This window comes from Heloderma suspectum, chromosome 1 (genome assembly GCF_057233095.1).
Source record: "Heloderma suspectum isolate Gila_16-S chromosome 1, 16-S_ref, whole genome shotgun sequence".
Lineage (NCBI taxonomy): Eukaryota > Metazoa > Chordata > Lepidosauria > Squamata > Helodermatidae > Heloderma > Heloderma suspectum.
In genome coordinates this window covers 37,614,438-37,886,344 of record NC_139458.1, presented here as the reverse complement: position 1 = coordinate 37,886,344, position 271,907 = coordinate 37,614,438, and the positions used below count along the sequence as shown (strand labels likewise).

General features: G+C 44.3%; 1 protein-coding gene across 1 annotated transcript; it reads right to left on the bottom strand.

The window, feature by feature from the left end:
* Window positions 1-141,493: 141,493 nt before the first annotated feature.
* Window positions 141,494-271,609, bottom strand: KCNK10 (potassium two pore domain channel subfamily K member 10). The gene is made up of 10 exons (XM_084826936.1): window positions 271,554-271,609; window positions 263,647-263,669; window positions 254,148-254,174; window positions 226,117-226,140; window positions 223,129-223,397; window positions 197,023-197,140; window positions 184,343-184,503; window positions 160,661-160,847; window positions 145,499-145,641; window positions 141,494-142,114 (listed from the first exon to the last, which is right to left on the bottom strand). The coding sequence occupies exons 1-10, from the start codon at window positions 271,607-271,609 to the stop codon at window positions 141,494-141,496; spliced, it is 1,629 nt and encodes a 542-aa protein (XP_084683062.1).
* Window positions 271,610-271,907: the final 298 nt, after the last annotated feature.

The following is a 271,907-nucleotide window of genomic DNA, read 5'->3' as shown; positions in this document are numbered from 1 at the left end:
TAAAAATGAATGGATTAGCACATGCAAATCTGATGCAAATCAGTGCCCTCTTTTCTCACTTTTTGGTGATGAATTTCCTCTTTTGCTAATAATGCATGCTGGACCACCCTCCTCCTTAACCATGAAAATATGAGGAGTGTGGAGTTGTCAACTTTTGATTTAAAAAATGATGTCCCCTTGATGGGGCCAGGGGCTTAAGTCAGGGCAGGCAAAACCAGAGCAGAATATGATGGGTTCTGGGTGGAGTTCATTAGAATCTGAGAATGCATATAGACTGAGCCTGGAAGAAGCTTGGCTTTTCAGAGTCCAGTGATGGTTACTTGCAGGCCTGGAATCTGCAAACAGCATCCACAGGCAGCCACGCAAAGGGCCAAAGTAGACATGATGCTAAAAGCATCACTGGCAATCACATCTCTGTTTGTTTTTAAAATCCATTGTAGGAGCAGGAGGGATATTTGTCAGGGCTGCAGAATGTGAGGAAGGAAAGTTTCACTCTTTCTTCTCCTGCCAAGGTCCCACTGAAAATACTCGCCACGCACACACATACACACACTTGCTATTAGCTCCAGAAGGAAGCTCCCATTTCAGATCCCACAAAAGCAAGGTTGGTGCCAAGGGTAGGCATGGTTAGGCAGCTGCTGAGAGCCCACACCCAACCCAGGGCACCTTGACAAGAGCCCTTGGACTTGCTTCTCCTTTTCCCCATTGCAACCTGCTTGCACCCCTGCCTATCACTCCGGCCCAGACCATGGTGGTGGTGAGAAGGGGGAGCAACAGATGCCTCTGCCTCATTGCTCACTGGCTCTCTGCTTGTCAAGCAAGCAAGGGATAGCAGTGATGAGAAAGAGGATGCAGAGCAATAGCAGCTGGTGGCAATGGCAGTGAGAAGGGCCCACTGAGGGTGTCTTCCCAAGGGCCCTCAAAAACCTGGAGCCAGCATTGGCAAGAAGCCATTGGATCTAATCAAAAATTCACAGCCCAACATCTTTGTTGGTACCAGAGGACTGGGGTTTTGTGTGCAGTAACATGTCAGCTTCTCAACTTGGGAACAGAATCAGCACAACAGTTACATTAAATGTGCAAGGGCATGTGATCCTGATTAGGGTTGCAAACTGAACAGAGGGGTGGAGCGTGGCGAGACAGAAATGCCCAGCTAGCCTATCCTTCTGCCTTCCCCAACATGATGAGCAAAAATTGTAAACGAAGCTTTTCGTGGTATGGAGATGAACATGATCACATGATAATGTCTGTAGACTGAGCTGCTATTGCAGCCACAGAAGCAGGGTCTGGTCTGATGCTGACAGCCTTAGGGCACAATCCTATGCCTGTTTAGACAGAAAAAAGCCCTGCAACAGCATTCCCCAGCTAGCCATGGTAGCTGGGGAATCCTGGGAGTTGTAGGGCTTTTTACTGTCTAAACAGGCATTGGATTGCACCCTTAGTCTCAGTTGGGGCCTCTGCACCCCAGTGATTTTTATCTGCTGGTACATTGCTACTTTTGTGCACTTTGCTACCATAAACTGGCTCTTCCTTTTTGTCTCCAAAAATAATTGCTTTCTCTTATTGCAGAAATAGCATCAGGGATCGCAAATAGACAGCACATAATTTCCTTTGAATTTGTTTTATCTAGATGTGTCCGGGTGTTATTTCCTCTCACCAACTGCATTCACTTTCCAGTCAGGGCTATCTTGTCTAAACTTAGCCCATATGTTGCCCTAGAAACACACAGCACAGGAAATGGAAAAACAGTCACCTGATAGTTGAGGATGTGGCAACCTATTTTAGTGCAGCCCTAAACAACTATACAGGAAATGCATGAGGCACCCTATTCTTTGCTCCATATACAAGTTGTCATAATTAAATCTGCAGCAGCAACCAGCTCTGATAATAATTTTTTAATTAATTTTTTATTTTATTTTAGGGCACCTTTAAGGGAAGAACCTCTTTAAGAGGTTCAAGTTGTCCTGGCCAGGCTGCTCACTTGAGAATTGGTGTGACAGAGTTGCTAAGAATGACAGCTAGGAGTCAAGAGGTCCCTCATACAAATGACGGATCAACGGATATCCCATGTCCCAGTTCTGCAAACTTCCACCATTTTTCAGTGCCAAATCCATTCCAGGCCAGGTTTGCTACAAAAATTTTTTTTAGGACATATATGGATGTTTTGCATACTTTTTAAAAAGTGCCTGTTTTTGTGCGCGTTTTTCAAATTCTATACATTTTTGTATACAGCCACCCATTGACTAAATCATGTTTATGTACACTTTTAAATGTACGCATTCTTTGAACACTTTTAAAAATTATGCATTTCATCAGCCATGTTCTTTTTGGTCCACGGAATGCATCACAACTTCTCAAATGTAAGGATTTTCACACACAAAGGACATGTAGTCCATGTCGGTTTGCAGGGGCCGTGGACTGAAGAAATCTGTTTGAAAACCTGATCAGAGTGGATTGCTTATCCCTAGTACGAATTTTACCATAGCCATGAACACTGCTATTCACTTATTGTGGGGACAATTGTAATTGTTTACATAAACTGTTGCATGGATTACTGGAATAAGGTATATAAGTCATTTTGAATAATCTTAAGGCTGTACCATTTACATGGGAATAAGCCCCACTGAACTCAGTGGTTACTTTACAGTAGACATGTACAGGATTCCATTGTAAATGTGCTATATAAATGCTAAGTATTATTTCCTATCCCCTTCATGGATCACTGCCTTGTTGTGGCAAAGGGGCTTGCGTAACTCAGTGAAGCCATAAGCTATGCCATGCAGGGCCACCCAAGATGGACAGGTCATGGCAGAGAGTTCTGACAAAATGTGGTCCACTGGAGAAGGAAATGGCAACCCACTCCAGTATTCTTGCCAAGAAAACCCCATGGAACGTATCACAAGGCTAAAAGATATGACGCCGGAAGATGAGCCCCTCAGGTCGGAAGGTGTCCAATATGCTACTGGGGAAGAGCAGAGGGTATTTCCAAGTAGCGCCAGAAAGAGTGAAGCGGCTGGGCCAAACCCGAAAGGACACTCAGCTGTGGATGTGTCTGGTGGTGAAAAGAAAATCCGATGCTGTAAAGAACAATATTGTTTAGGAACCTGGAATGTCAGATCAATGAATCAAGGTAAGCTGGAGGTGGTCAAACATGAGATGGCAAGATTGAACATCGACATCTTGGGAATCAGCGAACTAAAATGGACAGGCATGGGCAAATTTAATTCAGGTGACCATCATATCTACTACTGTGGGCAAGAATCCCTGAGAAGAAATGGAGTAGCACTCATAGTCAACAAAAGGGTGGGAAAAGCAGTACTGGGGTACAATCTCAAAAATGATAGAATGATCTCAGTACGAATCCAAGGCAAACCATTCAACATCACAGTAATTCAAGTCTATGCCCCAACCACTGAGGCCGAAGAAGCTGAGGTTGATCGGTTCTATGAAGACCTACAACACCTTCTAGAACTAACACCAAAAAAAGATGTCCTCTTCATCATAGGGGATTGGAATGCTAAAGCAGGAAGTCAAGAAATCACCGGGATAACAGGCAAGCATGGCCTTGCTGTACAAAATGAAGCAGGACAAAGGCTAATAGAGTTTTGCCAAGAGAACACGCTGATCATAGCAAACACGCTTTTCCAACAACACAAGAGACGATTCTACACATGGACGTCACCAGATGGTCAATATCAAAATCAGATTGATTATGTCCTTCGCAGCCAAAGATGGAGAAGCTCTATACAGTCAGTAAAAGCAAGACCTGGAGCTGACTGTGGCTCAGATCATGAGCTGCTTCTTGCAAAATTTCGGCTGAAATTGAACAACGTAGGGAAAACCACTAAACCATTCAGGTATGACCTAAATCATATCCCTTATGAATATACAGTGGAGGTGAGGAATAGATTTCAGGGATTAGACCTGATAGACAGAGTGCCTGAGGAACTATGGACGGAGGTCCGTAACATTGTTCAGGAGGCAGCAACTCAATCCATCCCGAAGAAAAAGAAATGCAAGAAAGCCAAGTGGCTGTCTGATGAGGCTTTACAAGTAGCTGAGGAAAGAAGGGAAGCGACAAGCAAGGGAGAAAGGGGAAGATATATCCAACTGAATGCAGAGTTCCAGAACTAACACCAAAAAAAGTTCCAGAGTTCCAGAGAATAGCAAGGAGAGGCAAGAAGGCCTTCTTAAATGAACAGTGCAAAGAAATCGAGGAAAACAATAGAATGGGAAAGACTAGAGATATCTTCAAGAAAATTGGAGATCTCAAGGGATCGTTTTGTGCAAAGACGGGCATGATAAAGGACAAAGAAGGCAGGGACCTAACAGAAGCAGATGAGATTAAGAAGAGGTGGCAAGAATACACAGAAGAACTATACAGGAAAGATCTGAATGTCCCTGATAGCCATGATAGTGCGGTCACTGAACTTGAGCCGGACATCCTCAAGAGTGAAGTCAAGTGGGCCTTAGGAAGCATTAGTAATAACAAAGCTAGTGGAGATGACAGTATTCCAGCTGAGCTATTTAAAATCCTAAAAGATGATGCTGTTAAAGTGCTGCATTCAATATGCCAACAAATTTGGAACACTCAGCAATGGCCACAAGACTGGAAAACGTCAGTTTACCTTTTCCAAAGAAGGGCAACGCCAAAGAGTGTTCAAACTACCGCACAATTGCGCTCATTTCACATGGCAGCAAGGTGATGCTCAAAATCCTACAAGCTAGGCTTCAGCAGTATGCGAACCGAGAACTACCGGAAGTACAAGCTGGGTTTCGAAGAGGGAGAGGAACGAGAGATCAAATCGCCAACATTCGCTGGATCATGGAGAAAGCAAGAGAATTCCAGAAAAACGTCTATTTCTGCTTCATTGACTACGCTAAAGCCTTTGATTGTGTGGATCACAACAAACTCTGGCAAATTCTGAAAGAGATGGGAGTACCAGCCCACCTTACTTGTCTCCTGAGAAACCTGTACGAGGGTCAAGAAGCAACAGCAAGAACCAGACATGGAACAACCGAGTGGTTCAAAATTGGGAAAGGAGTACGACAAGGCTGCATATTGTCACCCTGCTTATTTAACTTATATGCAGAGTACATCATGAGAAACGCCAGGTTGGATGAATCACAGGTTGGAATTAAGATTGCTGGGAGAATTATCAACAGCCTCCGATATGCAGACGATACCACCCTAATGGCAGAAAGCGAAGAGGATCTAAAGAGCCTCTTGTTGAGGGTGAAAGAGGAGAGTGCAAAAGCTAGTTTGAAACTCAACATTAAAAAAACTAAGATCATGGCATCCGGCCCCATCACTTCCTGGCATATAGAAGGGGAAGAAATGGAAGCAGTGACAGATTTTACTTTCTTGGGCTCCAAGATCACCGCAGATGGTGACTGTAGCCATGAAATTAAAAGACGCTTGCTCCTTGGGAGGAAAGCTATGGCCAACCTAGACAGCATAGTAAGAAGCAGAGACATCACCTTGCCGACAAAGGTCCGTCTAACCAAAGCTATGGTTTTCCCAGTAGTAATGTATGGCTGTGAGAGCTGGAATATAAGGAAGGCTGAGCGCCGAAGAACTGATGCTTTCGAACTGTGGTGCTGGAGAAGACTCTTACGAGTCCCCTGGACTGCAAGGAGGTCATATCAGTCCATCCTAAAGGAAATCAACCCTGAGTGCTCATTGGAAGGACAGATACTGAAGCTGAAGCTCAAATATTTTGGCCACCTAATGCGAAGAGAAAACTCTCTGGAAAAGACCGTGATGCTGGGAAAGACTGAAGGCAAAAGGAGAAGGGGCCGGCAGAGGATGAGATGGCTAGATAGCATCACCGATGCAATGACTATGAACTTGAGCACACTCCGGGAGAGAGCGCAGGACAGGAAGGCCTGGCGTGCTATGGTCCATGGGGTCACGAAGAGTCGGACACGACTGAACAACAACAACAAAATTATTTCCTATGGCCATGTTAGCACTAATTTGTTTCAGATGCATAAAGTAAGTATCAGAGTCTATTTTTCATTAAGCAGTTTTATAGGCTGTTGGGAAAATGCTGAATATTTATTTATTTATTAATAATAATACTTATATACTACTTAATAATAAAAAATCAAGCAGTTCACATACAAATATAAAAATCACATTTAAATGCAATATTAAAACACTGTTAAGGACAATTTCAACTACAACAAAACAAATACATTTAAATACACTATTAAAAACAATTTTAAAACTACAATAACAATACAAATATGGACAAATATGGAATACGGACAAACTCATACCCTTTAAACTGGCTGGAAGCTACAATCTGTAGAGTGCTGGTCACCGTTTCATCAAAACTGGGAACACAGGCAGTCAGAGCAAGCTGTTCTCAGGGGAAAAGTTTGACAGGCCCCTCGTTCCGTGGCTTGTTGACAGTGATTTCAGCAAACAGAGCAAGAGTCAACAAATCTGACCAGGAACACAGAGCTTGCCAGGTACCAGGACCTTGGGGGAAACCAGAAACATGTGATTCCCAGATGGTTAGGGAGGCCAGGAACAACAGGGATTTGAGCCCTGGGTTTTTATAGTGTTTAGACAAAAGGAAACATGTCCCTGGGTGGAATGAATCTTGAAGGAGTACTACTTTTGACACATCAGAGGTCTTTTTTCCAAATCTAATCAGGCTGGGACTCCTCCTCTATTGCTGTAAAGAGTGGAGATCTCAACAACACCTTGGGGGTACGTGACTCTTTGCCTGGGGTGTATTCACACCTAATTCCTGATCCCTGTTCCCTCATCTAATGATCATAAGGCACTCAGTTTTAGTGTCACGAATCAGGTCATATTCCTAGATCGTACTCTGGGTATTTGACCAGAAATCCATGACCTCATGACACGATTGCTTGCTTGGACCTTTTCACCCATTCCAGCTGGAGATGCATGCCCTCCGGATTTTTCTCTGCACTGGATGCCAGGCTTCATTCCAAAATACTGGGGTGAAGGGTCTCCCACACTCCTATCTGTAAGCCACTCTGGGATCCTTTTTGGCTTAAGAGTGAGGTATACATGAAAGAAGAAGCTGTCCTCACCCCAAGCTGTGGGTAGTAGCAACTTCAGGGGTGATCAGTGGTAGAGCACATGCTTTGCATGGAGAAGGTTCAGTCCATTGTATCTCCAAGGCTGGGGAAAGACTCCTGACAGAAACTGTGGAGAACAGCTGCCAAATAATGTACAATAGATAAAGACCCATGGTTTGACTCAGTATAAGGCAGCTTCCTGTGGACAAGGAAGGAAAGTGTTAAATAATGCATTTCCCCCAGTGCCACAACCCTGATCCAAATTGGCTTCCCTGCCCCCTGGCTGCTTTTAACAAAAGAAAAACACATTGGGAGACTCAGTCACGCATCTGCCATGTCGCATCTTGCTTCATCCTAAGAAAAACCTACATTCAGCATTGTTCTGAATACATCTCTCTTTTCCCCAAACACTGAAATCTATTTTGGATGTGTCCAGCTCAAAGGCTTTGCTCACTTCTGTACGTATTGCGGAAGTAGTTCTTCACACACCCCATAGTTAGACTACAGAATTTATTGTCACAAGGTTTGGTGATGGCCACCAAATTAGGTGTCTTTAAAAGATGGTTAGACAAGTTAATGAAGGATAAGACAGCCAGTGACTGCTAGCTATGATGGCTATATGCTACTTCCAGGATCAAAGGCAGGCTGCCTCTAAGTTAGTAGCTTTGGGAAGGGCTTTAGCTCCATGGAAGAGCTCATGCTTTGCATGCAGAAGCTGTCAGGAGCACCTTGGCGGCCTCTCTCAGTAGAGATTCCAATAGCCAACTCAAGACACAGATGAAAGGATTTCTTTTCAAAGCTTTAATCCTTTTACAACTTAATGACTCTTTCAGATGCTAATCACCAGCAACTAAAGCAAGGCCTAAGCTTCAAGTAGGCAGTTGATCCCCGTTTGAAAGAGAGTCACTTGAAGACCCAGAACTTATGGGCTAGGGAGAGATCCTCCCTCTTTCCCTTGGGTCCATGGGAGGCGGCCGTTGCTTGCATGCCAAACGGGCGCTATGCCTCCTTTCCGCATCCTCCATTGCTCGTTGCTCCCTGCGTCTGCGTCGAGCGTCTAAGAAGCCCCCCTCCCGCACTCCCTCACTGCCAGGGTCACTATCTATCTTAGGAATGCTGGCAGGAGGAATCTTTGCCAGGTGCTGAGCTTGTGAGGGATGAGCTGGCCCCTCTCCCACGGATTGCTGTTCCTCCTCAGAATCCGAACTGCTCCGAGGCTCTCTGGGCTCAGTTTCCACCCTGACAGAAGGTCCCAGGTTCTATCCCTGGCAACTGCAGGCAGGTCTGGGAAAGACTCCTGTCTGAAACTCCATAGAGAGCTGCTCCCAGTCTGTGTTGACAATACCAAGCTATATGGACCACTGGTCTAACTTTTTTCATTTATACACCACTGTTCAGCCAAAATGGCTCCCAGAGTGGCTTACAGACCAATAAAAACAAGACACTCTGCCCTCAGGTTTACCAGCTAAAAAGACATGACACAAAAGGAAAAAGGGATGAGGAGGGACAAAGAAAACAAGAAAAGCAGCTTCCTATCTACTAGTTACTGAGGAGCAAAGGCAGAGGGCTATTTCCTGTTTGTAGGTTTCCCAAAGGCATCTGGTTAGCCAGTATGGGAGGCAGGATGCAAGATTAGATAAGGCTGATCAAGTAGCGTTCTTCTTATGTTCTCATCACATCTCTGCAATAACTGAGTTGGCATTATGTTTCCCTGCATTACTTTTTCATAGACTCATTACCTAACATATTGTTGAATGTTTGGGGTGCTGGATGTCCTTTGAGGGATTCCTTCCAACTCTCAACTGTCATTCTTGACTCTTAAGATTTCTGAGAATAGAGATATTAGGCCTGACAATGGACTGTTGATAGACACACAACATGACAACCCACATTCATGGTAAAGTATGGGTTGAGTGTGAATTGCTGTTGAAGCATGGGTTGTTGTGTTCTATGAACCCAGCCATGCTAACAAACCATGGTTTGTTAACCACAAACATCCCCCAGTTCACAACCCAACAACAAAGCATCAGTTCTCTTCGTGGTTTGTTTGTGATTAACAAACCATGGGTTGTTAGTGTGGCTGGGTTCACACAACACAACAACCCACACTCAGCCCATACTCAACCTGGAGTGTGGGTTGTCATGTTGTGTGAACCCAGCATGCAACATTCAGGTGTTGGTCTGAGTGGGAGCAAAGATGGTCCATGAAGGCATAAGTGATGGGCAGAGATGACTCATCCTTATTCCCCACACACGCTAGACAGGGGGAGGGGTGAGTCAGGTCTGTGTGTAAGCACAAGACAAAGGAGAAACCTGCAGCTTTTGGAGTGAGTCAGAAAGAGACACACAGAGAGGCTGAGTTTTAGACTCTGGAAGCTACTAGTATTTGGGACATCCATTGGAAATCTGTTGTATGGGAAGCAGTGAACTTTGGGACATCCATTGGAATAAATGCTGTGAGCCCTGCCCCCTTTATGCTTAACTTGTATATTTGTAAATAAATGCAAATATTACAGAATCAAAGTCAGACAAAACTGGAAAATATCCAAAACCACACACTGAAAAGGTGAGACAAGTCCCAGGATGTAAAAAATAAAGTTGTATTCCTCAGAGTAGCCCAGCGCATCTTGGCCCGGTACCATATATTTCTGGGCCTTCTTCAGGGGCTGTATAAAAGTGGACAATAAAACACATTGGTTTACATTTATAAACAAAACATTTTTAAATATCTTATTAAACTTCATATACATGTTGCAACTGTGTCTATGAGCTGAGATGAGTTAAGAGAATGTATATAAATTGCTGTTTGCTAATCATGCCAGGATTTAACCTTGGAGACATAAATTTTTCAGAGATCTCTGCAGGCAACATTTTAAAAATTCAGTAAGTATACACAGGCACAGTTGCAATATGTATATGGAGTTTAATAAGATGTTTTAAAATATATGGTATAGGGCCGAAATGCATTGAGATACTCCAAGGTATAAAACTTTATTTTTTACATCCTGGGACTTTGTCTCTCCTTTTCACCATGAAATATTACAGAATGCCATAATCCTCCTGTGACATCTTCCAAAGAAAACTGAGCCCTGTAGGATCACCATACCCCTTAAACGCCTTGCTTTTCAGAGGTGGGGCACACGCACGTAACAATACTGTGTCCAGCATGCCAGGTAAAAATTCTACTGACCACATACTAAGGAGCTACTTCAGACACAGCCTACACAGTGAACTTGAACTCCAAAATTCCACAACATTTCAAAAATATACTCTGATGCTATGTTGGGTGGGAGTGGACAGTGGGAGGGTGGAAAGCAGTTCAAGAAAACATATGTTTCCTGGGCGTTCTAATTTGTGACCTTTTAATGGCCAGGTTCACATAATCAGTGGGGGCCCGGCCACATGCATGCTGCTTGTGTGCCCACCATTTCATAGAATCATAGAAGCATAGAATAGTAGGGCTGGAAGGGGCCCACAAGGCCATCGAGTCCAACCCCCTGCTCAATGCAGGAATCCAAGTCAGAGCATCCCTGACAAATGGCTGTCCAGCCTCGTCTTAAAGGCCTCCAGTGTGGGAGAGCCTAATTTGTCTAATTACCTACAACATGGCGCAGGTTATTGTGTCATCTGAACCCAGCGAGGTGCGTGACAGAGGTGTCTTCTAAACCACCAGATTGTAGGATGGTTTAGAGGCCAGCCCCACCGCATACTTCACCAGGTTCGGACAACACGATAACCTGCGCCACATTGCGGGAAATTAGGTAAATGGTGGGCATGCAAGCAGCATGCATGGAGGTGGTGGAAGAAGCCACAGTGGCTTCTTTTCCCCTGCTGATCATGCGGACCTGGCCATTGTGTGGCTGAAGAATTGTTAAAGTTTTCATCTGCTGCTATTATCTTATGTTTTGTATTGCTGCTGCTTTTGTATTGGTTTTTTAAAATTATTTTATTGTTAATATGTATTGTATCTTTGACAACTGCCTTGGAAGAAACAATACTGAAGATGGCCTAATTTTTAAAAAGTCAATACATACATGTATAAAGTCACTAGCCACCCAAACTGGCCATAGTAGTTGGAGACTTCCCTGGATTGTGTGACCTTTATGTGCAAAGCCCTGGCCTGCGTTTGTTCATAGAATCATGGAATAGTAGGTTTGGAAGGGGCCTATAAGACCATTGAGTCCAACCCCCCTGCTCAATGCAGGAATCTAAGTCAAAGCATCCCTGACAGATGGCTGTCCAGCTTCATCTTGAATGCCTCCAGCGTGGGAGAGCCCACTACCCCCCTAGGTCATTGGTTCCATTGTCGTATTGCGACAATAGTCGCAATTATAGTCAGGAAATTTTTCCTGATGTTCAGCCGGAATCTGGCTTCCTGTAACTTGAGCCCGATATTCTGTGCCCTGCCCTCTGGGATGATCGAGAAGAGATCCTGGCCTTCCTCTCTGTGGCAACCTTTCAAGTACTTGAAGAGTGCTATCATATCTCCCCTCGGTCTTCTGTTCTCAAGGCTAAGCATGCCCAGTTCTTTCAGTCTCTCCTCATAGGGCTTTGTTTCCAGTCCCCTGATCATCTTCGTTGCCCTCCTCTGAACCCTTTACAGTTTGTCTGCATCCTTCTTAAAGTGTGGTGCCCAGAACTGGACACAGTACTCAAGATGAAGCCTATCCTGCGCTGAGTAGAGGGGAACTAGTACTTGTTTTGTACAATATAGCTTATTGGAGTTAAACAGTGGTTTGAGCTACTCTTTTTCACTAGAGGGCAGCTTAGCTCCATGTAGTAAAGTGATGTACTGAAAATATTATTTAGGGAAGGGTGGGGGAGAGAATCTCTTCATTACCAGTTGAGAAGCAATTCCTGCTTAAAAGTATCCTTCGTTCAGGGAATGACTTGCAAACATATTGCTTCACCTGAAATGTACACAAGCAATCATCTGTGCACAAAGTCATGACATCGTGCAAGATCTCCACTTCTCTTTAGACCACTTCAGCTGTTCTAAAACTGTATAGGGTCTACACATAAGGAGTGGGAGTTCTAAACTGTGTGGAGAGCCTCCACGGATTGAGGAGACTCCCCACTGCAGACAGTCACTCTCCACACATAGAGGGCAACGGGAAAAGCAATGGAGTGGGGAAGAACTAATACATTTGTCCCCACTCCCACTCCTAGGGCCGATCTACATTGCGCCTGCCATCGCAATGAATTCGGTGTCCCATCAGGTTAAACGCTCTCGCACTAAAACGTGATTATTCACACTCACCCATTTTCCCCGTTGCAGTGCTTCATCGAATGCGCAAGCTCGGTTCACACTTGAGCGCTGTGGTGTTTTCCTGCTGTTTTCCTGTGCACGCTTGTCTGATCTCAGATGCTAAGCAGGGTCAGCCCCAGTCAGTAGTTGGATGGGCGACCGTCTGGGAATCAGGCTTCCTGCATTGAGCAGGGGGATGTTCTATCCCCTGAAAGGAGACTAAGTTTTACCCCCTCCTATCCCCCGCTCCAGCTGGTTTTTTTTTAAATTAAGACGTTATCCTCACAGAATTGGGGCTTCTCCGCAACGTTTTTTTTTCTAAGTGAAACAGTTACAAAGCATGGAATGATGGTGAGTGGCAGGGGAGAAGTGGAGAGAAATTAAATGTTAGTTGTAGACATAGCTGTCTACAACGGAAGTAGTTGACATAGCTGTCTAAATCCACCCCCACCGTACCCCATACTATTAAGTCCAAGTTCCAAAATTACCTAGCTGCACCACAATACATGTTTGTTTATAGAATCATAGAATAGTAGGGTTGGAAGGGGCCTACAAGGCCATCGAGTCCAACCCCCTGCTCAATGCTTGAAGAGCGCTATCTATCATATCTCCCCTCGGTCTTCTCTTCTCAAGGCTAAACATGCCCAGTTCTTTCAGTCTCTCTTCATAGGGCTTTGCTTCCAGTCCCCTGATCATCTTTGTTGCCCTCCTCTGGACCCTCTCCAGTTTGTCTGCATCCTTCTTAAAATGTTATTTTAAAAATTATTGTTATTTATTATTCACATTTATGTACCACCTTATTTGCTTAAAAAAAAAATCAGTGTAGACCAATCAATAGAGCTTTCTTTTCCTCTCCGCTCACGTTGCTAAATGCCAACTGCAAAACCAACAAGGGGTATCTTATGAAACCACTACACAGAGCCAACTCTGCCATTAAACAGAGTGAAGCAGTTGCCTCAGGCAGCAGATTCTGGGAGGTGGTAGCAAGGTGTTGGAGAAAAGAACTGTGGGCCTGCTCTTCACCCCCTAGGTTAGCCTGCTGCCTTCAGGTGTGGTGGAAGACGCTGTCCCATCATCAATGTTGAAGATGGATTCATCTGCCAGTCCAGTTGATTTGGGGCATGGAACGGAAGGGAGTGCCATCTTGTTTTCTGCCTCAGGCAGCTAAATGTCTTGGGCCATTTAGTGTCTTGCCACTAAGCCAGGCTTTCCCAAATTGGTACCCTCCAGATGTTTTGGACTAGAATTCCTATCAGCCCCAGCCAGCATGGCCAGTGGTCAGGGATGATGGGAGTTTTAGTCTAAGGGCCAATCTACACTTAATTTTTTTTTTCATTTCCACTAAGGTTTCACCACTCTTCTTTCATACTACTCAGGACCCGCCTCAAATGGGGACCGGAATTTCCCACTTCCGTTCTCCCGCTTTCAATACCCTGATATCCCAGTATTTCCCATTCATGTGCATGTTCCATGTTCATTACCTTATAAGGTCATAGTCCCCTCCCATGCCTGTCCATATACGGCAGTGTTTGTATTTCCCTCCTGTCCAATCACAGCTCTAGATGCCCCCATCTGGTCTTCCTGCTACTGATAAGCATAGCTTCCTTAGCACTGGAAGTTTTATCACTCACCAGCAGAGGGCTGAAGGTGCTGGCTCTTGTCTGATCTGGGAAGCTCAGCTGCGTCAGCCTTGGTCCTCCTTCTATCCCCTGCTTTGGCTTTTAAAAAAAAATTAAGGATCACAACTGAGTGCCTTTACACACACTGCCTTCCCCCACCCTTCCTCCACCCTTCCCCCCCCCCCATTCTCCTGGTAGCTTAACTGGAGCTGTAATGTTTTCTCAAGGCCCCAATCCTGGGCACTCACTTACTTGGGAGTAAGCCACATTGAACTCAATGGAACTTACTACTGAGTAAGACCTATACACACTTACCTGGAAGAAAGTCTCATAGAAAGTCATCAGAGCTTAGTTTTGAGTAGACATGTATAGGACTGCAAGAGCTAGAGAATATAAACACATACGATCTATACAGCCTCACCATCTCCTTAACTATGAAATGCAAGCTCATATTAAGGGGAACATTGCATATTTAGAATTGTCTCCCTCCATATAAGCCTCCCTCCAAACTTCATTCCACTTCTGATGCCCTTCTTTGGGATCCTTCACTGTCAGATGTATGGCAAGTGGATACTTGGATGGCAGTCACAGCAAAATCCAGCCCTCTTTGGGCTTGCCGGATTCCCCTAGAGCCCCTGGCTTGGCTTACACTTGCGAGCAGAACAGCAAGCTGTTTTCTGAAATCAGAGAACCCTGCCGGTCATTATGTGCAAGTGTCTCCTTCTCCCTGACGGGAGCCCATCGCTTTTTCTTTGTGAGTGAGCACTCATACGGCAACAATAGGGTAGTCATCTGATGGTCACATCCCCTCAATCACATGTTCTCCACAAAATCCTGTGTTGCATCACCATTTATTTATTTTTACATGTGCAAATTAGTACTGTGGATAGGTGTGTGCGCTTCTGCGCAACTACGATGCTGCGCAGGTAAAAGCCTACTTAAAAAAAAAAAAGCAGCTAGGAAAGGACTTCTGAACACTGTGTGAAGAGGTGGAGACCACACGGAGAACCACCCTAACAAGTAAAGGTGAACCTGCTGAAAACTACAACACATGCCCACTTCGCAGCAATCGGCTATCAGAAATACACTGAATGTTAGAACACACCCAAGACAGACACTGAGAGCATGCAGCTAGGACACACAACTGCACGTACTGTGCAACTGAAGCGATAAAAAGGCTATATTCATTGCAAATTAGGTTTGGGATAATATGGAATAAAAAGCAGGAAATGCCAATAGAAAAGCAATATATGGACAGTGTCATATGCCCCAACAGTTAGCACTGCACTGCAATAATGATAAAAAGCATGAGTGTATATCTGACCCTGGTCACTCTTCCCCACTATGGTGAGATGTGTTGCATTTCTATTTAAATTATAGAAATTATGTCTAAATGTGTATCTTTACGTATCAATTGGCATATGCAAATTTTATGCAAAAGTGCGCTCTCTTTTGTCTGCCTTTTTAGTAATGCGTTTCCTCTTGTTTGGCATGCAAGTGGCCACCCTACCAAAATCTGGACTAGTTTTCAAGAGAAGTATGCCCAGTCCCACGACTGCTCCCTTTTAGATAAGCAATAAAGAATCCTATTCCTTCAGAGCTTATAATAAAAGGCTTTTCCTTTATTGCAAATCATTTTGTGTGGCTTTAAAGCTTTCATGTTCCCTTATTTGATCTTCCTGCGTTTATAGTGGGCCAGAACCATCTTAATATACCCATTCATTTAAAAGGCCTTTCAGGGTGTGATTCCTCAAATGATAGTGTGATTATGAGGCTTGACAAGGAAGAAAATATTCACCACCAGCAAGCCAAAGAGCTGGCATAGGTACCTGCTTAACATTCACTGCCATGCTCCTAGGAAGAAACTATAACCCTGCGACCACTCAGCTTAGCAATGCAAGTCCAATTAATGTTGGACTGAATAAATTAAAGCATCGTTTTGTTTACTACGAGATGGCTGGCATAGTGTTGCAAAAGATACTAATTTTGTGTATTGAGCCTGATTAGGACCCATGCTTCTCACAGGCATGAGATCCATGAATGTCGGACCTTCAAAGAATAACTTTGATCTGAGCTTTAGAGAAGACTAATTTAAAGATTAAATTCAAATATATAATTATCAGTTCAAATGGTGCAGCTTTTCTCAGCATGGTAATGTAATAATATCAAAGCTATGGTTTTCCCAGTAGTAATGTATGGCTGTGAGAGCTGGACTATAAGGAAGGCTGAGCGCCGAAGAATTGATGCTTTCGAACTGTGGTGCTGGAGAAGACTCTTACGAGTCCCCTGGACTGCAAGGAGGTCAAATCAGTCCATCCTAAAGGAAATCAACCCTGAGTGCTCATTGGAAGGACAGATAATGAAGCTGAAGCTCCAATATTTTGGCCACCTAATGCGAAGAGAAAACTCCCTGGAAAAGACCCTGATGCTGGGAAAGACTGAAGGCAAAAGGAGAAGGGGCCGGCAGAGGATGAGATGGCTAGATAGCATCATGGATGCAATGAATATGAACTTGAGCACGCTCCGGGAGAGAGCGCAGGACAGGAAGGCCTGGCGTGCTATGGTCCATGGGGTCACGAAGAGTCGGACACGACTGAACGACTGAACAACAACAACAATGTAATAATGCGGGCGGGCAGGCGGGGGGGGGGGCATGGAGTTTGCAATCCTAGACATTGAAGATACAGATTTCAAAAGCTGTATCAAGAAGCCACTAGCCCACTACACACAGAATCAATTAAGTCCAGTGCCACCTACTGACTAAACAATGTAATGACATAGTACCTTTAAATGCCCCTTGATATCCCATAGCAGCACGTGGTGTAACATTGTAACTGAGGCTACAGTCCTATGCCCACTTACCTGAACTCAGTGGGACATCCTTACAAGGAAACATGCATTGAGTGGAGTTGTGAAGTCTACATTCAAATATCAACTCAGCCGCAATCTGCCTAGATGGTTTTCAGCAAGCAACTATTCTTAGTCTAAGCCTCAGATCTTTAATATGGATAGAGCACCTGCTTTGCATGCAGGAAATCCCTGGTTCAATCCCTGGCATCTCCAGGTAGGGCTGGAAAAACTCCTGCCTGAAACCCTGGAGAACCACTGCCAGTCAGTGTCAACACTACTGGGCTAGATGGACCAATGGTCTGAGTCAGTAGAAGGCAGCTTCCTATGTACCTTACAGGACAGTTGTAAATATTCCTGCATTGATGTTTGTGAATATTTTAAATATATATTTTACACAAATACCAAATTGTTCTTTTTTTTAAGCTTTTTATTGGTAGTAGTTGTTTTTATGATCAGGATTTGCCCCTGCATCCGTTTTGTTCTTTGTATGTTATTGATGTTTACCTTATATTTCACATTTACATTTTGTTCCCTCTCTTTGAAAATATCATAATTTTTCTAAACAAATAAAATCTGCAATCCTGTGCACATTTACTTAAGACTAAATCCCACTGAATTCAGTGGAACCTATTTTCCAGTAGATGTGTGTAGGATCAGGCTGCGGTACACGCACATTTACTGTGGTTTTATACTCATCTTTTTCCTGGAGAATGTACATCTTAATATACCTATGTTAACAGCTGGGGGGAGGGGGTTGTCTTCATTCATTTTACTTCATGCTCAGAAATGGTTTCCTTTTTTCTTCCCACGCAAAGTTACAAGAGAACAGGAGATGCTTCATTTGACCAGGACCGCCCTGCAGCGTCAATCTAAGCAGATTTGCTTGGAAATGGGTTCCACTGAGTTTGATGGTACTTACTCCCAAAGAAATGTGAAGCCCTAGCCAATTATCTCCATGTGGGAGACCAGGATCAGTTGCTTGGAAACATCTGCATCTTCCCCTTCACTGCTTATTTCTGTGGAATGCCTGGAATGTCAGCTTTATTTTCCAGTAAGAACTGTTTCTGTTAACACCGAACTATCTCTCGGGGAGTATAACTCCCTACTGTGGTAGCTGTAACATGAAATTGGAAGAAAAGTGCTAGTACCCACACCCTTTAATAGACAGGAATAAATCTTCAATAGCATCGCTAATCCACACTGGATTAAGGGTGCCAATTCACCAGAAAAACAAAGTAAATTTGGCCTGTTCCTATGTTTTAAAAAACGACTTGATCTGGAGAAACAGTCAGGGTGAACACGTTCTATGTGAATAGGCTCTTGTGTGGCATTGGGCCGCTTTCCATGCTAGCGAAATGCAAAGCAGCAGTAGGGCGTGGCTCCCTGATGCAACCCTGCTTCCCTGTCAAGTCAGCAGAGCTTACAGAACCTATGGAACTCCACTGACCTGTCCTGTTCTGGACACATTACTTTTGGCTAGATTCTTGGGTTGCCCTAGGAAACACTAGCTTCCCGTTACTCTAGTGGTCAGTCCTGCTAGCACAATTTAATGAACACTGCAGTATGCCTATGTACACCAGTTGCTGGGGAACATGGCCAGGAATGTGCTGTTACACTCATGTCCTGCTTGTGGGTTTCCCATGGGCAGCTGGTTGGCCACTGTGTGTACAACTGAAATGATCAAGGGGCTGGAGCAACTCCCCTATGAGGAAAGGTTACAATAGCTAGGATTGTTTAGCTTAGAAAAAAGGCAAGTAAGGGGAGACACCCCTTCATGGATCACTGCCTTGTTGTGGCGAAGGGGCTTGCGTAACTCAGTGAAGCCATAAGCTATGCCATGCAGGGCCACCCAAGACGGACAGGTCATGGCAGAGAGTTCTGACAAAATGTGGTCCACTGGAGAAGGAAATGGCAACCCACTCCAGTATTCTTGCCAAGAAAACCCCATGGAACGTATCACAAGGCTAAAAGATATGACGCCGGAAGATGAGCCCCTCAGGTCGGAAGGTGTCCAATATGCTACTGGGGAAGAGCAGAGGGTATTTCCAAGTAGCGCCAGAAAGAGTGAAGCGGCTGGGCCAAACCCGAAAGGACACTCAGCTGTGGATGTGTCTGGTGGTGAAAAGAAAATCCGATGCTGTAAAGAACAATATTGTTTAGGAACCTGGAATGTCAGATCAATGAATCAAGGTAAGCTGGAGGTGGTCAAACATGAGATGGCAAGATTGAACATCGACATCTTGGGAATCAGCGAACTAAAATGGACAGGCATGGGCAAATTTAATTCAGGTGACCATCATATCTACTACTGTGGGCAAGAATCCCTGAGAAGAAATGGAGTAGCACTCATAGTCAACAAAAGGGTGGGAAAAGCAGTCCTGGGGTACATTCTTACAAACGATAGAATGATCTCAGTACGAATCCAAGGCAAACCATTCAACATCACAGTAATTCAAGTCTATGCCCCAACCACTGAGGCCAAAGAAGCTGAGGTTGATCGGTTCTATGAAGACCTACAACACCTTCTAGAACTAACACCAAAAAAAGATGTCCTCTTCATCATAGGGGATTGGAATGCTAAAGTAGGAAGTCAAGAAATCACCAGGATAACAGGCAGGCATGGCCTTGGTGTACAAAATGAAGCAGGACAAAAGCTAATAGAGTTTTGCCAAGAGAACATGCTGATAATAGCAAACACTCTTTTCCAACAGCACAAGAGGCGACTCTACACATGGACGTCACCAGATGGTCAATATCGAAATCAGATTGATTATGTCCTTTGCAGCCAAAGATGGAGAAGCTCCATACAGTCAGTAAAAACAAGACCTGGAGCTGACTGTGGCTCAGATCATGAGCTGCTTCTTGCAAAATTTCGGCTTAAATTGAAGAACGTCGGGAAAACCACTAAACCATTCAGGTATGACCTAAATCATATCCCTGATGAATATACAGTGGAGGTGAGGAATAGATTTCAGGGATTAGACCTGATAGACAGAGTGCCTGAGGAACTATGGACGGAGGTCCGTAACATTGTTCAGGAGGCAGCAACTCAATCCATCCCAAAGAAAAAGAAATGCAAGAAAGCCAAGTGGCTGTCTGATGAGGCTTTACAAGTAGCTCACGAAAGAAGGGAAGCGAAAAGCAAGGGAGAAAGGGGAAGATATACCCAACTGAATGCAGAGTTCCAGAGAATAGCAAGGAGAGACAAGAAGGCCTTCTTAAATGAACAATGCAAAGAAATCGAGGAAAACAACAGAATGGGAAAGACTAGAGATCTCTTCAAGAAAATTGGAGATCTCAAGGGAACGTTTTGTGCAAAGACGGGCATGATAAAGGACAAGGAAGGCAGGGACCTAACAGAAGCAGATGAGATTAAGAAGAGGTGGCAAGAATACACAGAAGAACTATACAGGAAAGATCTGAATGTCCCTGATAGCCATGATAGTGCGGTCACTGAACTTGAGCCGGACATCCTCGAGAGTGAAGTCAAGTGGGCCTTAGGAAGCATTAGTAACAACAAAGCTAGCGGAGATGACAGTATTCCAGCCGAGCTATTTAAAATCCTAAAAGATGATGCTGTTAAAGTGCTGCATTCAATATGCCAACAAATCTGGAACACTCAACAATGGCCACAAGACTGGAAAAGGTCAGTTTACATTCCAATTCCAAAGAAGGGCAACGCCAAAGAGTGTTCAAACTACCGCACAATTGCCCTCATTTCACATGCCAGCAAGGTGATGCTCAAAATCCTACAAGCTAGGCTTCAGCAGTATGCGAACTGAGAACTACAGGAAGTACAAGCTGGGTTTAGAAGAGGCAGAGGAACTAGAGATCAAATCGCCAACATTCGCTGGATCATGGAGAAAGCAAGAGAATTCCAGAAAAACGTCTATTTCTGCTTCATTGACTACGCTAAAGCCTTTGATTGTGTGGATCACAACAAACTATGGCAAATTCTTAAAGTGATGGGAGTACCAGCCCACCTTACTTGTCTCCTGAGAAACCTGTACGAGGGTCAAGAAGCAACAGTAAGAACCAGACATGGAACAACCGATTGGTTCAAAATTGGGAAAGGAGTACGACAAGGCTGCATATTGTCACCCTGCTTATTTAACTTATATGCAGAGTACATCATGAGAAATGCCGGGTTGGATGAATCAGAGGTCGGAATTAAGATTGCTGGGAGAATTATCAATAACCTCCGATATGCAGACGATACCACCCTAATGGCAGAAAACGAAGAGGATCTCAAGAGCCTCTTGTTGAGGGTGAAAGAGGAGAGTGCAAAAGCTGGTTTGAAACTCAACATTAAAAAAACGAAGATCATGGCATCTGGCCCCATCACTTCCTGGCATATAGAAGGGGAAGAAATGGAAGCAGTGACAGATTTTACTTTCTTGGGCTCCAAGATCACCGCAGACGGTGACTGTAGCCATGAAATTAAAAGACGCTTGCTCCTTGGGAGGAAAGCTATGGCCAACCTAGACAGCATAGTAAGAAGCAGAGACATCACCTTGCCGACAAAGGTCCGTCTAATCAAAGCTATGGTTTTCCCAGTAGTAATGTATGGCTGTGAGAGCTGGACTATAAGGAAGGCTGAGCGCCGAAGAATTGATGCTTTCGAACTGTGGTGCTGGAGAAGACTCTTACGAGTCCCCTGGACTGCAAGGAGGTCAAATCAGTCCATCCTAAAGGAAATCAACCCTGAGTGCTCATTGGAAGGACAGATAATGAAGCTGAAGCTCCAATATTTTGGCCACCTAATGCGAAGAGAAAACTCCCTGGAAAAGACCCTGATGCTGGGAAAGACTGAAGGCAAAAGGAGAAGGGGCCGGCAGAGGATGAGATGGCTAGATAGCATCACGGATGCAATGAATATGAACTTGAGCACACTCCGGGAGAGAGTGCAGGACAGGAAGGCCTGGCGTGCTATGGTCCATGGGGTCACGAAGAGTCGGACACGACTGAACGACTGAACAACAACAACAACAACAACAACAAGGGGAGACATGATAGAGGTGTACAAAATTATGCATGGTAGGAAGAAAGTGGATACGGAGACATTTTTCTCCCTGTTTCATAATACTAAGACTCAGGGTCATCCCATGAAGCTGATTGGTGGGGGATTCAGGACAGATAAAGGGAAGGACTTCTTCACACAGTGCATAGTCAAACTATGGAATTTGCTACCACAAGATGTAGTGATGGCCACTAATTTGGATGGATTTAAAAGGGGGTTAGACAAATTCCTTCAGGAGAAGGCTATCAATGGCTACTAGTCCTGATCCCCTTATGCTACCTCCAGTATCAGAGGCAGTAAGCCTACATACACCAGTTGATGGGGAACATGGGCAGGAGGGTGCTGTTGCACTCATGTCCAGATGGTTGGCCACTGTGTGAACAGAATGCTGGACTAGATGGACCCTTGGTCTGATCCAGCATGGCTCTCCTTAAGTTAACAGAAAGCTGGACTAGATGGACCCTTGGTCTGATCCAGCATGGCTCTCCTTAAGTTAACAGAAAGCTGGACTAGATGGACCCTTGGTCTGATCCAGCATGGCTCTCCTTAAGTTAACAGAAAGCTGGACTAGATGGACCCTTGGTCTGATCCAGCATGGCTCTCCTTAAGTTAACAGAAAGCTGGACTAGATGGACCCTTGGTCTGATCCAGCAGGGCTCTTCTTATGTTAAGAGAATGCTGGACTAGATGGACCCTTGGTCTGATCCAGCAGGGCTCTCTCTGAACAATTTTAGCTTTTCTTCGGAGAAGATAATGAACCAGAATCCAGCTAAGTTATTACACCTTGTTAGCAAGTATAATAGCGATGGGTGCAGTATGTCTAACTACAGGTATTGCAGGCCATTTAAAGTGATATATTTTCACCTTTGTATAAATACTTCCATGGAGAAATGAGAAAACACCTGCAACTGGGGTTGCCACAGTTTTTCTGGAAGGTCCCCGGTGAAATAGCACCTCCCAGCAAAGCTGCTCTTTGCCTTCACAAGTTAAAACCAGTGGCGTAGCAAAGCAGAGCCAGGGCTTGCAGGGATGCGGCACTTTTGGATTAGCAGGGATGCGGACGTCCTCTCCCACCCCCTCAGAATTCCTTGTTCCATCTGAGCTTAGTTGCAACTCTCACAGTAGCTGGGGGGGGGGGGATGCATTTTCCCAGCAACAATATATTGTTCCTTAATTTTATTTATTTATTTATTATTATTATTAAATGTATTAATCACCCATCTGGCTGGTCACCCAGCCACTCTGGGCGATGTACAACATACAATAAAACAGTTTAAAACAATAAAATTCTACAATAAAAACATTTCCTAAAATACCCTAACCCACCCCAAATGCCTGCCTGAACAACCACGTTTTTAATGCACGACGGAAGCTCATTAAAGAGGGGGCATGACGGAGTTCCCTAGGGAGGGAGTTCCATAGAGTGGGGGCCACCACAGAAAAGGCCCTTTCCCTCGTCCCCACCAGTCTAGCTGTCCTGGCTGATGGGACAGAGAGAAGGCCATCCGAGGCTGATCTTGTTAAGCGGCCTGTCTGGTGTTGCTGGAGGCGCTCCTTAAGATAGGCTGGGCCGGAACCATATAGGGTTTTAAAGGTCAAAACCAACACCTTGAATTTGGCCCGGAAAACAACTGGTAACTGTTTAATGCAAAGTCTTTGTGGTGGGTGGGGGTGGCTTGGTCTTAAATGATCAGGTAATACACATTAACTTTACAAAAAGATCTGCTCCTGGTGGAGATGAGAACTGCTAGAACAGGTCTGTTGATATGGATCAACACAGCTACCTGCATTTGGGGTCTCTCTTTGGGGGCGTGCCTATGGGGACTGCCATGCTGAACACCAGGATTTCAAAATGTAACACTACACCACTGATATCCATATGGTATTTGTATATTTTTTCCCCGCACCAGCTTTGGAGAGGCGGGGTTTTAATCATGTTTTGGGAGAAAGGGTCAGCTCCCCTCTTCCAGTGGCATGGTCCAGATACAAACTTGGGAGAAGGGGCAAATGGCGTCTACATTTAAAAAAAAAAAATAACAGTGGGAGACCCTTTTCACAGATCTCCAGCATCATCTTCAATTTGATTTCAAAGTTGTATTCATGCAGGGCTAATATACCGTTATGCAGGTGACCCCACTTCTGAGCAGTAGATGTTTTAGGGGTTCCAGCACTTACCCAGGGTTCAGTTTCCTTAGAAGGCAGACACTGGAGATGTATGGCAGTTTTGTGATACATGGTTTATATACGTATATATACAGGCTAAGCCTGTATAAGATGACGGTTCAGAGGATTAACACCCAAACAGCTGAATGGTTGAAAGCGAGGAGGAGTTGAGGAACCTCATGACTAAGGTGAAAGAAGAAAGTGCAAAAGCTGGGTTGCAGTTAAACCTCCTTATGTTAGGAAAAAACCAAGATTATGGTAACCAGCTTGATTGAACTGGCAAATAGAGGGAGAAAATGTGGAGGCAGTGACAGACTTTGTCTTTCTAGGTGCAAAGATTACTGCAGACGCTGAGTGCAGCCAGGAAATCAGAAGATGTTTATTTCTTGGGAGGAGAGCAATGACAAATCTTGATAAAATAGTGAAGAGCAGAGACATCACACTGACAACAAAGGTCCGCATAGTTCAAGCAATGGTATTCCCCGTAGTAACCTATGGCTGCGAGAGCTGAACCATAAGGAAGGCTGAGCGAAGGAAGATAGATGCTTTTGAACTGTGGTGCTGGAGGAAAATTCTGAGAGTGCCTTGGACTGCAAGAAGATCAAACCAGTCCATACTTCAGGAAATGACTGCTCACTTGAGGGGACAATATTAAAGGCAAAACGAAGTACTTTGGCCACATAATGAGAAGACAGGATGGAGAAGATGCTGATGCTAGGGAAAGTGGAAGACAAAAGGAAGAGGGGCCGACCAAGGGCAAGATGGATGGATGATATTCTGGAGGTGACGGACTCGACCTTGGGGAAGCTGGGGGTGGCGACGGCCGACAGGAAGCTCTGGCGTGGGCTGGTCCATGAAGTCATGGAGAGTCGGAAGCGACTGACCGAATAAACAACAAAAACAGGCTAAGCCTGTATAAGATGACGGTTCAGAGGATTAACACCCAAACAGATTCCTGATCCCCATTAGATGTTTAGGGGATCCCAGTGTGCCATAGGTTTTCCCGCAGTCAGAAATATGCCTCGTTCTCAGACCCAGTTTCAGCACGGACTAACTTCTTGATACACATAGAGATCTCACTCAATCCCTCCCCTTGTCTAGCGGAGGGAAGAAAGAGGAGTCATCTCCGCCCATCACCTCTTCCTTTCCCGCTAGTCTGGCTCCCATTGAAACACATCACCGGAGTGTTACTAGCCATCAACTCTCCTTTGTCAGATCCTAATAGCTATAGCCTTAAGACACCCACACTGATAGCTCTACCTACAGAAATCTGAGAGCAGAGCCAACACATCACACTTATTGCATAGCATGTAGCTGAGCTTGTCATTTTTCTTACTCTAGTGTAAGTGCATGTGGCCCTGATTTGAATCAGGACCACCAGGCACTGGGAGGACAGGGTCAAACCTTCCTCCCAACATTTTTTCAGTGAAATCCCCTCCCATCCCCCCCCCAAGGGAATTTTTTTAAAAGAACAAACAGCTCCTTGATGCCAGTGGAGATTTCCCCTCTTCTTTTTTTTAACCCACCCCCTGCGAATGTGGGATCTTAGGATAGGGGGAAAAAAATAGTGGCAGAAGTTTTAACTGTCCCCTCCTGGAGCATGGTGGTCCTGATCCAAATTGGGGCCATGCACACATACACTAGAATAAGAAAAAAAGACAAGCCTCACCTATCCACTATGTTCCCATAATGTGTAGTTTGGCTTTTAGAGTCAAGAGTTACAGAGTTGGAAGTGTTCCTGAATCTCTTTGCAGTCAGATGCGCTGGGCCGTAATGGATCCTGAAAGGTCATTTAGACTAACCCCAAACCCATCACAATATAAATAAGGGCTGCACAGCTGGCCCTGCCCCACAAATCACATGTGCCCACTTTGCTCTGCCCATGACTGCCATCCCTTGGCCAAAGATCCGAAGTGGAGGCAGATGTATGAGTGCAGTTTCCTCCATTCATTTGGAAGTCCTAATCATAGAGGGCTCCCAAGTGCATGGAGGAGTAGAGCCAGGTCCCTCTTCAGACCTTCCACTTTTTAGTATCAGCAGCTATCAAGAACTTTGCTGCTGATACTAAATGAAACATTGACCCAGTTCAGGGTGGTTAATAAGACTTGTTAACCAACCTGTGCATGCAGGTAATTATGCTAATCCTGGCAGGATTAGCATAATTACCCTCAGCAGTGTAGCTCGTCATGTGGTGTGCATATGGCCAGGGTGGCTTGTTGCCCTAGGTAACAAGCCACCCAGAACCATACAACAGCCCATGGGTTCTGGGTGGCTTGTTTTGCACAGCAACAAGCCACCCATAGCCAGGTTCACATGCCCCCACAACCCACATTGCTGAGGGAAATTATGCCAATCCTCCCCAACACACAACCAGCAACACACAACAATTTGCTTTTGTTTTTTCAGTGTTTAATATGACTTCATAGAATGTCAAGGGGCTGCAAAATGTAAAGAAACTGAAAAGAGTTCTTACCAAGTTGACATGGCCTTCTTACAAGAAACTCATCTGATGGCTGCAGATCGGCAGATGTTGCAAAAGGATTGGGTTGGGGAGGTCTATGTCACAGACACTTCAACACGGTATAGAGGGGTTGCGATTTTAATTCATAAGCGACTTTCCATCTCAGTTCAACAGGTGATTTTTGATAATGAGGGTGATTTTTTGATCTTGGTAGGAAGGTATATGGACAAATTAATTATTATGATCACTGTATATGGGCCAAATATTGATTCTCCGGCTATGTTGCATGATTGTTTTGCTAAACTGGTTGATATTACCTATGATTACCTGATTGTGGGTGGGGACTTTAACGAGGTCTTAGATCCTTTGTTAGATAGAAGTACACCTTCTCCCAAGACTCAGTCTGCGTGGCACTTCAGGCTTATATGATGGAATATGGTCTGTTTGTTTGTTTGTTTGTTTGTTTATTTATTTATTGCATTTATACCCCGCCTTTTTTCCTCTTGCAGGGAACCCAAGGCGGCTTACATGATCCTCCTCCTCTCCATTTTATCCTCACAACAACAACCCTGTGAGGTGGGTTGGGCTGAGAGTCTGTGACTGGCCCAAAGTCACCCAGTGAGTTTCCATGGCCGAGTGGGGACTAGAACCCGGATCTCCCAGCTCCTAGTCCAACACTCTCGCCACTACACCATTTAATTGATGCTTGGATAATTTTACATCCTGCTGACAGAGAGTATACTTTTATTTCACCAGTTCACCATATTAGCTTTAGATTGGACTATTTTTTGATTTCTACAACTTTAGCATGTCAAATCAAAGACTGCAAGTTTGATACATTGGTAGCATCAGATCATACCCCAGTTTGTTTGGAACTGCAATTTTCTGATACTCCTAGGTCCTCCGGTCTTTGGCGTTTTAATGTTTCACTTCTTAATGATGAGAAGTTTAAAACCCAGATGTTAGCTGAACTAACAGAGTATTTCAGTACTAACGAGGGCACAGCAGGTTCATGTGCAATGAGGCTAGTAAAGCTTTTATAAGGGGCCGAATTATCTCTTATGCTTCCTATCAAAAAAAGTTTTAAAAAACTCAACAGACGCATTTAAATAAGAAGCTGAAATTTCTCATAACTCAGTTTGCCACTTCCCCTACAGCCCAACTTTATCAAGAGCTACAGAATACTAAATGTGAGTTGAATAATATCCTTTCACAACAGGCAGAGTTTGCTCTGACATGTCTACGACATAAATATTGGGAAAATGGTGAACATCCTAGTAAGATCCTTGCACATCATCTTAAACAGCACCAACATCAAAATGTTATTTCAGCTATTAAAGATGAGAGTGGTAAAGTATATACAGTAGTTCTCCTACAGACATAAACTCACAATTTTTAAAGTTTTATGTTTATCTGTATAGTACCAGTAATAAGATACCAGTGCAAGATATGGACGCTTTTTTTTCTCAGATTCATCTTCCATGTTTAGATTCTTCACAACAACAGCTCCTTTTAGCTCCTCTGTGTTTAGAGGAAATCATGAATGCAATAATGAAAATGAATACTGGGATATCACCTGGACCAGATGGATTCCCAATTGAATGGTTTAAAACATATCTTAGCTTTTTAGCCCCAAAGTTGTATCACCGCTATAACCATATTTCTGAAGTAGGCTCCCTTTCTTCATCATTAAATAATGCTTATATTACTGTGATTCCTAAGACAGGCAAAGACCATACATATTGCGCAAACTATCGACCTATATCATTAATTAATGTAGATATCAAAATATTAACAGCAATCTTGGCTGATAGATTACAACAGGTCATGGCTGTATTGGTTAGACCAGACCAGGTGGGATTTATTAAAAATAGACAAGGAGCTGATAATCTTAGATTAGTTGTTGATCTGGTTGCCTTAAACTCTGAAAGAACTTATCAGGTGGCCATCATTTCCTTGGATGCAGAAAAGGCCGACAAAATTTATTGGAAATTTATTTTTACTACATTGACTAATTTTGGTTTTCTTATAGAATTTCTGAATTGGGTTAAAATTTTGTACTCAGCTCCTAGAGCGAGAGTATTGACTAATGGTTTATTTTCAGCTTTTTTTCTACTAGGGCGGGGCACTAGACAAGGTTGCCCACTTTCCCCACTGATATTTAATTTATGTTTGGAACCCCGGGCATGTGCTATTAGACAAAATAATAGTATTCATGGATTCATCCATTTTGGATTAGAATTTAAAATTAGTCTTTATGCTGATGAACTTTTGTTGTTTATCTCAAGACTCCAGTCATCGGTTCCAGCTTTGATGAAATTGATTAATACCTTTGGTGAATTGTCCGGCTATTCAATTAATTGGTCAAAGCAGAAATAATGCCTATTGGACATACGATATACTCTAGTGTATTAGCCAACTGGCAATTTCGATGGTGCCCAGAGTTTATTACTTATTTGGGAATAATTATTCCTAGAGATATATCTTAAATGATTAGTTTAAATTTAAACAAGTTGATTAATGGTGCTTCACGAGATATAGATAGATGAGTTCATGGGGTGAACTTAATGAATACCATACCTCGAATTATTTATGTTATACGAGGGATCCCTATACTTATACCTGGCAAATATTTCCCAAAACTCAATGCTTTGTTTCATAAATTCTTTTGGGAATTCTCTCCACCAAGAATATCTTTAAAAAGAATTCAACCTCCAATTAACGAAGGTGGGTTTGGTTTTCCGGATCTAGCTATGTACCATCAGGCCTATTTGCTGGCCTCTACTAAATTTTGGTCTTTCCCACTCAGATTAGATTTTCCTCCGTGGTCAGTATTGGAATCTTCTTGTCTGGAGCCTCTCTTTAAATGCATGGCATTAGGTTCTCAGCATATTAAGGTAAACAGAGCTCCTCCCACAATTTTGGCAGTTAGGGAAGTCTGGTGTATAATGTCATGTCAATTACAGTTTGATCCATTCTCCTTTTTTTAAATCTATTTTTATTTTTATTTTATTTTTATAAATGAAATAAACGATACCAACAACATAATCAGAATCAGTTTCCAACATTACAGTATTCTGAGTGGGGAAAAGGGGAGGATAGCAAAAGAAGGGGGGAAGGATTATATTAAACTTCAATAAGAACAAACCAAATATCCAAATATAAATCCAATTGCAAATTATACTATACAGAACTCTTCCAAACATTGCAGGTATTATTAAATCTTCAGTCCGCTGCACCACAAATCATGAACCTTATCTTTCAGTGTCATAACCTCAGTCTTATAGCAAAGGAATGGGAGCAAACAATCCATTTCCATTGGCCATATATTACCATTCAATTAACACGTATTAATAAATATTAAAGGTTTAGCCAGCAAGGAATAGTAATAATCATAATCCCATAATAATAATAAGAAGAAGAAGAAGAAGAAGAAATTTAAGAAAAAGATAAAAAACAAAAAACAAAAGCAAACCATTTGTATATTTTAAGTAATATCATATCTAAAAATATATTTATATGTGTACACACACATACACACAAAGAGGCATTTTCTTACAATATAACATAAAAAGGAGAAAGAAAACAGAAATATGCAAACATTTACTCTGGCATACTGCCTAAACATCTTATCAGCTATACCCCAAGCAGCACTTCAAAAGAACAATAAAGATGGCTAAATTCCAACTCTGGAGGCTGAGAGAGTTGGTTTCCTTGTTTCAGTTTTAATACCAGTGAGTAATGACTCTGCAACATCAGAATTTAAATACCTTTTCATCTGGTCTTCAAAAAGAATGCAAAATGTAGCTGAATATTTAATATGATATTGCAGGCTAATTGCTTTGCCAAACTTCTCGCCTTGGTGAATTGCCTTCTTCTGTCAGCAATTCCTTAGTATAATCAGGAAAGAGCATAATCTTGTGATTTGCTGGTCCCCACCGAAGCTCACCTCGTTCTCTTGCCAGACACATAAGATAATTTTTTGTAGGGACTCGTGAAAATTGAACAATAACAGTCCCAAAAGTCCCTTTGGTTCCATGTATTGAACCAGGAACATGGTATACATGCTCAATATCAAGTAGAAAATCAGATGGTAAAGCCAATAGCTCATGCAAAAGTTTATCCACAAATTCAGCCAAACCTATATCAGTAGCCACGTCTTTAATACCAAAGATACTTAAATTCGCTCTACGTGTGAAGGCCTCCAGTTGAGAAATTCGAGCAGACAAAATATTATGAGAAGCTTCCATGGCGGTTTCATGAGCAGTAACCCGATCTTCCGTTTTGATCCATTTTCCCATGCCAGACTGACTTTATGGGGAAATCCAGATTTAAGAAATGGCAAGAAAATGTTTTTATGGTGGACCTGGACAGATGAGATGATCTTTACTTTAGATCAATTAGTGGGGGTTGATGATGAGTTTTTGGTATTCTCAATTTTGCGAGACCAGTTTGATCTGCCAGCTTCAGCAGAATGGCAATATTTGCAATTGAAACATTTGTTGGTATCTAGATTTGGTCCTGCTGCTTTGACTGCCTCGGAGTCTCCTTTGCTATTGGAAATGCTTATTGAAGCTGATCAGATGTATCAACCTATAATTCATGTTTATAAACATTTATTATCAATGAATAAATATGACACAAGTGGTTTACAGCAGGAATGGAACAGGGAGTTGGAACATTCTATTTTGCTTAATAAATGGACTGCTGTTTGGGGGTCTGTGTCGGACATTTCAATGGATCTTCGGTTATGCCTTATTCAGCAAAAGCTTTTGTTTCATGTCTATTGGATGCCACAACATCTTTTTAGTAAAGGCTTGTCAAATTCAGCTAATTGTTGGAGGTGTAATGCAGCCAATGCTTCTTTTATTCATATGTTTTGGAAATGCCCAATGACTGCCTCCTTTTGGGAGGAAGTCATTGTATGGATAAATTTTGTATTGGAAAGCTCTTTAATATTTACTGATGTAAATGTTCTCTTAAATTACTTACCTGCTTCTTGGAACGTAACACATGGTCAACTTAAATGGATTTTTCATGCCCTTTTGGTTGCTAAAAGACTGATATTATGATATTGGAAAGATAAACGCTCACTGCCTATAACTCATGGACTGAAGAAGATTTAACAACACTAGCAACATTTGAAAGAGTGGTAGATAGGTGTAACTGGCAAATGGACTTATATGCAGATATTTGGTCTGCTTATACTGAAGTTTATGTGTAACCTTTTTTTTTTTCCTTCCCTTTTTCCCCCTGAATATTGTAATGTTAGAAACTGAGGACTTTGAATATGTTGTTGGTATTTTTTCTTTCACTTTTTTTTTTCTTTTTAGGTTGAGTAATGTTTTCAGTTTGTTTTGTTTTGTAAAAAATTCACAATAAAACTTATCAAAAACAACAACTGGCTCCAAGGTCAGTTCCTGGAAATGAGCATATCCTATGGCCCTCTAGACAGTGTCTAGTGGGCCATAGGTTTGCTCCTTTAATTACCTTTTCCCAAAACTATTGGGATTCGGGGACCCTGTACTTTTAACAACTACATGATGCAGGCATTTCAATGGTGCTTTTGTAAGAGAACTCTCCTGGGAGATTCTGTACTGAATGAACAACAATGAAGAGTGGATGCCACTAGCAAAACAACCGCTGCAACCAAAGGAAAGAAGAAATGGACAGTATTTAATGTCTCCAATAGCAACACATGCGGTGTTAGGTGGTAACCCACTACACTGGAGATCATTAGAAAAAATACCACTGTTCTTTCAGTCATAATTTTAAAAAAGGTACCATGATAGCAATATAATGGCATCTTGTAATGGCTGACAAATTAAGCCTCTCAGTAGTCTTTTGCATTAAATATCAGTATCTGTTTCCCTATATTTGTTGTTTAAACTTCTGTATAAATGAATTAATAGCATCAGTTAATAGATATGTTAATTTACTGGAATCAGATCAAAGTTCTGATTTTTCAGTTATGTTTCAAAAGTACTGCTGAAGATGAGAAAAAAACAGAGGTGGGGGGAAGTGGGGTTGTTTTGACAGGCCACAGAGTTGCAGCTTGTGGCTTCTCTGGTGTCACTGTGCCCCTTTTTAGAACCTTCTATCTCCTATGTCAGAGTCAATCAAGACCTGTTTGTCTTCTCAAAGAGAAAATATTGGCATGAAAAGCACTGATGCAAAAGTCAAAGATGACATGTGCAAGGAGAAAGACTGCAGTTGTTTTTGCATTAGTTAGAGGTAACCAAGGAAACTCCAAACATGTATTGTTGTTGAGTGGAGCTATTTCAACAGAAATGGAAGAGGGCAGAGGTGAGGGCCTCTTCCAAGGTTTAGGTTTTAGCTGGCCTACCTCTTGCTCCCCCTGCTGGTGATGCAAACTATCATACCCTGTGAGGGACAAAAAATGTGCTGTTGACCATCAAAGGGCTGATCTACATTGCACCTGCCATCGCAATGAATTCGGTGTCCCATCGGGTTAAACGCTCTCACATTAAAATGTGATTATTCACACTCACCCATTTTCCCCATTGCAGTGCTTCATCGAATGCGCGACCTCAGTTCACACTCGAGCGCTGTGCTGTTTTCCTGCTGTTTTCCTGTGCACGCTTGTCTGATCTCAGATGCTAAGCGGGGTCAGCCCCAGTCACTAGTTGGATGGGTGACTGCCTGGGAATCAGGCTTCCTGCACTGAGCAGGGGTTTGTTCTATTCCTTCAAAGGAGACTAAGTGTTACCCCCCCCCCCATCCTCCACTCAGGATGTGTGTGTTTTTTAAATTAAGGTGTGATCCTCGCAGAATCGGGGCATCTCTGCGATGTTTTTTTTTCTAATTCAGGCATGATCTTCAAAGATTTGAAGTTGTGAAGCTTCACAACCTCGAATCTTCAAAGATCATGCCTGAATTAGAAAAAAAAACATCACAGAGATGCCCCGATTCTGCGAGGATAATGCATTAATTTTTTAAAAACCATCCTGAGCAGGGCATAGGAGGGGGTAAAACTTACTCTCAGTTGAAGGGATAGACTAACCCCCTGCTCAGTGCAGGAAGCCTGATTCCCAGGCAGTTGCCCATCCAACTACTGACCGGGGCCGACCCCGCTTAGCTTCCGAGATCAGACAAGTGCGCACACATCCAGCCCTTTGCTTGTTGCTGAGGAAATGGGGGCTGCTGAGGAAGCTACGCGATCAGTAGCCAGAAGAAGACAGGGGCCTTCGACAGCTGTGATTGGACAGGAGGGAAATACAAACACTGCCATATATGGACAGGTGGGGGAGGGGACTATGACCAGATACGGTAGCGAAGGTGGAAAATCAGAGCACATTAAGGGGAAATACCGGGATATTAGGATATTGAAAGCGGGAGCACGGAAGTGGGAAATTCCAGTTCCAATTCGAGGTGGGTATGGCATAGTGTGAAAGGCGGGTGGTGAAACCTCATTGGAAGCGAAAAAAGGTAGTAAGTGTAGATCCAGCCAAAGACTTTGCATGAGGGCTGCCTTAGGGTTTCACTGGTTGCACTGCTGCAAAGCATTTAAGGGTTCAGTCCTATGCATGTTTAGACAGAAAAAAGTGCTACAACTCCTAGCATTCCCCAGACAGCATGGTTGGCTGGGGAATATTGGGAAACATGCATAGGATTGTGCCCTAAATCAGGGCCCAAGCTTAGAGTGTGTGTGTGTGTGGGGGTACACTCTACCAGGGTCCAGAGACCCAGTGGTGGTGCATCCCATGACCTTGAGGGGGGTGGGGGGAATTGAGGCTAAATTGTAGATCATGCTTTACCATATTTATGGAAACTTAGTTCCCTGTACTTACATACCTATATTGTCCAATTCTTGTGAGATTTGTTGGAGCTAATCAGAAACAATGTTGAGTGAAGAAAGCAACATTTCCTCTAAACAGTGAGTTGTGAGCCCAGGCCTGCCTTTCTACAATTTTAGAAATGTAGAAAATATAATTTCAAAATAAAATAAAATATTTCTTTCATAACGCATTGTTATTTTTTTTAATTTCATTTCATTTCTATACTGCCCAATAGGCAAACCTCTCTGGGTGGGTCACAAAAATTAAAACCAAAGAGCACACAATAAAACAATATAAATATATAAAACATTAAAACCACAGTATAACAATACAACCAGAATAAAACCAGAATAAATCCTAGCAGCAATGCAGAGATTTAAAATACAGATTTAAAACAGCAAAGCTAAAAGACTATAAAGCTAAAATTCTAAAATACCTAGGAAAATAAAAGGTCTTCACCTGGCGCCAGAAAGAATACAATGTAGGTGCCAGGCGAACCTCACTAGGGAGCTCATTCCACAGCCAGGGTGCCACAGCAGAAAAGGCCCTCCTCCTAGTAGCCACCTGCCTCACTTCCTTTGGCAGGGGCTCACAGAGAAGGGCTGCTGAGGATGATCTTTGAATGTTAATACCAGCACTTTGAATCGGGCCTGGAAATGGACAGGCAGCCAGTGCAGCTGGAAAAGTACTGGCATAACACATGAGACAGTGAATATGGGATCATGCTATGTGTGTGGGAAGGGGACCCTGTTACAAGTTTGTGTTGTGTTACAACACAAAACTGTTGTGTTGGCCCTGGTGCTAGTATGCTGGCTGGTGGGCATGTTTCTGTACTGGAAATACAGAAGACCATTGTCATTTCAAGGCGTTAGTGGTGAACGACAGTTGCTCCTTTCTGTGCCTAGACTTCCGGTTGAGCCTGTTGCTTTAAGTAGCTAGCAATGCTTGTTTTTTTCTAATTATTTCTTAGAGTCAGCTATCTGTCTGAGATAGTATGACTGGAGAGGCTATTATTTACCCTTAGATATTCCTTGGCGAGATCTCAAGGTCTAGTACAGGTGGGAATGTCTAGGATGATAATATAGTTATCTGTACTGGCTGCTTGCCACTTGCTAGGGCTAATCCCTTCACTTTGGGAGAATGCATAACCATTCTTGAGGTTATTGGAGAGTGGCCAGAATATAGGTGGGATTAATGTGAGCATAGTAAAATATATGTGTCCTTGGGACCCTCCCAATTCAGAACCTCGACGCAGGCTGAGATCCAGAAGGTGCTGCATACCAGGTCATTTGGGGGGTCCGTCTGTTGCTGATTCTAAGGGGGTCCCAGTGGCTGTAGGGACATAAGCATTATGATCTTGCTTTATAGTTCCTTGCTGCAATTATTGCCTTATAGTGTTTTCTGCTTTCTTATTTTGTCAGCTTGTTCTTGCCTAATAAAATCTTTCCTTCATCATTAGAGTGTTCATTATTTCTGAATCCTAAAAAGAACCATTGCCTCTTGGCAACACAACTTCCTATGTGTATGGCTACTAAGGAGAGGGCCTATTTAGTTGTGGATTGCCTTCCCTAGAGAAGCTCACCTGGCACCTACATTGTGGTCTTTTCTAAAAAGGGTTTCCCCTATGGGGAAGGGCTGTAGCTCAGTGGTACAGCACATGCTTTGTATGCAGAAAGTTTCATGTTTGATCCCCCGTGTCTCCAGGTAGGGCTGGGGGGGGGGGAAACCTGCCTGAAACCCTGGAATGCTGCTGCTGTTCTGTGTTGACAATACTGGAGTTAGAAGGATCAGTATTGACACAAATGGGAGCTTCCTATGTGCCTTCAAAATGCCTCTTGAATTTGCTGCCCCACTGGTGTTGAATTTGCCTATGGGGAAGGGCCATAGCTCAGTGGTAGAGCACATGTTTTGCATGGACCACCCCAACTGCTCTTTTCCTTTAAAACAAGGTGCCAGCTCCTCACATGCCCTGTTTTAAAGGAAAGTCACAGCATTTTTGCTGCTGCTACACCGCTGAATTTCAGCAGCCAAATTGGCAGTGTGGTGGTAGCAGCAATTTTGGTGATGTCAGGGTGGGGTTTGGCTTCCGGTGAATTCTGTGGTGGTGGGAATCATCCCTCAAACCCACTGAAGCGGTCCACTCTTGCTCTAAACAGAAGGGAGCTTATGCACAGTAACATCTGTCCAGCAAATTCCGCTATGGTACTGTAAGAAGAGCCATACCTGGTAGAATTCTACTTCCTGTGCAACCTTTAAAGACAAAGCAATCCACTCTGGGTCTGGACCTGGTAACCTTACCTAAAATTAACTGACTAAAGTTTGGCTGGCTGAAGTCTTGGAACCACTTCTGACCAAGCCTCTATCCTAAATATACACAGGTCAATGTGAAGCCATTCACGTGATTTTCGGACTGGGGCCTACACAAGTAGAATGGCATTTCAAATTCTGAAGTGTTGTCTTCCAAGAAACTCTGAACCTTACTGTTTTTTATCCTTAGGTCAGCAAAATAGCACATCTGTACTGGAAAAGCCAGGTGTCACACAAATGTGCACATTCAAGAGCTGAACGGCTTGTTACAAAAGCATTTATCATCGATCCTTCTTAATGGTAGTGAAAAAATGAGGCATTTAAAACACGTATGATTTAGCCTCTGGTGTCTCATGATTATTTTGTGAATGGATCCATCACTGTGAAAGTGCTGTCTCCAGGGAAATGTTCAAAAGCAATGGTAATACCCTGAAAATGAATGAAGATCAATTACCTTCCACTACTTGCACATATGCAGCACATGTAAATAAGGGCAATTGGGCCTAATGGAAATGTAGCAAGGGAGAGATTTTTCTGCCTAAGCACATCTGTCATACTAATGGATACATTTCTGCCATGCTCAGTAGGATTAACTCAAAGGAGAAAATTGTCAGAAGATGGAGATCAGCTCTTGCTTTGATCTATAGCACATCCTAGACAATACTTCCCTCTCACAGGACTTGGGTGGCAGGCTTGTCCTGGCTTACAGTTACAGGCAGCCCCCTAAACTGGAACAGTTGCTGACCAGAAACAACAGGCCATATGGCAAAGACACAAACAGGGACCAGACCTGGCAACAAATCCCAGATGACAACTCTCCCCCTGTATCTACTTGGCCAATACAGCATCTAATACTGTCAGCTACAGTATCAAAGGTTCATTCACCCATTCATCTTCCAAAGTGATTTATGCTATCATCTGCCAGCCATGCCCTTCTACACAGGACAAATGCAAAAGAATCAATGGAAACAAATCTGACTACAGAATGGGCAGTGTTCAGAAGCAGATAGGAGAACATTCCAATCTCCCAAGACACTCTGTTGCTAACCTTAAGGTCGCTAGTCATGAACAAAGACTTCAAAGGGAGAAACCAGCATGAAGCTGCTGACTTTACACTTAGCAAGAAATTCTATTTTGGCAACAGTAGCTTGAATTGAGATAACAGGTTTTTATCATACCACAGGCTTTAATTAACTAAATGCCGGGATGTTTATCAACACTACATCATAAATGGTCACTGCAACTATTTACATACATCTAAGCTTTAACATAATTATCACTGTCTGTATTTCTTGCATTTCATTACCCTTTGAGCTCACTGCTAACATTTTTTCTTCTTCCTATACTCATAGCCCTATTCAATCACTCTGTAAATGTGTTCAAGGAACACCTGGGGGGAGAGTGAAGATGAGCATGCTAGTTCCACCCCCTTTTGCTGTTCTTGTCATCTTCTACATGTTGAAGGCAAACCTCTGCAGCTAGCAGCCTTTTGTATCCATGTAGGCTCCCTGTGTGATGTAGAATTCTAGAAAATCAAAGTTCTATATCAAATGGGAGCCTACACAGCAGTCAGTCTGTGAGCATTTCAAAAGAACAAGTCATGCCAGAATAATCTTACCTCTTTTTAAGAGAGAGTTACTAGCTTGGTCAATCAGGGGAATGCTGTGGATGTAGTATATCTTGATTTCAGCAAGGTCTTCAAAAAGGTCCCCCACACTATTCTTCTTGACAAGCTGGTAAAATGTGAACTATATGATAGTACTGTTAGGTGAATTTGTAGTTGGATGATGGATCTACCCAAGGAATGCTCATCAATCGCTCCTCATCAACCTAGACAGAACTGACAAGTGTAGTGCTGCAGGATTCTGTCCTGGACTCATTGTTCTTCACCATCATTATTATTGACATGGACAAAGGAGTAGAGGGGATGTGTAGCAAATTTTCAGACGACACCAAACTGGGAAAGGTAGCTAATATCTTAGAAGGCAGAAACAGGATTCAGTATGATCTCAACAGGCTGGAGGACTGAGCCAAAATGAACATACTGAATTTCAACAGAGATAAATGTAAAGTTCTGCATTTAGGTAGGAAAAATCAGATGCACAAATCAAGGATGGGTGATACCTGGCTTGACAGCAGCAAATGTGAAAAGGATCTAATGATTTTAGTAGGCCACAGGTTAAATACGAGTCTATGTGCTACCTCCAGTACCAGAGGCAGTGAACCTATTTACACCAGTTGCTGGGGAACATGGGCAGGAGGGTGCTGTTGCACTCATGTCCTACTTGTGGATTCCTGGTCGACAGCTGGTTGGCCACTGTGTGAATAGAATTCTGGACTAGATGGACCTTTGGTCTGATCCAGCATGGCTCTTCTTATGTTCCTATGTGTCACCAGTATGATTCAGTGGCTAAAAGGGATAATGAAAAGCTAGGATGCGTCAACAGAAGTATGTTGACCATATCATGAAACATAATGGTACCACACTATTTTGCTTTGGTCAGACCTCACCTTGAGCACTATGTCCAGTTCTGGACACCACAATTTAAGAAATACAGTACGTGCTCTTTCCTTGAGAAACTAGATCTGACAATCTCCAGGTTGGATTAATGTAATGCAGCGGTATTGACACTTTTTCCACCCAAGAGCTGGATTTCATTTGAAAGAAGGTGTCGGGGGCCACATTTCAGTGGTGAGTGGAGCTGGAGGCAAAATGGGTGAAGCTAAAGGCAAAATAGGTTAGACCAAAACTACCAGCATATTTTAGCTTAAAGCGCTTACTGCCAGTAACTCAGCCTTAGGAGAGTGGGGAAAGGGGGAGGGCCATCCAGAGAGCCCTGGAGGGCCAGATTGGAACCCCAGGTGGGCCAGGTTGGGACCTGAGGTTCTACATCTCTGCTGTAATGCTTGCCACATGGGCCTGCCCTTGAAGAGAGTCTGGAAAGATCAGTCGGTCCAGAATGCATCTGCCACTGATTAATCAACTGAACTTTGCAGCCCTAATTTCAAGATCAAAACATTTGGTGCACTGTAGCCTGTGTTTTATTCCTCTTAATCGCAGACACTTTGTGGTTGTGCTGAGGTTTCCTGTAGCAATGGGTTTGTAAATGGTACATTATGGGTTGGTAGAGTTGCCGTCTTTTTTTCTTTTCTTTTCTTTTTACTGTTCCTGTGCCTTTAACAATTTTGCAAGGGATGTATTTTTTGGTTTGATGATTTAGTGATGGGGAAAGCCTCACCTCAATTTCTCTGAATCAGGCACAGTAAGACAAAATAGTTTTTTGTTTTTTTTAAAGGATAACAGACTTAAATAGTAGCTATGAAACTAGCTCGATCAAAACATTGATACCATCTGCAAGAATGTGTTCTGTTCCTACATTTATGGTTCAGTAGACAACTCACTTGAACTACAGATAATTCTTTACACTAAAATCAGTCAAAATATTTTGTTGCTGGTGTTGTAAAACAGAAAGCATAAGACTTGGCTTTATGGGTTGGACCAAGATCTGTCTAGTCTAGCATTCTGTTTCCAGTGGTAGCCAGATGCAGGGCAGGAAAATAATGTTCACCCCTAATTCCTCATGCCCAGCATCTGGTATTCAGGGCCTGTAAACATGCAGGTTCCATTTAATAATCATACATAATAGCCACTGAAAAGAACTGATGGGACCCATATATAAATATGTCACACCTTACTTAACCCTCCTTTTCTCCTTGTTATGACTTTGCTACACCCTTGCCTCATTCATGAATGGGGCCTTCTTGATCCCAATGGCCCTTTTCAGTATCAGAGGATGGTAGGGTGGCCATGTATCCTACTTTACAGAGGACAGTCCTCTATTTGAAGGGCTGTCAGGGGACAGTATTCTCTTTGAAGGCATCCTGTGTTTGATCCAGTCGAAGTCTGCTTTAAAGATAAGGAACCATACGAAGGGAAAGCAGAATCACTGAAGTTGCCTATCAATAGTCAGCACTGAGACAGCAGACTGAGCAGTCAGCTGGTCGCAGTCTCCCCAACTATGGTGAGTTGCAGTGTATTTCTATTTAAATTATAGTAATTATTTCTAAGCAAGTATATGTGTGTGTGTGCTAGCACATGTAAATCTGTGCATAATCTCTTGTTGTTTTTGGTGCTGCATTCTCAAGAACACTGGGAATATAAAATCCAACACATTCATTTTCCACCAGAGAAACAGCTGTATCCCGTCACTGTGACTTAGCTGCGACTCTCTCTCCCTCCCTCTCTCTCTCTCTCTCTCAAAATTAAACTTTAGATAAAATGACTGAATCCCTGTTTCTTCAACAGCCCCATCTGTGCTTCAGATTGATTTCCAGTCGTATCGGGCAGAAATTCAATTGTTCCCTTGTAATCCCATTTTCCCCCTTATTCCAGCAAAGCTTAGCCTTTCAGGCTATCCATTTTGCCTGAAAGGTCAATAACGTGCTCTATAGAAGGTGTGAAGTAGTAGTATAGTTCCTTGCAGTGCTCTTATTGCAGAATAAATGGCTTCTGGTATCTGTGATTAGTTCCACTGTCTATATCTTACAATCAGAAGGATACAGCCTTGCTGAGAATGATTCATAAATCTGATTTAGTGCCCCCTTGGACAAAGGGGTAGGAAAAAGAATAGTACTTCAATATGTGACCAAGTGCCCTGAGTAGAGGCACAGTTGAGACACATGGATGTGTTCATATATCTAATATATATACCAGAGGAAAACACTGGGGTTTATTTTTGTTTTTTCTCTCCAGAAACAACAGCATGTGGGGGCCAAATTAAACATTCTCCTAATCACGCATAGGGTAGCTATGTACAATAGTTTTATCTGCTCCTGCGTAAGTGCACACAGTCCCAGTTAAGACTGGGACCATGGCACTCTGGGAGAGGGGAGTTGAAAACTTCTCCCCACCCATTCCCTCTCCCCCCTGAAATTCCATACACCCCTGTAGGGAGGTTAAAAGGGGGGGGGGAGTCTCCATTGGAGGCAATGGAGGCTTTTTTCCTCTCTTTTTTAATACTGCCCCACCTGACATTTTGGGGGAAAAGGAGGGTATTAAATAAAAATAAATTAAATAAAAATTTAACACCCCTCATGGAGCGCTCTGGTCCCAGTCCAAATCAGTGCCCTGCATGCTTATGCAGGAGTAAGTAAACTATCATGCATAACTACCCCATGCATGATTAGGAAAACATTTAGCTTGGCCCTATTTCAATCAAGGAAAAGCTCAATTTAAAATTACACCTTAATGCTCCTTAAGGCTGCATCTAGCAATACATCTTGTAACTGGATCCTTACATAAAGAATGTATCCATATATAATTGGCAGTTTTCCCCTTCAAAGGGAATCCTTGAAAATCAAGTAGAGGCAGAGCCTTTCCATGAGTAGAGTCTTTCCATCAACAGAGGACAGATCCTGGAACCAATCTACTATACTTTGAGACATGGGTGGGCATAACATAGATCTCCAGATGTTTTGGACTTCAACTCCCAAAAGCCCCTGCCAGCATGGCCAATGGTCAGGAATGCTGGAAGTTGACATCCAAAACATCTGGGGATGGAGTTTCTGCCCACCTCTGCTTTAGCAAACACACTGCTTATAAAACAACCTCCTAATCCCTGTTCACATGTTACGATGCCGCTCTATACACACAGCACTTCCATGAAGGCTTCCCTACTGTGTCCCTATTGGCTGCCCTTTGAAACACATGTGTGCAACATGCATCTGCATGTTCAAACTTATATGGATGTCAAGGCTCCATGCAATCAGGAACCCTGAATGAGTAGACTTCCCAATCATGTGTAGCCCTGCCATTTCATATATAAGGTCAGGGCCAGAAATACTGGAACAAGGATAACTTGTTAAAATATTTTGGCAGTTGGCCTCTGTACACCACCACATTGAAGTTGAAAGGAAACACACTCAGATGGGAGAGAAGTCAGGAGGGGGTGTGACAAAAGTGGAGCACTAACCATTCAGGAGGTACAGCCAGTGGCATGCACACACACCCATCGTTGGTGGTTCATAAGTAATGGAACAAACCAACATCATTTCAAACTTAAGGATCACCTTTAATACCTGGATGAAAGTCCTTTGCAATCAATGACTGCCTGAAGTCTGGAACCCATGGACATGACCAAATGCTGAGTTTCCTCCCTCGACATGCTTTGCCAGGCCTTTACTGCAGCTGCCTTCAGCTGCTGCTTGTTTGTGGGTCTTTCTGCCTTCAGTCTTGTCTTCAGTCAGTGAAAAGCACGCTCTATTGGGTTGAGATCAGGTGACTTGGCCATTGAACAACATCCCACTTCTTTGCCTGGAGAAACTCTTGGGTAGCTTTTGCTGTATGTTTTGGGTCATTATCCATCTGCAATATGAAGCAGCATCCGATCAGTCTGGCAGCATTCGGCTGAATCTGAGCAGAAAGTATAGCCCTATACACTTCAGAATTCATCCTGCTGCTTTTATCAGCAGTCAGGTCATCAATAAACAACAGTGACCCGGTTCCATTGGCAGCCATACATGCCCATGCCATAACACTGCCTCCACCATCTTTGTCAGATGATGTGGTATGCTTTGGATCATGAGCTGTTCCTTTCCTTCTCCACACTTTTCTCTTCCCATCATTCTGGTACAAGTTAATCTTGGTCTCATCAGTCCAAAGAATCTTATTCCAGAACTGGGCAGGCTTTTTTAGGTGTTTGCTGGCAAAGGCTAATCTGGCCTGTCTGTTCTTGAGCGTTACCAGTGGTTTGCACCTTGTTGTGAAGCCTCTGTATTTACATTCATAAAGCCGTCTCTTGACTGTAGATGTTGACAATGACATGCCTATCTCCTCAACAGCGTTCTTGACCTGGCTAGATGTTGTGAAAGGGTTCCTCTTCACCATGAGCAGCATTCTGTGGTCATCCACTTTAGTTGTCTTCCGTGGTCTTCCAGGCCTTTTGCTGTTGCTGAGCTTGCCAGTTAATTCCTTCTTTTTCAGGATGTTCCAAACTGTTGTGTTGGCCACTTCCACTGTTTTTGCTGTCTCTCTGATGGGTCTATGTTGTTTCCTCAGCCTAATGATGGCCTCCTTGACTCGCATGGACACCTCTTTGGACCTTGTGTTGGGAGTTCCAGTGAACAGCTACCAAATGCAAACGTAACACTCAGAACCACCTCCAGGCCTTTTATCTGCTTGATTGGTTATGGGGTACCCAGGAAACAGGCCACACCTGGCCATGCAGCTGCTTGTCAGCCATTCGTTCCATTACTTATGAGCCATCAACCATGGGGGGGGGGGGATGCCACTGGCTGTACTTCCTGAATGGTTAGTGTCCCACTTTTGTCAAACCCCTTGAACTACAGCTGACTTCACTCCCATCTGGGTGTGTTTCCTTTCAACTTCAATGTGGTGGTGTACAGAGGCCAACTGCCAAAACAGTTATCCTTGTTCCAATATTTCTGGCCCTGACTGTACCTTATGTGCAGACTACTTCAATGCACAGGCAGCAGGAAGTGGAGCCTGCCACCATGCACTGTCCACGTGTTCATTTTATACATAGAGACAGGGGTGGCATCAAAGGTAGGCATGGTCGGGCACCTGCCCACATCCCAGGCAGGGCCTATTGGGATTTTCATTGTTTCAACCTGCTGCTTGTTCACCTTCCTCTCATTCTGGCCCAGACAGTGATGGTGGTGAAAGGAGGAGCAGTAGATTGCTCACTGACTGTCTATCAAGCAAGTAATTAGTAGCAATGATGAGAAAGAGGATGAGGAGTAATAGCAATTGGTGACAATGGTGGTGAGATGGTAGACTCACTGAGGAAGGGGCCCAGTGAGGGTGTCTTGCCCTCAAACCTGGGTCTAGCAACACACAGGGAAGACCTCTATCATGTGAAAGAGGCTCAAGGTCCTGCTCACAAAGGTAATTTGAGCAAACTCCTGTGCTACGGCTAAATATAGGTCTCCAGTTCAATTCAAACTATAGATCTTTCACCCAATAGATGATGTCTTCAGTCCATTTGATTGTATTCTCTCACGTTGTTCATGAGGTTTATTGATCACTAGGGAAATTAGGAGTTTATCTGAATGAAAATAAGGCTACTTTTTCTTTTTCATGACAACATGTCCATGAATAGTGCTAAGGGATGCTAGGTATTGTTGAAAACAGAGTAATGAGATTGCATTTCTGAGATTGTATTTCTGTTATGCAGTGAGTGAGAAGTGGGACTAAGAATTCCATTTTTAAAAACATAAAAACTTAAAGATGTATTGTAATGTCAGCATGCTATATATTTAATGGTTTCTATATATGCATCACTAGAGCATTGACAGATTTTCATGTTGAATCTTAAGTGGCCATCAGCTAAAGAACGAAAAGGAGGAAATCATTTTTATCCTTCCATTGCAGACTCAGATAATAATGTCATGCAGCTAAAAGAAAAACTGCAATGTATTTTTAAGCCAGCACTAATTGTTATTTATTTCAAGCCATTTCCCAGAGCAAAGAGAAAACACAACAGAGTACGTGCTAGATAGGATGATTGTGCTCCCATATGCATGGTGGGAAGCAAGAGCTTGCTTTAGAATCATAGAGTTGGAAGGGTTCATTTAGGCCATCACGTCCAACCCCCTGGTCAGTGCAGGAATCCGGTTTAAAGCATCCCTGACAGATGGCTGTCCAGTCTTTGCTTGAATACCTCCAGCAACTGAGAGCTCACCACCCACTTGGCACACCTAGCTAGCCCTACCTCCAACTCAACCTGGGACTGTAATGTTCCAGTGGTGCCTTCACATTTACAATTCAGTGCATATAAGCTCAGACAGTGCTGCTGATTCCTAGATTTTACCTGGGAAGCCAACCGTGTGAACTGGGCCCACATGCATTGGACTATATGTGTAGGCCCCATTTGAACAGTCCTCTATTTATTTCTTTACTTAATTTTTATTACTAAATGTGTATGGCTCCCTGGGCAGCTTACAGAGCATGGGAATGGATAGGACAGTAAGGCATACTCACTCTACTTCAACAGTAGGAGAGAGACAGGACAAATTACCATCCAATCCAGCCCTATGAAAATTATCATCCAACTGAAAATCTCCCAAGACATTTTGGAGGCCGAGGCAAAGGACAAGATGCCCCCCACATTCCTCATACAGACATCGACATACCGACAGTTGATCTTACGTCAACATTGGCAATGGGACAACACACCTAAAGGCGGCAGGCTAGGTTGGTTCCATGGGACAAGTTGCTCTGCTCTGTCCTCCAACACCTTGTTGCTGCTCCCCAGCCCACAGCTTCTGCTGCCTGAGGCAGCTGCCTCACTCTGCCTAATGATAGGGCAGGCCAAACTGGATGCTGATGTTTTATCCTCTCACTCATATTGCTGCTTGCATGTTCAGAGAGGGCAGATAAATAGCAACTGCTGCAAGGAAGGATAGCATAGTCAATAGAATCCAGGGGACAGCAGTAGTGGACCTCAGTGGAGCCAAGCAATGCTGGGCCTGGAGATATGAATCTATTGATTGATTTAATTTATTTTATTTTATTTATTAAATTTCTTAATCACCCATCTGGCCGGTCACCCGGCCACTCTGGGCAATGTACAGCAATACAACAGTTTTGAAACAATAAAATTCTACATTAAAACATCATATTTCTAAAAATACCCTAGTTGTTGTTGTTGTTCAGTCGTTAAGTCGTGTCTGACGCTTCGTAACCCCATGGGCCATAGCACGCCAGGCCTTCCTGTCCTCCGCTCTTTCCTGGAGTGTGCTCAAATTCATATTCATTGCATCGGTGATGCTATGTAGCCATCTCATCCTCTGTCGTCCCCTTCTCCTTTTGCCTTCAGTCTTTCCCAGCATCAGGGTCTTTTCCAGGGAGTTTTCTCTTCACATTAGGTGGCCAAAATATTTGAGCTTCAGCTTCAGTATCTGTCCTTCCAATGAGCACTCAGGGTTGATTTCCTTTAGGATGGACTGATTTGACCTCCTTGCAGTCCAGGGGACTCGTAAGAGTCTTCTCCAGCACCACAGTCCGAAGGCATCAATTCTTCGGCGTTCAGCCTTCCTTATAGTCCAACTCTCACAGCCATATGTTGCTACTGGGAAAACCATAGCTTTGATTATATGAATGTTTGTTGGCAAGGCTAAAAATACCCTAACCCTCCCCAAACGCCTGCCTGAACAACCATGTTTTTAATGCATGGCGGAAGCTCATTAAAGATGGGGCATGGTGGAATTCCCTAGGGAGGGAGTTCCACAGAGTGGAGGCCACCACTGAGAAGGCTCTCTCCCTTGTCCTCACCAGCCTAGCTGTCCTGGCTGATGGGACAGAGAGAAGGCCATCCAAGGCTGATCTTCTTGAGCGGCCTGTCTGGTGTTGCTGGAGGTGCTCCTTAAGATAGAATCATAGAATCATAGAATAGTAGAGATGGAAGGGGCCTAAAAGGCCGAGTCCAACCCCCTGCTCAATGCAGGAATCCAAGTCAGAGCATCCCTGACAGATGGCTGTCCAGCCTCGTCTTGAATGCCTCCAGTGTGGGAGAGCCCACCACCTCCCAAGGCAAGTGGTTCCATTGTCGTATTACTCTAACAGTCAGGAAGTTTTTCCTGATGTTCAGCTGGAATCTGGCTTCCTGTAACTTGAGCCCATTATTCTCTGTTCTGCATTCTGGGATGATCAAGAAGAGATCCTGGCCTTCTTCTCTGTGACAACCTTTCAAGTACTTGAAGACTGCTATCATATATCCCCTCAGTATTCTCTTCTCAAGGCTAATCATGCCCAGTTCTTTCAGTCCCTCTTCATAGGGCTTTGTTTCCAGTCCCCTGGTCATCTTTGTTGCCCTCCTCTGAACCCTCTCCAGTTTGTCTGCATCCTTCATAAAGTGTGGTGCCCAGAACTGGACACAGTACTCCAGATGAGGCCTAACCAGTGCTGAGTAGAGGGGAACTAGTACTTCCCGGGATTTGGAAGCTATGCTTCTATTAATGCACCCCAAAATAGCATTTGCCTTTTTTGCAGCCACATCACATTGTTGGCTCATATTCAGCTTGTGATCGACAACAATTCCAAGAACTTTCTCACTTGTAGTGTTGTTGAGCCATGTATCCCCCATCTTGTAAATGTGCATTTGGTTTCTTTTTCCTAGGTGCAGAACTTGGCATTTATCCCTGTTCAATGTCATTCTGTTGTTTTCTGCCCAGCGCTCCAGTCTATCCAGATCCCTTTGAATTTTGTTTCTGTCTTCCAAGGTATCCCGCCCAATTTGGTGTCATTTGCAAATTTGATCAGCATTCCCTGCACCTCCTCCTCCAAGTCATTCATAAAAATGTTGAAGAGCACTGGGCCCAGGACTGAGCCCTGCGGTACCCCACTCGTTACCTCTCCCCAGTTTGAGAAGGTCCCATTGATAAGCACTCTTTGAGTCCGATTCTGTAGCCAACTGTGGATCCACCGGATCGTTGTTTCATCTAGCCCACTTTGAGCTAGTTTGCTCATCAGGATATCATGGGGCACTTTGTCGAAAGCTTTGCTGAAGTCGAGGTATATGATGTCTACCGCATTCCCACAGTCTACAAGGGAGGTTACTTGATCAAAAAATGAGATCAGATTTGTCTGGCAGGACTTGTTTTTGACAAATCCATGTTGGTTTCGAGTAATCATGGCATTGTTTTCAAGGTGCTTCCAGATGGATTGCTTTATGATATGCTCCAGAATTTTCCTTGGGATTGACGTCAGACTGACTGGTCTGTAGTTCCCAGGTTCCTCCTTCTTACCCTTTGTGAAGATAGGGACAACATTAGCTCTCCTCCAGTCGTCTGGCACTTCCCCCGTCCTCCATGATTTCTCAAAGAGAATAGACAGCGTTTCTGAGAGTTCTTCTGCCAGTTCCTTTATGACTCTAGGATGCAGTTCATCTGGCCCTGGAGATTTGAACTCATTCCAAGTAATTAGGTGTTCCTTGACCATATGCCTATCGATCTCCAGCTGCAATCCTGCCCCTTCAGCCTGTACTTTGCCTTTGCCAGGGGGTCATAGACCCTCTTTCGGGAGAAGACTGAGCCAAAGTAGGAATTGAGCACCTCTGCCTTTTCTTTGTCATCTGTTATCATTTTGCCATCCTTATTTAATAGCTGAACAACCATTTCTTTCCTCTGCCTTTTACTATGCACGTAGTTGAAGAAAGCCTTTTTCTTGTTTTTAGCATCCCTCGCTAACCTCAGCTCGTTCTCAGCTTTAGCCTTCCTGATATCATCCCTGCAATTGTGCTACCTGCCTGTACTCTTCCTTTGTTACTTGGCCTTCTTTCCACTTCCTATATGTGTCCTTTTTTGTTTTCAGGTCATCCCTAAGCTTTTTGTGAAGCCACATTGGCTTCTTCTGTTGTCTTCCACCTTTTCTTCTTGTTGGAATGGTTTGTGACTGTGCCTTGAGAATTTCCTTTTTTAAAAGCTCCCACCCGTCTTGGACTCCTTTTCTCGTTAACGTCGCTTGCCATGGGACCTTACTGATCATTGTTCTGAGTTTATGAAAATCAGCTTTCCTAAAATCCAGGGTACGCGTTTGACTACCCTCGGCTTTTGCTTCACTTAGAACCAAGAACTCAAGTGCAACATGGTCGCTTTCCCCCAGAGTTCCTGTAACTGCTACTTTATCCACTAAGTCATCTCTGTTGGTTAGGATCAAGTCAAGGATAGCCGATCCTCTAGTTCCTTCCTCTACTTTCTGTACGAGGAAGTTATCCACCACACAAGTCTGGAATTTCCTGGAGGGGCCATGTTTTGCAGAATTTGTCTCCCAACAAATATCGGGGAAATTGAAGTCCCCCATTACTACTACATTATGCTTCCTTAAAACATTGGCTACTTGCTTTTCAAAAGTTGCATCCTCGTCTTCTCCTTGGTTGGGTGGCCGGTAGTAGACTCCAACCACCAGGTTCCTTTTATTCTTTGCTCCATTTATTTTGATCCAGATGCTCTCGATGGGGCTACCAAGCTCCTCTTCCTGTATTTCTGTGCAGAGATACGTATTTTTCACATACAGTGCAACCCCACCTCCCTTTCTGTTCCTCCTGTTCTTTTTGAACAAGTTATATCCTTCTATTGCTGTATTCCAGTCATGAGAGTCATCCCACCAAGTCTCAGTTATACCTATCAGGTCATAATTTCCCTCCTGTATTAAGAGTTCAAGTTCGTTCTGTTTGTTTCCCATACTCTGGGCCGGAACCATATAAGGTTTTAAAGGTCAAAGCCAACACCTTGAATTTGGCCTGGAAAACAACTGATAACCAGTGCAACTCCTTCAGCACCAGAGTGATGTGATCTCGCCGGCAGCTGCCTTTAATCAGGCGAGCCACTGCATTCTATACCAGCTGCAGCTTCCAAACCGCCTTCAAGGGTAACCCCACATAGAGCGCATTACAGTAGTCTAAACGAGAGGAGACCAGGGCATGTACTACCGATGGGAGCAGATGGTTGGGAAGGTAGGGGCGTAGCTGCTGTATCAGATGGAGTTGGTACAGTGCTGTCTGGCTCACAGCTGACACCTGAGCCTCCATGGACAGCTAGGAGTCTAAAATGACTCCCAGGCTGTGGACCTGGTCTTTCAAGTGTTTGATTTCTACCCTGCTTTTTTACCAAGACGAATGTCACTCAAGGTGGCTCACAATCATAAATAAAACTTGATTAAAACAATAATAAAACAAATCCATTAAAACAATTAAAAACATAACAATAAGGGAATGAAAACAGCATCCAACCCAAGAGACTCACTTACACACCAAAGGCCTGTTTGAATACAATGGTCTTTGCCTGCTGGTGGAAGGGCAGCTGAGAGGGAGCAAACCTAGCCTCTCTCAGCAAGGAGTTCCAAAGCATGGGAATGGCCACCAAGAAAGACTATATGCCTTTCATGTCACCACCAAATGCACCTCTGAAGGCCGTGCTTTCAAAAGAAGAGCCAAAGAACTTAAGATCTTGATTGGTTAATGGGAACAAATGATATTAGGACAAAATTTACCAAGTGCTGCTAGAAGTCCAAGAGTCAATTTTGGGGAAATAATCAAGTCTGTTTCCCGCCTCCCAGCTGAGCAGAGCAGAACAGAGGAAGCTGCTCCAGCTGGTCTAGGGACTACAGAAGCAAGTAAGCTCCCAGAGAGCGAGCGATCAGGGAGAGTGAACAGAGGGAACAAACAGGAATTGGCCAGGGGAGTTCAGCAGGGGGGGTCAAGGGGAAGGCCCCTAAACATTTTTTTTAATTTATTTGTCTTGTTACACACACTTCCATACCAGTGGGATTCTGTTTTTAACCTGCAGTGAGTAGAGGACCAGGCACAGGCTACTTTAGAACAACCAGGGAACTAGACATAAAAAGGGAAAAGAGACTATGGAAGGACAAGACTCTTCAGTGGTGGTGACCAGCAAGGTGTGCGCAATGTTTGTTTTCTTGCCTGAGAACAACATGGCCTACATGTGCAACAAATGCAAGTTGATCACACTGCTGGAAGAAAAAGTAAGAGGACTGGATCGGCGAGTGTTGACCCTCCAGGGAATAAGAGAACACAAAGAGTTCTTGGACAGAACGGTAGAACTACAGCAGCAAAGCGAAGAACAGAAGCTAGAAGAGCAACAGCAAGCTGAGGCAGAAGCAGAAACTGCTGAGGTGAGGAAAAATGCAGTAGAGGATACTCCTTGGAAAAGGGTGACAGTTAGGAACAGAAGAACTAGAAGATACTCAGCACCAGTGGAGGCAGTGGAACTAAGGAACCATTTCCAGGTGCTTGAGGATGAGAATGGAGGACAGCCTGCACAGGAAGATATACAGGGGAACCTGCATGACAGTGAGCAAGAAGCTGAAGGTCAGCCAAGCAGAGGTGATGAAACCAAGGCCTATAGCTACAAGAAGAGAAGAGTAGTAGTAGTGGGAGACTCCTTGCTGCGTGGGATCAAAACCCAAGTATGTTGCAAAGACCCGTGGACTCACCAGGTATGCTGTCTCCCGGGAGGATGGATTAAAGAAAAGGCAGAAGTGCTCAATTCCTACTTTGGCTCAGTCTTTGGCTCAGACCCAAAAGAGGGTCTATGACCCCCCTGGCAAAGGTGAAGTATAGGCTGAAGGGGCAGGATTGCAGCTTGAGATCGATAGGCATATGGTCAGGGAACACCTAATTACTTGGAATGAGTTCAAATCTCCAGGGCCAGATGAACTGCACCCTAGGCCTAGAGTAATAAAGGAACTGGCAGAAGAACTCTCAGAACCACTGTCGATTCTCTTTGAGAAATCATGGAGGATGGGTGAAGTGCCAGATGACTGGAGGAGGCTAATGTTGTTCCTGTCTTCAAAAAGGGTAAAAAGGAGGAACCTGGGAACTACAGACCAGTCAGTCTGACATTAATCCCTGGGAAAATTCTGGAGCAGATGATAAAGCAATCCATCTGGAAGCACCTTGAAAACAATGCAGTGATTATTTGAAGCCAACATGGATTTGTCAAGAACAAATCCTGCCAGACTAAAATGATCTTATATTTTGATCAGGTAACCTCCCTTGTGGACTGTGGGAGTGCTGTGGACGTCATATACCTCGACTTCAGCAAAGTTTTCGACAAAGTGCCCCATGATATCCTGATGAGCAAACTAGCTAAATGTGGACTAGATGAAACAACGATCCGGTGGATCCACAGTTGGCTACAGAATCAGACTCAAGGAGTGCTTATCAATGGGATCTTCTCAAACTGGGGAGAGCAGGGTACCACAGGGCTCAGTCCTGGGCCCAGTGCTCTTCAATGTTTTTATGAATGACTTGGAGGAGGAGGTGCAGGGAATGCTGATCAAATTTGCAGATGACACCAAATTGGGTGGGATAGCTAATACCTTGGAAGACAGAAACAAAATTCAAAGGGATCTTGATAGGCTGGAGCGCTGGGCAGAAAACAACAGAATGACATTGAACAGGGATAAATGCCAAGTTCTGCACCTAGGAAAAAGAAACCAAATGCACAGTTACAAGATGGGGGATACATGGCTCAACAACACGACAAGCGAGAAGGAACTTGGAATTGTTGTCGATCACAAGCTGAATATGAGCCAACAATGTGATGTGGCTGCAAAAAAGGCAAATGCTATTTGGGGCTGCATTAACAGAAGCATAGCTTCCAAATCTTGGGAAGTACTAGTTCCCCTCTACTCAGCACTGGTTAGGCCTCATCTGGAGTACTGTGGCCAGTTCTGGGCACTGCACTTTAAGAACGATGCAGACAAGCTGGAGAGGGTTCAGAGGAGGGCAACAAAGATGACCAGGGGACTGGAAACAAAGCCCTAAGAAGAGCGACTGAAAGAACTGGGCATGTTTAGCCTTGAGGAGAGAAGACTGAGGGGAGATAGGATAGCACTCTTCAAGTACTTGAAAGGTTGTCACAGAAAGGAAGGCCAGGATCTCTTATCGATCATCCCAGAATGCAGGACACGGAATAATGGGCTCAAGTTACAAGAAGCCAGATTCCGGCTGAACATCAGGAAAAGCTTCCTGACTGTTAGAGCAATATGACAATGGAACCAATTACCTAGGGAAGCGGTGGGCTCTCCCACACTGGAGGCATTCAAGAAGAGGCTGGACAGCCATCTGTCAGGGATGCTCTGACTTGGATTCCTGCACTGAGCAGGGGGTTGGACTCGATGGTCTTGTAGGCCCCTTCCAACCCTACTATTCTATGATTCTATGATTCTAAGTGCTTTGTCTAAGTAGCTTTCCAAAACATAATTTATTTGGTTGGTTGGTTGGTTGGTTGGTTGGTTATTTATTTATTTATTTATTTAAAATGTACATCCTGGTTTTCAGTATTTCTACACCCAGGGCAGCTCACAAACATGTAAAGCCAATAAACTGATGTATTATGGAAGGGTATTGCTCAAATGCACACAGAGACACGTATATATCTGAGAATAAATAATGGTGACACTTGCTTTGGGATGTTAGTTAGGACCTTGAAGCCTCAAAGTCTGAAGCCAAGCTTTTTCATTTACATTGAAAAGATTTGTGATTCTGCAAAGTATTGGCAAAACAAGTTGATAACCCTGGTGACCTCCTATTGACAAATTCTATTTTTGTCCCTGAGAAGTATTTCAGTAGTGTATACAACTGCAGACCAATGAGGAGGAGTCAATACTAATTGATTAAGGAGACTATATGTCCTTCTCAGATTCACCCTCTGTATAAATTGCTGATTTATGTATGGAAGATAGGGAGAGGAAAGGCATGTCTCAAGGCTTTCTGCTGGGATATAATTTGCAAGGGCATTCAAAACATCATGGTCTTAAATTTCCTCTATTAGAAGGGCGGCTGATTACTAATAGGAACAGTACATACAGCAATGATTTAACTGGGTTTCCAGTGGGCGGATGCACCAGACACCCAAATGACAGAAGGGAGATGGGTAAAGTGAGCCCCTCCCAGAGGGCAGGGATGATAGTGGTTGGAGAATGCAGCATAACTGGGGGCACCTGCCCCCACACTCACAAAACGAGCTCTGCCAAGGAGTAGCATATGCACACTGCACTGCCTTTGCAACTGGGGCATATCCCATCAGAAGAAGGCAAGGGCAGGTACTAGTCAGGGGAGGCTGGTTGCTCCGATTTCAGTGGGGCTGTGAATCCATTCTGGGTTTTAGTCAGAACCAGCCAGAACTCTTAAAGGAGCTATCCAAGGTGCTGATCCCTACCCCCAAACTAGGGTCAGCACCTTGGATAGCTCCTTTAGTGTTCTGGCTGGTTTTGACTAAAACCCATAATGGATTTCCAGCCCCACCGAAATTGGAGCAACCAGCCACCACTGGCACTAGGTCTGGCAGGGATAGAGAAGTTATTTGTGTTGGTGGAGGGAAGCAAGCTGTACTCACTTCCCTCAGCCAAGGGGTTTGTGATGGGCTGCTCCTTTTGTTAGCTTGATTGGGTTCCTTGATGGAAAGACAAACATAAATGTATTAAATAAATAAAAATACCTATTCTGGCATTGCTTGACCAGTAGAAAGGTTCCCTGCTCAAAGCCATCATGTATGCATATTAGAATACCTAATGCAGGCAACCATTTTCCTTTAACGTGCAATGAGTTTTGCAGTCACATAACGCTCGGAATCCAGGGAACCAGACTGAAGTTGTTCAACCAGCATTAGAGCCCATCTTCACCACCAAGGTTGTTTCAGGAAATTTGCATCTTGAACAAACGTCCCCAGACAAAGCAGGTGTACATAAACAAATGGGGGGTAAACATTAAAAAAAAGAGAGAGAACGGCTTCAGAAGAAATCATTTTCAGTTCTTGGCTATTAAATACGACAGGTAAGACAGGTTCTCTGTCTAAAGATGATTACCTTGTAAACATAACATATGAGATTAAATATAAAAGAGATCTATTAAATATAGAAGAGATCTATGATGACAAATTTACTAATATATTCTCAAGACACTATAGAAATAATCTATTAAGATCCTATTTTCACTAACATCCTGTGATGGCACAGGCTGTAACTTGCAATGTAAAAGGGAGAGGAGTCAAGCAAACCAGCTAACTCCACCCTGCCTTCTTGATGTTCACCACTGTCACCAAGTGGATATCTTTGTTCCTGGGCTACCTCCTCTAAACTGCTCTTTAACTCTGGAGTTAACTGTTGACTAAGTATGGGTGAGATTTTCGTTACAGTTTGATTTTGATATGAATTTAGCAAAATTTGCAGTTCTCCATATTGGGACAAAATAAACTTGAGATTTTAAAAAATTGAATGCGAGAGAAAATGAAACTGACAGATTTATCCACCCAGGCCCTGGGATTTGAGTACTTAGTTCTTCAAAGTCTGGGTTTGAGCCCCTGTGTATTCAACCATGTTAGTGCTGAATTAGGGTAAAATGCTGCACCGGGCCTTCTGCTTCCAGATTCTTCAAAGCAGAAGAAACATCTGGAGAAACTCTCATGGGTGGGGTTCAGAATTATTTTGCTTTCCTTAGTTATGAGGTGATCAGGGTGCATGTGAGTGTCCTGACTTTCATTGTACATCATCTCCAGCAGGTGGGAGCCTCCCTTACTTTCACCACTTCAGTTAAAGCATATGAGAAGACATCATGGGGTAACTCCTCCACCACGGTGCTTTTTCAGATCAGAAAGTGTGGGCAGCCACCAGCCAGGGAGGCTGCAGAGTGATGGAGAGATGTGTAATAGAAATACACCACCCTCGGCCATCTTGCAATGATAAGATAAGCTCAAAAACACTATAATTAACAGTATATAATTCCTTCTCATGATTTGTATACACGGATTGTGCTGTGCATCTGTTGTTTGTTTTTTGTTGTTTGCTGTTGTTGAAATCAGTAACAGAGGAATGAAAAATACAGTATTATAAAAGATGTAAATATTGTCTGTACATTTAAATAAATCATAATAATGTGTGTGTTTTTAATTCTAAAGAAATTCTAAAGCACCCTGAGAATGAGGCAGAAAAATGGAAGCCTCTTTCATGGAGGAAGAAAACTTTCAGAAAACTGGAGGACAGATTCTGGCACAGCACTAACTCCACCTCTTCTCTGGAGCTACATGCAACACTGCCCCCATCACATCCACTTCAGGGCTTGCTGGGAAGGAGCAGTACTATAAGCATCTTCATAAGAGACAAGATATATCCACAGTCACCCCTCAGAAATATAACACTTGGGTGACCCTGTGGAAGGTGCTGAACTCTGAAGAATGACAAATAGAGTTGGACCAAAAACTTTCAGAAGACATTCTTTTGAGAAACATTCTGAGATTTATCTTGTTCGTATCCAACTAGAACTAGAAGAACATTTTCTCCAAATTTTGTCTACCTTTTTTTTGTGGCAGCTGCCACACCTTCTCCCCTGCCCAATCCCTGGCCTGGAGTAACACTAGTGAGTTAGGATAGGTTAAATTGATAGTAACTAGCCCATGGTTACACCATGGTTTTCACAGCCAAGTATGGAACTGAACCAAGAACTCTTAGGTTATACTCCCACACATTATCCACTACACCACAGCGGCTCTCAAATGACACCACCTATTCTCCTTTGCTGCCACTTGTTTGTTTGTTTGTTTAAAAATCTTGGTAACCTTTCAGGGCAGAAGCCCTCCCAAGGCGGCTCAGTTATGCTTTTGACTCCCTCTCAGAATTTGTACATGATACCACCTCCATACTTCTTCACACAGTGCATAGTTAACTATGGAATTCACAACCATGAGATGTAGTGATGGCTACCAACCTGGATGGCTTTAAAAGGAGAGTAGACAAATAAATGGAGAGTAATGGTATCAGTTGCTACTAGTCATGATGGCTATATCTTACCTCCAGTCTAAGAAGCAGTATGCTTCTCAATATCAGTTGCTGAGGAACACAAGTGGGAGGGTGCTATTGCTCTTATGTCCTACTTATGGGCTTCCCAAGGGCATCTTTTTGGCCACTGTGGAACAGAATGCTGGACTAGATAGACCTTTGCTCTGATCCAGCAGGGCTCTTCTTGTGTTCTTATATTCTTACCCTCCAGCATTTCGCTTCAACATTTCAACACTCCAGTCATTCACTACTTGACCATAAACATCCCTTTATCATGCATTGTTGAAGGCTCTGCTGGCTGTAAATTGCATTCATTTACTCTACAACAGTTTGCCTTGTGGTGGGTTCTGAAGCAGGCATGTGAGGTAAACTGACTATAACAGAATACCTTGTAAGAACATAAGAAGAGCCATGTTGGATCGGACTAAGGGTCCATCTAGTCCAGCATTCTGTTCACACAGTGGCCAACCAGCTGTCGACAGGAGACCCACAACCAAGACATGAATGCAACAGCACCCTCCAGCCCATGTTCCCCAGAAATTGGTGTACATAAGCCTACTGCCTCTGATAGTGGAGGTAGCAAAGAGCTATCAGGATTTCAGGACTAGTAGCCCTTGAAAGCCTTCCCCTCCAGGAATTTGTTTAATCCCCTTTTAAAGCCATCCAACTTCATGGCCATCACCACATCTTGGGGGAGTGAATTCCATATTTTTAACTATGTGCTGTGTAAAGAAGTACTTCCTTTTTCTGCCCTGAATATCCCACCAATCAGCGTCATGGGATCACTCCAGGTTCTGGTATTAAATGTCAGAATATTTAACAGAACGTTTAGCTTCACAATGGATTTGGTTGTTCTTGTAACAGAATACTTGCAACTCCAACATTTTGTTGTAAGCTTGGGATGGTTGGTCTGGATGGTCCCTTCCAATCCATCCCAACTCTGTGATTCCTGGCTCTACGATTTCTCTGAATAGAGCTATCAAGGTGGGATACCCCGAGGCAACACCTCTTAAGCTCTGACAAAGGACTGTTGGTGGCCTGTAACATTTAGGTGATATGTCACAGTGGGAGCAAAGAAGGCATAGATAATAGGCAGAGATTACTCATCATTACCCCCACCCCTGCCCCCCTAGACCACTAGACAGGGTAAGTCAGGTGTATGTGCAAATAGGAAAATAAAGGACAAGTCTGCAGTTTTTGCAGTAGAAACAAAAAAGACACACAGAGAACTGAGTTGCTCTCTGAAAAACTCCTATGGTGGTGCTGGGGTGTTAATGCTGTGAATCCCCACTTATGCTTAACAAGGATATTTGTAAATAAGCCAGATATTACAAACACCAATAGGTCTCCAGTTACCTCATTCAAAGGAAACCAAACTCTTGTGTGAGTTTGGTTTCTCAGCCATGTTGGCTGGTTGAAATTAAGCTCAGCTGGATTAGATAAGGTTAGGGTTGGGAAGGGACTGCGGTGGCTTAGTGGTTAAGATGCTGAACTGCAGACCGGAAGGTCGGCAGGACAGCAGTTCGAGACCCAAGTGCCACGTGACAGAGTGAGCTCCCGTCCTCAGTCCCAGCTCTTGCCAACCTAGCAGTTCGAAAGCAAGAAATTGCAAGTAGATAAATGGGTACCGCCTCAGCGGGAAAGGTAACAGCGTTCCGTGCACCTCGGTGTTCAGTCATGCCAGCCACATGACCACAGAAGCGTCTTCGGGCAGTGCTGACTCTCTGGCTTAGAAATGGAGATGAGCACCACCCCCTAGAGTCGGACACGACTGGCTGGGGACACTTCTACCTTTACCTTTAGGGTTGGGAAAGAGGAGGTGTGTGTTGAACAAAAAAGGGCAGCTTTGGATTGATAACCAGCAGAGAACATGTAAGAAAGGAGCGAGAATGAAGAGGACTGACAAGACAGAGAAAGACTGTGACTAGCAGTACTGATAGTCACAGAGAAGGAGAAAGACTCTGGCAAAGTTTGTAGGAAGGAGGGAGGGATAGTCCTCAATCTTCCCTTATGATAACCTGGGGCTCTTTGGCCCCAGAACAGAGTCCTGTTGTGGTTCTAAGCTCTGTCCTCTGACGTAAGAGGGGACTGAGTACACGGTAGGGCCTAATACACACAGAGATGCATGGGATGGGGCCAGTATGTGTGGCCCTGCCACCTTACACTCTTTGAGCCCTTACATCAGGGATGGACAACATGCATCCTGTGGGTTACATATGTTGCCCTAGTAAGGCCCCCGCTGCCCCCTGCAATTAAAAACAATTTAAAAATATTTGGCACTCCATAGCTGCTACCAAGTGCCAAAAGGGTTAAATTTAGTTTTGAAACCTTTGTAGCACTCTGTAGCACTACAAAGCAGTTTGCTGCCGAATTTAGGCAACAAACCAGAAATGCCTTTGCTTTTGTGAGGGCTGCCCTGTGGACAGTGCAGCACCCCATGGAGTATAGCCTGTGAAGGATGTGGGGCAAAAATGGCCCCCAGACCATCCAAAAGTTGCCCACTTGTGCTTTTCATGTTCCAGAAAATGCTTGTATAGGGCTGTTGAATAAGGACATACATTGTCTTTGTCATTCCAAAAAGCGACAAAAATCAGACTTCTTAATTTTATGATTATATGCCTGGGACTCTCACGCAAATCAACTTTGTGATGCCAATAGCCCCTTTTCCTGAAATCTCTCCTCAGAACTCACCTTTTCCATGACGTCTTTGTCACAAATCATTCATTTCTTCTATTGAAACTGAAACTATGAGCCTAACTGAATCCTACTCTTCTGCTAACCCTCACCCAGGGCCAACCCAAGTCATTTTGTTGCCTGAGGTAGGGCAGCAAAATGCCACATGCACACTGCAAGTTGAGTAGTAGTACCCAAGGCCAGCCATGTTATTTTGGCATGGCAGAAAATCCCACAAGCTCCTCTCCCCCCTCCCAGGAAGTAAAAGTACAATAATAATATGAATAATATTCTAAATAACTAACAATTTTCTGCCCTTTCATGACAACAAAATCAGCTTCCTGAGGTAGCTGTTTCACTCTGCCTAATGGTAAGGCCGGCCCAAGCCTTGCCTTCCATCTTCCTCCCATCCCTCTTTTACATTAAATTTTAGATTACAAGCTCCTCAAAGCAGGGGCCTGTCTGTTGTTGCTGCTGTGAATGTATTATTGACTGTCATTAGTTATGATCACTGGAATTGCTTTGATCCATAATTATTATTCTGCTGTAACAGATGGGCCTGGAACTGGGAAGAGAATTCTATATTTCCCAAGTGTCCAGCCTTAGCATTGCCGAGGGATTAATTGGAACCACATAGTAGTTCACTGCAGCATAAAACAAGCTCACTCAGGGATCATATCTGCCAAATGATTGATTTTTAAAGGAGGAATCTAACTCCTTGAAATGATTTCTCAGATTATGGTTATTGTAAACAAGGGGTGAAGGTGAAGACTGGCTCTGAAGACAGTTCAGAACCTTCAACTTATGTAGAATGTAGCCGTCTGGATGCTGATGAGGGCAAGGCGGTCTCACGAGCATGCAACATCAATATTGTACCCATTACACTGGTTGCCAGAGTGTTTTTAGGCCCTGTTCAAAGTGCTGGTTTTGACCTTTAAAGCCATAAAAAGTTTGGGACCAGGTTACTTGAGAGACTTCCTATCAACCTGCCTGTGCTGTAAGACCACTGCCTCTTACATCATACTTTTGATGGTTTATGGTAATTTTTGTTTTATAAAATACTGTGATTTTATATTGTATGATGGAAGCCACCTTGTGGGGGCATGGCCCTAAAAGGCAGCTTATAAATAATACAAATAAATAAATTGACTGTCACCACAAGGTGGCATTTTCCTGTCATTCTTCCATATATCCTGAAAATGACTGAAAACCAATATTTTTGTTGATGCAGCTAAATATCAGCCTCACGGGTACATAATCATAACTATGGCAGCATAATGGGGTAATATGAGTTCATGGTGATTGTCATGGACTGGCAACACCCTGTTCCGTGAGTGGAAGAGAAAACATGTAAAATAGTGTGCCCACACTCCTTTTTTGGCTTTCTCTTCCTGTGGCTTTTTCCACTGCCACCAGGTGAGAATATTTTTCTCTGTCTGCCACCACCAAACCAACCTTAAAACTCTCTATAAATCTCAGGTAAGTAGCATGGGGGTTGGCTATTAGACATGGGGTAGGTAATGCCCGCCCCCCATAGAGACCACAAAGTTTCAAATAAGTTTAAATCTTACTGAAGAAAAATGTCAATGTCTTTTTTTTTTCCCTAGGAGTCTGGGCTTCCTTCCTTCTTTCTTTATTTCTCTCTCTTCTTCTCCCTGCTTCTCTGCTCCTCTGCCTTTCTGCCTAGGCTTTAATCTTAAAAAAAAAAAAATCCTCTCCAGTTCCAACTAATTAGGAGGTAGTTTCTTGTTCATTTCTGCAAATTAAGGGTGCAATCCTGTGGCTGCTAGTCAGTAGCTAGATGGCCATAGGATAGGTCAGTTCCTGGGAGCTGACCTCCGAGCCCATGCTCCGAGGTCGGTTCCCTGAGAACCGACCTTCACCCCCTCCCACACTGCCTCGTAGGCAGCGGAGAATGACCCCACACTCCGTGCTCGGAAGAATAGCACAGAGTGGCAAAAATGGGGCATTCCTGGGGGCGTGCTGGGGCAGGGAAGTCAGAAATCCGGTACGACACATCCAACATGTCGTCCAGCCGCCACTTCTCCTGCTCCAACTTCCTGCAGCTAGATAGGTGAAATCGGCAGTCTAGCCGCAAATGCAGGGCGGTCCCCTCCGTGCTTCTCCTGCCCTGCATTGGATAGGTGGTCACCTCCGAGTTCGGAGGTAGATGCCTATCCTGGTAGGATTGCTCACGCCATTTCTGTTTCCTGCATTTAAAACTTTACTCTCTTCCTCTGATCTTCTGTTGAACCTCATCATCTCCTGGCTTCCTGAGGAAAATGTCCTGAGGTATACATTGCAACTTAACTGTTGACCTCTTTACACTTTTAACCTTAGACTGAAACTGATTAACACAACACACACACACACACACACAGATTTAACCCCACAAAATCCGAAAACCAACTAAATACAAAAACAGAGGACAGCTCTGTTCCTTCACAATGATGTTTCTGTATTTCATGTATTCACATACATTTACATGGGTGTGATTGTAGCTCACTGGTAAAAGACATGCCTTGCATGCAGAAAGTCCCAGGTTCAGGGCAGAGAATGACAAGAATTCATCATCAGCACCCACCAGCTGTTCCAAAGTAAAAATTGCCTTATCTGTCTATGTCTACTACAAAAAAAATTCTTGCCAGTTTTTAGATCTGGATTGCCCCATAAAGTCAATTTAGCAGGAGAAAATGGATCAAAGTGTAACTGACATGACATTATACATCACACATCTCTAACGATAGAAACACCTCTGGTGTCTCCAGATAAAACGGACCAGGTAGCAGGCGATGGGAAAGACATTTGCCTGAAACCCAAAGCACATGTTAAAGATGTTGCTAACAACTACATCTTTTTATTTTTACTCTAGAGTTAGTGCAAGGGCCCTGATCTGGATCAAGACCCTATTTTGAGGAGGTAAGGGGGCTTTGCTTTAGTAGATTGCTATTTTGCAATATAAATTGTAGGTGTAAGGGCCCCGATCTAGATCTGGACCACAGCAGGAGGAAGGGTTAACCCCCCCACCCACCCCACCCAACCTGACCACTAGCATCCAAATCAAGATTTGGGCCTCTGCATTTACTCTAGAGTAAAAAGATTTTTTAAAAAAATTATGTAGCTGCTACAGTACAATACAAAGTACAATAATGTGTACTTTGATCCTGAGAGAGATAGACTAGATAGACTAATAACCTGACCTCATATAAAGCAGCTTCTTGTGCTCCACAGTTACAGTACATCTTACATTCTCTCTCTCTCTCTCTCTCCCTCCCTCCCTCTTTCCCTCTCCCTCTTTCCCTCTCCCTCTCCCTCGCTCTTTCTCACACACAAATACAACCATTTTATGAGGTATAGTATGTATGAGGTAAAAAAAAAAAATCAGTGAACTTGATTCCAACAGCAGAAACTAAACAAAATGATTTGCCTCTAGCAGACAGTCGCGTTAGACCCATAAAAATGATGTGTAGGTAGATAAGCACAATCCAATAATGGGAACCATTCTAAAAACCAAACAAGGAAAGCTCTATTGCTGCTCTGATGCCTGAGGCAATCGCCACAGATAATTTACAGCCATGCTTTTCTATTTGGAATTTGAATACTTTATGCAGCACCATTAAAAAAAGAGATGTATGTTAGCTAGATTACTTTTCCCTAGGCTATAAAAATATTTATTCCTTATTCAGGTGATTACCCCTCCTTTCACTCATTCGAATATTGCCTGAAAGCTTTCCATGACATCTAGAAAGCCTTTGACTGGAAGCCTGCCACTGAAGAACAATGATGGGTTTCTCCTCTCTGTCTTCTTGGGCTTGTAAATAGGGGGTAGTTTTGGAGACTAGACAAATGATTCAGGAGAAATGAAGTAAACAATCCTTCCTTGCTTTGCTTTTCTTCAGATGCTGCAGTAGGTTATTTTGCATGCTGCAGATTCATTCCTTTCGCCACCACTGTACTGCAAGCCATTGTGGTGTAGTGGTTAGCATGTCAGGCTACGAATGAGGAGAGCCAGTGTTCAAATCCCCTCCTCCAATGGGTGACCTTGGGCCAAACACTATCCCTCAGCCCAACCTACCTCACAGGATTGTTGTGAGGATAAAATGGAGGGAGAACTATGCATGCCATCTTGAGCTCCATAGAGAAAAGACAGGATATAAATGTAACAAAACAAATACTGGGGGTTTTGCTGTGCATCCTATATAATTTTTAGGTTCCCAAATATACTGAATTGTTGATAATTATAAATAAGGGGCTGAGAAGTCTGCAGGGCACTGATAAAATGAAGGGGCTTATGTAGCTTCAGAAACTCATAACAACACTACATAGAATCATAGGGTTGGAAGGGGCCTACAAGGGTCCAACCCCCTGCTCAATGCAAGAAGCCTGACTTCCAGGCAGTCTCCCATCCAAGTACTAACCAGGGCTGACCCTGCTTAGCTTATGAGATCAGGTGCATTCAGCCCTTTGTGTGAGACAGGACATATATATACCAGCTGAAAATCAAATGCTGGTAATAGGGTGTATGGGATCTGAGAAATTTGGGATCTGAGAAATTTGGCTTTTGTTTTCTTTATTAAAAAACATAGCAAGCTTCTGGTTCTCATGGAAGCTATGCAAATTGTGAAGTCATACAGCAGTCCTTTCAGTGGGGGGTCTGAAGACAAAGCTGTTCAGGTAGAGGTAATTGTCTAGGATGCAACTCTCAGGAAAACACAGTGCAAAATGAGAAAGGTGGAAGCATGCGTCAAACAGAGCATCGTCCAGGACTGGCTTTCTTGAATTTCAATTGGTGAAACTTTCAGGGAGTGAGAAGCACCATGGAACCAGAATGCTCCTTTCTTTACCCAGAACTTTCAGCCTCCATATACTGTTGTGTTATCTACAATTGAACTGGAGCTAGGAGGCAATACTGCTTGCCTGTTGCAGTCACTTTGGTTCTGCCATGAACTCAGAGGGGTAACAGAAGAAGATTGAAGTACACAAAAGACAGGATTATAGATAATGAGCTATGGTGGAAGCATCAGCAGCCTCAGATACTGTGCATGGGAAGGGTTTCGGTAGCAGAGGAGTTAAAAAATCTGACACACCTAGGGTGCAGAATTTTATAAACCTCTCAGGGTTAAGGTAGGGATGCTGGAGAAATTTGAGACGGACTAAAATGAGCTCGGATTTCTAAGACTCCAACCTGCAGAATCCCCTGCAGAGCAACTCCCTTGGGCCATGCGGAGTCTGTGGACTTGAGTTTTTATTTTTACTTTCCCGAAATTTACACATATTTATTCATAGGAAAATATGCACGTTTCTGCTGAGGAAAAGTTGAATGGAATGGGGGACACACTAAATGTTACATACTAAGGTCAATTATGTAAATTGTTACAAAACCTCTTAAATAATTATTAGCATATTTTTCTGCATGACGAAAAATTGTTCACACCCATCTGTAGCGGATGATGGAACAAAAGGCGCCTGACAGACTGTGAAACACAGATGGAGCAGATTTTACACAGTTCGTACATCCCTAGGTCAAGGGGACTTGAAGTGGGACTTCAAAGGGGTTAGGGAAGGAATGCAGAACCTCAGGCCTGAGGGCCAACTCTGGCCTTCCTGAGGTCCCCAGAGATCAATGCCCTTTCCCTTGGCCCCACCTTTTCCCCCCAACTACCAATCATTTGGTGGTTTCCTGGCTTTTGTGCAGTTTTTTCTCCATTCCAAAAGGTTGCAGTGCCTCTCCTAAGGCTTTGTTACTGGCAGTAAGTGCTTTAAGCTACAATACACTGGTATTTTGGGAAATTTTATTCCTGCCCCTTTTGCCTTTAGTTCTGCCTACCACTGGAATGCGGCCCCTGGAAGCTTCTCTGGAATGGAATTTGGCCCTTGAGTGAAAGAGGTTCTGCACCCCTGAGTTAGGGGCTGGTGTGGCCAAGAGAGATAGGAAAGACAGAATTAAAGGGAATGGAGATGTCAACAAATTTCAGAGCAGGTACAGGTGGGATATTTCTGAAAAGTAGCCAGCCAAGGCACGAAGATGGGAACTATTCTCTGAGAAGCATTGTATTTCAAACTTCACTAGAAACATCATATTACAAATGTCATTCAGACCTGACATGCTCCACTATATAAACCTGACCAGGTCCTTTGCCACATGACTCTCCTTAGGGGAATCTTCCAGAGACTTGGGAATTAAATATGTTCAGAATGAACCCAAGATGTACTTAGTAAGTCACGTGCGTGCTTTAAAAGGTATCACCTTGTTTTAAAACATATCACATTCTCTTCACCTCCTGCTGTCTTTACTTTTCTAGACCACACTGTCTTCAAGGTTAGAACATGATCTTTCTGAGCACATACGTAACATTCTGCCTATTATTGTGCACTTTGCCCACTCATCAATTGGTTTTTGTAACAATGATAGGCTGGCCTTGAGATTTTGAGAAAACTGTAGGCTTTAGCTGCTTTTTTGTACATGGAAGTTTATTTTGAAAGAAAGTTCAAACAAAGGAACAGGCAACAAAAAGGAAGAACATCACATAACAATACAACAAGTTTTTAAGGCACAATCATAGGCATGTTTATACAGAAAAAAGGCCCTCAACTCCAGGCACAGCTGTCTGGGGCATACTGGGAGTTGTAGGACATTTTTCTGCCTAAACATGCATAGGATTGTGCCCTTAGCTTCTTTTTTCCCACATTTCTTCCAATCTGTTGTTCTGGCTGGTATGTTATATAGGAAAATCAGGTTCAGTTTTTTCTCTTGGCAGGCTTAGATATAGTTACTATTTTTTAGTGTAACCCACCTCACAGGAGAAAGTGAGATTTAAAATATATTGGAACTTGCAGTGACATCTGTGGGACTTTTCAATGTCCAGGGACAAGATGGGAAAGAAAGCTAGATGAATATTGGTTTTCCAATTGGTTCATACAGCATTCCTGGCAGGGACCCCTAGCCACTGGGACTTTCCATGGGAGAGCTGTAACTTATCTCCAGCACAACTCTGCCTGTGATGTTCACTTCTCCAGCCCATAAGAATATAAGAACATAAGAGCCATGCTGGATCAGACCAAAGGCCTATCTAATCCAGCATTCTGCTCACATGGTGGCCAACCAGCTGCCCATTGGAAGCCCACAAGCAGGACACGACTGCAGTAGCACCCATCGACTCATGTTCCCCAGCAACTGGTATTAAGAGGCATACTGCCTCTGATACTGGAAGAAATATATAGCCATCATGATTAGTAGCCACTGATAGCCTTATCTTCCATAAATTTGTCTAATTCTCTATTAAAGCCCTCCAATTTGGTGGTCATCACTGCATCTTGAGGTTTTTACCTGTAAATGTATCCTAAGTATAATTTTGAATAAATAAACAAAATATTAATTTTTGTGGGATCGAATTCCATAGTTAACACCATTTCAGTCTCCAGTGAGCTCTCAGTGAAAGGAAACTGATCCTTTTATCACAACTTCCAGACCAATATTGAAATCTACCTTGAGCAGGCAGTAGCGAAACTGAAGTATCTAGAAGGCACTTTGGCACTGTTACATTGAACATTATGGCTTTAAAAAAAATGAATTTAACAATTAGTGAAATGGAAATTTAGCTTTAAAAGCTCAAGTGTTTAATCAGGTTATGACTTCATTGTTTCCATTTTAATATTCAGCTAGAAAGAGTGGCTGCATCGCCAGAGTGATAGTTATTTAAGTACTGAAAAATCAAAATTAGATGATTAAACATATTATGCAAGGTCACTGCTTTTGTTGAGGCTCCCGAAGGATGCAAAGTTAAATTTGGGTCCCCTGCCCCTTTGCAAAAAAATGGGCCAATATTAATGATGTGTTTGAATAGTTCACTTCATTTCACCACTCGTATTCTTGAAAGGTATACTACATTACTACTTTTTTTTTTAAGGCAATTGCTTGAAATATTTCTTTATTAGCTTAGCAAAGAACATATCAACGAAAGCAAATACGCTTTTATTAGCCACAGTCTATCTGCCACATTAGCTTGCACTCTGCATTATTTTTTTGCAGAAGGTTTCATTTCATCTCATTCAAATATTTACAAAGTGCCATCCATTTCTCAGCAGAACTCATCTTACCTGTGAGCACCATGAACAAAGAGCTAAAGAGGGAAATCAGGAAAGCATAGACATTTTAATAAAAAATTAAATGATTAAAAAAAAAACCCTATTGGTTTAAGAACAGAGTTAAGCATATCTCATGTTGGGTCCACAACACCACAAAGCCAGGAATTGGGGAGTTTAGGCTGATGCCTTAACGGATGTGTCCCATGATCAGTAATGATGTTGTACAATGTCACAAATTGTGCGTGCTTACAACTTAGGAGCTTTTATCCTGCAATTCAGATTGCTCACTCACGGAAGTTTGCAGGCCCTGTAGATGACGTCATGAACCCCCAAGGCATCTCCTGCACTAAATGACCCTTATTCCATTGTTTAAAAGATCGGAGATAATGAGCTATTAAATTACCTCGCTTGTGTTCCGCTTGAGTTCCCTCAGTGAAAAAGGAAAAGCTGCAAGAAGAGGAGCGAGATCAATGACATAAGAACATAAGGAGAGCCATGCTGGATCAGACCAAGGGTCCATCTAGTCCAGCATTCTGTTCACACAGTGGGGAACCAGCTGTTGACAGGGAACGCACAAGCAGGGCATGAGTGCAACAGCACCATCCCACCCATGTTCCCCAGCAATTGGTGTACATAGGCTTACTGCCTCTGGTACTGGAGGTAGCACATAACCACCAAGACTAGTAGCCATTGATAGCCTTCTCCTCCATGAATTTGTCCACCCCCCTTTTAAAGCCATCCGAATTGGCGGCCGTCACTACATCCTGTGGTAGCGAATTCCATAGTTGATGCGCTGTGTGAAGAAGTACTTCCTTTTATCTGTCCTGACCCATATGGAAGACTCAGATAAGGGGGGAAAGGAGGAGGGAAGGGTGGGGAGGAAGCCTGTAAAGGGAGTCTGTTGTGGTCCTGCATTTAAAATGGAAGCAGAAAGCCCCATTTTAAATGCGGGATTTTAGGGTGGTGTAGAGATGCTCTAGCTCATTTTCTGCAATCTATTTAACAATGGAATAAAGGTCATTTAGTGCAGGAGAGGCCCTGGAGGTTAAAGGCGCCATCTAAAGGGCCTGCAAACTTCCCTGAGTGAGCAATCTCAGTAGCAGGATAAAAGCTCCATGTGAAGAAACCCTTACCCTCCATGCACCCACACTGTTCCTTCATCTTTCAGGCCCAAATCCAGATGGGGAGGATGGAGTGCCTGGGACCAACAAAGGTGCCCCATGTCGTCCTGGTCCTGTATTGCTTTATGAAGCATCTGAACTTTACTATATTGCTAGAGGAATCCTCCCATGAATTGACCCATGTCTGCTTGTTGCTTGCAAGCAAGCACAGTTTTTGACATTGAACAACAGCATTACTGATTGCAGGGCAGGTCTGTTAAAGCATCAGCCTGAGCTTCCAGTTTCCTGGCTTTGTGGACTTTGAGCCAATATGAGATAGTCTTAACTCTGTTCTTAAACTGACAGGTTTTTTGATCATTGAATTTCCCTAGTTTTTAAAAAGGTAATGTATTATTACTGTACTTTGAAGGGGGGAAAAAACACAAGCTAAAAAACATAACACACACAAGTGAGTTAAAAGAACATAACACATACAACTAAGTAGAGGTGTGCAAATGAATAGATATGTCCCTATATGGTTCCAGCCAAGGATGTCAAAGAAATCTGCCACGGATTCAAATGAGCAGCAGAACGGCTGCATATAGACTTATACGCAAAATAGAGCCGTGAAACTTACGTATAAGTCTATGGGCACATCCTGCCGATCGCCATTTTTTTAAAGACTTATACGCAAGATTCACGGCTCTATTTTGCATATATGTCTATGGGCACATCCTGCCGATCCCCATTTTTTTAAGCAACATGGAGATCGGCGCAGAGGAGAATGGGTTCAGGTAAGCAGCCCTCAAGCCGGGCAGCTCCACAGAATCCTCGTGGAGCAGAGCTGCTCTGGAGGATTCTGGGGGGGGGGGAGGAACAGGTTGCCTCCCCCCCCCAGGTGGATCCCCCACCAGAACAGATGGTGGAGAATCCATACATCCCTAGTTCCAGCCCAGCCTATCTCAAGGAGTGCCTCCAGCAGCACCAGACAGGCCACTTAACAAGAGCAGCCTTGGATGGCCTTCTCTCTGTCCCATCAGCCAAGACAGCTAGGCTGGTGAAGACAAGGGAGAGGGCCTTCTCTGTGGTGGCCCCCACTCTGTGGAACTCCCTCCCTAGGGAACTCCGCTATGCCCCCTCTTTAATGAGCTTCTGCCACACATTAAAAACATGGTTGTTCAGACAGGCTTTTGATGTGGGTTAGGGTATTTTTAGAAATATGATGTTTTAAGATAAAAGTTTATTGTTTTAAAACTGTTTGTATTGATGTACTTTGCCCAGAGTGGCCGGGTGGCCAGCCAGATGGGCAATTAAGAAAATAAATAAATAAATAAATAAATAACAAGTTTTGCAATGCCCCTGTCCCAAAGCATGTAAAACAAAAATAAACAGGTTTAAATATATCTAAAATATTATCACTGACTCCATTAGTAAAATAGCTCAAAATAATAAAGGGTATATTTACCTACAATTTTAAAACAAGTAGGATTGTTGGCTTCTCACCAAGCGGTATGTACGTATGTCTGCTGAATAGGGAAGCATAAACATTTCCTCCCATAGCTAAAACATAAGGCGAAACGCGAACGCCTAATAAAAATTCCCAGGTTATCACACCACAATAAAAATTCCCTTACAACAAAAGGAGCAACCCACTAGCTAATATTGCCATATTTGTAATTTCCTTAAAACTTGAGGACTTATAGATCATTTTAACTTTGTTTGTAGTATTTTATTAAAACCTTGTTTTTAATCTTATATTAGAATTGTTATAATATGTAACACACCTGTATAGTTTCCCATAACCTATACTGTTTGGTGGCTTTTTTGTGTGGTTTAGGATATTACCTTTTTCATAGCTTTAACCCTCCAACAGACACTGCTTCGCCATTATAACCATTTCTAGAGGGTAGCCATGTTCGTCTGTTGTAGCAAAAAGAACAGAGAGTCTTGCAGCACCTTAAAGACTTACACAGTTACTCTGGCATAAGCTTTCATGCACGATAGCCCACTTCATCGGGTGCATCTAATAAAGTGGGCTGTAGTTGACAAAAGCTTATGCCACAATAAAATGCGTTTGTCTTTAAGGTGCCACAAGACTCTTGGTTGTTTTTGCTTCCGCATTAGGTTTCTAGGTGTCCCTGGCACCCTAATGGCTCCAGGGCTCCAACCACTGACAGACCTCAAACTCTTGTTTGAGTTTCTCTCAGAACTGCAACTCCCCAAAACTGCTTATATCTGTGTAGACACTCACTTAGTTCAGGGGAGTGGAGAGAAGGTTGATACTCAACTTCTGTGCCTCTTGAGTGTTGAGAAAAAATAATCTTCAGGGGTCGAGCTGAAGTTGCTCTTAGTGACTGATAGGGGGATTTCTAACTTATCCCCCCCCCCCCCGCCACCATCCAGAGGAGCAGATATTGAGATCACCTTCAATCTTAATTTTTGTGAACCGCCCAGAGAGCTTCAGTTATGGGGTGGTATAGAAATATAAGAAGGAAATGGCAACCCACTCCAGTATTCTTGCCAAGAAAACCCCATGGAATGTATCACAAGGCTAAACGAGATGACGCCGGAAGATGAGCCCCTCAGGTCGGAAGGTGTCCAATATGCTACTGGGGAAGAGCAGAGGGTATTTCCAAGTAGCGCCAGAAAGAGTGAAGCGGCTGGGCCAAAGCCGAAAGGACACTCAGCTGTGGATGTGTCTGGTGGTGAAAAGAAAATCCGATGCTGTAAAGAACAATATTGTTTAGGAACCTGGAATGTCAGATCAATGAATCAAGGTAAGCTGGAGGTGGTTAAACATGAGATGGCAAGATTGAACATCGACATCTTGGGAATCAGCGAACTAAAATGGACAGGCATGGGCGAATTTAATTCAGGTGACTATCATATCTACTATTGTGGGCAAGAATCCCTTAGAAGAAATGGAGTAGCACTCATAGTCAACAAAAGGGTGGGAAAAGCAGTACTGGGGTACAATCTTAAAAATGATAGAATGATCTCAGTACGAATCCAAGGCAAACCATTCAACATCACAGTAATTCAAGTCTATGCCCCAACCACTGAGGCCGAAGAAGCTGAGGTTGATCGGTTCTATGAAGACCTACAACACCTTCTAGAACTAACACCAAAAAAAGATGTCCTCTTCATCATAGGGGATTGGAATGCTAAAGTAGGAAGTCAAGAAATCACCGGGATAACAGGCAGGCATGGCCTTGGTGTACAAAATGAAGCAGGACAAAAGCTAATAGAGTTTTGCCAAGAGAACATGCTGATCATAGCAAACACTCTTTTCCAACAGCACAAGAGGCGACTCTACACATGGACATCACCAGATGGTCAATATCGAAATCAGATTGATTATGTCCTTTGCAGCCAAAGATGGAGAAGCTCCATACAGTCAGTAAAAACAAGACCTGGAGCTGACTGTGGCTCAGATCATGAGCTGCTTCTTGCAAAATTTCGGCTTAAATTGAAGAACGTCGGGAAAACCACTAAACCGTTCAGGTATGACCTCAATCATATCCCTGATGAATATACAGTGGAGGTGAGGAATAGATTTAAGGGATTAGACCTGATAGACAGAATGCCTGAGGAACTATGGACGGAGGTCCGTAACATTGTTCAGGAGGCAGCAACGAAATCCATCCCAAAGAAAAAGAAATGCAAGAAAGCAAAGTGGCTGTCTGATGAGGCTTTACAAGTAGCTCACGAAAGAAGGGAAGCGAAAAGCAAGGGAGAAAGGGGAAGATATACCCAACTGAATGCAGAGTTCCAGAGAATAGCAAGGAGAGACAAGAAGGCCTTCTTAAATGAACAATGCAAAGAAATCGAGGAAAACAACAGAATGGGAAAGACTAGAGATCTCTTCAAGAAAATTGGAGATCTCAAGGGAATGTTTTGTGCAAAGACGGGCATGATAAAGGACAAAGAAGGCAGGGACCTAACAGAAGCAGATGAGATTAAGAAGAGGTGGCAAGAATACACAGAAGAACTATACAGGAAAGATCTGAATGTCCCTGATAGCCATGATAGTGCGGTCACTGAACTTGAGCCGGACATCCTAGAGAGTGAAGTCAAGTGGGCCTTAGGAAGCATTAGTAACAACAAAGCTAGCGGAGATGACAGTATTCCAGCCGAGCTATTTAAAATCCTAAAAGATGATGCTGTTAAAGTGCTGCATTCAATATGCCAACAAATCTGGAACACTCAGCAGTGGCCACAAGACTGGAAAAGGTCAGTTTACATTCCAATTCCAAAGAAGGGCAACGCCAAAGAGTGTTCAAACTACCGCACAATTGCGCTCATTTCACATGCCAGCAAGGTGATGCTCAAAATCCTACAAGCTAGGCTTCAGCAGTATGCGAACCGAGAACTACCGGAAGTACAAGCTGGGTTTAGAAGAGGCAGAGGAACTAGAGATCAAATCGCCAACATTCGCTGCATCATGGAGAAAGCAAGAGAATTCCAGAAAAACGTCTATTTCTGCTTCATTGACTACGCTAAAGCCTTTGATTGTGTGGATCACAACAAACTGTGGCAAATTCTGAAAGTGATGGGAGTACCAGACCACCTTACCTGTCTCCTGAGAAACCTGTACAAGGGTCAAGAAGCAACAGTAAGAACCAGACATGGAACAACCGATTGGTTCAAAATTGGGAAAGGAGTACGACAAGGCTGCATATTGTCACCCTGCTTATTTAACTTATATGCAGAGTACATCATGAGAAATGCCGGGTTGGATGAATCAGAGGTCGGAATTAAGATTGCTGGGAGAATTATCAACAACCTCCGATATGCAGACGATACCACCCTAATGGCAGAAAGCGAAGAGGATCTAAAGAGCCTCTTGTTGAGGGTGAAAGAGGAGAGTGCAAAAGCTGGTTTGAAACTCAACATTAAAAAAACTAAGATCATGGCATCTGGCCCCATCACTTCCTGGCATATAGAAGGGGAAGAAATGGAAGCAGTGACAGATTTTACTTTCTTGGGTTCCAAGATCACCGCAGACGGTGACTGTAGCCATGAAATTAAAAGACGCTTGCTCCTTGGGAGGAAAGCTATGGCCAACCTAGACAGCATAGTCAGAAGCAGAGACATCACCTTGCCGACAAAGGTCCGTCTAATCAAAGCTATGGTTTTCCCAGTAGTAATGTATGGCTGTGAGAGGTGGACTATAAGGAAGGCTGAGCGCCGAAGAATTGATGCTTTCGAACTGTGGTGCTGGAGAAGACTCTTACGAGTGCCCTGGACTGCAAGGAGGTCAAATCAGTCCATCCTAAAGGAAATCAACCCTGAGTGCTCATTGGAAGGACAGATAATGAAGCTGAAGCTCCAATATTTTGGCCACCTAATGCGAAGAGAAAAGTCCCTGGAAAAGACCCTGATGCTGGGAAAGACTGAAGGCAAAAGGAGAAGGGGACGGCAGAGGATGAGATGGCTAGATAGCATCACGGATGCAATGAATATGAACTTGAGCACGCTCCGGGAGAGAGCGCAGGACAGGAAGGCCTGGCGTGCTATGGTCCATGGGGTCACGAAGAGTCGGACACGACTGAACGACTGAACAACAACAACAACAACAACATAGAAATATAATAAATGAAGATAAATGAAGGTGAAGAAAGATGTGTCCTGCAGGTATTTATTTGCTGGTCATTAAGGGTGCAATCTCAGTAGCTCTTAGGGTGCAATCACTCTCCAGCATGGCTGGCTGGGGCATGCTGGGAGTTGTAGGACTTTTTTCTGTCTAAACATGCATATTGTCCCCTAAGAGCCATTGGCCTAATGCATTGGGGATCCACCAGGCTAAACTTGTTCAACCAGTTTTGACCTCCCACTGATCCTGAATCATTTTACCATTTGGCCCAGTTCACATGTAACAAGAAGTCACCATGGGTGAATTTCCCTGTGGGGCTTTGTGCTGCAGCACCTCCCTCTATTTAGACTATTTGGGCATGTGGTGGGGGCACACTGTAGCTTCTCGTTACATATGAACCCAAGGAGGGTGGGTTGTTGGTCTGGTTGACAAGCCACCTACAACCATAAAGCAGCCCATGGGTTGCCCATGGCATGTCAACCACCCCAACAACCCACCCTCACTGGGTTCACACATAATGAGAAGCCACCATGGCAGGTGCTTGGATTGGCAACCTGCCACCTATGCTCACCACAACCCACCATAGGAATGAAGCCACAGTCGACTGCATTGATAGCGTGAACCAAGTCTTAAAGTCACTAGGCTGAAAGGGATCCCTGAAAGGGCATTTAGACCAACAATAGCTATTAAGGATACATGGTTGTGTGTACAGCCGTCTCTCCTGATCTCTGACAGTTGATGGAATAGTCCACTTTCCAAGGTCTTCCCTCCAGAGGAAGCAGGCAGAAGGAGTTGTATGTATGTTCATACACATGTAGCTATGTACCCAAAAGTATCAGGAGGAAGAGACAGCAGAGGTCAGGAAAGAATTAACTGTTGTTCTCCATATAGCATGACAGATTCTGTGTTTTCATGCAGAACTTAGTATCTTCTGTTTCCATTACCATTTTATTATCCATATGCAAATACCTCAAGGGACGGGAAGGTCCCCTGACAGAGTCTCAGCTCTCTTACCAAGAACTGAATAAAATTCTCACACATCCCCATTACACAACTTCCTGATTTCAATCTCCCTGCAAAAATCTCTGAAGAAAGATGTCCAAATGGAAGCAGTTTGCTTAACCAATGAGAATTTTGTGGCCTAATGGGAACCTTCGTGGTGTTGTCCAGGCTTCCCCAACCTCGCTCCCTCCAGACATTTTAGCCCAAAAATTCCCATCAGCCCTCACCACTGGCCATGATGGTTGAGGGTTATGGAAGTTGTAGGACAAAACACCTGGAGGGACAAACATTCGAAAAGGCTAGTCTAGTTACTAGAGCTGTTTAATGTTCTCCATCTTCATCAGACTTTTGTTTCCAATCAAGGTGAGGGGGGAATTTCTGAGGGGAGTAGAAAGTAATTTGACTTTCAGGTGTGTGGAGTAGTAGATAATTTAAAGTAATGCTATGTGCTCCAAGGCCTTTTCTCCATTTTTTTTCTTCTGTGTGTGTGTTTTTTTTAACCTTCTTTAAAGGTAAAAGCTGTAGCAGCCATATCGGGGGTCAGACTAAGTAGCCTCATGCAGTCTCATGCTTCATGATCTTGCTGAGCTCTTTCTCCCTTGAATATATTGTTGTAAGCTGACGAGACACAGGAATTCCTTATCTTGTCAAAGGTCATACAATTGTATATCTTGTTCTCTGCTGTTCTCTTCTGTTCTCTCCTTATCATAGCTACCCTATAACCCAGTTCTTGTATTATAAACAATGGTGCTAGGAGAAGAAATGTTGAGGACTGCAACCCCACATGGGAGGGAGAGGAGGAGCCATTTCCTATGTGTCACAATATCTATAAAAATAATGTGCTAATGTAAATCGGGGCTTCTGGCTCTTTGGAAATGATTCCAGCCTTAAGCCCGCGCGTTAAATAAAGAATCTCTTTTTCCTTCACTCCGTGGTCTCTCTGACTCTGGGTTCTGCAACATAAATGGTGCCGTGACTCGGATGTGGCAGGCTCTGAGCCAGACAGGTGGCATTTGCCTGCTCTTGATCGCCGCACCGGGAAGACGAGCTCAGCGCATGCCTCCCTTTCTTGACGCCACCAACCTTTTTGTCGAGTGAATGGGAGAAAGCCTGACCGGGATCGCCCAAACGGCAGCGAGCAGCAAGAGAACCTTGGGAAGCGGAGGAAGGAACTTGAGCCCTGCCTATATCGCAGCTGCAATTGAGTTGAAACCCACATTGGAAGCCTTCAGGAGAAAGGCAAGTATATGGGAAAAAGAGGGCCCCGCCTTTAGGGAGAAAGGCCACTGGGCAGAAAAAAAGAGGGCCCCGCCTTATGAAGAAGGTCAGTGTTAGTATACGTATACGAAAAGAACCTACTCCTTGCGGGTAGAAGGGGGGCCTGATCACACCCCCGAGCAGGCGCCAGTACCCAGCACGCCAGTACTCAGTAGGAAGCTGAGGAAGCTGGGGAAGCCGCTTTCCGCTCTGGTGAAAAGTGGGAAAAGTGGGTGGCAGGGACATATGGATGCAGTGGAGAGAATGATTGTGTGAGTGGCTACTGCGGTTTCTGAAGCATACCATTGACCGTCCGGGTGCCCAGGCCAGTAGCAAAGTGCGTGGTGAGTAAAATCCTCTTTTGTCGGCCAGTGAGACCCCTTACTCACTGACCAATTCCCATTCCCTAATTGTGTCTGTCTTCAATTCAGGAGGGAGGCTATGGGTGGTGGGGGAAGCAAACCTTGCACCCCCTTGGGCTGTATGTTAGCTAATTTTAAGAAAGGTTTTAGTAGAGATTATGGGGACCCCCCCCCCATGAATCCTCAACAGTTGCAGACTTTGCATGAAATAGAGTGGCCGTCTTTTGGTGTAGGATGGCCTACTAAAGGCTCTTTAGAGCCCAGCAAAATCAGCCGTGTATATGCCATTGTGGTTGGGAGACCTGGCACCCCGACCAATTTCCCTACATAAACTCGTGGGATTCCATAGTCCGCGCTTCTCCTCCATGGCTAAAGAAATGCCTAGAATCTCAGGCAAAAGTTTTGGTGCTCAGAAAAGAAAAATTGGCCAAGAAATTAGAACCAGTGTTAGAAGCCCCATGTGAAGATCTGGCAGAGCTAACGGTGTTTCCACCTGCTTATGCCCCGCTTCCACCACGGGCCCATGTTACTGTAAGACCGCCCCGTCGAGATCCAGATCCGGTGGCTCCTGAGCCCCTGCCATCCCCCCTGCAGAGGCATTGCCCCTCGCTTTGACTTAGAACTGTCGCCATCAGTTTCAAGCCCCACCGGCAGTAATTCGCCGATTTCAGCTACGGTCCTCAACTCCCAGATATTGTCTGCTGAGACTTTCATCTCTACGGGATCGGGAGGTTCCCCTCTTACACCTCAATCAGCATTAATAAAAGAAACTGAAGAATTGAAGTGTGGGGCAGAAGATTTAATAAAATCGGCGGTGACCCTTAAAAAGATGTATTCTCACACACACACAAAAAAGGAGGCGAGCTCGTCTACTGCTCATCAGTCATCGTCTACTGCTCAAGATTTGCACCCCCTTAAGATGTACGTCCAAAAAAAGGAAAAAGGTTTTTTTAAAAAAAGATTCAGAATAGAGAGAGAAAACAGCAAAAAGCTCAAGGTCGAGCTGAGAGGAAAAAAAAGAACAAGATCTGAGGCTGTTAATTAAAGAAATGTTGCAGGACAGCCTGGCTTTTAACAAAGCGTGGGAGTGTGAGAGCGTAAGGCCGAAGAAGTAGCTGTTAGCCTAGCGCGCCAAGAGGGGGGGCAGGAAAATTGCCCACAACGTTCTGAGTTGTGCAACATCATCACCTCGCCTAATTGAGATGAAATCCCTAAGAAATAGAAACTGAAAATGAAGTCCCAGAAGATGAAGGCGCAAAATGGAGAATAAAGGTGAAGAATCAGCCCCCAGGGCACAGGCTAGACCCCTCTTCGAGTGAAAAGTGTGCCGTAAGACTGTCCCAAGGCAGAATAAAGCAGAAAGACCACGTTGAAGATCTCTGTCAAGGTAACCGTGTTTAGCTTTGAACTGTGTTAGAATTGCATAGAGCCTGTAGCTACTGACCATCAGCTATATGATTTCTGAAGAGCGTAACCATTAAGCTTTTGCCGTGGGATTCCCTGCAATGAAGAAATCTCACTGATTTAAGTGTTCAGTGTTACACTGCCTGAGTGTGTGTGCTGAAGAGACCGAGAAACCAGACAGCATGTTCCTGGCCAAGCCAAAATCACGCTACTACCATGCTCCTGGAAGCTGCAATAAACTGTGTAAGCTGGAAGACCCAACCTGATTGAGAAAAAAAGAAGATATTAGAGTAACTGTCTTAAAAAAACAGTGAGATCTGTGTAGCTGGCTGGCTGACGCTGTCAGTGATGTTACAACTTTAAATTAAGACTGTTTTCCTGTTTGAGACCCCAGCAAAGAAAGCTGACCTGAGTTATTTGTTGCCCATGCCAAAGCAAAGATTTAGCTGCCCTGCACCTCCTCGTGTCCTGTTTTAAGCTTGAGATTTACAAATACAAACAAACTGAGAAGCTTGCCTTTGAAATTCTGCAAATCACCCCACCGCCTCCCCGAAGAAGATTAATGGCTGCCTGAAAAAAATGCAGGTATAAAGCGATGCCCATCACCCCCCAGCTTCCTGAGTTTCAACACTTTGCTTTCATGTACCAGGTTAAAAGGAAAAAAAGAGTAAGTTTTTAAAATGTCTGTGAGAACCTGACAGAAGTAGAATAAAATTTACAGAGGAGTTGCCCAGGTTAAAGTGTCACGGCTAGAGAGCTGAGCTGTGCCGCTCTGTTTAGACAGAGGCCTTGCTAGAAAGTTAAAGGCCCTTGTCTGTCAGAAGGGGTGTAGGGCCACACTTCCCCTTTTTAAACTGATGCAAAAGTGGGGAGCCTTTGCTGGAAACATCTCATCTTCATTGCCCAGCGCCTTCTCTGTTTGCCTCCATCATTGTCTGGGCTTTTTAGAGACACTCTGCACATGGACTAAAATTTTAAATTGTCAAAGACTTGCCATGGACAGTGCTGTGAAGCTTTTGATAAACTTGAACTCTCATCGCTGTAGACCGTGTGTCTGTGTTTGTAGTCAGCTCAGTGTACAGCAGGCTGAGTTTGATCTATGACTTTTAGATTTCCTTCTGCCAGAACTCATGCAGCATAGAGTTGCCGATGCAAAAATGGTGACCTATAACTCTTTGCGTGTGTGGGTATGTCCGTCCCTTGATTTTGATGAGCCCTGAGAGCTTTCCCCCCTAATTGCTGGATCTGCTCCATCATGCCTTACCATGCAAAAAGTGTTTTCCATTCATTGTGTTAAATTGCTGAAAAAGTTTGTTGTGTATATTTTATGATTTCTTAAATATCATAAAATATATGTGATATTTGCAGATTAGTGTTAGTTGCAACTCCAAATAATACTAAGTGTGGTTCCCAATGGATGACAAGGAGAAAAGACAAAGGCAAGTAGAAAAGAGGGAATAGAGAAAGTAGCAGACAGATAGAGAAGGGAAAAAAAGAAGAAAGAAAAGGCAAGAGGCAAAGAAAAAAAACATTTGCAGAGAAGAAGCGTGGCCATAGTTGCCCCCAGGGTGAATTAAAAGCAGCTGATTGTGCCTGGAGCTTATTACCTGGGGTAAAGTAGCCACAATAATGTAATAGTTCTTTAAGATGGAGAAAATTATAACCAGAAAGAGAAGAAGAGCCTATCCCAAATGTGTGTCATTGGGACTAGTGTAAGGCAGAAAGGTTTAAGTGAGTTTAACTTAAAAAAAAAAGAGAGAGAGACAAGGCTGGTGCATGGAGCAGAAAGTTTTATGTAAAAAGTTTGAAACATGATCTGCAATACAGGCAGATCAGCAAAAAAAAGAAAGTAAAAGAGAGAAAAATTTATCTTCCCATACTAATAAATAAAAGTGTTATCAAGCACTTTGCTGGGAAGCGAAGTTGTTTACAGAAAGCTGTGCCTGAGAACCAAACACTTCTAGCCTATGCTGAAAATGCTTGCTAGTGTTGTGTTGCCTCATGGGTAACATGTATGGTATAAAACCCATTTAGCCCAATAGCTCGTGGTTCAGAGAAGCTGTCTGATCCAACCATTTGGTACGCCTGTGTGCTGTAAGTTACCCAATAAAGTCTCCTTGTAAGTAAACCCCCCTGCTGGAATCCCAAAACACAAGCGGGGCTAGAGCACCTCACCCAGTATTAAACCCTGCTGTTAAAAGCCGTAAAGGCAGGTATGAAGAAGTCAGTTAATATGACTAAAGTGTCTGAACTGCTGCAAGGTGCCACCAAGGCCCCAGAGCGTACTTGGAGCGTCTTTTAGATGCCTATCGCCAATATACCCCCCTCGACCCAGAGGCCCAAGACGACGTGGGCGAGGAAAAGAAGACCCAGCAGAGGCACAGTGTGCCCAGTGTAGACAAGATCGACATTGGTGGCATGAATGCCCAAATAAAATAAATCAAATACACAAAGGAGAAAACCAAAAAAAGCCAGAACGGGCGAAAGAGAAGACAGCTTAAGAGGGGCCGTGACATTGACTGTGAGGAGCCGTGACATTGACTTCATGATTGACACCGGAGTGGCATCAAGAGCAAGCAAACGTTAGCCTTAAACAAGAAGTCCAAACACTGGGTAAAGTTCTTCAAGCCCAGCGTCGCTTTGTCTTAGAAAATAAGCCCCAATTCCCATCACAGAAGTTTATCCTTTCTAACCAAGAGTTAAAGTATGAGTTAAAGAGGGAAAAATAACCCTTTGACTCCCAGATAGAGAGGATTGAAAACTGTCATACTTTCCACCCCCACAGCTATGAAAGTAGCTGGAGTTAAACCCTGAATACATTAGACACGAGTCAAGAAAGCGAGAGAGGGGAAGTAGACTGTAAACAGAAATCCTGAAAATCCTCTAAAAAGTATTCTGAAAAAGCAGTAAGAAGACTCAGGCTAGACCTTACTGTGGACACACCGGGAAACTGTCCTCCCTGCGTATGGTCAGACCTGCAGCTGGAGAATTGAAGAGAGGGACTAGACCCTACTGCAGCTTGCCAGGTGAATAGCTGCCCCGCGTACGGTCAGATCCCAAAGAAGATCAAACATGCGTGTTGTAGTGTTAGTAGTAGTGCATTGTGTTTCCTTAATAAGGTGTGAAAAAGGGGGGCCAGCCCCTGAAAGGGGAAGTTTGTCCCAGCAATTCACTGATAATTACTGGCTTCACCTGGCTAACATCACTAAAGTAAAGCATTTTTGTTTGCCAAGAGATATACCTGCAAACAGGTTTTTTATCTTTTTCTCCTCCATCATTTAATTTGACTAATAATAGTAATGCTGTAGATGTTCAAATCAATAATCTGCATGCATAATATAGTGGCTGACATAACAATGGGACAAAACAATTAGCTAAATTAGTTAACCCCTTAGCTTCCAGATTTTAGCTAGCTTAAAAGCACTGTTCATCCTAATTCTACCAGTGTTGTTCATAGAGATACTGTTATGCCTTTGCATTCCTTGTCTTATGCGCTGTTTAACCAATCTGTTTTATGTCTCGGCTAGTAAAACTGCCGCCCTCTACGCTCTAATAGTTCAACAAGATATTAAGTAAGAGGGTTGCTATAAGAGTCCTGTGTTATGCTTCGCAAACCAGAATGTCTATTTGTGTAATGAAATGCTATAATTGTAATGAAATTATGCATTTAAGGGGGGAATGTAGCAGCCATATCGGGGGTCAGACTAAGTAGCCTCATGCAGTCTCATGCTTCATGATCTTGCTGAGCTCTTTCTCCCTTGAATATATTGTTGTAAGCTGATGAGACACAGGAATTCCTTATCTTGTCAAAGGTCATACAATTGTATATCTTGTTCTCTGCTGTTCTCTTCTGTTCTCTCCTTATCATAGCTACCCTATAACCCAGTTCTTGTATTATAAACAATGGTGCTAGAAGAAGAAATGTTGAGGACTGCAACCCCACATGGGAGGGGGAGGAGGAGCCGTTTCATATGTGTCACAATATCTATAAAAACAATGTGCTAATATAAATCGGGGCTTCTGGCTCTTTGGAAATTATTCCAGCCTTAAGCCCACACGTTAAATAAAGAATCTCTTTTTCCTTCACTCCGTGGTCTCTCACTCTGGGTTCTGCAACAAAGCCACAATGAGTAAATAGGAAGCATGGCTCCCACCACCTACTTTCAAAATTGGGCCAGAATGTCCCTGGAAATGATGCAACATTTGCACATAATGTTGTTTCTAGAAAACAAGATGGCTCCCCTATGGGGCCATGTTGGAGGACAGAGTTGACATGCCGGAGGGAACCATGTGGGGAGTGAAGTCCACTGAACTTTCAGCAGCTTCCCCCTCCACCGCCAGAGTCCAACTCATTTACCCAAGAGCTGGCCTGACTCAATGGGTATCAAGTCGAGCCAGCTTGCAAATTTTTGGTTACTGATTTTCTTAAATCACCATTTACGTAAACTGCATCCACAATTTGTGTAATTTACGCAAAGTGTGGCTATAATTTGTGCAAATTGCAGCTGAAATATGGTGAATTTGTGCAAACTACAGGTGCAATTTGTGCAAAATTAAGTATATTAAAGTTGGATATATTGCATAAATGGCCATTTAAGGGGGAAGGACGATAAAGTTCCCAGTTCTCAGAAAAAAGCCCGCCACTTGGCTTGCAAATGCAAGCTGAGCTGGGGGCTCTGGGAAAATCCAGCGAGCCCCCAAAGGGCCAGATTTTCCCACAGCAGCCCTCTTAGGACAGAGTGGTGTGTATCACATAGCTTGCCCTGGGCCCCCTATGCTAGTCTGCTGGCCTTAGGTTAGTGGAGGATGCTGTCCTGTTACCAATGCTGAAGGAGGATTCAACTGCTGGTCCAGCTGGTTTTTGTATATGGAATGGGGAAGGTGTCTTCTTGGCCTTGGCCTCAGGCAGCAAAATGTCTTCTGCTGGACTTGCTTCTCAGGGTTGTTGGAGAGACATAATTTGGGCAGGGGAGACCACTGCTAAGCTCCTTTGAGGAAGGATGAGATAAATATTGATGTAATAATTTACTTATTTCATTGTGCACTTAGGGCATCTTAGGTGTGCACTTAAAAAAAAAAAGAACGTGTGAATTGTAAGGCTGTGCTTCTGAGGTGGCTTCTGAGGTGGGCCCGATTCGGATCAGGGAGATTGGGGGGGGGGCCAACCCAACTTGGCCCCGAACCCAGGATTCGAATGTCGAACCCCGCTTGAGGTCCCCCTCTGACACCCCCGCGCAAACCACTTTACCTTGTTGCCACAGCTGCCATTCTCGCCACCATCATCACTGCCACTGCTGTCCTCACCGCTGCCATCCTCGCCACCGCCACCGTCCTCTCCACCGTCTCTGCCACCGTCCTCGCCGCCACCAACTCCTGAGGCCTGAACGCGCGTGCGACTCTTACTCTAGGGAGTCGCCATTTTTAAAATTTCCTGGAAGTTGCCATTTTAAAAATGGCGACTCCCTGCAATAAGAGTCGGCACACGCGTCCTGGCCTCAGGAGTTGACGGTGGCAGAGAAGGCGGCGAGGGCAGCGGCGGCAGCGAGGACAGCGATGGCAGCAGCAGTGGCAACGGAGAGGGTGGTGATGGCTCAGGTAAGGACCTGGCACAGCTGGGCCAGGGGTGCCGAAGCTCTGAAGCACACGAAGTGCTTCGGGAAGCTCCCGACCCACTCTAGGTCTCTTCACTTCAGAAGGGGCTCAAAGTGACCCAAAGCAGCCCACCTTGACTTGGGGTTCGGGCCTCAGGCCAAAGCGGTGCACAGCCCTAGTGAATTAGTATTTCTTCCACCTTTCATTTTAAGAGTTAAGAGGTTACCCCCCTCCAAAAATATCTAATCTAGTTTGTTTGTTTGTTTTGAATATATTTTATTATTTTATCTTTATAAACACTACCAAAATTACCAATAACCTACTCAGTACTTCAGTTCTCATCCATACAATATTTTAGTTAGGACAACATAATAACAAAAAGAGAAGAAAAATACATAATCTAGTTTTAAAGAAAACTTGTGAAAAGAAGTGGGTGAAGGCAGTGACGCATATGTTAGGGAGAATTTGTGAAAAATAGTACTTCTGAAAATATCGGTCTGTCCCCACTTGCTTTGATACAAACCCATTTTCTCATTTTAGAGACTTTTTATAAAATTCAGCTTTACCAAATGTAGTTTCAAATTAAGACAGTTGCCATGGTAACTACATTTACTGCTTTTAATTTTTAGCAGTGGACAAAGAAAGCTCATCTTTCCTTTCAGGAAGTAATTTGATCCTGAGTATTGTAGCTATAGCATCAGATTCTTTGACTTAGATGTACTTCTGGGATGATGTGAGTCTATCACATTAAGCCAGGAATACAGTTAACCATTTGCTTTCTTCCTATTATGAGCACATGTAAAACCAAGTCTCGGACCTGGGTGATGAGCATTTGAATTCTTGCTCAGTTATGAGTTGACTGATGACTTTGTGTTGACTGATGACTTTCAGCAATTACTTCATGATCTTAAGCATATTTATTCAGAAGTACATTCGCAGAGTACAGTGGATCTCAGGGCACAATCCTATGCATGTTTAGTCCTATAACTCCCAGCATTCCCCAGCCAGCATGTAGGGAACTCTAAGACTTTTTTCTTTCTAAAACTATTTACTTTACAAGGTTCAGGTGAGAACCTGAAGCAAGATAAATTATGTAAAGCAGTATTAACATCAAGTTTTTGTTGTTGTTTTTAAAAGATAACACTGCTTCCCAATGCCAACTTTGCCTACAACTGATTTAGCATCACTGCATTAAACTGGAAGTTGAAAAGAAAGTTCATCAAGGAAGAGGTAAGAAAGTTCATCAAGGAAGAGGTAGCAATGAGCATGTGGGTTTTGCACCACAGACCCTGTTTGGCTGTGCTGACATTCCTTTATGTTGGATTTGATGGCTAAAAACACAAGAAGAGCCCAGCTAGAAAGACCTACCTAGTATAACATCCTGTTTACAAATTGGCCAAACAGATGTCACTTGGGAATCCCACAAGCTGGACATGAAGACAAAAGCTGTCTCCCACAGTTGCTCCCCAGCAACAACAGTGCCCTGGTATTCAGAGACATAGTGTCTCTGAATCTGGAGGTCGTTTATAGCCTTCAAGACTAGTAGCCATTGATAACATTATTTATAATACCACGGCGAGAGGTCACGTTTCCATGACAGAGCACATATCTTGTATGCAGAAGGTCGGTGCCTGGCATGTCCAGATAAAAGGTAAGGTAGCAGGTGTTGCTAAAGGCCTCTGCCTGATGTTGTTGCTAAAGGTGTTGCTAAAGGCCTGAGAATTTGCAGAACCACTGCTAATAGGACTAGGCCATATTGTCCTAGATGGGCCAATCGTGTGACTCAGTCAGTATAAGATGGCTTGACGTAGTCTGAAGAGAAGCTGGTAGACCACATGTATTGCATGCAGAAGGTCATTGGTGATTCATTACTCCAACTTAAAAATAGCATGTGTTAGGCGGGTTGGAATAAAGTCTATGGCTGAGAGCCACCATCAACTGGAGTAAACTGTAATAGGCTACATGGACCAGTGAGCTGGTTTTGTGTAACACAGTTTCATATTATTAATCATTTCCATGCTGCCATCAGTTGTACTTCTTTTTTACAGCATTGGTGGAGAACCTGGACCTCCAGATGTTCTTGAATTACAACTCCAATAATCCCTGACCATTGGCCATGCTGGTGGGAGCTGATGGGAGTTGGTGTGGAACAACATCTAGAGGGCCTTGCAAGGTTCCCCACTCCTGTTTTACAGCATACACAAAAGTTAGCACAGAGAAAGTACAGTCAAGAGCTGAAAGAAATCCTTCGCCATCTGTTCTGTAAGAAGTGAATGAACCAGGAGGTGGGGGAAATCTGAAAATGTACAAATCTAAAAGGAAAAAGTGTGTTTATACCTCATGTCCAAATCTTTCAGAATTGGAACGTTGTTGTGAATGTTTGTGTGTGGAAGGCGGCTGAGGAAACAAGCCAACAAGCTGTGTTCCAGCAGCAACTTTTAAATTGTACTCTCCATTGGAAAGTTTGTGATTTGTTTGCTGAGAGCGTGTTACAAGCTATGCCAATAAACAATGCATTGAAACAAATTAGCTGCAAATCACAGAGGGCTGGTTTATTACATACTGCAGCCAAGCCGATCCAAAAACTAGGTTTCATGTGAGGAAACTGACAGAGCAGGAATTGCATATTTACTCTAATCTTCATAATTAGATTGATCTGAAGATAAAAAATTATTCCCCCAAGAAAGTCAAACAGCCTAATTAAATTAAGAATATTGCAGTCTGTTCCAAGCAGTTCATAAAGAGTAAAAGGTAAAATTCGCCAAGCAACCTGTTCATTGACACTTGGGGGCGGCGGCTATATTTGTAACACCAGAGACACTTAATATTTACTTTCATGTTCAGTTATACTACCCAAAGGTGCTATTATGCTGGGAAAGGGTCCTTGCAAAGTATCCATGGCTGTTGTGATGCTCAGAACAATTGCCGCTTGATCTTCAGTTGGACAAGATTGATTTTTATGACCAGTGGAGGCTGGTTGCTCCAGTGTCAGTGGGTGTCAGGGTGGAAACTGAGCCGATAGAAGTATAGAACCCCAGAGCAGTTCTGATTCTGAGGAGGATCAGCAATCCGTGGTAGAGGAGCCAGCTCCTCCCTCACAGGCACAGCAGCTGGCAGAGATTCCTCCTGCCAGCATTCCTGAGATAGATAGTGATCCTAGCAGTGAGAAAGTGCGGGAGGGGGGCTTGCTAGATGTTCGACGCAGACGCAGGGAGCAACGAGCGATGGAGGGCGCGGAAAGGAGGCATAGTGCCCGTTTGGTGTGCAAGCAACGGCTGCCTCCTGTGGACCCAAGGGAAAGAGGGGGGATCTCTCCCTAGCCCATAAGTTCAGGGTCTTCAAGTGACTCTCCTTCAAATGGGGATCAACTGCCTACTCGGAGCATAGGCTACTCTGCTGTTCCTTGCTTAGTCGCTGGTGATTAGCATCTGAAAGGGTCATTAAGTTGTAAAAGGATTAAAGCCTTGAAAAGAATCCTTTCATCTGTGTCTTGAGTTGGCTATTGGAGTCTACTGAAAGAGGCCGCTAGGGCGCTCCTGACAGTGGGTGGTGAATCCGCTCAGTCAGAGCAGAGAGCTCCTTTAGAGTTCTGACTGGTTCTGACTAAAACCCAGAGTGAATTCACCAGCCCACTGTCATCAGAACCACCAGCCTCCACTGCTTGACATTCTACTTTCAAAGCCTTCCATGATCTTCACACACACCTCATTTCTGTCTGCCCTTATAGCCCAATAAATCCATGCTCGTGATCTTCACTCCTCCCACTCCATTACCCTCCATCATCTGAAGGAACTGTGATATTCAAATAAACTGACTAGGACTAGGCATTTTACAGCTGATAGAGTATTCTAGAGTTTCATGACATTCTTGGTCATGAAAAGCAAGGGCTCAGGGAGATTAGTGAGCACTATGGGTATGGGTGAGATGGGAAGGGCTCCTGCTCCCTCAAAAACTCTCTCCCGTGCTGCCTCATATGCTTGGCCCTGCCTCCTAGAACACCTCAATGACACCACCTCTCTTACTACCTTCCAAACTCATTTTTTCTGTGAAGCCCAGCCCTGAGTTCCCACACCATTCTGTAGGTAAGCCTATAATTCAGCATCACCCCATGTAATTGAATCAATCACATATTCCTTCCCTGTTTAACCTTGCCTCTTCTACCTTCCACTCTCTCAGTTCTTTTCCTCATGTTGAATTTTAGACCGTAAGCCCCTTGGGCAGGGACCCATCCTGTTGTATGTTGTAAAGTACCATGTACACTCATCATGGTGTCATGTCCAGACCAAACTCCGCTCCACCAAAATGTAGCCACTGCCACAACGCCGAGCTGCGGTTCCATCAGGTGGTAGAAGGATTAGCCGGCACAATGCACCGTTACCAGGGTACGCTCGATTGTACAACGATCTTCGAGGAGACTCTTTCTGTGACCATGTACACTGATAGTACCACATTCATTCATATATACATACATAAGACAGGATGAACTATACCATGATGGTAGACCATGGGCTTTGCATGCAGAAAATCCCAGTTTAAATCTCCAGTTGAAAGGATCTTGTGAAGATCCTTGCCTGAGCCATTGGTGAGCTTCTGCTAGTCTTGAGTAGAAAATACTGGGCTAGATTGACCAATGGTCTGAATACAAGGCACGTTCTGCTGTGAGAAAAATAACTAATACTAATCTGACATACATACATACTTAAGAAGACAGGCAAGCATTTATGACAATAAAACACTTCTTGCAAAGAAATAGTCCATACTGCTCACCATGAAAAAAAAGTTTAAGCTGGTGATTTTAAAAAGTGAAGGCATCCTTTGCATGCAGATTTCAGCTACAATACAAACAGATGGGGGTGTCAGTCATGGAGAAATATTAGAATCAAACAGCGGCCAGCAGATGATCTTACAAAATAAAGTCAGTCCAGTAAAACACACATACACACACACCACAAATATAGCTCAAGAAACAATGGAGGCATTCCAATACAGAAAACCAAACATGCCACCTATGTCTGGGTGGCCATAAACAATTTTTATTACAAATTTATTTATTATTTATTTGTTGTTCAGTCGTTAAGTCGTGTCTGACTCTTCGTGACCCCATGGACCATAGCACACCAGGCCTTCCTGTCTTTCGCTCTCTCCCGGAGTGTGCTCAAGTTCATATTCATTGCATCAGTGATGCTATCTAACCATCTCATCCTCTGCCGTCCCCTTCTCCTTTGGCCTTCAATCTTTCCCAGCATCAGGGTCTTTTCCAGGGAGTTTTCTTTTCACATTTGGTGGCCAAAATATTTGAGCTTCAGCTTCAGGATCTGTCCTTCCAATGAGCACTCAGGGTTGATTTCCTTTAGGATGGACTGATTTGACCTCCTTGCAGTCCAGGGGACTCGTAAGAGTCTTCTCCAGCACCACAGTTCAAAAGCATCAGTTCTTCGGCACTCAGCCTTCCTTATAGTCCAGCTCTCACAGCCATACATTACTACTGGGAAAACCATAGCTTTGATTATGCTGACCTTTGCCGGCAAGGTGATGTCTCTGCTTCTTACTATGCTGTCTAGGTTTGCCATAGTTTTCCTCCCAAGGAGCAAGCGTCTTTTAATTTCATGGCTACAGTCACCGTCTGCAGTGATCTTGTAGCCCAAGAAAATAAAATCTGTCACTCTCCACTTTCACCCTCAACAAGAGGCTCTTTAGATCCTCTTTGCTTTTTGCCATTAGGGTGGTATCGTCTGCGTATCTGAGGTTGTTGATAATTCTCCCGGCAATCTTAATTCTGACCTGTGATTCATCCAACCCGGCATTTCTCATGATGTACTCTGCATATAAGTTAACCAAGCAGGGCGACAATATGCAGCCTTGTCATTGTTGTTGTTGTTCAGTCGTTCAGTCGTGTCCGACTCTTCGTGACCCCATGGACCATAGCATGCCAGGCCTTCCTGTCCTGCGCTCTCTCCCGGAGTGTGCTCAAGTTCATATTCATTGCATCGGTGATGCTATCTAGCCATCTCATCCTCTGTCGTCCCCTTCTCCTTTTGCCTTCAGTCTTTCCCAGCATCAGGGTCTTTTCCAGAGAGTTTTCTCTTCGCATTAGGTGGCCAAAATATTTGAGCTTCAGCTTCAGGATCTGTCCTTCCAATGAGCACTCAGGGTTGATTTTCTTTAGGATGGACTGATAGGACCTCCTTGCAGTCCAGGGGACTCGTAAGAGTCTTCTCCAGCACCACAGTTCGAAAGCATCAATTCTTCGGCGCTCAGCCTTCCTTATAGTCCAGCTCTCACAGCCATACATTACTACTGGGAAAACCATAGCTTTGATTAGACGGACCTTTGTCGGCAAGGTGATGTCTCTGCTTCTTACTATGCTGTCTAGGTTTGCCATAGCTTTCCTCCCAAGGAGCAAGTGTCTTTTAATTTCATGGCTACAGTCACCGTCTGCAGTGATCTTGGAGCCCAAGAAAGTAAAATCTGTCACTGCTTCCATTTCTTCCCCTTTTATATGCCAGGAAGTGATGGGGCCAGATGCCATGATCTTCGTTTTGTTAATGTTGAGTTTCAAACCAGCTTTTGCACTCTCGTCTTTCACCCTCAACAAGAGGCTCTTTAGATCCTCTTCGCTTTCTGCCATTAGGGTGGTATCGTCTGCATATCGGAGGTTGTTGATAATTCTCCCAGCAATCTTAATTCCGACCTGTGATTCATCCAACCCGGCATTTCTCATGATGTACTCTGCATATAAGTTAAATAAGCAGGGTGACAATATGCAGCCTTGTCGTACTCCTTTCCCAATTTTGAACCAATCGGTTGTTCCATGTCTGGTTCTGACTGTTGCTTCTTGACCCTCGTACAGGTTTCTCAGGAGACAGGTAAGGTGGTCTGGTACTCCCATCACTTTAAGAATTTGCCACAGTTTGTTGTGATCCACACAATCAAAGGCTTTAGCATAGTCAATGAAGCAGAAATAGACGTTTTTCTAGAATTCTCTTGCTTTCTCCATGATGCAGCGAATGTTGGCGATTTGATCTCTAGTTCCTCTGCCTCTTTGAAACCCAGCTTGTACTTCCGGTAGTTCTCAGTTCGCATACTGCTGAAGCCTAGCTTGTAGGATTTTGAGCATCACCTTGCTGGCATGTGAAATGAGCGCAATTGTGCGGTAGTTTGAACACTCTTTGGCGTTGCCCTTCTTTGGAATTGGAATGTAAACTGACCTTTTCCAGTCTTGTGGCCACTGTTGCGTGTTCCAGATTTGTTGGCATATTGAGTGCAGCACTTTAACAGCATCATCTTTTAGGATCTTAAATAGCTCAGCTGGAATGCTGTCATCTCCACTAGCTTTGTTGTTACTAATGCTTCCTAAGGCCCACTTGACTTGAAGAGGCAGAGGAACTAGAGATCCAATCGCCAACATTCGCTGGATCATGGAGAAAGCAAGAGAATTCCAGAAAAATGTCTATTTCTGCTTCATTGACTACACTAAAGCCTTTGATTGTGTGGATCACAACAAACTGGCAAATTCTTAAAGAGATGGGAGTACCAGATCACCTTACCTGTCTCCTGAGAAACCTGTAAGAGGGTCATAGAATCATAGAATAGTAGGGTTGGAAGGGGCCTACAAGGCCATCGAGTCCAACCCCCTGCTCAATACAGGAATCCAAGTCAGAGCATCCCTGACAGATGGCTTTCCAGCCTCGTCTTGAACGCCTCCAGTGTGGGAGAGCCCACCACCTCCCTAGGGAATTGGTTCCATTGTCGTATTGCTCTAACAGTCAGGAAGTTTTTCCTGATATTCAGCCGGAATCTGGCTTCCTGTAACTTGAGCCCATTATTCTGTGTCCTGCACTCTGGGATGATCAAGAAGAGATCCCGGCCTTCTTCTCTGTGACAACCTTTCAAGTACTTGAAGAGTGCTATCATATCTCCCCTCAGTCTTCTCTTCTCAAGGCTAAACATGGCCACTTCTTTCAGTCTCTCTTCACAGGGCTTTGTTTCCAGTCCTCTGATCATTTTTGTTGCCCTCCTCTGAACCCTCTCCAGTTTGTCTGCATCCTTCTTAAAGTGTGGTGCCCAGAACTGGACACAGTACTCCAGATGAGGCCTAACCAGTGCAGAGTAGAGGGGAACTAGTACTTCCTGGGATTTGGAAGCTATGCTTCTATTAATGCAGCCCCAAATAGCATTTGCCTTTTTTGCAGCCACATCACATTGTTGGCACATATTCATCTTGTGATCGACAACAATTCCAAGATCCTTCTCACTTGTAGTGTTGTTGAGCCAAGTATCCCCCATCTTCTAACTGTGTATTTGGTTTCTTTTTCCTAGGTGCAGAACCTGGCATTTCTCCCTATTAAATGTCATTCTGTTATTTTCTGCCCAGTGCTCCAGCCTATCAAGATCACTTTGAATTTTGTTTCTGTCTTCCAAGGTATTAGCTATCCCGCCCAATTTTGTGTCATCTGCAAATTTGATCAGCATTCCCTGCACCTCCTCCAAGTCATTAATAAAAATGTTGAAGAGCACTGGGCCCAGGACTGAGCCCTGCGGTACCCCACTCGTTACCTCTCCCCAGTTGGAGAAGGTCCCATTGATAAGCACTCTTTGAGTCCGATTCTGTAGCCAACTGTGGATCCACCGGATCATTGTTTCATCTAGCCCACTTTGACCTGGTTTGCTCATCAGGATATCATGGGGCACTTTGTCGAAAGCTTTGCTGAAGTCGAGGTATATGATGTCTACAGCATTCCCACGGTCTACAAGGGAGGTGACTTGATCAAAACATGAGATCAGATTTGTCTGGCAAAATTTGTTTTTGACAAATCCATGTTGGCTTCGAGTCATCACGGCATTGTTTTCAAGGTGCTTCCAGATGGATTGCTTTATCATCTGCTCCAGAATTTTCCCTGGGATTGATGTCAGGCTGACTGGTCTGTAGTTCCCAGGTTCCTCCTTTTTACCCTTTTTGGACAACATTAGCCCTCCTCCAGCCATCTGGCACTTCACCCGTCCTCCATGATTTCTCAAAGAGAATAGACAGCGGTTCTGAGAGTTCTTCTGCCAGTTCCTTTATGACTCTAGGATGCAGTTCATCTGGCCCTGGAGATTTGAACTCATTCCAAGTAATTAGGTGTTCCTTGACCATATGCCTACTGATCTCAAGCTGCAATCCTGCCCCTTTAGCCTGCACTTCGCCTTTGCCAGGGGGTCATAGACCCTCTTTTGGGAGAAGACTGAGCCAAAGTAGGAATTGAGCACCTCTGCCTTTTCTTTGTCATCTGTTATCGTTTTGCCATCCTTATTTAATAGCTGAACCACTATTTCTTTCCTCTGCCTTTTACTATGCACATAGCTGAAGAAAGCCTTTTTCTTGTTTTTAGCATTCCTCGCTAACCTCAGCTTATTCTCAGCTTTAGCCTTCCTGACACCATCCCTGCAATTCTGTGCTACCTGCCTGTACTCTTTCTTTGTTACTTGGCCTCCTTTCCACTTCCTATATGTGTCCTTTTTTTGTTTTCAGGTCACCCCTAGCTTTTTGTGAAGCCACATTGGCTTCTTCTGTTGTCTTCCACCTTTCCTTCTTGTTGGAATTGTTTGTGATTGTGCCTTGAGAATTTCCTTTTTTAAAAGCTCCCACCCATCTTGGACTCCTTTTCTCGTTAGCATCGCTTGCCATGGGACCTTACTGATCATTGTTCTGAGTTTATTAAAATCAGCTTTCCTAAAATCCAGGGTACGCATTTGACTACCCTCGGCTTTTGCTTCCCTTAGAACCAAGAACTCAAGTGCAACATGGTCGCTTTCCCCCAGAGTTCCTGGAACTGCTACTTTACAAGAAGCAACAGTAAGAACTGGACATGGAACAACCGATTGGTTCAAAATTGGGAAAGGAGTACGACAAGGTTGCATATTGTCGCCCTGCTTATTTAACTTATATGCAGAGTACATCATGAGAAACGCGGGGTTGGATGAATCACAGGTCAGAATTAAGATTGCCGGGAGAATTATCAACAACCTCAGATACGCAGACGATACCACCCTAATGGCAAAAAGATTCTTACGAGTCCCCTGGACTGCAAGGAGGTCAAATCAGTCCATCCTAATGGAAATCAACCCTGAGTGTTCATTGGAAGGACAGATACTGAAGCTGAAGCTCAAATATTTTGGCCACCAAATGTGAAAAGAAAACTCACTGGAAAAGACCCTGATGGCTGCTGGGAAAGATTGAAGGCAAAAGGAGAAGGGGACGGCAGAGGATGAGATGGCTAGATAGCATCACTGATGCAATGAATATGAACTTGAGCACACTCAAGAGCGGAGGAGAAAAGAGCGAGGAGGACAGGAAAGAGCGGAGGACAGGAAGGCCTGGCGTGCTGTAGTCCATGGGGTCACGAAGAGTCGGACAAGACTTAACGACTGAACAACAAAGTCAGAGTGCCACAATGGAAAAGTCTCTGTCTTCTGACAGCACTTGGAGTAGGACCTCTGCAGATGGGCTTAATATATGGGCATCTTCATACAGGTAATGCACTACAAAGATGTTGAATAAAATATAACCTCTACCTCTGCAACATTTCCAGTTCAGTCTGTATAGTCAGGGCATGGAATTTTCAGAACTCAACACAGCTGCTCACTCTAACCTCACATACAACAGTGGCTACTGCTACTGAATAATAATTTGTAGATCTTGAGGCAACAGACTGCAAAGACTCAGCTTCTGCTTAGCTTCAGGCAGTTCAACTCCCCATTGTTGTGGCTTGAACCTCTGTCAAAATAACAGGAAGATACAAGAGCAGATTAATGTGCTTGTTACTGAACTTATGTGTTTAATGTGTATTAGATGATGTGCTGTAGGATTAATTCATGAAAATCAATACATTCTCATTGTTTTTACTGGGGGTGCTTCGTTGCCCAGCTCCAGGTATATTGTGTTTAAATACACATGTTCTGCTAAGCTTTTAGAAGTGCTACTCATGGATTCTTCATTTGCCATTCATTACTAGAATCTTTATTCCTTGTAAAGGGAACTCTGCTTCACAGAATCGTAAAGGACAAGACATTTCCTCTTATTTGTAACTTTTGAAAAATGGTATTAAACATTTGTCTTCAGATTCTCAAGCGGTCTTCCCTGGATTATTATTGTGTTCTTTGTGTAGAGCTGTCATTACAGAGAGAGAGAGAGAAAAGATCTTTCTAAGACAAACGAACCCACAATTAATGTGCTTCTTTTCAATCGGATCTCATTATGTTGCTTAAATCTAGTATGGTGGAGGTACCATGGACAGTTCCAAGCTTTCAAACTTTCAGTAGCAAAAACCATTTCCAAAAATCTAAAGCCAGACACCTTGTTCTCACATAACAACAGTGCAATTTATCTATCATGAAATGTTAACCATGTAATTAGCTTTCATTTCAAATTAATCACCCACTTTTAGTAGTGTATTTTGTTCATGTGGCTACTTCAAAAATGTTTCCTGCATAATATGAAATGTCTCCTAACAGTTTTAATAGATGCATCAGTCCTGTGACACCCATTAACATTTTCAGTGGCAAAAGATGTCACATTTGATAACAAGTGAAGAATATTTAATTTAACAGCTGGATAGAGAGCCTCAGTGAAGCACTAGACATGACATATTCAAAGCCAGGAGTTACAAACACATCTGCATCTACATAGCAGCAGCATAGCTCAGGAGTGTGGTCCATATGGAATTGTGGTTTACCTCAGCTAGACAACTGCTTTGGGTTTTGAGTGTGGCTGATACAGCAATTTAATAATTCTTGACAAATAAAAAAAAGTCAAAATATAATATTTTTTCCAAGACAGTCTACATAATCTTTAGCTATAAGTTTGATTATGGCTATTTCCAGTAAACCATGCAGTGCTCCTTTGATGTAAGGTGCTAAAATAATTGTGTGGTCTTTAAATCAGGGATGCAGAAATCCCAGCCTGTGGGTCCAATCCAGCCCACTGGCCTCCCCAGTCCAGCTTCCTGGGGTTCTTGGGAACATTGAGCACTGCATGAAGCTAGGGACTTGGCCAGCTTTAGTTGATGGATCCAATGAGTGAAGTCAAATTGTAATCAGTGGGACAGTGGCTTGGACCCATACTATGTTAGTAATGCTTCAGTCCAATGGAAATCAATGGGACAAGTTAGTAAGGACTAACTGAAATCCCACTGATTTCAATGGGACTAAATCATGACTAACTTTGCATGGATCCAAGCTTGTGTGTACAAGGAACACATTTATTTTTGGAAGCTACTTTGGTTCTGTTGCATGACTCTAAAACAAAATGGGAAAAATATTAATCATAGTTTTGCTGTCAAATATGGAATGGTGGCTGTTATTTATTAAATTATAAGTTATCTCACACTTCTTTTAATATCTCAAAAAGGATCAGATATTGAAATGTTGATGACAGGCAAATTTATTTATATTTAATGAGCCATTTGTTTGGTTAAATGTATTAGCACAACCAATTATTAAAAAAACACACATTATTTGACGGCCTCAGTGGAAACAAATGCCATCAAGTAGGTTTTTTAATGAAACCCACTGTTTCTAGATTATATCAGAGAAGTTGCACAGTATTCTCTCTGCTTTCACTTTTAAAAATATATCATCTATTGATTATATATGTGAGCCTTTCAACTCAAAAATGAAATCCGAAAAGATCCAAGTTTTACTGTGTGCCTGTTCTCCCATTAGGCTATTCATTATCAGATAGCCTGTCTATACCAGCATGACACTCCATTAAAGCACTGCAGAGAAACGACATCATTATTGAAGGAATAATAGTGCCAGAAGAATAGCAGAAATTTAGGACAGGCATTGAAACTGAGAAACTACAGGACCACCAACTATCAATCATAGACAATTCATTGCTGTATTGAGTGGCCTTTAGAATTATTCTACTAGGAAGCAGGGGAGGAAGGGTAGATGCCTGCGCAGAAAGGTCCTTTAAAAATCAGCCATACACACAGCCATACACAATTAGAGTATTCTCTTTTTCTGGTTTAGAAATACCCTAGGAAACATATCACGGCAGCACCCAAAGATCAATAGCACCAATGGCTCAAGCATTGCATCTTTCTTCCTGCTCATGATGGAAAACCAGACTGGAGGCATCGTAGCATCATGGCCATTCAGAAGTCACGGGCTGGGTACTGGAAGATTTTTTAAAATATCTTCTAAGGCTTATGCTTGCAGAATTGGTAACCTTTCTGGATCTCTTTCTCACTGCCAGTGAGTAGTGATGGATGGATGAATATTTCACTTTCTGTAATGTTTGCATTTTTTCAAGGGCAGGTTTGTTCCATCCTGTTTCTGCATCAGCTTGCAAATGTTTTTGTTAAATCCACCTGAAAATTCATACACATTTTTGTACAGCAGGTTTCTCTAATATATGCCTTTTCGTATCCTATTTTCCCTACTGCAGGGGTGTTGCTGGTGATGCGGTCAAGTCGTTTCTGCTTTTCCCACTGCTGCTGATGCTTTGGTGGATTCTCAGCTTTTCTGCAGTCAGAGCTTTAAGCTACAGGATGCTGGTATTTTGGGTACTTTCCTTGCCTTCAGCCCCACCCACCACTGGAATGTGGCCTCTGAGAGCTTCTCTTCCATTGAATTAGGCCATCTGGCTGAAAGGCATCCTACACCCATGCAGGCAGTTTCCCCTGCTGTACACATTCTTATATGCAGTTTTTGATTGGATAATTGCATTGCACAATTCGGAGAAGTGCAATAACCGAAGGACAATTGCATTCATGTTTGCTTGTTAGTTCCTTTGGTTTTACAGTGTTCCTTTGATGTAAGCTGCTAAAATAAATGTGTGGACTTTAGATCAGGGATGCAGAAATCCCAACCTGTGGGTCCAATCCTGCCCTATAGGCTCCCCAATCCAGCCTCCTGGGGTTCTTGGGGACACTGGGCACTGCATGATGCCAGGAACTTGGCCAGCTTTAGTTGATTAATCACTGGGGGACAATCAGTGAAGTTGTAATCAGTGGGACAGTGGCTTGGACCCATAGTCATGCTCCAGTCTGATTGAAATCAATGGGACAAGTTGGTCAGGACTAACTTAAATCCCACTGATTTCAGTGGGACTAAATCGAGACTAACTTTGCATAGATCCAACCTTGTGAGTTCAAGGAACACATTTATTTTTGGAGGCTACTTTCATTCTGTTGCATGACTGTAATACAGAATTGGAAGTGCAAACTAGAACAGTCCATATTAAACTGTGAACCAAGTTTAATATGGTTCTCTTCCATCCCTAGCAGTGAGACGATTCTTCTCTACTGTGCTGAAAGGCAGTTATTTCCATATTTCTTATTCTAACTGAAAAGCTTCCTACATATAATATGAAAGAAATTGAGCAAGGACAAACATTTAAATACCTGGGAAGCAAATAGCCAGAAGGTGGACAACAGATCCAACACAGAAATTAGAAGCAGGATCAGCATAGCAAAACAGATACTTTATGAGATGAAATCCCTGCAGGCAGGAGAAATAAGTTTACTACTGAAAAAGAAATTTGTAAAACCAGTGATGCTGAGTAAACCTCTGTAGAAATGCAAGGCATGACTGACAGGGGAGAAAATGAAAGGAAGGAAAGTTTTGATGTTGAAGGATAATGTGTAAAGTGACCTGGGTGGAAAATGCTAGACAGGATTGGAAAAGGATAAGGACTGCTGCAAAGAGTGAAGGAGAGATCATACCATTTGTTAAAGCACAACCTAAGAGAGAGTGTGCATTCAGTGTAGGATTCAAGGGAAATTTGAAAGGAGAGAAGCAGGAGAAAGTTCTAGGTACATCTACATAATGCAAATTAAAGAGGAAGAAATATCTAGAGCCACATAGTGGCCTAAAGAGGCTTGAACAAGTCAGAAAATGGTAGAATATTATTAGAGACATGAAGCTGACATTGAATTTATCTGTCACATATAACTATTATTATTATCATCATCATCTAGTAGAGGGGAGAGCAACATGCCCCCCCATTGTGTCCTCCACCATCCCCAAAATTCAGGGGACCCCCCAGTGTCAAAAAATTGCAATCAAAATGGTGTCTGGACTGGAGCTGCTATGGATCACTGAAAGGGTCAAAATTAGCTTGTTTGCAAGCTAATTTTGACCATTTGGGTGCTCCATAGCTGCTCCAGATTCCATTTTGTTTTTAATTTCAATTTCCCCTATGTTTTTGGCATCTGTGTGCGTGGGGGGGGGGGAGTGCAGTCCATGGAGGGCTCCAGGGGGAAGGTGTAAAAATGACCCTCATATATCCCAAAGTTTCCCATGCCTAAACTAGCAAAAGCTACCAAGCCGTGTCTTCTGTTCACAGGGTATTCCAGATTCTAGCACTTACATGTAGTGTGTCCTTTACAGTGCAATCCCATATATGTCTATTCAGAAGCAAGCTCCCATCGAGTTTAATGGACCATAGGGGAAATAATTTGGTTCAAAACTCCATTTGAGCTTTTTAAACTTAAATAACAGTGTCCCCATTAGATCAGATCCCTACAGCCCTGCCTAGTACAGGAGAATAAGATTCATAGCTTGTGATTCACCCTTGGACTCGAATAGCTCAGTTACTGCAAATAAATGGATGTACTTATACTTAGGTTGCATTCTAACACATTTATTAACAGAAAGCAAATATATTTAAGGCAATTGTAGAAAGAAGGCAGTACCATGGTAATAGGTAACAAAGGGCAGCATCCAAGGCTGTTACTCTGCTTATGCTCTTGATGCAGCACTAGCATAAGCAACCCCTAGTACAGCATCCACAGGGTATGCCGGCATGACAGGTTTTCTGGGGAAACCTATTGCACCAGCATATGCTACTGGCATTGTGCTAGAGGTTGCTAATGCTAGCGTTACGTCAGTGGCATAAGCAGAGTGGAAGCACTGGATCCGTCCCGAAGGTTAGAACAGGAAGATGACGACACAACTTCCAAGCTTAAAAAAGCATACTTTGTTTGTTTGTTTAATCTCTTACATTGCCAGGTAGGGTTGGGGAAAACTCACAGTCTAAAAAGACATGAGACACAAAGGAAGGAATTGGGAGGGAGGATGGGGGAAATCATGATGTTGATGCTTCATGGATAGGAATATATCAGTTGAACTCAGATTTTCTCTGAATCTATTGTCTATCTGGGCTGGCCTGTTCTTTGCTGGGCTGTTCTTCTACTTCTTTTCTTCTGCCGTTTCTCTTCTTTTGAGTTCAAGCCTGATCTGTTTCTCCTCCCCATCCACTCAGACTGAGATGTTTCCTCAGACCCCCTTCTGGTGGCAGTTAGGGGAGGCAGTGGCTCGGGATGTTCAAGAATCTTATTTGTGCTCATAAAACAGTCAAACAAGCCCCATCCGCAACCCCAGATGAGAACAGGAGAACATGTTCCAACATGTTCAGAAATTGTTGAGCTCGTCGTTTTGTTTGAAAAATGCACACATTTTTATCGAACAAGCAGTTCACAATTGCACAATTTTAAAACTGCACAATTTCAGGCCTTAGTCTATGGGGGAAGTTGCACAACTTTAGAAAATATGCAAATTTTTTGGACCATTTCCCATTCAATTGCATTCGATTTGCGCAATTCTCCCATTCATGCAAATTGAACAAAGATTGCAAATGCCTGTGGTAAACAAGATGAGAAAAACATCACACTGATGTTCAGAGAATCTGGGTGAACATGAACATCACTTCTTCACCCACCCCTAGCAGAGGCCACCACTGGGAGCTAGATGGTGGCAGCTCCACCAAGTTGTGTCAGCTTTTTCTCCCATTCCCTCAGGGCAAGATTTTCCTCAGTGGCCCTTCTGGTGGCAGTTGGGAGAAGGAGGGGCCATTGCTGAGAGCTAGATAGTGGCAGGTCACCAAGATGTTCCTCAGAAGCTGTTCTGGTGGCAGTTGGGGGACCACATTAACAATTGCTATGGCTTTCTACTAGTAGATGTGACTCCCTGCTCGGAGTGACCCCAGCCTGGCGCCAACATTGTTAACTTTTCAGTGCCAGATTAAGACCTTTCTCTTCTCCCAGGCATGCAACAGTATATGATAAGTGTTTAATTGATCCTGGAATGTCTTATGGCTATGGTTGTTTGTTTTTGAGATTCTTTGTTTGAAGCTGTTTTAGATATATGTTTCTTTTGTATATATTGTCTGTGCATGTGTTTTTTATGTAAATGGTTTTTAATCTCTGTATATTGTATTTTTAATGTTTTTAATATTTGTAAACCACCCAGAGATCTCCGGCTATTGGGCGGTATAGAAAGGTAATAAATAAAAATAATAACAACCAGTATCTTCTTTTTACTGTTTTACTTTTTTACTCAAGTTCTGAACAACTTTCGCCCAGTCTCAAATCTGCCATTTTGGGGCAAGGTGATTGAGCGGGTGGTGGCGGTGTAGTTGAAGGCACACTTGGAAGAAACTGATTATCTAGACCCATTTCAGTCGGGCTTCAGGCATGGGACAGAAACGGCCTTGGTCGCCTTGGTAGATGATATGAGGAGGGCTCTGGATAGGGATGAATGCTCCTTCCTTGTTCTCCTCGACCTCTCAGCGGCTTTTGATACCATTGACCACGGTATCCTCCTGGACCACCTGGAGGGGTTGGGCATTGGAGACACCGTATTGCAGTGGTTCCGGTCCTTCCTCTCTGGCAGGTATCAGAGGGTAGCACTAGGAGAGGAGGTTTCGGACCCTTGGCCACTTACTTGTGGGGTGCCACAGGGTTCCATCCTCTCCCCGATGCTATTTAACATCTATGTGAAGCCACTGGGGGCTATCATCAGGAGGTTTGGGGTGCGGTGTCATCAATATGCGGATGACACGCAGCTCTACCTCTCATTCAAATCTTCACCAAGGTTGGCCGTAGAATCCCTGTCCAAATGTCTGGAGACAGTGAGTGGCTGGATGGGGAGGAATAAGCTGAAGCTGAACCCTGACAAGACTGAGGTACTTTTGGTGGGAGACAAGAGGAGGCTAGGGGATGTTGACCTGGTGTTGAATGGGGTACGGCTACCCTTGAAAGACCAGGTCCGCAGCCTGGGGGTCATTTTGGACTCACAGCTGTCCATGGAGGCACAGGTGTCAGCTGTGAGCTGGACAGCGCTGTATCAACTCCATCTGATACAGCGGCTGCGCCCCTTCCTTCCCGACCATCTGCTCCCATCGGTAGTACATGCCCTGGTCTCCTCTTGTTTAGACTACTGTAATGCGCTCTATGTGGGGTTACCCCTGAAGACGGTTCGGAAGCTGCAGCTGGTACAGAACGCGGCGGCTCGCCTGATTAAAGGCAGCTGCCGGCGAGATCACATCACTCCAGTGCTGAAGGAGTTGCACTGGTTACCAGTTGTTTTCCTGGCCAAATTCAAGGTGTTGGTTTTGACCTTTAAAACCCTATATGGTTCCGGCCCAGCCTATCTTAAGGAGCGCCTCCAGCAGCACCAGACAGGCCGCTTAACAAGATCAGCCTCGGATGGCCTTCTCTCTGTCCCATCAGCCAGGACAGCTAGACTGGTGGGGACGAGGGAGAGGGCCCTGTGGTGGCCCCCACTCTGTGGAACTCCCTCCCTAGGGAACTCCATCATGCCCCCTCTTTAATGAGCTTCCATCGTGCATTAAAAACATGGTTGTTCAGGCAGGCATTTGGGGTGGGTTAGGGTATTTTAGAAAATGTTTTTATTGTAGAATTTTATTGTTTTAAACTGTTTTATTGTATGTTGTACATCGCCCAGAGTGGCTGGGTGACCAGCCAGATGGGTGATTAATAAATTTAATAATAAATAAATAAATAAATTACTGTTATAGTTTTACATTTAAACATGTTATGTAATGTGACTGGCTATTGTACTCTTTTACTCCCATCTCTTTACATCTATCCATACCTCCTCTTTACATCAATTGTTACCCCTTTTTCCTGGTGACCTATGCCCTCACCAAAAGAATTGCATTCCAGCTATGTTCGTGTATCCTAGTTGTAGCCACGAGACATGTTTGTACTGTTTGGCATAGCCTGCTTACAAACCACAATATTTCCTGATTTCCTGACTTCATGTACCTTCATGTTAGTTGCTAGTTTCCTTTTTCTGTCTCTTTTCTCCTTGGAGTCACTATTTCCTCTTTTTCAGCAATCTGCTTTTACTTAAGGCTTGAAGCTTTTCATTTATAAAGGCCCCTAACTTAGGTAAAGCTAAATGTATATATATTTACATATATACGCCAGTATACCCTTAGCTATTGCTACCACAAAATGTCTGGTACAATGGGTGTTGTTATGGCCTATGGATAGGTCAATAATAAATTGCTACTTGCTAATGTACACGTAATAGTTTTAAAGGAAAACATTTTTAATGGCTCCTATCATAAATAAATTGTTAAATGTGACCATCTGGGAATTCTAATACTTGGACTAGTTTGACAATTCCTGAAATTCCCTTTCTTAGAAAATTGCCACCTAGCCACCAACATTTAGGAAACAAGGATTTCTGGGACATCTTCTAACCCCAGCTCTCTGCTAGAAAAGAAATTATTTTCCCCAAAAAGTCAGTCTAACTCCACAGAAAACAGTGAATTGTATCCCAGATCATATACACACACAAGTCAGTGATGGAATCCAAGGGCAGTGAGCTCAAACACTCCAGATATCTCTTTTATATCTGTCCTGTTAGTTCTTATGCTTGGTGCTCTCCAGGTCAAATTCAAAAGTGATGTGCTAAAAAGGAAAGGTCAATCTGCTCTGTCTTCATGCTACATACAGCCTGTTACTGATCTCTCAGTCAAAGTTAAGGAAATCTCAACAGGATAGACTTGTTTAAGGATGGATTTAAAAAAAAAATCAAAATCAAATGTAACCTAGAAAAATATTGCCCTTTTCACATTCTCCTTCAAGAGACATGGGGTTGGATCCAGACTTGGTCACACTCAGAGTAGACCCATTGAGATCAATGGGGCATAGATTAGTCTGGTAGGTTTTAATCTGGGTGTACTGTTATATTGTGGTTTTAAGCTTTTATATTTTATATTGTTTTATGCTGCGCTTTGTGGTTTTAATTTGTGGGAGCCACCCAGAGAGCTTTGGCTATTGGGTGGTATGGAAATGAAATAAATAAATAAATAAATAAATAGTCATGATCCAACTCTGTCTGGATCGAACCATGGTAACATCAAAAATAAGTCCATGAAGGAATGCCTCCAGCTTTGCTGCCCAGGGACACGACTGCTATGGAACTTTGTTCCTAGGTAGGATATTTTCATTTGGAGCATTTGGTCACTGCAACCCAATGCATAGATTTCACAGAATTTAGTCCAGGCTGGTTCCTCGGTTGGCTGCATGGCACATGGGGGCAATACTGGAAACAGCAGATACTATGGGCAGCATAGTAAAAACCTCATCTCAGTTCTAAAGTCTAAGCTGAAGGTCCCAGATTCAATCCTTGGCATCTTCAGTTAAAAAGGATTAAGTACCATAAGGGTGGGGAACCTCAGGCCCAGGGGGGCCAAATCCAGCCCTCTGAGGTTGCCCAGATGGCCCCACTCCCTTCTCCTGTCCCCTTCCCCTTCCCCTGACCACCAATGGTTTGGTGGTTTCCCGTCTTTTGTAGTTTTCCCCCTCAACTTTCTAAAAAATTGAATTGTCTCTCCTAAGGCATAATGACTGCCAGCAAGAGCTTTAAGCTACAATATGCTGGTGGTTGGCCCCACCCCTTTTGACTTTGGCCCTGCCCTGTTCGCCTTCTGTCCTGCCCACCACTGGGATGCGACCCCCAAGAGCTTCACTGAAATTGGATTTGGCCTTCAGGCTGAAAGACTTCTCCGACCCTGAAGTAGTGGGTGATGTGAAAGACTTCTCCCTGAGACCTGGGAAAGATGCTGCCCATCAGAGTAGGCAATACTGGGTTTGGCAGTCAAGTAGTCTGACATGATATAAGCATGGGCTGCTGGTGGCTCCGATGTCAGTGGGGCGGTGAATCCATTCCAGGTTTCTGTGAGAATCAGTCAGAACTCTAAAGGAGCTATCCAAGGTGCGAAGCCCAGGTGCGAAGCCCAAGGCATGAAGCACCTTGGATAGCACCTTTAAAGTTCTGACTGGTTCTGGCTGGAACCCGGAGTGGAGACACTGCCCCAGTGACATCAGAGCCATCAGCCTCCACTGGGTATAAGGCAGCTTCCTCCTATGACTTTTAATTTGAAAGCAAAGGCAACCATCTGCTATTTTAACAAGGGCCATTTCAGGGGGGAACCAAATCCAATTTAGAGATTCCATACAGTTTGTTTTTTTAAGTAATGATCCAGTCACAGGGCATTTCCTGGGGATTAATGATCAATTCAGATGCCTTGGTGGCTCAAAGGAACATTAATCCATAGGAAATATCCTGCTCCTTGGTCATGAAAAACTAACTAACTACTAAATGGAGATAAGTATAGAAGCCAATCATCCTAATGACATGCCTTAATCTCTTGGAAAGATTTATCCCCATGAAGCCGGGTATATGGTTGATTTAACAGCATCTGGCCAAGGCTAAGATTTCCTTGATGATGACTCACAAAATGATGTATGTGAGTGTTACAGAACCAGCACAGCTGGCAGACAGTGGGACTCTTAATCTCAGAGTCAGGATTTGACCCAGCAGTAGCTGACTATACCATACTGTCTGGGAGCATGGTTGGTTGCCCATGTTGCTTGCCGAGACAGCCAGAATTTCTTTCTCTGTTGTGGGAACAAGGCGGGAACAGGCTGTATAACAGAGGTGGGGGCCACATGCAGCCCAAGGACTGAATTTAATTTTAGAGGAGCTCTTGGGGCTGCATTCCAGTAGTGCATAGTGCCAAAGGCAAAGGGTGTGTGGCCAAAATACAAAAAATACCAGCATGTTTTCATTACTGCCAGTGGCGTTCCTGCCTATTTGCCTGTGTGAATATTGTTTTTATAAGGCCTTTCCCAGCACAGGCAACACTTTCCACCACACCCACAATAATGCTGCCACCACGACCTTTACCTCAGGCCCAGCACCTTGACTTCTCAAGATGTGAGGGCACACTGGCTTTTTATTCTGACACATCATATTCTCTTTATCACTTTTACCCTCTTATAGAGCATAGTTAAACTATGGAATTCGCTACCACAGGAAGTAGTGATGGCCACCAGTTTGGATGGCTTTAAAAGGGGGTTAGACAAATTCCTGGAGGAGAAGGCTATCAGTGGCTACTAGTCTTGATGGCCATGTGCTACCTCCAGTACCAGAGGCTGTGAGCCTATGTACACCAATTGCTGGGGAACATGGGTGGGAGGGTGCTGTTGCGCTCATGCCCTGCTTGTGGGTCCTTGGTCAACAGGTGGTTGTCCACTGTGTGAACAGAATGCTGGACTAGATAGACCCTTGGCCTGATCCAGCATGTCTCTTCTTATGTTTTTAGCCATGAGCTGTAGGCGTGGGGGTTTGAAAAGTAAAGATTTACTATTTACAGAAATTAAGGTGTTAAACAGTAACCACTTTACTCTCCTCCTGCACATAAATAATTGAATTATAGTAATGTCACTTTAAAACCTTCACACACATGCTCAATCAGCATTCTAATCCTATAAACACAGACCGAAGGCACTATCTCCTCACAAGCCCTTTCTATCCCTTCTCTATTTCAGCCTTAACAATCCATGGTTGGATAAAAGGGGGCTGGGGGAAGGGACTCCAGGTCGGCCAGCTTTAGTCCCTGGGCCGGAGGTTCCCCACCCCTGCTGTATGGGGAGGGCTGTATGTGATCTCAAGGTAGAACTGGTAATGGCCCTTGTCTGGAAATGCTCCTACCACTCACTGTAGACAATACTGAGCTAGATGGGCCAATAGTCTGACTCGGTAGAAGGCAGCTTCCTACCTTCCTCACAGAAACCGGGCTGTCAAATATTTGTGAGAATTGCAAGGGAAATATCGCTGTCTGCGTTTGAGAAACATGTGGTAAAACAGAAGAGGGCAGCTGTAGTGGAAGCCTTTGGGGAAAGCCATATACAAGCCATGTAATAGCTAAGTAATTAATTAATTGGTTGGCCTGATTCATTAAGTAATTAATTAACTGAAGCCCAGAGCTGTAAAACAGGTAGTGACAATTTACAGAGAGCTGGATTTCCTAATCTCGATGCATATCTGAAACATGTATCTGAGGATTTCCTCCTTTAACAACTTCTGAGAAAGGGCCCAGTTCCTACACACACACACACACACACACACACACACGTCCCTTTCCAGATTCACAAGGAAGGTTCATTGGCAGTTCATTGTCATGACCAACAGATTCCTTACAGATCGAGAGAATCCCACTGTGCACATAGAACTGCCTAGGCTGCAAGGACTTCCCTCCCCATTGACGTCAGTAGAGTGCGCAGCTCTGATTCCTATCCATGCAGGAGTTCCATGTTCACAGTAAAGAGCATATGAAGCTCTGACCAGAGGTGCCTCCATCCACTGGATTATATCTGAGCAAGCCCATTTATTCCATCCTTTCTGGAATCACTATAGACTTTATTTTCCAGAATGAATCCACGACCCTATATTTTTCTTTTTCAAAAGGTTAGCGCCTAGTGCAGCCTTCCCCAACATGGTGCCCTCCAAATGTGTAGGACTACAACTCATCTGACCAGATTATGGGATCAGGGATTATGCTTGGACTTGTAGTCCAACACATCTGGAGGGCACCAGGTTGGGGAAGGCTGATCTCATGTGTGCTATGCAGATGTTACAAGGAGAAGAAAAATGGAGGACAGCACAGAATTCAGAAAAGAAACTAAGAACAAAGAATATAGGAAGCTGCCAGGCTAAACCATTGGTCCATCTATATCAGGGCAGCCCATTGGTCCATCTAGCCTAAATTGCCTACTCTGACTGGTAGGAACCTTCCCCAATGCTACTTGGAGATATCAGAGATTCAACCTGAGACCTTTCACATGCAAAGTATGTGTCAGGAGCACCCTGGCGGCCTCTTTCAGTCTACTCCAATAGCTAACTCAAGACACAGACAAAAGGATTCTTTTCAAGGCTTTAATCCTTTTACAACTTAATGACTCTTTCAGATGCTAATCACCAGCGACTAAGCAAGGAACAGCAAAGTAGCCTATGCTCTGGGTTAGGCAGTTGGTCCCTGTTTGAAGGAGAATTACGGGAAGACCCTAAACTTATGGGCTAGGGAGAGTTCCTCCCTCTTTCCCTTGGGTCCTTGGGACGCGACCGTTGCTTGCGCACCAAACGAGTGCTACACCTCCTTTCCGTGCCCTCCAGCTGTTGTCGCTCCAGGCGTTGGTGTGGAGCATCCAGCAAGCCGCCCTCCAGCACTCTCTCACTGCCAGGGTCACTATCTATCTCAGGAATGCTGGCAGGAGGAATCTCTGCCAGCTGCTGTGCCTGTGAGAGATGAGTGCACTCCTCTCCCATGGATTGCTGTTCCTCCTCAGAATCAGAACTGCTCTGGGGTTGTATCAGCTCAGTTTCCACCCTGACAGTATGTGCCCTACCACTGAGCTACAGCCCTCCTCCAGGAAGGCGCTGATCTTAGTGGGTGCTGTCAGGAATGAACCTGAGCATGTGGAGCTCAGATTCAGAATGGGAACAGCCAGAACAGGGGGAGGCTTCCTCCCTAGGGAGCTCAGATATGGCAAGGCCTTCTTCCCAAGACCTTGGCACACAGATAGCTCAGCCTGAAGTGCCCCCCTTTCCTCCTCCATGAGAACCCAAATTTTTGGGGGGAGGAGAGTGAGGGGTGTGACTTGAGTGATGCTAGGGCCAGTTGCAGAGTGAAGCGGGAAAACGTAGAAGTAGGGCTCAGACACTTCACCAGGTTGGCTATGTGTGAAAGTCTACGTGGGAGGGAGCCACTGTAAGGGAGGGGCATCCCTCCTAAGCTACTCTGGTGGAGAAGTTCTTGTTCAAACTGCTGGCAACTTCTCTAACTTCTACATTGGCTCCTCTACTGATATTCGTAATTGTGTGGAGTAGCTGTTTCCATTGTAGTATGAGAGTTTCCTAGAATTTGCATTTGTAAGGAAGCTGGTTGTTAACTAATAAAGTAGTGAGCCTGAAGCCTGGTATCCTGCAGTGTGTTGATTGCAAAGAGGTAGGACGAAGGAACATTATTTATTTTATTTATTTATTTCACTTCTATACTGCCCAATAGGCAAAGCTCTCTGGGCGGTACACAAACATTAAAAACAAAATTAAAAACATTAAGCACAATAAAACAATACAAAATATATAAAACATTAAAACCACAGTAAACAATACAACCAGAATAAAACCTAGCAGCAGGGCAGGGATTTAAAATACAGATTTAAAACAGCAAAGCTAAAAGTCTAAAGAGCTAAAATGCTGAAATGCCTGGGAAAATAAAAAGGTCTTCACCTGGCGCCAGAAAGAATACAGTGTAGGTGCCAGGCGAACCTCACTAGGGAGCTCATTCCAGGGCCGGGGTGCCATAGCAGAAAAAGCCCTCCTCCTAGTAGCCACCCGCCTCACTTCCTTTGGCTGGGGCTCATGGAGAAGGGCCTCTGATGATGATCTTAAGGTCTGGGCAGGCACATAGGGGAGGAGGCGATCCTTCAGATAACCTGGCCCCAAGCCATTAAGGGCTTTGAATGTTAACACCAGCACTTTGAATCGGGCCCAGAAATGGACTGCAGCTGGAAAAGTACTGGCGTAATAAGAGCTCGCAGGCCAGTCCCTGTTGACAATCTTGCTGCCCTATTTTGGACCAGCTGAAGTTTCCAGACCGTTTTCAAAGGCAGCCCCATGTATAACGCATTGCAGTAATCCAGAGGAGAAGTTACCAGAGCATGGATAACTGTAGCTAGGCTATCTCTGTCCAGATAAGGGCGTCGTTGGTATACCAGCCTAAGCTCATAAAAAGTGCTCCATGCCACTGAGTTCACCTGTGCCTCAAGTGGATCCAAGTTCTGGATCCAAGAGCACCCCAAACTCTGAACATGATCCTTTAGGGGGACTGCAACCCCCTCCAGAACAGGTTGAATATCACCTAGCCGGGCAGACGAACCACCCACTAACAGTACCTTTGTCTTGTCTGGATTGAGTTTCAGTTTATTGGCCCTCATCCAGTCCATTACCATGCCCAGGCACTGATTCAGAACAGCCACTGCCTCACCTGGGTTTGATAAGAAAGGGAGGTAGAGCTGGGTGTCATCCGCATATTGATGGCACCTCAGCCCACACCTCCAGATAACCTCCCGCAGTGGTTTCATGTAGATGTTAAACATAATGGGGGATAAAATAGAACCCTGTGGAACCCCATGGCATAATTGCCATGGCACAGAGCAATAATCCCCCAGCACCACCTTCTGGAATCAGCCATCCAAGTAGGAGCAGAACCACTGCAGTGCACTGCCTCCAACTCCCAACCCAGACAACCTATCCAGAAGGATACCATGGTCGATGGTATCGAAAGCCGCTGAGAGGTCCAGGAGAATCAACAGGGTCATACTCCCCATGTCCCTCTCCCAGCAGACATCATCCCACAGGGCAACCAAGGCAGTTTCTGTTCCAAAACCAGGCCTGAAGCCCAATTAAAATGGATCTAGATAATCAATTTCATTCAGCAGTGTCTGGAGCTGTCCTGCAACCACCTGTTCAAGCACCTTGCCCAAGAAGGGGATGTTGGCCACTGGCCTTTAATTGTTAGCATCCTCTGGGTCCAGGTTAGGCTTTTTCAGGAGTGGTCTGATTACTGCCTCCTTTAAAGAGGCCAGCACCACTGCCTCTCTCAAGGAGGAATTTACAACCTCTTGGACCCAGCTGAACATCCCCTCCTTATTTGATTTAATAAGCCATGAAGGGCAAGGGTCAAGCACACAAGTGGTTGATTGGACTTGGCCAGGCACTTTGTCCACATCCTCAGGCCTCAATAACTGAAACTCATCCAATAGAACTGGACCAGATGGTGCTCTGAACGCCTCTACCAATGGAACTGCATTAATTGTGGTGTCCAATTCATGGCGAATCTGAGCGACTTTATCTTCAAAGTTCCGTGCAAACTTGTCACAGCGTGCAGCCGAGGGTTCCACAGTCTCTCTCCCTGGCCCAGAATGTAACAAGCAATGAACCACTCAGAAAAGCTCTGCTGGACGACACTGAGAAGATGCAATGCTGGTGGAAAAGAACTGTCTCTTTGCCACCCTCACCACCACAGAGTAGGCTCGATAGTGACCTCTTACCTGTGTTTGGTCAGACTCAGCACAAGTTTTCCTCCACCTGCATTCTAGCCATCTCCCCTCTTGCTCCATTGCCCTCAGCTCAGGTGTATACCAAAGCTCTGCTCAGAGGGAGAGGGCGCTTGGGCACGATCGTGTCAACCGCCTGAGTCATCTCTGCATTCCACAGAGCGACCTGGGCTTCGACAGGAGCACCAGCCATACCAGCAGGAAAATCCCCCAGAGCCCTCTGGAATCCATCGGAATCCATTAGCCTCCAGGGGCAGACCATTTTAATAGGTCCCCCACCTTTGCAGAGGGGGAAGGCTGCCAAGGGTCTAAACCTCAACAGGAAGTGATCTGACCATGACAAAGGGACAGATGTTAATTCCTCCACTTTCAGATCACCATCCTTCTGCCCACTCAAGAAAACCAGAACAAGCATGTGTCCTTTTACATGCATTGGGAAGATGACATGTTGGGACAGCCCCATGGTTGTCATGGCAGCCATGAAGTCCTGAGCTGCCCCGGATACAGCGGCCTCAGCATGGAAGTTGAGATCCCCCAGGACCATCATCCTACGGGTTGTCAACACCAACCCCGAGGCCACCTCCATCAGCTCAGGCAGGGATTCTGATGGGCAGAGGGATGGGCGGTACACCAACAGAATCCCTAATCTGTCCCGGGTACCCAACACAAGGTACAAGCACTCAAGATCTGCACTCAAATAAGCAGGAAGCCTGGAGAGAGGGATTGAATTCCTATAGACCATGGCAACCCCCCTCCCCAACCCTTGAGTCGGTGTTGGTGCTGCACTGAGTACCCAGGAGGGCACAGCTGGGAGAGAGTAACCCCTCCCAGTTCCCTCACCATAACATGACGACAGGTGCCAAAAAACTCAGTGTGCAATCCTATGCATAATCCATGGCTAGCTGGGGAATGCTGGGAGTTCTAGGACTTTTTTCTATCTAAAAATGCATAGGATTGCACACTGAGTTGCTGAAGCCAAGATCATTTCAAATGCAAAATCCATCTTTGGGGCTGATTCTCCTTATTCGCTCTTTTTCAGAGTGGTTGATAATTAATATTATCACAAGTAATATATATCTGGACTTGGCAGTGTACTCCTTTTCTATATGCAAATTGTGTCTTGTGCCTGCATCTGTTCCATCCAGAGAATATCATTTTATTTTATTTTTCACATTTTTTCTGGAAACTTAAGATAAGTCTTTGTAATTTTGTTTTAATAGTTCTTCAGGCAAACAAACGACAAAAAGCAACCTTATCCAAACTCTAAGTATCCCCAGACACATTGCATTGATGGATATGTTTGTGGTCTCAGAATTATGGCCGCAATCCAATACTATGCTCCTTCAGTGCCTGAGGTAATTGCCATGTATAGCAAACAGCAGGCCCTTGCTGTTTTCAATTTGTATATGCCATGAATGTAGCACTGGGAAGATATATGAAGCTTGGGTTGTTTGCCTCAGGGAGCATGATGATTATAATATGCATATTATTGTCCAGGCAGCTTCCCTCTCTTTAATTATGCCAAGACCCAGTATGCTAAAGGGCTAGGTCTTAGACTTGGTCTTAGACTTGGGTTCAAATCTTTCCTCATTAAGGAACACAAGTGGGGCCTGGCCTGCAACAAAATGTTACAGCATAGAGCCCTGCTGTTCGCAATTCCAACCACTCCATTCCATCTCCACTCCCCAGGTTTTCTCCCCCACCACCAACAGTCAGTCAGTGTTTGATAGTCACTGAGCATGCTTTAGGCACTTTAGGCTGTTTGGAGTCTCCCCCCAACCTTTCACTTTTACTTTTATTTGTACTTCTGCAAACCTTGGAGCTCCCCCAAGACTGCTGAGATTTATTATTACATTTATATCCCACCTTTTTTTCCCCTTGCAAGGAACCCAAAGTGGCTTACATAGTCCCCCTCCTCTCCATTTTATCCTCACAACAACCCTGTGAGGTAGGTTTGGCTGAGAATCAGTGACTGGCCCAAAGGCACCCAGTGAGCTTCATGACTGAATGGGGGCTAGAACTAGGATCTCTCAAGTCCCAGTCCAACACTCTAACCACTATACCACACTGGCTCTCAATACCCATCCACAAGAGATTTCCCCTCTTGTGCATGGATAGTGCCATTTTGGTTATATAAGAAGCAACACTCACAGCCTGAACATCAAACATTGAGAGAATGATGTGCTAATTTTGTTGTTCCTGCTCAGGAAAATGTGTGCGTCCGAAAGGGTCACCGGCTCCAATCTCACCTCAACCATACATTCACCAGGAGCTTACAGGCCATTATGTGTTAGCCTCCACTCCCAGTGTTTGAATTATTGGGGTGGGGGAGATCGAAGGCACTATATTCTAGAGGACCATCAAACTGAGCCCTTATATTCTCCCCTGGGCCTGACCGCTCTCAAGAGCCACCCGTTATTATCATCCTTTAAAGGAACAGCCCTTTAAAGGATGAAATGCAGGATAGAAAGGAGTGGCTGAAATGCCTGAGTGGCTTGAACTCAGATGCTTTCAGTTAAGCCTAACTGGGTTTGTTGTCATTTTTGCCAGGTGGCAGGGCCAGTCCTACTGTTAGGCAGAGTGAAGCAATTGCCTCAGGTGGCAGATGATGGTTTCTGAGGAGAAGGCAGAAGTGGCAGCCTCCTCACCATTCCCCTTGGTTGGAGGGCAGAGTTGTGTGTTCCGCACGGCCTACCCTGTATCTCTTAAGTTCGTGTGCTGTCCCTCAGGTGAGGTGGAGGATGCTGCCCTATCACCAGGGTAAGATTCAACTGCCAGTCTGGTCAGCTTCTGAAGACAGAAGTGGGGTAGGGCGGGGAGATCTTTTCTTTCAACTCAGGCAGCAAAGTATCTTGGACCAGCCCTGCAGGATGGAGAAAGAGAGGTCCTTGGGACTCAGGGTAGTGGCTCATGATTGCCGCTGTGTGATTGCCTCCTCAAGCCTCTCTGGTTCAGGGGGCGCTAGGTGACTACGTCCCGGAATGGTGTCAGAATGTGTGCCTGCCTGGTTCCTCTACAGCACATGCCAGTGCCACTAGACCAGTGCCCTGGTCAATGCCCTGATAAGGTTTTCAATTGAGTCGTGGAATTTCATATTGTTGATTATTGTAAGTGTGTGTGGGGGTCCATTTATATGTTTGCATGTCAGTGGTTTTTATATTATGTCCAATATTGCATGTTTAAGGTTTTACGCTTTGCAAACTGCCCAGAGAGCCTTGGCTATTGGGCAGTATAGATACGTATTAAATGAAATTAAATGAAAATGCTCAAAGCCAGGGCTCTGCAGCTGATTGAGATGGGACTTGCTTGGCAGGTTGCTGGTATGCTTGTTGCCACAAGGGCACTGCTCACAGGGAATGGGATGCTTGGAAATGGCTTGGCTGAAATACATGCTGCAGCCTTCCCCAGCCCTCCAGATGTGCTGGACTACAATTAGGATGGGAGTTGTGCCCCAACACATGTGGATAGTGCCAAGCTGGGGAAGGCCTGCATACAATATCCACATCCCAAAGCTGGGGATTTCCACTGGGCCCTTGCCTGGTGTATAAACATAGCACACACTCAGGCCTCAGCACAGCTTAAGGAGATTTTAATGTTGCCATTTTAAGCTTTCATATTTTATATCATTTTATGCTGCACTGTGTTTTTAATTTTTGTGAACCGCCCAGAGAGCTCCCCACATACGGCACCATGAAGGAGAAGAGCTTTTTAGTGTCCAATCCATAAGATAAGCATGGTTTAAATCAGGGGTGGAGAACCTCAGGCCTGGCCTGGGAGTCAAATCCAGTCTGCCTGGGGTTCCAGTCCAGCCCTCTGGTGTTCCCCAGATGGCCATACCTCCTTCCCCCCAACTACTCATCATTTCATGTTTTCCCGGCTTTTGTGCAGTTTTTTCTCCATTCTAAAAAAGTTGCCGTGCCTCTCTCAAGGCTTAGTTGCAGGCAGTAAGGGCTTGAAGCCAAAATATGCTGGTATTGTTGATATTTTTAGCCCTACCCCTTTTGCCTGTGGCCACACCCACTACTCGAATGTGGTCTTGGAGCGCTTCTCTGAAATAGAATTCAGCCCTGGGGCTGAAAGACGTTCAAAACTCCTGTTTCAATCACAGTCTGTTAACTCACCCTTTGAAGTGGCTTATACAGTTCTAATCCCCCACCCCCAACCCGAAAGTTTTAGGATGCTGTGGCTGAAACTGTTATTGCCACACAAGAAGCCAATTTACACCATTTCCTGCACTGAATGGCACCCACACAATTACATTTTAGGCGGCTTCCACACCGCCATAGTAACATAAGAATTGGGTTTATGAGTGCTATAGAAATGATCATTAAAATGCACCATTGCAGTTCATGAATGGCTCCCTGTTCAGAAGATTTAAAAAGAAAGAAAGCAGGGGGAAGATGGATTCTGCCCTTCTTTCCTAGGGAGGTCTTTAGTTAAGAGTGTTTCCTCATCAGAAGATCTCATGCATTACAAACATTATTGTAGTGAGCCTCCTTTTCAGTTCAGAAAAAAAAAAATTAAGATTTCCCTGATGTAGTTAATTCTGGTTTCTGCTGTTAGGCATTTCCACCTAGCAGTCAAAGACAATCCTCAGCCAAGAGCAGGAAGCCATCTGTGCTTGCCTGGCAGACAGGAAAGCCTCTGCTGTGTTGCATCTCCTTTCCCTAAGGAAGCTTTCCTTTTCACCAGGAGCAGCAGGCCTGTCCCTACATATTCTAAATGGCTGGAAGGAGGATAGAGGAGAGCATATGTAACTTGAAGGGAACACTGAGTTTTTGTTAGGACATTTAGGGTGCAATCTTATGGGGATAGGCGACTGCCTATCCAATGCAGGGCAGGAGGAGCACAGAGGCAATCATTTCCTCCGTGCTTCTCCTGCCCTGCATTTGCAGCTAGACAGCCGATTTCGGCTGTCTTGCCACAGGAAGGCGGAGCGGGGGAGGAGGCTGCTGGACGACATGTAGGATGTGTCATACTGGCATTTCTTCCTTCCCCGCCCCAGAACACCTTGATTTTGCCACTCCTTGCTCCTCTTCGGTGAAGGAGGGGGAAAGGTTGGTTCTCTGGGAACTGACCTTGGAGCGCAGCGTCTGAGGTTGGTTCCCAGAAAACCAGATATCCTATGGCCGTCTAGCCACTGACTAGTCGCCATAGGATTGCTCCTATGTGTGTTTAGATGAGCGGGGAGTCCTACAGCTCCCAGCATTTCCAGTGAGCCACGCTGGCTGGGGAATGCTCGGAGTTGTAGGACTTTTCTCCATCTAAACACACATAGGATCACACGCTTACTTCTTTTAGAAAGCAATGAAGGAAACTGAAAGCGAAGAAGGAAAGCTTCTTGTGCTTACCTTGATGATTCTTGTATCAAGTGGTTAATTTCTTTCCAGCTGGCTCTTGTGCTTTAAAGCAGGAATAGGTAACCTTCTTTTCTGTCCCTCATGAGATTATTCATTCCCTCATGAGGAATCTGCTCGGGCTGCATGGTGGCAGTGAGCAGTGGTAAGCAGGGCCCTTTCCTCTTTCTGCCACACTTTGCTCCCTCTTTCCACCACCTCCTTTTCTCTCTCTCTCCTACTTCCTTCCCACACAGCAGGCTGCCAGGGAAGGGACAGATCACTCTTGCCAGAGCTGTGAACAGATAGCACACAGAGGGCTTTTGAAATTAGGCCGAGGGCCGCATCACGTTAAGCTGAGGGCCACAGGTTGCCCACCTCTGGTTTAAAGGACAAGCAGTTTGTTCTTATTATGATTTCCCCACCACAGCCATTTTGAAGCAGAGACATGGCTCAGTAGAAGAACACATGCATTGTTCAGTTACTCAGTCAGGCTCCACATAGATGACAATTATGTAACAGGGTCCCATATACCTCTCTGTAGGGATGTACAGACTGTGTAAAATCCGCTCCATCTGTGTTAAGCGGATTGTCAGGCGCCTTTTATACTGTTGTCCACCCACAGACGGATGTGATTTTTTTTTGTCATGCAGAAAAATATGCAATAATTATGTAAATATTTACATATTTACATAATTTACTTCAGTATTTAACATTTACGGTATTGTTCCCCATTCCGTTCAGCATTTCCTCAGCAGAAATGTACATATTTTTCTACAGATTTGTATGTATAAATTTCAGGAAAGTAAAAAAATCATCTGAAAGTCCACGGATTCTGCACAGCCTGAGGGGGGCACTCCGCAGCAGTTTCCGCAGGTCAGGTTCTTAGAAATCCGAGCTCATTTTAATCCGTCTCGAATTTCTCCAGCATCCCTACCGCCCTGGCAGAGTTCTTGTTACAGGCTTCCAGCAGCGTTTCTGCTGTTCCAAGGGAAGAGGAACGTAAGGACTGTACACAAGAGAGCCAGTGTGGTGTAGTGGCAAGAGTGCTGGACTAGGAACTGGGAGATCTGGGTTCTAGTCCCCACTCGGCCATGGAAGCTCACTGGGTGACTTTGGGCCAGTCACAGACGCTCAGCCCAACCCATCTCACAGGGTTGTTGTTTTGAGGATAAAATGAAGAGGATAATGTAAGCCGCCTTGAGTTCCTTGCAAGAGGAAAAAAGGTGGGGTATAAATGCAATAAATAAATAAATAAAATAATAAGGAGACAGTGCAGAATTAATGCACTGTGCCTAACTACAACACACTCCCAGTTTCCTTTGTTATGACAAGTTAACATAGCCTTCCCTAACCTGAAGCCTGCCAGGTGTGTTGGACACAACTCACAACTCCCAACTCCCCAGCTAGCCATGTTAGTCTAACATATCTGGAGGGCATCTCATTGGGAAAAGATGAGTGAAATGACAATCAAAGCAACACTCTGGAGAAGTTGGGTTAGAGGAAAAAATGGCCTCAGGGCCAGCCCTACCATTAGGCAGACTGAGGCAGCCACCTCAGGAGGAAGATGCTGGGGGCTGGGGAGTGTTGGAAGACAGAACTGTGTGTGCCATAGAGCCTGCGCTGTGCTCCCTAAGCTAGATTAGCTCAGTGTGGTGGACGATGCTGTCACATCGCCAGTCTTGAAATAAGATTCAGTCACCAGTCTGGATCACTTCAGTAAATGGAGTGGGGGGTTGCCAATTGCCAACTTGTCATTCGCCTCAGACAGCAAAATGTCTTGAGCCATCCCTGATTGGCCTGAGTCAGTATGGATTGAATCCAGACTTTGTCATAGAGTAGATCCATTAAAATCAAGGGGACATTAATTAGTCATGACTAACTTATGTCCCATTAATTTCAATGGGTCTACTGTAAGTATGACTAAATCTGGATCCAGTCCCCAACTTATGATTTTATGTTTCACATGACCCATCTGTTTTTGAAAGGCAAATATGTGGTGTTTCAGTTCTGCAAATATGTCTCCCATATACTCATAACCACATGGCGGGGAGGGAGAAGCAATATTTCCATGAAATAATATGGAAATATTTGAACTGTGGCTTGATGGCAAAGTTAATTATTATGAGTTTTAATCTACAATAAAGTTAGAAGGTAATTTAGTTTCTTTGGTTTTGCATTTTTATCCCACCCTTTGGATGTGATTGGGGTCCTGAGGCAGCTAACAACATAAGAAATATTAAAATATATGAACTGTTTAATCCTGTTCATATTTTCCTTCATTATACATTAATTGTAGTTAAGTGTTATGTCCTAACCTGGGCAAACTGCTGTTACACTTAACTGTGGTTAGTTGAAGCAAGCCAACTTCAAATCATGGGTTATGAGGTTGCCTTATGTCAACTGACCATAAGTAAGACTGACAACAGTTTAGGGTTCAGCTGTAATGCTAAACTGTGGTTAATTGAAATAAGAAGTGAAAGCTTCTGATCTTCTTTTCAGGAGGGCAGAGTGCGAGCACAGAATCCCAAGGTTCAGGCATTTATATATGCATATATTTTGTACCCCACCTTTCTGCCAAAAAAATAGAACTCAAGGTGGCTTGTTTAGCATTACAACAATGAGCCAACAATGTGATGTGGCTGCAAAAAAGGCAAATGCTATTGGGGCTGCATTAATAGAAGTATAGATTCCAATTCACGTGAAGTACTAGTTCCCCTCTACTCAGCACTGGTTAGGCCTCATCTGGAGTACTGTGTCCAGTTCTGGGAGCCACACTTTAAGAAGGATGCAGACAAACTGGAGAGGGTTCAGAGGAGGGCAACGAAGAAGATCAGGGGACTGGAAACAAAGCCCTATGAGGAGAGACTGAAAGAACTGGGCATGTTTAGCCTTGAGAAGAGAAGACTGAGGGGAGATATGATAGCACTGTTCAAGTACTTGAAAGGTTATCAGAGAGAGAAAGGCCAGGATTTCGTCTCGATCATCCCAGAGTGCAGGACACGGAATAATGGGCTCAAGTTACGGGAAGCCAGATTCCGGAACAGCAGGAAAAACTTCCTAACTGTTAGAGCAGTATGACAATGGAACCAATTACCTGCGGATGGAGTGGGCTCTGCCACACTGGAGGCATTCAAGATGAGGATGGACAGCCATCTGTCAGGGATGCTTTGACTGAAATTCCTGCATTGAGCAGGGGGTTGGACTCAGTGGTCTTACAGGCCCCTTCCAACCCTACTATTCTATGATTCTACATCCAAACTAGGCCAAAGTATAGTTGACATAGCAAAAGAATCTAATCCAAAGTTACTATTTGTAGAAGAAGTGGCAGAGTCAATTCCTTCAATGGTAGAGACTTCTAATGAAGGAAGGAAGGAAGGAAGGAAGGAAGGAAGGAAGGGGGAGAGAGAGAGAGAGATTTCTGTCTCATCCTCTGTTTTCCTTGCTTAAGGCACAATCCTATGCATGTTCAGACAGAAAAAAGTCCTACAACTCCCAGCATTCCCCAGCCAGCAATGCATAGGATTGCACATTACTATTTTAGTTCATTAAGCTCTTTGGGAGCCTGGAGCTGTCTATGTTGCCTACTTAACTCTAGCTCTATTTGAGTGTCCAACACTTGACATGATTACAATCACATAACAGGGAGTGGGACTGTGCTCACTGTCTCTGCCACCACATCCTTGGTTTCCCTCCTTTCACATGTTGGGGGCAAAGATCTGAAGTGGAGAGCCTGCTGTATATGTGTAGGTTCCCCTCTGTGAGTTAGAACCCTGACCCAGGTCCAAGTGATCGATCGCATGTACCATAACACCTGAAGAGGGCTTCTGTAAAGCTCCATATACTCTAGTTTCATTGAATGACTCAATGAATGGATAAATGAATGAATCTATGGCCAGTCCTGTTTCAGGCAGCCAAGGATGTGTTCTCTTAGATTCTTTCAACAATTGATGTAAGCAATTAAGTCAGTCCTTCCCATGGATGCAAACAAATTTCCTTTATGGCTGGTGGAATCATACTGTTTTTGCACCAAAAGTGATGCTTTGAAGATCACATTTCATCATTTTCAAATGGATTTCTCCTGCCTCCCCCATCATTTTCAAATGGATTTCTCCTGCCTCCCCCACCCCATCGCCGCTGCTGCCGCTCCAATCAGTAGTGGCAAGCATTGTTTAATTGTTTTAAATGGGAAGAGCAATGTTAAGTAGCTCGAAAGAGTGGACTGTCTCTTGGAGACTTTTGCTCCTGCATCTGGGAAGTGATTAATCATCATACAGAAGGACCAGCTGGAAGTGTCTGATTTATGGCCCTGCTATACAGTTCTACATAGTCAGTGTTAGGCTCAATTTCAAACCCAGGAAATAACATCAGCATAATATAATCTGAGGGCAAGCAATTATATTAAAGGAAAACTAAGGGTGGGGGAAATATGATGGTACAAATCCCATGGATTGTGCTTGCTTTTTTTTTTTTTTGCTGCATCTGGGCGATGTGAGGGCGATGTGAAGCATTCCCTCCTTCAGTTATAGCAAGAGAGCTATTGATTTAGCGCAGCTATAAATTTTGAAGGAGTAGAAGGTGCCTGCTTTGAAAGTCCCCTTTTATTTGCTGTTTCATTGAGGCTAATAATGGAAGATGCTGGGGTTTGGGAACATTCATCAAAGGGACTATCAACCTGTCATGGAAATTGCACCAGTCTCTTGTGTGGCTGCACCAAGGCTTTAGAAGGATGGACATCTCTCAACCCTAATTCCACTGTGAACCACCACAAACATTGAAAGTGAGGTTGTTGAACCTCTTTCAGCCCGTGAGCCAAATTCCATTTGGGAGATGTCCTCAGGCCCTCATTCCAGCAGTGAGCCGGGCTAAAGGGGAAAGGGGAGGACCAAAAATACCAGTTACTGCCAAGAGAGACATTTCAACTGGCGCTGTGCCGAAAATTTCTCCCACTTTTTTTCAACCACTCTCATTCAGTTTGATAGAAGAAACATTGTTTTTGAAAAGAAATTCAAAGGAGGAGAAATTTCTGAGGAATTCTCGTGGGCTGAGTTTGTCGTTTCTTGTGCTTACCTTACTTAGCAGGTGCCTGTGGAGTGTGTGTGAGTGTCCTGTCTTTCATTGTACAATCAAATCTCTATAAGGAAGGCTGAGCGCCGAAGAATTGATGCTTTCGAACTGTGAAGGTCAAAGGAGAAGGGGACGGCAGAGGATGAGATGGCTAGATAGCATCACGGATGCAATGAATATGAACTTGAGCACACTCTGGGAGAGAGCGCAGGACAGGAAGGCCTGGCGTGCTATGGTCCATGGGGTCACGAAGAGTCGGACACGACTGAATGACTGAACAACAACAACCCTCCTCAGCTTCCCACACTTCAGCGAAAGCCCAGTGGAAGGCATTGTGAGGTAATTCCTCCAACAAGGGCCTTTTCAGATTAGGAGGTGCAGGCAGCCTGGGAGAGTAGCAGTGATTCGGTAAGCTCAAAAACACCGCATACAAAAAAGAATTATAAAACACCCTGAGAATGAGGCAGAACAATGAAAGCCTCTTTCATGGTGGAACAAAACTTTCAGGAAACTGGAGGACTGATTTTGGCTCAGCACTAACTCTACCTCTTCAGTTAGGTACAACATCCCCCCCCCCGACACACACACACACACACACACACACTTACATTGTGGTGAATGCAAAATGTGGGCCAGTATGCCAACACAGTTGATGCTGTTGCAGTGCGAAAAACCCAACCCCCTTATGAAAAATTAAAGAATCTGTGCTACAAGCCCTGCCAATGGGGAGCCCTGCCTGTGTTAAACTGTTGAGAATTTCTCCTCCCCCTGGAGAAATTCAGTGAAATTGTCTCCCAAATTTCTCTGCCCATAAATAAGGTGGAGAATTTTGTGAGTCCATTTGTGCACAGCTTTAATTTCAACCTTAACAGTTGATGGTTGGGGCCGGGACTCCAAAAGGGTTGGATGTGGTCCCTGGTTTAGACCCCGGACTTGGTCCCCTTCACAGGCTGGATAATTCAGGGGTGCAGAACTTCTTTCAGCTCGAGGGCCAAATTCTTTCAGAGAAGCTCACGGGGACCACATTCTATTGGTGGGTGGAGCTGAAGGCAAGAGGAGGGGCCAAACACAAAAGGCGTGGACCCAAAATACAACAAAACCACACCACAGCATATTTTAGCTTAAAGCTCTTACTGCCAGTAAATAAGCCTTAGGAGAGGCATTTCAACGGGGGCGGGGGGGCATGCAAAAACCAGAACACCAAACCATCTGCAGTCAGGGGAGAGGTGGTAGGGACAGGTGAAGGGGGCATAGCCACCTGTGGAACCCCAGAAGACCAGGTTGGAACCCCAGAGGGAACCCTCTGTCCCCAGAGAGACAGATTTGCATGAGGCTGAAGTTCAACACCCCCGTTTAAAGAAAAGAGAACTCTGTGATGGCTAAAACATAATAGGAAAAGTCTTGAAATTGCTTCAGAAAAGGCCTGAGTTTGAGCAGAAGCGTGTGGGGAGAATGAAAACAATGCTTGGCATTTGAATGATTGGTAATGAGTACGGGGGGGGGGGTGTCTCCACGAGTGATTTACTGCAAGTTGGCTGTGTTTGGAGATCATTCAGGGCAGAGAACATCATGGCCATCCCACAGCCATCCCGGAGTTTTTTGTGGAAAAAACGTTTTTTCTGAGACTACTTTTAGTCCGATTCTTTTCCTTAATTCGGCTTGTCTGTGCTTCTGTTGCAGTGTGTACCAACCCTCCGCATTTACTTTGGCATGATAGCCCTGCACAGGGGTGTGTCTTTCACCTGGCCATGACCTCAGTGACCCCAGTCATGGGGTGTTCCCCCAGTATTTCCCCTCCCTGTGTTTCCCCAATGTTTCCACCATTTTGCAGCTGGCCATTCAGGAGTTCTGAGATACCTCATGGTATTTACTTCACCTTGCCTACCACTAACCTCTGGTGGCCATCCCCCCAAAAGTATAGGTGTGCTCTGCTCGACAGCCTCTACCTTTAAAAAAAAACTCTTAAATCAATACTGCATAAAAGTGCAATGCTGAAATAGTACATTGCCACTTAGGGGTGTATGGATCCCCCACCGTCTGTTTCGGTGGGGAATCCATGGGGGAGGAGGCGATCCGTTCCTCCTCCCGGAATCCTCCGGAGCGGTTCCGCTCCGCTCAGATTCCAGGGGAGGGGGAAACTGGCTTGGGGGTGCTTACCTTCCCTCCTGCCAGCCAGAGCCATTCGCCTCCTCCCTGTCCCTGCCGATTGCCATGTCATTAAAAAATTTTTTTAAAAAAAATGGCGATTGGGAGGATGTGCCCATAGACTTATATGCAAATAGAGTCATGAATCTTGCATATAAATCTATGTGTCCATAGGCTTATACGCAAGATTCACTGCTCTATTTTGCGTATAAGTCTATGGGCACATCCTCCCGATCACTTTTTCTTTCTTTTTTTAAGACATGGCAATCGGCAGGGACAGGGAGGAGGCAAACGGCTCTGAGTGCCATTCCACTTCCAGTCCTCCTGGAACGGAGGTAAGTGGTCCCGATCCGCTGCAGATTCCTGAACCTCATTTGAATCCACAGCGGATTTCTCTGACATCCCTCTTGCCACTACATCATGAACCCCAAGTAAACAGTCCAGTTTCACCAACCACAGCCACCTGAGGAGGGAGTGGAGTTATTTACAAGTGTGGTATGGGGTGGGTGGACATAGAGTAAAAAAAGGTGAGGATACCAATGAGTTTCCCACCCCATTTTTGTTTCCCACCCCATTTTTCCCCATGACTGCACTTTTGCCTATTGCTTCCAAACCCCCACCCCTTCTCCCTTTGCCTTCCCCTGCTCGCAATGAGAAGTTATTGCAATAAAGTGATAAAGTAGAGAAGGGATTTTACATAACAAAAACTATAGAACGTCAAAGAAGCACAACATCACAATAACGTTTTAAGAGAGCAACAGAGAAGCGAAAAAGCACTTAGGGAGAGTTACTAAAATTAGCCTTTAACCCTTTCACTGCAGGGGAGTGAGATTTATTGCTTACTTCTTTATAAACATGCACAGAAAGGGGATATGTTAAAGACTGAAAGCAGGCTACCTAAAGTCAGTGAGTGTCCCCACTACTGCAGTAATGTGAGGGGTCACTGCGGCGCTACCAGGGATTTTCTCAGTGGGAATGGGAAAAACTACTTCCATTGGGGAAACAAGAGGGAATGGGCAAAGTACCCCAGGAAAGAACTACTCCACCTGATGGTTCCAGCACCCCAAGTAAAATGAAATCAGTGGGTCTGCGCATTTAGTCCTGTCGCTATTGCACTATTGTGGGTTTAAAGGGAAAATAATGTGTTTTTTTAATTGGGTGTGGGGGGTCAGACATAGGATGGGGAGGGTGGGGGGGCTAACACACACACTGGTCAGAGAAAGCAGAAGTGGCGGGAAAAGGTGAGAGTGGGAGGGAGGAAACGGGCTCTCTAAATTAATGACATGGACGAGACTCCACCCAAATAATTTGCAGTAAACTGCCATGTGACCTGCCAAGAGCCCCAGGCTAAGCTTTGGGATAATCTGGGTTTCAAGCCCCGTGTGTCCCCAGACGGAGCAGATCCGGTAAAAAGTGCAGTGAAGTGGAGAGTGAACTAAACCTGTCACCGTGGAGATCCCCCCCCCCCTGCCCAGGTCTTGGTTTGTTTACTTGCTTGTTTGCTTAAATTATTTCTAAACCAAAAATATTTAAAGCGGCGTACACAAAGCAGGAAAGCAAGGATAAAACAAACAGAACAACAAAACAGTAATGAATGAAGATTGACAAGAAAAGGCATAAGGGCTGAAGCAGAGGATCATGGGAAGATCAGTCTGTCCAAGCAGGAACAGCGGCGAAGCTTTCCACCACTGTTCACCCCCTGTGAACTTAGAACTGCTCCCTTAAACCATAGTCTTACTATTTAAAATAAAGAACAACAGCAGTAAAATGACATAAAGTTGCAGTTAGTGAACAAATTGGGGGGAGTTACTTAGGGGGGGAGCATGGTCATGACCCCTATACCATTGGTCCCAGAGACTTGGCTTCACTGAGCATGAGCTTTCCTTGCACAGATCCGGAGATAACACTGAGGATTCCTCTCCCTGCCTCCCGCCAAGCCCCACCCCCTGAAGGCTACCAGGAGGTAGTAGGGGGGACCGGGGGAGGGGAGGGGGAGGGCCCACAGAATCTGACCTTTGGGGCCAGGTTAGGCCCACGAGCTAGAGGTTCCCCTTTCTTGCCTTAATCTAAAGCAGCTATCCCCAGCCTGGTGCCACCAGATACACTGAACTCCCAGGATTCCTGTCCATTGGCCATGCTGGCTGAGGCTGATGGGAACTGAAGTCCACAATATCTGGAGGACACAAGCATCTTACAGGGGCCTCCCTCCCAGCACTCTCTTATCACAGCACTGATCAGATCTACGGTCTCCTACAGTTAATAATGCTATAGCAGATACCACAAGGCACAATTACAGTTGTGAACACAGCATAAGTTTAGAACGGCCCAGGAGGAGAAAACTGTGGAAAGGATTTATTTTGTGGTATGAGATTTTAAATTAAAAGATAATTGGGGAAACCACAATATTTTTTCTATTTCCAATATCCTCTTAATTGAGATTTTTCAAAGATAGATTCTCTCTGTGTGAATTGTTGTTGTTTAAATCAAATCAGGGGTAGATTTAAAATGGCACCACACTGATAAGTATACAAATATTTCCAAGTTAGACACTAGATATGAAGTTTTAATCAACCTACAAAAATTTTCCCTGCAGGCTCTTTACCAAGCAGCAGAGGGCCAATAAGCAAAATTGGCACTTTCTGTTATTTTCAGACCAAATTTCCACTTGATGCATGGTTGCTTAAGCTGCTGGAACCAGAAATGCGGATTGCTGCTTAAAATATTCAGAGGCCAAATTTCATCCATTAATATGGGTGCTGCTCAATTCATATATTTTATTCAATACATGATGAAAAATACCCATTGTGCGTTATTACTATGATCCAGTTAGTTAAACTATACCAGCATGGGCCCCTGATCTGGATCAGGACCAGCATGCATGGATAGGGGGGTCAAACCTTCTGTCCAAGTCCCTTTCCCCTCCTAAATTCCTCTCCACCACACACACGGATAGGGGGGTTAAACCTCCACCGCCCCCAAGCCCCTTTCCCCTCCTAAATTCCTCTCCACCACACACACGGATAGGGGGTTAAACCTCCCCCGCCCCCGAGCCCCTTTCCCCTCCTATATTCCTCTCTGCCACACACACAGATAGGGAGGTTAAACCACCACACACACACACACACACACACACACACACACACAGAGGCTAAAGGGGGGGGAACCTCCGTTGCTGCCAAGGGAGGGGGGCAATTTTAGGGGAGGAAAGCAGCTGGGTGGGAAGGTTTAACACACAACCCCTGTGCAGTGGACCCAATTCAAATTGGGGGCCATGCCCTTACACTCAAGTAAATTAAGCTAGGGTCAGCTACTCACTACATATTGTAGTGAGTAGCTACATAACATAGCTTGTAGTTTAGTCCTAAATTAGTGGTCGTATGCGCATAGATGCAGGCATGTTCGAATATCTTGTGCTCGATGGGGAATTTGGGCTGTGGGCTTTTCTACATAAGGCTTTTAACCTGTGCCTTTACTAAGGCTTCTACTTCTGGATTTGTTGCAGGCTTAAGTTCGGCTCCTTGACATGTGTTTTTTTCCAGGGTTTTTCTTTCTCTCCCTTTCTATATGATTTTACTTACACAAGCACTAGATGGCACTGTTGTATAGCGGAATTGCGCAATCACAGGTGAGTCTCATTCTGCCATTTCTAAATAATACCACAGTTTCCTTGATCTAAAAAAAGCTGGGGAAATAGTTGCAAAGAGTGGGAGAGGCTCTGGAGGATGGCAGCATCGTGTAAAGGACCCACAAACTACCGTGAGTGAGCAATCACAAGTGCACAATAAAAGCCTTGTGTAGAAAGTCTCTATATAAAAAGCTGAACAAGGAGGGAATGGAGGGATCTATGACTGAAGTGGTGGAGTGGATGGCAAACCCAGATGGGTTCAGCACTTTCAGAACCTTACTTCACCAGTAGCAATGGGACAGCATCTTCCATTGCACTTGAGGGTGGCAAGGCAGCTTCAGGAGTGAATGGTAGGCTGTGTGTGGCTAGGCCCAGCCCAAGTTATATTTTTGCCGTTCCTCCCCCGTTGCAGCCACCACTGCCCCCAAGGCTCCTTTAGCCCTGCCCGGCCCACACGCCCCTGCCATGGTAGTCGGCGCAGGAAGCACCAGCAAGCCACTCTCTCCTCTCGCGTACTGGATGGGAGCAGGGCTGGCCTGGAGCTGTGGCTGCCCTTTCGTGGAACTTCTGCAGCTCCTCCATTTCGGGGGGGCAGGGGTGGAATGACTTCTCGCAGAAGTGCTGTGCTGGGCCACAATGCAAGAGCAGCCAGGCAGGCAGGAGCAAGTGCAAAGTGAAGGAGGCTGAGCGAGTGAGTGGGTGGGCAGGCGGCAGCAGCCGAGGTGGCAGGGAGGCAGTTCCGGTCCCGGACCCTCCTGACAAGGGGAGTGAGGGCGGGGGGAAGAGCGGTGCATGACCCCGCATAATGGTAGGGCCGTCCCTGTGTGCGGGGCGCACACAACTCTGTCCTCCTGCACCTGCTGCTCATTCTCCACTCGGCCTGGTTCCTGCTCGCTCCTGGCTCAAGCGAAGACTGCAGTGCAGCACCAGAGGAGCTGAGCTGTACATGAACATGCATGATGCCTGCTGGAAGGTATGTGGGCAGACCAGGTTGGCTGCTTCTCAGCTTATTCACTCCATCACTGGCCTTTCCCAACAGCACCGACTCTTTCCACCACCACCACCACCTCCCTCAGTCTCCTCTCCCAGATCCAGGTTTTAATTACTTTGTATTCAAAAAGTTCAGGCTCAAGGGAACTTAAGAAGGCATTGTCACCTCTGGCCACCCATCAGTAACTCTCTGTGCCCTTAACAGAGGGCATTTGGCGGGCTAAATATTCGAAGGATGCTTAGGGCACAATCCTATGCATGTTTAGACAGACAGGAGTCCTACAACTCCCAGCATTCCCCAGCCAGCCAGCCATGCCCCTTTAGAAATCCACAATTTGAGCATCTCAGATAGAAACTCCATGAAAGACCTCTGCTTGAGATCCAAAAGAGCTCCTGTACTGAGCTACATAAACCATTTGAGCAGACTCACCCTAGGAATCTGATATATTTTCAGACAGAAACAGTTAAAATACGCTGAATGGATTGGACATCACCAATAAGGTATTATTCATGTATTCTGGCACAATGAGGTCATCTAATTAAAGTAGTTAAATAAGCAGCAAGGAAGGGGTGGTGGTGGTGGAGGGGATGGTGATAAATGATTTTCTGGAATCCACTTCCTTCAGCAGCCTCAGCTAAAGAGAAGAATGTGGATGAGTGCTTAGAGTAGCAAATCAGGTTGTGTTAAAATCCATGCATGAAATCTATTGCATTATTGATGGCTGCTTCTTCCTCTTTGTCTCTCCTTGAGGTGATGGATTGTGTCAATCAAAGCCTTATGGGTGCAATAGGAAATTGTGGTGAAGCACTGTTTAACCAGTATCAGTCTCCGACATGCAATGGGCAAGAGAGGATGGATTTGCCTGTTTTCTTCTACCATCAGATGGCCTTTTGAAGATACTTCTTCAAACGATGATCCATAGGCGATACAGTGTTGTCTTGTCAATGAATTCAACACGCATTGTGCTGAGTTCAGAATGTACCCAGTAAGCCCTTTTTAAGAAAAGCACCTTTTCTTGGTATTTTGCACTGGAACTTTGCTCTGCCAAGGGAGGCTGGGTTGGCCACCTGCCTGTTGTCCTTCCATCAGCCGGCAAAGTTATTTTTATTCAGGCAGCCTTTGGCATATAAATTGGTCTGTTGCTGAAGGGATTTTTAATTAGTTGTGTGTTGTTTATTTCTTGCATTGTTGTGATATTTGCTTTTATATTGGGTAAAATCCAACGTAAGTAGGACTTGCATTGAATTTTACCCATTATGTTTTATTTAGGATTTACTTTTTAATCCATATGTTATTGTTAGCCACTTTGAGCAGCATTTTTGGGTGGAAAGGCGGGTTATAGATTAATTAAATAATCAACAAATACTTAATAGCATGGGAGATGAGTGCACACTGAATCCATACATGAGAATGAGCTACATGTGGACCTCTAGTATAACCACCCCACGGAAAAAAAATAACTTCTTTTGGAAGGAGGAAGTGGGAGAACCAAGCCACAAACCAGCCATCTATCCTGCCCCCTACACATCATTCTCCTAAGCTAAAAAGCCTCAGATGTTTGTAACCTTTCCTCATATAGGAGATGTTCCAATCTCTTGGTCATTTCCTGTTCATTGAGCAACAATGATGTCAATGGCACACTGATATTCACATGCAAAAGGCAAACAGAAGACCCATCTGCAAAAAGGTTCGAAAGAAGACAAACGACAACAACAGGAAAAATGGTTGCAATCCCCCAGAAGGTCTTTGTTGCAGTTTTACCCATCTTTGAAAAACATTACATTATTTTTTTAAAAAAAAACTGTAGCAGCATCACGTATTGAGATGGTAACAAGTATATTTGGCTTGGTAACCAGCTAATGATATTTATTGGAGAATCTTTGTGTTCTAACAATGCCTTTCTAAAGCACTGTAAAATCATACAGAAACATAATGGTGGAGGGGGTGGTGGGGAATATAAAGCTTTTCTAAAAGAGGACCAAGTTATTAGTAATGGTTCAGAGAAGATCTAAACTGGTCATTTGCCCCACACATGTGCACTACTGTGCTTTGAGGAATCCTCACCCAACCCCAGTCTCAATCCCAGATCTTCATCTTCATTCCGCGAAAACCGACTTCTGACTTTCAAGTCACACCCTTTTGAGTTTTGAGAAATTCCAGCAGTCATACAAGTCATAAACATCAAAATAACGACAAGCTCAGTTGCCTTCAAATCAATCCAAACCAGGTCTCAGAAAGTTTCAGTCCTAAAGCAGACCCTGTCCATCCTTAAAGTTAAAATTGGTGGCCCTGATCCAACTGTAATCATGGCCTCAAATGTGGAAGCACATTCCCATTTGCATCAAAAGACTTCTGTAGCCAGATCAGTAGGGTCTGGATGGGCATGTACTTGGAGATAAACATCTGCATTGGGTTATACTTCCAATTGGCTGCACATCAAGATGCATTTCTGCATTTGCATTAAGATGCACATCCAATTAAGTCTGCACATCAAGATGCACATCTGTATTTGCATTGGCTATACATGCAGAGGGCCACTTCCATGCCCAGGTCTCCCTTGCTTGAGTGTGACAGGTAGATTTCCTGCATGACCTTGGAAGTTGTTAAGGGAGATGCTGAAGGCTAGTATGTATGAATTGCATATCTTGTTAGGCACCATTCACTTTCTCTTAAGGACACAGAAAGACACACAAATAGAGACTTGGGAGTGGCAGGGTGGTGTTTTGGATGCAAACATGGTCTCCTGTGCATACAAGGAAGGATATAAAGACCTGTCTGTGCTTTACCCTTAGGGAGTGCATTGCCCAAATGATATCCATTTTTTTTCTGAAATGTAGGCAACATCAATATTTTGGGCTGAGAACACAAGGTGGAGAATAATTTGCAAACCAACATGTGGCAGCACAAAGATTTAAGCAATACAGGTTAAGGGCACAATTCTATGCATGTTTAGATGAATAAAGTCCTACAACTCCCAGCATTCCCCCACCAGCATGTAGAAAAACGACCTACAACTCCCAGCATTCCCCCACGAGCATGTAGAAAAAAGTCCTACAACTCCCAGCATTCCCCCACCAGCTTACTGGTGGGGGAATGCTGAGAGTTGTAGGACTTTTTTTCTGTCTAAACATGCATAGGATTGTGCCCAAATAAGTTGAAGGGTGGAAGGGTGAGTGGGTGTTGGAGATGAAAGAGAGACTTCTGCCATATAAAAAATACAAATGCATGCAGTTTTCAAGGCCCCACAAGTCCTGTTCTTCATGATAACATCTGATTAATGTGACCTATAATCATGCTGAAGTGCAATCTCTCTCTGATGCATTGATGATCAAACAATTGTTCGTGGTCTCACCTGCATAAAAATAATATTCACTCATATGTTGTATCGTCTACTCACATTAGCAGCACACTGTATCTGACAGAGCAAAAAAGGAGAAATCACTTTGAAATAAACTGAAGAGAAAGACATGACATTCCTGAATCTAACCATGTTCATTCAAAAGCAATTCCCATTAATTCAATGGGAATGACTTCCAAGAAAATATTGCAGTCTAACAGCCCAGTCCTCTGTATGTCTACTCAGATGTCCTACTGTGTTCAGTGGAACTTACTCCCAGGATAGCACCCTTAGATGGCAATCCTAAACACATTTACTAAGAAACCACACTGAATACAAGGAGACTATGTATGTAAACATGCAAAGGATTCTGCTGTTAGGTTATTTTACTCTTGATTTCTTTAGTGGCTTTTACTTAAGTAAATGTGTCCACCTTGATTTACATTTGTGATCATTTTATTCCCATCTAATGAGAATAGCTTGTGTCTCAGAATCCATCTAAGAGACTGCAATTATTTTTGTCCTTTATACAGTGGCTTATCTGCAAATATCAATAACAATTTAGTCCAAAATCCACAGAGAAGAAACCAGATCTTATTTGTACTGGAGAAAAGGAAATAGTAATACCTTTTCAACCACTGACAATAAATAAGGGGAGAGGAACAGATAAATGAACAGGAAATAACTAGGGAAAGAGAAACAGTGAGAAAACATTAAAAAATGTGTAATTCTATTAATTTAAAACATTCATTTCTTCCAAACCTAAACACACATCGCTTTTTATTAAAAAAAAAAAATAAAAAAAAACATCCTCCAGAGATATTTCTTCAGAATAAACCTCCATCATCTGTCCTCTGAAGGATTCTGACCCTTAAAGGCAACCTTAGCTTCCCACAGCTTGGGTGAGAATGATACCAATGCATTTTGTATTGCTATAGATCATAAATGACCTATGGTACAAAGGATGCCTATGAACTAAACATACTATTACATAAAACTGTCACTTATAGAATCTTGTCCCAGCCCTATATTTGACCATCATGCCTTTAGTTTCTGGGCATAATTTTTTGAAATATGGTAAGCGGTATATATATCTATTAAATAATTTATTATTGTTGTTATTAATTTTTGTGATCATGAAATTTCCAAATTCATCTTGCCAGTTTTGAGACATAATGTGTGTGCATGAAGGGGAATATTAGACATGGCTATAAAGACATGATAGCTACATGCCTCCAAAAATGGGAACCATGTATACAGGTCCTTCTCCATAATGTCTAGTAGAACTTAACTGTGTGATATGATGTCACAACATTCTCCATTTCCCTGCCTTCCTCCCATCAACAGCCAATCAGCCTTCCCCAACCTGGTGCCCTGCAGATGTTTTGAGCTATAATAACTCCCAGCATTCCTGAATTAATGACCATTGTTGTTGTTGTTGTTCAGTCGTTCAGTCGTGTCCGACTCTTCGTGACCCCATGGACCATAGCACGCCAGGCCTTACACCCTGCGCTCTCTCCCGGAGCGTGCTCAAGTTCATATTCATTGCATCCGTGATGCTATCTAGCCATCTCATCCTCTGCCGTCCCCTTCTCCTTTTGCCTTCAGTCTTTCCCAGCATCAGGGTCTTTTCCAGGGAGTTTTCTCTTCGCATTAGGTGGCCAAAATATTGGAGCTTCACCTTCAGTATCTGTCCTTCCAATGAGCAGTCAGGGTTGATTTCCTTTAGGATGGACTGATTTGACCTCCTTGCAGTCCAGACCATTGGCCATGCCCAAAACATCTAGAGGGCACCAGGTTGGGAAGGCTGATGTAGAGTGAGAGAGGAAAAATACAGAACATTGTGACATTATAACATTAGATAAGTTCTATTTGACACTATGGCAGGGTCAGGAAACTATGTATGTAGCTGCTGTTTTCTGCAGCAGCTGTGTCTCGTTTCTAGTCTGGCCCCAAGTTGACAGATGTGAAGCATTTTGACAATTGGAAATGTGTTCTATAAAACAGGCTAAGTATTTAAATACTCAAGTTAAGTATGGAAGAATAAAACACAGTTTCTTCAACTAAAGGCTAATTTACACAGGTGTGTGGGGAAATTTTAAACTGCCTCCATTGAAATGCAGGTGGTCCTTTTAGCTAACTGATACCTTCACCCACTTCCTTCATTCACCTGAGACATTCAAACTGCATGAGCAGTGAAATGCATGGGTGTGGAGTTTACGGATCCCATTTGTAGCAACTCACACATCTGGCTATGTTCCAAGATGCACCTTCCAGATTCTCAAGTGGGTTCCTCCCATTAGTGAAGAAAGGGGCCATGGGTAACTTTCAGACTGTCAAGAAGAAAAGCCAGCATGCTAGCCTGCATTAAGAAATGCTGTCTTTGCCGCAGTTTCACCTAAGCAGACCTTGCTCTTATGCATTTGAAGTGAGAAAGCCAGGAGTTTCTTCTGACTAAACATGTAGAATCAGACTTTATGACAGCAGTAATAAGCTCAACCATTGTTTGCATCTCTGGCAGCATTGGGAGATTTAAAACCTCAGCCCTGGACCAGGAGTAGGGTCTGCAGATGCAAGATGCATCCACCCTGCTGAAACTAAGCAGGTTTGAGCCTGGTCAGCACCTAAATGTAGCGGAGGCTGGTAGCTCCAATGTCAGTGGGGTGGAGTATCACTCCAGGTTTCAGTGAGAACCAGCCAGAACTCTAAAGAAGCTATCCAAAGTGCTTCACACCTGGTTCTGACTGAAATCCAGAGTGGATTCATCCCCCTACTGACGTTGGGGCCACCAGCCTCCACTGTCTAAATGGGAGAACCTCATCCACACTGCCTGAGTTCCATCACAGAAAAAGGGTGCTGAGCCGAAAAGCCCCCTATTTGCGGGTTGTGAAATTGAGAGGGCCTTCTGAGTGGTTTTTATGAGGCCTGAAATTCAAGGTGGGTGGAAACTCACTGCTTGCCTCTGCAATTTCTTTGGAGCTGCCATCTTTTCCTCCATGAAGCCCCCAAGAGCAATGGTATGATTTCATGGAGTGTCACTCCCGGGGGCTTTGGGGACAAAAAGATAGCAGCTACCAACCAGCAGTCATACACACACCCCTCCAATGTTGTCTCCTCTGCACCTGAAATTTGCAGGAGCGTCTTGTCACCCTTTCCCTCCCACCTCTTATGATTGATTGATTGATTGCATTTATACCCCGCCTTTTTTCCTCTTAAAATTTGAGCCCACACTTTTCATATGTGGTGGCCCCCACTCTGTGGAACTCCCTCCATAGGGAACTCCGCCATGCCCCCTCTTTAATGAGCTTCCGTCGTGCATTAAAAACGTGGTTGTTCAGGCAGGCATTTGGGGTGGGTTAGGGTATTTTAGAAAATGTTTTTATGGTAGAATTTTATTGTTTTAAACTGTTTTATTGTATGTTGTACATCGCCTAGAGTGGCTGGGTGACCAGCCAGATGGGCGATTAATAAATTTAATAATAAATAAATAAATAAATAAATAAATATGGGAACTGTCAGCTCAGCACTAATATCAATATAATCGATAAATATATTTAGGCAGTGGGCAATTTCAACAGGTGTTCTTCTCCATGAACTAACCCATGCAAATGGGAAATGGCTATTCATTTTCTCCCCCTATCCCCAGCTCTGGATGAAGTAGCAGCTTCCTCTGGAACCAGGTAACGTTGCTGCCCTTGTGCCTCTGGAGTGATTGAATAATCCAATGACACCCAATCCAGAGAAGAAGCAAAACTCCACCCCTATCAGAGACTGATTGAAAGGTAGACAAGGCTCGAGCAGTGATGCAGAGAGACACAGAAGGCATCATCAGAGATGGGTACTTTGGGCTCGCCAAAGCCTCTGTGTGTGCGCGCGCGCATGTGCGTGCACTTTACAAACCACCCAGAGAGCTTTGGCTATTGGGTGGTGCAGAAATCTAGTGAATTAATGAACTTCCAGCAGCATGCTAGCAACCCTCTTCTAGCATGCCCTAGTACATACTTTGGGAATTACCACCATAATGAAAAGGCTGGGTGGCCAAATAACATACAGCAGCTGGCATTTAGAAGTAGGATTTTCCCAACAGCAGTTCATATCTGATGTTCAAAGAATGAAAGTTTGACGGAACAGGCCTCTGGAACATCAGATGCACGTGATTAGAACACTCAGCCTAGCCACGGTTAACACTCTCAAGGTTAACACACAAACAGCGCATGTTAAGAGAATTAATTCACAGTATCTGATCATGCAGGGAAGGGCAACTGACTGTGCAAGCATTAGCAGCTGTCTTGGTTCAACGAATCTATAGATTCCAAGGGTGGTAGAGGAGGGTTAGTTGTTTTTCTAGCCTATTTCTTTTTTTAAAGTCTTTGAAGTAGCACCTTTCATTTTAAAGGTCACTCAAAGCTTTTAATCTATTAATTAACCCAGTGTTGCTCCTTGGCCCTGCATCAATCACATTCTAGATATGCTGATTCCAGGGTGTTCTTTGAGAAAACGTGAACCCAGGACTCCGGGAAGTAGCTAGTAGCCTAGCCTCTCCCTCCAGCCCTCAGAGGTTTTGCGTCTGCCTCCACCACCACCACCCCCATCCCAAACACAGATGCATGGAGTATTTCGAGAGTTCCAGGTTTTTATATGGTGAGTGTGTGTGAAGAAGGGTAAGCTGTGAGGTCAGAAGGAAATTAAATGCAGAAAGTGACAATCCCATTATTAACAGTGGCCATTTATTGTTGGCAACACGAACACCTTGGCACCAGGTAAGCCAGTTAACACACGTAGTACGATTTTTTAAAAAAAAAATCATTTATCCCAATTCAACCCTCTGGCAATAGAATTAAACCTGTTGATGAATTCTAAAACCTGAAACGCTCCATAATACTCCATGCAGCTGATGAACTGGCCCGTAGTCCACAAAAGTTTGTGCCAGAATAGATGTGTTAGTCTATAAAAGCAGGCATGGGAGTGGGTGGGAGAATCAGGATTAGGACTGTGGTGTGCAGGAGGGAGATCTGTTTGTTTCACTACATCATGATCTTGACCATGGCATGATAAATATGACTGTGCATTTAACATGGCTTTGTAAATAAGATCACAGAAGTTACTAGCTTGTGTGTGCGCACACATAAGCACACACTATCCTGCTGGGGCTAATTGAGGAGGGACACAGAGATCTCTCCCTCCTGCAGAGGTCTACTGTATTTCTATGCTGGGCATGGAGGAGAGGATTTCCCTCCTCTGGCAGTCCACTTGGTTTCTTCTACGCTGGGTGTACAGAAGGAATAGAGTGCTCTGTCCCTGTTCCACCAATCCACTCACTCGCCCACATGGAATTCCTATGGGGACCAGGCTAATGCTTAAATACAAGAGCCTCTGATCTATCTATTACACCATTGCTCTGAGGACATCAGGATAGCACACATGTGGGTATCTCATGTTATTTTCACAAAGGCCTTGCAATTCTGGAAACTGAAGGAGAATAACATTCCCGAGCCCAGTGAAGGGTCAACAGATATTACTTTAAATTTGTATCTAGCAGCAATGGTTTTGTTTTTTCATTTTTACTTTAGAATACATGCAGGGGTCCCGATCCAGATTGGGACACTAGTGTGGGCAGTATGTGGGCTTTAAAAATCTCAGTTAAGTCCCCTGCAACTACGTTACAGTAAAAAAAAAATAATAATAAATGTGGTGAGATAGCTGCTAGAAACGGATTTAAAATAATGAGTGTTTTGTGGCTTTCTGGTTGAAGAGGGATTTAAACCCAGGCCTCCACCACATATTGGCTCTGTGGTTCAGATTGGTGTGGAAGAAGAAAGGAAGGGTTGAAAACGTCTCTTCCATTATCCTGGAGTGAACAGCTGAGGTGTGTGAGAGAGGGCAGCACTGCCAACAAATTTGCTGCTGTTCACAATGGAGGAGGGAGTTAAAGGGCCTCCCGCTGCACCTCATCTTGAGCGGAAAGACATCAGTGAAGACAGCCAATGTTGCTGGCTCTTAAAAATAACCTGCTGACGACAGACATGAAGGAACATATATCTAACTTGATTGAGTAACATATATTTGACGGAAATGGGACCCCTTTGCTTTTCCCTCTTTAAGGGGAAGGGCCATAGCTGACTGGTAGAGCACCTGCTTTGCAAGCAGAAGATCCCAGGTTCGATCCCCAGCATCCTCAGGTAGGTTTGGGAAACACTCTTGCCTGAAATCCTGGACAGCCACTGCCAGTCAGTGTGGGAAATACTGGGCTTGGTGGACCAAGAGTCTGACTCAGTAAAAGGCAGCTTCCTAGGCTTGATTTTGAAGCAGCAGGTTGCCAAAGTGAAGAGAAACATCAGCTAAATACAACAAAGAGTCTTGTGGCACCTTAAAGACTAACAGATTAAGGGCGCAAGCAGGCTGGGAGTTGAAGGACTTTTTTCCTGTCTAAACCTGCATAGGATTGCACCTTTAATCCGTTAGTCTTTAAGGTGCCACAAGACTCTTTATTTTTGCTGCAAGAGATTTCACATGGCTGCCCCCCTGGAAATGAAGAACGAAATGGCATCAATTTATTCCAGTTACACTTCCACCATCCAAGTCTGAAGATAGCAAACATGGCCACTGTTAAATTCACTGTTTTCCAATCTATTTCCCCATAAAAAACAGGTGCCCAACATGTTTTGACTCCAGAATCGCATCTGTGATACATAGTCCTGCAAAGCGTGTGGCTGGATGCTGTTTCCAACGTAGTGGTAGATGTTATGGAAGGCCACGCTTCACCACCACCACCACCACCACCACGCACACACAGAGCTCATAGAGATAAAAAACAGGTGCCCAACATGTTTTGACTCCAGAATCGCATCTGTGATACATAGTCCTGCAAAGCGTGTGGCTGGATGCTGTTTCCAACGTAGTGGTAGATGTTATGGAAGGCCACGCTTCACCACCACCACGCACACACAGAGCTCATAGAGATAAGCCTTTTACTACACTGTCTATCACACATTTTACTACACATCCATTCCTAATATGTGGCAAAAGTCTACTCACCACTGGCCAGAATGATGCAAACAATCAAGCTACCCTGGAGTAAAAGAGTTCGACCTAGGGCAGTTTGATAATCTGTATGGGTTCAGTATTTACAGCTAATTTTCTGAGACGCACAGCTTACTGCCAAACATATTTTTTATAACCAACAGGAAGTGGCAGCACTGACTCATGTCGCTGCACAGAGCCAAACAGCAAAGCTGATACTTTCATTGGCCTAAAACCAGAGTGGCAAGCTGATAAAATGGGCCCCGATTTCTAAAAGTGATCCCTGCATTGTTATGGTGATAACCTATATCATAAGCAAGCCTTATATTTGCCTCTCTCTCTCCCCCCCCCCTCCCCAATTCTCAACATTCCATCTAGTGTGCCCAACAAACAAGGCAAACTGATGCAGATTAATGGGTGGGGTTATTCAGATAGGGGCAAAGATGGTTCTCAAAGGCTACTACTGAGTTCTATGGAACAAAGTAAACAAATTGCAAGCATACGATACAATTGAAAGGAGGCAAAACCAGCTTCCCACTACACACATGGAAATCACCAGGAGGGCAAGGTGGGGGCGGGGGGAGGAGAGAAAGACAACAGGAATCCCTGCAATACAGAAGCCCTTACTCCAGACATACCTCACATATTTCCCTAGTATAATACAGAATCCAGTTTTCCTCATTCTGAGCATTTTGGTGAGGGAAGGAGAAAGGGAAAGATAAAATAACTATGTGGTTCAACAGTGAATGCTAGCAAGGTCCCTGGCCACCAAAAAACATCCACTCTAACCCTCTTCCCAAGCTCCTGTGCCCGAGCTGAGTGGAGGTGTCCAAAAGCCCAAAATCAATCATGATTCAAGCCTGGAGCAACTAACTGCCTTCACCAGGATCTCAAGATGTGATTATAGAAACTATTCCTGGTTTTATTATCTCCATAAATTATATTTGGCTGATAATATGGTTGTAGGTCTAGGTGGAGCCCCAGTGGGTTTCGGGGGTCAGAAACTGGTGCCCAGCCCCTCTGAAGTTGCCCACTCCGGATGTAAATGTATAGTGTTGTAATATGCTTGGTGGGTTTGAAAAAAAAACATTGACAAATGGGATACAGCATTTAGGGATGGTCTCTGAATAATATCTGAAGGACTCCTAGAAAATAGGCGAGCTTACACATGAATTCCAAGCAAACCTCCCTTTCAAATGACCAGCAATGTCTCCCTCCCTCCCTCACACACACACACACACACTCCAAGCATATGTATTTCCCATTAATTATTTTTTCCCCATCCTTCTCATTTGACATTCATTTCGAAGTCTGAAGCTACTTGTGCTTTCCATATACGCTCATCAAGGATATGATAACGAATATAAAACTAATATAAAAAATTGTCTTGTTTGTTTTTTGCCTTGAAATGAAAAGATATTTTGCTTAGCTTCTGTGGAAGGAAGGAAGGAAGGAAGGAAGGAAGGAAGGAAGGAAGGAAGGAAGGAAAACTAATGTGAATGGGAAAGAGAAGTTAAACTAAACAGAAAATATTCAGCGACCTATGTGATTGAACAGTTGCACAATATGATGTTATTAATGGCACTTAAAGCTATCAGCACTTAAAATATTCGATCACGTTTTATCACCCTTCTGGGGAGTTGCTTGTCTCTTTTACCTTAACCCTAACCACCAATAGGGGCACAGAGCCCTGAGATTTGAAAGTTGCCCTGCCCCTTGACTTTACATTGTATATGCACTTATGTCTACTTCTTTAAAAAAAATTCAAAGTCTGCTACAGAGAATAGCAAACGGCTGACATCATGCAAAGGGTTTGCTTTCTGTCTTCAAAGTATTACAGCATTAAAACTGAAGTTCCTTCAGTGATACAAAGTGTGGACGCAAACATTTTAAAAACTAAGTGGCTCATTGCTTATTGAACCAAGCACAAGGTTATGATATCTTTTCCTCCCTTAAACAATGCAGCTCTTGAAGTTTTGAAGTCCCCCCCCCCATGTATTATCAGTTTTATACTATGAATTTCTTCCAAGGGTGTGGATTTTCCCCGCCTCATTTTTCCCACTTTTAAATTTTTCATTTGTTGTGAGAAATATTCACAAATGTGTTGTTTTCTTGCATTTTCTTTTCTTTTTCCTGGAAAAAAAAGCATCCTGCTCTGTCTTCACTGGTGTTTCAGAGGCATCTAGGCAGCTTCCTTGTGCATGGACATTTTAATTTCGGGGGATTGTTAAAAGCTAATTTATCTATTTGTTTCTTTTAATACAAAATGGGAGAACAATCATATTTGGATCCCATGCCAAACACTGCCTTATTTTAAAGTTGACAATTCACCCCTTTTTTCGCCTTTTTATAAAAAGAATTCAGCAGTGAGAGGAGCTTGCGATCCACCGAAAAGTCACACAGAGGCCTTCTTCCCTCACTTCCCCCAAATGCTCTTCTAAGATGTCTGTCCCTGCTCTCACACATTCCTGCCATGCTGTTCACCTTCACAGCTGTATTACCATGGCACCTTTTGAGTTTTCCCACAATAACCATATATAGGTTGGTGCTGTCAATATTCCACTTCAGATGTCATTACTCCAGCGCTTTCTTTGTAATTTCTTTTGGCAGAGCAAGCTTCGGTCATTATGGCACAGTGAAATATTCTAGGATGCTATGTAATTCAGACTGAATCAGGAGTCTCTATAAGGCACGTGTCTTGTGATACATCTGTCTGTCTGTCTGTCTGTCTGTCTGTCTATATCTATATATATATATCTCCTGTACATATATAAAAGACTAACATTGGTTCATTAGAGTCAATGAGTGGTTGGGTTGTGTGTGTGTGTGTGTGTGTGTGTGTTTTACATTTAATTCCTGTCTTCAAGTAATGATTTGTTTTCATGTTCCCTTTCTTTGGTTTCAGTTGGGATCATGCCATTCTCCAAGCTCATGTGCTGCTCAATACAGTCGGTGAGAACGGCAGTACTCGAATGCTCTGAGTGACACACTTTCTCAGAATCCTCCTCCTTCTTCTCTTCGTCCAAGGAGTAGTTCCGGAAGGTCTCATAGATTTTCCGCACATCTTCTGGGATGCTCTTTTTCAGGTCTTTGTTTTTCCTCTTGGTCAACTTGGACGAAGAGCCAAACTTGTTGATGATGTTGTCCTCGGACGCCCCCTGCCCATGCTTGCTCAGCTGCTCGGTCCCTTTAAGGCGCAGGTTGTTAGGCTTGTTGTTGATGCTTTCCTGAGATGAAGCCTTGAAGCGGCCGCTGTCCAAGGCAGCGAAGACGCAGCGTTTCTCTGGAGAGAGCATATCCAGCGAGTGGGCTCTCTGGTCCAGCCCTAGGCGCCGGCGCTCCATGCTCCGGATGGTGGCCGCCCGCTGGAGCTTGTCATGGATCTCCACGCTCAGCCGCCGCCGCGTTTCCCTAAACTCTGCAGTCACATTGGCTTTCCATTCGGCTGCGTGGGCTTTGATTTCACCAACCTGTTGGGGACGGGGGCATTAAGAAAGTTAAGAAAAAGAGCTGAGGAAATCTCAGGATAATTATTTTAAATGAATAAAACAATCACGTTTTTCTTAAATGTAAGAAACCTCCTCAGTTGTAGATCAGCTACACTGAATAGTTTATTCACCTAATTTCCAAATGACTCTTGTCCTACTCCTATATTGCATTAATCCCATTTAAAGGAATGCATTCAGAGCCAAATGGAAACAGTATTGGCCTTTAACATGCAAGCTGTTAAAGGCACAGGAGCCTCCTTGGAGACCAGTTGGCGCAAAGCTATGGCATCTCATTACAGCTGAATCCTAAACATGCTGACTATTGTTGTGCACAGTGCCAAGCTTAACTAATAATGGGAAGAATAAGATAAAGAGGAGGAAGAAAGATGCTTAGGATTGCAGCGAGGGGCCGTGGCTCAGTGGTAGAGCACTCACTTTGCATGCAGAAGGTCCCAGGTTCGATCGCTGCCATCCCCAGGTAGGGCTGGAAAAATTCCTGCCTGAAACCCTGGAGAGCCGCTGCTGCCAGTGAGTGTCGACAGTACTGTCCTAGATGGACCCATGGTCTGACTCAATATAAGGCAGGTTCCTATGTTCAGAACAGGCTAGTGTACGTTCCTGAGTTGGCTGAATGGCCTGGAAAACCATGGGATATGTGCATAGCATAAATAAATATACATGCACGCTTCTTTCTTTTTTTCATGATTATCATCAAAGTGCTTTGGAATTCAGTCAGTCTGGCGTTCTTTTTCTTTCACCCCATGGGATCAATATTATAGCTCTATAAAACCGCTGCCAGAAACAATGCAGAAAAGCAATTTAAACAGATCTGATGGGGAGGTCCTTCTCTACATCCCAACTGTGGCTGAGGCAAGACTGTTTGGGCCATGTGACAGAGCCTTCTCTGTGACTGCACCTAAATTTTGGAATTCTCTTCCAAGGAAGGCCCCGTTGCGCCCCCCTGCCCCTCCTTCTCACCCACCTCCTGTCTTCCACTGCCTTCTTAAGGCCTTTTTTATTTAGATAGGCTTTTAATCCACTTGCTTAGAAATTTGCAATGCTGATCTGGTTATTTTTGCGCAGAGTGGTAGGCGGCAGTATTGCAACCAAAACTCTCCCCACGACCTGAGTTCAATCCCAGCGGAAGCCGGGTCCCAGGTAGCCGGCTCAGGTCAACTCAGCCTTCCATCCTTCCGAGGTCGGTAAAATGAGTACCCAGCTTGCTGGGGGAAAGGTAGTCACAACTGGGGAAGGCAGTGGCAAACCACCCCGCTATAGTCTGCCATGAAAACACCAGCGCAAGCGGCGTCCCTCTAGGGGTCAGCAATGACTCGGTGCTTACACAGGAGGAACCTTTCCTACCTTTCCTTATTTGCCAGGATTGTCTCTTTTTATTGATGCTTTTGTTAAGATATTGTATATTTTGCTTTTAAATGTGGTATGATTCACACTGAGCACTATCTTTAACAGTGGGAAAGTGGAGTATACCTCTTCTAAAAGAAACACAAACGAATTCAAATTGAAGCCATCACTAAGGTGGAAACCCCTCGGAGATCCATCATTTACCAGTAGTTACCGTGTGACGTAACACCTTTCCCCCACCTGTGATTATTATATCATCAACACTCCTCATAAATATTTTTACAACACCAAGTACAAATTCCAGCTCCAGAATTTCAGTACCTCTATATTCTCTCAACCTCTTCCTTGAGATGATACCTTAGAGTGAGTGTGTGTGGAAGGAATACATTAACTATAACTTCAGCAACCACTACTGTTGTGTTTTTCTCCTTTTTTAAGGAAACCTTTTAATAAACCTTGATTAGGACACTGCTGTCACCCTCCTCCTCATGAGGAGAGAACCTTCAATTTTCGTGTGTGAGAGTGGGTGTAAATTCCTGGGCTATGGCTTATCTCTTTCACAGTTTCATCTAACCCCTTTTCTGATAACAAAGGAGACCGAGAATGGCGTGGTTTGAAAGAACAAAAAAAAAAAAAAACTTTCTTTACAAGGTATAAGATGTTTCAATGTAGTGTGAGTTTTATGTGGTAAAATTATTGTTTCAAGTTTTTATTAATTCCTTATCTACTCTACCCCTTCTAATAATAAGGCTTTAGGGGAGCAATCCTATGGCCACTAGACAGTGGCTAGACGGCCATAGGATATACTGTCTTCCAGGAACCGACCTCAGAGCCCGCACTCCGAGGTCAGTTCCTGGAAAACTGACCTCCCCCCACTTCACGCTGCCTCTGAGGCAGCGCAGAACAGGCCCGTCCTCCGCACTCACAAGAGGAGCGCAGAGCGGCCAGAAAGGGGCGTGGTGGGGGCGTTCCGGGGCAGGGAGAGCGTAGCTGCCTGTACGACGCATAGGATGTGTCATACAGCAGCTTCTTCCCCGCTCCGTGCTCCTGCGGCTACACAACCGCTATCAGCTGTCTAGCAGGAAAAGCAGGGCAAGAGAAGTGCGGAGGGAATGATCCCCTCCATGCTTCTCCTGCCCTACTTTGGATAGGCGGTCGCCTCTGAGTTCGGAGGTGGCCGCCTCTCTGGATAGGATTGCGCCCTAAAATAATAAATATACCTCCCAGGAGTAACTAACCACCCCCAAAGCTGGAGCCCAGTGCCTTCATCCTACCCCTCAGAAAGCCAAACCCTATTTCAACCTCTGAAGAAAACCAAGTGTCAGGGTGGACACTGAGCCCATAGAATCCCAGAGTAGTTCTGATGCTGAGGAAGAGCAGTCGCTCCTTCGGGAGAGGAGCGCGCTCCTGTTTTCCCAGGACCAACAGCTGACGGAGCTTCCTCCCACCCACATTCCTAGTTTAGAAAGCAGTCCAGGGAGTGACTCAGCACAGATAGCAGACTGGGGGGGGATGCCAAATGGCTCGCACTCAAAGAACGGTTGCGCCCAGAGGATCCAAGGGAAAAGGGGAGGGATTCTCCCTAGTCCTTATATTCAGGGGTCTGCCAGTAATTGCCCTTCAAACGGGGACTAACTGTTCCAACTTAGGGCATAGGGATGCTGCTGCTCAGATCTAGTTGCTACCTGTAGAGCTGTTAAGTTGTAAAAGAAGAATAAAGCTTTGAAAAGAATCCCTTTGTCTGCGTCTGGACTTGGCTACTGGATCAGACTGAGAGCCCTCCAAGGAGCCCTTGACACCAAGTGCCTGTATTCTCTCTCTCCCCCAACTGATAAAGCAACAACCAATCAGTAGACACCATTTAAATCAGAACATTGTAAGTCCCCCCCCCCGCCACTTACCATAGCCTTTAGAAGAAAGGATATGTCAGAATACATCAATCATGCAAACAAACTTTCAAACATGCAATTAAACAACAAAACAAAATACCATTTCATCACATACCTCCTCTTTCGTTTTCTTTGAAAGAACCCGTAGCCAATCTCCAATCATACTGAGGACAGCAGCAAAGTATGCAAGGCCCACAAGGATCCAGAACCATACCAAGGGCTTATACCACTCCCGGTAAGGGATTTCAGCATTTCCTCCTGAGATGAAATCATCATCGTCATCATCCTTGGTTCATACTCAGGATCTATTCGATACAGAAACCTCTAAGGCAACCTTCCCCAGCCTAGTGCCCTCCAGATGTTCTGGACTACAACTCCCAGCATTCCTGACCATTAGCCATGGACCTGATGAGAGATTCCATGGTGAAGCAACCCCCACATCCAAAACCTTTGCTGCAGCCAGGACAAGCGGTCGAGGGGGCATTTGGGGGGAGGGTGCTGCTTCTTTCCCTTCCATTGTTTCCAGCATCTTTGTTTGGGGTGAGGCAGGCAAACAAAGTGGCTTTAAATCCTGCAGATCCACCCCACAATCCACCCCCCTTTGCAGTCCCTACCACCAGCAGAGCTTTCTCCCAGTGAACTGAGTGGTGGTGGGGCATAAGTGCCATCCTTCTGGCAGGTCTCCACTGGTAGAGTGGCAGCTACTTCCTAGGGCCTCTCAGCCAGCCTTTGGGCAGCTTTATGGTTGCAGCCTTACTATCCTTAGTAGGAAATTAGCCACATTTGACTCAGGAAATTTTGCTTACAATTGAGGCCTTGAGTTGGCAAAGGTCCACCCATTTGCTATGGCCTAAAGTGGCTCCTTCTTTTCTCAGCCAACAGCATTGCTGAAATTGGCTCAGGACCAATTTCCTCTGGGCCAATGGCATTAAAACAGCAGCACTGTGTCCTTTAAAATCAGCCGGTAAGACCTGAGCCCCAGCAGCCAGCACTCTGTAGTGACTGAAACAGCAAATTAAACAGGAGGATATGAAAATATATCCAAATGCATAATTGATATTGGGCCTTTAATTACTCATTTCCTCTATATGGCCATAGCAGTCCCACCATTTGCTTGTTCATTTTAAAAACTGTTTTTATTAAAGCACCCATGCTTTAGTTTGGGGGTAGGGAGGAATCTCTGGCCATCCAGATGTTTTGGATTCCAATTCTCATCAGTCCCAGCCAGCATGACCAATGGTCATGGATAATGGAGGTGTATCCAACAACATCTGGAAGACAACAGGCTCCCCACGCTTTAGCAGGTTTTTTTAAACAAAGAAAGAAAAAGGCAAAATGTTGACTGTTGAAATCGAATAGGGAAGAAACTGTCTTGAAGGACATATTAGTGGTAATCATAAAAGGTCCCCACCTCCCACCCCACATTTAAAGTTCAGGAAAATAAATGCCGAATCCAAGTTGAAATATTTTTTTGCCAATCCCCAGTTAGATTTTAAAGATAATTAACTTGTAATGTAACAAATTAAGAAAATCCCCTTTTGTCTACATTGCCAATTTTTGTTTTTTGTTTTTGAGAAAGGCCAACTAAAAGCACAATCCTATGCATGTTTACTAAGAAGCATGCTCCACTGAGTTAAATGGATTTTATTCCCAGGTACATGAGTAGAAGATGGAGCATACTTATCTGGACTAAGTCTCATTGAACTTAATGGGACTTGCTTCTGAGTAGACATGCATAGGATTGCGCTGTACATGTCCTTTATTTTAAAAGGGCTACAATGAGTAGATATATTTAACAATGGGATTAAGTCCCATTGAACTCTACAAGTACTTCTGAGTAGACATGTAAAGGATTGTGCTGTAAATGTCATTCATTTAGAAATGGCTGTGGGGAGAACTCAGGATTTTTATTTCCATACCATGGTTCAGTCTTCCCTCCTTCACCCACTGAGTTTTTGCACTTTTACAAGCTATTAGCAATCTGAAACATTCCAATGGAGCCTTAAAGTGCATTCTACCCAGCCTGTTCACAAGTGTACTTACAATGACTGAAGGCTCATATAAAAACCAAAGCATAATGTTATTGGTGGAGACCTAAATATTGTTTCTGATTTCAAATGTCTCTCAACATAGCCTTGTGTTGCTATAGCATTATGGCTTTTAAGGTAAGAAAAGGCCAAGTGATTGTGTTCTGGTTGCTATGATTGCACTGAGGTTATTCTGATCACACATGTCCCAGTGGGAAATCACCTTAAAGCAGATAAAGGCGATCTGTTGTACAGAGACTAAGCAGGCAGCACAAGGGACGTGCTGCTGTTTTCTTCCCATCTGTTCAATGTTCTGTGTCTGTTCGCCACCATTCTTTCCACCCCCTGATCAAATCTATCAACTTTGTTTCCAAATAAAGACAAAGGATTCCATTCTGGTGTAAATCAACACATGTCCACTGATCTACACCTTTGCAGTAGTCCATCATCCACATTTTACAAACTGCTTTTTTCAAGGAGGATCAAACACAAAGCAATGGGTCAGTTCAGACAACCAAAGTGTTCATGGGGTGATAGTATGGTCCTATAAGGCTTCATGCCCCTTCATGGATCACTGCCTTGTTGTGGCGAAGGGGCTTGCGTAACTCAGTGAAGCCATAAGCTATGCCGTGCAGGGTCACCCAAGATGGACAGGTCATGGCAGAGAGTTCTGACAAAATGTGGTCCACTGGAGAAGGAAATGGCAACCCACTCCAGTAATCTTGCCAAGAAAACCCCATGGAATGGATCACTAGGCTAAAAGATAGGACGCCGGAAGATGAGCCCCTCAGGTCGGAAGGTGTCCAATATACTACTGGGGAAGAGCAGAGGGTATTTCCAAGTAGCACCAGAAAGAGTGAAGTGGCTGGGCCAAAGCTGAAAGGACACTCAGCTGTGGATGTGTCTGGTGGTGAAAAGAAAATCCGATGCTGTAAAGAACAATATTGTTTAGGAACCTGGAATGTCAGATCAATGAATCAAGGTAAGCTGGAGGTGGTCAAACATGAGATGGCAAGATTGAACATCGACATCTTGGGAATCAGCGAACTAAAATGGACAGGCATGGGCGAATTTAATTCAGGTGACCATTATGGCCCCTCCAGGAAATTCCTGACTTGTGTGGCGGATAACTTCCTCCTACAGAAAGTAGAGGAAGGAACTAGAGGATCGGCTATCCTTGACTTGATCCTAACCAACAGAGATGACTTAGTGGATAAAGTAGCAGTTACAGGAACTCTGGGGGAAAGCGACCATGTTGTACTTGAGTTCTTGGTTCTAAGGGAAGCAAAAGCCGAGTGTAGTCAAACGCGTACCCTGGATTTTAGGAAAGCTGATTTCCATAAACTCAGAACAATGATCAGTAAGGTCCCATGGCAAGCGATGCTAGCGAGAAAAGGAGTCCAAGATGGGTGGGAGCTTTTAAAAAAGGAAATTCTCAAGGCACAATCACAAACAATTCCAACAAGAAGAAAAGGTGGAAGACAACAGAAGAAGCCAATGTGGCTTCACAAAAAGCTTAGGGATGACCTGAAAACAAAAAAGGACACATATAGGAAGTGGAAAGAAGGCCAAGTAACAAAGGAAGAGTACAGGCAGATAGCACAGAATTGCAGGGATGGCGTCAGGAAGGCTAAAGCTGAAAATGAGCTGAGGTTAGCAAGGGATGTTAAAAACAACAAAAAGGCTTTCTTCAGCTACGTGCATAGTAAAAGGCAGAGGAAAGAAATGGTGGTTCAGCTATTAAATAAGGATGGCAAAATGATAACTGATGACAAAGATAAGGCAGAGGTGCTCAATTCCTACTTTGGCTCAGTCTTCTCCCAAAAGAGGGTCTATGACCCCCCTGGCAAAGGCGAAGTACAGGCTGAAGGGGCAGGATTGCAGCTTGAGATCAACAGGCATATGGTCAAGGAACACCTAATTACTTGGAATGAGTTCAAATCTCCAGGGGCAGATGAACTGCATCCTAGAGTCATAAAGGAACTGGCAGAAGAACTCTCAGAACCACTCTCTATTCTCTTTGAGTAATCATGGAGGACGGGGGAAGTGCCAGATGATTGGAGGAGGGCTAACTTTGTCCCTATCTTCAAAATGGGTAAAAAGGAGGATCCTGGGAACTACAGACCAGTCAGCCTGACATCAATCCCTGGGAAAATTCTGGAGCAGATCATAAAGCAATCCATCTGGAAGCACCTTGACAACAATGCCGTGATTACTCGAAGCCAACATGGATTTGTCAAAAACAAGTCCTGCCAGACAAATCTGATCTCATTTTTTGATCAAGTAACCTCCCTTGTAGACTGTGGGAATGCTGTAGATATCATATACCTCGACTTCAGCAAAGCTTTCGACAAAGTGCCCCATGATATCCTGATGAGCAAACTAGCGAAAAGTGGGCTAGATGAAACAACGATCCGGTGGATCCACAGTTGGCTACAGAATTGGACTCAAAGAGTGCTTATCAATGGGACCTTCTCAAACTGGGGAGAGGTAATGAGTGGGGTACCGCAGGGCTCAGTCCTGGGGCCAGTGCTCTTCAACATTTGTATTAATGACTTGGAGGAGGAGGTGCAGGGAATGCTGATCAAATTTGCAGATGACACAAAATTGGGAGGGATAGCTAATACTTTGGAAGACAGAAACAAAATTCAAAGTGACCTGGATAGACTGGAGCGCTGGGCAGAAAACAACAGAATGGCATTTAATAGGGACAAATGCCAAGTTCTGCACCTAGGAAAAAGAAACCAAATGCACAGTTACAAGATGGGGGATATGTGGCTCAACCACACTACAAGCGAGAAGGATCTTGGAATTGTTGTCGATCACAAGCTGAATATGTGCCAACAATGTGATGTGGCTGCAAAAAAGGCAAATGCTATTTTGGGCTGCATTCATAGAAGCATCGCTTCCAAATCCCGGGAAGTACTAGTTCCCCTCTACTCAGCACTGGTTAGGCCTCATCTGGAGTACTGTGTCCAGTTCTGGGCACCACACTTTAAGAAGGATGCAGACAAACTGGGGAGGGTTCAGAGGAGGGCAACAAAGATGATCAGGGGACTGGAAACAAAGCCCTATGAAGAGAGACTGAAAGAACTGGGCATGTTTAGCCTTGAGAAGAGAAGACTGAGGGGAGATATGATAGCACTCTTCAAGTACTTGAAAGGTTGTCACAGAGAAGAAGGCCAGGATCTCTTCTTGATCATCCCAGAGTGCAGAACACGGAATAATGGGCTCAAGTTACAGGAAGCCAGATTCCGGCTGAACATCAGGAAAAACATCCTGACTGTAAGAGCAATACGACAATGGAACCAATTACCTGGGGAGGTGGTGGGCTCTCCCACACTGGAGGCCTTCAAGACAAGGCTGGACAGCCATTTGTCAGGGATGCTCTGACTTGGATTCCTGCATTGAGCAGGGGGTTGGACTCGATGGCCTTGTAGGCCCCTTCCAACCCTACTATTCTATGATTCTATTCTATGATTCTATATCTACTACTGTGGGCAAGAATCCCTTAGAAGAAATGGACTTTGTTGACTCATAGTCAATAAAAGGGTGGGAAAAGCAGTACTGGGGTACAATCTCAAAAATGACAGAATGATCTCAGTATGAATCCAAGGCAAACCATTCAACATCACAGTAATTCAAGTCTATGCCTCAACCACTGAGGCCGAAGAAGCTGAGGTTGATCGGTTCTATGAGGATCTACAACACCTTCTAGAACTAACACCAAAAAAAGATGTCCTCTTCATCATAGGGGATTGGAATGCTAAAGTAGGAAGTCAAGAAATCACTGGGATAACAGGCAAGCATGGCCTTGGTGTACAAAAAGAAGTGGGACAAAGGCTAATAGAGTTTTGCCAAGAGAACACGCTGATCATAGCAAACACTCTTTTCCAACAGCACAAGAGGTGACACATGGACATCACCAGATGGTCAATATCGAAATCAGATTGATTATGTCCTTTGCAGCCAAAGATGGAGAAGCTCTATACAGTCAGTCAAAACAAGACCTGGAGCTGACTGTGGCTCAGATCATGTGCTGCTTCTTGCAAAATTTTGGCTTAAATGGAAGAACATAGGGAAAACCACTAAATCGTTCAGGTATGACCTAAATCATATCCCTTATGAATATACAATGGAGGTGAGGAATAGATTTAAGGGATTAGACCTGATAGACAGAGTGCCTGAGGAACTATGGACGGAGGTCCGTAACATTGTTCAGGAGGCAGCAACTCAATCCATCCCAAAGAAAAAGAAATGCAAGAAAGCCAAGTGGCTGTCTGATGAGGCTTTACAAGTAGCTCACGAAAGAAGGGAAGCGAAAAGCAAAGGAGAAAGGGGAAGATACATCCAACTGAATGCAGATTTCCAGAGAATAGCAAGGAGGGACAAGAAGGCCTTCTGAAATGAACAATGCAAAGAAATCGAGGAAAACAACAGAATGGGAAAGACTAGAGATCTCTTCAAGAAAATCGGAGATTTCAAGGGAACGTTTTGTGCAAAGACAGGCATGATAAAGGACAAAGAAGGCAGGGACCTAACAGAAGCAGATGAGATTAAGAAGAGGTGGAAAGAATACACAGAAGAACTATACAGGAAAGATCTGAATGTCCCTGATAGCCATGATAGTGCGGTCACTGAACTTGAGCCGGATATCCTCGAGAGTGAAGTCAAGTGGGCCTTGGCAAGCATTAGTAACAACAAAGCTAGCGGAGATGACAGTATTCCAGCTGAGCTATTTAAGATCCTAAAAGATGCTGCTGTTAAAGTGCTGCACTCAATATGCCAACAAATTTGGAACACTCAACAATGGCCACAAGACTGGAAAAGGTCAGTTTACATTCCAATTCCAAAGAAGGGCAACGCCAAAGAGTGTTCAAACTACCGCACAATTGCGCTCATTTCACATGCCAGCAAGGTGATGCTCAAAATCCTACAAGCTAGGCTTCAGCAGTATGTGAACCAAGAACTACCAGAAGTACAAACTGGGATTCGAGTAGGCAGAAGAACTAGAGATTCAATCGCCAACATTCAACATTCACAAGCAAGAGAATTCCAGAAAAACATCTATTTCTGCTTCATTGATTATGCTAAAGCTTTTGATTGTGTCGATCACAACAAACTGTGGCATATTCTTAAAGAGATGGGAGTACCAGACCATCTTACCTGTCTCCTGAGTAACCTGTACGAGGGTCAAGAAGCAACAGTAAGAACCGGACATGGAACAACTGATTGGTTCCAAATTGGGAAAGGAGTACGACAAGGCTGCATTTTTCACCCTGCTTATTTAACTTATATGCAGAGTACATCATGAGAAACGCCGGGTTGGCGTTTCATATCTACTATTGTGGGCAAGAATCCCTTAGAAGAAATGGAGTAGCACTCATAGTCAACAAAAGGGTGGGAAAAGCAGTATTGGGGTACAATCTTAAAAATGATAGAATGATCTCAGTACGAATCCAAGGCAAACCATTCAACATCTCAGTAATTCAAGTCTATGCCCCAACCACTGAGGCCGAAGAAGCTGAGGTTGATCGGTTCTATGAAGACCTACAACACCTTCTAGAACTAACACCAAAAAAAGATGTCCTCTTCATCATAGGGGATTGGAATGCTAAAGTAGGAAGTCAAGAAATCACCGGGATAACAGGCAGGCATGGCCTTGGTGTACAAAATGAAGCAGGACAAAAGCTAATAGAGTTTTGCCAAGAGAACATGCTGATCATAGCAAACACTCTTTTCCAACAGCACAAGAGGCGACTCTACACATGGACGTCACCAGATGGTCAATATCGAAATCAGACTAATTATGTCCTTTGCAGCCAAAGATGGAGAAGCTCCATACAGTCAGTAAAAACAAGACCTGGAGCTGACTGTGGCTCAGATCATGAGCTGTTTCTTGCAAAATTTCAGCTTAAATTGAAGAACATAGGGAAAACCACTAAACCGTTCAGGTATGACCTAAATCATATCCCTTATGAATATACAGTGGAGGTGAGGAATAGATTTCAGGGATTAGACCTGATAGACAGAGTGCCTGAGGAACTATGGACGGAGGTCCGTAACATTGTTCAGGAGGCAGCAACTCAATCCATCCCAAAGAAAAAGAAATGCAAGAAAGCAAAGTGGCTGTCTGATGAGGCTTTACAAGTAGCTCACGAAAGAAGGGAAGCGAAAAGCAAGGGAGAAAGGGGAAGATATACCCAACTGAATGCAGAGTTCCAGAGAATAGCAAGGAGAGACAAGAAGGCCTTCTGAAATGAACAATGCAAAGAAATCGAGGAAAACAACAGAATGGGAAAGACTAGAGATCTCTTCAAGAAAATTGGAGATCTCAAGGGAACGTTTTGTGCAAAGACAGGCACGATAAAGGACAAAGAAGGCAGGGACCTAACAGAAGCAGATGAGATTAAGAAGAGGTGGCAAGAATACACAGAAGAACTATACAGGAAAGATCTGAATGTCCCTGATAGCCATGATAGTGCGGTCACTGAACTTGAGCCGGACATCCTCGAGAGTGAAGTCAAGTGGGCCTTAGGAAGCATTAGTAACAACAAAGCTAGCGGAGATGACAGTATTCCAGCCGAGCTATTTAAAATCCTAAAAGATGATGTTGTTAAAGTGCTGCATTCAATATGCCAACAAATCTGGAACACTCAACAGTGGCCACAAGACTGGAAAAGGTCAGTTTACATTCCAATTCCAAAGAAGGGCAATGCCATAGAGTGTTCAAACTACCGCACAATTGCGCTCATTTCACATGCCAGCAAGGTGATGCTCAAAATCCTACAAGCCAGGCTTCAGCAGTATGTGAACCGAGAACTACCGGAAGTACAAGCTGGGTTTAGAAGAGGCAGAGGAACTAGAGATCAAATCGCCAACATTCGCTGCATCATGGAGAAAGCAAGAGAATTCCAGAAAAACGTCTATTTCTGCTTCATTGACTACGCTAAAGCCTTTGATTGTGTGGATCACAACAAACTGTGGCAAATTCTTAAAGTGATGGGAGTACCAGACCACCTTACCTGTCTCCTGAGAAACCTGTACGAGGGTCAAGAAGCAACAGTCAGAACCAGACATGGAACAACCGATTGGTTCAAAATTGGGAAAGGAGTATGACAAGGCTGCATTTTTCACCCTGCTTATTTAACTTATATGCAGAGTACATCATGAGAAATGCCGGGTTGGATGAATCAGAGGTCGGAATTAAGATTGCTGGGAGAATTATCAACAACCTCCGATATGCAGACGATACCACCCTAATGGCAGAAAGCGAAGAGGATCTAAAGAGCCTCTTGTTGAGGGTGAAAGAGGAAAGTGCAAAAGCTGGTTTGAAACTCAACATTAAAAAAACTAAGATCATGGCATCTGGCCCCATCACTTCCTGGCATATAGAAGGGGAAGAAATGGAAGCAGTGACAGATTTTACTTTCTTGGGTTCCAAGATCACCGCAGATGGTGACTGAAGCCATGAAATTAAAAGACGCTTGCTCCTGGGGAGGAAAGCTATGGCAAACCTAGACAGCATAGTAAGAAGCAGAGACATCACCTTGCCGACAAAGGTCCGTCTAATCAAAGCTATGGTTTTCCCAGTAGTAATGTATGGCTGTGAGAGCTGGACTATAAGGAAGACTGAGCGCCGAAGAATTGATGCTTTCGAACTGTGGTGCTGGAGAAGACTCTTACGAGTCCCCTGGACTGCAAGGAGGTCAAATCAGTCCATCCTAAAGGAAATCAACCCTGAGTGCTCATTGGAAGGACAGATCCTGAAGCTGAAGCTCAAATATTTTGGCCACCTAATGCAAAGAGAAAACTCCCTGGAAAAGACCCTGATGCTGGGAAAGACTGAAGGCAAAAGGAGAAGGGGACGGCAGAGGATGAGATGGCTAGATAGCATCACGGATGCAATGAATATGAACTTGAGCACGCTCCGGGAGAGAGCGCAGGACAGGAAGGCCTGGCGTGCTATGGTCCATGGGGTCACGAAGAGTCGGACACGACTGAACGACTGAACAACAACAGACCAATATCAGTGGTTTTAGATCCAACCCGGTTTTCCAGTTTAATCCCTTTTTCACAATAGCCAACTGGTCTGAACTGGCTAGCTCTTTTGTCTTGGAAGTCCAAATCCATTGGGAAGATGGAACCATCCTGTAAATAAATTTTGGCCAGCTTGGCCACTTACATCAGAGATGGGGCTTTGTTCAACATTGGCCAAAACTACCATCTGTCTTAGGTAGCAGGCTGGCTTCCAGTGGTCTCAGATTCCCATAAATATGTGGGGCATCACTCTAGTTCCTTGTCACCTTTGGAACCATTCAAGTTAGATGACTAAAGATGCTCTGCAGCAGATTTTTTTTTGCAAGGGACTCCACACATGCTCTGAAATCCAAGACACTGCTTAAGCAGGTTAAAATGTAACCAAGTTAGATTTTTTTTTGCTTTTCATTTGAAAATCTGTGTGTGATTGAGTTGCCTGCCTTCCTCTTCTCTTTCCTGACTGTGTCAAGTAAACATTCTCCATATGCATTGATAGGTGGCTTTACCAGTTTAGAAATACATTTCTCTGGAATTTCTCATGAAAATCTTACCCATGTGCTAGACTTCATGGTTGTTAAGGCATTCTAAAGATATTTTCACAAGGTTTTGAAGTTCTGTGTTATCTGGGCTTTGGGAAAGTAAACTGAAAGCATCTTTCTTTTTTAGTATTTCTAGATCTGGCCTGGAAGGGAAGTCCCTTGTTAGTAGAGCTTAGAACTTCCACACACAATAGCTGGACATTTAACAGAGCAATCCTATGCATGTCTACTGAGAAGTAGGTCCCATTCAATTCAATGGGACTTACTCACAGGTAAGTGTATATGCTGTGAAATCTACCCAGAATTTGTTGGAATTACAGAGGAAGCACAAAGATAAATTGTACACGCCTTTTCCCTTTAAAGGGCTCCATCGAGGACATTTGTTAACCCAGTGTTAATATTAGTAGAAGTGAAGCCTGCCATTTTGGAAGAAGAACAGATAAGAAGGACATTTCCCAGTCTTTGTTGTTGTTCATCCTCCATTCAATGCACTCTTGGACAAACTCACTAAAATGAATGGCAGCAGTGATCAGCAGATTGCATGCACCCAAGAAGAGCCCATCTCTGGATCTAAGTGGGAGATTCTGGGAGTTCTAGTCCAACACATCTGGACTACATACCAGGTTGGGGAAGCCTGCATTATCACAAACAGGACACAGCCCTCCCCTGCCATTGCCTCCCCTTACCCACTGGTATATATCACTTGGTGTTCAGCTCAGAATCAACCATCTTCCCTTCATCACAGCCAAGGGAAAAAACACTGCTCCTGCCTCTCGTCAACCTCCCACCCAAAATGATACCTTTGCTTATTAGTAATTGACAGGCACAGATATTTATGGCTCGGTCTAGTAGTGTTCTCATCCCAGCAAGCACAGAGCATCCACACTGCACACACCTCATTAGTCTTTTGCATCACTGGGTCTCTATAATGGTGCGGTTGTAGAGCCAAAAATTCTATTAAGGATAGAGAACATAATTTGCAAGCTGGCTCTTAAAAAGCAGCTGCCCATTTGGTGTGAAATATGTATTTCCATTTTGTAAATACTGTGGAGCGGTTGTTTGGACTGAGAGCTGTTATTTATACTTGTTATCTTTCTTCCACTTAAAAAAAAACAATTTATGTTGTCCTTTGGAAGGTGGTTATTATTAGAAAATATAATGCGTGAAATAGGAAAGCTGCATTCACTTGTGTGCATCATTTAGATGCTGTTGATTGCTGGTAGAGGATATCACACAGTACTATTTAGGTGATTGATGTGGTGAAATTGAGGTTGCTCATTCATTTCTTAGGCATTTTGCAAAGCTCCCTTTCCTTTCCAGATCAAACTACCCCCTTCCATCACTAACTCCTGCACCTCTTCTTTCCGCTGCAGAATAGCGGGGGTGGGGGGACCTGTAAATTACTCCCTTTCCCCTTCAGGCTTGAGTCCAACAGAAACAGCTGAGGTGTGCGTGCGCAATACGGACGGGTGAGAAATTTACTCAATCAAGGTTTTTTACCCAATGTACACCTCCTGAGCCTGTAAGCGAACTGAGACGGAAATCGGCATTATTCCAAGCTTTGCAATGCAGCTTGGGAAAAATGCACACAAAAATGCATATTAGGGGGAAGTGCACTGAGAAATGTGTTTATGTGAGAAAAACGTGTACAAGACTGCATTGTGGCACTGTAAAGTACTGGGCGGGGGCAGGAATGAGTACATTTAAAAGGTGAGCACAAATGCACACAGTAGGAAAAATGCACACACAAAAATACAAACTTCCATATGGGATTTTTAGAAGAAGAAGGAAGGAAGGAAGGAAGGAAGGAAGGAAGGAAGGAAGGAAGGAAGGAAAAGAGAGAAAGAGAGAAAGAGAGAAAATCACAAGCATATGTGGGAGTGGGACAGAACAAGCTTGACTTTAAAACTCCAACTATCTGGCAAGACCAAGATTGACAAATCCATCCATCCCTAATGTGCAGTACTTTTAAAATTTTAAAATCCTGCCAATCAGCCATTTGGGCAGGAAAAGAGAAGAAGCATGGGGAGGCTAAATTCAACCCTTCTTCCTCCTCCCGAACAGTTGATTGGTGGGATTTTAGCTTCTGTAATAGCTCTGTATGAACAGCTCCAGCTGTTAGATCAGCTGCAGAAAGGCTCTGGGAGACTCAAACCAGCAGGGCCCAGGTGCCGGTGCCTTATTGCCTGACAACACTGAGGCAACTTACAGGCTGCAGAAGTCTGTCCTGACCTTTCCCATGCTACAGCATCACCATTATAATAGCCAGAAAGGGTACTGCAGGCAGCTCATCAAATTAGCCAGAGGAAGTGACTTGAGAATCCAGTGGAGGACCTGTCTGGTAGTCTGTAACCATTGCTCCAGGCTTGTGCAGCCTTGCCTTATCTCAGGGGTGTTGTGCTTCAGGTCCGAGGGCCAAATCTGGCCTGCCTGGGGCCCCAATTCAGCCTTCCGGGGGTTCCCCAAGGAGCCAGGCTTCTTCTCCACATCACCAGTTGGTTCCCGCTTTTCCCCCATGACCACCTATCATTTTGGTGATTTCTCAGCTTTTGCCCTTTTTCCCCATCCAAAAAGGTTGAAATGCCTCTCCTGAGGCTTCATTACTGCCAGTAAGAGCCTTATGCTAAAATATGCTCTTTTTTTGTATTTTGGCCTCACACCCTTTTGCCTTTTATCTTTGGTTCCACCCTCTTTTGCCCCACTCACCACCAGAACATGGCCCCTGAGAGCTTCTCCACAATTTAATTTGGCCAACTGGCTGAAAGACGTTCAACACTCCTGCCTTCTCTGGTATCTGACCACCAGCCCATCCACAACCACAGCTCCCTCTTCTAGCCCACCTATCTGTCATGACTCTCCTGATTCCTCCTCAGAGGAATCGCTTGGACCTTCAGAAACAAATGTCCCCAGGAACAGGTTGCCTCTGAGGACCCTGAACATGAGAACATAGGAACCTAAGAAGATCCATGCTGGATCAGACCAAGGGTCTGTCCAGTCCAGCATTCTGTTCATACAGTGGCCAACAGCTGTCTAAAGCTAAAAGAGTTCAGAGAGAGTGAGAATGGTTGCACACAATAAGCAGCATCCAAGCTGACAGTCCATGAGAACCTAAGAACATAAGAAGAGCCATGCTGGATCAGACCAAGGGTCCATCTAGTCCGGCATTTAGTTCACACAGTGGCCAACCTGCTTTCCACAGGAAACCCACAAGCAGGACTTGAGTGCAACAGCACCCTCCCACCCATGTTCCCCAGCAACGGGTGCACAGAGACATACTGGAGACAGCACTTAGCCATCAGGACTAGTAGCCATTGATAGCCTTCTCCTCCAGGAATTTGTCCAACCCCCTTTTAAAGCCATCCAAATTGGTGGCCATCACTACATCTTGTGTAGTGTAACTATGCACTGTGTGAAGAAGTCCTTCCTTTTATCTGTCCTGAATCTCCCACCAATCAGCTTCATGGGATGACCTTGGGTTCTAGTATTTTGAGAGAGGGAGAAAAATGTCTCCACTTTCTCCACGCCCTGGCCCTACACAAGATGGTCCTGGCCCTTCAGGGCTGATGCCTTCAGATGTGCCTCCTCAAGATGCGAAAAGCTCAGCTTCTGCGCCAGAGAAGGATGCCAGGAAGCCCCCTACCCCCCAAGAGTGTCATCGCCTCAAGAGGCAGGCTAATAGGGCTCCCTTAGGAAGAAATGCTCAGCTGCCAAAGAGGACTCCTCAGGAGGAAAGGACTCATTGGAAGCAAGGCCTGTAATGTGATGCACCTGAGCCCTGGGTGGGGCTCTGGTAGCTCTAGCTATATCAGCTCTCCCTTGTAATTTAAGAGCTGCTAGAAGCAATGCCTGATTTTCAGCTCTGGTTTTTAATATCCTGTTTTCTCCTGGACCTTGCCATGCGGTTGGACTGCTGTGTTACTGACCCCTGGACTTCTACCTGACTCTGCATGTTTTTACTCGATTGATCTCCTGGCTTTTGACTTTGGCTGTGCCTCAGACATTGCTTTGGAAAAAACCCTACAAGCCTGGTAAAACTGTGCTTGACCATTTGCCTACTAAACTGACTACTCTGTTGTATACAGAGTAGTCAATTTAGCAGGCAAAGGGGAGGGGCTGTGGCTCAGAGGCAGAGCATCTGCTTTGCATACAGAAGATCCCAGGTTCAATCCCTGCCATTTCCAGGTAGGGCAGGAAATATTCCTGCCTGAAACTCTGGAGGGCCATTGCTGCCAGTCAGTGTTGACAGTACTGGGCTAGATGGACCCATGGTCTGATCTCAGTATAAGGCAGCTTCCTATGTTCATAAATATATTTGCTTAGCAAAGAGACAGGACTCAGTTTAGAGCAGGATGCTGTCTTCCATCTACCTGTGTCAGAACTGGACCCACCTGTTGCCTGTCTTGGAGCTTGGCCAAGCTCTGACACCTGTACACTGCAACCATCTACAAACACAGCTCCTGGGTCAGCTGAGAATATGGCAGCGTAAGCCTGCTTTCAAGCTCCTATTGCCCTTAGCTGGGTTGTGTTAGTTATACTCGGCAATGAAAAACATATTCTGCCAAGTACATTTATTTTGAAATATATCATTAGCACTGTAGAATTCAAGAAGGTATCCACTTTCTTCTCCCTCCGAAATGTACCAACAGGCATTTACTTAGTTGAACATCTCACCTGCCACAAAATCCCCAAAGCCAACCGTGGTCAGAGTGACGACTACAAAGTAAAAGGAGTCCAGAGCTGACCATTCTTCAATATATTTGAAACTGACTGCTGGAATGGTGACAAAAACGATGCAGCCGGCCAGGATGAAGAGAATGGTTGAGATCACCCGGATCTTTGTCTGACTCACTTGTTTCTTCTGCAAAAGAAAATGAGAGGGAATAAACACTGTCTGTACTTTTTGCATTTCAGTTTCTGCGGACACCACATCTTACATTTCCCACCCCCTATCAGAATGCGTATGTAAATCTATCAATTTGAGGTTAACACTTCATGCATCGGATAACGTGGACAGTGTCCACAAAAGCTTACGACAGAATAAATTTGTTAGTCTTTACGGTACCATAAGACTCTTGGTTATTTCTGCTGCAACAGACTAACACGGCTACCTTTCTGGAATTTGTTAATTCTTTGTTATTCTTAATACATTGTTTCTTGAATCCCGCATACAATGAGCTGTTGCCTGGGAGTATCAGACACACAATCATCTATCTTTCTAATACAGAATGTGCCAATGCAATGCAGGTCTGGGTGTCTGGGTGTGGATACAGATGTATTTTTGGTGGTCAAATCACAGGCATGGACTGCCCATGCATTTGTCCCACAAACCCCCTTCTGCTTCCTATTTAATAGGAACATAGGAAGGTGCCTTATACTGAGTCAGACCCTGGGTCCATCTAGCCCAGCATTGTCAAGACTGAGTGGCAGCAGCTCTACAGAGTCTCAGGCATGATTTTTTCCAACCCTACCTGGAGATGCCGGGGATCGAACTTGAGACCTCTTGGATGCAAGTCACATGCTCTACCACTGAGCGACATCTCCTCCTCTTTGCTCTTGGTGAAGCTATCAACAGTCCTTCTGGCAGAAGACTAAGTTGTACTGGCTATTGGTGGCCAGTTTAAGGTGTTATAGTGCCTTCTGTTGTTGCTTTCCCCCCCCTATTGTTTTGCACGCCTGGGCTAGAGAGTGAGATTAAAAATTCAAAATAAATATGAACAACTAATATTTCTGAATACTGTGTGCTACAGGAGGACACAACCAACCTGTTTACTTTTTAAAAAATACATCAAACTGGTGATCTGTGAAAGCACAGAATTCCTCACTCCCACAGCTGAAGCACCTCAGATTGATGGGGCAGGATATTGCATTATACAGTACTAAAGTGAAAATCCATTCTTCCCTTGTCTGTAAAGATCCAAAATGCTAGACCTCATTGCTTTTGGGTTTAATCCAGTAAGGCAATTCTTCCTCTGATGACTTGCTGGGTGGAGGGTGGAAAAGTTCTGTTCAGAGAATATACAGTAAGCAAATATCTTTCTGTTGTGTTCAAAATTCCCTTAATCTGGGCCACAATTTACTTACTTTCAGGACCGCTTACTAGAGTTGAGATTTCTGGGACAAAATACTCATTTATTGTACCAATTTCATCTAAAGTTAGGCACATAGTGACAGAGGGCCTTCTCAGTCATGGCACCCATCTGTGGAATGCCCAGTGTCGCACAAAGACCTTTTTATTTGCCTGGGCATTTCAGCATCTAGTCTATGCTGGCTAATTGGTATTATCCATGCTCGGTCCATTCTGCTGAATTCAATGGTTTGTTTTTAGTCAGTGTTTATGCTGTTTTATTTTATCTTGTAATAGTTTCCATAATTATTATTGTCTTCATTTTATTTTACACTGCAGTGAAAGTTTTTAGTCAAGGGTGACATAGAAATATCCTAAATAAATAAATGTAAGCTATAGGCTGGCCAGTCTGCAATCACTGTATTTATTAAAAATACATATGAATATTATGGAGAGATGGATTATATATCCTGTCTATTCTACAATACCTCTAGGCAGTTTAGAATGATCTACAATCAGCTGTAGAATGAATGGGAAAATTTAATTTATAGCCACATTAACACACAGGCTCAATTTTCTCATCAAAATCAATGGGACTTCAAGGGCACAATCCTGTGCGTGTTTGGACAGAAAAAAAGTCCTACAACTCCAAGCATTCCCCAGCCAGCATGGACTGGCAGTTGAGGACTTTTTTGTCTTAACATGCATAGGGTTGTGCCCCAAAGTGCTAATATTGGCTAGATTGTAGCCTAGTTGTCACAGAGGTGATAATGCTGTGTCGGGGCTATACCACTTTACACTGCAGAAACGGCTCATATGATGAAATGCTCCTACTTAGAAGAAGAAGATGACAATTCCTACCCAGGGAAAACTAGCATGTCCTTCACACTGTCCTTCTCAATAAAACAAAAATAAAAGCAAGCAACCATTTAAAAATATTTGTTAAAGGCTTGGGAGAATGAAAAGGTCTTTGCCTGGCATCAAAAAGTCAACAAAGTAGGCACCAGGTAGACCTCTGTAGATATTCCACAATTCGGAGGCCACCAGAGAAAGGGCAAAAAAAGAATGATGGGAGTTGTAATCCAACAACATCTGGAGGTTGCCCGCATATCACGACCTCAGTGAGAATTAGTCCTGTGTCCCTCATGTTTTCACATTAGCTTTTCAAACCGGGAATGTGCTTTTTATGCAGAGACATGATCTCATTTCAGATTAGATCATCTAGAAGGGAAATAAGGTTTCAGAAAATTCTCTCTACAACATTCCCTACAGAAATACCATCTGTGAACTGGGTAGTTACCAATCCAACAGCCAACGAACATCCCCGTTGCTCTTGACTGAAAAAGCTGAAACTGCATTTCCTCAGGTCTGAAAAGGTCACTTGAAGGTGAAACATTGCAGTCAATTGCCAGGTAGCACTTTGGGGGTAGGGAATAATCCCACAGGTCTCAGCAGCTCAATTTTCCTTCAGGTTATTATTCCCTCCTGTAATTTTCATAGCTATTTGTCTGCTCTGTGTCTATTTTTCAAGAAAGAACAGTGAATGAACAGAAGAAAAATAAACAAACAACCCATCAAACTCAAGGCACAAAAAGTGTGTGTGTGTGTGTGTGTGTGCATGCGCGTGTGCACACACACCACTGATAAAGAACATCTTGAGTATTAAGCAATCTGTTTTGAACATATTATGCCAGTGTTTCGTCAACTTCACTGCCTTCCAGTCCATTTCCATGCCCAATGGAAAGTGCAAGGGTGCAGAATCTCTTTTGGACCAAGAGCTGGATTCCATTTTGGAGAAGTTCTTGGGGGACCACATGGGTGGGGCCAAAGGCAAAAAATGCCAGCCTGTTTTAGCGTGAAGCTCTTACTGCCGTTAACTAAGCCTTAGGAGAGGCATTTCAACCTTTTACCGCACAAACCGGGAAGCCACCAAACGCTTGATGGTTGGGGGAAAGGGTGCATCTAGGGGAAGGGGTGTGGCCTTCTGGGGAAACCCAGAGGGCCAGATTTCGTCCCTGGGCCTGAGGTTCAACACTCCTGCTTTTTAAAAAAATCTCTAAAACAGCCATAAATTGTTCTAATATATTTCTTCTCAGACCATGAGGTTATTCTAGGAGGATCTTCTCTGAGTGCCACACCGAGTGAGATCTGGCAAAGTGGCTACAAAAAGAAAGGGCCCTTTCTGTGACAGATTGTGGAATGCTCTCCTCAGAGAAGCTCATTTGTTTGGATTGGAAATGCCTTTTGTTTGTTGATTCTCCTGAGCATTTTAGGAAGCCTTTAAGGGCTTTTTACAGGATGTTGAGGTTTTTTTTTGGGGGGGGGGGTTATTTATTTATTTATTTACATTTCTATACTGCCCCATAGCTGAAGCTGTCTGGGTAGTTTACAAAAATTAAAACCATTAAAAAATACAGTATGCAATGTTTAAAAACCAGCTGCATAAAAACATACAAACGGTACATACAGAGACAACATACTGTATATGAGCCTGATCTCATCTGGTCTCGTAAGCTAAGCAAGATCAGCCCTGGTTAGGACTTGGATGGGAGACTGCCTGAGAATCGGGCTTCCTGCACTGAGCAGGGGGTTGGACTCGATGCTGTTGTAGGCCCCTTCCAACCCTATGAGTCTATGAACTATGACCTCTATATCTAAAACAATTTTTTTAACATGTTATGCCCCATCTGCTTAATTTTAGTGCTTAATCTTTGTTATGTGTTTATGTATTTGTTTTTTATTGTATTTTAATAATTATGTATATATGCTGCACAGAGAACTTGGGTTATGGAGTGGCAAAGAAAGACCATAAACAAATAAACAAATGCCTGGACTGGGTCCCGATGTTTCATATTTTCCAAACAGTATAATGTGATGTAATGACTTTGGGCACAAATCCCCAAGTGCGACTGCTTCATAGCCTCTGTTCGCTTCAATGTGTTGTGCAGGGATCTTATATCACTAGTAATAGAAAAGGGAGTGTCAGGGTTCAGCTCTGCCCAGACCTGGAACCCTGGGTCTCCTCGGGGTCAAACTAAATGTTCTCCTAATCATGCATAGTGTAGCTACACGTGATTGTATTCCCTACTGTCCCGCAAGCACACACAGCCCCAATTTAGATTGGGACCATGGCACTTCAGGAGAGGAGGGCTTAAGACTAGAGGTCTCCATGCCAGTGGCCCAGGTTCCTGGCTATCTCTTGGAACTGCTCCATCTCCATCATTACCCCCAGGATCACAGGAAGCAAGGGGATGGTGCCACAGACAGGAGCTCCAGAGCTGCTAGCAAAGTGCCTGATTAAATGTCTGTCAGTCTACTCAGGAGGAAGGGGGAGGGCATTCAAACACCTGCCTGTGTCAGGGCCCGGCTGAGAACCAGGAAAGGGTGGAGCTTCCAGACCCCGGATGAGCCCTCAGTTTGAACTGCGTCATAGCAGAAGGGGGACTTTTCAAGAAGCATGTTCACTCCTGAGGTCCCTCGGGCGACAGCACTGTCACCGTCGAAGCGCATGAGCTCCTATAAAAAACGTACAAGTATGAGGTACCAACTTTATTATTCAGCCTGAGTTACTTGTGAGTTGGGCTGGCCTGGCCTCCAGATTAATGTCTGAAGGAATGTAGCACCCCCCAAGAATACAGTCATTGGTCAACAATATATTACAGCTTTCCTCAGCCTGGTGCCCTCCAGATGTGTTGAAACTCCAACTCCCAATGGCCATGCTAGCTAGGAATGGTGGGAGTTTAAGTTTCAACACATCTGGAGGGCACCAGGCTGAGGAAATCAGATGTATTAGCTCAAGAATTAAACCAAACATTCATTCCTCAAAATGGATTTCTAAACAACCCCCCAAATCCAATCCACAATTTGGAGGCAGTCACAGCCGACACAATGAACCAGATAAAAACCTGGATAAAAGAACGTGCAGAAGGTAGTCTGAGAACGAGTTTATTTCCAACAAATTCATGGCTGCCCAGGATTTATCTTGTCCCTGTCTGTATGCAGGCTTTGTTTTTGCTCATCTAAAGAAACTGACAATGCAGCCAAAGCACTAGGATATGAAGCAAATGTTATGGCATGAAATTGATCATGCTTTCAGGATGCTATGTCTGCAGTTGCTGTAAATCTCATAGGTTTGCTTTATTTCCAGAAGTAACCTCTCAGTCCCCTTTTGTTTTTCTATTAGAAATCTGGCGCTTGATGGCACATGTAGTGTGTGCTGTGGATTTGGAATTCTGAGTGTGTGTCATGGTTGCTCACAAAATGGCTGCTATGGGGGGCTTGCCCATTTATAAAATGGCTGCCATGGGGGGCATGGCCAGTCACAAGACACTCATTTCCCAGAAGGCAGACTGGAGAAACTAAAAGAAAAGTAACATGCCCATGAACATAAGTATGTTAACGGGAAAGGCAGAGGTGAGGATCTATGTACAAGGCAGAGGTGTGGAAGCTGAGCTCCAAAACACCACACCACACTTTTGAACCCAAATAAAGATGGTACTGGAGGGCGGCACTTTGCTTTGCAGCATGCCAGCCTCTCCGTTTAAAAAAAAAAAGGAGGGGCAGGCAGCCTGGTGGGCACCAAGAGATGTGAGAGAGACTCTTGTCCACAGGCACCACATTGGGGAACCCACATTGTGCTGCTGTTATATCCAATGCTGTCCTTCCATTCATAAAGGTGTCATTAAATGGAAGAGAGAGGGAGGTGACTTTTGCAAATCTCCCCTTCCCTGTGCCCTTCCAAACAGGGTGAAAGGTGGTGCTGGGGGCTAAAGTAAAAAGATGAAATTTGTGAAGATCATCTCCCTCGCTTTCTGTTCATGGAAGCCTCTGCTAGATCAAGCAGCCTTCTATAAATGGAAGGATAGCATTGGATACAAACCAATAATAATAATAATAATAATAATAATACATTTTCAGAATCACTACTTCTACCGAACATCCAAATCAGCGCTTAGATTATTATGATTAATATCATCTTTCCCATTACTCCCTTTCTCAATTATTGATCATGACTCAAAGCAGGCATGTTGTAAAACAGAAATGAAATCCTTGTCATTTCGAGTATAATGTTATGCATTTTTAAAGTGTTGAGTTCATAGGTATTTAAGCACATTATTGTTTCAAATTTCTAGTCACCATGGTGATTTGTGCAAAATATGAGCAAGAAAAGGGGAATAATGATCATTGGCCCTGGTCCAACTTAAGCTGCAGTTTGGATAGGAAGTACCTCTGGTGTTTGGAAAGTGTGAATAGGTCTTTACTTCTATGGAGTAGCATCCGTTTCAACCTCTCATTTTCACAGAGAGGAGCCCAGGTAGTACATACAGTACAGCAAACTCTTAATCGTGCATTTAGCCCTTGTTTGTTTCCTGCTTCTGTGCAGCAGGAATAATTACTTTGGGCTCATAGGACCATTGCAGTGAGTGCGCTGGGATTTAAAGTGGTGTGATTAACACTACAGTTAATGGGGAGTCATGCCAGTCCATCTCCACAGTGCACTGGGGAAGAAATCCTTTCAAAACAACAGTTCCCTATCTTCTTCAACCCCTTCATGGATCACTGCCTTGTCGTGGCGAAGGGGCTTGCGTAACTCAGGGAAGCCATAAGCTATGCCGTGCAGGGCCACCCAAGATGGACAGGTCATGGCAGAGAGTTCTGACAAAATATGGTCCACTGGAGAAGGAAATGGCAACCCACTCCAGTATTCTGGCCAAGAAAACTCCATGGAACATATCACAAGGCTAAAAGAGATGACACCGGAAGATGAGCCCCTCAGGTCGGAAGGTGTCCAATATACTACTGGGGAACAGCAGAGGGTATTTCCAAGTAGCGCCAGAAAGAGTGAAATGGCTGGGCCAAAGCTGAAAGGACACTCAGCTGTGGATGTGTCTGGTGGTGAAAAGAAAATCCGATGCTGTAAAGAACAATATTGTTTAGGAACTTGGAATGTAAGAACAATGAATCAAGGTAAGCTGGAGGTGGTCAAACATGAGATGGCAAGATTGAACATCGACATCTTGGGAATCAGCAAACTAAAATGGACAAACATGGGCGAATTTAATTCAGGTGACCATTATATCTACTACTGTGGGCAAGAATCCCTCATAGTCAACAAAAGGGTGGGAAAAGCAGTACTGGGGTACAATCTCAAAAACGACAGAATGATCTCAGTACGAATCCAAGGCAAACCATTCAACATCACAGTAATTCAAGTCTATGCCCCAACCACTGAGGCCAAAGAAGCTGAGGTTGATCGGTTCTATGAAGACCTACAACACCTTCTAGAACTAACACCAAAAAAAGATGTCCTCTTCATCATAGGGGATTGGAATGCTAAAGTAAGAAGTCAAGAAATCACCGGGATAACAGGCAAGCATGGCCTTGGTGTACAAAATGAAGTGGGACAAAGGCTAATAGAGTTTTGCCAAGAGAACATGCTGATCATAGCAAACACACTTTTCCAACAGCACAAGAGGCGAATCTACACATGGACATCACCAGATGGTCAATATTGAAATCAGATTGATTATGTCCTTTGCAGCCAAAGATGGAGAAGCTCTATACAGTCAGTAAAAACAAGACCTGGAGCTGACTGTGGCTCAGATCATGAGCTTCTTATTGTAAAATTTTGTCTTAAATAGAAGAACATAGGGAAAACCACTAAACCATTCAGGTATGACCTAAATCATATCCCTGATGAATATACAGTGGAGGTGAGGAATAGATTTAAGAGATTAGACCTGATAGACAGAGTGCCTGAGGAACTATGGATGGAGGTCCGTAACATTGTTCAGGAGGCAGCAACTCAATCCATCCCAAAGAAAAAGAAATGCAAGAAAGCCAAGTGGCTGTCTGATGAGGCTTTACAAGTAGCTGAGGAAAGAAGGGAAGCAAAAAGCAAGGGAGAAAGGGGAAGATATATCCAACTGAATGCAGAGTTCCAGAGAATAGCAAGGAGAGACAAGAAGGCCTTCTGAAATGAACAATGCAAAGAAATCGAGGAAAACAACAGAATGGGAAAGACTAGAGATCTTTTCAAGAAAATCGGAGACTTCAAGGGAACGTTTTGTGCAAAGACAAGCATGATAAAGGACAAAGAAGGCAGGAACCTAACAGAAGCAGATGAGATTAAGAAGAGGTGGCAAGAATACACAGAAGAACTATACAGGAAAGATCTTAATGTCCCCGATAGCCATGACAGTGCAGTCACTGAACTTGAGCCGGACATCCTCGAGAGTGAAGTCAAGTGGGCCTTAGGAAGCATTACTAACAACAAAGCTAGCGGAGATGACAGCTGAGCTATTTAAGATCCTAAAAGATGATGCTGTTAAAGTGCTGCACTCAATATGCCAACAAATTTGGAACACTCACCAGTGGCCACAAGACTGGAAAAGGTCAGTTTACATTCCAATTCCAAAAAAGGGCAATGCCAAAGAGCGTTCAAACTACCATACAATTGCGTTTATTTCACATGCCAGCAAGGTTATGCTCAAAATCCTACAAGCTAGGCTTCAGCAGTATGTGAACCGAGAACTACCGGAAGTACAAGCAGGGTTTCGAAGAGGCAGAGGAACTAGAGATCCAATCATCAACATTCGCTGGATCATGGAGAAAGCAAGAGAATTCCAGAAAAATGTCTATTTCTGCTTCATTGACTACACTAAAGCCTTTGATTGTCTGGATCACAACAAACTGTGGCAAATTCTTCAAGAGATGGGAGTGCCAGGCTACCTTACCTGTCTCCTGAGAAACCTATACGAGGGTCAAGAAGCAACAGTAAGAACCGGACATGGAACAACCGATTAGTTCAAAATTGGGAAAGGAGTATGACAAGGCTGCATATTGTCGCCCTGCTTATTTAATTTATATTCAAAGTACATCATGAGAAACGCCAGGTTGGATGAATCACATTAAGGAATTAAGATTGCTGGGAGAATTATCAACAACCTCAGATACGCAGATGATACCACCCTAATGGCAGAAAGCAAAGAGGATCTAAACAGCCTCTTGTGGAGGGTGAAAGTGGAGAGTGCAAAAGCTGGTTTGAAACTCAACATTAAAAAAACTAAAATCATGGCATCTGGCCCCATCACTTCCTGGCACATAGAAGGGGAAGAAATGGAAGCAGTGACAGATTTTATTTTCTTGGGCTCCAAGATCACCGCAGACGGTGACTGTAGCCATGAAATTAAAAGACGCTTGCTCCTTGGGAAGACAGCTATGGCAAACCTAGACAGCATAGTAAGAAGCAGAGACATCACCTTGCCGACAAAGGTCCGTCTAATCAAAGCTATAGTTTTCCCAGTAGTAATGTATGGCTGTGAGAGCTGGACTATAAGGAAGACTGAGCGCCGAAGAATTGATGCTTTCGAACTGTGGTGCTGGAGAAGACTCTTACGAGTCCCCTGGACTGCAAGGAGGTCAAATCAGTCCATCCTAAAGGAAATCAACCCTGAGTGCTCATTGGAAGGACAGATCCTGAAGCTGAAGCTCAAATATTTTGGCCACCTAATGCGAAGAGAAAACTCCCTGGAAAAGACCCTGATGCTGGGAAAGATTGAAGGCAAAAGGAGAAGGGGACGGCAGAGGATGAGATGGCTAGATAGCATCACCGATGCAATGAATATGAACTTGAGCACACTCCGGGAGAGAGCGGAGGACAGGAAGGCCTGGCGTGCTATGGTCCATGGGGTCACAAAGAGTCGGGCACGACTGAACGACTGAACAACAACAAAATCTTCTTCAAGCCCGGATGGGTGTGATAGCAATTTGTAATATCTTTAGGTTAAGGCTAAGAGTCTTAGAAGGGTGAGCACAGGCCACTGCTAAGGAACAAAAAAAAAACACACTGCTAAAACAAAACAAAAAGATGAGTCAACCTTTGGGCCCAGGAGCATAGTTATCAAGTTGTGGCTCAGACTGGCCATACTCCAGCCCTGACTGGCCAGCAGCCTGAACTGTTGTCAGAAAACTGTTTGTGTAATTTTATAGTCCCCAGATTCCGTGTCTTCCTTTTTGTCCTCATGCTTGCTCCCTTTTCACACCTGGGGAAAGTTACTCCCAGCAACAATACCTGCTATTTATATAGGATTGGATCTAATGCTGTCATTCCGCTGATGGAAGCAGTTCCATCCCTGGAACCAGGAGGGGCGCGATTGCCCCTCCCTCAACCCCTGGAGGAACCCTCTGGGGCAGATTTTCAGGTGGTGCAGAGGGCTGCAGTGAAGAGAGAGGGGGAATGCCCCATCATGCCAGCAGACTTCCACTAGCACAACATTGGATTTAACCGACCATACTGTATACTTTTCAAAGTACTTCATTTGCATACTTCATTGTAAATATTACAACAACCCTATACAGTAGGTCAACAAGAGCGAGGCCAAAGATGAATGATAGGCTTTTTTCCTTTTTTTTAAGTTGAAGTCAGTTCACAAGAAGAATCTCTGCTCGTGGTGGGTATGCTTCATCCCACCTTCACCTCCTGTAAACAGATTTTAAAATATTGTTTCAATATAGAAAGGACAGGCATTTTATATTGGTCCAAAAATGTACAAAACTTGTTTAACCAGGGACAAAAGAAATACATAGAGATGTCTAAGCATTCTTAAAAAAAAAAAAGTCATAGGTAGATATGGATCAATATGAAGAAAACTGTTCTCAGTGTTTTGTTGTGATATGACAATATGGCTGAATTTTTAACTGTATAATGTGTACTTATGTATTAATTCTGAATATTTACAATGTGTTGTTTATAGCTATGTAGTGCTATTTTTATTAACATTCTAATTTTGTTTTAATTTACACATTAATTAAAATATGTTAATTAAAACAAAACAAAACGGAGATGTACAAGCATCCCACTGCTTGCTCTGAAAATAAAGGGGGAGGGTGTTGAATGTTTACATCAAACACACAAAAACCTCTGTTTAGCCTCCGCTCACCCTTCCTTGCCATTTCCCTTTTCCCCAAGCCAAAGAAAGCTTCCTTTGGAGAACAGGAAGCAAGTGGAAGAGGGCTCCCATCAACACAGAGCACAAATCTGGTCCACCTGGGGTCCCGCTCTAGCACTCTGGGCTTCCTCAGAAGGCCACACCTCCTTCCCTTGGCCACACCCCATTGGCCCTGACCATTGATCGTTTCGTGGCTTCCCGGCTTTTCTGCAGTTTTTCCCCCATTCTAAAAAGTTGACATGCGTCTCCTAAGGCTTACATACTGGCAGTAACGACTTTCAGCTAAAATATCCTGGTACTTTGTGGCACTGCCCTTTTTTGTGTGTTTGGCCCCACCCACTACTGGAATGTGACCCTGAGAACTTCTCAGAAATAGAATTCAGCTCCAGGGCTAAAAGCAGTTCAACATCGCTGGGTCTAGCATATTATTATCTATTCTGACTGGCAGTGTCTCTCCAGAGTCTGAGAGAGTCTTTCTCATCACTTGCCACCTGGTTCCTTTACCTGGAGTTGACAGGAATTGAGGCTGGGACTTTCTGCATGCAAAGCATGTGTTCTGCTACCGAGAAATACTTTCTGCGGGGCCTCTGTTGGGTAATAAATGGTGCAGGGAGGGTTACTTTCTGCCACAGATCATGGGGCTTGAGTAGAAGCCTCCCTGACTCATGAGACCCTTCTTCAATACTGAGCAACAACTTCTAGGTCCCACCCATCTGGGATAATTAAAAGGGGCAGGATTTCCAGATGGAACTGTATGGCTTTACAAAAGGCTTGAGCTCCAGTGCCCTTTTAAGTGCGGGAACTACCTATTACAAGAAACAGAGGACTGCCCCTGCCTATAGCCATCAGTAACTGAGTGCTTCTATGGTTCTGACTGACATCTCCCCTGTCACCCCCCCCCTCATTTCCCAGTGGCTACCTGTAATGCTGAGAATTCTTTCACCCCCTCACTCAACCCACAGTGGCAGCTGGTAAACTGGACATAATAGCTGCCATTTCTGGCAGCCAATTTTTACCGCAACATGCCTACAAGACTGAAATTGCATGAGTTGATGAGCCCTCTAGCTGCGAATTCAAATATGTCCCAAAAAGAGGAACAGCCTCTCACTGGGCAAGTTTGCTAAACTATGATTATTATAATAACCATATTATGACTATAACAAACCATATTATAACTATCATAACCAAACAACAACAACAACAGGCACCACACTTTAAGAAGGATGCAGACAAACTGCAGAGGGTTCAGAGGAACAAAGATGATCAGAGGACTGGAAACAAAGCCCTATGAGGAGAGACTGAAAGAACTGGGCATGTTTAGCCTTGAGAAGAGAAGACTGAGGGGTGATATGATAGTGCTCTTCAAGTACTTGAAAGGCTGTCACAGAGAGGAAGGCCAGGATCTCGTCTCCATCATCCCAGACTGCAGGACACGGAATAATGGGTTCAAGTTACAGGAAGCCAGATTCTGGCTGAACATCAGGAAAAACTTCCTGACTGTTAGAGCAATACGACAATGGAACCAATTACCAGGGGAAGTAGTGGGCTCTCCCACACTGGAGGCATCCAAGATGAAGCTAGACAGCCATCTGTCGGGGATGCTTTGACTTAGATTCCTGCATTGAGCAGGGGGTTGGACTTGATGGTCTTATAGGCCCCTTCCAACCCTATTATTCTATGATTCTATGACTCTAATACTAAGCAGAAGCAACTAAGGTTAAGTGTTACATTCTGATGTTGTTCCCCTCTCTGTCTCTGGCACAGCCACAAGCAGGACAGCAGAAGCCAGAGTTCTCCTGAGTGTAGACAAGATGGAGAACTGGTTCGCTTCAAGAAAGCATCTGATTGTCCTTGCAGTTGTGTCAGAGGAAAGGGGGGGGGAACAGGTGAGTCTGAGGCTCGTACTGGATCACTCACAGAATGTTAAGCCATAGTTTAGTGTTATGTCCTTATGTTAAGGTCTGAACACAGAACACCAATTCTGGCCTGCTTGCACTGGCTGCCTGTATATTTCAAGGTGCTGGTTTTGATCTATATAGCCTGACACAGCTGAGGAACAAAATACCTGATGGAGTGCCTCTTCCAGTATGAACATACCCATACATCGGAGTGCTCATAATCAGCTTTTTAAAAAATGTTATTTTTTTTATTTTAATTGGATTTTTTAATTTTTGTATATAAAAAGTCATAAACAAAATACTAAATTTCTCTCTAACTTAAAAAATAGTTATAATTAAAACTCATCAACCATACTTAACCCATGCTTACAGTCTCATAAAAATGAAGTTACCTACCAATCAAACATAGGCATTAATTTCAGTTTTTCATCTTTGTCCAGCCTAACTTCCAGCTCTTGCTTTGCTTTCTGGGCTTCCTGTTTCTCTAACTAAAGTTGCATGTGCAAAGACACAGGCTACATAGGATTGTTGTTCTGTTCTTATGTGGTGGTGGAGTTGGGCCAAGCAAGGCAGAGGAGTTAACACAGAAAGACAATATACTGGGGTGGATAAAAAATCAACACTTTAAAAAATTTGATTTTTCTCAGCCCAGTAACTATCAAACCTTGCTTTGACCTATCAGTCATGGGCATTTCATTTATTTGCAACTTTAATTTTTGTGAGGGCAAGGCTGGGCCAAGATAGAAGCAAAAATGAGCAGCCGTGGAAAGAGAGAAGACAAAGTTGTCTAGTGTGTATCTTCCTGTATTCTCTGACTAAGACTGCGATCCTATTACCTGGGAATAAGCCCCATTGAACTCAATTGGAACTTATTTCTGAGGAGACATGTATAGGATTGAGCTGTTACCCTCAATCTGTCATGGGTGCTGGTCATAAGAAAGACCCTAAGTGGGAATATTTCAAAGACATTTCCTTTATAGGTAAGAAAGGAAAGCATGCAAAATATATAAAGTGAGACAAAGAGATACAAAACCTGCTTGTATGAATGAAACAGTGTAAATAATACTCTATCTAGTTGTAGATTAACATGGCTTGGTGGACAAATTTGCACCATTGTTCAGGAAATACATGCAAACATTTCAATGGGGAACTTTATTTAAGTTTACTATTTTTCTTGCCAATTTAAATCAATCCACCATGCCATACAGTATGATGGGTATCTGAGGCCCTCCGCCAGGTGCCTCCTCCAAGGGACGTTTGGAGGAAAGCAACAAGGGAGATGGCCTTTTCGGTGCTGGCCTTGCAATTGTGGAATACTTCACCCATGAGGTTCGCCTGGCACCAACACTGTCATCCTTTTGGTACCAAGTTAAGACTTGCCTCTACTCCCAGGCATTTGACAGTATGTGATAAGGTTATAACTGGCCTTGTGATTTTTATAGTTGATTGTTTTAAATGGTTTTGTATGTAAATGGTTTTTATACTATGTTTTATATTTTATTTTAAAGGTTTTAATATTTTGTAAACTGCCCAGAGAGCTTTGGCTATTGGGCAGTATAGAAATGTAAGAAAGCAATGTCCAAAATAGCCCATTCACTGACTGAATCCCCTGTGGAAAGGCCACTAAACACTTTGAGAATTGAGGTTACAGAGGAATAACTAGACCTTGCTCTGCCACTTGAAATCCAAACTGATAATTTTGATAAACAAAGCTGAAGCAGTTAAGGGAGAATTAGCACAAGGTAGGCTAACAAGACACTCCCTCAAGAGCTATTTATACCCACAGCGTAATAACTTCAAAATTGGCTTCGGTTTGATTTTGTCCTGAAGCCAGGTTTTCTGTCCAAAAAATAACAACAACCCATAAGCATTCTAACACATGAGGTTTACAAAATTCTTGATACAGTTGGTTTGTAATATGAATGCAAAACTCATGTTGGCCACAATTCTCATTTGAAATACAAATACCTCCTCCCACCCTCTCTTTCATTTTCTCTTCCAGGTTAACACTCCCATGAATAGTACAAGAGACTCTCAAAGATAATTTAAACTTTTTGTATGAAAACACCCTCAGTCAACAGCATTCAAGCAGAATAAGCCTGACAATTCACCTTATCTTCAGAGGTTAAGTTGGTCTTTAAATTGTTGCCAAAAGTGTGTGAAAGAACTTTCTAAGGTGCAATCAAAATACAGTGCCCTCAAGTAGTAATCCACACTAGTAACCAAATTAAGTCTTTTGGAGGATGCACACATCATAGAATCATAGAATCATAGAATCATAGAATAGTAGGGTTGGAAGGGGCCTGCAAGGCCATCGAGTCCAGCCCCCTATTCAATGCAGGAATCCAAGTCAGAGCATCCCTGACAGATGGCTGTCCAGCCTCGTCTTGAACGCCTCCAGTGTGGGAGAGCCCACCACCTCCCTAGGTAATTGGTTCCATTGTCGTATTGCTCTAACAGTCAGGAAGTTTTTCCTGATGTTCAGCCGGAATCTCACTTCCTGTAACTTGAGCCCATTATTCCGTGTCCTGCACTCTGGGATGATCAAGAAGAGATCCTGGCCTTCCTCTCTGAGACAACCTTTCAAGTACTTGAAGAGTGCTATCATATCTCCCCTCAGTCTTCTCTTCTCAAGGCTAAACATGCCCAGTTCTTTCAGTCTCTCTTCATAGGGCTTTGTTTCCAGTCCCCTGATCATCTTTGTTGCCCTCCTCTGAACCCTCTCCAGTTTGTCTGCATCCTTCTTAAAGTGTGGTGCCCAGGACTTGACACAGTACTCCAGCTGAGGCCTAACCAGTGCTGAGTAGAGGGGAACTAGTACTTCCCGGGATTTGGAAGCTATGCCAGCTCCAAATAGCATTTGCCTTTTTTGCAGCCACATCACATTGTTGGCTCATATTCAGCTTGTGATCAACAACAATTCCAAGATCCTTCTCGCTTGTAGTGTTGTTGAGCCACGTATCCCCCATCTTGTAACTGTGCATTTGGTTTCTTTTTCCTAGGTGCAGAACTTGGCATTTCTCCCTGTTAAATGTCATTTTGTTGTTTTCTGCCCAGCACTCCAGTCTATCCAGATCACTTTGAATTTTGTTTCTATCTTCCAAAGTATTAGCTATCCCGCCCAATTTGGTGTCATCTGCACCTCCTCCTCCAAGTCATTAATTAAAATGTTGAAGAGCACTGGGCCCAGGACTGAGCCCTGCGGTACCCCACTCGTTACCTCTCCCCAATTTGAGAAGATCCCATTGATAAGCACTCTTTGAGTCCGATTCTGTAGCCAACTGTGGATCCACCGGATCGTTGTTTCATCTAGCCCACTTTGAGCTAGTTTGCTCATCAGGATATCATGGGGCACTCTGTCAAAAGCTTTGCTGAAGTTGAGGTATATTATGTCTACAGCATTCCCATGGTCCTCAAGGGAGGTGACTTCATCAAAAAACGTGATCTGATTCGTCTGGCAGAACTTGTTCTTGTCAAATCCATGTTGGCTTCAAGTAATCACTGCATTGTTATCAAGGTGCCTACAGATGGATTGCTTTATCATCTCCTCCAGAATTTTCCCAGAGATTGATGTCAGACTAACTGGTCTGTAGTTCCCAGGATCCTCCTTCTTACCCTTTTTGAACATAGGGACAACATTAGCCCTCCTCCAGTCATCTGGCACTTCATCCGACCTCCATGATTTCTCAAAGAGAATCGACAGCAGTTCTGAGAGTTCTTCTGCCAGTTCCTTTATGACTCTAGGATGCAGTTCATCTGGCCCTGGAGATTTGAACTCATTCCAAGTAATTAGGTGTTCCTTGACCATATGCCTATCGATCTCCAGCTGCAATCCTGCCCCTTCAGCCTGTACTTCGCCTTTGCCAGGGGGTCATAGACCCTCTTTTGGGAGAAGACTGAGCCAAAGTAGGAATTGAGCACCTCTGCCTTTGTCATCTGTTATCGTTTTGCCATCCTTATTTAATACCTGAACAAGCATTTATTTCCTCTGCCTTTTACTATGCACGTAGCTGAAGAAAGTCTTTTTGTTGCTTTTAGCATCCCTCGCTAACCTCAGCTCGTTCTCAGCTTTAGCCTTCCTGATGCCATCCCTGAAATTCTGTGCTACCTGCCTATACTCTTCCTTTGTTACTTGGCCTTATTTCTGCTTCCTGTATGTGTCCTTTTTTGTTTTCAGGTCATCTCTAAGCTTTTTGTGAAGCCACACTGGCTTCTTCTGTTGTCTTTTCTCCTCGTTGGAATGGTTTGTAATTATGCCTTGAGAATTTCCTTTTTTAAAAGCTCCCACCCGTCTTGGACTCCTTTTCTCGTTAGCGTCGCTTGCCATGGGACCTTACTGATCATTGTTCTGAGTTTATGAAAATCAGCTTTCCTAAAATCAGGGTACGCGTTTGACTACACTCGGCTTTTGCTTCCCTTAGAACCAAGAACTCAAGTACAACATGGTCGCTTTCCCCCAGAGTTCCTGTAACTGCTACTTTATCCACTAAGTCATTGCTGTTGGTTAGGATCAAGTCAAGGATAGCCAATCCTCTAGTTCCTTCCTCTACTTTCTGTAGGAGGAAGTTATCCGCCACACAAGTCTGGAATTTCCTGGAGGGGCCATGTTTTGCAGAATTTGTCTCCCAACAAATATCGGGGAAATTGAAGTCCCCCATTACTACTACATCATGCTTCCTTAAAACATTGGCTATTTGCTTTTCAAAAGTTTCATCCTCGTCTTCTCCTTGATTGGGTGGCCGGTAGTAGACTCCGACCACCAGGTCCCTTTTATTCTTTGCTCCATTTATTTTGATCCAGATGGTCTCGATGGGGCTACCAAGCTCATCCTCCTGTATTTCTGTGCAGAGATACGTATTTTTCACATACAGTGCAACCCCACCTCCCTTTCTGTTCCTCCTGTTCTTTTTGAACAAGTTATATCCTTCAATTGCTGTATTCCAGTCATGAGAGTCATCCCTCCAAGTCTCAGGTATACCCATCAAGTCATAATTTCCCTCTTGTTATAGGGATGTACGAAAATCACTTACCTTTCGCGGATTATGCTGATGGTGGGGGGGAGGCGTTCCGTCCCTCCCCCCGGAATCCTGGCCGGGGGGGGGAGGCACTCCGTTCCTCCCCCCGGAATCCTCCGCGGCCGGCTGTGCTCCGCGGCAGCTCCACAGAGCAGCCGGCCAGGCCCAGCCAGGCCAGAGCCGTCCACAGCTGGATTTCTGGCCGTGGAGGGCTCTGGGTTAAAAAAAAAACCAAAAACCCGCGTATGCAAATGGTGGCGGCTACAGCCGCAGCCATTGGCGTTCCTTCTTTTTGGCCGTCTTAATCTACGTAAATATTTACGTAGACTATGATGGCGAAAATAAGGGGAACGCAAATAGCGTAGCGGGCGCTATTTGCGTTCCCCTTATTTTCGCCGTCTTAGTCTACGTAATTATTTACGTAGAGTAAGACAGCCCAAAATAAGGAACGCAAATGGTGGCGGCCATAGCTGCCACCATTTGCGTACGCCTTTTTTTTTTTACCCAGACGTTTTAGGCTACGTAAAAACTTACGTAGCCTATCACGTCTGTGAAAAAAACAAAACAAAACTGCAAATGGCGGCAGCAGCCGGTCGGAAGGCCAGCCACCACCGCCGGAGCCGCCGCCGCCCGGAAGATCCGCCCCAGGTAAGTCTTGTCCCGGGGGGATCCGCAGGGGGGGCGGGGGGGCAGGCCATTCCACCACAGATTTCTGGGGGCCAAATGCACTGGCATTCGGCCTCCCTGAGATCCGTGGCGGAATTCTCTGCCATCCCTACTCTTGTATTAAGAGTTCAAGTTCGTTCTGTTTGTTTCCCATTCCCTGGGCATTAGTATAGAGACATAGAAGACCATGTGCTTCATAGTCTGGCTTTCTTCCTACATGTGTCTGAAGACTATTATTGGGTGCTATTAGAGCTGTTCTCTCCATTGCAGTGCATGAGCCCTATGTCCATTGTTACCCCCAACTTTACATCTCCCTTCCCCGTAGGATTCAGTTTAAAGCCCTCCTGATGAAGTTCTTCATGCTGTGGCCAAACACATTCTTCCCAGCCTTTGTGAGGTGCAACTCGTCCCTTGCCAACAGCCCATCTTCCAGGAAGTATAGCCCGTGGTCCCAGAATCCAAATCTCTCTCGTCAGCACTACCTTCATAGCCAGTCATTCACCCGGAGTATTTTTCGTTCCCTTTCTATCCCTCTTCTAACTACTGGAAGGATGGATGAGAAAACTATCTGGGCCCCAAAGTTCTTGAGTTTCCTTCCCAAAGCTTCAAAGTCTGATGTGATCTCTTCATAGCTCCGTTTGGCGGTATCATTTGTTCCCACATGGATGAGAAGAAAGGGATACCTGTCAGTGGGCTTTATGAGTGCAGGCAACCTTTCAGTCGCATCTCTAATCCATCCTTCCGGGAGACAACATACCTGGTGAGTCCACGGGTCTTCGGGACATACTTGGGTCTCGATCCCACGCAGCAAGGAGTCTCCCACTACTACCACTCTTCTATTCTTCTTGTTGTAGGCCTGGGTATCATCGCCTCTGTTTGACTGACCTTCAGCCTCTTGCTCACTCTCATGCAGGTTCCCCCCGTGATTCTTCCTCTGCAGGCTGTCCTCCAGTCTCATCCGCAAGTACCTCTTTGACATCATGTCAAAGAGCTAAAATTGAACTATAGTTTTATTCCTGTGGGAGATGTTACTTATCTCACTTTTGAGATATGCTCCAAGATGTCAAACAGAAAGTACAGGAGGGCTGTTAGCAGTAATGTTGCTATAGTGAGCAACCAAATTGCTCCTGGAAGAAATTGGCTGAGAAAATTTCCAAACTGTGGAGCGAATCCCATAAGCTTTCCAGGCGCGCATGCACACACAGTCTTCCCATATGGACACATTTCCTCCTAGTACAGTTACGGCAAGATTTGTGCCCAAGTGAAGTCAAGTGCACAGGTTTGGAACAAGTTATAGAACAACCATGTCAAATGGAATGCAGTTTTATATTGTTGGCCTTTGCACATGAGGTGTGTAATGGAGGAAAATAGAACGAGTGAAAAGAAATCCTTCAGTACATAGAATTCCCTTTGGGTCAAACAGGAAATATCAAATGAGAAAATGATAAGCCACAGTTAGTGTGAAAGCAATTTCTACATACTCAGAACTTGCAGACACAGTCTATTTAGTTAGAGCATGGGTAGGCAATGTCTGGGGGTCAGGGGGCCACATTGCCCCCCACCTAATGTGGGATGCATTCCGCTGCCACCAGATTTACCAATGAATTTGTTGCTGCAGTGGTGGCAGCCTAAACTGCAGTGATTTTGCACTGAAACAAGGTGCATGGGGTGCGTGCACTTTGTGCACAAGCAGAATCACACTTCCGGGAGGCTTCCAGATGTGCAATTCTGCTTGCTAACAAGGCATGCGCACTCTGTAAGCCCTGTTCCAATGCAAAATTGCCACAATTTTGGCAGCCACGGCCATGATTTTGCTGACCACAGTAGAGATGGGGGGGCTCTGAAAACAACCGGGGAAGCGCATATAGTCCACATGTTGCCCACCTGAGTTAGAGGGTGAGAAGGAGAGAATCATCCATTCCCAGTCAAGACTAACTTCATGGGCCCTCCCATTTTGCCCTCGTCATGGGTGCCCTCTGCATTAAATCAGGGTCTGGTGTAGATCATCCCAGTGCCAGATCTGCAGAGCCACCTTCAGACATGGTGGACCAGTTTCCATAGGCCCTTGCAATTTCAGGGATTGCCATGCAGAGATTAGGCAGTAGCAAGAGGCCCTCCTGTTGGCCCATAGATATATGCAGATATAGCTACAGATAAAAACCCTGACCAGCACCCTGAACCATCATCCTCAGGAGATTCTGACCTCTCACCTTCAGAAGAGGCTCTGGACTTGATAGGAGAAAACTCAGCCATGGAAAGGCATCGCAAGGCTTCTATCTTCCCAGGACCCAGTTCTCCAGAGAAAACCCCAGGGGACATCCTTCTCCACATCCAGAGAAGGCTCCATGACTGTCCTCAGACTCTGAGGACGTGGGCCATGAAGAGACTAGCATGCCACTCCATGTTGTTGCAGTCTGAAGCTACTAAAACAGATAAGGCCCCTTTAAGGGTCAAAGTGTCAGCAGAGGTAGAGGCGGAGCTTAAACCAGCCTAGAGGCCAGTAACTCCTATTTAAGCCTCAGTCTTGCGCTGATCTTTGTTGGAGCAACATGCAAATAATCTTGTTTGGCTTCCAACACCACTTGGAGCTTTCTGTGGTGCTGATGTCTTTCTGTCTCGTTTCCTGAGAAACCTGATTCCTGCTCAAGGTCTGATCTCTAGCAGAACCCTGCAATCCAAACTACATCTCAGAGCATCATCAGAACTCATGGCCTGAAATGGTGCCCTTTATCTCCTGTTACCTCCTTGATTACCTGACTCTTCAGTTCACACAAAATAGCAGATTAAGTGAATACAATATTCCTGGACTAAACTACTTCAGACAGCAGGTAAAGGGTAGCATGACTGAACACTCCCTCTATATAAAAAATCTTCTGGCGCACAGAAAAAAGATGTCAGGAAGATGAATTCTAGCCTAGCCTTTGGCCTGTTGCTGTTTTGCATGTACAGAAAATGTCCCCCCCCCCATGAAGAAGCATTCAACCATCTGATTACCCACCTGCTGCCCAAAATGGTCTAGGCCGGGAACAATTTTACCACCTCCTCTGCCATTTGTGTGAACTAGGTCTCGACTGATACAATTTAAAAACAACCACCACCACACAATTTAGGATGCCAGGTTTTAATAAATGAAACTAATTTTATTTTCTTTCTTTTTTTAATGTAATGTTCTTCTGCAGAGTTAGCAAACATCCTAACAGAGGATATGATTAATATTAATTGCAGATGCTTCCAGAGATAGTCTTGTGGGAGTCAGGAGGTATGCCAAAAGAGGACGTAGGAAGTGTATTCATCTGCAGATCTTAAAAGCATTTATAAATTATATATGGAGAGAGCTGGGCAGGTTGAAAAGCAGACCACTTGAACTCTGGAAGAGATACACGGAAGGGATGCATCCTGGCAGCAAATTGAGGTGCTGATATTCTGCTGGACACTTTCAACCCTAAATGTCCAACTTAGGGTGCATGCGAAAGACAGCTTGAAACAAAGTAGTTGTCCCTCCCCAGTGCTAAGAACATAAGAAAATCTCTGCTGGAAGACTGCCTTGCATGTGATGGAGTTAAGGTGACGGTTTCAAAGACAGACCAAATCCCAGGTTCTACTCAGGATTAAATCAATGGTTCTTTCTCCACTTGTTGGTTACATTACTTTTAAGGCACAATCATGGATCATTAACTAGATGCTTGTTCATATTCTGTCTCATCTACATGGAATGTCATATTTTGGTTTTTATACTCAGTGCAATGATAGCTGAATCCACCCATGATTAAAGCATCTTTTCCTTTGGGAGCAGGGCTGTACCTCCCTGATTTCTTTCTCCATCTCAAAACCACCCTGAGTTTTGGTCAGGGAGATAATAATATGTCTCTAGTAGTACAATACCTTTTTGGTCTTTCATTTCTACCAGGGATGGGCGAACATGCAATATTCCAGTTCCTTGAGGTTTTCTAAATTCTTCCTCAAAACTCATTTTGTCTTGTTTGCATTCCCAAACATGAGCATATTTTTTCTGATCAGAAAAATTCACATTTTTAACTGGAAAAATGTGCATTTTAAATGTTGTGCAGTTTTTCCCAATTGAAAAAATACACACTTTTCCTGACCAATAATATGCATTTCCCCACATAGCCTAGAAAATGTGGAGGGCGGGAATCTGCACAAATGCACTCCAAAAATATGAACTTTCAAAAATTTGGAAGTGCACATATGCACAGTTTCAGAGGTGTGCATTTGCACAAATGCATATTTTTGAATGCAAATACATGTTCGGGAAATTGCAAAACATTCCTGGGAATTACTTTCCTGCTCGTGTTCAGGGTTGCAAATAGGGCATATTTGCATGCTTTGCGAACAGGAATGAAATTCTTGTACATCCCTAATTTCTACATAGAGTGAATCTATGGATGAATTTGTTCCTCCTGTTTCAGATTTCCTGCACTCTTTGCACTTTGATCTACTTGGATGTTTCTATACATTTTATATCCATGGATTCTCACAGGACCACTAGAACTCAGAGATGATCATTATATCTATATTCTCTTCAAGTTAGCAAGCACTCCAATTCAGCCAATGCTATAGCTGCTTGTATATATACCTAAAGAGGTATATCAAATACATTTTAACACACTGTGAAGGCATATTTATGTCATAAGTGATGATTCTTATATCACAATGGCTTAACATGCAAAATTTTCCTGGAGGGTGCGTGCCCTGCCATTAGGGATCAAGACTAAAAACAGTGTAACCTATTTCAATCTTACTCGAAAAACCTTTTCCACTCGTGCGATCCCCTTCCCAAAGATGGTCCCCAGTTGGTCGCCTATGCCAGCTAGCAGAAAGCCAAAGAGTGGAATCCCAAAGATGGCGTACAGAATACAGAATATTTTTCCACCTTCTGTGCTTGGGGCAATGTTTCCATACCCTGTTGAGAGAGAGAGAGAGAGAGAGAGAGAAAGAAAGAGAGAGAGAGAGAGAGAGAGAGAAAGACATCATTGCAATCTCTCATTTCTGAAGATGCATTGAAAAATGAAGAAGGAAGGAGAAAAGTTGAACAATAACAAAATTATACAGACAAAGAGGAAAAACTTCCTTTTGTTCTCCAGTGCCCCCACCTCCTCAGGTCTACGTCATATATGGAATTTTAAGCATCTCACTTGCTTTGTGGTGCTGGAACAGGGAGTAAAAATGGTACATGGATAGCATTACTATTTATTTATTTATTTATTTATTAAATTTATTAATCACCCATCTGGCTGGCCACCCAGCTACTCTGGGCGATGTACAAAGCATACAACAAAACAGTCTAAAACAATAAAATTCTACAATAAAAACATTTTCTAAAATACCCTAACCCACCCCAAACGCCTGCCTGAACAACCACGTTTTTAATGCACGGCGGAAGCTCATTAAAGAGGGGGACATTACTACTGCTTTATATTTCCCTTACTTTGAGTTATACATCCAGGGAATCCTAATTCTAACATTATGTACATCCACATAATATGCAGTGATAGCTAACCCCCATAAGCAAAACTTACTTCTTGGTCTTTCTTTCTTTCCTTTTGCTGAAATGTTATATTTATTGCAGTAGAGGCTGGTGGCTCCTATTTCAGTGGGGCTCTGAATCCTCTCTGGGTCTCAGTCAGAACCAGTCAGATCTCTAAAGGAACTATCCAAAGTGCTGAACCCTATCCCCCCAAAGGGTTTCAATACCTTGGATAGCTCCTTTAGATTCTGACTGGTTCTGACTGAAACCCAGAGTGGATTCACAGCCTCACTGAAATAGGAGCCACCAGCCTCCACTGATTTATTGAGAAGCTTTTTAAACATGTTGAACATGTAAAAAGGTAAAGGTGTCCCCAGCCAGTCGTGTCCGACTCTAGGGGGTGGTGCTCATCTCCATTTCTAAGACGAAGAGCCAGCGCTGTCCAAAGACGCTTCCATGGTCATGTGGCCGGCATGACTGAACACCGAGGTGCACGGAACGCTGTCACCTTTCCCACCGAGGCGGTACCTATTTATCTACTTGCAATTTCTTGCTTTCGAACTGCTAGGTTGGCAGGAGCTGGGACCGAAAACGGGAGCTCACTCCATCACGTGGCCCTCGGGTCTCGAACTGCTGTCCTGCCGACCTTCCGGTCCGCAGTTCAGCGTCTTAACCGCTAAGTCACCGTGGTTTTGAACGTGTACAAAATATTAAAACGAAATGATATACTGAAACAAACGAACAAAAAGAAAAGGGATTGAATCCTTACTGATAAAGTAAAACTGAGATATGGAATAGTTCCTGGCATAAATACCAGCATCTGAGTCACGTGGAGGTATTTCTAGCACATTTTAGAGATATATTTGAGCAAGTACCCAAAATAGGAAACCACAGGGTGACATACTGCCATTTTGCTATATGGTAAAAGTGATGTTTGGTGGCTGTTTTGCACATTACACAGAAACAAATCCACTAGCCACGAAGTGAATATCCAATTGTTGTTGTTCAGTCGTGTCCGACTCTTCGTGACCCCATGGACCACAGCACACCAGGCCTTCCTGTCCTCTGCTCTCTCCCGGAGTGTGCTCAAGTTCATATTCATTGCATTGGTGATGCTATCTAGCCATCTCATCCTCTGCCATCCCCTTCTCCTTTTGCCTTCAGTCTTTCCCAGCATCAGGGTCTTTTCTAGAGAGTTTTCTCTTCACATTAGGTGGCCAAAATATTTGAGCTTCAGCTTCAGGATCTGTCCTTCCAATGAGCACTCAGGGTTGATTTCCTTTAGGATGAACTGATTTGACCTCCTTGCAGTCCAGGGGACTCATAAGAGTCTTCTCCAGCACCACAGTTCGAAAGCATCAATTCTTCAGCGCTCAGCCTTCCTTATAGTCCAGCTCTCACAACCATACATTACTACTGGGAAAACCATAGCTTTGATTATGTGGACCTTTGTCGGCAAGGTGATGTCTCTGCTTCTTACTATGCTGTCTAGGTTTGCCATAGCTTTCCTCCCAAGGAGCAAGCGTCTTTTAATTTCATGGCTACAGTCACTGTCTGCGGTGATCTTGGAGCCTAAGAAAATAAAATCTGTCATGCAACTAACACTGTTTATTCTATTATTTTATTCTCTTATTGTTGCATTTTTAATTTTGCTTTTAATTGTGTTGTTTTGATAAACTTTTATTCTAAACTTTTTTTTAGTTCCTATGATGCCATTTTCTTGGTAGAAAGGTGGGGTACAAATCAAATAAATAAAGTTTATTTCCCCTCTATGGTGCACAGTTTCAAATACCACTTTCTCAGATTCGCACTTCACATTTTTAGTTGTCCCTTTTTTTTTCTTTTTTTTTTAAAGCACCTTTGATTTGCACCCAAAAATGTAACGTGTGGAAAGTCCCTGAGACAGCTTTGGTTGCTAAGCTGCCTATTTCTCACCACGATGGCAGCTGATTAAGGAATACATGGAGAGTTCAACACACAAACTTCACAAATTGTGTGACCGTGCTCACTGATGATTTGGCAGCTTTACCATCCTAACACTCACTTGTTCCCTGGGTAAGAAGAAATGTTAGCGAATTCTTTTAAATAGGAGTAATGGTTATGAGTACAACGATCCATGACTGTTTTCTGCACAGAAATACACAGCAGAACATCTACACTAATAAAAGGAAACCTGAAGCGGTTGCTTTTTCTTTCTCACTGCACTGTAATTCCTCTGCAGTAGCCACTGAAGTCCATATAACAGCCATTAGCACTTTCTTCAAAGTGCATTACCCCTACCTGAGTAATACTGAAGTGTGTGGTAGCGTGGGATTTTGTGCTGTTTTAGCTGCCAAGATGCTGAGACATTACTTAAGTCAGTTCTAAGAAATGCTCTAGTTAAATGGACAAGAACAGAACAACCAGCTTAGAAGTGTAGGGATGGGGGAGGAATTTGTTCAGTTCGCATTACCCAATTCACAGTTCCCAAACCAGCATGCGAACTGAAACACAATTCAGTATTTGCATTCTCTGAATTTTGCAATGCAGTTCCCTAACCAAAAAGGAGCGAACAGAAGTGTGTATATTACGGGAAATAACATACAAAATTGCATCATATTAGGGGAAATGCCTTACAAAAAATGTGTACAATAGGACAAAGTGCGTACAAAATTGCATCATATTAGGGGAAATGCCTTACAAGAAATGTGTACAGTAGGACAAAGTGTGTACAAAAATGCACTTATTAGGAGAATTGCGCATGAAAATGCATATAGAGCTTTGTGCATGGTTTTTAAAAAGAAATTAGCAAATGTATGCAGAAACTGGACAAAACTAACTTAAGGTTGGAAAATACAAAACCAAAATGTACAGATTCATCCGTCCCTACAAAGAGACACCCAGGGCTTTTCCAGATGGCTGCTCCCCCGCACCCCGGTGTCAATAGCTTCAAAGAAGAAGCGGGACAACAGATATGTTTTGGAAAAGGTGCCATCCAACATGGGGTTGGGTGCTACTAAGGCCGCTTTTGCATGATGGTTGCCGTGGTGCCCACCTTGATCCTTCCAGGTTATCTGGACAACACTGAGCAATGCATTGATCAGCAGGCCTTGTGCAGGTTGCAGGTGTTGGGCTCGCTGATCCTACAATTCTGGCGCTCGCAAACCACTCTGTGCTGGAAGCAACCCAAGTAATGGAGCAACAAAGAGCCCTGGGCTGTTGCTCTAAGGATAACCCAGCCTTCATCGTATCACTGGTCTGCACATTGCTGTTTTTATATATCTGCTATAATCCAAGTCCATTCAAACCAATGGGAGTTTTGCCACCAACTTCAGTGATATGTGGATTGCATTTGTCATGGAACAGGCTAGAAAGACCCCATGTTGGGCTTCTTTCGGTTCCATCTTATCTCACACAGAACAAGTACAGTCCATTCACATCACATCAAACCATTCTGGGAGCTAAAACGGCAAGCTATCCTTCCCTGACACTTCTTCCCACATAAGCTTCTGCTGCTGCCGCGAGTGGGTGTGGAGTTTGCACCCCCTGCTGCAAAGAAGAAACATAGGCCTTTGGCCTGAAGCAGCAGTGCTTTCTTATGTCACCATTTAGCAAGCATTTTGTGCCAAAACATGGGCTACTTAGTCATGATGATTAGTTCTCCCAGCTGGGAGGATTCCAGCCCCTCATATCAAACATGGCCCTCATTCACTGGCAGATATGCTGCACCCTTACAAATCTGTCTGCTTGGGGAGGGTGCATGCATGGTTTGTGTTAATAGAGAGAGTCTCCTCCTTCTGCTTCAAGCATAGCTGTTCTAGGCTGGCAAATATGCAAGGGCAGCAGCTTATTATTATTATTATTTAGATTTCTTAGAGAGCAATCCTATGTCCCCTAGACCATCCGGGGGAGAAAGGATTTTTCAGTTTCCCAGCTCTGAGCTTGTAGACAGCGCTACGAGCTCGTAGCCGGTAAACTGTGCTCCCCAGCCCAGCCCCCTCGTAGCTCGCGAGGACAGAACTGCACCACCGCTGCCTCCGTGCTTGTGACACAGAGCACAGAGGGGTGAAAATGGGGCATTCCTGGGGGTGGAGATGGGAGGAGGCCATGGGAGCTGTTTTAGACAGCTTCCTATGTTGTTTCCAGCCCTGTTCCCGCCCCCTCCCCAAAACTGCGCTTCGACGGGCGAAAACGCACATCTAAAGCAAAGTGCGGGGCGGCTGCAGCATGGAGGGAATCCTCTCCTCCATGCTGCTTCCACCCTGCATGGGATAGGTGGTTGCCTCTAACTCCAGGGGAGGTCAGAGACACCCGTCATTCTCTATAGGATTGCGCCCTTAGACGCCATCCTCAAAAAAGACTCAAGGCAACTTACAACAAGATTAAATCACACGCAATTTAAAACAGCAAAAAACAATTATCCACTAAAATACTACCACCCCATAAAACAATGAAAACATCAGTGACAACCATAAACAATTCATCTGATTTCATTTCATTTTATTATATATCTGTGGTTAAGACGCTGAACTGCAGACTGGAAGGTCGACAGGTCAGCAGTTCGAGACCTGAGTGCTGCGTGACGGAGTGAGCTCCCGTCTTCAGTCCCAGCTTCTGCCAACCTAGCAGTTCGAAAGCAAGAAATTGCAAGTAGATAAATAGGTACCGCCTCGGCGGGAAAGGTAACAGCGTTCCGTGCACCTTGGTGTTCAGTCATGCCGGCCACATGACCACGGAAGCGTCTTCGGACAGCGCTGGCTCTTCGGTTTAGAAACGGGGATGAGCACCGCACCCTAGAGTCGGACACGACTGGTTGGGGACACCTTTACCTTTTTACCACCCAACAGCCAAAGCTCTCTGGGTCATTTACAAAGATTAAAAACTAAACTAAACTTTAAAAATTCAGTATTATACACAGTATACAAAAACATTGACATACAAACATATAAACAGACAGCGTGCACACACGCACACACGTATGCACACAATTTTAAATAATTACCAATAAGAAAAAGCAGGACCTGAAGCATTGAGGAGCCCATCATACAATATCAAATGCATGAGAATAGAAGAAAGTCTTAACCTGGTGCCAAAAAGATGACAATGTTGGTGCCAGGCAGGCCTCAATGGAGAGAGTTCCACAACTGGGGAGCCACCACCAAAAAGGCACTTTCCCTTTTTGCCATCCTCTGAACCTGGTTTGGAGGAGGCACTCGGAGGAGGCTCTCAGAAGCTGATCATAGTGTATGGGTAGGTTCATACCAGTAGAGGCACTGCACCAGGTCCTGGGGTCTCAAGCCATATAAGGCTATGTAGCTTAAAGCCAGCAACTTGAATTGGGCTAATCTGCCAGAGAATAAGGGTTCCATTTCAAGCAAAAGCCTGTAGTACTTCCAGATGGCAGATCTGACATTCCATGAGAAATATAACATCTATTCAGACCTCACGCAGCAGAACATGGCAAAGCCATTGCATGGAACGTATTTTTCCTCAGCTTTACTTTCCAATGTAAAGTTGTGACCAATGGCTCCACTCAGGATCTGGCACAAGGTATAGGGATCGCTGCCTAGATATAGCTCCAGGAACAAGGTGGTGCAAACACCTAAAAATCGCACTCCCTACCATAAAAAGTATTTACGACTAGGCCATCATCTGGCCCACAGTTTTGGGATTCACAGCAGCTCAGAATTTAGTTACCTTTAAAACCTACAGGGGCCACAATTTCCATCATTTCTTCATGGAGCTGGTTTCTTGATGACAACGCATGCTTCTGGCAACATGACAGGGTGCAAAAAGCTTGCTAAAGGACAGCCACCAAAAGTCCTGCTTCGTCATTCATTCTCTGCTACTCCAAATGGACTTTCTAAATTGGTTCCTTGTGGGAGAATGACTCACTTGGCTAATCTCATTTTCAGGTTGGAGTTCTGAATTACGCTGGCTCTTTATCACATATTACACCTAGCGAAATTTCCATTTCTTACAGTTTGGTTTATGTGAATCTTCAAGAGATTCTCTGACTTTTTCACCTGTCTTGAGGTTTAATACGGGTTCTTTTCATGCATTCCTAATGGACTTTAGAAAGGAGGGGGGTTTCTTATTCTTCAGAATACTTCCCCCTCTCTTTCAGATTAAAACAACACTACTACAGCCATGATAGGGATAACTGCAAGTTTTAATCTTCCGTATTGTAGAGTTGCCACACGGATAATTCACGGAGTTTTCTTTCATTAACAGTGTTTTTAGTTTGCTTGGTTTTCTGCATCACTTGGTATTTAAAACAGTTACTTTTTAAATGTTATCGTTTCAAAAATCTTTTGCTGTGAGCTACCCGGAAGGGGTAAGATGTCTCCATGGCCTGTCGTGTTGTCTGAACCCAGGCAGTGGGAGTTATTTCAGGCTTAAACAATCCCCGCATAACCCATGGTCTATTTTAGGGTTATGCAAGGGTTGCAGGAGTACGACAGGGGGGTGGAGTCCAACGAACTCTCCTGCGCTTGGCTTCCCAGACTCCAGTCTGAGGACTGCAATGCTTATCTGACTCAGTGCATGTCAAGTTGGGCAAGCGTGGCGGTCCCTGCTGGTCTGCTGGGGTACCATTTTGCAGAGTCTCTGTATCCCAAAGATTCTAGCCATTCATTCATTCATTCAATTTATTTATTTTATTAAAAGATTTATAGGCCGCCTTTTAGGGAACCCTCCCAAGGGTGTAATGAAGGGTTGCCAAGGCAGCGTACAAGGTGTAATGAAATGTTGCTATCCTGCAACTTTATGTGTGGAGTACTAACACATCCTACTTAGGGTAAACCCATTGAAATGAGTGAAACTTAACTTAGTCATGACTACTCTAAGCACGATTCATTTTAGTGGGTCTACTCCCCACTAAAGTAGGACTGACATTGGATTCAACCCACGTAATGTATTTGCAGCTCACCGGTGTCCATGGTCATGCCGCATACTTCCAAATTAATTCAAAGGTCATCAATAATTTTGGAGATGTAAAACTAATAGTTCTCATTTGTAGTTAATCTTTGCTGTTTATAGCTTTGCAATACATTTATGCTTAAATTCGTTTCCTGTCTTAAGATGGGAAGGACCTTAGCTCAGTGGGAGAGCAGCTGCTTGCAAGCAGAAGGTCCCAGGTTCGATCCCCAGCATCTCCAGGTAGGAAAAATTCCTGAAACCTTGGAGAGCCATTGCTGCCAGGCAGTGTCAACAACACTGAGCTAGATGGACCAGTGGTCTGACTCCGTGGCTGCGTTCAGACTGTCAGCAGGGGAAACATCGCAGTATGGGTTGTTTACCCCAGTCGCGTGACCAGAGGTTCCCCAATTACCTGCGCCACATCACAGGTTCATGGTTCATGGTTCTGGTTCATGGTTCATGGTTCATGGTTCATGGTTCATGGTTCATGGTTCATGGTTCATGGTTCATGGTTCATGGTTCATCTGAACCAGAGCATGGCGCAGCAGGGGTTTCTTCTCCACCTCACAACTTCTACTGCAAGCCATGGGTTGTAAGGTGCATAAGGAGTCACCCTCACCACGCTGCACGCTGGGTTCGGATGACACAGCAGCCCGGATAATTAGGGAAATGCCAGCTGTGTGACCAGTGGGCACAAGGGAAAGAACCCACACTGCATTGTTCCCCCCCCCTGCCCCATAAGGCAGCTTTTAACGTTCCTATGTAAGATGTCAGTGAATCCAATGTGTTGAACTCAGCTCATGGGAACCTTGCATTGGCAGAAGGAGGGGAGTCCATTTTTGCCAATTCCCCCTTCCCCCTGCAGCCCCCTGCACCCCCTAATAGTCTGCTCAGGAGGGCTGTGGGTCCCTCTGGAATAGTGTGGCACAAGGGGTTGATGGTGAATGGGGAATCAACAAAAATCACCTCCCCATCCATTCCGTCACTGGTAGCTCCCTCGGGATGAAAGGCCTTTCTATAAATAGGAAAAGCCCATTTGATCCTGGAAGGGCAACTCAGGATCCAAATTTATGTTTTTAATTTTTCTAACACTTATCCTTCTATTATTCTAATATATTATTATTGTCTTCTGGCTACTTATCTTCTAGGTAAAAGAGAAAAAAAAAATTCATAGCAGCAGACAATTTATTCCAGTGGAGGTTCAGTGAAATCAATTTAGATTGGGTTTTATTGTTTCATTATCTATTGCGTGGGGCTTTTTTCCTCTTTTCATTAAAAATAAGGAGAAATAGGAAATGTAGTTACAGTAGTGGGACCACAAAAGTTCAGATAATTTTACTGCCTGCTCCATTAAAATCCATTTCATTTCAGCGGTTTGTAGCCTGGCAATAAAAATGTACCTTTATGTTGTAAACATGCACAAATGTACATAGATCAGACCAAGAATCAATTACTCAAATAGAGAAAGAAAACTAAATTGTAAAAAAAAAAGATGCTTTCTAGATTAGGGGCACAATCCTATGGGTTGCGCCCTGGGGAAATGTAAGCCTCTGAACTCAGAGGTTCATACCTTCCATGCTGCATTTCTGCTAGATGAACGATTTTGCCCATCTAGTGGAGGCTTGGGGGAGGGAGAGGTAAGAAGGCTGGGGTGGCAATAGGAAAAGGTATAAACTAGCCACCCTGGCCTCCTCCCCTCCCTGCCCCCAGGAACACCCCCTTTCCCCCATCTCTGCCTTCCATTTACCAGGCACAGAGAGGTAGCCAGCATGGTTCTCTCCACACTGACTATGAGGAGGAGGGGGAAGGGAGCGCGGTTTCCTGGCTCCAAGCTTGGAGCCCTATCTTCAAGCTCAGATCCAGGAAACTGAACAATCCTAAAAAACTACCTTTTTAATCTTTTGGCAATTTCCCTTCACACATTCATTCATTCATTCATTCATTTAATTTCTGTACCGCCCAATAGCTGAAGCTCTCTGGGCAGTTCACAACAATGTCGCGTATAATGTGTGAAGAAAGCTGCAGTTCATCACACATTTACACCTTGATTCAAAGGCTCAGCTTCCTATGAATGTCATCCCCAATCCTTTTAATGTGAATATTAATCAGATATTTGTGAATCAGATATTTGTTCAGATGTATTTTGCCCTTCTTTGAAGATGAACTAGAAGCCCAGAGCCAAAAGAGGGAACACAATCTATGCTATAATCAATAACACAATTGTAAGAAGGTGACAGTTTCAGTTAGGATCTATGCTATTGTGTTCTGTTCGTTTTCTCTCACCTTTGGTGCATCTATTGCTATCAAATCACCGTATACGTTACCCAGCATAGAATGGAGGATGAAAGAGTTCCATCCTCCAGAGAACTGCACTTTGCTCGTTTTTCTGAGAGCTGATAAATTGCATTTGACGCTGTGGTTTTCAATCCGTACAACTACTATTCTGTAATAAATACATACAATGGTGATGACTGCTCCAGCTACGAAAGCACAGTAGTTTCCAATGGTTGGATGCAGATGTAGTCATAGTTAGACTAGACCTATTCAAATCAATGGGCATGTTAGCCATGACTAACTTAAGTCCTATTGATTTCAACAGGTTTACTCAAATTATGTTTTGATTTGATTTGTACCCCAGCTTTCTACCAAAAATGGTACTCAAGGTGGCTTATGACTAAGTCTGGATCCAGCCCCACGTCTGCATCTATTTTGAAACGACTTGGGGGCCCTTGAGCATTCTAGGCAAACATCGAAACCTCTTGGGAAATGTGAACATTTGAAAGAACACTGTAAGGGGCCTGATTTCCCCACTATCCCGCCCCCCTCCCCTGCCCTGGTCTCTAAGAAAGAAAACTTACCTTGTGAGCCAAGGACAGCAGGCAGTGGCATTTCTCCCGCTTCCCCAAGACATCATTCTAAATGGAAGAAGATGTGGCCAGTGTTGCTACACTGGCGGTGTCTTTTTCTGCCTGGGATTGTGTGGGTTGAACTACAGCAGGGGTGGGCAGAAAGTAGATCGGGGTCTACTGGTAAATCTCTGAGTGTCCAGGTTGTATCTGAGCCCATAGAGTCCCAAGGCAGCTCTGATTCTGAGGAGGAGATACAATTCGTGGGAGGGGAACTCTCTCAGACTTCAGAGGTGCAGCTGGAGGGGGAGCCCGCCCAGCTCACATTCCTCGGAGCAACAGTGACCCAGGCATGGAAAGGGAGGGACAACTTGAGCTTTTAGATGCGAGGCACAGGCACAAGTGAGAGATTGCGGGAGCCGAGCTTGGGTGCTCGGCCTGACTGGCTCGACGTCAACAGCTGCGCCCCGAGGCCCCACGGGGGAGAACTTCCCCTCCCACCCCTTAAGTTCAGAGAGTTGCTGCATTTTTCCCAAACGGAGGCCAACTGACGTCCTAACCCTTAGAAACCCCTAGTTGGCTGTTCCTTTATAGTAGGGATGTACAAATTGTGTACCTTCCGTGCCGCTTGACTTCCACAGTTTGCGGCCAGTGCTCCATACCGTCGTTCGCAAGCCCCTGGAATTCTCCTCTTTTTTTTCCGCTCCAAGAATTACAAAGATAAATCCGTGCCCAGCCATCTCCGTGAGTCTACATAACTTCCGTAAGAAAGGCTATTTTTCGTAGATATTTATGTATTTTTTCCCCTGCCCTGAGACGTGCAGTAATTACTTCCAGCCAAAACACTTCCTCCTCGGGGCTTCCCAAAACAAGGCTGCCCTAGGTGTGTCTGAGCGAGGCACTCTGTGTTTAAAGCAATGCTGTTTGAAAGAAAGAAAGAAAAAACCTTTTAAAATGACCATGCCGGTCTGGAGCCCTGCATGAGGAGAGTTGGTTCTCCTCTCTGCTCAGCTTTGTATTTCCACGTCCAGAAAGAAAGGTTTTTTCTTTCTTTCTTTCAAACAGCTTTGCTTTAAACAAAGAGTGCATCGCTCGGGCACACCTAGGGCAGCCTTGTTTTGGGAAGCCCCGAGGAGGAGGAAGTGTTTTGGCTGAAAGTAAACAGAGACGGAGGATTTCAATTGAAAAAGAACACCCACAAACAAGGCGGTGAGCACAATTCATTAAAAAAAAAAACTTACATATTTATTATTGGAGTATACTACCTTGCGTTTTTATTTGCGAAAATTTCGCAACTCTGTGCGGATGACCAAAAAAAAGCCACATGACTGCTGGCTCCGCAGGACCTCATGGTGCCGTTCCGCAGAGGATTCCGTGGGACAGACTGAAGGGAATTCGATCCCATTTCAGTCCATGGCGGAATTCTCTGACATCCCTACTTTGTAGTTCCTCTGAGTCTCAGGCAATTAGCATCTGTAAGCTTCATTAGGTTCAATGGAATTAAAGCCTTGGAAAGCAGCCCTTTTGTCTGAGTGTTGATTCTGGCTATTGGAGGATTCAGTAGGCAACAGGAGCATCCTGACAGCGAGTGATTTGCAGTAGACCAGCAAGACTTTCAGGCAACAGCAACAGCAAAATGACTACATCCACCTAGATTAGGCTACTGAAATGAAGAGAGCTCAAGGAAACCTTTTGTGTGAAAGGCGTGTGAGCACCATCCGTTTTTGATACTGAAAACAAATCGCTCAGAATATGCCCACAGGCAACTTGTCCTTTAATTCTAAGTGCATGTCTTTTACAACTGGCTCTGCTTGGTGGATCTTGGCTTTCTAGTAAAAAATGAAAGTAGATCCAACAAGCCTAAAGTCTGCCCACCCATGATCTACAACACCCACGATCACCATCAGAAAATGCTAGTGTCTTCTTCCGTTTAGAAATAAGCCCAGCTCCCGCCTTTAAGGAACCACCAAAGAGGCTGTAGCTGTGCCATCTTGACCCCCCCCCAACGTACGCTTTCCCCCCTTGGAGACCAAGCCGGGGGGGGGGTGCGGACCCACAAAAGCAAGATCCAAGCTGCCCCCTGCCAGGATACTGCTCAAAGAAATCGAGTGGGGCGTTTGCCTATGCAAGCACTCATTTTTCCCGTGACACCTCCACTTCAAAACTTTTCCAGCACTGCAGCCACCGTAAATTCGATAGAAATATATACCTATCGTTGTGATGACAGTTCCAGCGAAGAAAAAGGCACTTCCGAGGTCCCAGTGGCTGCTGCTGTTAGAAGTGTCTCCTACAGGATTGACTCCTGCACTGGTGGCATTAATGACCCGCTGAAAAGAAATAGATAAGTCAAATTAGCCGGCAAAATACCTTCTTCTCAAATACTGCACGGCTGGAGAGAGGCCTCCACCGAAATGCTGGAACACTGGGAACTGCCTTATATCAAGTCCGACTAATTGTTCATCTAGTACAGTATTGTCTACTCTCCAGGGTCTCAGGCAGAGGTCTTTTCCATCACCTGCTACCTGATCTATTTAACAGGAGATGCCAGGGTGGATAGCTCGAAGGCCCCTGCCAGGCTAGCCTCTGGAGTGATCCCATAAGCTTCCAGGTTAACCTTTTCAATGACTACTGCAGTCCATTGCATTCCTTGGCATTAGGCACCTATAGGGGAGCCTCAGGCCCGTTTTCAACTTTTCTACTGCAATATGCACATGCTTTGGGGTGTACGTGTATCAGCCTGGGTCTGGCAAGGTCCATTAATTGGTTTAGGGCACAATCCTGTCACCTAGAAAGCATCTGCAGGACACAGGATATTTCGGTTCCTGAGATCCGAGTTTGGAACCAGGGCTCCGACCTCAAAGCCCAGAAACTGTGCTCCCTGCCCCCACCCCCGTGTAGCCAGCATGGTTCTCTCCACGCCACCTACGTCTGTGTCCATGACGCTGGAAACACAGTGTGGAGGGGGGAGGGGAGGAAACCGCGGAAGCTGCTTTACACAGCTTCCTATGCATGTCCCAGCCTCCTTCCCTCCCCTTCCCTGAAGCCACGCCTCAACAGGTGAAATCGCCTGTCTAGGGAAAATGCAGGGTGCCTGGAGTACAGGGGTGAGGATTGCTTCTGTGCCCCAGCCACCCTGCACTGGATACTTGGCAGCCTCTGACCTTGGAGGCTACCAACTATCAAGATAGGATTGCACCCTTAAGACACTGCAGTGTCCTTAGTTGTTTGTAATTGTGAGGAACTTGGCCTGTAAAAATGTGTCCGTATATATATGCTTTCTTACTTCCTGATATACTTTTTACATACTAGACAAGGGGTCCCCAACCCCCGGGCCGCGGACCGGGACCGGTCCCGGTCCATGGCCCGTTAGCAACCGGGCCACAGGGGTATGCGAAACCCCCTCACCTTGGGTCTGCGGGGGTTCGCAGGGGAGGGAGGCGATCCGTCCCTCCCCACCTGGAATCCTCGCCAGCCCCGGCCAGCTCCACTCCACAGCAAGTCCACGGAGCTGCCGGCCAGCTCCGGCCGCTGGTGGACTTCCGGCTGCTGGGACGCAAATGGCGTCTGCATAGCGGACGCCATTTGCGTCCCTGTTCTTCAAGTAATAGGCTACGTAAATCTTTACATAGCCCCTGTTCTTCAAGTAATAGGCTATGTAAATCTTTACGTAGCCGATTACTGCAAAGAATAGGGACGCAAATCCGCCAGCAAAACACACACACACACACGGTCCGTGGAAAAATTGTCATCCATGAGACCAGTCCCTGGCGCCAAAAAGGTTGGGGACCGCTATACTAGACCATTTTTTTCCATACTAGACCACTGATGGGGGCTTTGTGTCGAAACGCTTTTGGTTTTGGTTTTACTTGATACTGGTTACTTCTGGTATTGCAGAACATTACAGCACAATAATATGGTACCTTCCTCTGTTGTTCTAATATATGTTTTTAGATATTCTATCAGATATATATCTGACTATCAGATATACTTGTATATATTCTTTATCATCACCAGTTAGCCCATCCCAGTTCTTGTATTGCCATACTGTTCAGGGTTGGGACACATGTCCTGTTTTGTTTGGGATGCCAGGGATTGAAACTCAAAACTGCTACATTCAAAGTATGTGTTCTTCTAACCACTGAGCTTCGCCGCCGCCGCCACTCCCCCATTCCCTAACAACCAAACAGCAATTGTGAACTACTGCGCAGCATATTGATTTGAATGGACACATCACAGAAAGTGCAACCATGTCTGCACCTTCCTTGCATCTAATTACCGCCAACATCACAAAAGATGTATATAGTATTCCAAGCACTTCATATCTCTCTATTTATTTATTTATTTTATTACTGATTTAGGGTGCAATCCTATGCATGTTTAGACAGAAAAAGTCCTACAACTCCATATAAAAAGTTCTACAATTCCCAGCATGCCCCAGCCACCATGGCTGGCTACGGCATGCTGGGAGTTGTAGGACTTCTTTCTGTCTAAACACTCAAATGAATGAATGAATGAATGAATAAATAAATAAATAAATAAATATTTCTATATCACCCAATAGCCGAAGGTCTCTGGGCAGTTCACAGAAATTAAACATGCATAGGACTGTGCCCCTAGTGTATTTATATGCCACTTGCCTACAGTGAACTGTATCCAGAGTGGCTCACAATAAACATTCACATCCAATGACAACACTGGAAAGAAAAAAAAGAAGTCAGCTTGTCACAAAACCTATCAATAAAAAAATTAAAATATGAAAATAATTCAATACATGTAAAAGAAATTCAGTATTACCATTGAAAAAGTGCTGAGCAAAATCAAAATTAACACACACATACCCCAATATTTATAAAGACAATCCACGATACTAATGCTGGCGTTATTGCACTCCGAGGACCCACAGCAGTCTGGTTAAATACCATTCAGAGCTGGTGGGATGTTCTCAGCAGGCCAGATGTCTCGCAGCTGGCTCCCTCATCTCTCCTCTAGAGGAAGCTGGCAGAAGTAAAAGGGAAAAGCTGGGAGCAGCAGTGACGGCAAGGCCTCTTCCCCAGTTATTTCAATTACCAGTAATGCTCTCATTCTCTCAGTAAGGAAGGGGCAGCATCTCTTTCATCCCAAGGGTGGAATTCAGTTTTGGAGAAGCTCTCAGAGGGTGTCTTCCAGTGGTTAGCAGAGCCAAAGGCAAAAGGAGTGACCCAAAAACACACACACACACTACCACCACCACCCCAGCATATCCCAGCTTCACCCTCTTACTGCCAGTGACTTAAGAGAATGAGGAAGAAATTGCACCAAAGCCGGGAAACCAGCAGATGATCAGTAGTTGGGAGAAAGGGGATAGGGCCAGGGGAAGGCGTGTGGCCATCTGGGGAACCCCGGAGGACTGGATTTGGCCCCTGGGCCTGAGGTTCCCCAGCCCTGCTGTAAAGCAGCCCTGTAAAGCAGGCCAGTATTATTAGTAGTATTTCAGACAGGCTGAAACCGACACATGGGCCATGGGGAAAGCACTTACCCATGTAAGTATTCAGTACATGTCTTGTCATGTTGAAATGCACTTTTCATGTGCATCTGCCCATTCACTTAAAGCCTGAGCATGGTAGGAAGCTGTGACCTGTCTGAGTGCATTGCTGGCTCAAAAGCACTGTTTGCAAGAGGGCTGATCCACAAGGGAAACACATCGCAATGCAAGAGGTCAGGAGTGGGATGCTTACTTGGGAAAGCGCTTTGTCTGTGACCCATACCATGTCCTTTTAAGTCCTAAGGCTGAGAGAAGAATGGTTTATCTAAGGCTACCTACTGACATCACGAGTGTGGTGGGATTTGAACAAGGGACACGAATCGTAGCCAGTAACCTATTATCTATTAATTAAAAGTACAATAAGAAACTCTTAAGGTGACTTACAATCTAAGTAACATGGTAAAATCAACAAGAAAGGACAAAATAAATCAACAGTAAAAGAAAGAAGAGGCAGCGGTTCAGCTGACACATGAGGAAGATTAAAATTAACAGCTCGACTTTTAAGTAATATACACAGTACTCTATATTGTTTTCAACTGTCAATGTTTAATGTCCTAATATTTTAGCATGGACTGTACTATGACAAATTTTATTGTATTATTTATGTTTTAGTATGATACGAGCCCCTGAGAGCTGGGACAGAAAAGCTGAAGTAAATAGTAAGTGTGTTTGCATGACAGCAGAAGGCCACCGGAAGGGGGCAAGATGCTTCCCCCCTTGGCAGGGACTTCAAAGTCTAGGCACGGCCATAGAGAAGACCCTCCCCTACATTCCAGCCTAGCACAACTCAGGTGTTGACAGGATGAGATGGAGAGCCTCCACAGAAGATCTCAATAGATGGGGTGGCTCATATGGAAGAAGTAGCTAGCCATGTGTCCTACTTTAGAGAGGACAGTCCTTTATTGAAGGTGTCCTCTATTTGAAGAGCTGTGCAGTCCAGGTCCCATTTAAAGATAAAGAACCCATCAGAAGGAAGACCAGGGCCATGAAGTTGCCCATCAACAGGTAGCACCTGGACGGCAGACTGAGCAAGCACACAGGTCACCTGGTCACAGCTGTCCCCACTATGGTATGTGTTACATTTCTATTTAAACTATAGTGATTATTTCTTAATTTGCACCTATACCTACAAACATAGGCAAATTTGTGTCCTCTTTTGCACTCTTTTTTGTGTGTATAATGCATTTCTTCTTTTCTTGGCAATGTGTGAGTGGCCCTCTTAGGGCAAAGACGGTCCTTTAAGTATCCTCATCACAAATAGTAATTTACACTGAGAGCTATCTTCAAATCATTTAATCTTCCTAAAAATCTACATCATTAAACTGAACAGGAGAAAGGAGACAATGGGAGGGAAAGACATGTAACAGTGTGGCTGATTTGTAGGGGAAAGGGGTGAGACGTATCACTCCTGCGTTTCCATCTGAATCTAGGAGTGCAGAGAGCATTTGTTTATTTACTCAACAGAGTGTAAATCAGCTTGCTCCAGACAGGCCATGACACGCTGCCAGCTCGAGCGGTGTTACTTACGCTGGGGGGGACACCGTCTTCTCTTTCTTCCAGAAGCAGCACAGTGTGTGGTATGACCCATAATGCTAGAACCAGCTCCAGGGTCACACAGCCTAACAAGTTTGCTTGGCCAAAGGTGCACAATGCACCTTCGGGAACGTATTGCTATGTGGCACTGCGCCACAGAGACAGTTACTTTCGGCATTTCTCTTGCAACATGACTATGGAAGCTCAGCATTTTTTTTTCTTTATGAATTCAGAGCAGCTTCATTTCTGTCTCTAAGGAACAGCTTTGTTATAGCTTCTTTTTTTACTGCTCAAAAAATATACAGATGGGAAAACATTACCTCAGAATTGGAAATCTGCATAGGCTACTCATAGAATCATAGAACAGTAGGGCTGGAAGGGGCCTATAAGACCACCAAGTCCAACCCCCTCTTCAATGCGGGAATCCAAGTCAGAGCATCCCTGACAAGTGGCTGTCCAGCTTCATCTTGAATGCCTGCAGTGTGGGAGGGCCCACTACCTCCCTGGTAACTGGTTCCATTGTCGTATTGCTCCCACAGTCAGGACGTTTTTCTTGAAGTTCACCCAGAATCTGGCTTCCTGTAACTTGAGCCCATTATTCCGTGTCCTGCATTCTGGGATGATGGAGAAGAGATCCTGGCCTTCCTCTCTGTGGCAACCTTTCAAGTACTTGAAGAGCGCTACCATATCTCAGTCTTCTCTTCTCAAAGCTAAACACGCCCAGTTCTTTCAGCCTCTCCTCATAGGCTTTGTTTCCAGTCCCCTGATCATCTTCGTTGCCTTCCTCTGAACCCTCTCCAGTTTGTCTGCATCCTTCTTAAAGTGTGGTGCCCAGAACTGGACACAGTACTCCAGTGAGGCCTAACCAGTGCTGAATAGAGGGGAACTAGTACTTTCTGGGATTTGAAAGCTATGCTTCTATTAATGCAGCCCAAAGTTGCCTTTTTTGCAGCCACGTCACATTGTTGGCTCATATTCACCCTGTGATCTACAGCAATTCCAAGATCCTTCTCACTTGTCGTATTGTTGAGCCAAGTATCCCCCATAGTCAGGGGAGGGGGGAAACCCAGTGAACAGTAGTAAACAATCTATACCATCTTATAGACAAACTAGATGTTTAGTAAGGTGTTTAGCAAGCTCTTTTCCTCCCCAGCTCAGATTACTGCTAAGTAAATGTCTGCAGGATTGCCTCCCCAGGATACTTTGGGTTGGATCCAATGCTGCCCTTGTGCGGGCAGCGCAGGCACACGGGCAGCAGCGCATGTGCAGCCCCTGCCACTGGGAGCCAGGATGTAGTACTTCCGGGGGCACGTGCTGAAACAAGTGGAAATGCTCATTTCTGGAAGGGGCAGTTCACGCTGCCCGTGTGCCTGGGCTACCCACACAAGAGCAGCATTGGATCCAACGCTTCTTTCTCAACTTTCTCTTATTCTGTGCAAGAAAAACGTTAGGTCTGCAGCAGACCCATAAAGTTGTCTGATTAGCTATAAATATAGATATTGCATCATTTCTTAGTCTAAGGGAAATTCAAATGTTGACATTTTTATTGCTAACTGACTCCTGGCTAATCCATCAAGGTTATGTCACAGCACCAAGAACACAGAGTTGGTCATCAACTGGAAGGTTTGGAAGAAGTTGGTAGGTACTTCAGGATGCTGATAACCAGAGCTTTTCACAAAGAAAAACAAACAAAAATCCATATACTTCTAGACACTGCAACTGGGGAACACCTAAAAATGTATGGCGTTTTCTTTGGTTGTTGTTGTTCAGTCGTTAAGTCATGTCCGACTCTTTGTGACCCCATGGACCATAGCACGCCAGGCCTTCCTGTCCTGCACTCTCTCCCGGAGTGTGCTCAGGTTCATATTCATTGCATCAGTGATGCTATCTAGCCATCTCATCCTCTGCCGTCCCCTTCTCCTTTTGCCTTCAATCTTTCCTAGCATCAGGGTCTTTTCCAGTGAGTTTTCTCTTTGCATTAGGTGGCCAAAATATTTGAGCTTCAGCTTCAGTATCTGTCCTTCCAATGAGCTTTCTCTGGTTAACAGATTAGAAACAACTAGGGATGTACGAATCCCTTACCTGGCTCCACACAGGGGCGTCCGCAGTGGGGGGGAGGCGCTCCATCCCTCCCCCCAGCATCCTTCCTAGCCAGGTCCGTGGAGCCACCAGCCAGGGCCGTCCGCAGCCGGAGTTCCAGCCACAGCCAGGCTGCTGCAGCCGCAATTGGCGGCCGTTGTAGTGGCCGCCATTTGTGTCCTTGCAAGCAGCCGTAATAGGCTACGTAAGCCGTGAGTAAGTAAGCTGTGATAGGCTACGTAAAATGCCGTTCCGCCATTTGCGCCCCTGTTGTTTGCCGTGATAGGCTACGTCTTTACGTAGCCTATCACGGTAAAGGCAGCCACGCAAATGGCAGTTTGGTGAAGGCAGCCACATAGTCGCCACCATTTGTGTGGCTGCCTTTACTGTGATAGGCTACATAAAAACTTACGTAGCCTATCACGGCAAAGAGCAAGGGTGCAAATGGCATAGCGGCTGCCATTTGCGTCCCTGCTCTTTGCCGTGATAGGCTACGTAAATACTTACGTAGCCTATCATGGCTGCAAGGCTGCAAATGGCGGCCGCAGCAGCCCAGCCACGGCTGGCCAGGAGACCAGCCGCCGCTGCCGGAGCTGCCACTGCCACATCTGCCCCAGGTAAGTTCCATCGCGGCGGGATTTCACGGGGGGGCGGGAGGCCGTTCCACCACAGATTCCGGGGGGGCGGATTCTAATGAATCTGGCCTCACTGGAATCCGTGGCAGAATTCTCTGACATCCCTAGAAACAACTGAGTTTTAGTAAGGAACACAGGAGCGGGTGAGAATCATAGAATAGTATAGGAGGGTTGGAAGGGGCCTACAAGGCCATCATTGAACATAGGGAGCTGCCTAATACCAAGTCAAACCGTTGCTTCATCTAGCTCGGTATTGTCTCCACCAAGAGCAGAGAACCTTTTTCAGACTGAGAGTTGAATTCCAATCTGGAAAAGGTCTCAGTGGGAAGGGCTGAAAGCAAAGTGGCTGCAGCCAAAGACAGAGTGGGTGGGGCTAAAATGCTATTATTGTTGTTTTTAAGCCTACTGAGACGTAATCAGGACAAGGTTTCTCCATGTCTACTCAGAAATAAACAGGGCTAAATCACTCAGCAGCACTTTCAAATAGCATCCCAAATAATACTTCCTTAAAAAAATGTAATTAATAAATAAATAAAAATACCAAGCCTCTGCATGTCTACTCAGAGGTAAGCATGAGCAGCATGTCTAGTCACAAGCAAGCAGGACAAGCTTCAGAAGGAAACAGGGCTGAATCACTCAGCAGCTTTTTCTCCAGGCCCTCCCCACTCTCACCTGCATGGAAAAGTTCTTATCTCCAATTAGCAGCTGATCAGAGATTAGGGCTTTTCCATGCTGGGAGAGAGGGGAGGGACTGGGGAAGAAGATGGTGAGCTGGACAGGGAACCCCTGAGGGCTGTGTCACGGAGGTTATCCATCCCTGGTCTACATGATTGGCAAAGGTTCTCTAAAGTTTCAGAAAGGAATCTTTTCCAGCCTGCCTTGGAGATGCCAGGGATTGAACTTGAGGCCTTCTGTAGGTAAATTATGTGTTCTACCATTGAGCTATGGCTCCCTCAGAGTTAGACTTCTCCATTCAACACAGGTCTCTGCATTCCTCTCTGCCAACTCAAATTCCCTTTCACTCATTAATCAAAGTCCCAATCAATCTTTCTCTATGTGGGCCTAAAAAAACAGAAAACCCACATTGTTTTTTTTTAAGCCAAATATTTTTTAAAGCAATTAATTGTTGCTGTTGTTCAGTCATTAAGTCGTGTCCGACTCTTCGTGACCCCATGGACCATAGCATACCAGGCCTTCCTGTCCTCTGCTCCCTCCCGGAATGTGCTCAAGTTCATATTCATTGCATCGGTGATGCTATCTAGCCATCTCATCCTCTGCTGTCCCCTTCTCCTTTTGCCTTCAATCTTTCCCAGCATCAGGGTCTTTTCCAGGGAGTTTTCTCTTTGCATTAGGTGGCCAAAATATTTGAGCTTCAGCTTCAGGATCTGTCTTTCCAATGAGCACTCAGGGTTGATTTCCTTTAGGATGGACTGATTTGACCTCCTTGCAGTCCAGGGCACTCGTAAGAGTCTTCTCCAGCACCACAGTTCGAAAGCATCAATTCTTCGGCGCTCAGCCTTCCTTATAGTCCAGCTCTCGCAGCCATACGTTACTACTGGGAAAATCATACCTTTGATTAGACGGACCTTTGTCGGCAAGGTGATGTCTCTGCTTCTTACTATGCTGTCTAGGTTTGCCATAGCTTTCCTCCCAAGGAGCAAGTGTCTATTAATTTCATGGCTACAGTCACCATCTGTGGTGATCTTGGAGCCCAAGAAAATAAAATCTGTCACTGCTTCCATTTCTTCCCCTTCTATATGCCAGGACGTGATGGGGCCAGATGCCATGATCTTCGTTTTTTTAATGTTGAGTTTCAAACCCGCTTTTGCACTCTCCACTTTCACCCTCAACAAGAGGCTCTTTAGATCTTCTTCGCTTTCTGCCATTAGGGTGGTATCGTCTATGTATCTGAGGTTGTTAAAGCAATCAATACAGCACATGAAAGATACATATCTTTGAAATGTGCATGAATTTGATTACTTTTCATCAATTTGTTTCAGTGCAGAATTCTAGAACCTTCCAGAATATATCTGGTAGATAAAGATGATGATCTCCCTTCATGCAATGCGTCCCGCTGAAGGCAGACAATGGGCCCAGATTCCAAACATTGAAGGATTCCATATTCATTCTACATTTTTAAATTATTTGGTAAATCACCCACTTTCCCTGCTTTGGGGAGGCTGCCATACAAAATACATCATTTAAGTTCCCATCTTATTCTCTGGAACCACTATCTTCATTAAAAAATAAATTAGCCTCTAGCCACACTCTGCAAGAACATCTGTTAAAGAGTGAATGAAGGGTAAATAGGAACATAGACCTGCAGAAATCTTGGACAATGGTTGTCAGGTGACATATTCAACACCGAAAGTGATATTCCCTCGTGGCCAATTAATTTCCCACATTATTGCTGCTGTGTGAAAACAAGAAAACAGGTGGTGATATTAAATTCCTGCACAATTTTGCTAGCATATCCCATTTGGTTATCATTATGTAACCTTTACAAGAGCATTTGACCACCCAGACAACTTGTTATTAATGGATATAAAGATGCTGTTCATAAATCAATGATGAATAAAGATCATCTTGGAGTGACACACAACGGAGTTGAATAGCAGCACCAACCTGTCGGTACACAAAGATCTCGTTTGGAAGCTCTTCTCTGGATACCCCTGACGTCTGAAGTGAGGTGAGTACAGGATTGGTGTCAAGAGTAGGTATGACTGGGCACCTGCCAAGGGTCCAGACCCCAGCAGGGGCCTACTTGCAAGAGCCCTCTAGACTTGCTCCTCCTCTTCACCATTGCAATCTGCTTGTTTGTCCGTCTCTGCTTTGGCTCAGACAACAATGTTAGTGAGAAGGAGGAGCAGTAGATGCCACTGCTTATTTGCTCACTGGCTCTCTGCCTGTCAAGCAAACAAGTGGTAGCAATGATGAGAGAGAGAGGATGAGGAGCAATAGCAACTAGTGATAATGGTGGTGAGAAGGCAGACTCACTGAGGAACAGGGCCCATTGAGGGTGTCTTGCCTAAGGGCCCTCAAAAATTTGGAGCTGGCACGGGGTGAGTGGCAACCAAGGTGGGGGCATTTTGGGTTGCTGCACCCTGCATATAAAGCTCTTTCCCCAAGGCAACTCACCTGATGCCTACACTAATGTTTTTCAGGTGCCAGGCAAATACAGTTTTATTTTCCTAGACTTTCAGTATTTTTTATTTCTGCTGGGATTGTTTATAGTTATGCCTTTATTCTATTTTGATTTAAATATTTTTAGGCTGCCCTTCAGGACAAAGTCTGCCCAAGGTATCTTCCAACAAATATGAGCCATAAAATCACAATTTCAATAATACAACACAATTTCAAACCATGACTATCAAAAATGTCAAAAACAAACAACAGTACCTACAGTGAATAAACCATTTAGACAGTTGAAGCCAGCACAAAAGCAATGTCAAAGAGAAATTGCCAGCAGCATAATCAGCAAAGTAATCTCAGTCAAAAGCAATTCGAAACTGCTAGGTCTTCAAAGCTGTTTTGAAGGCCAGAATTGATGGAACTAGTTCAATTTGCTCCCAAATGAATATTGGGAAGTAATTCCACAGAGAAGGGGCTGACACTACAAAGGCCCTGTCCCTACTGTGATCACACAGATTTGAATGCCAGGCCAGCAAGCAGGTCCTCTGATGCTGATTTTAGGTCTCAGGCAGGTTTACATAGGAGTAGACCTTCAAATAGCCTGGCCCCAAACTATTTAGGGCTTTAAAGGTCAAATCCAGCACTTGGAATTTTACTGTTGTCAACTATTCTTTTATTGATTACTGTTGTTTTATTGTGTTTTATGACCTATGGTAAACCATCCTGGAAATTTTTAATTGAAGGGTGGTATAAAAATGTTTTCAATAAAATAATAAGAGCAAAAGTCTCCATGATGTGAGGTGAACAACAAAGTAGGATGTTTATTTAAATCTGTAAACTGCCTTTAACCCCAAAAGCTCAAAACAGTTAACAGGTTATAACCAATGTTAGTCCTACTTAAGAGTAGACTCACTGAAATAAATGAGACTTACATTTGACTAACTTTAGATACAACCAGTAATGTCGGTTTTCTGGAAAATTTTGAATTGGGAAATTTTCCAGTACAAATTAGGTTAGTTTGCATACAGTCATTTGCACAGGAAAAAAAATCAATTTGCATCAGAAAATGCTAAGATGCCCTAGAGCAGGTCCTTGAAGTGGTCCGTCAGATGTTTTGGTTTACAACTCCCATCATCCCTCACCATTGGCTATGCTGGCTAGAGGTGATGGGAGTAACAGGCCAAAAACTCTGGCAGGCCACAAGTTGCCCGCCCATGCCCTAAAGGGATCTAATTTAGGGGGTCATCCTATGAAGCTGATTGGTGGGACATTCAGGACAGATAGAAGGAAGGACATAGAGCACATACAGCACACAGTCTTCATACAGCACATAGTCAAATTGTGGCATACACTACCACAAGATGGCCACCAGTTCGGATGGCTTTGAAAGTGGGTTGGAGAAATTCCTGGAGGAAAAGGCTATCAATGACTACTAGTCTTGATGGCTATGTGCTGCCTCCAGTACCAGAGGCAGTGAGCCTATGTACACCAGTTGTTGGAGAACGTGGGTGGGAGGGTTCTGTTGCGCCCCTGTCCTGCTTTGTGGGTTTTCCATCGATAGCTGGTTGGCCGCTGTGTGAACAGAATGCTGGACTAGATGGACCTAGGTCTGATCCAACAGGGCTCTTCTTATGTTCTTATGTAGCATGTTTATTTTACTTTTATTTATTTTTATTACATTTTTATACTGCTCAATAGCTGAGGCTCTCTGGGCAGTTCACAATTAAAACCATAAAATACAACTTAAAAAACATAATATAAAACTTTTAAAAGTTTAAAAATTCCAGGTACATAGAAAGACACATAGGTTAGATACAAGTTCGAGTGAATATCCAAAAACTTAAAAGAACCAGCTGCCCAAACTGACCCTGAAAAAAGTTTGGGCTTTTAGAGATTCCATGGGAGGGAACTTCCATAGCTGAGGGACAGACTTTAGAGCACCCTTTTTCAACCTTAGGTCCCCAGATGTGTTTGGCCTACAGTTCCCATCATCTCTGACCACTGGCCATACTGGCTAGGGATGATGAGAGTTGTAGTCCAACAATATTTGGGAAGCCACCATTGGGAAAGGTTTCACCAAAGGGTGCAATGTGTGCAAAGATGCAGTCCTCTTCATAACCTTAAGCAGCAGAGGCAAATATATTGGATCCAAGGCATTTTAGTCTTTATAAGTCAAAATGTGCATCTTAAGAACATAAGAAGAGCCATGCTGGATCAGACCAAGGGTCCATCTAATCCAGCATTCTGTTAATTCCATTGTTATCAAAAGGTAAGAGGAAGCCTATGTTGATTCTGGTGTAACATGGGATCCACATCTGTTAGGTGGCAGAATGCCACCTTCTATACTTGTTCAAGTTTCCAAAGAGTCCTTGAAAGCAGTCTCACAAAGAATATATTACAACAGTATACCGCCAAGTGACAAATGCACAGATGACTAACTGTATTGGGAACCTACCGGAAGATGAGTTGTACTTGGAGGAGTCAGGTGTGACCTGTCACAGCTTCCCTTCATGCCTCTACTCCTGAGGAAAAAGCTTGAACACAGCAGCTCCTAGAAGCTGCCAAGCTATAGGGCTGCTTGCTATGAGCAGCCATGGGAATATCCCTTTAAGCAGAGACTGCTAGGACTGGGTGGTGATGCTGCATTTCCCACAAGCGTAGGTAATCAGCACAGGTGGGATGGACTAAGCCTACAGGACAGACTGCTGCAAGGCCCTGCTAATGGACTATAAAAGACAGCTGGAGAAACAGAAAGGGAGTTGCCAGTGGATGCCTGGTGTGACAGTCAGCTACCAAAAGCTGCTGGCTCCACTGCTGCCTCTCTCCTTCTTGCCTCTGGGATTCCAGACCACTAAAGCCGGAGAGGTGCTATGGCTACAACCTGGAACGAGACCCAGTCCACCAAGGGAAAGAAGGTATCATGCCTTTGCCTGGGGGATACACCATAATTTGGGACCCGTTGAATGATTTGCTGGTGTTCATATATGCCATGGATAAAAAGCAGTGGGTCTATTTTGTAATATTTATGTTGGCTAATAAAGCCTTAGGACAACTGCCTGCCTTGATCTGCCTGATGTTGGGTAAAATCAAGAAACAAATCACCTTGGCAATATACAAACTGCACATAATATTCAGACTATTCATAATATTCATAATATAATATTATTCACATAATATTCGGACTGAAGATGTGATATTCAGTCAGTTTCACAGAATGGGGAATGATGCACAATAACCCAACACAATGATAGGGCATTCATCTGTTTGAACTCTACTGTGTAAACCACAGAACTATGCGAAATAGCCAGCCAGCCTATTGCATCATACGTCTAGGATCTAAAATAACTTGTGAAATAAGGAAAATTCTATCCCTGATTAAATTATACATCAACTGTTGTGGGCAAGCGTCCTTCCAAAGATAATATGTCACTTTGTAAAAGTATTTGTGGAAATAACAGGAGGTTTTATACTTCTCATGTGGGAGATGCATAATGTGTGAAGTAGCTTTAGCCCTGGGACAGCTACTTGCCCCTTGGCAGACACAAATGCTAACAAGCCAGCAATTACTCTGAAGTGACAATCAATGTGCCATTGGTTATCATTTCCAAATGACTGCAGCATGCAATGGAATGGCTCTTCTTTATTTATTGGCCATTTTTTAAGGTCATGCCCTCACAAAGTGACGTACAAAAAGGAATTATGCAAGATACAATTAGCCATATTAGGAGATATTTCAGGTTAATCATGACCCCAAATTTTACTTACCTTCTGTATTCTTGTTTGTAAAATATCATTTGTTCTGTTTGTGTTTTTGTTTACTCCAAGAGCTTACGTACAAACGCATCTTGGGTTCTGGGATCAGTACAACAGCCTTTGTCAACCTGGTGCCCTCTAGATGTTTTGGGCTACAACTCCCAGCACCCTAACCACTGGCCATGATGGCTGGGGCTGATGGGAGTTGTAATCCAAAGCATATCGAGGGCACCAGGTTGGGGAAGATTGCTCTACACGCTCTTTTTTTTCCTGTTAAAAGTTCTTTGTCCTGCCTTCATGTCACAAATTTATCTACGTGGATGAACTCTACAATGTCTCCATGCAGAAGCTACAGTACTATGGAGAGGCATGCGCCCTGCCTTCACAGCATACATCCCCTCACCTCTGATAACTTAAGAAAAGATATAACACTGAACATTTTATTAGGGGCACAAAGACCAAATGGTTTCCACCAGTGCACAAACACTCCCACTCCTAGCAGAACACATTAGTATCAGGCAATTCCATCTAAACATCATGTTTTACTGTAGGAAGTAAATCAAAGCTAAGGGATTTTTAAGAAGCTTTGCCCAGAACAAAGCTGTATTCCTAGCCCACCCGGCCAAAATACCACAATTCCCAAACAGCCTCTAGAGAACTATATAGATCTGGCTGATCCATTAACATGTATATGTGAAATCTAGCACTTCTCCCATCATATATTTGGTCTTCCTGGGACACAATCCCTCCAACTTCCAGAAGTGATAAAATTTACCATAAATGAGTTGATTTTAATGGTGGACTGAACCATCTCATAAATACATAAGAGCCATGCTGGATCAGAGCATGGGTCCATCTAGTCCAGCATTCTGTTCCCACAGTGGCCAACCAGATGCCCTCTGGAAATCCACAAACAGGACACAAGTGCAACAGCACCATCCCGCCCATGTTCCTCAGCATCTAGTGTACATAGGCATATTGCCTCTGATACTAGAGGTAGTATATAGTCGACAGGACTAGTAGTCAGTGATTGCCTTCTCCTCCAGGAATTTGTCCAATCCACCTTTCAAGCCATCCAAATTGGTGGCCATCGTTACATCTCATGGATGTAGTGTGAAACTCTATACATGTGCCGGGGATCCACCTATAAATAATCAGGTTGAATTCTTCCTTTCTCCATCCCCTTCCCACTACATTCAGGATGCTTTAAATCTTAACTCAGTACCCTTCTTCTGGCAGTGGCCAGTTCCAAAAGGCAACGATGGGGGACTGAATTCTCTGCCAGTCAATCCACTCTTGAACCTGCCTTCGGCACTGTGTAGAACTTGTGAGGGTTCAAAGTGGGGACAGGAATGGGGCCACACATGCTGGCCCCAACCCAACATTCCTGTGCCTGCTGGGCCCCACCATCCCTGACCTCCCTGCTCCACTTAGCAAGGTCTTCCCATGGCTAGACCGCCGAAATCGGCGGTCTAGCCGCAAATGCAGGGCAAGAGAAGCACAGAGGGAACAATCCCCTCCATGCTTCTTCAGCCCTGCAGTGGGTAGGCTGATGCCTCCAAGTTTGGAGGTGGCTACTTATCCCCATAGGATTGCGCCCTTAATAATAATAACCTCCCTCAAACACAGTGTAGTAATCCAATTATAATGGGGTTAAATTTAGAACCTATTATTATTTTGCACTGGAGCAAGGCCCCATCTTTACGCTTTCCCATCAGTATTTTTCAGTTTCTGTACTGTGTAGTTCAGCAATAAACAGCAAGTTTGCAGTAAGGTAAGTATGAGTTTTTATATGCTTATTATATTTCTGTCCTGCCTCATAACCAAAATTCTTTGGGTGGCATACATAAAATTAAAACAACAACAGCAATAAAATAGTCACAATATAAACCATATAGCAGAGATAAAACAATAACATTAAGTACAAAAGGTCTAAAAAACTAAAGCCTGCGGGCAGTATCCAACAGATTGCTTACACCCTCACCGATTCTTCTGTGTCTCACCAATTCCCATTCACAAGCAGCACTTGCCACCTGTGGAACAGAAATTAAGTGCTTCTGGGAGCAACCAGAAATGAGTGACAGCCCCACAATTATGGAATGAACTCCCTAGAGAGGCCAGCCTGGCCTTGCCGGCCTCTCCCAATCCAGAAACGACTGCTTCCGTTCATTTGGGGGATTCCTCTGGGAAGTGTTAATTTCTGTTGCACAAGTGGTGGGTTCCACTTGTGCATCAGAATCAGCAGGTCCCATCACTCAAACCCAAAAAGCAGGGAATACAAGATGTTCCTTAAAAGACAACTCTACCTTGTCCAGCTACAAGATTCCATAGCTCAGGGAGAATGTTTTCTACTCATTGGGGCTGTTCACATGACACGACAGCCCACTGTGGTTTATTTAACCTATAGTGAGGCTACTGTGCATGCAGGGCATGTCTGGCCGCCATTTTGAATACACAATCTCTGCTTGGGGTTATGTCATGCGAACCCAGCAAGTGTGGTTAAACAACCATGCAGAGGTTAAATAACCGTGGTCTGTTTTAGGGTTATGCGATGGTTGTTTAACCCTCATGCTTGCTGGGTTCACATGACATGACAACCCCCAATCTGTAACATGGTGCCTGCAGATGCTGTGGTTCATCATGGGTTAAATAACCAAGGACTCATGGCATGTCATCTGAACCCAGTCACTGTCACCTGCCATGGATTGCTAAAATAGATGACTGATTCATCAAATGGCTAATGTGGGGAAGCCTTATCCATTAATAAGACCTCAGCATTTAACACACTCTAGAACAGGTGGGCAACATGTGGTCCTCCAGATGTTTTGGCCTACAACTCCCATCATCCCTCACCATTGCCTATGCTAGCTAGGGCTATTGGGAGTTGTAGGCCAAAATATCAGGATGGCTACCTCTGCAGTGGAATCTGTGACAAAGAAAAAGGTGGCCACACAGTGGTTATTTCATGTCATTCCATTTATTACATTTCTATACCACCCAATAGCAAAAGCTCTCTGGGTTGTTTGCAAAGACTAAAAACTTAAAAATACAGTATTATGCATAATATAAAAACAGTTTAGCTACAAACATATAAAAAGAACACACACATACACACACACCCAAACAATATACCACAACCTGATTAAAAACCTCTCATATGCTGACAAAAGCCTGAGAGCAGAGGAAGTTCTTAACCTGGCACTGAAAAGTTGACAATGTTGGTGCCAGGCAGGCCCCACTGGGAAGTTCATTCCATAATTGGGGGACTGCCACCGAGAAGGTGCTCTCCTTTGTTGCCGCCCTCCAAGACTCCTTCAGAGGAGGGACCGGGATGAGGGCCTTAGGGAGCAATCCTATCTAGATAGGCGGCCACCTCCAAACCCGGAGGCGACTGCCTATCCAAACCAAGGCAGGAGAAGCACAGAGGGGATCGTTCCCTCCGTGCTTCTCCTGCCCTGCTTTTTCAAGCTAGACAGCCGATTGCAGCTGTCTAACCACAGGAGCATGGAGCGGGGAAGGAGGCTGCTGTACAACACATAGGTTGTGTCATGCAGGCAATTACGCTCTCCCCGCCCTGGAACACCTCCAGCCATGCCCCTTTCTGGCCACTCCATGCTCCTCTTGTGAGCGCAGAGGACGGGGCTGTTCCATGCTGCCTTGGAGGCAGTGTGGAAGTGAAGGGAGGTCGGTTCTCCGGGAACCGACCTCGGAGCATGGACTCTGAGGTCAGTTCCTGGAAAACAACATATCCTTTGGCCATCTAGCTGCTGTCTAGCAGCCATAGGATTGCTCCCTTAGACTATTAGTGTGCTGTGTGGGTTGGTTAGTGCTGGGAGAGGCACTCCGGCAGGTATTGTGGTCCTGAGATGTGTAAGGTCAAAACCAGCATACAGATGACGGAGCAAGTCCATGGTGGAAAGATCTTACTACTTGGTGAGTTCATTGTCCTTATCAGGCCAAAGTCTCCTATATTAAAATCCTTCCTGCTAAACATTAGATCTGTTCCATGAGACTTTCTTTGTAGATTAAAAGGAATCTTACATTGACATTCTGAGGATCATGAGCCAAGTAATAAAAAAAAAACCTTCCTTCCTTCCTTTTTGCAAGAAGTTTCAGACTGATACTAAATGCTTTTGCCTGGATGTAGCATTGAATGCATCTACGGCAGCCTAGTCCAAGGCAGATGCTCTACCACCACACACACACACGGTTATTCTAAACACACTTTTTTTCAGCCAGGTCAGCAGTTGGTGCAATGCAGTAAGTCACTTTGCCAACTGTAAAGAGGTGTCGCTATTTTTTAAAAATCCACATGGAAGTACAACAGCAAAGTGATTAACTCTTTCCCAGTCCAAAATACCATTCTGTATGCTCGCCCTTCACTTGATTTCCTTAGAACCACAGCTTTGGGGCTCGTTTATATTCAAAATGCATGTATCTGTGTGGTGTGCTTACCAATTTTCCAGCATCTAAGCAACAGAAATTTTCCTTTGCTGACAAAAATCCATTCTAATACTGTGTGCTTTCTGGCTGTAAGCCATTTTGATATGATAAGCAACTAAACCTATTTAATTTACTTTTCAGAAACGATTCCCATTTGAGTCAAAAGAATGCCTAAGGACAAAAGTGAATTCCCCTCAGCTGATGTCTGCTCAGAATACCTGGCTTGTATAATGATACTGCGTTTCTGTTCATTAGGTCAGTGATCATTTATTAACTTACTGAGGTTAAAGGACAGGACAAAATGCTCTCTGCCTGGAAAAAAGCAAAATCGCAATGCATGGCAAAACACGCACAGCCATGCTCAGGAGAAAAGAGTCTTTGATATTCATGGTGAGGATGCAGCCTCCTCCAACCTGGTCTCCTCCATATGTTTTGGACTACAACTCCATCAGCCCCAGCCATCATGGCCAGTGTGCTGGCAGTTGTACTCCAAAACATCAGGAGTTAGGGATGGACAAATCTGTCTGTTTCACTTTCTCTAACATTTACTTTTTTTCAAGAAAACACTTGTTCCGTCTTGTTCCCACATCAGTTTGCATGTTTTTCAAAAGTCTGCACCAAAATTCTTATGCAAAAAAGATGCATTTTTGTACACACTTTCCCCTAACGTACGCTTATTTTGCAAGCACTATTCCTTTTCCTGTGCAATTTACTCTAATGTACAATTTTTTGTTGACAGTTTATGATCAGAGAATTGCATCACAATATTCGGAAAAGTGCAATAACCGAATGATTACTGCGTTCATTCCACTTTACGTATTACTTCAGGAATTTTAAATTAGGTCAGTTCGTATTAAAATACAAACCAAACAACTTTTGCCCCTTCCCTATCCGGAGGGCACAAAGACAGTGAAGGTAGAACAACAGTCTCCAGCCTGTTGGGGCCCAGAACTTGGTTTTAACCCCAACCTGAAATATGGAACACACATATTGTATATATCCAGTCCTCCACTTCCTTGCTATTCCTGGTTTTACTTCTGAGTTCTATACATATTATTACAATGACTTTTTAATTATTGTAACTTCTGAGCCGCTTTGGATTTATCTTTGGATAAGGAAAGGCGGGATATAAACTATATGCAATAATGATACAGGACATGAAATTCAATGGGATAATTTTATGGAACATGAAATTTGGTTTCTCCAGAGTCCAGCCAAACTCTACTGAATAAAATTTCTGTCCAGCAAAAGCAGCTGGGAGAGAACCAAATGAGAGATGTAAAGAGGTTTCAATATCTCAGTGTAGAAATGAAATGTGTAACATAGAGCCCTCAGGTGAAATTCTGTGGATTGGGGGAAAAAATAATAAGGATCTGGCGTATCTTTCATGAGTGAAATTCATGCCTGTGTTGTAAACACTTCTTGAATGTGAGAGTCCTAGTTTATGTCCCTGCTCAACCATGAAGTTCACCAGATAATTTCACACCAGTCATAATCCCTCATCCTAACCTGATTCCAGTGAAGCGGGTATGCTTAGCTTGAAGTGCTATGGCAAAGTCTAGAGCAGGGGCGGGAAAAGTGTGGCCCTTCAGATGTTTTGGCCTACCATGATCCCTCACCATGGGCTGTGCTGGCTAGGGTTGATGGGAGTTGTAGGCCAAAACATCTGGAGGGCCATACTTTGCCCACCCCTGGTCTACTGCAACCGAGACTGTGACACACAACACACACACTCACACACACACACACATTTCCAATCCAGTGAGGTGGTGCTTTTATTATCTTCCCCGCATTGGACTGGAGGCCATTCCAGTTCATTCTGCAGTTTTGGCAGAGTGGAATGTAGCCAGTGGCACAAAACCAGCAGTTCTTACTGAAAAGAGATTTATCACCTGAAAGTTCAGTTTGTGTTTTACATTTGCAAAGAAGGCCATCAACTCATATTGCTGATGTAAGATTGGCAACTTGCTGGTTTTTGACCAGTGCAGCCAGATTTGGAGCATCTGGGCCAGGCCAGCTGCCAGCTGCTGCTTTGCTTATCCAAGTTTAGTACTGCAGTGAATATTGACAAATATTCAAAATATCCTGTTTCACCATTCAGAGTTTCAATGTGAAATGTTACCTCTCTCTTTGAAGTATAAGCACTTTAGACACTGGAATCTTTTGACTGGTGTTAATTAAATACTTGTATTGGCCCCAGGAGTGTAGCCAAGTCATTTATAGTGTTAAAGGGGCCTAGAGATCCATAATGCTTGCTTAAGTTCATTATTGGTGCAATTCCCATGCTAGTAAGCCTCTGAGCATGTGCAGATGAGTCAAAAGGCCAATAACAGTCTTCTCAGAACACTCCTTGCTAATGAGGAGAATGTCTTATCACTGATGAGCCTGAGAAGCAGAGTTTGTTTACCTTAAAGCTGCAGGTGGGTATGCTTGAGAACCAAACACTGCTAGCCTATGCGGAGAATGAACACTAGGGGCGCGTGCTGCTGTTACACTGCTTATTGCTAACCTGTAGAGTATAAGACCCATTGGACCCAGTGGCTCAGGGTTCAGAGAAGCTGTCTGATCCAACCATTGGGTACACCTGTGTGCTGTAAGTTACTCAATAAAGTCTCCTTGTAAGCAAACCTTTGAGTCTGAAGTATCACTATCTTGGCACTTCTAACCTAAGAGTTCAATGCCCATGGCCGGGGCGACACAATACTATACACCATTGTATGGCATATATCAAATGCCATCAAATACTAACTACTATTACATGTCAACTGTGAAATACTGTTGCATGCCAATTATCAAAAACTATCCAATATGACATATCATTAATGCCAACTATCAACCACTGTTCGATATCAACTATCACATATCAAACATTGAAATCAAATATCACTGATATCAAATGCAGACTATCAAATATTTATGTACTCGGGGAATACTGGAGGAGCATTTTGCCCAAAGTTTGGTACATAAGACATCAAGCCAAGCAGATCTGGCTGCCCTAGATGAGAGACATCTTAGTACCATGTGGAAACTGCTTTGAGATCTTTGGAGGAAAAGAGGGGTATAATAGCAATAAATAAAACAACCTTCGCCAAACTGGCACCCTCCAAATGTGTTGGACAGCAACTCCCTTCCCAGCCGGCATGGTCATTGGGGAAAGCTGAAATATATTTGCCATTCAAAATTCACAGAGGATAATTTTTGATGGAATTATTTAGTAGTAATGCCTCCTGTTAAAAAGGCAATTCACAGAGAAAAAAACAAAAGGCAAAACAGACTGAGTGTTTACTGAATGTTTACACAGTCCCACATGCACATGGGGATATTTTAGAATAAAAAGAGCCCACAACCTTCTTTGGTGAAGAAAAGTAAAATAGGTTTACTCACAAATGTTCTTCCATATACAATGCAGGTACAGCGCAGAGTTTCAAAAAAAGTTTGTTCACGCCAGTTTGTGTTCCGCTACAGAGGCAAGAGCGAGAGAGCAAACACATCTGCTCCCAGCAATGGTGGAAGTCAGAAAGGGGTGGGGGAGGAAGGGGAGGAGCAAAACGAAGAAGTCCCACTGCAGACTATAGGGATCCTAAGGCTAGCTGTGATCAAAAATCCAGTGCATTAACTAACTGCAACACTGCCCCCTTCCAATAACTTGCAGATGAGGTTGCAATACTCCCAACCATTTTTAGGAGTAATTGTGGTTTAATTTTAAACCAGCAGATGTCTGGATATACACAAATATGGGGACTCTCCAAAATCTGCCTGAGTTTGCCTCAGTTGTTATTCAGTTTCTTTCAAACCTATTGCACAGACAGGATGTTTTGACCCAGTGAATACAGATATTTCTTTAAAAAAAAAAACACCTGCCTTTCTTTGATATTCAAATTTTTAAAAAATGTTTAATAAAACCTTGTTTTGATCAAACACATCACAAAGAACTGTTCTTTATTACAATTTGTACTGGCCTAATGAGCAATGGTTTCAGCCAGTTCTTACTACAAATGAAAGTGCCAGATTAAAAGTACCAAAACCAAGTCCTTTGTTGGCCCACAAAACACACACAGCATGAACAGCAAGAGGGTGGCCTTTCTCCTCCCTCTCCCCATTGAAAGGCACAGAGTAAAATCAGATCTCAAAGGCCACTTATACTTTGGACCCCTGCTTAGTCTGGCAAAGAAAATTTCTGGAAATAGAGCCACCTATCAACTGGGAACCGTAGCAAGATGAAATGCATGTCACACAGGCCAGCATACAGCTGCCAGATGATAACAGTTTTGATCACTACCCCATGTGCTGAATTGAGATCGAGGGATTAAGCTAGAGGCCTCCACATATTACCAACAGTTTGTCTCCGTGGGCTTTTTAATCCCTATTTAGAAATCACCTAATAGGCTGACTGCAGATGCAAGAATCATCGATTCAGTTTCAGTTACTGAGGCCTGAGGATGCGGACAAGGTGCTTGGCCAAGTCCGATCGACCACTTGTGTGCATGACCCTTGCCCTTCATGGCTTATTAAATCAAACAAGGAGGGGTTGTCCGGCTGGGTCCAGGAGGTTGTAAATTCCTCCTTGAGAGAGGGAGTGGTGCCTGCCACTTTAAAAGAGGCAGTAATTAGACCACTCCTGAAAAAGCCTAACCTGGACCCAGAGGATGTTAACAATTATAGGCCAGTGGCCAACATCCCTTTCCTGGGCAAGGTGCTTGAGCGGGTGGTTGTAGGACAGCTCCAGGCACTCTTGAATGAAACGGATTATCAAGATCCATTTCAATCGGGCTTCAGGCCTGGTTTTGGAATGGAAACTGCCTTGGTCACCCTGTGGGATGACCTCTGCAGGGAGAGGGACAGGGGGAGTGTGACCCTGTTGATTCTCCTGGACCTCTCAGCGGCTTTCGATACCATCAACCATGGTATCCTTCTGGATAGGTTGTCTGGGTTAGGAGTTGGAGGCACTGCACTACAGTGGTTCCGCTCCTACTTGGATGGCCGATTCCAGAAGGTGGTGCTGGGGGATTATTGCTCTGTGCCGTGGCAATTGTGCCATGGGGTTCCACAGGGTTCTATTTTATCCCCCATGCTGTTTAACATCTACATGAAACTGCTGGGGGAGGTTATCCGGAGGTGTGGGCTGAGGTGCCATCAATATGCAGATGACACCCAGCTCTACCTCTCTTTCTCATCAAAACCAGGTGAGGCAGTGGCTGTTCTGAATCAGTGCCTGGGCACGGCAATGGACTGGATGAGGGCTAATAAACTGAAACTCAGTCCAGACAAGACGGAGGTACTGTTAGTGGGTGGTTCGTCTGCCCGGCTAGGTGATATTCAACCTGTTCTGGAGGGGGTTGCACTCCCCCTAAAGGATCAGGTTCGTAGTTTGGGGGTGCTCTTGGATCCAGAACTGTCACTTGAGGCACAGGTGAACTCAGTGGCATGGAGCACTTTTTATCAGCTTAGGCTGGTATACCAACGACGCCCTTATCTGGACAGAGATAGCCTAGCTACAGTTATCCATGCTCTGGTAACTTCTCGTCTGGATTACTGCAATGTGTTATACGTGGGGCTGCCTTTGAAAACGGTCCAAAAACTTCAGCTGGTCCAAAATAGGGCAGCAAGATTGTTAACAGGGACTGGCCTGCGAGCTCATATTACGCCAGTACTTCTCCAGCTGCACTGGCTGCCAGTCCATTTCCGGGCCCGATTCAAAGTGCTGGTGTTAACATTCAAAGCCCTTAACGGCTTGGGGCCAGGTTACCTGAAGGATCGCCTCCTCCCATATGTGCCTGCCCAGACCTTAAGATCATCATCAGCGGCCCTTCTCCGTGAGCCCCTGCCAAAGGAAGTGAGGCGGGTGGCTACTAGGAGGAGGGCTTTTTCTGTTGTGGCACCCCGGCTCTGGAATGAGCTCCCTAGTGAGGTTCGCCTGGCGCCTACATTGTATTCCTTTCGGCGCCAGGTGAAGACCTTTTTATTTTCCCAGGCATTTTAGCATTTTAGCTTTCTAAATTTTTATCTTTGCTGTTTTAAATCTGTATTTTAAACTCCTGCACTGCTGCTAGGTTTTATTGTGGTTGTATTGTTATATTGTGGTTTTAATGTTCTATATATTTTAAATTGTTTTATTGTGTGTTGTTTGGTTTTAATTTTTGTGAACCGCCCAGAGAGCTTCGGCTATTGGGCGGTATAGAAATAAATAAATAAATAAATAAATAAGAATCACTCGCATTTCGGAATCCTTGCTAATTAAGTTACATGTGGAGTTTATGCAGAGATCTGTTTGCTCTGGAGCTTATGTGGCAGAAGTATACTTTTGGTTAGGATTTGATTACTGTAAACCATTTCTTTTTCTGCTTTTCTTGGGCTTCTTAAAGAATAAAGCTAATTTTCAACGTCTTGAGACTAGCTCTCTCTATTTTGATCGATGTTCAGTTTTCTCATATTTTCCTTAACCTATGAATAGGCCACTGTTACAATCTGCATGTTTGTTTATATCCCACCTTTCTTCCAATATTTTTCTGTATATTTAACAATGGGACATCCAAGGGTGTGTGTGTGTGTGTGTGTGTGTGTGTGAGAGAGAGAGAGAGAGAGAGAGAGAGAGACAGCATGTGCTATCACCTGAAGATGGAAACATTCTGAAATGGAAGCATATCTTCAAAACATTTTTCTCAACTTTCATCTTAAGAAATGGTGTCCAGGATCCAAAGGGTCTCTCTACCAGAGCAGACCGTTGGGTCACCTAAAAAACAAACCTGAACTTCAAGAGAACTATGCTTCCAGAACAAACCAGGAACCAAAATGTCAGTTTTATCATGGTTTATTCTCCCTAACCAGAGTTTAAACCAAAGGCGGAAAATCAGTGGCCCTCCAGCGTTGCTGAACTTTAACTGACATCATTCCTGACCATTAGCCATGCTAGTGGGACTAATGGGAGCTGGAGCTCAAAAACATCTGTAGGCCCACAGGTCCACTCCCCCTTCATTTTAAACAAACCACAGTTTCCTGAGTTCAGACATCATGGAAAACTGCGCTTAGTTTAAAATTGAAAGGAGATGCTTTTGATCTCCTCCTCATGGCCACAGAAGAGAAGGGGAGGGGGAGCACACAAGCCTGAGGCTTCCTGCAGCTCATTCACATAGCAGGAAACCATAGTTTCCTGGTACATCTGAACTGGACCACAGAGCCATTACAAGAAGTTTTCCCAATGTAACCCTCATAGTTCTCTCACCTTAATCAATGCCTCCAACTCCTGTTGGGATACACAGTTGTTCTCCTGAAGGAATTCTGCCTTGTCATTGGCTATTCTGTTCTTCTGGCTGCTTTCTTCTGGCTGCTCCAGGGCACGGAACACAAGGCCCCCAGTGACCAGGTAGGCTACAACCACAAAGAAGATGGCCACTACCGTTTTCCACTTCATGACCGTCTGCAAACCCTGTGAGGGGGTTTCCATGCTGGCAATCACAGTTGTCCGAGGGGAGGAAACAGAGAGTCGTGGTGCTGGCTGGTGTATGTTATTGGTCTCAGGCTCAAGAGCTGGGGGAACAGCTGCCGGAACAGACACTAAAATGAAAAACCGAATTGTTATGTTAAATCTCTGTGTAATATCATAGGTGTGTGTGTGTGTGTGTGTAAGCTATATATAAGCTTTTCCATTGCTTGTATGGCTGAAAGAGTCCATTCTACTTCAAACCTGACCCCCTCTATAACAATCATCCTAGAATTTTGCCCAGTAACCAGTGGGTTAAAAATGGAACTGGGAATCAAATAACCTATTTTAGATTCTTAAAAGACTTAGCATTTCTCTTTTCCTACAATACCAGATCTTGTCATGATGCATTTCTAGCCCCTTCTATGCACTTAGCAAACATGCAGAGGCACACACAATTTCAACTTTCATTGAATAATTGAACTGCTAGCAAGTATTCGAAGGGTATATTTCCACACTCATTCCATCAAAGGGCTTACTGCCACAATTGCTCCATTTGACCCTCAGCAGAAACTGATAAGCATTATGTTACAAACACCGTAGATGATAGCTAGCAATTTCTATGACTGGCCTTGTAAATTAATAATAATAATAATAATAATAATAATAATAATAATAATTCAGTTTATAACCTGCCAATATACAAAATGCTCTAGGTGGCATACAAAGTTAAAAACAATTTAACAAGAAACTCATCAATAAAAACAATACAGCGTAAAAACAGTATATAAGAATAAGCAAAGAAGAATGAGAGTTCTAAAAAGGGAAGGCCTGCCAGAATAATAGTCTTTAATTCCCGCTTAAAAACATTGAAAGAGGTCAGCAGGTGCATTTCAACTGGCAAGTCATTCCACAACTGAAATCCAGTGGACACTGGTGGGTAGAAAAATAGTGGCAACACCAAGAGAAGAGCCTAGTTTCATTGGACTATCACCATGATGGGGGAAGAACAACAGTCCATCTAGTCCAGCTACATGCTTTCAAACGTAGCCAGCCAGATGATTCTGGGAAACCCATGAGCAGGTCATGAAAGACCTCTACTAATATTCAGGGTTCCAGACACTCAATTCCATCCCCCCTCCCTCCACTCCCCATAACAGTCAGTTCGCATTTCATGCCCACCAACCATCCTCAGTACTTATTGGTCTGTTCAGAAGCGGTCTCCATTTGGGGGTATTCTGAGAAGTGAGGTAGACACACTTGCACTCAGTCCCAACTACATTAACATCTTTGCATTCTCTATTGATAGCCCCAGGCAGCTCTCACTTTTGTTGCCAGGAACATTTTAAAATAGTTTCTCAGTGAGAATTAGGAAGTGACCTATCCAGATAATGGGATTGTTCCTTTCACACTTTTTAGATGCATTTGTCTCTTCCTCCCTCCTCCCTTTACAGCCAACCCGTTCCATTCCCCCTCCCACCCAATTATCATTTTTTTCCCCACTTGGTCAACATTCAAGGCCACAAAGTCCTTCTGGGGCTGTTTGGGAGGTGGGGGGTCACCCCTTTGGTATGTTTTTTCCCCCTAAATTATTATTATTTTTATTTATTTAAGCTCTCTGGGTGGTTTACAAAGATTAAGACTTATTGGGCATTTGCAAAACTTGGGGTTACTCCAAGTCTGTTTATACCTCTCTCTTGGGTATGGGTAGTGTGGTTTTGGATACATTCATGCAAGTACGGGAAAACTTGAAGCAGTATTGAAGGAATAATAGTGATGATGCTGATAATCAACAACTAATAATAATCAACAACTAATAATCAACAACTAATCAACAACCCTTGCCTGCACTCTGAAGGAAAGCAAAGATGATGTTCAGCAAGCATATTAGGGTAGCTTTCAGAGGAGAAGCTGTGTTAGTCTGTTGCAGCCAAAACACCAAAGAGTCTTGTGAAGCTTAAGGATTAACACATTTATGACGTATACGTTTTTGTGGCCTAGAGTCCACCTGATCTGATGCATGACATTATCCTAAGTTGGCAGGTATTGGTGTAGAGTGGTGGTGGGCACCACATGAACCCTCCAGAGGCTGCCCATGTGGCCTTCCATGCTTCCCTCTCCAATTCCCTCCCCCCATCCTGCCACAACACAGGGCATATAAGGAGAGTCCTCTCTGTGTGCCCTGTGTAGCAGCAGAACTGGGCTCCCCCCAACCCACCAAACAACTATTTGATGGCCTGGCAGCAGCCTGATTCTCTTGGGAAAAGGGTGCACAGGAATGACTCATCCCACATGCCCTGTTTCCAGGCAGAATCCCTCCCCTCTCAGCCTAAAATTACCAGGCTCCATCACTGAGTGAGAGGAATGGAGAACAAAGAATACAGACTGGGAAAATTCTGGAGCAGATGATAAAGCAATCCATCTGTAAACACCTTGAAAACAATGCAGTGATTACTCAAAGCCAACATGGATTTGTCAAGAACAAATCCTGCCAGACAGATCTGATCTCATTTTTTGATCAGGTAACCTCCCTTGTGGACCGTGGAATGCTGTAGACATCATATACCTCAACTTCAGCAAAGCTTTCGACAAAGTGCCCCATGATATCCTGATGAGCAAACTAGCTCAAAGTGGGCTAGATGAAACAACGATCCGGTGGATCTACAGTTGGCTACAGAATCGGACTCAAAGCTTATCAATGGGATCTTCTCAAAATGGGCAGACGTAATGAGCAGGGTACCGCAGGGCTCAGTCCTGGGCCCAGTGCTCTTCAACATTTTTATTAATGACTTGGAGGAGGAGGTGCAGGGAATGCTGATCAAATTTGCCGATGACACCAAATTGGGAGGGATAGATAATACTTTGGAAGACAGAAACAAAATTCAAAGTGAACTTGATAGGCTGGAGTGCTGGGCAGACAACAACAGAATGACATTTAATAGGGACAAATGCCAAGTTCTGCACCTAGGAAAAAGAAACCAAATGCACAGTTACAAGATGGGGGATACATGGCTCAACACTACAAGTGAGAAGGATCTTGGAATTGTTGTCGATCACAAGCTGAATATGAGCCAACAATGTGATGTGGCGGCAAAAAAGGCAAATGCTACTTTGGGCTGCATTCATAGAAGCATCGCTTCCAAATCCCGGGAAGTACTAGTTCCCCTCTACTCAGCACTGGTTAGGCCTCATCTGGAGTACTGTGTCCAGTTCTGGGCACCACACTTTAAGAAGGATGCAGACAAACTGGGGAGGGTTCAGAGGAGGGCAACAAAGATGATCAGGGGACTGGAAACAAAGCCCTATGAAGAGAGACTGAAAGAACTGGGCATGTTTAGCCTTGAGAAGAGAAGACTGAGGGTGATATGATAGTGCTCTTCAAGGACTTGAAAGGTTGTCACAGAGGGGAAGGCTAGGATCTCTTCTTGATAATCCCAGAGTGCAGGACACGGAATAATGGGCTCAAGTTACAGGAAGCCAGATTCCGGCTGAACATCAGGAAAAACTTCTCAACTGTTAGAGCAATATGACAGAGGAACCAATTACCTAGGGAGGTAGTGGGCTCTCCCACACTGGAGGCATTTAAGACGAGGCTGGACAGCCATCTGTCAGGGATGCTCTGACCTGGATTCCTGCACTGAGCAGGGGATTGGACTTGATGGCCCTGTAGGCCCCTTCCAACCCTACTGTTCTATGATTCTATGACTGTGACCGTTAAGTTAAAGTTTGAGGGTGCAATCCTACATACACTGACCTGCAAGTAAGAGCCACTGAATTGAATGGGACTTACTCCTGAGAACACATAAGAACATAAGAAGAGCCATGCTGGATCAGACCAAGGGTCCATCTAGTCCAGCATTCTGTTCACACAGTGGCCAACCAGCTGTCGACCAGCAACCTACAAGCAGGGCTTGAGTGCAACAGCACCCTCCCACCCATGTTCCACAGCAACTGGTGTACATAGGCTCACTGCATCTGGTACTGGAGGTAGCACATAGCCATCAAGACCAGTAGCCATTGATAGCCTTTTCCTCCAGGAATTTATCCAGCCCCCTTTTAAAGCCATCCAAATTGGTGGCCATCACTACACCCTATGGTAGCAAATTCCATAGTTTAACTATGTGCTGTGTGAAGAAGTACTTCCTTTTATCTGTCCTGAATCTCCCACCAATCACCTTCATGGGATGACCTCGGGTTCTAGCTTTATGAGAGAGGGAGAAAAATATCTCCCTATCCACATTCTCCACACTATGTATAATGCTGTATACCTCGGTCATGTCTCCCCTTGCTCACCCTTTTTCCATGTTAAACAATCCGAGCTGTTGTAATCTTCCCTCATAGGTGAATTGTTCCAGACCCTTGATCATTTTAGTTCCCTTTTTCTGCACTTATTCCAGCCCTACATGCATACGACTTTATGTATATGTATGTAAAATAATGAGTGACCATTCATAAAGCAGCCTTGATGCTAACACAGACCTGCAGTGACTTAAAATAAAGGCCAAACTATATGCAACTTTTTAAAAGGGTTAAAAATTGGGGAAACAACACTGTGGGGCTGTTCACACAACACGCTAACCCACACTCAGTGGTTGAGTTTGAGTTGTTTTGAACTGTGGTTTGTTTGTTGAATCGTGGGTTACTGTGTTGTCTGTATGTAACACATTTTCAGCAGGGTGGGTTGTCGTGTTGTCTGAATACAGCATGATTTCCTCAAGGTGGCTTGTTAGCCATGCAGTGTGGCTTGTTAACCACCCAGAACAACCCAGCAACAAACCATGGCTTCTCACGGTGGCTTGTTCGAGAAAAATAAGCTACTCTGCATAGTTAACAAGCCATCCTGGCTGTGTTCAGACAACACGATAACCCACCATACAACAAACAACCCACGGTTCAAAACAACCCACACAGAACCACTGAGTGTGGGCTAGCATGTTGTATGGACAGCCCCTGTGTGGGAGAAATTTAAGCCTTTCCCTCTTTCACTGTTTCCCTAATCGAAATCTCACCCTCTGAGAAGCTGCAATTAGCCCCATTGCCAGGATAGGAGCCAGGGGAGAGACAGATACCATGACTCAGATTGTATTTCACGCAGATTAAGAGATGATTCACTCATTAATATTTGGCCAAGTAATGTTGTAGAGAACCAGCAAGGCCATACAGTTTATATCAGAGACATGGAATTATAAAGCCCTAGATCTGAGCCCAAAACTTCCTAAACTGCTCTTTTTCCACCCTCAAGAGCTACTGTAAAAAAATGGATGAAAAAGAGAGATGTATGAACCAGTTCAGTCCCCAGTTCAAAGCAACACTTCAGCCTGCCCCCTCAAACTAAACTACAGGAACAACAATACTGTTGGGGTGTTGCGCATAAGGACTGCTGAGTCAACATATGCAAAAGGCTCCATATAAATGCTAAATTTTATTGTTAGTTCTACATCTGTCAGTGCAGGAGCTAAACAACAGCTCATTTTTGTTTTGGGAGGCCTGGTACCTTGCGTATGCTGCTTCTGCCTGTTGTCCTGTTTCTCAGAAATATGGAGACAACACACACACAAATGTACATAGACAACGCAACAGGGATTGGGGGTGCAATATGGTTCTCTTAATGAGTTCTGCCACTGACTTCAATGGGAGACAAACTGCATCAAAAATGTTTACTAGTGTTAATCACTCACATCAGTATGTAGGGACTGAGGCTTTGACCTGGAGTTATTACTGATATCCCCGTTTGACGAATCATAAATGATTCAGTCTCCAGAATGATCTTCTTAGTTCAGGACTAGGAGAAAAATGGTGTCAGAAGTCAAAGTTTAATCTGTGCACATTGAATGATGTTTCCGATAAATGGCGTATTACAATTCCCTGGGGTGTGATGTCATCTTTCTGTGAGCCTGGTTCAGTTACTCCCAGTAAAGTGAAGTGATTTAATTTGTTGTTTTTCCAGTTGCATTTAAGTGCTTGGGCTTTGCATCGAGGAAAAGAAGAGGTGATGTGAACTTCACTCTTTATTTATATGCGGTCCTGTTTGTCTTCCTTTAAAGAGTGGTTCTGTTCACATCACGTTTTGGTGACTTGTAGCAACAGCCAGTATTTGGTAAATGCCCTGGACTCTTTCATGACCTTCTGCCAATGACATTGTATTACCAAAAACACATGTTTTATCACCATCTGTATAACTGTGAAGGAAAGTGAGTGGGAGGATTCTTCTGCTGTAAAAATTGTGGACACTTTTCAATACACAACTTAAAAAATTTAAACATCAATTCAGAAAGGTTGCTAAATAACTCAAAACATTTTTAAATTAGTAACCTGTCATATACACTGAGCATGGTAGCAATTGATCACATGACCTCTTAAGAATTTTGGACACAATTTAGCCACAACAGCAAAAATAGGCATTTTGAGTGTTACATCTACATTAACACCAGCAAGTAAAAATTCTGTTTTCAGCTGTAGAGGCCAGCAGGTAACTGTAGTCCAAATGTGGGCCAAATTGTAAATGGAGCAGCTGAACAAATAGTGAGTGAAACCATTAACAATTTTACATACATATGCAATGCCCCTACTCAGATGACTTGGTACATACAATGAATACACCGGGGTGGGGAGCTCAGATCACATCCACTGGCCCTACCCCTGACAGATAGACATTCAAAAGAAGAGGACCTTATGTATGTACAAATTCAGTAGCCTATGCCCTGGTTACCTCCAACTTAGATAACAGCAACGTGCTTTATGTGGGGCTACCTTTAAAGATGGTTCGGAAGCTGCAGGTTGTGCAACGTGTGGTTGATAGCAGGGTCCCGAATGTCTGATCAAATAATTGATTCTGCCGTGCTTGCATTGGCTGCCTGTATGTTTCCGAGCCCAATTCAAGGTGCTGGTTTTGGCCTACAAATCCTTATACAGCTCAGGACCACAATACCTCATGGAGCACCTCTCCTGGCATTTATTATTACATTATTATTATTATTATTATTATTATTATTATTATTATTATATCCCATCTTTTTTCCTCTTGCAAGGAAACCAAGGTGACTTACATAGTCCTCCTCTCCATATTATCCTCACAACAACCCTGTGAGGTAGGTTACGCTGAGAGTCTGTGACTGGCCCAAAATAACCCAGTGAGCTTCATGGCTGAGGGAGGACTAGGACCCAGATCTCCTGAGTCCCAGTCTAACACTCTAAGCACTACACCACACTGGCTCTCACTGGTATGAACCTACCTGTACACTACGATCTTCATCTGGGGCCCTTCTCCAAGGGAGGTTCGGAGGTTGGCAACAAGGGAGAAGGCCGTCTTGGTAGTGGCCTCCCAATTATGGAACATTCTTCTCAGTGAGGGCCGCCTGGCACCAATATTGTCATTTTTCCAGCACCAAGTTCAGATTTCCCTCATCTCACAAGCATTTTACAGCACATGATACTGGGCCATGGGATTTTTATTGTTGATAGTGTAAAATTGTTTTATATTTTTGCATAATATGGTTTTATATTATATTATTATACAAGTACAATTGTTTTATATTTTTGCATACAAATGGTTATATATTACATTCTTATATTGTATTTTTAGGGTTTCAGTCTTTGTTACCTGCCCAGAGAGCTTTGACTCTTGATGGGTATAGAAATGTAATGAGTGAAATGCAATTGTGCCTTGCATCTTTGTACAGAGCCTGGGAGTATACCGCTTGTACACTCATAGATTCTGTTTAAGAATTCTGATGAATTCTGGGGACATCAGGACAGAGGCAAGAGGAGCAATCCTAGCCCTCCCTCCGCATATTCCTTGTATGTGCCTTGTTATCTGAGTAGCAGTGGAGGCTGGTGGCTCCAATTTCAGTGGGGCCATAAATCCATTGAGGGTTTTAGTCAGACACAGCCAGAACTCTAAAGGAGCTATCCAGTGTGCTGAACCCTATTCCCAAAAATACATTCAGCATCTTGGATAGCTCCTCTAGAGTTCTGGCTGATTCTGACTGAAACCCAGAATGGATTCACTGGTCCACTGAAATCGGAGCCACCAGCCTGCACTGCTGAGTAAGGCTAATGTCTTAGATCAGGAGGAACCTCAGGAGGCACCACAGGCTGGACTGAGGAGCCCAAAAGAGTCTGTGGACCAGGGGTTGTGCACCCCTGTCTTACCTCATGTGTATTCCGTCCCAGCTACTATTCAAGAGAAGGAAGAGTCATTATGCAGCTATCTTTGCCATTTCTGCAGCTGGACTTCGTCCCACTTGGAATGAATCTTTTAAACCTTCAAACCTAAAGGATTATGTCCAACTGAGTATGATGCCTGAGCTAAATGAAAAAGAGGACTGCATCTGAACAAAATATATTATATGCATTTAAAAAAAAATAAATAAAAGCATTTATATACCAGTTTTCCATTAAAAAAAAATTGCCCAAGGCCATTAACAATGTAACATTAAAACACATCAAAATGTAACATTAATAAAGAAATACAGTGTACCGATAAATAATTATCCTCCAGGAGATCAATCACTGACTTGGTCAGTTCAATAGGTTGAACACCTACAAGAAAAGCAGATCCTAGCCACTGCAGTACACTGTGCAACATCCTGCAAGTTCAGGGTTGTGCACCTCGAGTTTAGCTAGAACTTTCTTCAATCAAAATGTTTTACTTTAGCACGTAGTAAACATTTAGTTGGAGATATTGATTTGGAAAAAAAGTTGTTTTGGAAAAGGAAGAGGAGATGTAGTATCACTGAAGAATCCTCTCCCCTTATCCTAGCTAGAAAAGAAGACTACCCAGAGGATGAACTGTTGCAAGGCAGAATGAGATAAGTCCTCTCCAAATGCGGGAAGGCAGGGATGGCTCAAGATATTTTCCTTCCTAAAGCAAAGGACAAAATGTCACCACCTATCCCAGATATAGAAGCTGACCTGGCAAATGAGTCCTACTTCAACACTGGCTGAAGCAAGCATCCTCAACCATACCTGAGGACAGCAAGCTGGCTTAGGAGGTGTGGGACAGACTGTGTAGCACCTGCAAAATCTCACTATTGCTCCCTGCCCCCACGCCCAGCATCGGCTGCTTGCAGCAGCTGCTTCACTCCGCTTAATGGTAGGGCCGGCCCTGGGGGCAGGAGCTACCATGCCATGATAGAGCACATGAATGATAGAAGCACTTAAAGGGCCATGGCTCAGTGGGTAGAGTACCTGCTCTTCAAGCAAAAGTTTCCAGATTCAGTCCTTGGCATGTCTGGCCAGTTAGGGCTGAGAAAGATCCTTGTGCAACCTTAGAGTGCTACTGCCAGTCAGGGTAGATAGTACCTTTTATATTATGTAGTTGTTAATGTTTTGCTGTTGTTAATGTTCTTGTTTTTATTGTTTTAAAATTGTGTTTAAAACTGTTGTGCACCCTTGATGGTGTTTTAGCAAATAAGGTGGTATATAAATTATCATCATTATTATTAATAATAATAAGCTAGATAGACCTATGGTCTGATTTGGTATAAGGCAGCTTCCTATATTTCACATTCTGTTTTCCTGATTTTGTCACTTGTTGACCAGGTTTTGCAGGTTTTTGAAACAACACGATATGGGGAAGAGCCATAGCATTGTGGTAGAGTGCATGCTTTGCATGGGACATGTTCTGGGTTCAATCCCTGCCATCTCTGTTAAAAAGAGAGAGGTAGGAGGTGATGGGAAGCATCTCTGCTGGAGCCACTGCCAGTCAGAGCAGGCAACACTGGGCTAGATGGAAGTTGCTTTGGTGGCTGTATTTGGGCTGAAAGACAACTCATCCATTTATAAATAAATACATACATACATACATGGACAAAGTGTCTGACCTGTTATAAGGCAGCTTCCTATGTTCCTATCTAAGACTGTCTGACTGTGCAATTCTGCCCGCGCCATGCATTCACTAGAACATCTGAACAGAGCTACCACATACAGAGATTTCATTTATTTATTTATTTGGAATATTTTTTGATTGCCCCTCCACTCAATGAGTGCATTGTTCAATCAAAACAGTACAAACCACCATTTACCACAACAACAACAACAACAAGTGGCCACAGACCAGAAGGAATCAGACACTCACATTCCACAGGACAAAGAAAGAGGGGAGCAGAGACTATCATCCCACCAACTTGGGTTCCATATTTTCTAGCTCTGCAGCCAGGCCAATTACCAAATTTTAAGAAGGAGGAACAAGAACGGAAGCCCAGCAATCAAAGGCTCATGGCATGGCCGGCTGTGGGAGGCCAGCAGGGGAGGCTGGGGGCTCTGATTTCAGTGGGGTGGAAATTCCACTCTGGGTTTAAATTACAACCCATCAGAAGTCTAAAAGAGCCATCCAAAGTGCTGGATCCATTTTGGGGATAAGGTTCAGCACCTTGGATAGCTCCTTTTGCCTTCTGGCTGGTTGTGACTAAAACCCAGAATGGAATCTCCGCCCCAGCGAAATTGGAGCCATCAGGAGGCCAGTTCTCTTGCCACGCTACAGGCAAGCACCAGGGGTGGGGGAGTTGCTTCCCTCCCTTCCCGGGAAAGCAGCTGATGGCCAGGTGGGAGCCCAGGCAAACCTTGCACTGGGTGAGCAAATCTGCACGGAGACCAAACGCACCTCCCTTGGTTGTCGTTTCTCCAGACTGCCCCAAAGCCAGCAATGGCATCAAAACTGAGATCGCACTGCTGCCCATCCCAGCAGCAACCCTGCTTTTAAACCGCCTTCCACTCTGGTAGAAATACCATCCATCGACAGTCTGCTTTCTTTAAAAGGTCTCTTCAGAGTCTGCATTTCCCAGTATGACTTTTTTTTTTCCTGTTCTGTTTGTTAACTTATCATGGAAGATGTTTTAATCTCCCTCATTAAAGGCAATGACAAATCTCAGTTTATGCAACACATGCATTAAATTGGCAGATCCTCAGGCCTCAAAGGGGACTTGCCAGTGTTATGACACAGCCCTTTCCCCAGTGAGACGGTGTCACTGGGGGAAAGTAAGATCCTGTTTGTTTGGGGAGGGAACAGTATGGAAACAGTCAGAAGGCATTAACAAGCCGGCCTTAAACGACAGCATCTGCACACTTTTTAGTTTCGCTCATTTTAGTTTAAATGTTTAGGAATCCCCCCTCTGCACAAAGCTGCCCCAGGCAATGGATAATAAAGTATGTCATAAAAATAGTCTAAAACAAAACACTTTTATTGCCATAAAAACAATCACACTTTAAAACAACAAAATGCGCGCGTGCACACACACACACACACACACACAAGGTGGTACTATAAGCATGGCCATTAAAACTGAAATCTCAGCAGCAATTAAAGAGTACTACATTCTGGGCCCAGGGTGTATCTGAAGCTACAGCATGAAAAGTTTTAAGATCAGCATCTGTGGTTCTGCTCTCTGGTCCACCAGAAAAAGCTGTGAGATTGGCAAGTAGCATGGACAGGGCCTTTTCTGTGGTGGCCCCACAACTTTGGATTGTTATGTTATATTACAGTTTATTTATATGCCGCCTTTTGGCCCAAAGGCCCCCCAAAGCGGCTCACTAAAACATACAAATACAATATTCAAACAATACACAAAATATGAGTTTAAAGCAGTAATATAACAGTGACTATTTAGAACACTTTCTAAAAATGTAACGTGCGGATGTGAGAAACAGGTGCTTGAAAACGTGTGTATCATACAGGCACACTCATCAGCTGTGGCTTCATGCTAAGCGCAAGTACAGTAGCAAACCCAGTTTTGTTGCTGTGGTCCTCAGAATCACCGAACAAATGTGGGCAAGGTTGTTGTCTGGGGCTAACCAACTCAAATCAACTCAAGGCCCACCTCAATAACTCTGGATCATAGCAACCCTGTATCCTGCTGTTGTTTTTATTGATCAAAATGTTAAGGTTTTAATGATCTTGCATGGCCTCCATTTTTAAGGTATCCTTGATCATGGTGGTGGTTTTATCTGCTGCTCTCATATTTTAGTGTTGGGAAGTTTTTCTTGTGATGATGATGATATCAGCAGCAACCAGCCTCTATGGTTCTGTAGACTAGGTCAAGACAACAAGTTTAATAGTGAAGACTCGTTATAAAACTGATAGTGTCACTTCCGTAGCATGGTCATTCTTGATGGGAGAAACCTGTTTAAAGCTGTAAGCCTATATCCACTGATCCTATTCAACTCAACAGGAATTTCTTCTTACTATTATAGGATTGCGCTACAAGCCCCAAGAAAAAAATCAGGGTTTTTTTTCAACATCTACCATCTCATGTATTTGAATTTGAGAGACACCCGAAGTTTTGCATTATGAAGAGACCAACTTACACAGGGTTTTACAAAAGCTGTGTTTCAATTCCTTCTTTCCTTTATCTCACCTTACCCCAAAGCTGACAGCTTACAATGTTTTAACATTTATTTGCCATTGGCTTATTTGTGAACAGCCACACACCCTGCAGCAGCCATTTTGTGGTAGCAACCACAGCACTTTCTCCAAGTTGCAAATATTCACACAGTCCCAAAAAGACTGGGAATTGGCTTATCCCAAACCCCATTGTTATTTCCCCTACAACTGTATATGAAAGTTATGCAGCATGTTCATAAAATGAGGACTTCTAGACAACTGAGGCTTGCACAGCAAGGATGCTGCTATATTCTTTTCTTTAGGTCTACCAATCAATTCAAAACTGAGTAAATTAATCATTTGGCTTTTAACCAATCAATTAATTGATTACATTTAAATAAATTTAAAGCCAAAAAAGGGGAACTCTTCACTTCAATCCATCATCCAATAAGCATGCAAACTGAACAACACCTTACTACTTCATTCAAAAGAGAGGGGAAATCTTTTATCATTTAATAAACAAACCCTGCATTTTAATCTTTTCTCTTTTTATTCCCTAGTGCAGTAAAATACCAGAACCAAAATAATTTTAAAAGTCGTAAGAAAGAAGTGTGTCTTTAATTTTCAGTTCCACCCATTAAAATCGGCCCCCACCAATTAATAATCTGATTAACTAAGGCTCCAAACCTATGTACAAAACCTTGCAATAACCCTACTGAACACAGTGGGGCTTACTTTCATGTCATAGGCATGAATAGGATTGACTTGTAAATCTTGCAACCCTATTTGTAATTAATTTTAGGTAATCCATTACTGGAATATGAGCTGTGGCCATTTCATAGGAATTTGAATGGTGATCTGGAACAACCATGAACCTAGTAGAAGTCAACTTGAGTCAACAGCCATATTATGAAAATTGGGTGCTAGAAAAGGCATCATAATTATCTTGCAGGATATGTGGTGGGGTGAGGTATACAATGATCCTTCTGGGAAAGGACTAGATGGTCTAAATGCCACTCCAGTTCTAATTCAATTTCTATTATCATTTTACATAGCTGATTTAATTTGAAAGAAAATTCTGGAGGTAAAGTGACTCCAAATTTAACCTCCCATAAGAACAGCTTCTAACAAGACCCAATACTGTGAATTCACTTCCAAATCTCCTTTGTTATGAGTCTCCAAGCATGTATCAGTGCAGAACTGTTATGGTAACCCACTCTCTGCCTGCTGCTTTCATCCTACTCAGCAGATGGGGCATACAAAATATATCTAGGAATTCTATTCTTTGAAATGCTCCGTTGTTGATTAAGAATAAGGTGACTGACTATAATAATAAACACCAAAACACGGTAATCAGTTGAAACCTTTACTTTCGCTCGGTGACAATTAGTTACTTACTCCTAATTACATTGCCAATAGGATGACAATGTTTTTAGTCTGTGTTCACATGCTGGGACTTTGCACAGCACCAAAAACATTGAGCAGCGGCTTCCGTAATGCTTATTTTTAGCATTTTAGCATACAATGCAGCAAATATGTTTACCATGAGCCTAGTGTAATCTCTCAAAAAAAAAAATACTCACCTGTGAGCAAGACAGCCATGCAAACTGGCCCTCTGCATACCTTTAATCCAGATCAGGAACTGCCAGGCCCCAGCACATGGTTCTGTGCATGGCTGTCCTGTGTGGTAAGCCAACAGAGCTACCAGTTGGAACATCTCCCAGGACAGTAAAGAGTTCTCAGGTACTGAAGTGACTCTGCCCACCCAGGCTGGTCATTGGTCATCCTCACTAGGAAAGGCTATAAATGCTTTCTAAGCAGGCTGAGACTTTGCCTGGACAGTTACAAACTTTCCTGGCTCTGGCTTGTGACTCATTGCTTGTTTGTTTATTGATTTGATTTGTACCCCACATTTCCACCAAACAAAATGGTGGCTAACACTAATAAAAACAAAAATTAAAACAAACTTAGTTTTAAAAAAGCATAAAAATCAATAGATTAAAAACACAATTAAAAAACATAACAATAAAAGAAATAAAACCAGCACTCAACCCACTTCAGCCACAGCTTACATGCCAAAGACCTGCGTGAATAAAAACATCTTTGCCCTGCCAGTAGAGAAGGAGCCAACCTAGTCTCCTTTGACAGGGAGTTCTAGACACTGGGAGCAGCCTCCGAAAAGGCCCTCTCTTGTGGGCTCACCAAACATGCCCTCAGTGCCAGTGTGGCCGAGAGAAGGGCCTCCCCAGAAAATCTTGAATCCCTGGGCAGAATGTGGGAGAATATGATCTTTCAGGTAGCCTGGTCCAAATCAGTTCTCTTGCTTTGACCTCTGGCTTGACTCCAGGCTCTCAGCTCCTGACTCCATCTTGATAGCTGCCTATACCTCAGTTCCAACAGTCCATAAATAAAAGCAAACAATGACGGTCAAGAGGATGGGCTGCCCCCTGCCCCCTGCTCTTTTACTATAAGCTAGGGGCTTTTAGGAACCATTCTCCAAAGCCCAGAATTCCTTGCAAGGGGCTTAAACTCAGAGGTTGTAAAGAAAGAACCAAGTGAGAGTTGGCATTCCCAGTAAGTCAATGTATAACATTGACTCTGGAACAAACTAGTGTGTTTTTTGTGTATGCCCTAACATAAGCCACCCCACTGAAGGAAACTATAGGCACGTGATTTTGGAGATTGTTGGCCTAGTTGTCAGTCCATGCAGAGCATCCCTATGGATCCAATCATATTGGATCCATAATTAATATTGGAATAGCCATGACCATCACCATGCTGACAGATGCCACTTCCCAGCACATTTATGGCCCACTATACTCCCGTAAACTGCCTCTGGGGCAACCGTGGCTGCTAGCATCCATGTGGACTTCTCTAGGTCAGAGGTTTTAGAACATCTGAGCTGGACCACAGTGTTACAAGAAGAAAAATTAAAATGGTCCACCAAACTAGAAGAGTCCCATCAAAGATGTCTAGCGGTCAAGGAACAGGCATGTAGGCTGCAATCCTACACACACACACACACACACACACACACCTGGGAGCAAGTCCCATTAAATTCAGTGGGGCTTACTTCTGAGTAGATGCATATAGGATTGCACTGTTAGCCGAGGAAATTGCAGCAAGTGAACTATGCCACACTCCAATAGAAAATGAGAAAGCCTGTAACTAAATGAGCATAGCTCTTAACCATTTGGCAAGTGCTTAATGTCCAATGCTGATGTTCTAGTCACTCCCTTTTACCTGGAAATCATTCCCTCATTCCAGATATTTGGGAACACCTTGCAGTTATTTAATGGCAAGGAAAAAGTACTTGGTACAGGACCAAAGACACACTCTTAAAAAAAAACACATTACTTCATATTGACCAAGCTGAATTAAAGAAGTAATGAACTGAAGTTGCCAGAACAACGTCCTGGTTTTGGCATACCTGCACTGCAGATTGAGCTACATCCAGGAAATATAAGTTTTGCCCCAGCAGGATCACTGTCACATTAACAGTCACATAACACTGAAGAGATGAAGCTCATCTAGAAACTACAAGAGAACAGCTCCATCTGTTTCCCTAAAGTGAATCCTTTAATGCAGCGTTAGTGCTGCTGACTTCAGCAACATTTCAACAATCTGCAGCAAATGTTGCTGTTGGTGTCAATGAATTCAAATGCGGGTAGGGGCAGACGTAAAGGCAAGCAATCCAGCATAAAGGCAGAATCTGTTATTTACATCAAACCCAAAAGGCTACCATTGTCTCTGAAGACAATCATTCCTGCCGAATTTTTTGTTTTATTACTAGGCCATACAAGAATGTGCAGGGAATGAAGTCCTTAGTTACTTGGCAATGTGGAGGAAGTCTGGGATTTACCATCCCTTAAGCCAGCAAGGTCATCTTTCCTGACACTAGCAGCCTAGACAAGGAGAAATTTTGTTTCTTCCAGGCAACACTGAAATTTACTTCAGTTTGAAGCAACCCCCTCCAGACTCAAATGGAGTTCCTATTAGTCTGCATACACGTGAGGTGAGAATATAAGAAGAGCCATGCTGGATCAGACCAAGGGCCCATCTAGTCCAGCATTCTGTTCACACAGTGGCCAACCAGCTGCTTGTGTAAAACCCACAAAGAAGGATGCGAGTGCAATAAAATCCTCCCTCTCATGTTCCCCAGCAACTGCTCTACATAGGCATACCACCTCTGACAGTGGAGGGAATATACAGACATTCATGACTAGTAGCCTTTGATAGCCTTTTCCTCCATAAACTTGTCTAACTCCCTTTTAAAGTCCCTTTTAAACCCTGCCAGCTCCAGGAGCTCAAAGGCTTCAGCAGGTCAGATCAGCAGATTTTCAGAGCCCACAAACCATCTCCAGGAGATTATGGGGCAGTGTCTCAATAGGGATCTACAGACTGTGTAAAATCCACTCCGTCTGTGTTTTGCAGATTGCCAAGCACCTTTCGTTCCGTCATCCATCCACAGATGGATGCGAATATTTTTTCGTCATGAGGAAAAATACGCAAATAATTATGTAAGTATTTACGTATTTACATAATTTACCTTAGCATGTAACATTTAGCATATTGTCCCCCATTCCATTCAATGTTTCCTCAGCAGAAACTTACATATATTCCTACAAATTTATATGTGTAAATTTCGGGAAAATAAAAAAAATCACCTGGAAGTCCACGGACTCCACGCAGCCTGAAGGGGTCACTATGCAGCGGAGTCCGCAGGCCAAATTGTGAGAAATCTGAGCTCATTTTAGTCTGTCTTGAATTTCTGCAGGATCCCTATGTCTCAACACATTGGGCAGTATATGTCAGGATTGATGCTGAGCACAGGGAGATAGTTAGCAGCTCAGATTCAGAAGAGGAGCAGCCAGAACTGGGGGAGGCACTTTCACAAGCCAGTTCATATATGGGTAGGCATGCTTCTCAGGTTACCAGCTCCCAGATGGCCAGGCCTGAAGCCCCCCCCCCCTTGCCCCTCTCTGTGAGAAGCAGTGAGCAGCAGCAGCAGGAGGGGCTTGAGGACTATGATCTAAGAGACACGAGGTGGCGGCAGGTGTTCATATCACCCAAATTCATGTCAAAACCACCACCGTATTTTGGGGGAGACAGTTCACACATTCACTAGAGTAATCAAGTGGCAAGAGATCAAACAATGGACTGATAGAAGCACATAGGGAAGGGCCATGGCTCAGTGGGTAGAGTACCTGCCTTGCATGCAGAAGGGTCCCAGATTCAGTCTCCAGCATCTCCAGGTAGGGCTGAGAAAGACTCGTCTGAAATCCTGGAGATGCTGCTGCCGGTCAGTGTGCTAGGTGGACCAATGGTCTGGCTCAGTATAAGGCAACTTCTTATGTTCCTATGATATATGTGCATGTGTGAATCAACTTTTAATCTTCATAATCAGGGCTAGGCTTAGAAGCCTATTTGGAATGGTTTGCTTAACCAAACACAATAAGAACTCTTGGTGATGTGAGAATGCAAGTACAGCAGGAATACAGGAATCGCCTTGCTCATTAGACCAATGGTTTCTAAACTTTTTTGATCGTGCACCCCTATCAGTGAAAACATTTTTGAGCATGGACCCTCAATATATGTATATTTATTCATAAATTATATACATGTACTACTGTACTAATATATTATGTACATTATAAAACAAAAATAAAAATTAAACGGGATGAGATAAAGATGAAATAAAATTTAAAAAACTATTTTTAAAATAGTGTTTATTTATTAATGGTACAGAAACCCTTTTTGCTCTCACTTTAAAAAAATATTATTAAAAATAATATTTTTAGTGAGAGCAATGTGATTGAATATGCTTCATTATTTTTGAAAATCTTGGTTTAACACTTTCTGATACAGCAATTTGAAGGTCTGGTTCTAAGTTCAGTTCTTTTTAAGCCACCTGTCCATTTCATGAGGATTAGTTTAGTTAAAATTAGATAATCTGTACATCCATGAGGGCACCGCTGCCAACTCGCAAGGAGGGGAAAGGCGTGCTTGGCAGGGCTCCTGCCTGCGCCGGAGCTGGGAGCCCTGTTTGCCAGCCCCACACACACCCTGCACAGAGTCCCCACTCCTTGGCCAACTGGTGTCTTGGCCTGGGCTATTAACCCTTCTCGCTCTCCTTAGATAGGATGGCAGTTGAGAGGAAAGCACATGCTTTCTTCTTCTTGCACCTTGCCTTGGCTTCAATCTGCCAAAGGAGAGCAGAAAGGGTTAACCTCCTCCTGGGCTGTTAACCCTTCCTGCTCTCCTTTGGCAGGATGGAAGCTGAGAGGCTTCATTCTGTGAAAGGAAAGTGGGAAGGGTTAATCTCCTTCCCGGACAGGAGGACAGGAGCCGAGAGAGAGCTTCCCTCTCAGCTCCCCTCCCATCCTGCTGCCGCTGCCCACCTTGTAGGAGCAGTGGGAGGCTGCTCAATGTTCAGGCAGCTCACGCACCCCACTGGATCATGTCACGCACACCCCACTTTGGAGACCACTGCATTAGATCAAGATCCATCTCACCCAGTATTCAGTTTCCAAGACCAGCCAGCCAGATGCCTCTGGAAGCTCACAAACAGGACGAAAAAGTGATGTCCTTCTCCTGTCCACAGCATCTGGTTGGTACTCATAGGTACTCATCTGCTCTGGTACTCACCTGTTAGGTCATATCAATGCCCACCGTGACCTATCTCCAATGATGGCCAAGCAGAGAAGCATGTAGAATTTACTTTCAGGATCAAAAGGAAATAAAAGAAATAATGTAAACAATAATAAGTAATAATCCATCCCAAATCATTCAGGCATAGCCTCTGACTCCAGATAATAGAGACAAAATTTCTAGCAATAGTTCATGATTTATGGGTAACCTGAGCATCAAAATGCATACACTATAGGGAAATAGTCCCTGATATGTTTCATTTCCATCCATTTGTTTACAGTTGTTTTAGAGATTAGTTATTGATCATCACAATTCCTGTTTATATCAAAATCCACAAAGGATTTATCATTGACTGACTGATCAACTGACTGAATTTGTCTAAACACAATAAAAACTCACCAAATATCATCCTTAAAAACTTAATAATACATAGTACTATCAACAGCTCTATTAAAACTCTAACAAAACCTCATATAGTTCAGAAAAATTAGAGTATGACAGACTCCTGAAAACACCATTCTAGAGATATTGTTACAATTCACTCAATACCTTTCTAAGGAGAAACTCCTTACATTTCTTTTTGGAAAGACTACAGGCTTGATATTAGAAGAGAGTTCAGATGCACAACAATGAAAGCCCATGATGCAGCCACCTTACTGAAGCTAAGTATGTCTGGGTCTGGTCAGTGGTCAGTGCCTGGATGGGAGACCACCTGGGAAGCCCAACTATACTGCCTTGAATTCCATGATGGAAGAAAGACAGGATATAAATGAAGGAAGAAAGACAGAAAGACAGAAAGACAGAAAGACAGAAAGACAGAAAGACAGAAAGAAAGAAAGAAGAACTAAATGAGGTATGTGGACTTTCAGTAAGGTTTTTACTGTTGATGACTCTTATACAAACACCATCTAATGATCAGCTCATTGCTTTTTAATTTATTTTGGACCAAAGGAAACAATCCACATCCAACCCACCCATTCTTGGCCTGTAAACTTTCCCTACCCAGACCGAAGTATCCCAGGATTCCCAACTGCTCCTACTGAAGTGGGCCATTGGTCAACGCTGTAGTCCTGCAATCCTCAGAACACCAAGGGTGGGGTGGGGGGTTGTAGATAACATTATGACTTGCTTGAACACTGTCTTGTTGAAAAAGGCGAATTTATATGCTACTGCCTTGTGGTGGTGGCTGTGGTGGATAAATTGACCCTACTGTAACTCAAGTCAAGGGCCTTCCACAGATCTGACAAAGACAGAAGTTTAATACTGAGGTGCAAAGGATAGTCCTGATTTCCATTTATCTTTAATGCAACAAAGGTCAGCATACTGAGATTGCTCAAGGGGGTTGGTGGGGGGGGAGGCATTTTACAAGTGCCACCAAAAAGCTCTTCAGTAATGAGAGTAGTAAACAGTGGGAAGTACCCCCAAGGCAGACTTTACAGCACTGCACAGATTGCTGCCAAATGTCTCCATGCTGAAATGAAAGGCACAGGCGTCAGCTGCTACCCTTTCTCTCTTGCCTGTCATTGCGCCTCTTTACTGAGTTGGCAGGCCCTGCTAGTCTGGGGAAAGAGTACAGCGCCCTGGAGAGCACTCTGTGAAGGCCTAAAACACTGCTGGTTTGCAGGCGGAGAGATGCTTTCAGTCTTTGCAAAATGCATAAAGTTGTTGTACCCTGACTTCTCAGTCGTTTGCACCACTGCTTCTGTGAGAATTTAAGAGCTAAACCACACGTTTTGCTCTGCGGCAATTAACATAAGGGTAGTTTTAAATGATTGCCCCATTCCAGATCAGGACTACCTGCCCTGCTACAGTCCCAAGAAAAATCACCCCCATGCCCCATGGCTGCCGTTTGTCTTAGGACAGAAGCCCCCATTGGTGTCAATGGGAGCTTCCCTCCCAAACAAATTGCGGCCATGGGGGAATTTTTGTTGGGACTGAGACAGGGAAGTAAAGGGTAAACCTCCCCACACCCACCACACCCATTGCAATCCTATTCTAGATCACCCTACACACACATACAGAGAGAGAGAGAGAGAGAGAGAGAAAGCAGAAACAACAAAATCAGTCACAGCAACTGCTGTTTAAATCAATGCATTTAATATAATGTATAGCTTGGCCCAAAGTCCTGTTTGTGGTCCAATCATCCCACTGAATGCCACTGAACAATTTGTTCTGATGAGAAACTTGGATTTTTGTCTGGATGTCTTTTTACTTTGCTCCTTCCAAATCTTCAAATTTGCAGCTATCCCTCATTAGATCATTCATTCGACAATAAGAACGTAAAAGAAGAGCCTTGCTGGATCAGACCAAGGGTCCATCTAGTTCAGCATTCTGTTCACATAGTGGCCAACCAGCTGCCCAGGGGAAACCCACAAGAAGGATATGAGCGCAACAGCACCCTCCTGCCCACGTTCCCCAGCAAATGGTGTACATAGGCTCACTGCCTCTGATCCTGTAGCCCATAGCCATCAGGACTAGTAGCCATGGACAGCCTTATCCCCCATGAATTTGCCAAATCCCCCTTCAAAGCTTTGTTCTCCATTACTTTTTTAAAAACTTGATTTTAAAGCCAAATATTATTTCACTCCTTTGGACAGAATAATGTTGTTGTTGTTGTTCTGTAGGGATATTTGGGAATTTTGCAGTTGAAACAGTTCCTAATTAGGGGAGGGGGGGAATCTTCTTGCAGATTCATACTCACTGAATAATCACCACATGAGCTCTCTAAGGCAACAGCAATGAACTAGCTTTGTCAACATCTGACATTGGTTGGAAATAAGAGAAAACACCAACTGGCCCATGACGGTCTTAATGAAACAATGCCAGTTGAAACACCATCATTCAACCTGAATCCCTTATATTTGCTTAACCTAGTTACAGTCAGGATTGATTCTCAGTGCAGGGAGATAGTTAGCATCTCAGATTCAGAAAAGGAGCAGCCAGAACTGGGGGAGGTTTTTTTACAGGCCAGTTCAGATATGGGTAGGCGTGCTTCTCAGGTTACCAACTCCCAGATGGAAGGGCATGAAGCTTCATCCCTACCCCCATCGGTGAGAAGCAGCGGGGGGGGGGGGGGGCTTGAGGTCTGTGACCTAAGAGATGACAGGCAGAGATGCAGAGCTAAGAGAGAAATGTCAGAGGTGGAGCTTAGATGTTCGAACCGTTTAGTGATGCGTGAGAGGCTACGCTGGGGAGCAGCAGGCGAGGGGTGGGACCTCCTTCCCTAAGTTAGCCTAGTCAGACAGCCGCCCTTTAAAACTGCGGGCAACTTTCGTTTATTCCATTTGAATCCCCTGGAGACATTCCTTTGTAGCCAGAGAGTCTTCAAGGATTTGCATCTGTAATGAACCTGTGAATAATGAATTAAAGGTGTGAGACTGAAGCCTCTCCTTGTGTGTGTTTGTGAGTACTTGAGGAAGGAGGGGGCCAAGGGAACCCTGACAGCTTGCCCGCAGTTTGAAAGGGTGGCTGTCTGACTAGGCTAACTTAGGGAAGGAGGTCCTGCCCCTCACCTGCTGCTCCCCAGCGTAGCCTCTCACACATTGCTAAACAGTTTGAACGTCTAAGCTCCACCCCTGATGTTTCCCTCTTAGCTCTGCACCTCCGCCTGGTGTCTCTTAGGTCACAGACCTCAAGCCCCCCCTCCTCCTCCCTGCTGCTTCTCACAGAGGGGGGTAGGGATGAAGCTTCATGCCCGGCCATCTGGGAGTTGGTAACCTGAGAAGCATGCCTACCCATATCTGAACTGGCCTGTGAAAAAACCTCCCCCAGTTCTGGCTGCTCCTCTTCTGAATCTGAGCTGCTAACTATCTCCCTGCACTCAGAATCAATCTTGACAGTTACCAGCATTTAGAATTGTTGACTCTGAGGGACTCTATGGCTGACACAGCTACGTCTTCCTCCACGCCAGTAGTCCACATATTGTACTGTACATCAGGGGTCCCCAACCTTTTTGGACCCATGGGTACATTTGAGAACTGCTGTGGGCACCACTACAAAGTGGCTTCCATGGAGGATGTGGCTACTCACATAATGGCTGTGGTGGGGTCCTAGCTAGTCAAAGGAGGTGTGGGGAGAGAAATAGCAAGGCTAGAGGCTGGAAGGGAGGGGGATATAGCACAGCAAAGGGGTAGAGAGATGAGAAAGGGCAAGGCTCGATGCTAGAAGAGGGGATAAACAGTGAGATAAAGAGGTGGGTGAGAGAAATAGCAAAGCTAGAGGCTGGGGATCGAGAGAAACAGCACAATAAGGGGTGAGTAGGAGAGAAAGAGCAAGGCTGGGAACAGGGAAAAGAGAGAAACAGCAAGGAAAGGGATTGGGTGGAGAGAAATAGGAAGGCTATGTATAATTGCTAGAAAGTTGTATGTATTCATATGCGTTCATTGCTGCTGATATATACAAATCCGTGTATTTAAAAAATGAGGATTTTGGTGCCACATTGTGGACCCCTTCACGGATGCCATATTGGGGACTCCTGCTCTACATGGTAATCAGATTTTGAAATGCCTGGTGGTACAATATAGAGATAGATATATAAACACTGCGCATTTATGTATTCTGACAGTGACAAAAATAAGGCCCAGAAAAAAGGCTAGTTTCGCACACAAACAAAAAGAACAAAAGGCTATGCCAATGGATACCTAAAAGCACACTCAACTAAAGTCTTATCCCGCCTTCCCCACCTGGTGCCCTCCAGAGGTTTTAAACTACAACTCCCAGCATTCCTGACCATTGGCCATGCTGGTTGGTGCTGAAGGGAGTTGAAGCGGAAAACATATGGAGGGCACCACGTTGGGGATGGCTGGTTTATTAGTATTTCTGCACATCTATTACAGGAAATAATCAAAACAAGCTTCCTGAGAGCAATTTCATGTGCCCATTCAGTTTATAACCACCCAGAGATCTTCACCTATGTAATTATTATTATTAATAATAATATTTTTTAAAAAAACTAGTAAAGCACAATGTTCAAACAGCCTCGCTTGAAGTAACACATTACAATGTAGAATGCATCCTTCCCAGCCCCCCATGTTTAAAATGAGTACATGATATTTGAACTCCAAAATTAAGAATCATAGAATCATAGACTAGTAGGGTTGGAAGGGGCCTACAAGGCCATCAAGTCCAACCCCCTGCTCAATGCAGGAATCCAAGTCAGAGCATCCCTGACACATGGCTGTGCAGCCTCATCTTGGATGCCTCCAGTGTGGGAGAGCCCACTACCTCCCTAGGTAATTCAGGTCATAAAACATACATACCAACATGGAATGCAGAATTGCATCCTGAATGTGAGTACCAAATTTCACTGCAATACCTCAACATTCAAGGAAGATGCCGAGTTCTAAACAGAGAATGCTAAATAAGCAAGTTACACTGAAGCCCTCGTTTTGCTCAACTGATAAAAGAGTAGGTACAGCATTTTTCAACAGTTCTTCTAATTTGTACCTTTCCCCTGGTGCAGGCGGTTCTCTTTTCAAAGATATTGTACCCATGCAATTAATACAAGTGAACCCATGTTTATTCTTTATTATAAATTGGGTGCACTGAAGTATTGCTTAAGATTTCTCCTTCTACATGTTTTGTGTGGACCTATTAGCACAGACTTTTGTTCTTTTTCTGTATCAGTACTGCCTGCTAAGTTGTTACCAGTTTGCACAAGCAGTTCATGTTCACAGAACAGCAATTTCAAACACACTGAACTATAGCATCTTGAAACCTAAGCAAAGTGGGGATGGCTCCACATACTGAGTTGCTTGCCCAATAGTTTCCCCAGCTTTTCTACATCAGTACACACCATTAAAGAACATTGTTTACAGTAGTACAATGAATCCAGCATATCTGCCCAGTGCGTGGGTACACACGAACAGCTCACTATATACAGCAGCCTCCATGTGGCTTGGAATTCAAAGACACTACCCTTGTGCCACTCCTTGTTTATGCTTCCAGCAATTGGGGGCGGGGGGATGCCAGTTACTGCAATCAGGATACCCCCAAAGCATTTCATGAGCTGTTTACCATATGGAGACAAGCACTGCTTTTCTACACAAGGCATTTATCATGATTCTTTACTCACAGTTGTTTAGGGATTCTTTAGACAGCAGGCATCTCTACACCAGCCTAAAATCCTGCATTTAAAACGGGGCTTTCTCCTTCTGTTTTAAATGCAGGATCGCTACTGAGTCCCTTCACACGCGCTTCCTTTCCCCCCTCCCCTTCCCCCCTCCTTCTCCCCGTATCTGAGCCTTCCATTATCTATCACTGATCTCACTTCTCTTCTTGCCGCTTTAACTCTTTTCATGGAGGAAACTGAAGTGGAACACAATGGTGTAATTTGATAGCTCATTATCTGCGATCTATTTAAAAATGGAACAAAGGGCATTTAGTGCAGGAGATGCCCTGGAGGGTCATGGCGTCATGTAAAGAGCCCACAAACTTCTGTGAAAGAGCAATCTCAGTCACAGGATAAAAGCTCTGTGTGAAGGAGCCCAACGTCATGCTCCTCCAGTTACACTTCTGTTTTTTAAGAGCACTTGCCCAGGTTTTTTTTAGAGTGGGGAAAATGGATCATTATTTCGGAAAGTGAAAGAAAAGGCAATTTCCAACTTGTGTAATTATTATATTCTGCAATGGCACTGTGCCACCTAGAGGTTAGTGGGAAACCAGGAAAGGAAAAAAAATTTGTGTAAAGCCTGGATCTCAATTCTGCAAAGAAACTGAAAGTAGATACAGCAATTAACAGCCTCGTGTAGAAATGCTCTGCAAAAATCCTTGCCAATCATTATCCTCAAAAGTTGAAATGTAAAGGAGCTTTTTTAATTAGTCCAATTTGCCTTTTGCACTATGTCATTTCACATTTATGGCCCGGATTTTACATGTAAGGAACAAGTTGGGATTTATTTGGCGTCACTGCATCCACCATGAAATGACTGGTGAAAGCTTACCCAAATAACCCCAAATTGTACCACAGCCTTCCTCAACTTCCCTAGCATAGCTAGGGATAATGGGAGTTGTAGTCCAACACATCTGGGGAACTCCAGGTTGGGGAAGGTTGCTATAACACCAGCAGCTTTCTGCGGACTCAAAGATCAAACCCATTAAATCTGGAACTTTTTTTAAAAAAGTCATTTTTATACTATGATCTATAAAGATACCATAATTATGGTGTGTCATTGAAACCTTCTTATACACGCCATCTAAAATAGAGACTGATAACCCACACCCTACTTCAAACAGGGAATATAATAACATTTCCTTACTTTCATTAGGAGAACACTAAAGATCTTTAAGAAGTGCACAGGAAAATACAGCATACCCACCTTTTTAAGGTTTTGTTCCAGAAATCGCTTTATTAAAAGAAAACTGCATGATTTTCTATTTCTCTCCCTAGGAAAGAAAGGGGCTGAGTCAGTTCTTCTGGGATACAAACTCTGTGGCTCGAGTAAATCTCACTGTTTTATTTTTGTTGTTCAGTCGTTCAGTCATGTCCAACTCTTCGTGACCCCATGGACCATAGCACGCCAGGCCTTCCTGTCCTCTGCTCTCTCCCGGAGTGTGCTCAAGTCCATATTCATTGCATCGATTATGCTATCTAGCCATCTCATCCTCTGCCATCCCCTTCTCTTTTGGCCTTCAATCTTTCCCAGCATCATGGTCTTTTCCAGAGAGTTTCTCTTCGCATTAGGTGGCCAAAATATTTGAGCTTCAGCTTCAGGATCTGCCCTTCCAACGAGCAGCCTTGATTTCCTTTAGGATGGACTGATTTGACCTCCTTGCAGTCCACGGGACTCGTAAGAGTCTTCTCCAGCACCACAGTTCGAAAGCATCGATTCTTCAGCGCTCAGCCTTCCTTATAGTCCACCTCTCACAGCCATACGTTGCTACTGGGAAAACCATAGCTTTGATTATACGAACCTTTGTTGGCAAGGTGATGTCTCTGCTTCTTACTATGCTGTCTAGGTTGGCCATAGCTTTCCTCCCAAGGAGCAAGCGTCTTTTAATTTCATGGCTACAGTCACCGTCTGCGGTGATCTTGGAGCCCAAGAAAATAAAATCTGTCACTGCTTCCATTTCTTCCCCTTCTATATGCCAAGAAGTGAGGGGGCCAGATGCCATGATCTTAGTTTTTTTAATGTTGAGTTTCAAACCAGCTTTTCCACTCTCCACTTTCACCCTCCACAAGAGGCTCTTTACATCCTCTTCACTTTCTGCCATTAGGGTGGTATCGTCTGCGTATCTGAGGTTGTTGATAATTCTCCTGGCAATCTTAATTCCGACTTGTGATTCATCCAACCCGGCGTTTCTCATGATGTACTCTGCATATAAATTAAATAAGCAGGGCGACAATATACAGCCTTGTCGTACTCCTTTCCCAATTTGGAACCAATCAGTTGTTCCATGTCCGGTTCTTACTGTTGCTTCTTGACCCTCGTACAGGTTTCTCAGGAGACAGGTAAGGTGATCTGGTACTCCCATCTCTTTAAGAATTTGCCACAGTTTGTTGTGATCCACACAATCAAAGGCTTTAGAGTAGTCAATCAAGCAGAAATAGATGTTTTTCTGGAATTCTCTTGCTTTCTCCATGATGCAGCGAATGTTGGCGATTTGATCTCTAGTTCCTCTGCCTCTTTGAAACCCAGCTTGTACTTCTGGTAGTTCTCAGTTCACATACTGGTGAAGCCTAGCTTGTAGGAGTTTTTTGAGCATAACCTTGCTGGCATGTGAAATGAGCGCAATTGTACGGTAGTTTGAACACTCTTTGGCATTGCCCTTCTTTGGAATTGGAATGTAAACTGACCTTTTCCAGTCTTGTGGCCACTGGTGAGTGTTCCAAATTTGTTGGCATATTGAGTGCAGCACTTTAACAGCATCATCTTTTAGGAATTTAAATAGCTCAGCTGGAAGACTGTCATCTCCGCTAGCTTTGTTGTTACTAATGCTTCCTAAGGCCCACTTGACTTCACTCTCGAGGATGTCCAGCTCAAGTTCAGTGACCACACTATCATGGCTATCAGGTACATTAAGATCTTTCCTGTATAGTTCTTCTGCGTATTCTTTCCACCTCTTCTTAATCTCATCTGCTTCTGTTAGGTCCCTGCCTTCTTTGTCCTTTATCATGCCTGTCTTTGCACAAAACGTTCCCTTGAGATCTCCGATTTTCTTGAAGAGATCTCTAGTCTTTCCCATTCTATTGTTTTCCTCGATTTCTTTGCATTGTTCATTTCAGAAGGCCTTCTTGTCTCTCCTTGCTATTCTCTGGAACTCTGCATTCAGTTGGGTATATCTTACCCTTTCTTCCTTGCTTTTCGCTTCCCTTCTTTCGTGAGCTACTTGTAAAGCCTCATCAGACAGCCACTTTGCTTTCTTGCATTTCTTTTTCTTTGGGATGGATTTCGTTGCTGCCTCCTGAACAATGTTACGGACCTCCGTCCATAGTTCCTCAGGCACTCTGTCTATCAGGTCTAATCCCTGAAATCTATTCCTCACCTCCACTGTATATTCATACGGGATATGATTTAGGTCATACCTGAATGGTTTAGTGGTTTCCCCTACGTTCTTCAATTTAAGCCGAAATTTTTCAATAAGAAGCTCATGATCTGAGCCACAGTCAGCTCCAGCTCTTGTTTTTACTGACTGTATAGAGCCTCTCCATCTTTGGCTGCAAAGGACATAATCAATCTGATTTCGATATTGACCATCTGGTGATGTCCATGTGTAGAGTCGCCTCTAGTGCTGTTGGAAAAGAGTGTTTACTATGATCAGCGTGTTCTCTTGGCAAAACTCTATTAGCCTTTGTCCTGCTTCATTTTGTACACCAAGGCCATGCTTGCCTGTTATCCCGGTGATTTCTTGACTTCCTACTTTGGCATTCCAATCCCCTATGATGAAGAGGACATCTTTTTTTGGTGTTAGTTCTAGAAGGTGTTGTAGGTCTTCATAGAACCGATCAACCTCAGCTTCTTCAGCATCAGTGGTTGGGGCATAGACTTGAATTACTGTGATGTTGAATGGTTTGCCTTGGATTCGTACTGAGATCATTCTGTCATTTTTGAGATTGTACCCCAGTACTGCTTTTCCCACCCTTTTGTTGACTATGAGTGCTACTCCATTTCTTCTCAGGGAATCTTGCCCACAGTAGTAGATATAATGGTCACCTGAATTAAATTCGCCCATGCTTGTCCATTTTAGTTCGCTGATTCCCAAGATGTCGATGTTCGATCTTGCCATCTCATGTTTGACCACCTCCACCTTACCTTGATTCATTGATCTGACATTCCAGGTTCCTAAACAATATTGTTCTTTACAGCATCGGACTTTCTTTTCACCACCAGACACATCCACAGCTGAGTGTCCTTTTGGCTTTGTCCCAGCCGCTTCACTCTTTCTGGCGCTACTTGGAAATTCCCTCTGCTCTTCCCCAGTAGTATGTTGGACACCTTTTGACCTGAGGGGCTCATCTTCCGGCATCATATCTTTTAGCCTTGTGATACGTTCCATGTGGTTTTCTTGGCAAGAATACTGGAGTGGGTTGCCATTTCCTTCTCCAGTGGACCACATTTTGTCAGAACTCTCCACCATGACCTGTCCGTCTTGGGTGGCCCTGCACAGCATAGCTTATGGCTTCACTGAGTTACGCAAGCCCCTTCGCCACAACAAGACAGTGATCCATGAAGGGGTAGTGTTTTATACCTGTTGTATAAAACAGCAGACAGGTCCTATGGGATGGTGTTGCTACAGTAGCGCTATTTGTTGCTTCACCACAACAAAGGTGTCTTTTCTCCTCAAGATTCACCCCTATTCCTTAGGTACATCTTGCTTTCAATGGGGCATATAGGAGAGGAGTTGGGGAGACACTCACGTCCATCCCAGTGACTATCAGATAGACAGCCTCATGGACTCTGTTCACTACCCTTTTCTAATGAGATAATTTCAGGGGAAGTGAACAATGAGCAATTTCTATATTGCTGCTCCCCTAAGGGACAGCAAGCAATACATGAACTTTTTTCAAGAAGCTGTTTGATTCCACATAAATCCCAACTTGTCCATTGCCTGTAAAATACTGCCCATAAATGCAAAATGACATACTGCAAAAGGCAAATTGGACTAATTTAAAAAAGCTCCTTTACATTTCATCTTTTGAGGATAAAGATCGGCAAGCGTTTTCACAGAGATGTGCATGCCAAACACTCAATTTGGCAGCAGGATTGCACACCTGCTTGCACCATGGCACCCACCTGCCGATACACATATGCTTTTGATGTCTAAAGATAATAGAACCTGTACATTCCAGCATATGCCCAAACTATTAAATCCTTACTTACCCCAGTTGCCAAAACAGAAACAAGACAGCAAGAGCCACATTGCAATCACAATAAATTATCATAAATAAATAAATAGGATTGTGTGGAGGGAGCTATGACAATGGATTTATCTGGTGGTAGCTCAGTTTGAAGTGAGGGATTACAACAGGGCCTGGCTTACCACCTTCCAACCATTCCTCACTGTGCGTGGAGTGTCCAGTCACACCCCGCATGTTTGCAGTCAAACAAAGAAGTAGATATTTTTGTAAATAGCCTTTATTATGCAAATCAGTCAGATCAACAGTGTTTCAGGTTACAGACTTCTTCAGCCTCTATCAGCTTAGAGCTACGATCTCTGAGTCTAACTAGCTTTGCACAATGCTACATAGACTACCCAAAGATCCTTTTGATGGATGTACTATTGCTATGAAAGTTGCAACAAAACTGGCACCAGCCCGCAGTCTGAAACCTGAGTGGCTTTTCTAGTTTCGCCCTCAGAGAAGGTCTTCCCCTAGGGACTTCTTTTGGTGGGCCAACCTTGTAGAATGCCTTACTTCCTGAAGTTGCTCCTCTCTCTTGACCTGATTTCTGATTCTGGCAGCTGTCGCTCTCAACTCCTCCCTCCCCATAAGATCTTGTATTGTCACAGATGGAGAAGTTTCTGTTTGGCTTTGAACCAACTGACTAATTGGTATCTGGACAGATTCTTCTCTTCTTCTGCTCCCTGTTCTATCTCCTAAAACTTTAGTAAGTCCCCCACTGCTTTGCCCTCTTCCTCATCAGACTCTGGGTCAGTTCCCAGGCTCTCTCAGGATGCTTCCGCAGAGGTGCTGAGCCCAATCCTTACACTGTGGCCTCCCATAAAATGAGATGCTAACCAGGGACAAGGAACTTTTTTTCGGATCAGGCATGAATTCTTTGATAACCATTTGGCTGATTTACACAGTTTATAGATTGTGTGACATGATTAATGTGTTATTCCCCTAACATATTTCTGAGTCTCTGGGTGTGGTTTGCTGAAGAATTGGCAACCTCTGCTGGCATGGCAACAAATGTTCATGATCTGGTATTTGACTTTGTTGTGATATGAACTCTTGCACTGCAGAGTAGGTATTTATTGTATTGCATTGCATTGCATTGCATTGATTTCTATATTACCTTCTTGAAGCCAACCAAGATGGTTTACAAAAAATATCAGAGAATAAAACTCTAAATACCATGAATCCTGAAGAAAGGTAAAATGGAAGGATCTAACCATGAGTTTGCCAAACGTCCTGCTGATTATACTGGTGACCTGGGCATCTGTTTAGGTTGCCCAGATGAATCTCTTGGCCCTAACATTGCCTGGGGCAAATTGCCCATCTAGTGGGCCAATCATTAGAAGCTGAGGTGGTAGTGGTAATGCAGAAGACCTTCCAGGTTGCTTGCCATTGCTCACAACAAGGCAAATGTGCTTTGAATAGGGGCTTGGTCAAGGTTGAATCACAGCAGATATAAGAAATAAATAAACAACAGCATTATACTGTACAATTTTATTTATTTATTTATTTATTTCATTTCTATACTGCCCAATAGCCGAAGCTCTCTGGGCGGTTCACAAAAATTAAAACCAAACAACACACAATAAAACAATTTAAAATATATAGAACATTAAAACCACAATATAACAATACAACCACAATAAAACCTAGCAGCAGTGCAGGAGTTTAAAATACAGATTTAAAACAGCAAAGATAAAAATTTAGAAAGCTAAAATGCTAAAATGCCTGGGAAAATAAAAAGGTCTTCACCTGGCGCCGAAAGGAATACAATGTAGGCGCCAGGCGAACCTCACTAGGGAGCTCATTCCAGAGCCGGGGTGCCACAACAGAAAAAGCCCTCCTCCTAGTAGCCACCCGCCTCACTTCCTTTGGCAGGGGCTCACGGAGAAGGGCCACTGATGATGATCTTAAGGTCCGGGCAGGCACATATGGGAGGAGGCGATCCTTCAGGTAACCTGGCCCCAAGCCGTTAAGGGCTTTGAATGTTAACACCAGCACTTTGAATCGGGCCCGGAAATGGACTGGCAGCCAGTGCAGCTGGAGAAGTACTGGCATAATATGAGCTCGCAGGGCAGTCCCTGTTAACAATCTTGCTGCCCTATTTTGGACCAGCTGAAGTTTCCGGACTGTTTTCAAAGGCAGCCCCACGTATAACGCATTGCAGTAATCCAGATGAGAAGTTATCACAGCATAGATCACTGTAGCTAGGCTATCTCTGTCCAGATAAGGGCATAGTTGGTATACCAGCCTAAGCTGATAAAAAGTGCTCCGTGCCACTGAGTTCACCTGTGCCACAAGTGACAGTTCTGGATCCAAGAGCACCCCCAAACTACGAACCTGATCCTTTAGTGGGAGCGCAACCCCCACCAGAACAGGTTGAATATCACCTAGCCGGGCAGACGAACCACCCACTAACAGTACCTCCGTCTTGTCTGGATTGAGTTTCAGTTTATTAGCCCTCATCCAGTCCATTACCGTGCCCAGGCACTGATTCAGAACAGCCACTGCCTCACCTGGTTTTGATGAGAAAGGGAGGTAGAGCTGGGTGTCATCTGCATATTGATGGCACCTCAGCCCACACCTCCGGATAACCTCCCCCAGCGGTTTCATGTAGATGTTAAACAGCATGGGGGATAAAACAGAGCCCTGTGGAACCCCATGGCACAATTGCCATGGCACAGAGCAATAATCCCCCAGCACTACCTTCTGGAATCGGCCATCCAAGTAGGAGCGGAACCACTGTAGTGCAGTGCCTCCAACTCCTAACCCAGACAACCTATCCAGAAGGATACCATGGTTGATGGTATCGAAAGCCGCTGAGAGGTCCAGGAGAATCAACAGGGTCGCACTCCCCCTGTCCCTCTCCCAGCAGAGGTCATCCCACAGGGCGACCAAGGCAGTTTCCATTCCAAAACCAGGCCTGAAGCCCGATTGAAATGGATCTAGATAATCCGTTTCATTCAAGAGTGCCTGGAGCTGTCCTACAACCACCCGCTCAAGCACCTTGCCCAGGAAGGGGATGTTGGCCACTGGCCTATAATTGTTAACATCCTCTGGGTCCAGGTTAGGCTTTTTCAGGAGTGGTCTAATTACTGCCTCTTTTAAAGTGGCAGGCACCACTCCCTCTCTCAAGGAGGAATTTACAACCTCCTGGACCCGGCCGGACAACCCCTCCTTATTTGATTTAATAAGCCATGAAGGGCAAGGGTCAAGCACACAAGTGGTCGATCGGACTTGGCCAAGCACCTTGTCCGCATCCTCAGGCCTCAGTAACTGAAACTCATCCAATAAAACTGGACCAGACGGTGCTCTGAACGCCTCTACCAATGGAACTGCATTAATGGTGGTGTCCAACTCATGATGAATCTGAGCAACTTTATCCTCAAAGTGCTGTGCAAACTTGTCACAGCATGCTACCGAGGGTTCCACTGTCTCTCTCCCTGGCCCAGAATGTAACAGGCCGCGAACCACTCGGAAAAGCTCCGCTGGATGACACTGAGAAGATGCAATGCTGGTGGAAAAGAACTGTCTCTTTGCCACCCTCACTGCCACAGAGTAGGCTCGATAGTGGGCTCTTACCTATGTTCGGTCAGACTCAGCACGAGTTTTCCTCCACTTGCGTTCTAGCCGTCTCCCCTCTTGCTTCATTGCCCTCAGCTCAGGTGTATACCAAGGAGCTAGCCGGGCTCTGCTCAGAGGGAGAGGGCGCTTGGGCGCGATCATGTCAACCGCCCGAGTCATCTCTGCATTCCACAGAGTGACCTGGGCTTTGACAGGAGCACCAGCCATACCAGCAGGAAAATCCCCCAGAGCCCTTTGGAATCCATCAGAATCCATTAATCTCCGGGGGCAGACCATTTTAATAGGTTCCCCCACCCTTGCAGAGGGGAAAGGCCGCCAGGAGTCTAAACCTCAGCAGGAAGTGATGTGACCATGACAAAGGGACAGATGTTAATTCCTCCACTTTCAGATCACCATCCTCCTGCCCAGTCGAGAAAACCAAATCAAGCATGTGTCCTTTTATATGCGTTGGGCCGATGACATGTTGGGACAGCCCCATGGTTGTCATGGCAGCCATGAAGTCCTGAGCTGCCCCAGATACAGCGGCCTCGGCATGGAAGTTGAGATCCCCCAGGACCATCATCCTGGGGGTCCTCAACACCAAGTCCGAGACCACCTCCGTCAGCTCAGGCAGGGAGTCTGATGGGCAGCGGGGTGGGCGGTACACCAACAGAATCCCTAATCTGTCCCGGGTACCCAACACAAGGTACAAGCACTCAAGATCTGCACTCAAATGAGCAGGAAGCCTGGAGAGGGAGATTGAATTCCTATGGACCACGGCAACCCCCCCTCCCCGACCCTCAAGTCGGTGTTGGTGCTGCACCGAGTACCCAGGAGGGCACAGCTGGGAGAGAGTGACCCCTCCCAGTTCCCCCACCCAGGTCTCAGTAATACATGCCACATCAGCCCCCTCATCCACAATCAAATCATGGATGAGGGAGGTCTTATTTTGGGGCGACCTGGCATTCAGCAGCAGCACCACCAGACCCGAGGGCAGACTGGTAAGGCTGCCAGGAACCATCAGGTTGGGGGAAGAACCCAACCTCCAGAGGAGGTCGTAGAAGGACTATGATTGTGACTGTCATGCAGCAGAGTGGTTTGTCAGGCCAGCATATTCTGTACATTGTGTAAAGAAAATAAGTATGCACAGGAGTATCTCCTAATTCATATTAAATTTAGACCTGTCGAACTACATATGATTTCTCACTCCCCCCAACACTTTAATAGCAGTGACACAAAAGTGCTTAAAGGTGGCACTATATGCATTTAGAGACTATCCAATCATCAATGAATGCATCACTCTCATCCACATGTGGTAGCCATATAAAGTGTGATATTTATCATTTAAACAGCAGCCCAAGATTAACTCAATTTAACTACTGTCAGCTCCCTAGAGTCTTTCCCTAGCCTCAGTATCACCTACAATTTTTCTTTCTCTCTTATCATAATCAGGCTCTAGCTAAGTCAAATGTCTTATTCTTTATTTTGACCAAAGTTCACATTTTTCTTACTATGCATGTTGCAAAGCCCTCGTCCAGGGCTTAATCAGCTTTCCTTAATGTACTTTCTCTGATATATCCAATCTACCTCTAAAGGTTTCACAGTGAAATTTATCAAATTGGCTGTGTTCGGCCATCATAATAAACCATGGTTTATCATTAATTAATTTTTGTGAACTGCCCAGAGAGCTTCGGCTATGAGGCAGTATAGAAATATAATAAATGAAATAAAATGATGGGAATGAGCCTAGCCATTCCCAGGGCTCATGTATTCCCCCTCCCATCTTTTCCTCCAGCATGGCTGCAAGGAGTTTGGAAGCTTTCACTTCCAGTTTTGATGAACTGCAGCTAGTCATGCCATCTGAACCAACAAACTGTGGCTGATCTCGACTATAGTTTGTTTGAAACAAGCCAACTTCAGATTAACCACACTTTAGAGTTCAGGCCCAGTTCTCCAGGATGACTCCAGGGACTGCCCCCCTGCATCCAGAGGAGGTCGCATTGCTGTCTTCAGGCTCTGAGGACTACAGTATGCCACAGCCACTCCCACACTGTCACAGCCTGAGACTCACAAAACAGACCAGGACCCTTTAAGAGAAAAGGCCTTAATCAGTGTGGAAGTGGAGCCTAAATGAAGTCAAACCCCTACTTAAGGGTCAGTCACAATCTGCTGCTTGTTGGAGCAACATAGAGACAAGCTTGTCAGGCTTCCAGCCATACTTGGGAGGTCTCTGTGGTGCTGTCCTATGCCTGTTCCTCCCTCCCTGAGAAACCTGACTTGCCCCAAACCCTGGTAAATTCCCAATTCATATTGGAACCCTGGAACTCTGGTCTCTCCAGTGCCAAATGACACTAAGCCCTTGTGATGTCAGAGGCAGAACAGAACAGGTTCAGACTACACACTAAACTGCAGTTAATCTAAAACGAAACTGAAAGCAGCCAATCTCCTCCTCACAGCTACACTGATGTGGTTCTTTGTGACATCTGGATGCAGCCATTGCCTTAGTTTGCTGGCTTTCTACTTCTTCAATACTTAACACTAAAGTAGTATATTTTGAGCATCCAAAGCATTTCAACACATTATCTCAGTAATCCTTACATCAGCTTTTAATGTATTATTATTCCTGTATTGCTGATTTGAGAGCTGAGGGTGACACATTTGAACTAGGATCATATCCCAGCTCACTCTCTTAGCTACCGCACTTACACCAGCAAGTTAATTATTTCCAATCAAACCTTAATCAGCTTTTTCTCAGCCACTCTTGAAGCGAAACTACATATTATAAAGCAATATAGTGTTCACAACTCTGTTTTTGCCCTGTAACATCTGCAGCAGAGAATCAACAGTCAGGAGAGGGGTGACTAGCCTTGTCACACCGCATGGGTCCACCACAAATGCCCCCCGCACACACACACACATTCATGATACCCCAACAAAAGTGAGTCTGGGAAGCAGCAGTTGCCAAGATAACATGTTATTCTGACATCAACCAAGAATCCCAGCTCCAGTACACCAATCAGTATGAGAAGTGATTGAGGTAAATATTGCAGTGTTTAAAAACCAGGTTCACCGTAGCATGTATGACGTAGGGCAGTGATGCACAGCCTTTTTGCCCCCAACCCAGGGATCCTGCGGAAGAGTGCTGGGGTTGGGGGGAGGCTGCTTCAGGATTATTGTGTGGGAGAGGATGCTAAAGCCATCTCCCCCTCCCAGCACCCTCGACACACATTGCTGCTTCAGGATCTCCTCCTCCTTCCTGTGTTCACAATGGGCATTGCTGTTTCTGAACTACCATTAGTGGTACAGAAGCAGAGACCCTGACTGGGGGGATTTGGGTGGGGGCGGGGGCATGGGGACTGCACAACAGACATTCATGAGCCACATATGGCCCATGGGCCGTGAGTTGTGCCCCCTGAACTAGTGGCAACACTGCCTCCCAAACCATATCAATGCTAGAAGTAGAGAAATTTCACCAGTGTCCAGGTGAGGGCACTGTGCAGATCCTGCAGTTCAAATGTGCACGCAGGTATGTAACTCATCCACTGGCTGAGCTGTCCAAAACTGTCAGCTTGCAGCTGAATTTACACCAGCCCTGCTAATTTTTATTAGGGACAACCTTATCACCACTAGTCTTCCTCTTCTTTCCAAATATTTCTTATTATTGAATGCACCCTATGTCACCCATAGCCTCCTCCTCCTCCTCCTCATCCCACACTATGAAGTCTTTTTCTTTATACCCTGTAAACAATGTTGTTTAAGCTTAATTTAAGCTGTCTTGGGTATAAGGTGACTTGTGGAGGGGATGTGAATAAATTAATGACAATAAATAAGTTGTGAAGTGTTTTCTCAGAAGGTGCAAGCAGCAACTGTAGTTTGGAGGGGCCGCTCAACTATGGAGGTGGAAGCGGAGCGGAAGGAGAAGAATGCAACCAGCGCTGCAGCCATATTTGCCCACTTGTAACATGATTCTGCAGGAAGGGCTTCTAGTGACTGTTGCAGGACTCTATGGCTCCTGTTTTCTTCATTTTGCCATTTGTGGTGTCTGTCATCTCACTGCCCTACCCTCTTTCTTAGGCTACAGTCATCAGTCTACTTGCCTAATAATTTCACTGATTTCAGTGGAATTTGGGAATTTCTGACCTTTTAAAAAAATGTTGAAAGCATCTAAGGCCCTCCTCCAGGTGTCTTCTCTGAGGGAGGCTCAGAAGGTGGCAACAATGGAGAGGGCCTTCTTGGTGGTGGCCCCCCAATAATGGAATGATCTCCCTGATGAGGCCTGCCTGGCACCAACATTGTTATTTTTTTGGCAGCAGGTTAAGACCTTTTCTCAGGCATTTGGCAGCAAATGAGGTTTTAATCAGGTCCTAGATTTGTTTTATGGTTGATTGCTTCAAGTTGTGTTTAGGTATACTGTATGCTGTCTGTGTGTGTTGTCCGTTTGTGTGTTTTTATGTAAATGGTTTTTAAACTTTGCATACTGTATTTTTAAGGGATTTTAATGTTTGTAAATGGCCGAGGGAGCGTTGGCTATGGGGCAGTATAGAAATGGCATAAATAATAGTACAGAAATAATAATACAGAAATAATAATACAGAAATAATAATAATAATAATAAGTAGCCCTGTCCTGTATATATGAAATCTTTCATAAGCTGTGATGTTTTTCTGTGGAAAGGAAGCAAGTTCCCGTGAAGGCTTGCCTATATAAATGTGTCTCCTGCCTTATTATAAGGCCTCTCCAAAGCAAAAGACAATACATTATAGCAGTCTAGGTTCTGCCAGTGAGAGATCACAGAGGTGTTCAGAACTCACAAAGTTCTCTTTAAGGCTGAAGAGCTTTACACATTCTCTCCAACAGAGGCAGGCTCAAATGACTGGTGTTACCATGGCAACTGTGCATATCTTATGCTCCCAGGCTGTACAACCATAACATATTCTCTAGAAGTTCGAAACATCAAGCCACTGATAAGCACCTTAAAATTAGGCATACAAAGATTAGTCCTGATTGTCCAGCATCTCTATCAATTTATCTAGTGTGTGTTTTCACCTGTGACCTTGTCCTCATACCTCGGGCTCCAGTTGCGTGAATTCCACAGGACCGTGATGATTATCAGCTGATAGTTTATGAATGGTACTATGAGGGCCAATAGACAAATTGTGCATAGGCAAATGTCGGTGTTCCACAGAGTGTATTCTCATAAGAACATAAGAAGAGCCATGCTGCATCAGACCAAGGATCCACCTAGTCCTGCATTCTGTTCACACAGTGGCCAACCAGCTGCCCATGGGAAACCCACAAGAAGGATGAGTGCAACAGCACCCTCCTGCCCATGTTCCCCAGCAACTGTTGTACATAGGCATACTGCCTCTGATACTGGAGGAAGCATATAGCCATCAGGACTAGTAGCCATTGATAGCCTTCTCCTCCAAGAATTTGTCTAACCCCCTTTTAAAGCCATCTGAATTGCAGACCAGAAGGTCAGCAGGACAGCAGTTTGAGACCCGAGTGCTGCGTGACGGAGTGAGCTCCCGTCTTCAGTCCCAGCTTCTGCCAACCTAGCAGTTCGAAAGCAAGAAATTGCAAGTAGATAAATAGGTACCGCTTCGGCGGGAAAGGTAACCGCGTTCCATGCACCTCGGTGTTCAGTCATGCCGGCCACATGACCACGGAAGCATCTTCGGACAGCGCTGGCTCTTCGGCTTAGAAATGGAGATGAGTACCACACCCTAGAGTCAGACACGACTGGTTGGGGACACCTTTACCTTTTTTTTTTATGTCTTGTGGTAGTGAATTCCAGAGTTAAACTATGTGCTGTGTGAAGAACTCCTTCCTTTTATCTGTCCTGAATCTCCCACCAATCAGCTTCATGGGATGACCCTGGGTTCTAGTATTATGGGAAAAGGAGAAAAATGTCTCCCTATCCACTTTCTCCACACCATGTGTAATTCTGTACACCTCTATCATATCTCCCTTTACTCGTCTTACTCTCAACACACAATACATTAAATATGTAGTGTGCAGATGACTCCCTCTTTCGTTTTTACTCACAAGTAAGTGTGCAGGACCCCAATCCCAGCTGGGACCACTGCATTCTAGTAGGGGAGATTTAAATTTGTTTTCTGTAGCTCTTCCACTGTGCTCTCCTGTCTTGCGGTGCTGCTATTTAATGCCAGATCGGTCTGCAACAAGACCACACTCATTCATGATTTAATCGTGGATGAGAAGGCCGACCTGGCGTGTATCACTGAGACTTGGGTGGGGGAGCTGGGTGGAGTCAACCTGACTCAGCTCTGCCCGCCTGGGTACTCAGTGCAGCACCAACATAGGTTAGAGGGCCATGGGGGGGGGGGGAGTTGCCGTGGTTCATAGAACTTCCATCTCTGTCACCAGGAGACCACTCCACCTTGGAGCAGGCCTTGAGGGGTTGCACCTGGTGTTGGGCCATAGAGACAGATTGGGGATGCTGCTGGTGTACTGCCCACCCTGCTGCCCAGCATCCTCCCTGACTGAGCTGGCGGAGGCAGGTGGTTCTGGGTGACTTCAACTTCCACACTGAGGCTGTCTCCGGAGTTCCAGCTCAGGACTTCATGGCCTCCATGACAACCATGGGGCTGTCTCAGTATGTCATCGGCCCAACATATGAAGCAGGGCACACCCTTGATTTGGTTTTTGCTCCAAGTTGTGAGATGGGTAATCTGAAGATTGGGGGGCTCCAAGTAACCCCATTGTCATGGTCAGACCATTTCCTGGTGAGATTTGAACTTACGGCATTACTCTCCTCCCGCGGGGGTGGGCGGGCCTATTTGGATGGTCTGCCCTAGGAGACTGATGGAATCCAATGGATTTCTGAATGCTCTTGGGGATTTTCCAGTGGAGAGAGCTGGTGATCCAGCTGAGACCCTAGCCTTACTGTGGAACAGTGAGATGTGGAGGGCCATCGACATGATCGCATCTGAGTGCCCTCTCCGGCACTGTGGAGCCCGTTCTGCTCCCTGGTATACTGGGGAGCTGCGGTCAATGAAACAGGCTGGACATCGGCTGGAGCGCAAATAGCACAAGACTCGAAGTGAAGATGACTGAGCACGCTCTATAGTGCATAATCGTGCCTATTGCGTGGCAGTGCAGGCAGCAAAGAAGATTTATTTTCCTGCCTCCATTGCGTCCTCAAGTAGCCGTCCAGCGGAGCTCTTCTGAGTGGTCTGGCGGTTGTTAACATCTTCCCCAGTAAATGGGGCCCTGGCCCCGTTGAGGACCCACTGTGACCTTTTTGCATCGCACTTTGAGGACAAAATCGCTTGTCTCCACAGCGGCCTTGATGCTGTTGTTAGTGCAGTACCAGTCGAGGTGTCTGATGCCACCATCTGCCCGATTTTGTGGGATCAGTTCCAGTTGTTATGGCCTGATGATGTGGACAAGATGCTTGCAATAATGCGACCGACCACGTGCCCTCATGATCCCTGTCCCTCCTGGCTAATAAAAGCTAGCCAAGGGGGTATGACTGGGTGGGTCCAGGGAGTGATAAATGCTTCCCTACAGGAAGGGGTGGTCCCTGCTGTCCTTAAGGTGGCAGTAGTGCAGCCACTCCTGAAGAAGCCCACCCTGGACCCAATGGTATTAGTCAACTACCACCCAGTCGCAAATACCCCTTTTCTAGGGAAGGTACTTGAGAGGGTTGTGGCGAACCAATTGCAGGCACTCTTGGAGGATACTGATTATCTAGACCCATTTCAGTCTGGGTTTCGTTCTGGTTATGGGACTGAATCAGCCTTGGTCGCCCTGATGGATGACCTTCATCGAGAGAGGGACGGGGAAGTGCAACCCTGTTAATTCTGCTTGATCTCTCATCGGCTTTTGATACCATTGACCATGATATCCTCCTGGATCAACTCCGTGGGATGGGTATTGGAGGCACTGTGCTACAGTGGTTCCGGTCCTACCTACAGGGCCGATTTCAGAGAGTGACATTGGGTGACTATTCCTCGGTCCCTTCGCAATTGAGCTATGGGGTGCCGCAGGATACCATCCTGTCCCCAATGTTGCTTAACATCTATATGGGGTATGGCTACCCTTGAAAGACCAGGTCCGCAGACTGGGGGTCATTTTGGACTCCCAGCTGTCCATGGAGGCTCAGGTGTCAGCTGTGAGCCGGACAGCGCTGTATCAACTCCATCTGATACGGCGGCTGCGCCCCTCCCTTCCCGACCATCTGCTCCCATCGGTAGTACATGCCCTGGTCTCCTCTCGTTTGGACTACTGTAATGCGCTCTATGTGGGGTTACCCTTGAAGACGGTTCGGAAACTGCAGCTGGTACAGAACGCGGCGGCTCGCCTGATTAAAGGCAGCCGCCGGCGAGATCACATCACTCCAGTGCTGAAGGAGTTGCACTGGTTACCAGTTGTTTTCCAGGCCAAATTCAAGGTGTTGGTTTTGACCTTTAAAACCCTATATGGTTCCGGCCCAGCCTATCTTAAGGAGCGCCTCCAGCAACACCAGACAGGCCGCTTAACAAGATCAGCCTCGGATGGCCTTCTCTCTGTCCCATCAGCCAGGACAGCTAGACTGGTGGGGACGAGGGAGAGGGCCTTCTCTGTGGTGGCCCCCACTCTGTGGAACTCCCTCCCTAGGGAACTCCGTCATGCCCCCTCTTTAATGAGCTTCCGTCGTGCATTAAAAACGTGGTTGTTCAGGCAGGCATTTGGGGTGGGCTAGGGTATTTAAAAAAAAAAAATTATGGTAAAATTTTATTGTTTTAAATTGTTTTATGGTGGGTTGTACATCGCCCAGAGTGGCTGGGTGACCAGTCAGATGGGCGATTAATAAATTTAATAAATAAATAAATAAATAAATAAATAAATATATGAAGCCGCTGGGAGTGGTCATTAGGGCATTTGGAGCTAAATGCCATCAATATGCTGATGACACGCAGCTCTGTCTCCCTGTGACATCTGAATCAGGAGAGGCTGTGCAAGTCCTGAATCAGTGCCTAGACTCAGTGATGGGCTGGATGAGAGCCAATAAACTGAAGCTGAATCCTGGTAAGATGGAAGCCCTGTGGGTGGATGGTTCCCGGGTCCGGGAGATAGGCGCATTGCCTGTTCTGGATGGGGTTGCACTCCCTCTGAAAGATCTGGTCCATAGTCTGGGGGTACTCCTAGATCCATCATTGTCGCTGGAGGCCCAAGTGGTCGTGGCAGCTTGGAGTACCTTTTACCAGCTTTGGCTGGTTCGCCAGCTACGGCCTCTCCTGGACAGGGATAGCTTGACCATGGTGGTACAGGCATTAGTAACCTCAAGACTGGATTACTGCAGTGCGCTGTATGTGGGCTGCCCTTAAGGCTGGTCCGGAAGCTGGAGCTAGTGCAGAATGCAGCAGCTCAGCTGTTGTTGGGAGCTGCCCCTTTTCAGCGTGTAACTCCTTTGCTGAGGGAACTGCACTGGCTGCCTATTCGCTACCGGGCCAGGTTTAAGGTATTAGTACTAGTGTACAAAGCCCTAAACAACTTGGGACCAGGATACCTGAGAGAGCGCCTCCTTCCCTACCAACCTGCCTGGTCACTGAGGCCATCAGAGGGCATGTTCCTGGTGGTTCCACATGGACCTATGGCCCGGTTGGAGTCCACCAGGAGAAGAGCCTTCAGTGTGGTGGCCCCCTTCCTATGGAATACCCTGCCTTTAGAGGTCAGGCAGGCACCAACACTGTGTTCTTTCTGGCACCTCCTGAAGACGTTGTTCTTTCAAGAGGCCTTCCTTGCATGACCAGCCATGGGTTGTTGAATTCCACTTCGTTGGGATTTGTCTTTTTAAAAATGTTTTAACTTTTTAAAACTCTTTTAGCCATTGTTTTATTCTTATGTCGTTCACCGCTCTGAAATCTTCTGATGAGGAGCGGTATATAAATATTGTAAATAAATAAAATAAAATAAACTTGTTTTCTGGAATTCATGCCAACCCAAGCAGGAGCTAAAAAAAAGAAAAAAGAAAAAACCTTCACTGACAAGAAGCTTTTTTCATTTCTTGGAAAACAAGTAGCAGGGGTGGAAGGTTTAAACCTGCCCAACCTGCATGTGGTGTCTGATCCAGATTGGGACCGTGCACAATTACTTGTGATTAAAAAACAAAGAGACGGTCAGATGCACACTATGTATTCAGCGTATTATGTAGTTTAAGCCTCTGTTCTATGAGCTCCAAATTTACACATTATGTTGTTCACACAAGACGACGCATTAGTGAAGAAAGCAGGAAAACATTCTGTCCAAATCAGTCCTTGATCAACCAACTTCCATGAGGATGACTGAATTTGTCTCTGGGCAAAGATTCAACCTGTTAAATTCCACTACATGGGAACTTCCCTTCCCAGTGACAGCTATGGTGCACAGAAGATTAAAATGTGTTATCGTAGATATTTGTGGAATAAAAACTTCAAGCAAACAATAATTCATCACATCAATACTACAGTCATCAGAACCTACACTGGGAGTTCTGGCCATCTGCAAATTTGAGGACACACATCTTATTCACGTTTCACAACACATACATTTTAAAAAAGTAATGTAGGTGGCAGTCCTGAGAACCAGCAGCATTTGAGGTTGTTCAGCCCATCTAATTGTTTTAGCATTCGAACATAAATGCACTGTAACTTCCATCCCTTTGGGACACCAAATGGCTGAACAGATTATAATTACATTTAACAGTGGCCCCGTACATCAGCTGCTGATTATTACCCCACATTCAATAAGTGTGAATGCCTAAATGTGCATAAACAAACAAACCACTTGCCATAGCTCTTACTCTGGAATCACTGGCAGAGACTCAGTATACTCATCCAATTGCTCACATTCAAATAATTAATGAAGTCTGAGATTCTGAGTACAGATGTTAGCTATTGTGCAAAGTTATGGTACCAAGTGAAACCATCACCTACATTTTACTATATAACATTATCAATATATGACATTTCAAATATATTTGTGTAGAAGCTACTGGGCAGATTAGTATTTCAGGCATTTCCATTTTTTGAATAAACCAGTGGATTTTTGTAATACTTTAAGGGCACAATCTTATGGCCATAGGATAGGTCAGATCCCAAGAACCGACCTCAGAGCCTGCGCTCCGAGGTCGGTTCCCAGAGAACCGACCCCCACCCATTCTGCGCTGCCTCATAGGCAGCACAGAACCGCCTTGTGCTCGTAAGAGCAGTGCAGGGCAGCGTAAAAGGTGAGTTCCCAGGGGCAGGGTGGGGAGGGCAGAAATGCTGGTACAACACATCCCATGTGTCATCCAGCCACTGCCACCCCCACTCCAACTTCCTGTGGCTAGACAGCCAAAATCAGCCATCTAGCCACAAATGCAGGGCAGGAGAAGCACGAAGGAAATGATCCCCTCCGTGCTTCTCCTGCCCTGCATTGGATAGGCGGTCACCTCCAAGTTCGGAGGCAGCCATCTATCCCCATAGGATTGTTCCCTAATAGGTTTTATTTTATTTTCTAAAAATCTATGGGTCAGATCCAGAGTGTCTCTTCCATTCACAGAAGAGACTAAGGTCCAGCAGATGCTCCCACTGGAGGAAGAGGGGGCCATTTTCACTGATTCCCCTTTCTGCCCCACCTCCCACACATTGTTAATATAAGAGGAACCGTGCTGGATCAGATCAAAGGTCCGGCATTCTATCATCACAACAGCTAACCAGATGCCTATGGGAAGCCCACAAGCAAGACATGAGCGCAACTGCACCCTCTTGTCTGGTATAGACAGGCGTATTGTCTCAGATCCTGGAGGTGACATATAGACACCATGACTAGCAGCCACTGTTTTTGTCTAATCCCTTTTAAAGCCATCTGGATCCCCCACCTCTCCTGACCATTTTTCCAGGAGGCTGCATGGGGAAGGAGAAATTGGTGAACACTGCTTCCTCCAGTGGGAGCATCCTGTGAGCAGAACTCCATATCCAAGCCTTTGTGTATTGTCTTGTCTTGGGTACATAAAAAGATGGTTCATACATAGATAAACAGAAGCAGATCTTATGCTTTCTGTTCTAAGGCAAACTAGGAACATTAAAATGTGTTTGTTATGAAAGAGAAATAACGTATGTTCAGATCAAGCACTGAGACCCTTTTGACTGCAACTCCTCCAACAATTAACTCAAACAAGGATCATCTGCCCAAGAGGTCTCATGGTCCCAGAATCTGCCAGGTTTAGAGGAGGAGGGCTTGCCAGAGGTTTCTTGAAAGACGGGTAGGATAGGTTACTAGTGATGTTTCAGTCTGAATTGACCATTCACCACCTAAGAATATCTGTTCTCCTCAGAATCTCCACTGGAGAAGGCAAAAGGCATAATCCAAGGCCATTTAATGGTGACACCATGCATAGTTCCACATCAGAGAACCACAACTTTAATTCCCTGCAACTTCATTTGAGGTGGAGTCTGACAGTCATGGTTGGGATAAGAGGCAACAGCAGGGTGGTATGGGCCTGTGCATCTGGCTCTGCTCACACAGTGATGGATTTTAAGTCTTTCAGCGGAGCTGATGAATGAACCTATGGAAAAGCACTGCTGCTGTAATGTCAAAAGGGCACCTAAAATTGTTCTTCTAGTCTTTGCAACAGAGCTGGAAAGTAACCTAACCTTTTCTTTCTCTTGGGTCTTTCTTCATGACTAGTACATGATGTCAGCACAACTGGGGGAATGAACACCGTAACACAGCACCCTAAAGAAAAGAATCACATTATCTGTACTGGCTGATGGTCAACCACTTGAAGATTTGAACTTCTTGATGCAGTTGGTGAACTGAAACCAACCACCTGTTGACAAAGAACCATGCCCTTCACGGCTGATTAATTAACTGGCTTTCTCTGTATGAATAAAATCACTGCCCAGTGTCACCACAGTAATCATTAATGTTTAGGGATATGATTCACCATACCTGACTTATTTATTTTATTCTTGCAACAGAAGAATAGCAAATTAAAAATAAATGAATGGTAGGATACCTGTTATCCCAGTTATCGCACAATAAAGATTTCAGAATCAACGTAGTTTTCATAATCTCTACACATGGAAATAAATAATTACGAAAGGTAGAGAAGCAGCTACATTTCCTTTGCACATTTTCTCTGTGAAATTCAGGTGTTTGGGTTGTATTCATAATTCAATTCTCATGCTATTCTTTCTTGAAGTCGTCATTCTTCAAGTCCATACACAAATGGATATTTTGCCCAGTACACGCACATTTGTTTTCGCCTTGATGAAGCAAACAAAGAGTGAGAAAGGAGGGAACCAAACCCAGTCCTTCAGAAAACATAAAAGTCTGACATCCATCACCCTTTCTGAGAATACTAAACTGTTAGCATTGGCCATTCAACCCTATGAGTATACGTTTTCTATCTGCTCGGAAGCATAAAGTGTTGCTTACACATTCACCAAGATATCTGTCACTTTCCCAAGAAGAATATTAAACCAGAAGAACACTACTAGGCACTTATTTCACTATGCACTAACTACTGATTGCCAGAAGCCAGTATTTGTTTATATGTGCATGCACCCACATGAAAGTGCATGTGTTTTAAACAACTCAGGCTGTTTTACAGAACATAGCCACAGTGACATGTACATCAACCTTGTCCTATACGCTCACCCACCCAAACAGGCTTCCTACACCATAGCCTCCACTTAAACACAGAGTTAATCCAGCCACCCAGCAAGGCTGGAGTGCTACTCAGATGTTAACATGGTTGAAGACAAAACAGCTGAATGTCTCTTTAAGCTTTGTTATTTACCATGCCTTTATGACTGCCATCCCAATAGGAGTCTACTGCAGTAACATTTTATCCCACCTAGCTGCAAAGAGACATCTGACACTGAGGACACCAGAGTGGACATTCACTATCTGTATCCACCACCCCATTTACTGGAGACAACTATCATCAGAAGCAACAAAGGAATGTCAAACAAAATAAAGGAACGTCTCCCCACCCCTACTCCCACTCCCACCCCAGGACATATTATCCCAAGACAAGTTTGCATCAGGAAGACTAAAATAGTGCAGAGGGGAAGAAAACTGGGCGGGTAGGGGGACAGAAGCCATGCCACATTTTGTTTTCCATTTTCTCAGTTAGACAAGTTTCTCCCCCGCCCCCTTCCAAAGATCCTAGTATAGCTGACCATCTTCCAAGAGAGCAGTCAGCAGGGAGAAGAGGGACAGAGGGACAATAACAACAAAAACCACCAGTCCAAATCTCAGTCAAATCCTCTCCTTTCTCCCAGTTATTAGGTAGGAGGAACAACGATCCCAATTTTGAGGACTGGCAATGAAGATTTATTTATTTATTTATTTATTTATTTATAAGTGAAAAAGCAACACCAACCTTTAGGATCCCAGTTCACCTGTTTCCTTGGAGTCTCAATTGGAAATTTCATCGCTTCCTTTGCACAAGAAGGGGAAATGGATTAAATGAATTCCCGAGCTTTTTCTGCCTCCGGTGCTGCAGCCAAACAAACAAATTAATTTCAGATCAGGGGGAGCTTGTGCCCTTGGAGTGACAGGGTGGGAAGGAGCTAGTGGTTGCCAGGCAAATACAGATACACGTGAAAACAAGAAGGGAGAGAAGAGGCTTAGTATTGGAGAGCAAGTGGGAAAGGAAGCCTCGCCGCTGGAATATACCAAAGTGAGCTTTGGTACAATTGAGAAGGGCAAAAATAGCCAGCTGGAGAAAGG

What these genes read in the sequence shown, in the direction of transcription:
- KCNK10 (XM_084826936.1), bottom strand. Translation starts at nt 271,609, where the DNA reads ATGAAATTTCCAATTGAGACTCCAAGGAAACAGGTGAACTGGGATCCT. An exon ending in CCCTGCACCTCCTCCTCCAA is followed by an intron (nt 223,398 to 226,116) that starts GTCATTAATAAA and finishes TACACCAGCCAG; the next exon opens with CACCACGACTCTCTGTTTCC. An exon ending in CAAAGAAAACGAAAGAGGAG is followed by an intron (nt 142,115 to 145,498) that starts GTATGTGATGAA and finishes CGTCCCCAACAG; the next exon opens with GTTGGTGAAATCAAAGCCCA.